The 288,358-nt window shown below is 36.0% G+C and overlaps 1 protein-coding gene and 1 pseudogene across 1 annotated transcript; both read left to right on the forward strand.

The window, feature by feature from the left end:
- Nucleotides 1-22,096: 22,096 nt before the first annotated feature.
- LOC150098015 (solute carrier family 23 member 1) lies at nucleotides 22,097-155,584 on the forward strand. Its single transcript, XM_090406187.1, has 12 exons — nucleotides 22,097-22,430; nucleotides 87,227-87,274; nucleotides 94,174-94,296; nucleotides 105,369-105,526; nucleotides 108,761-108,920; nucleotides 125,512-125,693; nucleotides 130,633-130,753; nucleotides 139,398-139,539; nucleotides 141,465-141,718; nucleotides 149,163-149,436; nucleotides 150,511-150,606; nucleotides 155,195-155,584. Exons 1-12 carry the CDS (start codon nucleotides 22,398-22,400, stop codon nucleotides 155,452-155,454), a joined length of 1,851 nt encoding a protein of 616 aa, XP_090262313.1. The 5' UTR covers nucleotides 22,097-22,397; the 3' UTR covers nucleotides 155,455-155,584.
- Nucleotides 155,585-193,173: 37,589 nt separating this feature from the next.
- LOC150098016 (uncharacterized) lies at nucleotides 193,174-197,833 on the forward strand (annotated as a pseudogene).
- The last annotated feature ends 90,525 nt before the right edge of the window (nucleotides 197,834-288,358 follow it).

Below are 288,358 nucleotides of genomic sequence, written 5' to 3' on the forward strand. Positions count from 1 at the left end.
ACTGATTATATCAGATAATACACTCTGCAGGCAGGGTGGGGCTCAAGTATTTGCAGGGCCACCAATTTAGCATGGTTATGGATTAGGTAGCATTGTTAGAAGTGTCTTCTCCTTTTTAAGTCAGCTTTTAAAACCTGCAACTCAGTTTGTCGGTCGTATTAGAAGGGATACCTGTACATCATGCCTTTATAAACAGGACATCAGAAGCTAGGAAAACCATTGCTGAAAAAACTCAGAGTCGATTACTTCAGAGAGGTCAAGGATGCAAGAAGAAGAAGATTTGAACAAAAAAGCATAAGCGAGATAATATCTTTTGCTGAGGACATGATGTCAGAGTTAGATCTTTTTCCCCACCTTCTCAACTTACGTACTTAAAGAAATTCTAATGTGACATACGAACCAATATCGAGTACTGACAGTGGAGGTCCTGGAATTTTGCATTCAGTTTCAATGCTGCCGAAATGCCAGGCTCAGTCAAAAATGGAGCTGCTTGAACTCCTAAACAACTCTTCTTTGAGAGACAAATTATTCATTGTGCCCTTGCTTACATTTTACGAAGACTACATTTCTTAGGACACATTTCCCTAATCTTCGCCGGCATGCTTTGAAGATGTACTCCTTGTTAGGAAGCACATACTTATGTGAACAGTCCTTCTCCAGAATGAAGCATGTGAAGTCTAAGAGAAGAACTCAGATTACGGACCAACATCTCAAGAATACTCTGAGCATAGTGACTTCCAACATTGATGCCAACATCGGCAATCTGGCCAAGGAAAAACATTGCAAAGTTTCCCATTGACATTGTAAAAAAATGAATGTTTTCTTCATTAAATTATTTTTTTTTCAAGTATTGATTGTATTTACTTATCATGAACCCAACTCCTACCTACGCTCTTAAAGCTGAGTTTGTTTATTTTTATAGGATTTTATGTAAAATATCAAATGCACAGCGTTCCTTGTGAATCTGGAAAGCATCTTACAATTCTAAATACCGCAGTATACAGTAGCTTAATGGCTCGCGGGTTTCACCGAAATTTTTAATGAGGCCCGCACTGTCTAAGACCCTGACATAATACTTTATAGATTAGTATATCTGTGATTGTGGGAGCAGTGTCTTTTATTCGATATAGTTTGCTTGCTGTTATCCTGTGTTTGTTGGGTAGGTAGTTTACAGTATATGGCTTTACCAACTTTGGTCAGCATCGCAGTGAAGTCCGAGATAGTGTGTTGTTTTCGTCTGTGTGATGGTTGTGGTTTTAGGATCAACGCTTTGTGTATATGAGGATGGAAGTCGGATGTCAAGATATTTAATTTCTATGGGTAGGGTTTGAGTGTTTTTGAATATCATTAGCTTTGTTTTATATATATATATATATATATATATATATATATATATATATATATATATATATATATATATATATATATATATATACAGGGTGTTCGGGATAAATTTGACATATTTATAATTAATTATATTTTTCCGTAAGTTACATGTATTAACACACACTTCTCTTCATTTAAAAGTTTGGACCCTTCTTCATTCATATACAAGATGTCAGAAAGGATGGATAGCTGGAACCCACCTGAATCATGGAAGAGAATAACTTGTATCATGATGATTCGTGCCCGCCATCAAAATAAGGATATTACGACTGCTGCCCAATGCTCCCTGAATACAGTAAAAACAATCAGGCATGAACTAGAGACTTGCAATGGTGACTACGAGGATGTAGCAAGAAGAAAGATCCCTAGCAGACGATCTGATTGCGTTCGTACAGCAGAATTCCTCGCAAATCTGCCGGAACAGGTGTTGAAGAACCCTGGCATTGGAATTCGGGCTTTGTTCGTGGAGTTGCTAACTGTAGTCAAGCCCTGGATAACAAGGGTAGCCAATGGTAGGCCGTATGTATGGCAGCAGGATTCGGCCCCTTGCCACACCTCTGGGAAAAGTCAAAAATGGTTGTCTGAAAATTTCTACGACTTCACCAGTCCAAATGTTTGGCATCCAAACTCCCCAGACCTTAACCCCATGGATTATTTTGTATGGGGCGCAGTTGAAAAAGACACCAATCGCACTTCCAGTAATACAAAAGCCCAGTTAATGGATAAAATTCAAACAGTTTTTGCGGCCCTTCCCAGGGAGACTGTAGCATCAGCTTGTTCGAGGTTCCGAAGCAGAATTGAAGCTGTGATCGATGCTAATGGTGGTTATTTTGAGTAAATCTTGTTGATAGTATTGTAATTAACTCTGCCTGTAATGTTTTTTTGTCAATTCATTAAATTTAATAGATACAAAGAAGATTTTCTTTTTCCTTACGAAACTGTCAAATTTATCCCGAACACCCTGTATATATATATATATGCCGTTTTCGGTTAGTCAGTTATTGATTTGATTGATGTCGTGTTGCATATTTGTGTAAGCTATATTTGCATTGTTGGGAATGGATTCTATGGCCATGTCGATTGATTATTGTTAGATTTAATTTTTTTTTAGGGAAAGATAGCTAATATCGTGTGTGTGTATATGTTGAACAGAATGAGTGATAGAACAACTCCTTATGGTAATTCACAGTTTCCCGGTACCTCTTTGCTGGGCAATAATCCTATACATGTGATATGTTTTCTGTTTATCATGTATGCTTTGAACCACTGGAGTAGACGACCTCCGATTACGATATGTGTTAGTTTGTTCAACAAGGTTTTGTGTGTTAATGTGTCAAACGCTTTTGTTAGGTGAATAAAAACGACTAATATTATTCTGTTTTTATATAATACGGGGTTTATTAGGTCTGCGAAATCTTCTGGGAGTGTTGCTCCTTTATTCTTTTGAAAGCCATATTGTGTTTTTGTCATGATTTGGAATTTTTCAATGTGTGTATGTGGAGACTTTGCTATACAGAATGCGATCCATGATTTTGTTGATTATAGACAATGTGGCGGTGGGTCTGTAATTACTTATCATGTTTCGTTTTCCATGTTTATGTATGTGAGTGAATAATGCAGTCTTTGGAGTTTCAGGTATGTGCCCCGTTTCGAAGATTTTATTTAACAATTTTAGTATAACTAGACATAGGTTAGTTGACTGTTTTGTATGTCTTTTGGTCTGATTCCGTCTATTCCTGGTCCTTTGTTGAGATTAATTTGTGGAATTGCAAGTGACAGTTCTTCTTTCGTTAATGTGGGGGGGAACCACATTAACTACGTTGTTTTTGGTCCTAGTGGATAATATTTCTTTGTGTGAGACGACAATCGTTCCTGCAGTTTTCGAACCGAGTTCGCGAAGTGCCGATTAAAATTCTTTGCTAACTTTGAGGGATTTCGGCTTGCAAGCAAAGTTATGTTTTATTGTTTCTGAGGCAGTGTTTTGTGTGTATTGTCCAGCATTTCATTGATCAGGTGCCAGGTTTCCTTTGGGTTGTTCTGAGCTGTTCTTAATTTGTTTCTATAATAGTTTAGTTTTGCAGTTCTAATCTGTGTTGTAAAATTCCCTTTTCTTTCTTATTCAGGTTGTAAAACGGCATTGTTAAGTGACCTCTTAAGTTGTTTACTTAGGGCATCTTTTCTTTGTATTTCTATTAATATATAGTCTGTTAATCATGGATTACTGGGGCTCACTTTAGTGAGTACGGGAATTGCAAACCCGAGGTACCTGATGCTGGACCATGCCTTTCTTCATGTAATATACATCTGTTATATTATCTGTAGACTGGTCCCTCCTCTTCCTTCCTTGTTTCTTTCTTCTCTTCTTGCTCCTTACCTCCAATGCTATTAGAGTATTCGAGGGCTAGGGGTGAATCTTTCCTATTTTGCTCTATCATTTCATCTTATGCACTATTGTGAGGCACCAACCTGGCCAGCGTAGTGCTATAAGGCCAAATACCACCCCATGAAGACAATGCAAATAATGAATAAAATAGGAAAATTACATACTGGCTCGTCCGTCGAACAGCATAAAAAGGAACGCGTCATGGACTTAGGCAGAGGGTCTAGGTCGAAAAATATGCTACAGTCTCCACTAGCTACAACGAGTCCACCTACAGTGCACAATGATAGAAGGATATTAGTAGGAACATATAACTGCAGATCTCAACGCGATGATGATAGATTGGAAGAACTGATGAAGGAATTGGACCATATAAAATGGGACGTTGTAGGCCTTTCAGAGATAAGAAGGAAAGAAGAAGCTCTCATGCGATTAAAAGATGGACATCTACTCTACCACTGTGAATGTGACAGAAACTCAACTGGCGTGTAGGATTCCTAATAAATAAAACAATCAAGGACAGTGTCCTGCTTGTTAATAAAATAACATGAAGAATAGTTGAACTAAGTCTCTTCATAATAAAAGATACCAACTGAAAATTATACAAGTATATGCCCCAAATACGGACTATCCAGATGAAGAGATAGAAGATTTCTATGAAATATTCCACATTAAATCCACATTAAAGAATCCACATTAAATAATTCTAAAGAATTCTACATAATTATAATTGGTGACGTTAATGCCAAGATTGGAAGCAGAGATGACCATTTGAACTCCATTGGTAAATTTGGGTTTGTACAGAGAAATGAAAGAGGAGAAAGACTTGTTGAATTCGAAGAAGAAAATAACCTCCTTATTATGATCAGATTTTTCATGAAGAAAATCACCCGAAAATGGACTTGGAGAAGCCCAAATGGACAAACTTACAATGAAATAGACTTCATCCTCTCCAACAGAAGATATATAATAAATAATACCGAAGTGCTTAATAGATTTAATACAGGAAGTGGTGACCACAGAGTAGTAAGGGCAAAAGTATGGATCAACAAAAATGGGAACGGAATAAGCTCATAAGAAAAAAGTCCAATTTAGTGAATCTACAAAACCTCTACCACAATAAAAGCTGTTATAGAGAATCATTCAAAAATGAACTAAAAAAGTTAATCAAAACTATTACCATCGATGATGAAATATTAAAAAATCTACCTTGAATTGTGCACTAGAAATAGGAGGTGTAAAAAAGGCACCAAAGAGAGGAAAAACTAAGACAGGAAACCTTAGATCTCATGAAGAAAAGAAGAAGTATATGAAAAGAGATTCCAATTACACCAATAAAATAGATTTTGCGGAAATTTGTAAAACTATACGTAAAAGGATGAAACATGAACTTCGATCATATAATACTAGGAAAATTGAAGAAACAATAGAAAACAATAGTAATATGAAGGTCCTAAGACGAACATTATTAGTTGGAACAAAGGAAATAGCTGCTGTAAGAGATAAAAATGGTGAACTGATAAAAAATAGAGATGCAATAATGAAAAGAATTCAGGAATTTTATACTGAACTCTATGAAGACAAAGACCGTGACATCCAAGAATCATCTATGGATAACTCGAGTGCGGTAAAACATGTTGCCCCTGAGATCTTTCAAGGCGAAATGGAAATGGCACTGCAAGAAATGAAGTACGGAAAGGCCCTAGGAGAACATGGAATTATGGTAGACTTCTTAAAGGAAAAATAGTTATGTCTGGCCTATATCGACTACGAAAAAGCATTTGATTCAGTTAAAACATCTGCAACACTAAAAGCTCTTGAAACCCAGGGAACTGAGAAACCATATATTGAAACATTAAAACATATTTACAATAATGCAACTTCTATAATTAAATTATATAAAAACATTGAAAAGTTCCCAATACAAAAAGACATCCGGCAAGGCGACACCATATCTCCCAAATTAGTTACAGCTGCATTAGAGGAAGTCTTTAGAAGCCTTGATTGGGAAACAAAAGGAATAAACCTAAATGGAGAAAGGCTGCATCATCTGAAATGTGCTGATGATATTGTCCTAATAGTAGATAATCTTGAAGATCTGGTAAAAAGGCTAAATCAGTTAATGAAGCCTCCAGAGTAATTGGATTAAAAATAAATAGAGAAAAAACAAAAATAATGATGAATAAATATATTAACCATAGAACTGTCAAAGTTGAAACCATGAAATAGGACAAGTTACTTCATATGTATATTTGGGCCAATTGTTATCCTTTGAAGAGTGCCAAAGAAAAGAGATTGAACGAAGAATTCCCCTTGGATGGATGGCTTATGGAAAAATGAGAGACATATTCAGAAGTGACATCCCTATGAGTCTAAAAGGGAAAGCTTTAGACCAGTGCATACTTCGTGCCTAACATGTGAAGGAGAAACATTGACGTTAACAGAAGCCCTAAACAAAATGCTGAGAACAACACAACATCGCATGGAAAGAAGTATTCTAAAAACAACATTAAGGGATAGGAAGACAAATACCTGGAGAAGATCTCAAACAGGTGCCATGGATATTGTAAAATACATTGAACAGGCTAAGTGGAGATGGGCTGGTCATATTGCAAGATGCAGTGACGGGAGATTAACTAGAAAAACAACAAAGTGGAGACCAATGGATGGAGTAAGACAAAGAGGAAGACCGAGAAGAAGGCGGAGGGATGAACTGGAGCAAATTGCAGGAGTGAGGTGGATGAGAGAGGCAGAAAACCGAGTGATCTGGAAAATCATGTGGGAGACCTTCGTTCAGCTGTGGACAGAACCAAAAGGTTTAAAGAAGAAGAATCATGGATTCCTTCTGGTTTAAGAGCGTATTTTTATTTTTGTTAATGCTTTGTTATCTATTTTGTGAAATGTAAGTTTAAGATTAGCGCATACAGAATAAGCAAGTCTGAAGATTCTGTCAGCATCCATTTTATTTTTCTTATTTCGTCGTTTATTGTAGTTTCGTTTATGATGTTGTTAAACTATTTTATAGTCTCAGTGAGTTTTAAGGACTACTCTGGTTCAGTATGTAGCTGTAGTGCAGTGGCATAATGGTCTGCTAGTTTACACGTTATGACGGCTTCTGTATAGTGTTTGGAGGGCCCATATATTTATGTCATCAATATAGGATGAGGTGATTGTATTGCAGACTATCTCTTCTCGTGTATACGACTGAATGAATGGGGTTATGTTATATGCTGATAACAGCTCTAGGTATTGTACTCTGTGGTTATTTATGTTCCTAATATTTATATTCATGGTACCTATTATTATAAGTTATTCTGAGGCGCATTCGTCTGTGGAAGAAATCCATCTGTTTAATTCATCTAGAAATTTTGTGATGCTTAAATCGAGCGAATTTTATATTGCGTTTAATATCAAGGAGTTCTTTGTTTGATATTTTTAACTTATAATAATAGGAACCATGAATATAAATATTAGGCAACCATAGTAGATGGTGCCTCTTCGTTTATGCGGCTATTCCAGTTCATATCTGCATCAAAGTAAATTCCAAGGTATCGTATTGTTTCAAACTGAGAGTTTGTAGTGGTTTTACTGTTCTCTGTATTTTTGTATGTTGGAGAGTGGATTTTGGTACAATTATTTGGTACAACTGGTCGAATCAGTGGATTTCTGAGTATAATTAATTTTGTCTTATTTGAGTTTAGGTGTTTGGAGTTTTTGATGAGCCAGTCTATGAGCAGATTTATGTCATGTTGCATATTTGTCTGGGCTATGCTTGCGTTATTATGGATGGATATTATAGCTGTATCGTCTGCGTGTTGGAAGATCGTGCCTTTGAGACGTAGTTTATTAATATCATGCATATAAATGTTGAATAGAGTTGGGGAGTACGGTTCTCTGTGGCACTACACAGGTTACTGGTAGCTCTCTACTTCGGTTTGACTCGATACGTGTATGCTTTCTATTTTTAAAGTAGTTAGTAAACCACCTGTGCAGAGGCCCATCAATTAAAATATGTCTCATCTTTTCTAATACGGTTTCATGTGTGAGTGTGTCAAATACTTTAGTGAAATCGATAAAGACTACCATGGAAATTTTGTTTTTGTCTAAGGCAGTATGAATTACGTCCGTAAAGTCTTCCAAGAGAGAAATGTTGTTCCCTTATTTTTCTGACAACTGTATTGTGTTTTGGGGATAATATGAAAGTTTTCTGTTTATGCTGTGAGTTTCTTTAGTACGATCTGCTCCCTAATTTGGTTGATAATAATTGGTAGTGTTGCTACGGGTCTGTAATTGTTGATTAAATTTCTTTTTCGATGTTTGCATATATTGCTGTTGTGATTATGGCAGTTTTTAACACACTCGAGTCCTGTCCTGTTTTAAATATTTTATTTATTAATGTTTGTAGGATAGGGTCTAAGGTTGTTGTGTGTTGCTATATCCTTAGGTCTTATACCATCAATTCCTGGGACTTTGTTTGGTTTGATGTATTACAGAGAGAACTTCTGGTTCTTTTAATAATTGGGAACCATAATGTCTGTTTTGATTGTGGTCCAAGTGGAGAATCACGTTTTGTGGTTGGGGGAACAATTCTGTGCAGTTCTTTCTTGGAGTCTTCCAAGTATTGGTCAAAGACATTTGCTGATTGTTGGATAGATTTGCGTCTCTCATGAAGCTGTGTTTTGTGGTTTCAGAGGCAGTTCTATTGGGAGCACAATTTAGCATCTCGTTAATGAGATGGAAGGTTTGTTTCATGTTGTTTTGAGTAGAACCATAATGTCTGGTTTTAACACACTAGAGGTTAATTTGTCTCTGTAGTAGTTTCGTTTTGCATTTCTAATTTGCGTGGAAAGGCGATTCCTAATTACCTTATATTCGGTTTTTAAAGCTGCGTTATTTGGATATCGCTTTAACTGTTTACTTAGAGCGTCCTTTCTGTGTATTTCTAGTATTAAGTTTTGTGTTATCCAAGGATTTTGGGTTGTTTTTGAAAGAATTCTGAATTCCTTTGCAGCTTTCTTATATACTGTATTTCCTCCAGTGTGTGTTTAATGTTGTTGTATAAGATATCTGTTGAATCTGGTGATTCTAGGTGTTCTCATCAATTTTTCTTATTTTGTGGCTGACTATTTCTTCGTTTATTATTGTTTTATTGTTGCTTTTCATATGTGGAACATTGCATGGATATTGTCTCAGTGTGCAGGTTTAGAGCCGTGAAGTAATGATGTGCTACTTTGCACTTTATGACTGATGCAGTGTAACTGTTTGGTGGTGCTCGGATGTTTATATGATCTAGGCAGAAAGCAGTGATAGTATTTCTGAATATTTCTTCTCTAGTACATGATGTTATGGTTGGAATTAGGTTATACATGGATATCATGTCTATGTATTTGGCAGTGTTCTGGTTTTCGTTTCAAATACTTATGTTCATGTCACCGATTATCATTAAGTATTCGGTTGAGCATAATTCTTGGCGTGAAAGCCAGTAATTGAGTTCATGCAAGAATTTTATCATTTTTAAGTTGTGTCCTGTAAATATCATTTAGTATTATGGGATGCTGTCTATTGGTGATATTAGTGATTTCGATGCAAAGGGTGTTTTTTTTGCTATTAATTTATGATCAATAAACATTAATATTCCACCCCCTCTTTTTATTTGGCTGCATGATCTATGTTGTTGGAAGTCCCGAATTTGGAAAGCAATCGCTTCGTCATTAGTAATGGATACTTCTGTTAGGACCAGTATATCAATAACACCGGTATAATTCCTCAGATCACCTGTAACAATGACCAATGTTTTCGGATGCTTCTGATATTAATATGCAGGATGGAGAGTTCTCTCGCTTGTACTATGTGTTGTTTCCATGCATCGAGCGAGCCAAACTTACAATTGCTGATTTATTCTGGTGTTATTACATCTGTCAGATGGTTCACATTCATTTCTGTTGTGTTGACGTCTTCTGTTTGAACTAATTAGTAGTCTTTGGTTTCACTCTGGCAGCCTATCTATGTCTTCCGAGCTTTTTATTGGTATCAACTTTGAAGTTTGTGACTTTCTCAAGAATATCTTGTAGTATCTGATCCAGAAAAATCGATAATTTGTTTTCTGGGTTTGCTTTTCTTGCTTGGTACAGCAGATTCTGATTGAATGGTGTTAAATACTCAGATAGAAATATTGGTGTATTGTCTTGCGATGCATTTAATTCCTTAGCAACTGATTATTTCAGTCTGCTGGCTTTTATGAGATTGTCTCTTGTGAACTTGCTTCCCACAACCCAAACTATGACTGGTGCAGGTCATGGCAAGACTTTTTTTTGTTCTTCCTGGGAATTCGATTTATGGTCTGAATGTTATTATGCTGTAGGTAGATGTCAATTGCATGAACTAACTTTAAAACTACGTCTCTGAGATTTTCTGTGGATGCAGTTTCAGGATGCCCGTTTATGACAAGATCTTCTTTATGTTGTGCTCATTTAAAAGTTCATATTATAGTTTTAGGGAATTAAGTTCTTGACGGAATTCGGATGTCTCTTTCATCAAATTGTGTTGCCTGACAATTAGTATATTAATATTGATTTTCACGTCTTTTACCGTTTACAAGACTTCTTGACTGTTGAATTATTATATTTAACAAAATCTTCATATTCGCTAATTTTTTTGTTATTTGTTCATTTGTTTATCAAAGATCAAAGATCTACTAAGCTGAATTTTATATTCTCTAAACCTTTTTCTAGTAATAAATTTCTGTAATCCAAATTCTGTGTTCAATATATCGTCTGGTTCTGCCTCCAGTGTAATCGGTTGCGCCGTGGGTGGCGGTGGCGGCGTTTCTTTGTTCTCTCCACAGTATAGGCACTTCCATTCCTCTCGCTTGGCATTGGATTTGCGTTGCCATGTTTTTTTCTGAGATTCTGGAACATGTAAAGTGAAGATTTCTAAGGCGTTTCCTGCAGGTTATATGATTTCCCTCAGACGATAACTCCTTCAGGCACTTGTTACATTTCATGACTCACTTTTCTTCCCTTGAGGAACTGTAAAGATGGCGACGTCTTTTGTTCTTTGCTCGTTGGTGAAAACAGTGAACTCTGTTCAATTTTCAGCACTCAAAATTTGGATTCTACTTAGCCGATTTCGGTGAATTATATATCACTGTCTTCAGCGTGACAAGTAGAATTACCTTATGACACTTTTAATTTTTTTTTTTTTTTTTTTGTTCTTTCAAATATTTACATATGTACAATGATCATCTATTCCGTATATTATTTTACAAGGTTCAGCACTTTGTGCTACATATAATGAGATTTAAATAGTAATGATTATAACAGTTTTTTTTTTATATAACAATCATAATAATAATTTACAATTATGTTCAGAGTTACATAAGTTGTATAATATTACATGTTGTGGTTTACAATTTTTTTTTCCAAGTTTGAAAAGGTGTGATTATACAACAGTATTTACACATATGCAATCTGAATATTATGTGTCCTTATTTTCACAAACATACGGTGTAAACTCATGATTTATTTTTAAAATAATTTTTTTTTTTTACATTGCATACATTTGTTACAATTATTATATACATTACATACATTTGTTACAATTATTATATACATTACATACATTTGTTACAATTATTATATACATTACATTAATTTGTTACAATTATTATATACATTACATTAATTTGTTACAATTATTATATACATTACATTCATTTGTTTACATATGATACATTACTTACATTTGTTTACATGTGATATTTACATTACGTACATTGGTTTACATATAATACATACATTGGTTTTCTTGTGATACGTACATTACATGCATTTGATTACATATGATACATCTTGGATGAGAACTAATTTTTTTCTCCTTTCATCCTCGAAGCTTAAATGTAAGCTTATCTGAAGATGACACCGGTTGGTTATTATGTATTGTTTTTTTTTTTTTTTTGCTGTGTTAGGATGCTACGGAATCTATGATTGAGAAATTCGCGTGCACGCACGTGCGTGCGTGCGTGTGCGTGTATATAATAATAATAATAATAATAATAATAATAATAATAATAATTTTTTCAATAATAATAATAATACTTTTTTTCAATAATAATAATAATTTTTTCAATAATAATAATTTTTTCAATAATATTTTTAATAGTAATAGTAATTTTTTGATTGCTAAAATATTTACACATACAATAGACACCTTGAGTGATATTGCAACTTATAATTCTACAGAATTCAGCTCTAAGTGCTGCATTTTCTACATTGATTTCAACTAAAATATTTAATAGCATTTTTTTGCCTCTATATTATGTATTTACAACACATGTTCTTCTAATATTAACAATAAAGATTATACAGAATTTTTGAATACAGCATATACATGATAATAATAATAATAATAATAATAATAATAATAATAATAATAATAATAATAATAATTTTTTTGTTAATTTTTATTATTTCTCAGATTAATTCCATACATTATAGGAACACAATTATGCATAACAAATACTTTCTCGTACATAAAGTTTTTTTAAATAATAATAATAACAATAAATGTTTATAACGTATATTATTATAATATTCATAATTATGATTATTACAGATGTTTCTTTGCAATTTTTACACTCTATATATACAATATCAATGGATATAATCACTCTATATTGCATAATTTTGTTACAGTTATTACATACATTACATACATCTGATTACATATGATACATTACTTACATTTGTTTACATATGATACTTACATCACATACATTGGTTTACATGTGATACGTACATTACATGCATTTGGTTACATATGATACATCTTGAATGAGAACTAATTTCTCTGCTTTCATCCTCAAAGCTTATATTTAAGCTTATCTTAGGATGACACCAGCTGGTTATTATTTATTTATTTATTATTTTTTTTTTTTGCTGTGTTGGGAAGCTACGAAATCTATGATTCAGAAATTCGCTCGCTCGCTCGCACGCACGCACCCACACAATAACTTGGAATGTATTGATGCATAGCTGAACTGGAAGCTTGAACGAATATATTGTGTTTCATTAAGTTTGTATGGTATTTTGGGTGCGTGTTTCTTGTTCATAGTATGTCCTTAGAGAGAGCTTTTTCAGGCTATTGTAGTTTGTAAGGTTTCTGTATTCAAAAGGTAATTTGTTTATCATGTCTGGGATGTAGAAATTTCGCGTGGCCTTTCCGTAGAGATTATTGTATTTATATGTTATATAATTAGTTGTCTGAGGTCTTGTTATACGGTATGTATTTCTGACTGTCCTGTAGTTGGCATCGAAATAATGTTTTAACAAAGCTATATAGTGACATAAATGTTTTGCTGTCAGTATTTTGTGTTCTGACATTGCAGTATATAAAAAGTCGTTATTTTCTCTTTGTTCTCAAAAGATCAGTTTTATCATTTTGTACTGTAGCGACATTAATCTATTTAATTTGTAGGGTGCACAGAAAGCATACGTTATTATAGCGTATCCTAGTATATTTTGGCATAGTGCTTTGTATATTAGTGTTTTTAGGCATATGGGAACTATGTCTTTTAACCTGTAGAGTTTGCCACTTATTGTACGGAGTTTGTTGTGTAGATGGTTTATGTGGCTATTCCAGTTCATATCTGCATCGAAGTAAATTCCAAGGTATTGTCTTGTTTCAACCTGAGTGATTGTAGTGGTTTCGCTTTTCTGTGTGTTTTTTATGTTGGAAAGTGGATGTTGGATGGTTATATATTTGTTATCAACTGGTCGCGTCAGTGGATTTCTGAATATCATCAATTTTGTCTTTTCTGAGTTTAGGTGTATGGAGTTTTTCGTGAGCCAGTCTATGATCAGATTTATATCATGTTGCATATTTGTTTAGGCTATGCTTGCGTTATTGTGGATGGATATTATTGCTGTATCGTCTGCGTATTGGAATATCTTACCTTTGAGTGGTAGCTGATTAATATTAATATTGCTAAAATATTTACACATAAATAGACACCTTGAGTGACATTGCAACTTATAATTCTACGGAACTCAGCTCTAAGTGCTGCATTTTCTACATTGATTTCAACTAAAATTTTTAATAGAATTTTTTTGCTCTATATTATGTATTTACAACACATGTTCTTCTAATATCAACATTTTCTTCTTCTTCTTTTTCTTCTTCTAATAATAATAATTTTAATAGCAATAGTAATTTATTGATTTCTAAAATATTTACACATACAATAGCCATCTTGAGTGACATTGCAACTTATAATTTTATAGAATTCAGCTCTAAGTGCTGCATTTTCTGTATTGATTTCAACTAAAATTTTTAGTTGTATTTTTTTTTTTGCCTCTATATTATGTATTTACAACACATGGTCTTCTAATGTTAACAATGAAGATTATTCATAATTTTTGTATATAATAATTTTTTTTGTTTATATAATTTTTTAGTTATAAGAATAATTATTTACATTATTTTTTCATGTTACATAAGAGTATTATATTAATGATATTATCACATAATAATCAGTATCTTCAGTATATTCTTTAGTATTGTATACTTTATTAACTGTTTTATTACATAATCTGCTTCTTCAGTTATAAGTATTACTAGGATTACATGTGTTATTTTTTCTAGAATTTTTGAGATGACTGGTAGGATAGCTATTGGTCTGTAGTTCTGAGTATCGTTTCTTTTGGCGTATTTGTATATTGGTGTAATTACTGCAGTTTTTAGTTGTTGTGGAATAGTGCCTGTGTCGAATATTATGTTCAGGAGTTTCAAAAGTATTGGATTTATTGTTCAAAGTGTGTTATAAGGTCTGTGAGTCTTCTTTTGTCTATTCCTGGAGTGGTCTTTGGTTTTAGTTATAAGCGTGCTTCTTTCAGTTCCTGTTTTGTTATTGGTGGAAAATACATAGTTTTTTGTTGATTTGGTGTCGGTAGTTTTTTGTTGCTTGTTGGTAGTTTGTCTTTTTTGAGTTGTGTGATATTGTTTGTGAAGGCATGGTTGAATGAGTTTGCTAGTTCCTCTTGGTTTGTCTCCTGACCGAAGTTTTTTGCAATAAAATCTTGTGCTGAAGTTTTCTTTTTTCGAGTTATTAATTCGTTGAGTGTAGCCCATGTTTACTTAATGTTGTTGTTATATTCCATGAATTTTTGGAAGTAGTAGTGTCTTTTTGCCCTAGGAATTTTTGTTGTTAGTTGATTTCTTGTGTTTTTGTATAAGGTTTGTAAATGTGTGGGTGACTGTTTAAGTTTTATTCCATAGATTGTCGCTTACAGTAATACTATTTAGTATGTCGTCATTTCTCCATGGATTGTTGTCTGTTTGTCGCCTCGCTTGTGTAGGCTTTGTTGCATTTTTGTATATTTCTCTGAACTTTAGTTGAAAATTCTTGTATAATGTTACAGGATCATTTATTTTAAGTAGGGAATTCCAATATGCATTTTTCACATGGTTATCGACAATGCTCTTTAATATGATCGAGTTTTTTCGACTTTTGTTGTGGTGGGACAGGGGGTAGGTAACGTAATAAAACGAAGTTGAGACAAAGTAGTGATCGGCAATTTTGACGTTAATTACTGATGATGTAAAATTATGGATGGGAGCCCGTATGTTGATATAATCAATGCATGATTGTGTTAGTGAGTTATTGAGTATTTCTTCTCTTGTTGGGGTGTTAATGGTACGGTTTATTTTGTACTGGCTTAGTATATGAAGAGATGTGTTAGTGGTTGTATAATAATAATAATAATAATAAGAAGAAAATACAGTACAACGTATTTCCTTTTCAATGAGTGATCGTTTTAGAACGGAGTGTTATTTACAATGATCTTTCTTTGACTGGTTTTTCAAAGGAAAGTGCTCATGATTATTTACTCTATTTTTGCATCAGAAATCGATAATAGATTTACAATCTTTGTGACCTCTTGACGTTCAGAGTGAACTGTGTCACCTGGAATTTCCTTTATTTGGAAATACTAAGTCAACATTTTGGTTATTTTCAAGATATATAATCACTTTGGAAGATGTACTATTCAAAGTATTGTATAAAATATTTTTGCGCTAATTTCCAAACTAATTTCTTTGCATTTACTCAGAGATGCACACATTGTCCTAAACTGTCCCTGTAAAACAGCAATATCATTCAAAATCTCTTTATTATGCAGGAAAAGTGGAGTGGGTTCCAAATTACAAAGGGTTCCTATAATTGAAAGTACCTTATCTTCTGAATTGTTTAGTTTGTTTGTTTCTTTTTTTTTTTTTAAAAAAAAAACCATCTGGATAAGTGTCTTAAAGAAAAATAACCAAATAGCGAAAGATTATAAAAGTAAGTAAATATTCTTAATCTTGGTGCCCTTACACCTAACCACCCTATAACACGTTTGTGAAATATTAACATCCCATCTATAGGATCTGTTGTATGTAAGTAAGAAGAAGTAAATATTAATATTTTAAGAAATAAACACAAATTATGGAATTTACCAATCAGTAAAATACAAAACATTAATTTCACTTCATACAGAATACAAATATTATGAAAAATCTAATTAAATAAATACGTGGGCTGTTCAATAAGTAAAATAAGATTAATTTTACTGTGGCGAAACCACTCATCACAATATTAATTTCTGTGGAATAAAGAAATGTTGCTGTATGTATTAACAAAAGAGGTTGATAGATGGCGTATACGGGCTGTTCCAGAGTGTCACGTGATTAAACGCAAGTGCTCATCGCGCGCCTACGAAGTGCGACCAGTCTTCGAAATCGAAGCGTCCTTGGAACAGCGTTATGCGATTAAATTTTGTGTGCGTTTGCAAAAATCGGCATCGGACACTTTTAACATGATACGCGAAGCTTTCCACGATGAAGCAATGTCGAGGGCAAGTGTTTTTCGCTGGCATAAAACTTTCAAGGAAGGAAGGCAAAATGTGGAAGATCTTGAACGTGAGTCCATCACAGAGACAATGATCAATACAGCAGCGATTATCATCAAGCACGTCAAAAGAAAGCGTCCATTGCTGAAGAATGGCTTCTTATTGCACCACGATAATGCAAGGCCACATATTGCTGGTTGTGTAGTGGACGTTTTGCAGAAGAACAACACAGATATCCTACCACACCCTCCATACAGTCCTGATCTCGCACCGTGCGATTTCTGGCTGTTTCCTCACCTTAAGAAACCACTAAGAGGCCGCCATTTCGAAAGCAACAAAGCATCTGTAAAAGCTGCGGAGGCGGTTTTGAAAGAACTTTCAAAAAACGGACTCTCACATATGTTTAAGAAGTGGACGCAACGTTGGGACAAATGCATCGCGTCTCACAGTAGTTACTTCGAAAAAGATCATGTAAATGATGACGATTAAAGGTAATCATAGTTTCTTTCTGTAAATACAGAAAGAAACTATGTTTTCTAAAATACATTTTGTTTTGCATTAGTTTTTAATATATGTGTATCATTACAATATTATTTCAATTTTCTCTAGAAAGGATATTCTCAGCGATGAATTTCCCCCTAAGAATTTTTCCCTCAAAGAATTTTCCTGCCATCAATTGTTAGGAATGACTTATTATGTGATGAATATCCGTGATTCCTCCTTAGGAAGTTGCATGGCCTATCTTCATTCGCCGAATAAACAATTCAACGACCGACAATTCGTCGAAAAGGCAATTCATAGAACGACAATTTGTCGAAAATGCAATTAATCGAAAAAACAATTCACCGAAAATTTTTCGATGAATTCTCAGGCGACGTTTCTCAGATGCCGGTATCTTCCGTTTTGCAACTTGGCTGTGGTTGAGTTTATATTATACGGTTAGCTTTCCAACACTTTAATCAATATTCTCCATACAGTTGTGTATGGCAAATCTAATTATCTTGCTATGGAACGTGCACTACCTGAATCTACATCTCATTTGACTGCCAACAACTGCAGTTGCAACATTTTCAGTCATTTGAGAAATTTCAGATTTACACCTGCTTCCTGGTTGGACTCTCAAAGTGTTTGTCTCTTCAAATCGACGAACTATTCGTCGCACTTCATTTGATGTCATTGGACCCTTTCGTAGTCTTTAGGCGTCTTTACTCATAAAGAGCTGCAGAAACACTTTCAACACTTCTCACTTTGCGCATTCAGGCAAAGTGAGACAAATCGCTCAAGTCGAATGACTGCAGAATCAGTCGTTGCTTTATATGTACCGCCTTACAGTTCACTTGTTATGCAAAATTTACTATTCTCTCTCTCTCTCTCAGAGCGCCATATTTCAATATCGGCCATTTTGAACTATTCTCTTCCTCTTGATCTGTTTAGGATATTCACTAAGTTTTAGCGTATTTCGTCTAATGATTCTCTCTACAGATTGCTTTCAATAGGGGTGATTTAATTTGAAAAACATTGTATATAATTTTCAGCTTAAGGATTCTTTTTAGATATTATAAAAGGTGCTCGGTTCCTTTTATATGAAACTTGGACAATTTACCAATAGCACGATTTGGTATTCATTTGATAATCATCAATAATCAACTATTATTTAATTTCAGTTTTGATCAGAGACAAAACAAGATGATATGATAGCAGCAAATTAGCCTCTAAGAGTTTAATCATAATTCTAATGTTATATACTTTTGATTGCTTACCAGTGGATGTCTGGGTGACGGAAATGTGTGACGGTCTGAGCTCAAGGAGTCATAATTTATCTACGAGTAGTAGCTTGAAGTTGAAGCAAGAATTTATCTGTCACAATCACGTTACTTTTCTTATGTGTACTATGACAATCGTACTCGAAGCAGGAAGGGACTCCTAATATTGAACATCAAAAGGCAGGGAAACAGTTAAGGAACAGTCAGTTCATGTCTGCTGGTAGAAAACATCAACTAAGTGCAAAGATACTGTTAATCAAGAAGCGACGAGGTATGCAAAGAAATCTGTGAATAACCATTCATATGTTACTTACAGATATCATATTTTCTAATCCCATGCCAAAGCTATTGGCAGTAATTTTTGTCCTCCATGCTTCCATCTCATTTGCAACGGAATTAGTCAGAAAAAAACAAGATAAAGAAGAAGATTTATTTTTATTTTTTTTATTTTTATCCAAATGCTTCCTTTAACATCTCTTCAGAGAGATATCAGAAAAAATATTTTCCGAACTGGTACTAAAAAGACTCCTTGTCTGGGTGACACATTTATCTTTCTGAAGGTTTTTGATTCAGATTTGGCTTTTGTTCTCGGGCGCTTTGTTATTGTTGTTATTATTTTGTAATTTATTTATTTATTCTATGGAATTCTCTCCGTTCCTCCACGGTACTTTAGGACTGGTTGAGCCCTAATAATGAGGGATTATGTATATATTTTATGAGAATAGATCCGTGTGTGTTCACGGGCCGGTTTGCCTGTTCTGAGGAACGAAAAACCTGAGTTTTCGGTTGAAAAAACCTGCACCTCCTTATGAGACCGCCTAACTAAACTTTAGTTTAAAGAGACCAAGATAAAGGTTCCTCGTGTCATAGACGGGAATCGAACCCTTTCCGACTAAACGGCTTCGTCTATACCGACGGAGCTATGGGGGGGGGATCTATTTTTGCAGTTCATATCTTAGGCAAGCTGATGTGAGTTCGGTGACGTATCGGAGAGGGAGGGGGAAGTGAAGAGAGAGGGTGACGTGTTCGTTGCCCCTGAATGCCAGCCGGTCGTTTGGGGGATGTATCGGTGAGGGTGAGGAAAACGGAGAGCAGTTGGATGGGGAGGGAGTGATGGGATGAGAGAGGTGCGTGTTCGTTGTCTCCTGGGTGTTTCCCCGGTCGTTTGGAGAGCGGGAATGTTTTTGTATCCCTTAGCCTCGGGGGGGGGGATTCCCTGGCGGGTTTGTCTATTTTGGTGTAGATTCTATATGTATAATATTTTTGTGTGGTGGGAAGAATATTTGGTTGTCTAATGGTAATTATTCATGTTGTGGTTTGGATTTCGTGTGCGTGTATTCTCCTCATGTGTTTTCTTGGAGGGGCGGGTTAGGTAATTTTGTTTGTACATACATTTTTTGTTTACTTATTTTAATGCTCAGTCAGATTGCACTGGTGTTTTGGATAAACAAATGTCATCATTGGATTTTACATTTCTTGCAGAAGATGGTTTAGTTATTTCAGATTCTCATTGATTTCTTGAGGATTTAAGAATTTTCTGTACAGTATGTAGGATTGAATATCGGTAAGGCTGTAATTGAATTATAAGTTTTATTTATTTCATTGATGTTCAGATGAACTGGTTTGTGATTTCTTGAGGATTTGATGAGTTTTCTATTGTAGCATCGATTGCTGGACTTGGATCTCGTTCCCATAGAACCAGACGCAATAGGGAGACGCATTGTTGCTCGAAATTCCACCCCAGAAAACAAACAAAGCCTTATTCTTGCTCCGAAGGAGGAGTACTTCAGTTTTGCCTCAAGAACTCCTGACTCACTTGATGCTAAGGTACGATGTTGTGAGAGCTGCATCGCAGTTCTGGGTGGACATATTCCATACTGAAATGTGTCGCCGCATAGTTTTCTGTAAGCACTATATATTAATTCCATAACTACGTCCTCAGCAAATTTGTAACTTTTGCCAAAAAAGGTATTGCAATTTAATTTGTAAGAATTTATAATATATTTTTATATTACTAATTATATGAAGAGCCAAAGGCTTCAATTCGGCGACATGAACTTATTTAAGTTAAGGGACATTACATCCCATATTATTTCATAGCCGAATAAGAAACTCAAAGAGTTTCATGTCGAACATAGAAACTATATAAAGTTCGGCGAGTCCAAGCGTAAGCAAATACCTGGATAGTGCAACACCTGATTGACCCATTTGGTAGTACACCACTGAGCCAACTCATAGTAAGGGTGGAGCAAGCTCCGATCACTATTCTTGGTATTTACCCATAATGTGAAACCCAGCTCCTGGGAGCTGTATTACAGTTCTACATTATGAGAGACTGTCACTACCTAGACCTGTTTCAACCTTATGTATAGGTGAAGCGGGTTCTAAAAATAAGACGATCGCGAAAGATCGCCCAACTCAGCGTTGTTCCACTTGATGACAGGCTCACCCCGTCACCGAGAAGAACTTCTCAGCATTGGCTCTACCCAGTGGCAGGCTCACCCCACCACCAAGCAGAGCCATAATCGCAGCGGTGGCCCCACTCAGAGACAGGCAAAAACCTACCTCCAAGTGGAGCCTCTCAAAGCCAGATCCTCACCGCACCGGTTTCCACCCTCATTGTGGTCTCATCAGTGAGTAGGTAGACCTAGTAATATCAAGTTTGTAGCGAACAGAACTTACATACCCTACTATGAGAATTGCCAAGAGGTGTCCTAATAAATTGCTAATTATATGAAGAGCCAAAGGCTTCAATTCGGCGACATGAACTTATTTAAGTTAAGGGATATTACATCCCATATTGTTTCATAACCGAACAAGAAACTCAAAGAGTTTCATGCCGAATATAGAAACTATATAAAGTACGGCGAGTCCAAGCGTAAGTAATATTCGGCTATGAAACAATATGGAATGTAGTATCCCTCAACTTAAAAATATTTTTATGTGAAATATTATTTATTAGTATGCTAGCAATAAATTTATGTCCACATTTTGTGTAGTCATGGAATTGATTTTATATACTTACTCATCTGAGACTGCTTCTTGCGAATTAGAGGTCTCAAGAGACTGAGAAACGTGATTGTGTGTGTCCTCTAAAGCAAGATTTCTAGATTATGCAACTTTTAACTCACTAAAGTTGCTGATATAAATAGCCTGTGACCTTTCTTGGGCGGAATATCTATATATCTATATCCATACCTACATATATATCTATATCTGTTTATCGATATAGCCTGTGACCTTTCTTGGGTGGAATATCTATATATCTATATCCATACCTATATATATATATATATATCTGTATCTATATCTATATATCGATACCTATATATCTATATCTATATCTACTATGTATATGCAAAGTAGTTCTGAAAATTTCGGAACCGTTGGTTCAAAGCATCAGATAATTTAAAAATGTTAAATACGCAACGCACTCAGGCGGATCTATCTCAACATATCTTCAGTGCATCCTGTAAAGGTTAAGTAAGCCAACGCCAAATACTGTCAAGCAAAAAAAGCTTGAACGTAAAATAAAAACTGCTTTTTTTTTCGTCATTCTACTAGAATTCACTTGAAAGCAAACTAAATAACTGGAGGTCATGAAAGTGTTCTTATAGTTGCATCACACGCTTGAGTATCCCGAAGTACAAGCTCATGTCTGTACGGTCAGCGGATATTACGCTGTTTGCGAAGTCAATATGATGAACGATTAGTGCTTAGTTCCCGCCTATATCCTGCCTAGTTTCATTACTAGTATTTCGAAGTGGAGTACCTGATGTTTAAATGCATTTGTTAGTCTGTTCGTTATGCGATTTAAGGTATTTTTTAAAATTTAATTTTTTGGTTGCTTTCAACGTGTGCATTTAGATATGTGTTCATTTTCTGCTAGCTTGCATGACGTTGCGTAAGTGCTGTTTTCATATAGATGACAGACAAGGAGGCCTATCACTTCACCAGTAGTGCGGAGAGAATCGCATACCTGATATGATGGCTACAGCAAACAGTAATTGTGGTAAGGTAAGTACATTTATTTATTTTTCGTTTAGTCGAGTCCATTGTTCAGTTAAAGTAGAAGATAATGGATATTATTCGTCTATGTGTTGGAGTTTCGTTAGTTGCTTACAAATATTTATGTTAATGGATAGCAATTTACGTATAATAACTTAACAGAAATAGTGATTTTAGGCGTGATATAAGAAGAAAATTCCGATGCTTTGAAGTATTCTTGTAAAAGAACAATTACATTAGCAAAGCTTGCATTATATAACAATTTTTAAAGGATTTGTTATTATTTACACACGAGTCTTGCTAAAATGAATTGATAATTAAGATACACGTAGGAAAATTCCATCATAGTTAGATAAATTGACTGCCAATGAAATGGGGAAAGTCATTTATAATTATATCCGAGGAGCATTACCGAGTTCCATATTTCTTATTTTCCACTGAATATATTTCATTAGCAGTGAAGAATATCCTGGGCAGTCGTGGCATATAATTGTCGTCATAATAAGACATTGTGTCCTGCTTCGAAGGATACAATTATACCTGTACTGCAATTAATAAAAAACGTATGCAGGAAGTTAGTATTGCCTGTTCTCTACATAAAGTTTGTTTTGTTATTATGTTGATAGTGATTTCGCTGAATTAAAATTCGCTGACTTTAAACTATTGTTCGTCCAGGATCAAAGTCTGAGTCTTGCTGAGTGCTAAAAGTCTAGTTTGTGTTTTTATGTTTTTATAGACAAACTCAGAAACTTCCAAAGGAAAAGTAGGATAAATTTAACGAAAACAACAATATCAATAATAAGCGTAAAACAATTTGAAATAATGGATGTATTAAATGTTGCCGCTTGGAATGTTATGTTACGTTAGGGAAAAAATACAACTGAACCATAATTAAAAGAAGGAGATAGACATAGTAGTAAAAACTGAAATTAAGAAAAATATTAAAGAAATTGTAGAAGTAGAAAACTGTATAATGATATGCAAGTAGAATAGTGTCGAACAGAAAATAATATAAATTTAACTAACAAGAATTACAACTTGCATTTTTATGGATGAAAAACAGCAAATGTAAGACTGAAATGTAAAAGTTACTCAACAATAATAGGTGCGTGTGATGTAGCCGAAGGAAAGACCAACAGCGGGAAAATTTTCATAAAGATATAGTAATAATTGTCAAAATAATTACTGATCATTTTAAGACACGAAAAAAAAAGCGTGGACCGAAATATATCAGAGATTACAGGCAAACTCAAAGAAAAATATATGAATCAAAATGGCTAAGCTAAAAACAAAGGACGTTCCTATCATTTTATGAACTTTTAATAACAGACATTTATTTTTTGATAAAAAATCAATAAATATACAGACAGTAATAGGATTTTTATCATAAATGCTTTATAATTATCTTAAGTTAGGCAAAAATTGTTCCATGAGTAAGAGAAGAAGCACTTATTCTCTAATTGCGGTATATCTTATTTTTTCTGACTTCACTTTCCTCTCTTATGGATGTAGAGATACATGCATAGGAGAGAGAGAGAGAGAGAGAGAGAGAAGCAAAGTAAATGGAAAGAAAGTACAAAATTTGTCCCAACGTCAGGCTATGCGATAATTCGGTTGGGATCGCGTGCATAAGGTCGCATAATAAAAAAAGGCCGACCCCAAATAGATGGGATAAGACATAGAAGGGAGAAGAAGAAGAAGATTAAGTATAATTTGTCTGTCAATTGCATGTGTTCTCCTCGGTTTGACATTCACTTCTGATTGTTCTTTTCGGTAATGGATCAAATCCCGTCTAAGACGCTAAAAACCTTTGTTAAGACATTTTACTTCAAGGTAAGTTACCCAGTCTCATGCTGAGAGAGCTGTTTTTTTCCATCTCCACAACTTGGGCTTCTCATCCCGAAAGACAAGCAAATCAGCCATAGAACACAGATAAATAAGAAACACTGTCCAATACAATGGGCTTATCATAGTTGCTTCGGCAGTAATTCAATACAACCTAAGAGATTTGACAGTTTATTCAGAAATTGGAATACGCCCAACATGACTTGATATTTACTGACACGGCAGTCTAATATCATCACCGTCATCATATTCTGAAGAAGTAATCCTAGTACAACAGTTTAATTTATCCTGTCACTTATTTCTGAATTTAACTTGCCTTCCTCACTAAAAATTTCACCTAAATAGCTGAAGTATTTTACTTGTTCTATAGGTTTTTCCTTGAGAATGAAGTTAATGTTTTTCATGTACAGGTAATGGACAAAAAAAAGGAAACACTGAGCTATTGGGTCGCGTTATCGGTAGTTGCGATGCAGGGCCTACGATGCACTAAACGCAGATGCGATTGATATGCAAATATACGCCCCACATTCCCAGGGACTAGTGTTTAAAGGCAAACGGAGACTTGCCGCCGTTTCTTACATGTTAGAATGGAATCCAGAGAGGACCTCGGTGACTTTGAAAGGGGCGTGATTGTTGGAGTCAGGTTGACAAGTGCATCTCTGAACAGTACAGCGAGCTGAAATTGCACATTTTAGTTGAGGAACAGTCTCTAAGGTTATGTCAGCATGGCAGTCGACAGGACAAACGTCATCAGCGAAATGCAATAGTGGACGAAAGCGCTTACTGCAAGAGACGGACGTTTGAGCATTAGTGCGCTGTGCCACTGCTGAGCGACTGTTTAAAAAATTCAACACCGGTGTGAGAAACCCATTTCAACAAAAACTCTAAGCCGGGAACTACACAGAGTTGGATATCAGGTCGAGTTGCCTTACACGAGTCTTTGATAACTCGTCAATGCATATTATTCCGTCCAGTGGTGCAATGATCACAGGCAGTGGACTACAAAAAGGTGGAGGGATGTGATATGGTCCGATGAATCCACGTTCACAATTTTTGGTGCAAACGAACGAATACGTGTGTGTGTGTGGAGTCAGCGGAAGGAAGCTTATTAGCCACGGTGCTTAAGGTTTTGGTGGTTCTGTAATGGTCTTGGGTGCATTCTCATGGCATGGTTTGGGTCCATTTGTTGTATTGGAAGGAAAAGTGGATGCTGCAAGTTATCTTCGAATCATAAAGTGATCACCTTCATCCCATGTTGAAACACTTTTCTCTTACGCAGCCACCACGTTTCAATAAGATAATGCTCCCATTCATCGAGCAAATGTTATCACCCAGTGATTTGTCGAACATGAAGGTGAGGTGTCCTGTCTACGCTGGCCATCCCAATCGTCAGACTTTGATCCTATAGAATATTTATGGGACATTTTGGAGTGAGCTCTCAGGCAACGTTTCTCACTTCCAGAGAAAAAAGGTGAATTGATCCGGTTTCTGTAGGAAGAATAGTGTATAATTCCTCGTGCTGAGTTTCAAGCATCATTGATAGAATCTCTTGCTCGGAGAATACAGGCTGTACTAGACGCCCACGGCGGACCAACGCCATATTAATTGAAACGTGTCACTGTTTCCAATTTTTGTCCATTACCTCTATCTTTTCATAGTTTTTTTTTATTAATGATGATTTTCATCCAAAACTTGCTACACAATTATTCGATTTAGCTAAAGAGCTTTGAATCTTCTACTAGATTTATTTAGAAGTATAACATCAACTGTATAATGTAACGAGTCTCGGCGTAGAAAATGGATCTGAGAACATCCAACTGAGATTATTTAGGTGAGGCCCCTAATTTAATTAGGTACAGGAAATATATTATTTAATATAATATTAATATATAAAAAAATAAATAATATACAGTATGTATTTATTGATTATAATGTTACAAAACATATAAAGAAAATTTTCTTACTTTCTTTAGCAATATCTTTAAAAATTTTTTATCCTATTATAAATTTCTTTCTTTACTACATAGTGAGGGGCATGACCGGATCGAACCGTGTTTATTTATTGCTCTCACCCAAGGAAACATTTGTTTTAGGACGATAGTACACTGGTAGTATGGGAGAGTTATGTGACTCACCCAAGAAAGGTTGTAAACCTAAAGTACATCGCAACGTTTGATGTGCTAAGGATTTTTTTGGGTTAAATTTTATATTTTATGTGTGGTACAGAATCTCTAGAGACCAAACATGGAACTGTTTCCGGCCAGTTCAGGCCCTGATCAGCGGGGAGCTGGTCTTACACATAGCGATGAAATTCGTCTTCCAAGTAAAAACAATCAAAACATCCACGCTCACTGAAGATTCGAACCCTCAGTCTGGGAGTTGCGGAGCGGATACGCTATCCACTCGGCCAACCAGGTCAACATGGTTGACTCAGTGGTTAGTATTTTATTTTTGCATATTTTCAATATTTTTTGAAATTTGAACATTCTATATGTTTTATTAATGTGCTCCCTGGTTTTAAACCTGATTTTATGCCAAACCATCTTCTTGTACACTCTCCAATTCTAACAGCTAACTTACAGCTTAAGTGTGAGCTGTATATTGATAAACAAATGATATGTCCCATTTCGTCATATAATTGTAGATTTCAGTGAAAACAAATTTTTTTCTTGCTGCCTTATTATTTGACTTTTCCAGATTATATTCCACTGATTTGTGGCGTTTGTTAAAATAGAAATCTAGTGTTCACTTCCCCTATTTGGCGTAAACAGAGTTTTATATCGATTATTTTATTAATATGTTTTATTTCTTACAGTAGCTTGATGAATTTTATCTTCTTAGCATTTTTCATATAATGCATTTTCATAAAAAAATGGTTTGCCCAATGGATAGTGTAGATGTTCTTCAAGGAATAAGCTGTAGGTTCAATTCCATCACATTATGGATGTTTGTGCAAGTTTAGGTAATAAATTCCCTGGGTGAATGCCCCACTTATTGTCCTGGGTGAGAACATCACTCTGTTTATTGGAAGTATCGATTGCATGTCATGTAGGGTACACAGGCGGCATGCAGGACTTATCAGAGAATAACTTCTCGAATTACCAGGTCTGGTGTTCGATAGCACAGGATATTGTTGGGGACTTTTTATTATTTCTATGAGGTTTAATGGATATTTATAAAGGCTGCATATTCACCAATGAAAATACAGTTGCCCAACTGCAATTTTGTAACAAACATTATCAGGAAAGCCCTGATTTTTGATACAAACTATATTTAAGAAGTCTAGATTTTAATTGTTTCGGTTTTCATATTTTAAATTCTTACTTTTTCAAAATCTATAGCTTATTATATTCGTCATTTTCCTTGAGTTCCGGTTCTGTTTATGTGTCATTTTCGACTGTTGAAAATACACGTTTAAGTTCACATCATTGAAGTTCATTTTCAATACCTTTCTCTTAATGTATGTTTTTGGTTCAATCAAGTTTGAATCCGAATATTTGGTGATCTCTGCCTTCTCAAAATGTTAAATGATTAATATAAAATTTTAAAATTTTATATTAATCATTTAACTTAGCCTTTGGTTGGACAAGCGGAGTAGCTCTGTTACCTAGTATGTTTGACTATTTTTTTTTATTTATTTTATTCCTTGATTTTGCATTCCTCAAATGAGAAAAAAAGTTGTGTTTAGTAGGCTCGTTCATTTAATCTTATGTGAACTCTATTTAGGTAATCTGTACACGTGATTTCAGTGCATCAACGTAGTTATTTTCCAAGAATGCAGCTTTTACTGTATTTTAGCCACTAGTAATAATGACCTACTTGTTTTCCTCCAGAGAGGTTTCAGATAACGTGTAATCGATAATCGAGTAAGATAAAAGTTTAACACAGCCAACAGATAATGAACGATTGCCTCAGGTGAACCGAACTTTAACAATGTTCGTATGTACTATCAAGAATGCTTCAATTATTGTTGCGAAAACAACATATTGGGTGATGTACTGATAATGATTTTAGTAAAAAATTTAATAAAAGTTGCTTAGAATTTAGTTTAGCATTTAGTTTCGGGAGATCAGTAGCCTCTAGAAAGTGACGTTCAGTTTTGGTTTAACCTGCTAGTTAAACCAGGACTGAATATCGCTTTCTAGAGCCTTCTAATCTCCTCTAGGGAAACTCTAAAAAAACACAACGGCATTCCCCCCCCCCCCTTAAAGTTCCATCAATACATGAATCCTTGTGTGTTTGGATCGGGATCAAATGAGGATTTCTTTGAAATATTCTACAGGGTGGTGTAACTGTGTTTCCGTGTTGCATTTGACAGAATTCAAGCATAATGATTTTAAACCATGCGAATGTCCCGGGGCAATCAACTGCCTGGATTCTCTCATGAATGCTTTCGCTGAAGTATAATCTAGAATTTTTAGGAGGAAAACACTTTCCCCACCGACGGAAAGTGGTAACTCTGCAATAAGATAGCATCAGCTGGCAAAACCATTCAGGAGGTTTAGATTTATCCGCGGTGGAAAATTAAGACTATTTTAAATTGTTTATAACAGATTATATTTTATATTTACAGACTATTTATTATCAATTTATAATTGTTTATGCCGATTATTTTATCACACGAATCATAATTCATTTCATAAATAGTCGGCAACAAATGTTTTTTTTTTTTTTTTAATAATCATCGAAGTTATTTTTATATTTTGTTTTACACGTGCCAATTGTAGAAGCTCACGTATATTGTCTCAAGTTTAAGTGGTCAAGCTTGACGTAAAAAAATACTCCCTTCTTATTATTTTTAGTAGTTTTCAGCTTTTTTATTTCCCACTCAAATCCTGTTAATACAGCATAATTTTAAAAGTAAATTCCGTAATTTTCTATAAGTTGAATATTTTTGGTTATTTATAGTTCTTTTTCAGACTCTGTTATTAGAGTTTAAATTTTTCACAAGGGAAAACGAGCCATTTTTCTGTAAATGGCCTACCTTTTACGACAGAATGATTGCGAAAAAACATTACCGGTTGTAAAATGCACGTGCCTCATACATATACTTTTCTTTATTAATCAGATTACTTTTAAAATGAAACTTCGCAAACAACTTAAATACACAACTACATTTATATATTTAGTAAAATGAAAAGAAGTGACTTAAGTTAAATAATAATACTATCTATAGTAGAAAGTTTTTTTTGCGGGGGAGGGAGAGAGACATAAATCTGATTTCTTTTTATCTTATTTTTATTTCCTTTATTTCATTTTTTAAACCGTTAACTATCCAGTATTTCTGGAATTCCTAAAGAGAATAAATTATCAAAATTGATAAGTATATCAATTTTGATATACTTATCAATTAAAAATATCTGACTACTAGAAGAAAACCTTGTATCATATCAGATACATGTGTTCACCGCGTACATATATAAATTTTATGATCAAACATAACTTAGATTTAAACGACTTCCAGAGGTGACATCATGGCAACCTGTTAACTAACTACATTAATCAGGAATCAATTTGCACAACAAAAAATGTTGTGCAAGCCTATTCGTCATGTATCAATGGAAATACAGTATGAGTGACGTTTTCGTTATCTTTCTCCCCCATATGAATCCCACCACAAAAATGATTATCCTGCTCTATTACATTCACATCGTATCAGCAACAAGAGTTTTAACAGCAACTATCACCATCAGTAATGCTGTTTCCCTCCCCCTAATTTCATTAAATGTAGCAATATTAAGGTTGCATTGAATATACTAGTAGTGAACTGCTGTGACCACTTATATTATCTACAAATGAATTTTTTTTTTTTTAATTACATGAAATTACTTTGAGAAACAGGGAGTGAATGTTGTGCTCCTTTCTGAGAATGAAAAAAATTGCAAGTGTGTTCGAATTATCAATGAATTCATCGAACTTCAACTTATTTTCTATTCTGGTAGTGCTAAATTTGAAATTTACAGAGTTATTTCTTCCTACAATGTCAAGAAAAATTCATTAAGCCTACACAAAAACAGAATGTTATATTTGTTGTTTCTTTTATGCGAAAATTCGTAGAATAAATTTTTTACATGACGGACGTGATGAAATGAAACTTCATTCTGAGTGAATAAACATGAATCATACTTTCTTCAAGAAAAGAACTTCTTTCTAAAAATTACTTGAGAATGTTACCAACATTCAACTACTTTGACATCTGGAGAACTGTCAATTAATTAGTGAACAACAATATAGATTCTGCCAATCAAGATCCACAGCAGATCTTCTGGCTTTCATTCCCTGGCTCTTGACTGGTGCTATGGAAAAGTATGAGGAAATCTGTGCTGTTGCACTTGATATTTCCAAGGCATTTGATCAAAGTGTTCAATGTAAGGGTCTACCTTCGATGACCTCTCAGCAAATTTCCACCTTATGGTCTTCCTCATATATCTTGCTAATTTTGTATTTGGATTACCAGTTTTCTCTGAGGTTGTTTAAACGGTGTAATGGAAGAAGGTCCTCTTTTTAAATTTTTTTGTTTATGCAGGTGTTCCTGGAGCTGCTCCCGTATTATGCAGTCAGTTCTCGGCTTAAGAACGGTTTCGTTTCGGACATTCTGTCATAAATAAATAAATAAATAAATAAATAAATATATATATGTATATATATATATATATATATATATATATATATATATACCTTTAATTAGTAGTGGCTTAATTGTTGATTATTTAAACTTTACCTTATGCAGTTAAACAATTTTTCACAAACCATTTAATTAAATCAAAAAGGAATATTCACACAGTTAGGTTCACATTATCATGTATATATACAAGTGCTTTACAATTCTGAGTCATTTTCAATTCTTCCTAGTACAAACTTAGTTCTAATTTTCTTCTTTTAACATGTTCATTGCCAATCACGCGATATCGCGCGATGCGAGTTCTCACCAAACGGCCGATCACGCGTTATTGCGTGGACGTCGCTAACTAAATAAAAAAAATAAAAAAAATTTGGCCACCACACGAAATTCCAATTTTCAGCTTGGCAATGAAAGTGTTAAAGCTAACTCACAACGTAGAATACTCCGAGTCATATATACAAAAACTGACAATACAGCACACCTTCGGTAAGCTTATTTCAATATCAATTTACATTATCTTATTGTACCCATAAACAGAAACTCTCGTCCGGTATTATCACATATATAATTACGTGTACTTACAATTCTCGTTCAGCACTACCTCTTGCATGAATCGTTTTGTTCACATGAAAGTGCTCTCTTTTGTCCTTTTGCTGGCTCGTTCTTGATTTCAAGCCAAATTTCTTCTTTGCCTGAGTCGTTAATTATTCTATGTCGTTTTAGGACCCTTGCAACTTGCGACGCTCCTCTTTCGATTACAACAACGGACCTCACGTGGCAGTGAACCCCCAGGTAAGAGAAGGTGAAACCTCCATAAGACAAAGTTCTTACTATCAAGTATCAACTTTACTGACATAAGGGGTGAAGCAAAAGCTTTTCATATTCCCAGCTATCTTGAGAGAAACTGTGAGAGGAGAAAGTTTATGAGCTAATTGCTTGCCTTGAGTGGGCTATGAGATTACTCCTCAGTGTTGAAGTTTAGGATGGCTTCATGTCTTTTATGTTTGAAATAATCCATTGCGTCATAATCTGCAGCCAATTGGATTAGTTTGTTAGGGGCACAGATGCTTTTGAGAAGAATTTGATTGCTATAGTCTGCATGAAAGTGTAAATATAGGGGACATTTGTGTCCCGATGTAGCTGGACAGTTCGGATGAACCATGGGGCGCCCAGGATCATTCTGAGACATTTATTCTGGATACGTCGTGATTTGAGAATATTAGAATTTGAAGTATGCTCCAGGATGGTGAAGCGTAGGTGAGTTGGACGAACCATCAGTTTGTATATGAGAAGTTTGATTCTGGTGCTCAGCTTACTGTTTCTGTTAATTAGCGGATAGAGCTGGGCTATGGATTTTGATGTGTTTTCACAGAGAGTCTTGATATGGGAGCTGAAAGTCAGTTTTCTGTCCAGTATTTCACCAAGATATTTGATCTCATTTTTCCACGCTATAATACTATAATATTGCTATAATACTATAGCAATATTATAGTAAATATCATATAATAAGTATTAGTAAATATTATAATTATAAATATTATATTTATAATATTTAGGCAACCGTGCTATAATTTCTTTTTACACATTTTACTCTTAATATCTTTATAATTTGCATAATGTGAAATTCAGGTAACAGAATAATAGCAATCACAGTAATCGTTTTCAAATATAGTTCACAGTTACACAAGGTAGTTAATATGATTTCATGTTGCACTTTACATTTTATTATATATATATATTTATTTATTTCCAGTTTTTTATTTTGACAAAATGTTATCATCATCATATAGTTATTTACATTTAGACTATTCATATATATTTTCGATTTAGTACAGAATGTTATATAATAATAATAATAATAATAATAATAATAATAATAATAATAATAATAATAATAATAATATATATATATATATATATATTTATTTTTTTCTTCTTTTTTCTCCAGAGTTCGCTTTTTAATGTTCTGTAGTTATCTACGTGTTTTAACTTTCTTGGTAGGTTGTTGAATTGCATGGGTATCTGATGTGATCTCACGAAAGAACCGTATGAGTTGTTGAAGGGTGTGGGGATGTAGACAGTTGTTAAAGGTCGTGTTATATGATATGTGTCTCTGTTGTTTCGATAGGCTATGCTGAAGTAATTCCTAGTTAAATTTTTTAACACATTTTTATTATTTCTCAGATAAATTACATACATTATATGAACACAATTATGCATAACAAATACTTTCTCGTACATAAAGTTTTTTTAAATAATAATAATAACTGTTTACAACGTATATTATTATAATATTCATAATGATGATTACTACAGATGTTTCTTTCTTTGCAATTTTACACTCTATATATACAATATCAATAGATATAATCACTCTATATTGCTTTTGTTAGTTATTACATACATTACATACATTTGATTACATATGATACATTACTTATTTGTTTACATATGATACTTACATTACATACATTTGTTTACATATAATACATATATTACATACATTGGTTCACATGTGATACGTACGTTACATGCATTTGGTTACATATGATACATCTTGGATGAGAACTAATTTCTCTGCTTTCATCCTCGAAGCTTATATATAAGCTTATCTGAGGATGACACCAAATAATAATAATAATAATAATAATAATAATAATAATAATAATAATAATAATAATAATAATAATAATAATAATGGCCTGTGCAGCTCAGTGGAAGTGGTGGTACTTGCGTCTTGTGTACTAGACTGCTCGAAGATAGACATCAGTTCAAGTCTAGTCGCCAAATGGAGGAACTTTTTCTAAGCCTATCTTTGATCGGTTTCTGAATTATTCGATCTCTAGCATGAGCAAGGGGGTTCTTTCTCCCAGTAACTCAGGTTGTTCATCCCGTAAACTCAAGAAAATCGACCTTAGACCCACAGCAACATATCCCGTTAGATTTAGGTACCAAGAGAATGGCAGCAGTTGCTTGCCGATCTCTTCATCGGCGGAGGCTTATAATTATTGATAGTCATGGGCCAGCTATCTCTCATTGACTACCAGTGTAGATTGAACTGCTCACTCAGTCTGCTAAAGCTAGGCAGGGTTAAAAGTCCTTGCCTACTCTCTATGAGGGAATAAAAGGTGTTAGCTGATTTTTTTGATAATAATAATTATCATAATTATCACTACTCTGCATGGTTAGCAGAATGGCTATGTGCTTTGCAACCATATGCCTGAGAAAGGAGTATCCTAGGTTCGATTGCCGTCACTGATGTGAGGAGCTTAGGATCCTTCTCAGACATGGCCAAGTTAGCTGATCATGGGTGTGGACTGCAAGGAATTGCTCCCCTGCAGTCCACATTATTTTTCCTCCTGCAAGCAGGCACACTGGTCTTGAGATGAAAACATAACATTTCTACAGACATAGGATACACTGGAAGGCATAGGGCCAACCACCTTGTCCTCGTATAATGGTTTCAATTATAAAGAAGAGAAATCCTCAACACCGTAAAAGAGGGAAAGATCAAGAAAGAAAGAACACAATTATCATTAATGGTTAAGGTATTGTGAATTGGAAGTTAATTGTAATGATTGGCTAATGAGAATTATTTGATTAAGCTGTGCTAATCCTGCCAAACTCGAAGTTAGGGTTAGCGTTTATGAAGAGAGTGGGATTAGCATATGCCGTTTATGTTATTTTTTATGGAATGAAAGTAGAGGATGAATGCGGGTGATTTGTGTAGTGTAAATAGGTGTGAGTGCTATATTAATTGCGTTGGTATAGCTTCCACTCTTCGTTTTAGTCTATGTGTTTTAAATTTTGTGGTAGGTTGTTGAGTGGTATGGGCGTGAGATGTGATGTCACCGTAGAACTGCATGAGTTGTAGAAGGATCTAGGGATGTAAAGAGTTTTGGTACACCGTGTAATGCGATATGTGTCTCTGTTGTTACGATACATGTTGTCCGTCCAAGTAATACCTTAGTAACATTAAGCAGTGTTTCTAATTTTTATGCTCAGCATTTTGTGCATTGCCATAAAGGGTTCGGTTATTAGTTGTTGTATGTGATGTTGAAGTCACTGTTGAATTAACTTTCCGATTTAATTTCCGGTGCTTTCTATTTTCACTAGATGGCTGTTTGATTTGTTTGCATAGACCAGTGTTTCTCAACCCTGGGCCCTGGCATCAATAATGCCAGGCTGTGAGAAGTTCTCTATGCATTTTTCGTGAATAAATATTTTATAGTGGAAATATTCTGAGGGAAATAATATTCGTGAATGTGTCGAAAAGCTCAGGCCCAGAATGCCTAAATATATCTGTGTAGCAAATTTCAGTAACCAAGCTGCGTTTATTTAAACATGGACGTATTCATGAAATATCGTTAATTTTCACACATTGAAATCTTTCAGCATCCAGGAAAAGGAATTCCGCTGTTTATGACCGGTCATAAAAATTGCCTGCGAGCTGACAACAAAGGGAGGTGTATCCTCTGTTCTCAAAACTTAACGAAATAATATCGGTGTTGTAAATATCAGTGACCAATCAGCAAGGAAGTATAAAGAAACTTTTCCCACTGAAATTGAAGATCAAGGAAGTCTGCATCCGGTTTTCTCAAATCAAGTACTACTGAATAGTGTTTCGACACAAGTTCGTACTGCAGTGTGCTTTTTTTCGAAACAGGAGTGACGTTATTTTTTAAAAGTAATAGGCCTACAGATTTAAATTTTAATATGAAAAAGAGACAAGGGACTTTGTTTAATTTTGGTATTAAGAAATCTCTTATTGAAGGTGTTTGTGACGCAACAAATAGTGATTCATCAACATCAAGCCTACAGCGGGATCTCTGGGATGTAAAAAAGGAGGGGAAAACTACCACCCCACAGAAGAAAAAGTCTGTATTCACTCGTAATTACATGGACAGCTATTTAAAATGTGATTTCATACAATGCCCTAACTTACCAATGTCCACAACTTCATTTGTGTTACTGTTCTGGGATATGAAGCTATGAAGCCATCTCGACTTACCTGACATCTCAACACAAAACATTCCAATCTTGTCAACAATCCCATTGAGTTCTTTATGCGTAAAATAGATACACTTAAAATAGAAAAGAAAATTATTTCCCAAGCGTCAACCACTGATACTTCACTACTGATGGCATCCTATTTAATATCATTCTTCTTCTCTCTTCCATCATCTATGTAGATGATGATGAGGCCAAATGAACTCTTTCCACTTCTGTCTGTCCCGAGAGAGTCAGAACAATTCTGTCCAGTTTGGTCTCGCTTGTTGTGATTTGGTTTTCTGGTCCTCTTTTATTTTGTCTATCCATCGAATTCTGAGCCGTCCTTTGGATCTTTTACCTTCCATCGTTGTATTCAGGGCTTTAGATGGCAGTCTTTCTGTTCCCATTCTGGTCAGATGGAGGAACCATCGCAGTCTTCTTTCTTAGATTTTGTCTATTATTGTTATTTCTTGTTTTAGTCGTTTCCTTATGTCTTCGTTTCTTAGTCGATCCAGCAGAGATACTGCAAGTAATCTTCTTAGCCAACCCATTTCAGTAACTAATAATTTTTTCTCTTCAGCCTTTTTGAGATTCCAGCATTCACTTCCATAGAGGAGTATTGGGAGGACCATTGTTTCATAGATTCTTACTTTTGTTACTTGTTTGATGTCTCTTGACCTCCATAATTTAATTAAGTCGTCCAAACGTTTGGGATGCTTGACTGATTGGTCTGTTTATATCTTTTATAATTTCACCATTGTACTCAATAACTCCTCCAAGGTAGGTGAAATTTTCTACCTGCTCTAGATTCCTACTATCAATTTCAATTTTCAGATTGGTGCTTATTTTTCCTATTTGAATAAATTTTGTTTTATCTATATTTATGTTTAATCCAGAGTTTATACGCTCCTCCTTTATGTTATCAGAAATTCGCTCTAGATTTTCTTTTGTGCGTGCAAGTAATACAATGTCGTCTGCAAATTTTAAATTTGTCACATTTTCCCCATATATTTTGATTCCGGAGTCTTCATTGTTTAAGGTTTATTGGTTGCTTCTTCAAGTGTTAAGATTGAACAGGTCTGGTGACAGATTCCCCCCCCCCCCCGTCTTACTCCGCTCTCTCTGTGGAACCAGTTGGTTAAGGTGTTCTCCATTCGTACTGCACTTTCAGAGTTCTCATACAGATTCTTTATTATTCTTATGGTTTTGTTGAGAATTCCGAATTCTTCATATAGTTTTCCATAGTTCTCTTCTAAGGAATTGAACCAAATGCCTGACGAAAGTCTATGAAATTTATGTAGCAACTTTGGTTGTACTCTAGTGTCTTTTCTATTATCTGTCTTAAGGTGAATAGTTGATCAAAAGTTGATCAATGCTTTGCCCTGGCCTGAAACCGGCTTGTTCTTCTCCTAGTGCCAGTTCTATATATGGCTTAATTTGTTTTTGGAGTACTTTCATAAAAACCTTACTTGGAATACTGAGGAGGCTAGTGCCTCTGTAATAACTGCATTCTGTTTTATCTCCTTTTTTGTATATAGGAGTTATGACTGATTTGGTCCAATCAGTAGGCACTGCTTCGTTTTTGTAGATCCTTTCAAATAATATTTTTAATGGTTCCAAAAGTTGTTCCTTTCCTGCTTTTAAGAATTCTGCTATTGGTTAAAATGCCAGGTGCTTTCCTAGTTTTGAGTTTTTCTATGCTGTGTGCTATTATTTCTTTGGTAAAGATATTTGTTTCCTCTTCCATTTCAGTGGCTGGAATCGTAATATCCTGGGAGCTATTTTTATTATATAAATCTTTGAAGTATTCTTCCCATCTGGCCATTCGTTTTGTTTTACTTTCAATCAGTTGTCCATCTTTGTTTCTGATCATTATAATTTTTGTTGTCCGTGTCTTGCTAATTTGGTCTATTTGTTTATATAATCCATGAAGGTTATTTTCTTTTGATAGCTTTTCTAACATTTTGCATTTTTCTTCTAACCAATTATTCTTGTCTCTTTTAACTAGTTTTCTAATTTCTCAGATTAATCTGTTATATTCGTTTCTGTTATAGTTCTGTTTTAGTTTCATGCTTTTCCTTTGATCGCTTAACCTTTTTACTTAATTCGAGATCCAATCCTTTTCACTTCCTCTTTCTGTGTAACCTATATATATATATTTTTTTTATTTTTTTATTTTTTTGCCGAATTTAATATTATTTCCTTTAATTTGAACCAATGTTCATCGATGTTTATATTCTGTTTTGGTAGTTCCTTCAGGTTTTTATCTAGTTCTAGTTAATAATTTCTTAGAATATTGTTGTTTTGTAGTTTTTTTGCATTAAGTCTCCTTTTGACTCTAAAAGTGCTTCCAGATTTTAACTTTATTCTTAGGTTTGCTAATACTAGCTTATGGTCTGATCCGCAATCTACAGAGAGGGATCTACAGTTTAGGATACTTGATTTCCATCTTTGGTTTACAATCATATAGTCTATCATATTCTTAGTTTTCTGTCTGGTGATATCCATGTCCATTTTCTTTGGTTTTTGGATGTTTAAAGAGAGTTTGGTTATTGTTAGTCTATTATGTGAGCAGAAGTTTAGCAGTCTTTCGCCACGTTCATTGCTTTCTCCATTTTAATATCATTATAGATAGCTAAATGTAAAACATTCCATTTGTGCAAAACTCATTAAGCCTTCTTTGATTGCTGCTTGTAATGAAGTATTAGGCCACTCTTCAGCAAGTACAATCAAAGGCATTCCATTGTCGAATGATACAGATGAAAGGTGGATATCTGATATGGCAGAAGATACAGAAACGCAAATTTTAATTTTTTAAAAAATCGAAATTGTTTGCTTCACAACTGGACGAATCTACAGATATTCAGAACAACAGCATTTTATTTACGTATGTCTGATATATTAATCATGATGAAAATGACATGAAGGAAGACATTTTAAGTATTTCTGAGTTACCTACGCACACTATCAGCAGTGAAAATTTCAAAGTTTTAAATGGTTTCCTTGAAGAAAAAGGTCTCCAAAGGAAAATTTGCATTGGAGTTTGTACTGGCAGCGCTGCATGTCTTACAGGTAGAAATTACAGGTTTAGTCACTAAAATGAAGGATTATAGCGGGAAATAACTTATTGTCAACGCATTGCTATATTCATAGGCAAAACCTGGCCTCCAAAAAATGGCGTCTGAGCTTAATGGAGTCCGGTCTCAATCTGTCAAAATTATTAATTATATAAAAAACATTGCTTTAAATACAAGATTGTTAAAAGCATTGTACAATGAAATACCATCAAAATCTTCTTTTCCATTGGGAGGGCTTTCCCGCGATAAAGTTCTCAGGAGATTATATGAACTCCGAAAGGAAGTTGAGCTCTTTCTCATTCAAAAGAAAACTGACCTGTCCCATTATTTCCAGAATAAGAAGTGGGTAGCCAGGCTGGCATATCTCAGCAACATATGCTCATATATAAACGAGTTGTATCTGGACCTTAAAACTTCAAGGTCCAGATACAACAATATTTAATGCTTGGAACAAGATCGAATCATTCAAAAAGAAACTCAAACTTTGGCTTAATAGTTGCGGAAAGAAATAATGTAATGTTTCAGTCGTACTCAGATTATGTTATGGAAGCAGATGATTTGTTTTCACAAAATTCCTTCAAGTGAGCTGCAATAATAATTCTTCTCACCTAGGATCAGTGTTGTTAGCTTTGTTTCCTTGCTCGCTGCTAGAATGCAGTCTCTTAGACTTCTACAGGTAAAAACGAGCGATGATAGGTGGCGGTCTCTCTTCGGTTAACAGAAGTGATGTCTGTGGTTGTGACTGGAATACCAGTTTTGTGATAATAAGTTGCACAATTGTGCTTTAAGTTCTGCCTTTTCCTTTGATATTCCCTCTATTTGAAGTTCTGTTTTCGTTATTTTTGCAGTATGCGTTTGATTTGGCGCTTGAGGATGTTTATCTCTTTCCGCAGTTCCTCATTTTTGCACTTAAGGTTTTCTTGCGCTTCTATCGCAACCACTAATTTCGTTTTTATGTCTCACACAGTTCCTGGCATTTCTTGAAGCATCTAATTATTGTACTGTATATAATGTTCATACTCCTCCAATATTTTGTTAATTTGTTCCATGTGTGTGTATTAAGCAAGTCTTTAACCATGCGTTTGAATGAATCTAAGTTATCTGTAAGCTTAGGATCAGGAAGGGGAAGAAACCTTGGTGTGCGTTGTTGCTTTTGCTTGGTATCTGTTTTTTGTTCTTCAAAATTTCACGGCATAGTGGACACGCTATTCGGTACGATTTGCAGCCCCATTTGCTTTCCAAGTGGTTTCCAAGATCCTGGAGCACTGGTAGTGTAGTCTTCAATCACAGCCAGAGTATTGCGGCCGGACCCCTCATTAGTGAACGGCTTGGTACACTTATTACAGAACATTTTAATTAATGACCTTCGATGTCTCAGTGACTTTTGGACTTTCTACCCCTCAGCATCTGTAGCGGGTGTGTTAAAATGTTCTTCGCTCGTTGGCGACCACAGTCCTCTTTGTCTAAGACTTTCAGCATACAAATAATAATAATAATAATATTTTTAAAATGTTATTACATTTTATTTATCATCTTACAGAGCATTTATAATAATAATAGAAGCATACCCTGATCATAAGACAAGTTCGGTTCTAGACCAGAGTCATATAACGAATTTCATCGTATAGTATAGCGAATCACAGCCTACTTTATCACTTGTAAAATGCATATAACTGTTAAAAATCGTTTCAAGCAGTCATATATTTGCGTTAATGATGTAAAAAAGCATTCATTTACTTCAGTTGCGCAAAAGAAAAATTTAGAATAATTTTCGCAAATGTAAACGTCATTCTAAATGCTTCTCTTAAGGGAACAAACCAAACACTTTGGACATTAACCTAAAACATTTAACTTTTTTCCATTTCATTAATTCCATTCCATTTCATAAATCACGTTTACGGATAACTGTAGTATTCCATGTTGTAGTACTTTTCACTTTACCTTTGTTATTAACAACCAGAACAACAGTGGGGAGCGTTACACTTAGCCTGGGGCCTCTCTCAATGTTCGATATGTCATCGTCACCAAATTTAATAATTTTTATCTTAGTATGTGATGTAGCAGGTTTACGCGTCTTCTTCTCTTCCCGTGAATTAACCAAGTTAATTCACGGGAACGTCTTGTTGCTAAAACGTTTATGTGAGTGCAGCGATGTGAATGCATCCATGTGAATGCAGCGTCGTATAAATAGACAATGGTCATCACTGAAGAGGGTTGTATAAGCGTATCGTCATAAAGTGATGTGTCGTAGATGGGTATTATAGTAATAATAATAGGAAGAAGAATATAATAATAACTTCATTGTTAAATTAAAATATAATCACTGAAGCTTTTTAATTACATCAATTTAAAACAGGAAAAAAATAGCAAATAACACATTGCGAATAACGACTTTCTCACAACAAACAAAAGAAGTTAGCGTTAGCTGATTTCCCAAGAAGGAGAAATATTTGTCAGAACAAACCGAACAAAAAAGGTGGTTTTTGAATATACGAGGGTGGTTTGAAAAGTTCTCGACCTCAACCATAGATGGCAAGACTATCGGCCAGATTTTTTTTTATCTAAGTTGGTACATCTGCTATAAGTATCAAAAGCATCCATGTGAAATTGCAAGTCATTCCAACAAGCAGTTTGTTTTATACAGCTGTCTGAAGCAAAATTATATCCCGTGAAATGGATAAAATTGAGTATGATGTGGTTAAAAAATTCTTTGTAAAAGAAGGTTTAACGCCAACAGAAATTCATTCGAAGTTTATAAACGTTTATGGGAACTCTTCTCCTTCGTTTTAGACTATTAACAAATGGGTTGCCGAATTTAAAAATGGCCGTGCCAGCCTTGAAGATGATCCACGTGAACACGTGAAGGACGTCCAAAAAGTATAACAAGTCAAAGTGCGTGAAATTGCTGAGACTATAAGCGTTTCAAAAGAACGTGTAGGATACATTTTGCATGAAGAATTGCATATGAAAAAGCTTTGCCAAGATGGGTGCTTGCTCACAGCAGATCAAAAACGCACTCGCATGAAAATCTCTGAACAGTGCTTAGAGTGTTTTAACAAGAAAAAAAAAACTGATTTTGTGCGTCGATTCATTACTATGAATGACAGTTGGATTAACCATAAAACAGCAGAATCCAAAGTGGACAGAAGCCGGTTGTTCAACACCAAAGAAGACAAAGTCAGTTCCATCAGCAGGAACTGACTCTGTCTTCTTTGGTGGAAGAAGACAAAGAAGACAAAGTCAGTTCCATCAGCAGGAAAGGTCATGACATTGGTGTTTTGGGATGCTAAAGGCATTTTGTTTATTATCTTGAAAAGGGTAACATAATAACCAGGAATATTATTCCGATCTTTTAAACAGACTAGATGAAAAAATTCGTGCGAAAAGGTTTGCAGAAGAAAAAAAAAACATTTTTCATCAGGACAATACACCTGCCCACAAAGGTATTTTGGCAATGGGAAAATTAAGGCATTTGCACTATGAATTGTTGGAACATCCACCTATTCCCCAGATTTGGCTCCCTCTGACTTCTGTCTCTTTCCAAAATTAAAACTCTTCCTCGCTGGTCAGCATTTCTCTTCGAATCAAGCGGTGATTGCAGCTGTAGAGGCTATTTTGCAGATCTTACTGAGAACCACTACAGGGACGAGCTAATGGTGCTGTAGCATCGCTGGAATAAATGTATTAGTCTTCAGGGAGATTATGTTGAAAAATAAAAATAATTTTGAAATTATAAATTCGTTTTTTCATTTTTAGGCTGAGAACTTTTGAGACCACCCTCGTAAATATACCACTCTGTAGGGAAGGCCGTTGTTTTCCTGAACTGTTTATAATAATAATAATAATAATAATAATAATAATAATAATAATAATAATAATAATAATAATAATAATAATAATAATAATAATAATAATAATAATAATAATAATAAACAAATAAATAAAGACTCACAGACCTTATAACACACTTTGAACAAATAAATCCAATACTTTTGAAACTCGTGAATATAATATTCGATATAGGTATTATTCCACAGCAACTAAAAACTGCAGTAATTACGCCAATATACATACACGGCAAAAGAAACGTACTCAGAACTACAGACCAATAGCTACACTACCAGTCATCTCAAAAATTCTAGAAAAAATAACACACACCAGACTACAGAACTATTTACAGAAGTACAACATCATCTCACAAAACCAATACGGCTTTCAGAAAACAAAAATCACCATTACTTTATTAGAAGACATCGCCGACACAATAAACAAAGCTCTCGACAAAAACAAGTACGCCGTCCTTATACTGCTGGACCTAACCAAAGCATTTGACACACTTGAACATGACATACTACTCACCAAACTATACTCAATAGGTATAAGAGGAACACTGCATACATGGTTCAAGAACTACCTCTCAAACAGAACACAAGTAACAAAAATAGGTACATGTCACAGTCGGAGTATACAAGGAAAACACGGTCTTCCTCAAGGTACCATATTATCACCCACTCTATTCAACATATACATTAACGATGTTCATAACATATCCATAAGAAGTCAAATATTTCAATACGCAGATGACACTGCACTACTAGCAATCCACACAGACATTAATACAGCTCTCTGCAAAGCACAACAAGACCTAAACGAAATTACAACATACTTCCACCAAAACGCAATTCTAATCAACGGCACCAAAACACAGATGTTGATAATACACAACCCAAGAATCATACGCCCCGTATCACTATCGATATATTGTCACACATACCGCTGCATTAACAACAAAAATACCTGCCAATGTTCCGAAATACCTGTAACACACACAAAATACCTCAGTCTCTATATAGATTCCCACCTTAAATGGAAAAAACATATAGAATACCTACACACCAAACTCCGGATCATCGCAGCAAAACTCTTCCAAGTTAAAGACATTATTCCACCCAACGTAAAAAAACTCCTATATCACGGTATCTGCGAATCCCTACTCAGATACGCAATAACAGTCTATACAAATACATCAAACAGCCACCTAACAAAATTAGAAACACTACACAGGAAAATCGTGTCAACAGTGATCTGGACACCTTACACGCAACAACCAATATCCGACAAGCACATTGCGATGCACAGAATTCTGAGCATTAAAAACCTGAAACACAACATGACATTAACAAGGAATTACTTCAACATCATCTATCGAAATAACAGAGACACATATCGTATAACACGACCTACAACAACTCTCTACATCCCCACACCCTTCAACAACTCATATGGTTCTTTTGTGAGATCACATCAGATACCCACGCAACTCAACAACCTACCAAGAAAGTTAAAGCACGTAGATAACTATAGAACATTAAAAAACGAACTCTGGAAAATATACCAACAAAGTTAAGAAATCATTAACTCTAATATACACATCACAAATCACTATCATCCAATGCCTACATTCCATACATAAACAGTAGCAACAACACAAATAGTGAAGGCTAAATCCCACTCTCTTCATAAAAGCTAACCGAAGCTTCGAAGTAGGTGGGATTAACCTGCCTCACTCATCTACAAGCTAGCCTTATAAGCAAATGCAGAAATTTGTATGTATAATCATTCTTTCTCAAACTTAAAAAAAAATAATAATAAATAAATAAAATAAAAATAAAATAAAATAATAAAAAATTATTCAAAAAATTCTGTATAATCTTCATTGTTAAAGAAGAACATGTGTTGTAAATACATAATATAAAGGCAAAAAAGTATTATTAAAAATTTCAATTGAAATCCAATGTAAGAATTGCAGCACTTAGTGCTGAACTCTGTAAAATTATAAGATGCAATGTCACGCAAGATGTTTATTGTATGTATAAATATTTTAGAAATCAATAAATATATTATTATTATTAAAAAAATATTATTATTAAAAAAATATTATTATTAAAAAATATTATTATTAAAAAATATTATTATTATTATTATTATTATTATTATTATTATTATTATTATTATAAGATGCCTCCATGGAGTTAAAATACTCATCTCGGATTTATTAACATACTTTCTTTCAATCAAATGGAGAATAATAATTCCTATTCCACCCAAAATAAAAAAAAATCAATTCCTTTTGTGCTTTCCCCAAAATAATAATAATTATTATTTTTGTTATCAATCAATTAATGCATTTAAAAATGCATTTAAAATTTCACGTTCAGTGCAACTCAAAATGTAAATACCCATAATTAAAAAAAAGAAAAAAAAGAAATACAGTAAGCAGATAATGGCGCCCACTTTGCTTTGAAAATTTCACTTAACTCCTTTTTTAGCTACTAAACAATTAGAGCAGAAAATAATAAAAGATATCCGTTAATTTTAAAGGTAACTGAAATGATAAATGATGGTCAATGAATCGCAGGAGTCATGGCAGTTGTTGCGAATTTATTAACATAATTAGAGCTGCCTGACTTAACTTTATGTATCAAGCAATTAGTTGTGTTTTCTCTCCCTCCCCTCCCTCCCTTCCCCAAGAGCTCTCGGTATAAACAAATTTTTTTTTTTTTTTTGACAATTCTACTTTTATGAAAGCAAAATGTCACTTCAAATTGGAAAACCAAACTTTATTCAAACTTGTTATTCATTCGCTGCAGTAAATCGAATTAGATTGTGAATAGATTTACGACAGATGTGTTGGGGAATGAGTGTATCTCATCTATCATGCTGACTTCAGCAATGTTCTTTTCCAACCTTTTTATGAACGAAGTTCTAGTTGAACAATAATAATGTTATTATTATGTAGTGATCAGTTTAATAGTGTGTGTGTGTTAAGCCAAGAAATTGGGAACGAAAGTTGCTTGGCAAACAAATCATGTTCCTCCTTTCTTTGAAATTATTTCCCTAACCTGCGTTAGATCATATACAATACCATCAGAAACTTCGACTGTTATAAGAGAAACATTTTCCTGTCAAGGCTAAGAGAATATATCGAGAATATAACGTAGAAGTAGGAACGCTATGGTTGGACTAGTGTCAGATGGGTGCCAGTAACATGATATTTTATGGAAATTGTCACGGTGAAAGAAGGCGCGTAGCTGTGAATTTGAGAAGGGTGACAGTAACCAAACTATGCTATCGATATGCACTTTGTTTCTAAAATATCTTAATTTGTATAATCTCAGATATCGTAACTAATGGGGAAAAAATGACACTTCAAATATTACTGATTTTAGGTACGTTGCTTACAAGCATGAAAATAGGTGCATTAAATTAATCATAACCAAGCAAGTTATTTACAATAATCACTGTAGGAAAATAAAAGTGTTATTTTTTCCTTTCGAAATGATCGCAGAGTGCTCCTGAAAGTTGGCACTTGAATGAATCATATGATCTATTAAGCTTTAGGCGGGGAGAGGATGACAAATTTAGAATTATGGCGCTTTTTAAAAGAACAATGAAAAATGTCACAACCCAAGAAATTGTATAATAAATGTTTCCCTACTGTTAGTTACCCTTACATCAGCACAGTCAACTTGTAAAACCTATCCTGTTGTCCTAAAATAACTGTTTCATAGTTGAATTTAGCGCTAATAATCTCAATTCAATTTCCTGAAAAAGCGCTGATATTGATATGTCATATTTCCATGTAGTTGCGATATGTAGATCTATGAATGCAAAGAATATGGTTGCAACGCTTAAGGTGTTCAGAGGTACTTACTGAATGGGGTTAGGAGAGATTTTTAAAAGGGTAAAATTAGAGTAAGCGACAAGAACTAGGGGCATTCCTAGAAGTTGTGCAAGAATGTGCTGAATAAGTACAATAACTTCTTTTAATTATGTTACTTAGAGTAAGTGATGCGTAAATGGAATTAGAATGCGAATAGATTTGCAATAGATGTGCTGACGAATTTGTGAGCACTAAGGATTAGGACAACCAACTTTAGAAATTCACAAATCCTGCCATAATATTTTCTTACTAATATATCTGTAAGGAGTTCCCACGGCACGGGTGTTCAGCTATCACGCTGAATACCCGTGCGTCCGCGTGATGCTATACTGGTATTCAAAAATCTAAACGAACTGTTTGTCATTCAATAATATGCGATTATTTGGATTAGGCATTTGATAGGATACCACATAAAAGGCCGTTGCATAAACTGGACAATATGAGATCGAAATATAAACTACTTACTTGGATAAGTGGGTGGCAAATGGATAGGTATCAGAAAGTGGTGTAGAGTGAGTTTGAATCTACCAGATTTAAGGTGACCAGTTGTGTACCCCAGGGATCAGTCTTTGGACCATTGTTGTTCAATCTATAGGTTAATGAGATTAGGAAGGGTCTAACAGGAGATATACAATTGTTTTCTGATGACGGGGTAATCAGGACTACTGTTACAGAAGGATTTCAATACACTAGACCTATAGAAAACTGATAATGGCTATCAGTTGAATGTTAGTAAGCATCACGTTACGCACTTAGACATGATGAGATTTCGAGCCTCATATTATATTGGCGGTATTATGTTACATAAGAAATTGATGAGAATAAGGATCTGGGCATTATGGTGGATATGAAACTGAAGTTCAAATGCCGTATTGTAAAACACGAAAATACAGTTTATTGGATAATTGTGTAGAAACGAACATTGAAGTGTAAGGATAAGGAAGTTATTTTGCCTCTTTTACTAAACCTTGACACTACCGCACTCGAACTATTGTGCGCAGAATTGATTTCCTGCTTTTTTTTTTTTTAATGTAGCTCCCATCCACGAAAGGTTACAAACAAACCTATAGTACATTTGTACCGTGGATACACTGATGAGTTTTTCTATTTTGTTTGTGTTTTTATTTATTATTTTTAAATAGTTCGAACCCTGCTCTACAGACGAAACACGGAACTTTTTCAAGCAACTTCAGAACTCCAATAAGCAGAGCGATGATCTCACAGCAGGCAATGAAAATCAGATAAAGTGGAGAAAGTGGAGTGATATGTTAAAGGTCTATAAACGTCTGAAAGTTATAGGTGTTAGTGTTGTCCTTATACCTGCAAAAGGGATACTGCCGAGTGCTTTAGAAGCATATCACAAGCACCAAAAAGTGAAATATTCAGATTCAATCTTATAGAAAAATAAATTTTATAGAATAAATATATAATAATTTATGAACTATTTATTGTCTTTATTTTATTACACATGCAAATTTCGGCGGCACATCAACCGAAGAACATGCGCAATAATAATTAAATTCTGCCATCTTTGATATTTTGCCCACATTGAGTTATGGAAAGATCATAACTCGACACATATTTTTCGATTTTGTCGTTATGGAGGCATATTTATCAAGATAAAAGAATATAACTTATTTTGTTTAACAGTGGGTGTTTTATTAAGACACCCGCTGTTATTTTATTTTATAATGTCTTATTTTATTAATAACGGGTGTCCATTTTACTCTAGCCCTAGTCCTTGCAAATATTTCAGAAAGGCCTGTTAAAGGTTATCAACTGAGGAACTATTTCTTTATATGGAAGGAGAGCAGAAGACACAGGAACATCCGTGCAAGCTAAGTTTGTGTATAATTAACAAAGGGGTGGGAGCTCGATTTTTGTCCCTGATCTAGGAATTTTGCCCAAGAGTTCAATAATCTTCCAGAAGAAATGAAAACCTAGTTTCTTCGTTCGTGGACTACCATAGCTAAAAACATTGCAATATGTCCGTAAATACTTTACTGCTGACACCATAAGCGTATAAATATTTCCCCGGAAATTAGTATATCCTTAAAACTCACTCTGCGATAAGAGGAAAGGGTATATTTCGAATGTTTTAAATTTTTCATTTTAGAAACACATATTATTTACTAGCTCAGAAAATTGCTGAATAGAAATACAATCGCGTTAGTCTAGTGAATTGTATCCATTAATTACATAATGAATGACGATTATAACGATAATGTGTTTGGGGTTTTAACGACAAAGCTTGACGCTACTGATACTATTCTTTTTCTTTTAATTCAAACAACTTAATAAAAATTTGTACACGATTATTTTCTTGAGTTTTATGGAAAATGGCTTTTCGCATTTCTTGTGCACCTAATGAAAAGTTTAATTAGCTAGCAAATTGTTACCATACTCTTTAGCCATTAATAACAATATACAGCATGACTGAGATTACTACTCATTCTGAATGGATCATTCCTATGGATGGGAGATTAAATGATCTGAGTGTGAACACAGACTTTTATCGCAGTAGGCGAATTCGTAACTAAGGTATTTCCATACTTGCTAAAACAACTTGCCACTGACGCCTTTGGCAATGTCCAATGTCAAAACATTGGGGCAACGAAGTTAACAAAGTTCAAAATTTCAGTCCGAATGGCACAGACTGATTTAAATATCTCTTACTGAAAAATATTTGAATTTTTCATTTTTAATTTAATGCATTGGGAGAAGATCTCCTTTTGGGTGTTTTATGTTAAATAATGAAGAAATTCTCAGAAATATATTTACACATATTTACAATTATTTTTCATATACGTGCATTTAATTATATATGCATTTCATTTTTCCCTACAAAATTCGGTACTGCTATTGCTACATTACTCAATGGTATAACGTGAGTTTTTCCGTTATTAATTTTGTATTTATTGGTATAATTAATCTTCTTCCTATCAGAGATTTTAGGAAAAGTGTCCTGTTTCGGTCTTTCCATCTTTCGGTAAATCCATTTCATCCGCCCCCTTTTTTTAATGATCCTTTCATTCCCATATAATGAAGCTGATTTAGACAGGAACATTACAGAGTCTGTTTCTGGTGCGTTTTTGTACCAGGGATGGATTAAAATATATTATTATTATTATTATTATTATGCAGTTTACTTTAAAATCATTTAATATTTTAATGTTTGTATCTTTTTTATCTTCATATAATAAGCACATTTCACAGTATTTACGTACTTGCTCTAATATTTTATGATCTCTCACTATTTCACTTCTTACTGAGTTTTCTCCATTGAAAGCCATTATTTTTGTCTTTACTTTTGATATTCCCATATTATACTGTTTGTTAAATTCGGTATCAGTAAATTCATTTAATGAATTTACTGATCTCTATAGACCATCGTCAGGTGTAACAGCATAAAAATATATAAAACAGGAAGATCCTAAAAGCATTGCATTTCTAATACAAACATGACAATTAACTGTAAATAAAGTTTAAATGGGAGACTGAGTTATAGTTAAAGCGTCACTCACATGAGTGCGTGTGAGATTTCGTGCGCTAATATTGAATGGCAGAGCTGTGAGAGTCTGGCAAACTGTAACTAAGGTTACTATTCATGTGGAAGGCGTCAAGAACTCTTTCTTTCGCTTCCAGAATTCGTCTCTCTAGTTCGTTGTAACAACTGTGAACGTTGGTTGTTAAATACCAGTGTATTTGATGTGGGAGATCTTCATCTCTGGTGTTTGCAGAAAACAATATATGGCTGGACAGGGCACTGGCTCGAATTCTGCTGTAAGATATGTCTATCTTGTGTTCTCCTAAGCGGAGAAGGATTGATTTTTCAGTCCGCCCGCAATCACACACAATTCTGTACACACCAGGAAAGTGAAGATTGTGGGTAAAGCTGTGTAAAAGGTCTTGATGTTGTATTTCTTTAAGATTTTTGCCAGTTTTGGAGATAGAGAGAGAGCGAGCGAGCGAGCGAGAGAGAGAGAGAGAGAAAGAGATAATATAAGGTAAGGAGATGCAAGCTTTGAAATTAGTCGTATCTTCATTTGGTGGTTGATAATGACGTTGAAAAAGAAGTCTGTTTATACTTTTCACAGAGTATCCATTTTGTTTGAAGGTACGTTGGAGGTCTTTTAGTTCATTTTTAAACTTTTGTTCGTCAAATAACAAGGATCTGGTCCGATAAGCAAGATTAGAAATCATGCCAAATTTCTGCGGAGGATAGTGGTGAGTCCGCATGTAGTTGTTACCTGTCGGTATGCGTAGGTTTTCTAAAGATGGCGAATTCAATGTTTTCAGTTCTACTGGTTATTTTAATATCTAAGAAAGAAAGGGAATTATCCACTTTTAACTCTGAGGTAAATTTGATGTTAAGATGTATGGCATTTAGGTGGTTAAGAAATATTTGAAGGTTATCTCGGTCATGTTCCTAGATCAGGAAAACATCATGTATATATCTCAGCCATATCTGTGGTTTCAACGAAGCAGAAGAAATAGCTTTTTCTTCGAAATCTTCAAGAAAGATGTTCGCAAGCACGGGGATAACGGGCTACCCATGGCTAATCCGATATTTTGTTTGTAAATCATGCTTTAAATTTAAAATAGCCCGAATTGACACAGTGAGATACTAATGCGAAGATCTTTTTTGAAAACTCGTTTTTTAAAAGAGTAACAACATCTTGGATGGGTACATTAGCAAGAGAGATAAAACGTCGAAAATAATATCAGAGTTTATGAGTTTGACATCTTTCAACTTGGAAACAAAGTCTGCTGAGTTTCTAATGAAAGAAGAATATTTACCTGTGAGGTATTTCAAAGTAGAAGAAGCGAGATACTTCGACAAGTTGTATGTAGGTGAGTCGATACCTTCGACTATAGGTCTTAAAGGAGTATCTTCCTTGTGTACTTTCGAAGACCATACAGACGGGGAATAAGTGGATGAAGAGCGGAGAGAATGGCGGATATTTCTTGGTAATTCTGTGGTAGTTTTCAGAAGATTATTAGTGCGGTTGTAAAGCTCCCTGGTGGGGTCTCTATCACGCTGAGAGTACGTGTCCGAGTCTAATAACTCCAAGATTTTGTGGCGGTAGTCCGTTTTATTAAGAATTACTGTAGCATTTCCTTTGTCAGCTGGGAGGATTATGATGTCGTGATTGTCAAGTTGTTTTAGGGCTTGTCGGTTCACAAGGAGGAATGTTGTCAGCACTATTAATTGCAAAAATGGATTTTATGCGAAGTAAATTCGCATCTTGGGTTGGAAGTAGAGAGGAGGCCTTTTCGATTTTCGTGAGGAACAATTCTTCTGGAATAGATCTGGGCGAAAGAACAAAACTGAGGCCTCTAGAAAGGAATTTTCTTCTGCGGCTGTGAGGTTATGGGAAGATTTATTAACAACCACTTTGTTATGAGTGCGAAAACGATTGGTAAAGGAGGATTGTTCCTGTAGACGTTTAAGAGAATCGAACTTTTGAATAAGTTTTATTTTGTTGATATTTTGTGCTCTAGTTGCCGAAAGGTTGCTAATCTTTTTAGTGTTGTTCCAGGAGACATTATCAAGGGACACTTCTCATCGACTTTCAAGCGAAGATGTTTTGGAAAACAAAAGCCAAAGTACGTTTGGTATCGCAGATCCTTTCAGAAAGGAGTTCTTATTTAGCTTTGCGGTAAATTCTGTGGGTCCGTTCTGTTTTAATATTCTCTTTAAATTGAATAAACTTAGGAATAATGGAGTGGAACTCACAACGTTTTAAGAAAATCAGTCGGTTGATGAAAAGTCCAATACTGTTGAGGGTTTTCCGTATACTTTGATAAGATGTTGGGTATAGTAACCTGTTATAGTTTGCCAGATTCTCACAGTTATGCCATTCAATATTGGCGCACGTGATCTTACAAGCACGCATGTGAGTGACGCTTCAAGAACTCAGTTTCCCATTTAAACTTAATTTACAGTTAATTGTCATGTTCTGTTGTATTAGAAATGCAATTATTTTATGATCTTCCTGTTTTATATATTTTTATGCTGTTACACATGACGAAGTCGTCGTTCCGACGAAACTAGTCGTGTGATCTATTAAAGCCTTGTTTTTAAAATTCTCGGCGTTCAGTCATTAAATATTTAACATGATAACAAACCGAGTAAACCAGCTTTCTAATATATATACATATATATATATATATATATTTTTTTTTTTTTTTTTTTCCATACTCCTCTTGATACGCCTTTCCATTATGATATTTATTCTAATTTGAGTGCTATTTTATTTTTTATTTCCTGCGTACATTTCTTCAATAGACTGTAAGAGCTGCTTTGGTATATTTAGATCAGCTAATATTTTAAATAATTTCTTCCTGTTAATTTTTATCAAATGCTTCTTCATAATCAATGAAGGCGACGTGCATTCTTTTCGAAATTCTCTTCTCTTTCCAATTAATAATTTCATATTGAAAATTGAGTCTATGCAAGAACTTTCGGAGTCCATTCTGTTCTAGTAATTTGTTCTCTACAATAGTGTTGAGTTTCTCTTTTAATATTCTTGCATATATTTTGCACATTGCATTTAAGAGACCTATTCCCCCTATAGGTATTCAAGTCATTTTCATTTCTTTCTTTATAAATTCGTGCTTTTTTCCAATAGTTTAGGGTTTTTTTCAGGAAACTACACCATTCGGAAGAATTTTAGGAATCTTTCATTAATTATTTCACTTGCAATTTTGAACAGTTCCCTGTTTATATTGTCTTCCCTTGGTGTTGTCCTATGTGAAATGGCACTCCAGCATATATGTTTTTCCTCAGGTATCTGGAAAATTAGACCATCGTGCCTGAGGGTACGGTGCTGGTCAATGAGGTCAAGTCCTCATTGACCATTCACTCTTACATAGAAATAATCAAATATTTATTTCTATGTAAGAAGATAAGTATGCCATAAAGCCTATCTGACGTTCGGGAGAATTTAATTAGAGTTGGTTTAATTGCAATCTGATTAAATATGAATATTTTCTTTATATTCTGGTGTGTAGATCGCACAATTTGCCAAGGTATTTTTGTATGCTCCCCTAAGCTACAAATATCATACCGAAATCTTTAGTATATCAGTGCGTAATAAAGTTGCTAAAAATTTATGAGATACTGTGCATTCTCCAATGCGTAATTTAGGTTTTTTTTTTTTTTTTTTCTTACAGCTTGGATATGGGTTTTCAAATTTTACATTATGATCTACGTGTATGTCCAAATACTGGTAGCTGTAGACCCGTTGAGTAGCTTCGCAAATATAGTCACTTCTGGGGTCTCAGGAAGTTGTATGATATTTAATTGACAAGACTACTTCTCCACCCTTCAGTTCAAATAGGATAACTTTAGTTTTCTGAATGCTCACTTTGATTTTGTTTTCACTGAACCATGTATGCAGGCTTAATAAATCAGATTCCCCGTTACGCTTTAAGGTTGGCATGTCGCTTGATGAGAAAACTATTCCGCATTATCATCATAGCTGATTAGATTACTCTTCAATTCCATTGAACAGAGGTCGTTTACATAGATAATGAAAAAAAAAGTCCCAAGACTTCTTACTTTTATCTAGAACTCAGCATTGAGAAACACCAGTTTCGATTAGTTGGTATTCGCTCAAGCTACCGTTTCTTTGAATTGCTTGCCATCAGCTTTCTTTCCAAATTAATTAAAATAAGCGAAGTGGATATTAGATCCAGCATTATTTCAAAGCCGAATGTAGAAACTATGAAAATTTCGTAAGTTGACCAGAGAGCTTGCTGGAATACATTCCTCAGTATTCCCGAGTTGCCTTAGGATGAACTACTTAAAAGAACATGACGCTGTCCAAGCGCCCGTATGTTCGCTTTTTATTAGTTCATTTTGATAAGGTTTCACTGGCCTGACAGCTGTTTCGAACTGGTTGGTTCTTTTCAGAGACCAGGCAGAAACCTTACGAGAGCAAAAACTCTCGTTCTAAGGAACTTGAAATGTCAGGGAAATGTATTTTCCGTAAGCGAACTCTCGGTTTGTGCGCAAAAGTAATTATTCAAATAAAGTGCCAAAAGGCTTCAGTTCTTTTAAATAGTTCTTTTAAGTAGTCCCTACTAAGACAACTCGGGGATGCCCAGGAATGTTTTGCCGCAAGCTCTCAGGTCAGCTTAAAAACTTTCATAGTTAATTAATATCTCAATGCTGAATCTAATACTCAAATAAAGAGCTAGAAGGCTTCAGTTCGGCGATGTAAAATTACATAAGCGAAGTGTATCCACTTTGCTTATGTAATTTTACATCGCCTAACTGAAGTCTTTTAGCTCATTATTTGTATAATCAATTAATTTGATTTAAAAGTAATCTAATCAGGAATAGAAAAATATTTGAGAAACAACAACTGCGATACAGATAAATGATTCAAACACGTACATTCAGCTTACGTTACCGGGGGTATTTAATAAAACACCTTTAAAGTCGGTTATAGTGGCACGTGTACCGTTATGACCTTACAAGTAAACAGCGTGACACCACAGTATAACACTACACTACACTACGGGCATAGGAATAAGCCTTTTATCCCCCACTGGGAAGTGTCTATAAAATTAAAGGAGAGAGCACGTTGTTTATTTTCTTCAAGGATGGCTGCAGCTCAGAAATGAATTAGAAGTACAGGTGTTTACAAGATATCTACGTTGTTTATACGGAACGAACGAAGGGAGGAGGTGGGATGAAGTAAATGTGTCCCAAACAAATCGCTTACACAATATATAATTAGTCTCTTAGCTGAAAGTGTTCGAAGCATACATTTCAAAATATGGAACGAGTAAAACAATTCCAATATTAACCTTTTGAAATTGGAATTGTTCTACTCGTTGCATATGGAATGACAATGTTTTGTTGTAAAAATCTGAATTTGATATAAGTGAACTGTAATTAATATTGGCACAACTTGTAGGAAATTTGCATCAATTGCCACCGATTCATTTTGAAGGATTGTATTTCGCACTTAATAATCACGTTTACCAAAATTCACGATGTTTGTGCCTTCATTTAAACAAATAGAGTATATCGAGAAGTAAATCTAAGTCAGTTTCACAAAATGCATAACACCGCAGTATAACAGTGAACTAAATTTCAATACTTTTGTGAAATTTTATGTCAGTGTTGACTGTCATATGCGAGCACCTAATTGATGTTATTCAGAATTTAGAAAAAATGTACTTTTTGAATTCTTTTATCTGCAAATTCATGATTTTTCTTATATTACATTTCACACCAGGTGTTATTTTAGTTATTAGCAATGAACCTTTCACTTCCCCTCATTTATATATAACACTTAAACACCATTTATTAATTAAAACGTGCGAATTTCAACCCAAAACTTATTGTTCAAAGGAAGGTATATTGACATATGGAAAGACATTGAACTTTTGGTCAGAATATAAAACCACGTTGTCTACTAGAAAACTCAAAACAAAAAAATCAACTTTAAGAAACATCTGATCAAGAAAATAGAAAGCTACAAAAACCTGGGGGTGAATGTATACAAAAAAAAAAAAAAACACTCTTCCATTCTAAACTTACTTTCTACAAAACTACAGAAAATGAGAAGAGAAAAATTCTACACCTCATTTAATGAAATTGCTGAAAAGTATTTCAGCAACTGGATAGAAAAAACATACGAATTGATTTAAGACCAGTTGTTTCGGCCTTAATTCGAAACAACTCAACCCACCCAACCCCATTTTCCTTCAGCGCTGTGATTTCTAACTGTGGTCCGCCGACCATTGACATCCTTCAGAAGTTCCAATGCGATTTTCAATCGTCGTTCATCTAAAAATAACAACAGATGCGCATGCTTCAAAAAGCTTTGTAGGTATTTTTTAAAAAAATTTTCTAATTCTTTATTCATCATTCCTATTTTATTATTTTCCGAGAGAACATTTTAGCCTTTTTTTAAACAAACTGCATCGATCACCTCTTTAAAACCCGAAATTTACCAACGTGTATACTCATCAGTATTTTTAGTCCTCGCCTTATTAATTGCACTTACTTGCCTACGAGCAGACCTTCGGTGAAGAAGGATATATGGCACTTCTTTTCGTTCAGGAGTATAAGTATATAACAGAAACAAAAGTATAAGTGTAACGAGATTAAAAAATCTTCAGGGAAGATTTTTTACTCTAAATTCCTATGAATTTTATTATTATATTATGAGAAATCGTTTATATCAAATGATTAATTACATTAGATTGCATACATTTGTTACAGCTATTATACACATTACATTCATTTGTTTAGATATGATACATTATTTACATTTGTTTACATGTGATATTTACATTACGTACATTGGTTTACATATAATACATACATTGGTTTTCTTGTGATACGTACATTACATGCATTTGGTTACATATGATACATCTTGGATGAGAACTAATTTTTTTTTCCTTTCATCCTCGAAGCTTAAATGTAAGCTTATCTGAGGATGACACCAGTTGGTTATTATTTATTGTTTTTTTTTTTTTTTGCTGTGTTAGGATGCTACGGAATCTATGATTGAGAAATTCGCGTGCGCGCACTCATACACACACGCACGCACACATACACACACGCGCGCACCCCCCCCTCCCACACAATAAATTGGAATGTACTGATGCGTCGCTGAACTGGAAGCCTGAGAGAATATATTGTATTTCATTAAGTTTGTATGGTATTTTGGGTGCGTGTTTCTTGTTCGTAGTATATCCTTAGAGCTCTTTTCAGGCTATTGTAGTTTGTAAAGTTTCTGTATTCAAAAGGTAATTTGTTTATCATGTCTGGGATGTAGAAGTTTCGCGTGGCCTTTCCGTAGTGATTATTGTATTTATATGTGATATAATTAGTAGTCTGAGGTCTGTAGTTGGCATCGAAATAATGTTTTAGCAAGGCTGCATAGTGACATAAATGTTTTGCTGTCAGCATTTTGTGTTCTGACATTGCAATGTTTATAAGGTCGTGATTTTCTCTTTGTTTCCAAAAGATCAGTTTTGTCATTTTGTACTGTAGCGACATTAATCTATTTAATTTGTAGAGTGCACAGAAAGCATACGTTGTTATAGCGTATCTTAGTATATTTTGGCATAGTGTTTTGTATATTAGTGTTTTTAGGCGTATGGGAACTATGTCTTTTAATCTGTAGAGTTTGCCACTTATTGTTCGGAGTTTGTTATGTAGATGTTTTATATGGCTATTCCAGTTCATATCTGCTTCGAGGTAAATTCCAAGGTATCGTATTGTTTCAACCTGAGTGATTGTGGTGGTTTTGATGTTTGGTGTGTTTTTTGTGTTGGAAAGTGGACGTTGGATAATTATATATTTGTTATCAACTGGTCGAGTCATTGGATTTCTGAATATCATTACTTTTGTCTTTTCTGAGTTTAGGTGTATGGAGTTTTTCGTGAGCCAGTCTATGATCAGATTTATATCATGTTGCATATTTGTTTGGGCGATGCTTGCGTTATTATGGATGGATATTATTGCTGTATCGCCTGCGTACTGGAATATCTTACCTTTGAGTGGTAACTGATTAATATCGTGAGTGTAAATGTTGAATAGAGTTGGGGAGAGTAAAGCTCCCTGTGGCACTCCACAGGTTATTGGTAGCTCTCTGCTTCGGTTTGATCCGATACGTGTGATATGCTTTCTATTTTGGAGGTAGTTTGTAAACCACCTGTGGAGAGGCCCATCTATTCCAACATGCCTCAGCTTTTCTAACAAGGTTTGATGTGTAAGTGTATCGAATGCTTTGGTTAGATCTATAAAGACTACCATGGCTATTTTGTTTTTGTCTAAGGCGGTATTAATTACGTCTGTAAAGTCTTCCAAGAGAGATGTTGTTCCCTTATTTTTCTGAAAACCATATCGTGTTTTGGGGATAATATTAAAGATTTCAGTGTATGCTGTGAGTTTCTTCAGTATGATCCGCTCCATAATTTGATTGATAATTGGTAATGTTGCTATGGGTCTGTAATTGCTGATTAAATTTCTTTTTCCTTGTTTGTATATGGGTGTAATTATGGCGGTCTATAGCATACTTAGTATCTGTCCTGTTTTAAATATTTTATTTATTAGTTTTAGTAGGATTGGACTTAAACTAGTTGCATGTTGCATATCTTTGGGTCTGATACCATCTATTTCTGGGCCTTTGTTTGGTTTGATTTGATGTATTGCTGAGAGAAGTTCTGCTTCTTTTGTGGTTGGGAACCATAATGTCTGTTTTGATCGCGGTCCAAGTGGAGGGTCTCGTTTTGTGATTGGGGGAATATTTCTGTGAAGTTCTTGGATGGAGTCTGCAAAGTATTGGTTAAAGTCATTTGCTAGTTGTTGGATAGGTTTTGCGTCTTTCATGAAGCTGTTTTATGGTTTCGGAGGCAGTGGTGTTGGAAACAGAATCTAACATCTCATTAATCAGATGCCAGGTTTGTTTCATGTTGTTTTGTGCGGAGGTTAGTTTGTCTCTGTAGTAGCTTCTTTTTGCATTTCTGATTTGTGTTGTAAGGCGATTCCTTGTTATCTTACATTCAGTTTTTAAGGTTGTGTTATTTGGATATCGCTTTAATTCTTTCCATAAAGCGTCCTTTCTGTGTATTTCTAGAATTAAATTTTGTGTTATCCAACGATTTTGTGTTGTTTTTGATCGAATTCGGACTTTCTTTGTAGCTTTCTTATATATTCCTCCAGTGTGAGTTTAATGTTGTTGTATAAGATATCTGCTGAATCTAATGCTATTTCGTGGTTGACTATTTCTTCGTCTATTATTGTTTTCTGTCGTTTTTCTTCTGTGGGACATTGCATGGGTATTGTCTTGGTGTGCAGGTTTAGAGCGGTGAAGTAATGGTCTGCTACTTTGCACTTTATGACTGATGCAGTGTAACTATTTCGTGATGCTCGGACGTTTATATGGTCTAGACAGGAGGCAGTGATAATATTTCTGAATATTTCTTCTCTAGTACATGATGTTATTGTTGGTATTAGATTGTACATGGATAGTGTGTCTAGGTATTGTACAGTGTTGTTCTGGTTTTCATTTGCAATATTTATGTTTATGTCGCCAATTATCATTAGGTGTTCGGTTGAGCATATTTCTTGGCTTGAAAGCCAGCAATTGAGTTCGTATAAGAATTTTACCATGTTTAGGTTTGGTGGCCTGTAAATAGCATTTAGTATTATGGGATGCTGTGTATTCGTGGTATTAATGATTTCGAGGCAGAGGGTTTCAGCATGCTCAAACTGATAGGCCATTTCTTTTGCTATTAATTTTTGTTTCATTAATATTAGTATTCCACCCCCTCTTCTTGTTTGGCGGCATGATCTATGTTGTTGAAAGCCTGGAATTTGGAAAGCAGCCGCTTCGTCATTAGTTATGGATACTTCTGTAAGAATTAATATATCAATAATATCAGTGTAATTCTTCAGATAAGCATGTAATAATAACCAATGTGTTCGGATGCTTCTGATGTTAATATGCAAGATTGAGAGACTTCTCGCTTGTACTGTGTTTTGTTTCCATGCATCAAGCGATTCGAAAGTACAATTACTGATGTATTCTGGTGTAATTACATCTATCTGATTGTTCACATTCATTTTTGTTGTGTTGAGATCTTCTTATTGAACTAAGTTAGAGTCTTTTATTTCACTCTGGCAACCTGTCTATATCTTCCGAGCTTTTTATTTGTATAGACTTTGAAGTCTGTGACTTTCTCAAGAATATTTTGCCGTCTTTGATCCATAAAAATTGATACTATTTTTCTGTTTTTTCCTTTCTTGCTTGGTGCAAAAGTTTCTGATTGAAAGGTGTTAAATATTCAAATAGAAAGATTGGCGTATTGTCTTGCGATGCATTTAAATCCTTGACTACTGGTTTTTTCGGTCTGCTGGCTTTTATGAGATTGTCTCTTGTAGCCTTGCTTGTCAGACGAACTATGACTGGTGCCGGTCTTGGCGAACCTTGTTTTCTGTTCTTCCTTGAAAACCGATTTATGGTCTGAATATCATTATGCTGTAAGGGGATGTCAATTGCATGGCCTAACTTTAAAACTACATCTCTGAGATTTTCTGTGGATTCGGTTTCTGGAAGACCGTTTATGACAAGGTCTTCTTTATGTTGTTGTTGGTTTAAAACTTCGTATTGTTTGAGGGAATTAAATTCTTGACGGAGTTCCGATGTGTCTTTTATCAAATTATGCTGCCTCTCAGTTAATGCGTTAATGCTGGTTTTAATGTCTTTTACCGTTTGTAAGACTTCTTCGACTTTTGAATTATTAAATTTAACAAACTCTTCGTATTCGCTAATTTTTTTGTTATTTCTTTATTCTGTTTATCAAATAATTCTTGGACAAGATCTACCAAGCTGGCTTTTATATTTTCTAAACCTTTTTCTAGTAATAAATTAACGGAACTCAAATTATAAGACTCACCGGTGTTTTGTTGTCTGTTTAGTTCATCGTCCGATTCTGCCTCCGGCGTAATCAGTTGCGTCGTGGGTGGTGGCGTTTCTTTGTTCTCTCTACAGTTTAGGCACTTCCATTCTTCTCGTTTGGCATTGGAATTGCGTTGCCAGGTTGTTTCAGAAAGTCCGGAACATGTAAAGTGAAGATTCCTATGGCATTTCCTGCAGGTTATGTAACATCCGTCTGACGGCAATTCCTTCTGACACTTGTTGCACTTCATGACTCTCCTTTCTTCCTCTGGACAGCTGCAAAGATGGCGACGTCCTTTGTTCTGTACTCGTTAGCAACCGCGGTGTACGCTTCAATTTTTTTAGCACACTCAGATTTTGGATTCCACTTGGCCGATTTCGATGAATTATATGTCACTGTCTTCAGCGTGACAAGTAGAGTTTCTTTATGGCACTTTTAAATTAAAAACAGGAGTTAGAGCCACATTAAAACTATAAAAATGGGACGAGCGATACGACCATGCAACCGTTCGTATGCCTATACAGCGCACTCCGATAATAATAATCCATAATTAATAATAATAATAATAATAATAATAATAATTATTATTATTATTATAAAGAAAACGTGGATGCATTAATACTGACAAAGTTGCCATAAACGACAGAGAAACTTATACATACAACATTAATAATTACCAAACTTACAACTTATGCAGACTAAACAAACGAGGAGGTGGTATCGTGGCATTTATCAAAGAAAAATACATTGTGACTGAAAAACAAACTCGTTTCGAACATGTGGAAACACTAATTTTGGAAATCACAAATAACGACAAACATAGTATCAAATATGCAATAAATATAATATACAGATCCCCAGATAATAATCCACTCTTTTTTGCATGAATTAGAATCACGGCTAAGCAGCATTGAATCCCGTACAACACATGGGCTCGTCCTAATAGGAGACATTAACATAAACACTGTTGACCACGCTTCTTCAACCACTAACAATTTTAATCAGAACTTCATGAATACTGTCCGAAAACTGCAGGAAACATTCTCTCCTCACACAAAGAAGTATTGTCCACTAGGACCACGAACAACGTAGTTAATGTGGTTCCCCACAGTAACAAAAGAACTGTCACTTGCAATTCAACAAATGAACCCTAACAAAGAACCAAGAATAGACGGAATAAGACGAAAAGACATAAAAAAGCATAATAAATTTAGTTTAATCCTTTATCCAAGTGTGAGCAAACAAAGTTTGCGCCTGAAAGTATCTTCAGGACAGGGGTAAGGTGGTACAACACCAGTAACTCCTTGCAAAGGTGGAGCAAGCTACCGACACTCCTATCTCAGTATCTCCCATAATGCAAAACACATCTCCTTGCGGATATGTCTAATGTTATGCATTAAGGGAAGGGCCACAACCCAGACTAGTTTCGACCTTTATTGAGGTCTCTTCAGTGGGAGCCAGGCCCAAGTGGAGGTTCCCACTTGGCTTCCACTGACGAGACCTAATATTTGAAGAAAACTAATATTTTCCAATACGCTGACGACACGGCCATAGTATACATTCACAACAATGCAAATATAGCTTACACAAACATGCAACACAACAGCAATCTGATCACTAACTGGCTGACGGTATATATATAAAGTCTGAAAAAACAAAGCTAAACGATAGCTATAAAATGTGACGAGAACTCAATCAACGTCCACCGACCCTACGAGTGTTGGAAGCTCCAAGTATTGGAATCATAATCTCCTAGTGTTGGAAGCTCCACAACAAATAAATTAGGTCACAACTCCGACCAATAGGCGATGACACGAACACTTCAAAGGCAGAGGCACCGAGCCAACATGGCATAGCATCCACTTCCTCCATGAGTTCAGACGACGACACACACAGTCGAAACGGCTCGCACCCCGTCAACTCTTTCCCCGGCCCCCTTTTCCCATAAACCCTTCCCCTTCCTCTAAAAACAGTTTCTATTTTCAGCCCACTTTTTCATCTATAATATGTACATATTATATAAAATAAACTCGGGTTTTTTCAAATTAATTCTCCCACTCCCCTTTCAACACCATAACAGCAGAAGTATGCACACCTCAGAAAGAAGACAGGCAACAACATCCAAGAAAAGGTATGTGCGAATTTTCTTCTGTTATGTTACATATATTTGTCTCTAGAATACACTGCAATGCCCTAAGAATTTTTGAGAAAAAAAGCCAATTACGTTAAAAAGGAGCAAAATAGCCGTAAAAATAATATTCAAAGCTAATGATATTCAAAACCCCCAGACCTTACCTATAGAAACTAAATATCTCACTATCGTTCATCAATCCTCCCATACAAACTACATAACATATAAGTATAATAATCAGTACAGAAAAGCCACCCGAAGCTTATACGTAACTGATATGATCAACAAATGTCATTCGATGACAGAAACCTAGGAACCTATAGAGAGTAAACAGGCGCTATATGGATATCATATTATATTATAGCGATGCTGAAAATTAGAGGGAAATTACACACGTGTGTACACGCACTCACAACTATAACGAATTCCTCTCAAACACCTTACAAGGACACAAACAAGCAATGTTCAAATCCCCCCCCCCTTTAAAAAGGGGGAGAAGTGGATTTGAATAGTGCTCATGCAGTGGTAGTCCGTGAGGGCATGTACTCGTCTCTAACCGGAAAAATCATTTATGTACATATATCCAAGCATACGCATAAATAGTTAAATACACACCTGGCTTGCAACGGGTATTGAAACAAAACCACCGCCATCTATTATCTTCCTCAGATGAGCTCCGCAGAAACTTCGAGAAAGAAAGAATGCAGAAATGCTACCCGAAAACAAACAAACAAGCATATCAAAAAGAATGTACTCAGTAACTGGTATACTGAATTTTTGCAGACAAGTAAAATATCTGTATTAAATAAAGAATCTATAAAAGAAAATATTGAAAGAAAAATGCAAAAGACAAAATGCAGAAAAATATGTATATTAATATAAATAATTCCATTATTATTATTACTATTGAACTGCGAGTTGTTGAACTGTGCAATACTGCACTGTATAGTGAATTTTATGCACATTCGTACCCATCCATATGTAAATACGATGGCTAAATATTTAGTTAGTTTTAAAGAAATGTGTATTTATATTTATAAAGAATTAAGTACTCTGCATTTCGTAATGAATCCACGCACGGTACAGAAAAAAATGTCTCTCTGTATGTGTATCTCTCTGTGTATATTTAGTTTACACTATGAATTTATGATACATATGAATTACAATATGAGTTTTACAAAATGAATTTAAGGGAAGGTATGATAGCTGGGTTGGATAATTTACAGCCTCCCTCGATGAGTCCTTGACTCCCCTGGAGGTCTCAGATAATAATAATAATAATAATAATTTTTTTTTTTTTAAACAATTTATTATGTCTCAGTATAAGTTACATACAATAATAATATTTACAGTATTTACAATTAGGATTATACAGAATTTTTGATTTTAGAATAATAATAATAATAATAATAATAATAATAATAATAATAATAATAATAATAATAATAATAATAATAATAATAATAATAATAATAATAATAATAATAATAATAATAATAATTTATTTTATTTATTATTATTATTATTATTATTATTATTATTATTATTATTATTATTGTTTTTATTATTATTATTTTTATGTCTCAGATGAATTGCATACATAGTTGCTGTAGTGAATATATATATATATATAATATTTATAACGCATTACAAGTGTGTATAACAGATTCTTGCAAGTTAGTAATTTTCTTCCTCGAAGCTTAGCAGAGCTTATCTGAGGAAGATAATAGATGACAGAGGGTGGTGGTTTCATGGTTGTGTTCCTATACTGGTCACAAGCCAGGTGTTGATTTTACTGTTTGTTGGTACGTGCTTGAAAGACTTCGACTGCTATTACAGTTTAACTTTTTTTTTTCTTTTTTTTTTCTTTTTTTTTTGTGCAAATAGGGTTGGATTTAGACATGGTGTGTTTGTTTCTTTGTGTTCTTGTAGTGATAGTTTTTGAGAGGGGGGGGGTTGTCATAGGTTTGTGTGTGTGTGTGCATGTGTGGTGGGGGAGAGAGAGACAGGAATTGCTCTAATTTTCATTCTCGTTATAATATTTATATGGAGCCTGTTTCAGCTCTCTGTATGTTCCTAGGTTTCTGTTGTCGAACGGCAGTTTGTTTATCATGTCAGGTACGTAGAAGTTTCGGGTGGCTTTGCCGTATGATTCTTGTACTTACAGTACATGTTATGTAGTTTGTTGACTGTGGTCTTGTTATTTGATATGTTGTTCTGGTTACTCTATATGTTGGGCTGTAGTAGTGTTTTAACATGACTGTGTAGTGGCGTAAGTGTTTCACCTTAAATATTTTGTGTTTTGTCCATGCTTCCTGCATAAGAGTGGGTTGTTCCCAGAATATCAGTTTTATCATTTTATCTTGCAACCATTGTAGCCTGTTAAGTCTGTAGTCTGCGCAGAATGCGTATGATGTGATTGCATATCTTAAAATGTTTTCACATAATGCTTTATAGATTAGTATTTTTATGTGGGTTGGGGCAATGTCTTTTAATCTGTATAGTTTGCTTGCTATTATCCTAAGCTTGGTATGTAGGTAGTTTGTATGGCTATTCCAACTTTGATCAGCATTAAAGTGAAGTCCAAGATAGCGTGTTGTTTTCACCTGTGTGATGGTTGTGATTTTAGGTTCTGCGCTTTGTGTATAGGAGGATGAATGTTTGATAGTGAGATATTTAGTTTCTATGGGCAGGGTTTGGGGTTTTTTGAATATCATTAGCTTTGTTTTTCCAGGGTTTATATATATGCCGTTTTCGGTTAACCAGTTAGTGATTTGATTGATGTCGTGTTGCATATTTTTGTAAGCGATATTTGCATTGTTGTGAATGGATACTATGGCAGTGTCGTCTGCATACTGGAAGATTTTACTTTTTAGGGGGAGTTGGCTTATGTCGTGTGTGTATATGTTAAATAGAATGGGAGATAGGACAGCTCCTTGCGGTACTCCACAGGTTACATGTACCTCTTTGCTGTGTGCTGATCCTATACGTGTGATGTGCTTTCTGTTTTTCGTGTATGCTTTAAACCACTGGAGTAGACGACCTCCAATTCCGATATGGGTAAGTTTCGTTAACAAGGTTTTATGTGTTAGTGTGTCAAATGCTTTTGTTAGGTCAATGAATACCACTAATGTTATTCTGTTTTTATCCAATGCAGCGTTTATTAGATCTGTGAAATCTTCCAGGAGTGTTGCTGTTCCTTTATTTTTTTGAAAGCCATATTGTGTTTTGGGTATGATTTGAAATTTTTTAACGTATGTGGAGAGTTTCTGATGTACAATGCGCTTCATGATTTGGTTGATTACAGGCAGCGTGGCGATAGGTCTGTAATTACTTATTATGTTTCTTTTTCCCTGTTTGTGTATGGGTGTGATTAATGCAGTCTTCAGTGTTTCAGGTATGTGTCCCGTTTCGAAGATTTTATTTAACAGTTTTTGTATAACTGGAAGTAGGTCGGTTGAGTGTTTCTTGATGTCTTTTGGTCTGATTCCGTCTATCCCCGGTCCTTTGTTAGGATTAATTTGTTGAATTGCCAGTGATAGTTCTTCTTCTGTTACTGTGGGGAACCACATCTACTGGGTTGCTCGTGGACCTAGTGGAGAATATTCGTTTGTGTGAGGAAAGGTTGTTTCTTGTAGCTTTTGGACAGAGTTCACGAAGTGCTGATTAAAGTTGTTTGTCAACTGTTTGAGGGATTTGGGGTCGCAGGCAAAGCTGTGTTTTATTGTTTCTGAGGCAGTGGTTCTGTGTATATTGTCCAGCATTTCATTAATCAGGTGCCAGGTTTCCTTTATGTCATTCTGAGCTGTTGTTAATTTGTTGCTGTAATAGTTTCTTTTTGCCGTTCTAATCTGTGTTGTTAGGAGATTCCGTTTTCTTTTGTATTCAGCTTTTAAGCGATATTGTTTGGCGACTTCTTAAGTTGTTTCAATAGGGCATCTTTTCTTTGTATGTCTGTTAGTATGTTGTCTGTTATCCATGGATTTTGTTTCGTTTGGGGGCGTATTTTTATTTTTGTTAATGCTTTGTTATATATTTTGTTAAATGCAAGTTTAAGATTATTATATACAGCTTCAGCAGAGTCTAAAGATGCTATCTGCATCCAGTCTGTTTTTCTAATTTCATCGTTCATTATTGCTTCGTTTACAATGCTATGATACTGTTTTGTAGTCTCAGTGATTTTTATGGGTTCTGGTTCAGTGTGTAACTGCAATGCTGTGAAATAATAATCTGCTAGTTTGCATATAATGACGGCTGCTGTGTGACTGTTTGGAGGGCCCTTATATTTATATGATCAATGCAGGTTGAGGTTGTTGCGTTTCCGACTATCTCTTCTCGTGTATACGACTGTATGGATGGGGTTATGTTATATGCCGATAATAGGTCTAGGTATTGTTCTGTGTTGTTATTTATGTTCCTAATGTTTATATTAATGTCTCCTATTATTATCAAGTATTTTGAGGTGCCTACTTTTGTGGCTGAAAGCGATCTGTTTAATAATAATAATAATAATAATAATAATAATAATAATATAATAGTGTCTCTTTGTATCTGTATGTATATGTCAAAGTACTCTGCATGATAATAAACCTTGTCATTGTCAAAAAAAAAAAGAAAAAAGAAAAAAAAAGGTGACGTCAGTACAGCAATTATTATGGGATGACTTTTACTCAGGAATGTTTTGATTATTGTGATGTTTTCTGCTTCAAATCTTCATACTACTGCTGTCAAACTTCTGTTTTAAAGTTCAGCTGATAACTTTCATAGAACACGAAGGCTATCTTTCAAAAAATCTCTGAATAAAATGTGTTTACAAGAGATACTCTTCATATGACGTCACGTTCCTATGATTTATGAGAAGGTCAAAATAAGGCACAGTACGCAGTGTAGAAATGTTATCGAATGTGATGAATTTATCACAATTCTAATTCAACAGAGTAATCAAGAAATTTTTCTATTGAAATAGAGTAATTTCTTTACTTTTCTGACTTTAGAGTACTCACTATAGCATGAAGACATTCTCGGAATTACACAATTAATCGATATCCAGGCCCAGGAAGTCTTATGCCAGAATAACTTAATTAAAAATATTTTTTTCTCACTATTTACTGTTTAATTCCCAAACACACTTCAATATGCATTGTGAAAACAGAACTCAGTTAAAATGCTAGTATAAGAGCTCCAAGGCTAATTACAAATAATAATAATAATAATACTCGTGGAAAGGCTTACGTTGGTTATGCATGTTTTACTAAATGATTTAAGGAAATTACAACGTCAACTAGGATATACATTAAAATATATTTTAATATACTTCAATATTTCGCAACGTCACGTTGCCATTTTCAAGAAACTTAAGAACAAGACACGTGCACGCAGGCACAACAAACAGTAAGTGAGGAAGAAGCAGGAAGCTATTATTTCTCCTAAGGTCCTAATGGTGCACCCTAGCTGGCAATGTTGGTATACTTGGGCGATTGGGCTAAAGGTCTTCTGATGTAGGTTTCTCAAATTTGAGACAGTCACATGCAGCCAAATTTGTTGAGGTTTCGTTTGTTTCTTAGGGCTGAAGCCGATTCCATGAAAAGCCTTTCATATTTGTATTTACTATAGTGTATTATCGTAGCTTTCTTCCACCGTATTCTATGGCAGATATCCAGCGCATGGTCAGCAAGACCAAAGTGGCTGTATTGGTGAAACCAGATGTAGTCCTTGTGTTCTGAGATTCTGATATTGGCTGTCCTGACTGTTTGGCCAAAGTAGGACAGCGTACAGCTCAAAGGGACTTGGTATACACCAGGTAGGTCTAGGGGAGAGGGAAGTTGGTCTTTAGTAGAGCGGATAAGGGATGCCAATTTTTTATATAGTCTATAACAAGAAGTTAAGTCATGTTTTTTTAGGAGTTTTGTAATTTTTCCGAGGTGCCTTGGATATAGGGTATGGTGATTGATTTAGAGTAATCCTTGTTCTGAGGGGGGGGGGGTTGTGGTTTACTGATTTCAATATTTTGGGGGGGGGGTAGCCATTTGCTGAGAATGTGGTTTAGTTCTGTGGTTAGGGCATTGTCATTTGAACAGATAAGTTTAGCCCTGTTGTGAAGTGTCTTAATGATTCCATATTGTTGCGGTAGGGGTGGTGGATTGTTGGTGAATGTATCTGCCTGTATGGGTGGGTTTGCTATATACTGAGAAAACCAAGGTTCCATCAGGCTGGTGGGTGGCTAGTGTGTCTAAGAAAGAAAGACAGTTGTTTTTTTCTTCTTCCAGGGTGAATTAGATTCTGGGGTGTTGGTTGTTTAAGTGTGTTAGGAAGGAGAGTAGTTCATAGGAGCCATGCGGCCAAATAGCGAACACATCATCAACATAGCGAAGCGAAATGGTTGGTTTTTGTGGGGCAAAGTTTAAGGCTTTCTCTTGAAAAGTCGCCATGTAAAAGTTGGCCAAGGCTGGGGAGAGTGGAGAACCCATGGCTGTCCCCTCTATTTGTTTGTAGAATTTTCCTTGCCAAACAAAATAGCCTGAGTTCATTGTGAACTGAATTCATTGTGAATTCATTGTGGGCTGTAATATCGGAAGGAAAGTTAGCTCTAAGGATTCTTTGAGTGGACTTTTCTAAATAAGCTGGAGACATCAAAACTGACCATTATGTCAGTATGTTTGAGTGTAAGGTTTTCTATGCTGGCTTTGAAGTGGGCTGAGTTTTTTATGTGTGAAGGTCTGTTGCCAGTATAGTGTGAGAGAGCTTTGGGCAAATGTTTAGCTAGTTTGTATGTGGGGGAATCAATGCCATCCACTATGGGACGTAATGGCACAGTTTTCTTATGTATTTTTGCGAGTTCATAAATACAGGGGGTATGGAGTTAAAAGGTTTTAATTTGTTAGTGATTTCCACAGGCCAAGAAGTGACCTTCTTAAGGAGCCTGTGGAGTTTTCTAATTTGTGAGTTGGTGGGATTGTACTCGATAGGGAGGTAAGTAGCCCGATCTAACAATAAAGCTTTCAGCTTACCTGTGTAATCCTTTTGGTTAAGTAATACTGTGGCGTTCCCTTTATCAGCTTTGGTGATTATTATTTTCTTGTATTTCTTTAATTCCAGAGATTTAATTTCATTACTTGGCATGTTGGCTTTTGGTGGTTTAGCTTTGGTCAGAATACTGCCACATCCAGTCGAATATCGTTGGCGACGTGGTTTAAAAGGTGACGTATCCCGCGTTCAATTCTTATCATAATATATTCAGCAGGTATTCTTCTGGGTGCAATGGCGACGTTGTGGACACGTGCGAGGGCATCGAGTGCTTCAGGTTTTATACTAAATGACGAAAGGTTGACTACCGTTTCGGTAGGCAGTTGTGGTTTCTAGATCGAGTTCTTTTTCAAATTTTCAAATTTTTTGATTTGTCGATCTCGTACTTTTTTAAATTCTTTCTCCGCTGCAGTGCACGAGTTGTCGTATAAAATAGACCAAATTTAGTGGCTTAAGGTGCTTGAGAGGTCATCTTCGAGTGCCTGGATAGCTAAGTTAGCATCATTCAGGAACTGGCGAGTGGTGGCAATTTGTTCTCTGAGTAAGGCTTGGCTGGCACGGTTATAAATAGGAAGAGCCTTTTGCGAAGAGAAATGGTGCTTGAATTTCACACAGTCAGGAATCACCTGGTTATCCCGGCAGCGTTTTAGGAAGGCGAGACGATTCAGTTGTCTTGATAGCTTTAACTTCATTTTACCGTAATGGCATTTTACGAAACCACAACTTCCTACCGAAACGGAAGTCAACCTTTCGTCATTTAGTATAAAACCTGAAGCACTCGATGCCCTCGCACGTGGCCACAACGTTGCCATTGCGCCCAGAAGAATACCTGCTGAATATATTATGATAAGAATTAAACGCGGGATACGACACCTTTCAAACCACGTCGCCAACGATATTCGACTGGATGTGGCAGTATTCTGACCAAAGCTAAACCACCAAAAGCCAACATGCCAAGTAAGGAAATTAAATCTCTGGAATTAAAGAAATACAAGAAAATAATAATCACCAAAGCTGATAAAGGGAACGCCACAGTATTACTTAACCAAAAGGATTACACAGGTAAGCTGAAAGCTCTATTGTTAGATCGGGCTACTTACCTCCCTATCGAGTACAATCCCACCAACTCACAAATTAGAAAACTCCACAGGCTCCTTAAGAAGGTCACTTCTTGGCCTGTGGAAATCACCAACAAACTAAAACCATATAACTCCATACCCCCCGTATTTATGAACTCCCAAAAATACATAAGAAAACTGTGCCATTACGTCCCATAGTGGATGGCATTGATTCCCCCACATACAAACTAGCTAAACATTTGCCCAAAGCTCTCTCACACTATACTGGCAACAGACCTTCACACATAAAAAACTCAGCCCACTTCAAAGCCAGCATAGAAAACCTTACACTCAAACATACTGACATAATGGTCAGTTTTAATGTCTCCAGCTTATTTAGAAAAGTCCACTCAAAGAATCCTTAGAGCTAACTTTCCTTCCGATATTACAGCCCACAATGAATTCACAATGAATTCAGTTCACAATGAACTCAGGCTATTTTGTTTGGCAAGGAAAATTCTACAAACAAATAGAGGGAACAGCCATGGGTTCTCCACTCTCCCCAGCCTTGGCCAACTTTTACATGGCGACTTTTCAAGAGAAAGCCTTAAACTTTGCCCCACAAAAACCAACCATTTCGCTTCGCTATGTTGATGATGTGTTCGCTATTTGGCCACATGGCTCCTATGAACTGCTCTCCTTCCTAACACACTTAAACAACCAACACCTCAGAATCTAATTTACCCTGGAAGAAGAAAAAAAAACAACTGTCTTTGTTTCTTAGACACACTAGCCACCCACCAGCCTGTTGGAACCTTGGTTTTCTCAGTATATAGCAAACCCACCCATACAGGCAGATATATTCACCAACAATCCACCGCCCTTCCCGTAACAATATGGAATCATTAAGACACTACACAACAGAGCTAAACTTATCTGTTCAAATGACAATGCCCTAACCACAGAACTAAACCACATTCTCAGCCAATGGCTACCCCCCCAAATATTGAAATCAGTAAACCACAACCCCCCCCCTCTCAGAACAAGGGTTACTAAATCCATCACCATACCCTATATCCAAGGCACCTCGGAAAAATTACAAAACTCCTAAAAAAACATGACTTAACTTCTTGTTACAGACTATATGAAAAATTGGCATCCCTTATCCGCTCTATCTAAAGACCAACCTCCCCCCCCCCCTAGACCTACCTGGTGTATACCAGGTCCCTTTGAGCTGTACGCTGTCCTACTTTGGCCAAACAGTCAGGACAGCCAATATCAGAATCTCAGAACACAAGGACTACATCCGGTTTCACCAATACAGCCACTCTGGTCTTGCTGACCATGCGCTGGATATCTGCCATAGAATACGGTGGAAGAAAGCTACGATAATACACTATAGTAAATACAAATATGAAAGGCTTTTCATGGAATCGGCTTCAGCCCTAAGAAACAAACGAAACCTCAACAAATTTGGCTGCATGAGACTGCCTCAAATTTGTGAAAGCTACATCAGTAGACCTTCAGCCCAGTCGCCCAAGTATACCAACATTGTCCGCTAGGGGGCACCATTAGGACTTTAGGAGAAATACTAGCTTCCTGCTTCTTACTCACTTACTGTTTGTTGTGCCTGCGTGCACGTGTCTTGTTCTTAAGTTTCTTGAAAATGGCAACGTAACGTTGACGAAATATTGAAGTATATTAAAATTTATTTTAATGTATATCCTAGTTGACGTTGTAATTTCCTTAAATCATTTAGTAAAAAAAAGTAAAGAAAAAATTTTTTATTAGTCAATCAAACCTGATTCTTCGCGCTTAATATTTACAATATATTCTTGCACACAAATGTGCGCACATGTATTACACGTACATAATAATTTGTTTTAATATCTTTTTAATTTGTAAAATTACTGTTTATTATCTGTCAATGAATTACATACATACGATCTCGTATACCAGGGTTATCCAACTTTAGGTAATCCGAGATAAATAACTTTATCTTATGCAGTTCGAAATTTTTTTAGGATAGTGCATTGATAGAATCAATCCAATGTGTTATTCACAAATCATTTAATTAAATCAAAAAAGAAACATTTAAACAGTTAGGTTCATATTAATATATATATATATATATATATATATATTTACATTATATCGTTGTACCCGTAAACAGACACTTTTGATGTACAATCTTGTTCGGTATTATCGCACACGTAAGTACGTGTACTTACAATTCTCGTTCAGCACTGCCTCTTACATGAATGTTTTTTGTTCACACGAAAGTGCTCCCATTTCTCATTCTTTCCTTCTGCTGGCTGGTTCTTTATTTCCCACCTCATTTCATCATTGTCTGAGTCGTCGATTAGTCCATGTTCTTTACGAACCTTACGACTTGCGACACTCCTCTTTCGATTCTGACATGGACTTCACATTGCTAGGGACCCAAGTAAGACAAAGTCCTCGACGTCTTTCCTTATATAGGCCCGGACCTCCGTTGTTCGCATGCGCGCATATCTCAAAACTTCCATATATGGTCACGTATTGACATTCGATCATGATGACGTCATACTTCAAGAGTCTTTTGAAATTGCCATATATGAAATTATTCTTAGAATTCTTCGCTATTCTTAGAATTAGGCTTGCTCATGTCTAGCAAGCCTAATTCATATCATATCATAAGAGATTTTACAATGTATCTCTATTTTTACGGTATTCTTTAGCGAAGTAGTTTTTTTAATATGACGTAGTGTCTGAGGTCTGATAAGCTTACTATTATATTAGGCAATTAAAGAATTTGTTAGCATTTTGTGTATTGACTCTCCAAAGCTCCTGGAAATGATTCTTTGGTGCAATGATTCTAATCAAGATAAGTTACTGTTTCCTGTGTTCAATTGTACTATTATAATGTATCTTAGTATTGTTTCGTCCGCGCGGTTAGCCTAGTGGCTGTGCGCTTCGTAACCATATGCTTGGGGAAGGAGTGTCCTAGGTTCGATTCCCGTTAGAGACGTGAGGAGTTCAAGAATATTCCTCAGCCATAGCCAAGTTAGCTGGTCTTGGGCACGGGCAGAGTTTTTCACACTGTTTAGCTGGGATTTTTTGATCCCGCGAGCAGGCAAACCGGCCCCGTGAACACAGTCATGAATACCTCCAATAGGGATGCAGCAGAGGAGTGGCGTACCGGCTGCATTATTTTGCCGTGACTCCTCATTAGGAGAAGACCCAACCCGTCTGAAACAGATGGAAGGGAGAGATAGATAATATGTTTTCACAGATGCTATGAAAATAATTTTTGTAGTGTTGATTGGTATTGTATCCTTTACCTGGAACAATCTGGCTGCAATAATGCGAAGTTTCCTTTCAAGGTATTCGATGTCTTTGGTCCATTTAAGGTGACTCTCGAAATGAATTCCCAGGTATTTAGCATGTACTACGAGTGTAGTTTCAGGAAAGGGTCATTGTTGGCATTGATAATACAGTGATGCATGTGAGTGTGCAGTATAATTGGCATTTGATATTGGACCCTTGGGTTATTATTGATTAATTTTTGGGTTTAGTATTGATTATTATGAATGAATTGTTATGAAAATATCTCGTTAATTCATTCAGTTCTTTGATGTGGTTTAGCCCTCTCCAAACCACATCAGTTCTTTAATGTGGTTTGGAGAGAGCTATGTTGATGTCTTTGTGGATTGTTACCAGTGCAGTGTCGTCTGCATACTGATACATTTAGGTCAGTACGGGAAGACTGTAAATATCATTTTAAAACGTACGGGTGACGATATTGTGCCTTGAGGGCGTGTTCAGTTTGTATACGTGTGCTATATTTGGAACCTATGTTTGTCACCTGAATTCTATTTGACAGGTAATTCCCGAACCAGGAGTGTATTTTACCTCGAATTCCAATGGAGTGTAATATATCCAGTAGTATTAGGTGGTCGAGGATGTCGAATGTTTTTTTTTTTTAGATCTAAAAGTATCAGTATGACGAATTTGTTTTTTATCCAGAGCTTTGCGTATGGTATCCTTTTTCTTTCTTTCTCTTTCTTAATCTTTCCCTCTTTTACCTTTATGGTGTCGAGGGTTTCTATTCCTTATAACCGCAACAGTTATACGAGGATAAGGTGGTTAGCCCTATGCCTCTCAGTGCATCCTATATATGAAAAGCGTTATGTTCTCAAGGTCGGTTTGCTTGTTTGCGGGAGGAAAAATCCCAGATAAACTGGAGAGAAAAACCTTGCAGTCTACGCCCAAGACCCGCTAAGTTGACTATGTCTGAGAAAGATCCTAAGCTCCTCACGTCAGCTACAGGATACTCCTTCCCCAGGCATATGGTTGCGAATCGCATAGACACTCGGCTCACCTCGCGGACGCGTATGGTATCCTAATATCGTCTAATAATGACTATCCGTTTTGTGTTTTGGAATCTGTATTGCTTTTGTGAGATTATATTGCATTTTGTAAGTAATTTTGTAATTGAGTAGGTACTATTTTTTCTAGTGTTTTTGAGATTGCAGATAAATTTTTAATGGGTATGTTATGTATGCTATTTTTTATGCCATATAAAACAACGTACCCGTTTTCGAAACAATAATTACACCTTTCCTGTTTTTAGAGAGGTGTAATTACTGCTGTTTTTGATTTCTGACGTCTATCTCTGGGCTAGATTTAGAGTTTAGTTTGGAGAGAGAGAGAGAGAGAGAGAGAGAGAGAGAGCATCTTTCGGTTCGGGTTTGGAGCCAAATAGAAAGAATGTAGTCTGTTGCTGACTGCTGATTGTGGTAGGTTGGTTTAGCAGGGGCGAATACTGGTCTTGAAATTCACGCTTGCTCTTGTTATCATTCAGGAAGTGAGAGGTGTGATTGAAGTCTGATTAGCGGAATAATGAATTACTGCCCATTTAAAACTATGTATGTATTTAGAAATGTATGTATATTTAATCATACAAATACAACATTTATTTTACAAATGATATTCTATCTTTATCAGTTTAACTACTTTTGAATCCAAATTCTAGCCTATGGTTCTTCTTTATGAACTGGTCAATAACATCGTCATAAAAAGTTGGTTGTAACTTAATTTTCCCAAGCAATACGCACACTTGTAAAGGCTGGCTGAAGCTCACTGGCCAGAGCTACGTTGACTGCGTATGGCCTGTGTTCAAGTAACAGAGTGCGACGTGAAATGGCTATACGCGCTTATGAAATCACAGTGCTGCTGCAAGGACCTGGAAGCTCCTACAACCGAGCAAGCCAAGGTAGCTTTGACTAGACGAGCAATCATCGGCTTTCGATAATTGCTCATCTAGTCAATAATTGAGCTTTGCGATACACAACGCAAAGCTCAATTATTGCCGCGCAAGCTTAAGACGTCTTCTGTCTACAAAAATAAAAGCCTAAATGGAATGATTATAAATGCATGCATTTATTAACAAATAAATATTACTTCTTTCTTAATGAGCATGCGCAGCAAGCATGGAGAATTCGCCCCTGTGGTTTAGTATTCGACATGATCACAGTGATGTCTGTCTTGAGTAATGTATTGGTGTGTACAAAGTTTTGGTATGGAGTCTTGCAGTGCGGGGATGTTTTACATCTTGTGTTAAGCAAGTCGTTGAGTGTCGACCACGTTTTTTTTTTTTTTTTTCTCTCGGCGCGAAGTTTGGCCGTTAGTCGATTCCTTGTTTGTTTATATAATATTTGTGTTTTTGTGTGTCGTGAGGTGATTTTTTAATCTCTTACAAAGATTATTCTTGAGGACAATGCTGTGTAGTATTTCGTTGCTTATCCAGGGGATCGTGTCTGTTTGCTTTCTTTTCTTCAAACATTTTAGGTTTTGTATATTTCTGTACAACGGAAGGAAAAGCTTCATAGAAAGTAATTGGATCCTCTAAAATAAGCAATCTCTTCCAGTCTGTATTTTTTATGAGGTCGTGTATAATGTATTTTACTGTGATGGTAGAGAATGGTTCGCTCTGTAGAATTCTATTGCTCGTGTTTGTGGAGCAACTTGGACTAGTGCTGTGGAAAGTGATAGCTATTAGTGAATGATTCGCTATTTTTGTTGTTATTAATGATTATGCGTATGAGTTGTAGGCATTCTTATGTTGATGTGATCGATGTATGATGTTGCAAGTGTTTCTCTCTATTTCTTCTCTTGTTGGGTAGCTTATTGTCAAGATAATACTGACAAGTATATCTAGGTGGGTATTCTTGACAGAAGAGATAGGATTTAACGTATTGATATTAAGGTCTCCTATTAGAATAAAGCGGTCTATTGTCTGAGTGGTGATACAATTTACTTAGATTTCTACACATACCGACTACTGAATTAGAAACCATTATGCAGATGTAAGTAAAAGTCACCTCACGTCTAGGCGATTATTTAAGGATGCCGCTGGTCAGGAATCCTCACAATGGAAAAAACAAAGGATCTTTCGGAGTTCGATTTTGGGTGCCTGTCTGTATGAGGTCGTGATTTTGAAAACAGAAAAGCTGATATTTTCTCAAAATGTGTGATATCCCGGACGTTTAATCAGTGGAAAAATAATCCACGTTACTTGTTTAAGAAGCTTAACTGTTGTCCTAAGACAGTTTGTCAGGAACAAGATCACAGTAGTCTAAGAAGGCTTGTACGGACAAACAGAACTTTCTATGTGCATCAATTGACAGAAGCATTTGATGAAGGCTGTTCCCGACCCATACCTTACCTGTGCAGGGAATTGAAGAGGATCGATATCGATATTTCCGAATAAATAAATAATAATTTTTTATTGATTTCTAAAATATTTACACATACACAATAATCATCTTTAGTGACATTCCAGCTTAAAATTTTTAAAAACGTGGTTCATTTTCTACATTGGATTTCAATTAAATTTTTAATAATACTTTTTTACCTCTATATTTACAACAGGTTCTTCTAATATTAAAAATGAAGATTATGCAGAATTTTTTGTATAAAATAATAATGATAATGATAATAATAATAATAATAATAATAATAATAATATTTTTTATAGAAATTACAAAATTTAATGATTTAAAAAATTACAAAAAAAATCAGCTGATGCCTTTTTATTCCCGTATAAGAAGTAGGCGAGGCCATTTAGCCATATCTAACTTTTTGGAGACTGAGTAAGCAGTTCAATCTCCACTGGTAGCCAATCAGAGATAGCTGGCCCAAGGCTATCGCTAATTAAGCAGCACACAGTGAAGAGAGACGGCTAAACAAGTGCCATTATTTCGTGGTCCCTAAGCCTAACATAATATATTTATTGTCTGAAATAATGTGGGTTCTAAGCTCAATTTTCTTGAGTTTACGAGACGAAAAACCCGAGTTTCCGGGAGAAAAAACCCGTGCCAGAGATCGACTAACTTGGGAACTGGTAGAAAAATGGCTTAGAAAAATTTCCTCTAGTCGCTGACTAGATTCGAAAGCAAGTCTTCCTTCGTGCGGTCAAGCGCCATGGTGTGCAAACGCCACATTCACTGAGCTACATAGGCTCTGTACATATGATAATAATAATAATAATAATAATAATAATAATATATTTTTTAAATTATAAATATTTTTTAAATTATATTAAATAATATATATATATTATTTACATTATTTATATTATTTATATATATTTTATAAGATACTGTTAAAAATATATATATAACAATACGTTATATATATTTTACAATTTTTGCTTTTAATTTATTTAAGCGCGGTAACTACAGCACTTCAATGTAATAAATAATTATTTTTTTCCTTTCTGTTGATCTCGGTTGAGATGTAATATCTCAGCTTGCATCCTAGAAGCTTTTTAATAATCTTATCTGAGGATGACACCGGTTAGATATTTTTTATTGATTTGATTGCTGTGTTGGAAGTAGGCTGATGCTGTGAGGTCAAAGGAATGATCTGAAAGGTCTGATCAAAATGAAATTGCCGATATATTCTGGTGTTATTACATCTGTCTTGATGGTTCACATTCATTTTTGTTGTGGTCTTCGTTTTGAACTAATTAGGAGACTTTTTTTCACTGTGGCAGCCTTTCTATGTCTTCTGAGCTTTCAATTTGTATCGGCTTTGAAGTTTGTGACTTCCTCAAGAATATCTTGGCGACTCTGTTCCACAGAAATTGGTAATTTGTTTCTGTTTTTGCTTTTCTTGCTTGATACAACAGATTCCAGTTGAATGGTGTTAAATATTCGAATAGGAAGATTGGTGTATTGTCTTGCAATGCGTTCAAATCCTTGGCAACTGGATTTTTATGCCTGCTGGCTTTTATAAGATTGTCTTGTGGACTTGCTTGTAAGACGAACTATAACTGGTGCAGGTCGTGGCAAGTCTTGGATTTTGCTCTTCCTAGGAATCCGATTTACGGTCTGAATGTCGTTAAACTGTAGGGGGTTATCAATTGCATGGCCTACATCTCTGAGGTTTTCTGTAGGTGCAGTTTCAGGAAGACCGTTTATTACAAGATCTTCTTTATATTGTTGCTCATTTAAACGTTCGTATTGCAGTGTTAGCGAGTCTAGTTCTTGACAGAGTGCAAATGTCTCATTCATCAAATTGTGTTGCCTGTCGTTGCCTAGTGCGTTGTCTTTTACCGTTTGCAACACTTCTATCACTGCTAAATTATTATGTTTGACCAAATCGTCATATTCGCTAGATTTTTTTTTGTTATTTGTTCGTTCTGTTTGTCAAAGAGTTCTTACACAAGACCTACCAAGCTGGATTTTATAGTCTGTAGACCGTTTTCTATTAGTATATTTAAGGAGTTCAAATTATAGGACTTACGTGTATTTTTTTGTCTGTTCAGTTCATCGTCTGATTTTGCCTTTGGTATAATCGGCTGCGTCGTAGGTGGCTGCCTTAGGTGCGTTTCTTTGTTCTCCTTGCATAGTAGGCACATCCATTTCTCGCGTGTTGCATTGGATTGACGTTGCCCGGTGGTTTCTGAAAGCCTGGTACATGTAAGGTGTAGAATCCGGCTGCATTTCCTACCGGTTATATGATTTCCGTCGGGCGATAAATCCTTCAGGCATTTAATGCACCTCATGACTCACCTTTCATCCCTTGAGCAACTATAATGTGATTGTAGAGATGACGACGTCCTTTGTTCTTCGCTCGTTGTTGACTATGGTCTTCTCTGTTCACCTTTCAGCACTTCAAAATTTGGTTTCTTCTTAGCCGATTTTGGTGAATTTTATATCACTGTCTTCGGCATGATTGGTAGAGTTACTTGGGAACACTTTGAAATTATTAATAATAATAATAATAATAATATTTTTGACAATGACAAGGTTGATTATTACACAGACTATTTACGTATATGCAGGGCTTTTTTTCTAAATGTAAGTTTACCGGAACTGTACCATCCAGCTCATAACACAAGAAAATCGAAACATACCAGGCATTTGAAGCTTTCGTTCTTTTACTTTTGGCAAATTGATATTGTGTATATCAAATAGAAAAAAAACATTAAATATTAACGCAAAGATGAAAAAAAGTTTAAAAAATATCTTAATTTTCACAATAGCTTCCAAATTGGGCTCATCACACTGGTGCTGCCATCTTCCCGAGTTCGTTCCTTACTCTTCGTGTCTGTTGCTATTTGTCTGCCTTTCAGGAACCAGGAATTGAAGTAAGATAAGGGTTGAAAAACAAGCAGAGGAGGCCCAACCAGCTTGAAGATTTTCCATTCACGGTCTACATTTGTAGAGAAGCTCTTGTCGGTGTGATAATCAGGTTCACCTGAGAAAAGCCAGGCTCACATTCAGCAGTAGAAATGGGGATGCTGTTGATAGTGTTTATTAACTACAATAGTGCAGCAGGCATTTTCTTCTCTGTCAGAAATTCACAAAAACCTCTAACATCCTGTCGTTCTGGAATTCTTAGCCTCTTACAAAAACTGTCTACTTCAGTCTCACCGAAAGTAACATTCCTTTCAGAACCGTCTAGCGAACATTCTGGATACAACACTTTTGTTCATCTGGAATTTGCATCTCTTCTGCAGATAGAAGGCGATTTTCCATTCGTTGTTTCAAGCAGTCATAAAATTTTGTAAGATTAAGAGCACGATTCACATTTTTGTTCGACTGGTTACCCTCTTCTCCAAAGTCACTCCTTTAAAGTTCAGATTTTCAAGTGCTTGTGCAGCTTTATGATAAAAAGGCCCACTATTGACTTTCCTGTTTTCACACAGCCGAATCTGCCTTGATATACTGCTATGAGCTTTGTAGAGTGTAATGTCCCTTGTTTGCAGTTCAACACTTAGCTCTGACAATTCTTGGAGAGCATCACACATCAATCCAAGATTGAAAACAAAATCAACACTTGTTATTTTCTTCAAAAGGCCTTCATACATAACTCTTTCAAACTTGTATCTGTTTTCATCTCTTGTTTTGCTGCTGTAAAATGAGCCACAAGTGATTCATAATATTAACACACCGCGGAAACACTTCTAAACTAGAAGCCACCCAACGTGTACTTAAAACTTCTAATTTTGAAGATTTCCTTGTCAAGATCTTCAGCTACTTTGCCTAAATCCTTGACATTTTTGGGTGACTGGATAGAGACAGTAAATTTGTAAATAAATGACGTGAAGCGGTTGATTTGTTCTGGGAAGTCTTTTTTTACAACATCACCAACAGAGAGCTCGGGTGTATGGTTGGCACAATGCCAAACCAAAATGTGAGGATAACGTTCCTTAATCGAAGCCACTACTCCTTTTTTCATACCCAATATCACAGCTGCTCCATCACATGCAATGGCAACAAGCTTTTTCTTCGAATAATCATCATGAAATCCCAATTCATTAAGGGTATTCATCAAGCTACGGAAAATACCTTGTGCGGATACATTTTCTAACTTTACAATGTGAATATAAAAATTTGTGCGTTGCTCCACATCAGGTAGCATTTTGCGTACATATATTATTAATGATGACAACTGGCTAATAGTGGTGCTTTCGTCAATCAAAAGAAAACTCTCACAATTTGACTCTATTATTTTTTTTTTAAAGTATTTTTTTCATTTCAGTTCCAGTATGATTTGCTATATTCATACAAGCATTTGTAGAATGTAGAATTCGACCCATGTCACTGCCATTCAATTCTTGGAGGTCAATTTCTGATTCAAAGTCATTGAAGGCCTGGGTTTGCAACTTTATATGTTGTTCTGAAGATTCTACAAGTGATTTCTTTCTCGTGTTCAAATGCTTTTGAATAAGCTACCTCTAGTTTTCGTTCTTTTGCAGATTCTATAATTTTAGCGGCAGCAATGTGAGCTGAACTGTTCTTATGATCGTGAATTTTTTTACGTAGTGAAGTCATTTGCTCTTTTTTATTCCTACCATAACGAGAAATTTGAATAATTGCCCATGGCTTTGAAATATTCATACCTTGCTTATTCCTTTCTACTCCCAAACTTGCGACTTCCTTACATATTTTATAGCCAATGTTTTATTCTCCACCAACAGCCATTCATTTTTGTTGCAAAAATCAGTTTTTTGTTCTAGAGTCCAACAGTCGGAAAGATCGTCTTGTGCGTCTTTACTCGTCGTAGTCGTCGTTGTAGCAACCGTAGCAGCCACGTGTTTTATCCCTCCAGTTTTTGTATCGCTGTCTCTATCGGGTGTGTTTTTTCCCCATCACTATCACTACACTTACTGTTCTCGAGCTTTAACTTTTTAGTTGCGGGAGCGGAAGAGAAGAATTGTGCTATTTTACTATTCATCGCGTAAAACTGGTGAAACTTCCATGAAACACGTTAACCTCACTCACTCACGTTGTGAAAGTGCGACTCTACATGCGTAGAGAACGTCTGCTTGTATGTTTGTTCACACAGAAGTTCCGCTTCCGATAACTACCGTAACTTCCGGCCGACTATCGATTCTAATCGAAAACTTCGATCTTCGAGGTTCAGTGTCAACAACACAAGATGGCAGTACCAGATTGGATGAACCAAATATGACCCTTGATTTACGTTGTCAACGACCATAACTGAGAATTTAAAATGAAGACAGTCCTAGTTTTGAAATAATTATAAAATATGTTTTTAGGGACCATTAAAGTCCTAAAAGTTTACCGGAACGCGTTCCTGACCGTCCCGGCTGAAAAAAGCCCTGCGTATATATATTTGAGACATATTTCCTGTACAGTACAAGGATTAAGTACGTGGATTCAGTATTTATTTCTTTATAAATATAATTATAGATTAAAAATAAAGGAATTAAATATTTATCCACCGTATGGATTGACATGAATGTGCATACAATGCAGTAATACAACTCACAGTTCAATAGTAATAATAATAATGGAATGATTTTACATTAACATGCATAATTTTCTGCATTTTGTCTTCTGTGCTTTTTTAAAAATTCAGTATACATATTGAGTAAAATTATTATTATTATTTTTTTTTTTGATATACTCGTTTGTTTGGGTGGCATTTCTGCTTTCTTCCTCGAAGCCAATAATAATAATAATGTTAATAATAATAATATTTTTATTTTATTTTTAATTTTTTAATTGATCTCTCAAATATTAACATATATACAATTATCATCTTGAGTAATATTCAGTATATTATTTTACAAGGTTCAGCACTAAGTTCTACATATATTTTTCACAATAATGAGATTTTAATAATAATGACGATAACATAGTTTTTTGCTATTTTTAAAAATAATCACAGTAATAAGTTACAAATATATAGTTCCGAGTTGCACTAGTTAAATAATATTACATGTTGTAGTTTATTTATTCATTTATTTTTCCCCCCAAAGTTTGAGAAAGTGTGATTATAAAACAGTATTTACACACGCAATTAAAATATTATATTTTCTGATTCTCACAAACATACAATGTAAACTCATTATTTACATAATTTTTTAAATAATAATAATGTTTTATTACATTATTTTTTCATGTTACATAGTAATATTATATTAATGATATTATAACATAATTTTTTTTAATATCAGTACCTTCATTATTGTTATATACTTTACTGACTGTTTTATTACATAATCTACATTCTTTGATTATAAGGATTACATGTAGCTGAGTGATGCGAGTTAATCCCACCTACTTCGAAGCTTGGGTTAGCTTTTATGAAGAGAGTGGGATTTAGCCCTCACTATTTATGTTGTTGTTACTGTTTATGTATGGGATGTAGGCATTGGATGCTGGTGATTTGTGATGTGTATATTAGTGTTAATGGTATATTACCTTTGCTGGTATATTTTCCACAGTTCGTGTTTTAATGTTCTGTAGTTATCTACGTGTTTTAACTTTCTTGGTAGGCTGTTGAGTTGCATGGGTATCTGATGTGATCTCAAAAAAGAACCGAATGAGTTGTTGAAGGGTGTAGGGATATAGAGAGTTGTTGTAAGTCGTGTATACAATATGTGTCTCTGTTGTTTCGATAGGTGATGTTGAAGTAATTCCTTATTAATGTTATGTAGTGTTTCAGGTTTTTAATGCTCAGGATTCTGAGTATCGCCATGTGCTGGTGGGATATCGGTTGTTGAGTGTAAGATTCCAAATCACTGGTGACACAATTTTCCTGTGTACTGTTTCTAATTTTGTTAGGTGGCTGATGTGTTTGCATAGTGTTATACCGTATCTGAGTAGGGATTCGCAGATACCGTGATATAGGAGTTTTTTTTTATGTTGGGTGGAATAATGTCTTTTACTTAGAAGAGTTTTGCTGCGATGATCCGGAGTTCGGTATGGTGGTATTATGTTTTGTCCATTTAAGGTGGCAATTTATATAGAGACCAAGGTATTTTTATGTGTTACAGGTTTGATTTCTGGATATTGGCAGGAATTTTTGTTGTTAATGCAGCGATATATGTGACAGTGTATGGATAGTGGTGGGGGCGCATGATTCTTGGGTTGTGTATTATCACCATCTGTGTTTTGGTGCAGTTGATTACAATTGCGTTTTGGTAGAAGTATGTTGTGATTTCGTCTTGTTGTGCTTTGCTGAGAGCCGCGTTGATGTCTGTGTGGATTGCTAGTAGTGCAGTGTCATCTGCGTACTGAAATATTTGACTTCGTATGGTCATGTTATGAACATCGTTAATGTATATGTTGAATAGAGTGGGTGATAATGTGGCACCTTGAGGAACACCGTATTTTATTTGTATACCCCGACTGTGACATGTACCTATTTTCTGTTACTTTTGTTCTGTTTGAGAGGTAGTTCCTGAACCATGTATGCAGTGTTCCTCTTATATCTATTGAGTATAGTTTGGTAAGTAGTACGTCATGTTCTAGTGTATCAAATGGTTTGGTTAAGTCAAGCGGTATAAGGACGGCGTACTTGTTTTTGTCGAGATCTTTGTTTATTGTGTGGGCGATGTCTTCTAATAAGGTAATGGTGCATTTTGTTTTCTGAAAGCCGTATTGGTTTTGTGAGATGATGTTGTACGTCTGTAAATAGTTCTGTAGTCTGGTGTGTGTTATTTTTTCTAGAATGTTTGAAATGACTGGTAAGGTAGCTATTGGTCTGTAGTTTTGAGTATCGTTTCTTTTACCATGTTTGTAAATTTACGTAATTATTGCAGTTTTTATTTGTTGTGGAATAAGGCCAATGTCGAATATTATGTTAACGAGTCTCAAAAGTATTGAATTTATTTGTTCAAAGTGTGTTATAAGATCCGTGAGTCTTATTTTCTCTATTCCTGGAGTGGTCTTTGGTTTTAGTTGTAAGAGTGCTTCTTTCAGTTCCTGTTTTGTTACGGGTGGAAAATATATAGTTTTTTGTTGACCTCGTGTCGGTAGTTTTTTGTTGCTTGTTGGTAGTTTGTCTTTTTTGAGTTGTGTGATATTGTTTGTGAAGGCATGGTTGAATGAGTTTGCTAGTTTCTCTCGGTTTGTGTCCTGACCGAAGCTTCTTGCAATAAAATCTTGTGCTGAATTTTTAATTTTTCGAGTTACTAATTCGTTGAGTGTAGCCCATGTTTGCTTAATGTTATATTCCATGAATATTTGGAAATAGTAGTGTCTTTTTGCACTACAAATTTTTGTTGTTAGTTGATTTCTTGTGTTTTTGTATAAGGTTTATAAATGTGTGTTACTGGGTGACTTTTTGAGTTTTTTTCCATAGATTTTCTTTTACAGTAATACTATTTAGTATGTCGTCATTTATCCATGGATTGTTGTCTGTGTGTCGCCTCGTTTGTGTAGGCATTATTGTTTCTTTGTATATTTCTGTGAACTTTAATTGAAAATTCTCGTATTTACGGGATCATTTAATTTAAGTAGGCAATTCCAGTCAGTATTTTTTACATGGTTATCGACAATGCTCTTTATTATTATGATCGATTTAACCGGACACCGAATTAGAAATCTTTATGCAGATTACGTAAACATGACTTATGCAGCGTATATGCAAAATACTTGGTCATGTGCGTCACTTCGTGTTCTAGAAACCTATTTAAGAATTCTGCTGGTCACAGTTGGATCACAATGGGGAAAACAAAGGTTCTTTCGGAATTTGATGACGGGCTTATTTGCTGTCGTCTGAGAAGGCTTGTACAGACAAACAGAACATCCTGCCCTGCATGCAGCAATTCACCGAATCATTTAATGAAGGCTGTTCCCGACCCATATCTCATAGAATTATGTTTAAGGAATTGAAGGGTATCGGTATTGGCAGCGGCATGTCTGGACATAAAATAAAAGTTTCTAATTCACTCGCTGGTATGTGCATATTACCATAGTATTAAACATTGTGTTAACTTTAACACCGTATTCATTGATCATATTAATTTTAAGCAGTAAGCAGTATTCGATTGATTACACTTGCTTAAAGTAATTGAAAGACTAACAAAATTTATCAGTTGGAAAATAATTAATATATTTTTGTGTTCATAATTTTATAGAATATATCTTCTGTAACTGAAGTAGAAATGAAAGAAATGGATCCCGTGGTAAGATTATTAAATGTTTAGTTATGATTCTTTTTTAAAGAAGATAAAGGAAAAACATGTTTTAATTCAATTATCTTTTTTGGTTATAGGTGAATTTAGAAGCCAATAATGATGTACGAACTTCGATTTTTTTTTTTTTTTTTTTGTGCGAGATTTCAAGTAATTCAGTACATTCTGCTATGTAATATGTTACTAAATACCAGACTGTAATGTATTTCTATTTCACAAAGGTGGTTTTAAGATAAAAAAATATACACGATTAGAGATTACCATTGATACTCTGTATTCAGTGGCTGAATACAGCTATATAGAAAGAATACAGATATATAGAAAACCCGCTCGGGTGCTTTGGTTTCTACCAAGTGGACATACCAAGGGAAAGGTTATGATTTTGTTTGGAATTACACAGAAGCAAATATGGTTACGAAGGCCAATACACTGTTTGTTGCGTGTTTTCTCCAGTCAGTCTGTCTGTTCTGAAGTAACAAAAACCCAAGTTAGAGGGCAAAATTCTGCCAAGTCCGCATGAGATAGATAGTTGACATTTAACTGAAGACGCTTAATAATGTTCTACTCTTCTTATGTCTTTTCGCGCCATAACAAAAACTTATTCTCAGTTTTGGTAGTGCAGCTTCTGAGCGTGCTTAATGCTGATCCTAGGTTTTCTGATTCATCGGAAAATGAATGACCGATGAATAAGTTATTTTCAACAAGTTGCCAACACAAATCTCACCCCTGTTAAAGGAGAGGTAGTCAAACAGCAAATACCTTTATACCAGAGTCGACGTAGTTCAGTCGGTTCATTCGTAGTTCATTCGAACTTTTGGTTCGAATTCCATTTGGTTCGAACGGTACACGGAATTCGAACCTTTGGTTCGAATTCCATGTAAGGCCAGAAGAACCTTTATCAAAATAGTGAAGGTGAGTTGGCTTATGTCATATGAAAATAGCATGTTTTTTTCTCCTGGACACTATAGATTTTTGGAAGTGTTCTCCTGTTGTTAGTTTGTCATTTAAAATTACGTCTAGATTTGTATTATTCAAAATGAAGTGGATATGGAATACCACATTATTTCTTAGCCGAATAAGAAACTCAAAGATAGGAAATCTAATCTAAGAGTTTCATGCTGAATATGGAAAACTATATAAAGATTAGCGAGTCCAAGCGTAAGCCAACACCTGGTAGTGCAATGCTAGGGCGACTCGTAGTAAAGGTGGAGTAAGCTCCGATCACTGTTCTTAGTATTTTCCCATAATGTAAAACGCAGTTCCTAGGAGATGTATTACTGTTTTACATTATGAGAGAAGGTCACTATCCAGACCGGTTTCGACGTTTTTTGAGGTCTCATCAGTGAGTAGGTAGACCTAGATGTAATACTAAGGTTTCAATGGTCAGAACGTATATCTTTACTGTACGAGTTGCCAAAAAAGGTGCACAAATACAATTACTGAAATAAGAGCCAACAGGCTTCACTTCGGCGAAGTAAAATTATTCAAAATTAAGCAACATTATTTCTTAGCCGAATTTCTTAATTTTGAATAATTTTACTTCGCCGAGGTGAAGCCTGTTGGCTCTTATTTCAGTAATAGTCTAGGTTTGTATTATAGATAACTCAACCTTCATTTGAAAGTCTCGTATAATTATTCTTTGCGTCCCAAACATTCTAACTCAGGTTTTGTTTGTTAACAAAGAATATTCTCTTTCCCGACTACTTACGAAGGAGCTAAATGAAACGATAGAGTTGATGTAACTTGAAAGGGAGCACAGTCTCGGAAACCCTATTTTTCTGAAAAACACAATGAAGAATTTCTAACTAATGAGAACGCATCTGGATTTAAAACAGCTGTGAAATCATTTAAGCATGAATTCCTCGATTAATTATGAGATTTGGAGCTTGCTGAAAAAACGTCCCTTGAACTCGCCGAACTTTCCCGTTGATTGCGTAGATTTTCAATAGAGTTGAGATCAGGGCGCTGTGGAGGCAAGTCACGTGTGGTGACGTTCATGTCCACAAACCAAGCAGTTATAGCAGCAGTCTTATGACACGGTGCATTGTCTTGCTTTGTGGCAATTCGTTAGAAATTCCACAAAGCAGGAAACAGTGCATTGTCTAAAATGTTCAGATACCACAAATAGAGGTCCAAAGCAGGGCAAATAGGACCATATCTTCACAGCGCCATCTCCGAATTTCATATTTTGGGATTATTGACTCTGATAAGAGACGTTCACCCTGCATCTCCACATCCACTTGCACGGTAGAGGATGGCGCGATACGTTTTCATATAACACAGCTTTCCAAGATACCAAGTCCCTTATGTTATTTCGGATAAGGTGGGAATTGCATATTGCAGTCCTACCATGGAAACCCATGTCGGAAGCTTCGGTTCTGAATATTTTTGTTCAGATTCGTGATCCAGTCGATGTTCGGAACTCCATGTTCAACGTGTCGGACAAAAAATGGCGGTTTTTCATATCATCCTTCGTCGAACTCTATGGTAACGTTCGGTGGATGCACAAATCTCATTATGGTATCACTGATACCATAATGTATCAGTGATAATGTATCAGTGTATCACTGAATGCTGACCTGGGATGGCCCAATTTGTCAACAGTTTGCCGCACAGATAGGCCTAAAACATGGTATTCGACATCGCAGCCATTTAATCCGGACATAGTTACACTGACTTGAGAGCATCATATTCCTCCAGTTTATACTGTCTTCAAACACGAGACTCGTTACATGGCATCATGCATATTGCCCATGTAACTGTTCGTTGACTTCTTTCCAAGCAGTGTATTTGCCAGGCCAGAGCTTTTTCCACCAGAAAAGGTGCGTTTTTAATCTCGCACAAGAGCCGAGAACACACGTAATTAATGGACCCAATAGTCTCATAGTATTGGTTGCTTTCCGGAAATGGTTTTGTTTGCTGCCAAAGCGAATTCAATTCTATCCATTTAAGTCACCCGAAGGGGAAAAAAACCCTATGTTTTCTTTCGTGGTTAAATACTTGCTATTAACTACATTTTACAGTTTGTGAAGACTGCATATTATTGTGATATAATTGTTGCAATTCTTTTTCTACCATAGTTTCAGAGATATTTAATTTCTTGCAAGAGAAAGGCTATTAAATTAAGTTTTTTATATTTCTAAGGAGAAGCATTTAAATGGAATTTGGAATTGTCATGTGCTGTTGTTTCAAGTATGTATTGGTAGAAAAAATGTTTACAATACTATTATCAGTACCAGTGGCACACTCAGGATTTAATCTTTGGGGGAGGGGGAACCGAGTTGAGCGGAGAAAAATATTTTTAATGCGAATTCAATAAAAATTCAGTAGGTGATTATAAAAATTTATTTAAAGAATAAAATTCAGTGTTTTTTCTTTTTCATTGAGGGTGCCAGTAGCCCCTTGTCTCCCCCTGAGTGCGTCACTGATCAGTATTGCGAGAGAGTGTTTTAGCAACGCTGATTGCCAGCCTATGCATACAATGGGAAGGAAGTGAACACATTCACATATTTTCTTTCTTTCTTTCTTTATTTATTTTTTAAATTTTAAGGTATTAAAAAAACTTTGAGTTATCAGTAATTAACGATAGATTCAATCTTGACACAACACACCCACCCATCCATCCACACACGTCTGTGTGTGGGTGTGTTGTGCATATACACTGCTTGGAAAGACGTCAACGGAACCCCTCCCCCATGGAAAAGGTGCTTACGTGTTTGTAGCCGGTATAAATTGGAGGAACATGATGTTTCCAAGTTACTGCAACTGTGGATGGGAGAAATAGCTGCGAGAAGGGAACTAACCGAGTTTGAAATAGGCGTTGTGAAAGGATGTTGCAGGCCTATCTGTTCTAAAAATTGCTGTCAAATTGTGCTATCCCAGGTCTTCCACCGGGATTCTAACCACAGCCTGTAGGTTGGAGCGCGGATACGCTAACCACTCTGCCAACCAGTCAGGCGAATGAGCGACCTGATTGATAGAGTGACACAACTAGTGACAAAACTCAAAATTCTTAATTTTTTAGTTAATACATCATTTGAGTTATTACACATAAATTCTTCAATTCTAAAGAAACTAAATTTAAAACACAAATTTTTCTCATTGATTACCGAGAACCAATTTGTTTTCCCGTTATACTGTTGCAGCCAGTGAGCGATAAGAAGTCTATATTTGTAGAGCATAACTCTCATAATAACTTTCGCTTGATATGATAAAATAATTTTTAGAACACATTGCTATAGATCAGCGTGTATCCTTTTGTTACGATATGTTATTATGTTTCCAGAATGGATGCACAGAACCATACTAAGGAAAAATTGAAGCATTTTATTTAAAACTGATGTCATGCTGAGTGTCGAATCACAAAATTCTGTGTTCGAGAGCGACTGAAAATCTGCAGTGAACGCTTGTCAAACCGAAAAACTTTATTAGCACAAAGGCCTTTCTTCATTTGCACTCTCAATCACTTAAGCACTGAAATAAACAAGATCGCATACAGAGATCTGCCAAGATTAATTGGTAGTCTCTTTTTTATTAGGCATTTTTCCATTCCACGTTTCTTCTTTAATTGTAGCAAGTTTATATTATTCTTATAATACAGCATTTCTTCGTCTTATTTTATTATATTTATTTTTCATTTTAACTACTAATATCCAGAAAGGGAATTAGGAAAAAAAATCGCTAGAAGATTTCTGTATTTATATTTTTATTTTTTCCTTTTATTTAAATGTCTTCATTTGTATTTCACGTAGTTCATCGTTTTTATTTATATTATATATTTTATGAGGAAGTTTCAATATTAATTATAAATAAATAAACAAATCCATTAAACAACCGAATTTGCGCGATTTTGCATCGTTCTCTGGGGGACAGAATGCTAAGTGAAGAGAGCGATTATGCACTCTCTTTCCCCAGACCGAGAGAAGGCATCACACAGGCTTCGTAGGGTAGTGCTATCAATTGAGGAATGGCAGAAGGACTGGAAGCATAGGGAAAGTATAAACACAATTCGATTTCTGCATGTCACTGGTAGAGGAAATTAATGGGTAAGTTAATAGAAGTGAGTGAGTGGAGCAAACGTTACTTCAAAGAAACAGGTTTGGATTTGGTCCGATGCGTTTGTAAAATATCACACGATGATTTACATTTCTACGAGTGGGTGGTTCTAGGCTGCCAGTTAGACAGTTTGATCTTGCACCCTCCAGTGATTTCCATTTTTTCCGACCACCGGATTCCCAAGCGATTTGAATTCGAGGCGATGTGCAGTAAGCTGTCATTTTCTGGTTACGAAGATTTTACGAACTGAGATTGCTTCAATTTCTTCTATTCTTGATGACACAGTAAGACAAATGCCGAAATATTTTGACGACTTTGTGGAAAAGCAATACGTACCAAGCAGTTAAACATACTCGTATGTCTATTCCGCCGAAAGACCTTCGCATAAGTTTAAACATATTTAACCCACACACGAATGGTCACAAAACGTATAGCAGATTATTGCAGTGTGTAGACAAGTCTATAAGGGCAATTTCTTTCTTTTTTTTGGGGGGGGGGGAAATGATGGTCTGCTTCATAGGATCTATTTAAAACAAAGAAATCAATTACAAAATATTTTGTAAATAATGACATCCACTTTTCAATTTCTTAAACTGACACCCACACTATAACAAAAAATCAAACACACTGATAACAGCAGTGTAAGATGCTATCATTATGGATCACTTCTCCTTCTGACAATGAAATTTAGCCTTTTACCTTGGGGCATTCTTTCTTAACAGAAAGACATAACATTTGATTATCTATGTACGTACAGTCAGGGGAGGCTCGTGCAGCACCCCCAATTTTTCTCGATATATGAATATATTTATTAATTGATTTATATTTGCTTGAAATATTTAATTTTATCATCAACAATCCTAGACAATTCTCTTCTTTTGTAAAAAAAAAAATAATAAAAATCCATCTTGTAGCAATTAGGAGGGCGAAGGTCGCTAGCGGCACTGTGTTTTCCATCGTGTCACATTGCTACGCGCGCAAGCATATGCACGTCATAGTGAGATGTGAGCTATTAGCGTAATGTGGCACTGTCTGTAGCGCAGTTTCACTGTTTTTTATATGCAGTTTGCGCCAGTAGTAGAGTGTTCGTAGGGCTTATCGTGTTTACTCCGTCTCTTTAAATATTTGGACATTAAAATTGAAGACATAACATTTGTTATACTAATTTGTAAGTAATTTTGAATTATTCTAAACTATAATTTTATCGATAATGAACAATATTTTTTCATGTTTAATTTTTTTTAAAATTTTTACCATAATTTTGATATTTAATCCAAGCACGTATACACTGTACTTACAGTGTGTATTTCGAAAGTTGCAGCACCCGCACGATTTCAAGCCACGAGCCGCCACTGCGTACGTACAGTACTTTCCAAATATTTCGTGGCATAGTACGAACATCGCAAACTGGTAGTCATATGAATGCGTATTAAACAAATGACTAACGCCACTGAATTTGTTATGGAAAGAAATTATAAGTATCTAGACTATTGATATCCTAAGCTCTCAACCACTTGTGAAACACTGAAAGGTCTCAAATGGCAAATCATTTCATGTCTACTTGGACATAAAAAGAATAATTGTGAAGTATTTGTTAAGCAGTCCTTTTCAGAATTTTCAATGTCAGTTAGAAAACTCTTGGCTCTATCTTTGGCGTTTTTAATTTTAATTGATACTTCTTCCCCCTCCCCTACAGAATCAATTATTATCAATATATACTCTAAATTTCACGTGAGATCCTATGATGCTTGATTATATCCAGGTTTTAGTTTAAAGACAAAAACGCAAATATAAACTGAAAGTTCAATAAATAAAGAATACATTTACTTCTTTAGGTAAACATTACAGATGAAACTGACACTTCTTCAGCTATGAAACCTACTGATGCTGCACCAGACATTATGTATAAAATCAACGAAGTACCGCCTTGGCATCTATGCATCATTCTTGGAATTCAAGTAAGTATAATTATTCGCAAAATTTCATAAGAATCAGAACTAATGTTCATCTTTATTCATTTCTGGTATTTATCTAAAATTAACATTATGAAATTCAGACACAATTTGTAATGTTCTTAATCACGCGGGATTCAATAAACACATATCCACCCTGTTTCTGTGTGACTTCAAATGACTTTCAAATCCTGTTAATTTATTTGTAGTTAATAATCACAGAATTATATGGTTCATTTCAGTGACTGTTCTCTCTCACTCTAAGTTTGCAACTTAAAAACAATGCTAGAATTTTTTGTAGACGTTTTTCAAGTATTTTAAAGTTATCTTTAAACAAAAACAGCGATGATTATACTATAATTTATATTTAATTAAAACGTCAAAATATTAATGATGGATTCTGCTGCGACTTCAGTAAAATATAAGAAAATACAATGCTCTCTCTCTCTCTCTCGCGCGCACACACACAAAGACCAAATTAAATGAGCCCACATGTAAAGTGAAAAGGTTGTCTTTACCTCCTAAATCTATGATAAAATGCTATCTGCTATTTTTGCTATTGGAGTGCAGTGAAATATCGTCGTGATTTCATTATGCACCTTTATAGTAATTGATATGACTAAATGAACACATTGCACAAACGAAACAAAGGTTTGAATAAACCACGAAATTGCATGCAGTTTAGGGATAAGTAAAAACTGTTCGTATTATCTCATATTATAAAACAGAGACTAGTAGGCTAACATACAATTGTAGAAGTCATTATTACTTGACTTGCCGCGAATTACGATTATACTATTGTGAGCGTTGCAAACGAAGTCCCTAATTCACTTTATGCTCGTACGTATGCTAACTGCGTATTAAATGTTATTTTGCTGTTATACAGCAAATAGACTAGAAAGAGTGATTCGTGCATGCGATAAAATTTTCGTTTTCACTAAAAAATACTGTAAACGGAAATGCTTAAAACGAAGATCACAAAAATACTTCATATTCTGAGAATAGAAATGTTCTGAAATTACATGAAGCATAGAGCTGTTTGGAAAGTCTATAGAGTTAGGTAAAACTACTTCAGTTGTAAGTTAAGCTGAAAACATGGATGTATATAACTCGAAAAAATTGGAAAATCAGAGCAACTCGATTCTTTTCCACTATTTTTACACACTTTATTGTGTGAAGAGAGGAATGCCATGGACTCTGTGGCATAGAGGAACGAACTAGTTTATGTAATAGTGTCGACCAGCACTTTTACTCATCTTTGTATGCATTCCAAATATTTCAATGCCTCAGTCACAGAAATACAAATTAAGTAACGAGGCTTCAGTCATGCTTCAAACAAAACGCTCATATAGTGTCCGAAGGAAAGATCCTTCGGACACTATAAGAGCGTGGAAATGTTTAAACATATTGAGCATGGAAATGCTTCAAACACAAGCAGAGAAATGCTACGGAAAAACGAGCACAGAAAACCTTCAAAGACCAGAACCATGAAATCCTTCCAACACCGCAACCACGTAAAGATTTCGAACACAAGCAGAAACGCTTTAAACACAAAGAGAGAAATATTTCAATAACAAGGTTGCAGCAATGCTTGTAACAGTAGTTACAAAAATTCTTTAAACACAACGCAGAAATGCTTTAACACTTTCATTGCCAAGCTGAAAATTGGAATTTCGTGTGGTGGCCAATTTTTTTAAACTGTTTTATTTAGTTAGCGACGTCCACGCGATAACGCGTGATCGGCCGTTTGGTGAGAACTCGCATTGCGTGATCGCGCGATATCGTTCATTTCCAAGCTGAAAATTGGAATTTCGTGCGGTAGCCAATTTTTTTAGTTTTCATTTAGTTAGCGACGTCCACGCGATAACGCGTGATCGGCCGTTTGGTGAGAGTTCGCATTGCGCGATATCGCGTGATTGGCAATGAACGTGTTAAACTCAAGAAGCAGAAGAATGCTATAAACAAAACATAGATATGTTAAAAACACAAACACAGATTTCCTTCAAACACAACAAGCACAAATATATCTTTCAAACACAACAAGCAGAAATCCTTCAAACACGACAAGAGAACAAAAATGTCCCAAAGATTAGAAGCACAGAAATGATTCTGACATTGGAAACAAAAATGGTTCAAACAATATAATCATAGAAATGCTCCAAACACAAGGAACACAGAAGTGCAACAATGACTACAAGCACAGAGATGCTCCAAACATTAAAAGGACAGAAATACTTTAAATACTAGAACGAAGATATGCTCCAAACAGAAGCATAGAAATTCTTCAAACCAACAAAAGCTCAGCATGCCCTCGTACAGGAATGTGCAAACACAATAAACATAGAAGTACTTTAAACACAAGAAGCAGAGAAACGGTCAAATCATAGAAATTCTCCAAATACAAGCACAGAAATAAATACTTCATTCATGAGGTACACTGGTTCTTTAAACAAATTGGGACACAGAATTGTTCAAACAACAGGAGGAATGCTTTACACAAATGCAAAATCACTGAAATGCATCAAACCCAAGGAGGAATACAACATAATTTACAAACTACGAACGCCCAAATCTTTCAAAGCGAGTACACATTGAACTGCTTCAAACATACAGTATTCCTATTGACAGTGCAAGTACAAAAATGCTACTAACAGGACATGAACATAAATTCTTCATACACAACTAGCAGAGAAATTCTACTAAAAGAAAAAAGCACAGAATTCTTTAACCACGACTAGCAGAGTCATGCTGCAAACATAGAACTGATTCAAACATATATTCAAACGTGTCAAAGGCAAGAAATGCAGAAATGCTTCAAACACAAGAACAGAAACGTAACAAATCCAAAAGCATAGAAATGCTTCTAGCATTCATTATTTATACTTGAGCTTCTCATTTCACACTGAATAAAACACTAGTGAAATGTTCACTGAATGCTCCAAACACTACAAGCCAAGAAATGCTGTAAACGCAAACTTACAATTGTTCCAGACAAAACAGGTACAGCAATGCCCCAAACACAACAATTCCGAAAATATTCAAAGATAACAAACACAGAACTGATTCAGACATAGGAAGTACAGAAATATTCCAAACACAAGAGGCAGGGAAATGTTCCAAACATTACAAGCACAGAAATATTTCAAATACAAGTATAGAAGTGGTCCAATCACAACCACAAAAATGCCGTGGTCGCAATAAGTTGAGAAATGCTTCAAACACACCAGTCATGAAACTGATCCAAAGACATCAAAGAAGGAAATGCTTTTAAAGCAACAAGCACAGAAAATAGTTCAAACATACAGAAATGCTCCAATCACAAATAGCACAGAAATTGTCCAATGGTAACAAGCACAGACTTATTCAACTATTATGAATACTGTTGCTTTAAACAAAGGAGAACAAGAAATACATTTACACAACCGAAATGCTTATTATTAGTAATGTAGAGATAGAAAAATGCTTAACAGTAATGCAGAGACAATTGACACAGAAATGCTTCAAAAAACAGGCTAAGAATTGCTTCAAACATCGGAAGCACAGGAATACTCCAAACACAAAAAAGACAGAAATGTTTCAAACGTCGCAAGCATAGAAATGGTCGAACATCGAAAGGACAGAACAGATATTCTCCATATACATGTATAGATATACTCCAAATACAACAGTCACAGAACATAAGCATAGGAAGCACAGAAATGCTCCAAAAAGCACAAAAATACTTTAAACACTATGCACATAATTCTCCAAATGCAACAAGCACATAAATGATCCAAAAACAACAATGGATGGTAGAAATGTTTCAAACATTCCAAGCACACACAACTACTGCAAACACCACAAGCACAAGAAATCCTTCCGAAAACAAGAACACAAGCAACGAATTGCTTGAAATATGCTTTATCTATACTCGAGCTTCTGACTTCACAGTGAGAATGAAACACACTCATCAAATGGTCACTGTATTCTTCAAGTATCATAAGCACAAAAATGCTTCAATCATAGCAAGTAGAGAAATGCTACAAACATAACAACAAAACAAATGCTCTAAACATAACAAGTCCAGAAAATGCTTCAACCATTCTCCAGGGGTGGCCCCTCGTTCTCTCCCTTCCTGCACTGGTCTTTGAAATGTCATCAGTATCAATCTTGTAAAATCCCTTTAATAATTTATATGCTTCTATCATATTCCTCTCCTACGTCTATCATCTAGTTTTTGGAGCCCACAGATCTTCAATCTATCCTCGTAGGGAACATCCCACAGACCTGCAACAATCTTTGTAACTCGCCTCTAAATCCTCCCACCATTTTTTCATCACCAAGAAATTCAGGTGACCAGATCTGTGCACAATAGTCCAAATGCGGTCTTATTAATGCCTTATAAAGTGGAACAATGACTTCCTTATCCCTGCTTGTTAGTGTGTTCTTCAACAACCATTTAATTCGTTGTAATGTTTTGGCAATCTTTTCAATATGTCCTTTTAAACTTAATTTTTAAAGTTCTTTGTCCACAATAACTCCCAAGTCCCTTGCCTCGTCAACTTCTTGCAGTTCAGTTCCTTTAATATAGTAAACAGCATGTGATCTCATCCTCCCCAAGTGCATCACCTTACACTTAGCCACATTAAACTGACAGCCATTTACCTTAATTCACACTGTCAGCCTATTTAAGTCATCCTGCAAGATATCTACATCATCTGAATTGACTATCGCTCTTCATAATTTTGCATAATCAGCAAACAAGTGGATATTTCCTTTCAAAGTATTCCCAATATCATTGATGTGCAAATTAAACAATAGAGGACCAAGCACTGAGCCTTGAGGTACATTCACTCAACATTCACTTGAGGAGATTCACTCAGCTCCTCCACAAACCACTCTTTGGTATCTATCCACCAGCCATTCTCTAATCCAAATCACCAGCTTCAGATCCATACCCATTTGCTCTAATTTATGCAACAGAGTTTCGTGTGGAATCTTGACAAATGCCTTTGCAACGTCCAGCAGTATCGCTGGGTAAGGATTTCCTTTATCCAACTCTTCTGACTGTTACTTTATTATAGAAAGTAAGAAAGTTACTGAGGGAAGGCCCAACTTTCAGAACACCATGTTGCCCCTTATAAAGTATCATATTGCTTTAACCACCCAGTCCTGAATTCTAATTTTTACCCATTTCTTCAAAATCTTAACCACCACTCCAGATATATTGTTTGGTCTATAATTTGCAACTTCAGTCTTGGAGCCCCCCTTGCTCAGTGGGATTATTTTCCCCTCTTTCCACTCTATTGGAACTTTACCAGAACGGAGGCTTAAATTAAACAGCCTGGTTAGAGGAGGTGGTAATTCTCTTGCAAATTCTCGTAACGCATGGGCCAATATGCCATCTAATCCAGTGGCAGTGTTAGAATTAAGGTTCTGTAATATATAAATCACCTCTATTTCGTCTATCTCTAGATTCTCATCAGAGAATCTAGAGATAGACGAAATTGACACATTTGACACTGCACTATCACAACCAAGATGGTACACTTTTGCAAAATGATCACTAAGCAATTCAACTGTTTGATTTGCTTCTGTAATTTCCCTACCATCAACACTTTTTAAAGTAATCTTTCCATGGTTATTCTTCCTTTTACTTGCCACATAGTGAACGAACCCCTTAGGGTTTCTTTTGGACTCATCAGGCTAGCTTCCTCTCATAATCAGCTTTGGCTTTCCTTACCATACAGGTTACTCTCTTTGCCCGTACCTTGTACTGCTCATGGGAACGCACGCTCATCATCTTTTCTTTATACTTCCCCCACAACCTTTTCTTTATCTGCAACTCCTGCTTAATAATTCATCCATCTTACTCCTACTTGATTTCTCCTTCTGACTCTGGGAATACAGTCTGATACAGCTTTTTTTAAATAATCCTTGACAATCTCTCGCGCACCATCAACATCTCTCCCCTTCAAATTCTCATGCCATAGCACTGAAAGCTGACTTTTCAGCTTTTAATAATCACCAGCCTTGTAATTCCACATATACCCCTTCTTAACAGAATATTCAGCACATCTTACAATCTCCCAGGTCAAGACATCGCTTTCACATTTCACATATTAACACAGAGACACAGCAATACTTGAAACACAAGTAAAGACAAATGCATTACACAGTATGATCGCTGAAGTGCTTTATAGTGAGCACGAATTTGCTTCAAGCACAAGCAGAGAAATGCTACCAACAAAATTACCATAGAAATTCTTCAAAGACAATATAAAACTTCAAACAGAAGTAGCGAAATTCTTCAAACATTCATTCCTTACAATTGTGCTTCTGATTTTATATTGGGAATGAAAACATGCTTTCCATTGAATGCTTCAATGATAACAAAGTAAAAAAGTTTGAAACACTCCAAGCATAGATATGCTACAAACACCACAAATACAGAAAATGCTTCTAGCAAAACAAGAAAATACTTGAAACAAACAAGTATACTGAAAATACTTGTAGTAAAACAACCATAGAAAATACTTGAAGCACGAGAATCATAGAATTGATTGAAATATTCTTTCTGTATACTGAAAATGAAACAAATTCTACAAACAAACAAGTCCAGAAATGCTTCAAATATAAAATAAGCACAGAAATGCTACTAACAGAAGAAAATGAGGAATACTTGAAACGCCAGAATCATCAAAAGTCTACAAACACAATTGCTTGAAACCAGAAAGCGCAGAAATGTTTCAAGTCATACCATCACGGAAATGTTCTAATTAGAGAAACACAATTATACTTGAAACAGTCATTCTCTACACCTGTGTTTCTGATTTCACATTGAGAAAGAAACAAATTGAAGAACTCCTCAATGAATTCTTTAAAGACAACAAGTGCAGAAATGATTCAAAGACAAGAAACACAGAAATTATGCAATCAGAACAAGTTCAGAAAATTTTCAACATTTATTATATACACTTGCCTCTGATTTGTCACAGAATGTCATTGGTGCTTCAAATAACTGAATGCTTCAAACAAGCAACTTCAAACACAAGTCTAGAAATACTTCAAACAGAAATACAAAATGATTCAAACAAAAGAAACACAGAATTTGTGATCATTGCTGTTCTGTGCTGTTACATCTTCGATAATGGAAATGATAGAAGACCTGAATGAATTGTTTGAGGTAGCAAAAGAAAAGAGTGAGAGAGTTAGAATGATTAGTCTTTTGCCACGGTATGACAGTGAAATGTTTAAAAGGAGGGCTATAATTGCAAATGACTTTATGCGTGGGTTATGTATGACGAGTGGTGTGGAATTTGTGGATGTGTGGAGTGAGTTTGATGGGCGAAAGGATCTATATAAGATGGATGGCTTGCATTTGAATGGTTACGGTGTAAGAAGACTTGAGAAAGTGTTGCTGAATGTAGTGGATGTGCAAATTCAGGGAAACTAGATTTGTTAGGGGGGGGGAGTAGAGATACAGTCCTTATGGAGGCAGTTGAATGTAAGAATGAATATAATATGCCAGAGCAAATAAGGACAACAAATCTGAGTGGGATAGTTAATATAAGGCATCAAGGTAGGGTTGGGGCTAATGGGGGTCTTAAATTCATGTACACTAATACTAGGAGTATTAGGAACAAGAAGAAAGCGTTTTTGGCCATGGTTGGCACTTCCAGACCACAGGTTATAGGTATTAGTGAAACATGGCTGACTGTAGATGATATAACTAGTGGGATTGAATGTGATGGGTATAGTGTGTTCAGGAATGACAGAGAGAATAAAATGGGGGGAGGAGTATTGTTGATGATAGCTGATGAGCTCCAGCCAAGGAGAATAGAAGTTGAATTGCAGGATAGAGAAAAGAGCACATTTGAGGCCATTTGGTGTGAGATTGTGGCTAGCAGAACTAAATATACAATTGGGTGCTGCTGCTATAGACCAGGTGATGGAAAAGATGGTGGTGACAGTATGCACAAGCAAATAGAAGAAATGGGTGGAAGGAGGGTGATTATTATGGGAGATTTCAACTATGGTCGCATTGATTGGAGTGAGGAGAGGACACACGGGAGGAAGGAACTGGATTTTATGCGGTTATTAAGGGATAACTATCTGCGACAGCATGTAATGGAAAATACTAGGGGTCAGAGAGTGCTTGACCTAGTAATTACATCTGAGGATTTGGCTGTAACAAATATGACCACATTGCCACCAATCGGTGAGAGTGATCATAGGGTCTTAACTTGGGAGGTGGGTAAAGGTGTAGAATTTTCAATTAAGACAGGGTACATGTGGAATTATCGGGCTGGAAAGTATGACAAGCTTAGGAGTTTGATTGGTTCAGTGCCATGGCATGTACAACTGCAAGGACTAGAAGTTGATAGTGCATGGGAGGTAGTTAAGAAGTGCTTGCATGAAGCAATGGCTGACTGTATACCTAGAGTCCGAATAATAAATCAAGTAGGCGTTAAATGGATGAATAACACCATTAAGCTTGAGCTGCAAAAAAAGAAACAACTATGGAGGGAATTTAAGGAGAAAGGTGACCGGCAGGCCCATGAACGGTATAAAGCGCAGGCCAGAAGTGTGACGAGTGTGGTAAGAAAAGCAAAAAAGGATTACGAAAAACATTGGCCATGCAGGCTAAAGAGAATCCTAAGCAGTTTTTTAGATATGTAGCAAGTAAAAGGAAAAATGTACATGGCAGATTGATTTTAAAGAATGCCGATGGTAGGGAGGTAACTGAATCAGTTGAGATAGTTGAGTTACTGAGTGACCACTTTGCAAAAGTATATCATCCAGGTGGTGACATTGCAGAAACGAATAAACCAGTAGATTATACGGGAATTGTGGTTAATGAAGTGGAGGTGAGTAGTCTATTGCATAACCTCAATGTCAATACATCTGTGGGATTGGATGGTATACCAGCTCGTGTTGTACGAGAAGCAGCTAAAGAATTGTCAGTACCCTTGACCATTTTGTTTAATTTGAGTCTCGGGTCTGGGTTAGTCCCGAGCGGGTGGAAAGAGGGGAAAATAGTTCCACTGCATAAAGGTGGTTCTAAGACTGCTGTAGTAAATTACCGACCGATTAGCATATCAGGAATCATTGTCAAGGTCTTAGAGAAAATAGTCAAGAGGAAAATACAAGATTGGATAGAAGAAAATGGGATACTGTATCGGGGACAGCATGGTTTTGTGAAGGGTAGGTCATGCCTCAGTAACTTGCTCACGTATTATAAAACAGTGACGGCTGAACTGGATAAGGGTAATGGGTTTACGGTGATTCTACTGGACCTTGCCAAGGCCTTTGACAGGATTCCACATGGAATTCTAATCAGTAAATTGCAGCATATGGGAATGGACATAGGGTTGGTGAGATGGATAGGAGGGTGGTTGACGGAGAGATATCAGAGAGTGGTTTACCCGGGAGTAGAGTCCACAAGACGGCCTGTGACTAGTAGTGTGCCACAAGGATCTGTTATTGGACCACTGCTGTTTAATTTGTTCATAAATGATATAGGAAATGATCTGAGAGGAACAGTTCATTTGTTTGCGGATGATGCGAACTTGGGTAGGGCAATAGTGAATGCAGATGACGTCAAAATTTTGCAGGATGATTTGGATAGATTGGAGGTCTGGGCTAAGGAGAATGGATGTCAGTTTAATGTGGCAAAATGTAAGGTTATGCATTTTGGGGTGAAAAGATTGGCGGCAGTTTACTGCATTGGTGGAACACTGCTCCAGGAAATTGATGAGGCACGAGATTTAGGAGTGTTGGTAGATAAGGAATTGAAATTTAGGGGACACATTGCAAAAGTGACCAAAACAGCTCATCAAATCACTTGGTTGCTGAAGAATACGATGACAAGCAGAGACAAGCAGGTTATTGTTCCTCTGTATCGAGCCTTGATAAGACCCCATCTAGACTACTGTGCTCAGATTTGGTCACCTAGGTTTCTTCTTGATGGGGAGGAGGTGGAGAGGATCCAGAGGCGAGTGACCAAGATGATAGCAGGTCTGTGGAATGAACCGTATGAGAACAGGTTGAGAATTTGTGAGTTGCAAAAATTGGTTGATAGGCGGAGGAGGGGAGATATGATTGAGACATTCAAATTACTGAAGGGTTTCTACAAAATTAATTCAGAAGATATTTTTGAGAACAGGGCTGGTTGTGGGAGGACTAGGGGACATCCATGGAAACTGGGCAAAAGTGTGGTTAGTAAAGGTGTTAGAGCTGGGTTCTTTACTTTTAGAGTAGTGAATGAGTGGAATGCGCTCCCTGAGTCTGTGGTGGATGCTGTGACAGTGAATGAGTTTAAGGCGAGGTATGATAGATACTGTATGAATGTCAAATAGTTGTGATGAATATGATTTGGGGCCTCCCTCGATGAGTCCAATGACTCCCTGGAGTTGCCCGTAATAATAGTAATAGTAATAATATAGATGTAAACAAATAAACATTAAATAAATATATAAACTCCCATATCGCGTTAACTGATTGAAGCTAGGTTTTGCAGTTTTTAATGTAAATCGTTTAATACAGTATACATGAATTGAATAACATGTTTTGTAGAATAGAAAAAATTCTATTCAACCCCATAATAGGTTGATTAACAGACTTCTTGTGTATGGGCTCAACATAAGAAAATACTGCCATCTTTACATTTGCACTCCCAAAGTGATCCTAATATTAACTGCTCCTATCAAAAATTAAATTAAATTTAATTAAATATTAATTAAATTTTCTTTAATTAAATATTAATTAAAGAAAAGTAAATATGCGTTGATTAAGTTAAGAAATGCTGTTAGGACATGATATGACTAAGGACATGACACATTGCTGCCTTTGTTATGCTGGCTGGGATGAGCGTTTAGACCAATTTCAACATTTCGCTGAAGGAGATGGGCTTTTGTATAACGATTTTATCATTATGGATCAGAAATTTCTTAACTACGGATGAAAATGGGGTTTAGATTGAAAAATGCACTTCATTATAAGACCTTATTTAATTAAGTTTCGTTTTTATTCTTTTCTTCCATACACGTATGCAAGCGAAATAATATAAATTTAAAGTTATCTCTTGTTTATTGCAGCATTATCTAACAATGTTTGGAGGAACAGTCGCATATCCTTATATAATCGCACCTAAGTTGTGTATTCACGAAGGCGACAAAACCCGGGGTTACCTCATTTCAACTACATTCTTTGTTTCTGGAATGGCCACGTTCCTTCAAGCTACTTTTGGTGTGAGGTATGTTCTTGTACTTTTTTATGGTCAAAATCAGTAAGATGTATATTGTTGTGAATTTTTAGAAGCTGTTAACAGCCAGGCAACATCTACAAACCGACAAATTGACAGGTTAATCTTTCAATAATTTCACTCGTGGTTTATACCGACCTTTTTATCATTCTTCATAGATATTGAAATTAAATAAAATTAAAAGAAAACTATCAATAAAAAAAGGAGTAATTTGAATCGAAACATTTAAGATTAAAAGATACATCTATATGATTTCAGTAATTTTCTTTAAAACGTTTGCCTTATATTATTGTCTTACGTTATGCTGTGCCTTATTTTAAAAGCATTTGTAAGAAATTTAATATTATTTCTATTTACGATGATGTTAACATACCAAATCGTAGGTAATTGTATCACAGTAGAGCATCTCTGAAAAAAAGGTGAATTACAAACAATCCATGGCACAGAAATAAGATGATTTGCATAACAAAAGTGAACATTACAGCGGTATTATTTCTCAACATCACTTCAGAGTTCTTGAAAAAGGTAATATAAGAAGTAAACGGTGCAAGGTTTCTAAAATAGGGAATGCTAAAATACCTGAAATCACAACGATTATGAATACAATCTGGGGCATAGTTTCGTCTGGTGTCAGTCACTCTTGTATTTTCGAAATCACTGACATCAGTTTAATTTATTACAAAATAGGAGGGTAGTCTGAAAGGTTCTCGGCCTAACAATGAAAAAACGAATTTATAATTTCAAAATTATTTATATTTTTCAACATAATCTCCCTTAAGACTAATACATTTATTGTAGCGAGTTCCGGCGCCATTATCCCATCCCTGTAGTGATTCTCAGTAAGATCTGCAAAATACCCCTCTACAGCTGCAATCACCTTTAATTCGAAGAAAAACGCTGACCAGCGAGAAAGAGTTTTAGTTTTGGGAAGAGATCGAAGTCAGAGGAAGCAAATATGTGAAATAAGGTGGAGGTTCCAGCAATTCATAGTGCAGATCCCTTAATTTTCCCATTACCAAAACGCCCTTGTCGGCAGGTGCATTGTCCTGATGAAAGATGATTTTTTCTTCTGCAAACCGGGTCTTTTCTCACAAATTTTTATGTCTAGTCTGGTTAAAAGATTGGAATAATATTCCCCGGTTATTGTTTTACCGTTTTCAAGATATTTAATAAACAAAATGCCTTTAGCATCCCAAAACACTTATGCCATGACCTTTCCTGCTGATGGAACCGACTTTGTCTTCTTTGGCGCTGAACAACTGGCTTCTGTCCACTGTTTTGACTGCTATTTGGATTCTGATATGTTATGGTGAATCAAAGTCTCATTCATAGTAATAAATATAACAAATAGTAATAAATCTAAGCACAAAATCAGTTTTATTCTTGTTAAAAGGCTCCAAGCAATGTTCATAGATTTTCATGCGAGTGCGTTTTTGATCTGCTGTGAGCAAGCGCGGTATCCTTCTTGCCCAAAGAGTTTTCATATGCAATTCATGCAAAATATATCTTACAGGTTCATTTGAAATGCCTATAGTCTCAGTAATTTCACGTACTTTGACTCGCCTGTCATCCAATACCATATCGTGCACTTGATTAATGATTTCTGGTGTTGTTTCGTTTTTTGGACGTCCTTCACGTGGATCACTTCTAGGCTGGTACGGACACGTTTAAACTAGGCAGCCCATTTCTTAATTATCTAAAACGAAGAAGAAGAGTTCCCACAAACGTTTTTGAAGTTTGAATGAATTTCGTTTGGTATTAAACCTTCTTTTACAAATAATTTTATAACCGCACGATACACAATTTTATCCATTTCAAGAGATACAGACAACACTTTTGTTTCAGACAACTGTATAAAACAAACTATTTGATAGAATGACTTGCAATTTAACATGGATGCTTATGACAAATATACCACCTTGGAAAAAAAATCTTGCCGATAGTGGTGCCAACTATGGTCGAGACCGTGAAACGTTTCATACCACTCGTATGTCAATATAACTTGAATTGTTTGCCATTATTCCCTGTGATGCCAAGGATTAGCCTTCATGTGCACTAAAAAGTATTCAGCCGTACTTCTTGAGCTCAAAGGGGTTTAATTGTTTTTTTTTTTTTCTCGAGAAAGAAACTGCTTGCATTCCCATTCCAAATCTGATTTTGCTCTGAGGCTTGTGTACATTTCAATAAAGGTTGAAGATACGAAGACTATGGTGCCAATGTATTCTGTCTATTAACTGTGAGGGATAAAAATACCAGTTTCCTGGAGGAAATTCCTTGTTTCCATAGAATGAAATCAGCTAACTCGCATTCGGATGAAAAACTGCATTTAAGCACCTTACGGAGATGGCCAACCTGTTGTCACCGGTACTATGCTTTCTAATGAAGTCGCATATGCATAAACAGTTTTCAACTATACTAGTTTACGAACATTCTAATCTACTCATGTATGCTCTGCTGTAAATGTTCGATGGTCTTGTATTTGTTGCTTCAACTCAGAATAAAATACATCAAAACTCAATGTCACGAATATGCTAACTTATCTTAGTTTATTAATAAGCAGGATGAGGAAAGTAGTGCAATGTTTTTTAAGTGTTTATTTTATATTCTTTCACCATAATCTCCAGTCATTTGGAAGCTTTTCCTCTAATCAGTGGAATCTGGGAATTCCCTATGCAAAAGGAATGTTCCTTCAGATTGTTAATATACACAGTGGTTAAAAACATACTAAGAGCTATAGTGGCTCATATTAAAGAAACGTGAAATGGCACAGAGTAATGATAAGTGTACCCTGTGGAAAATAATGCTGAAGAAGAATATATCTTCATCATATGCAACAGTCACCATGTTTACAATTCTCGGTTATTGTGAAAAATCTTTCGATTGCATTGACGTTTGATTATACGACTCCTTACTTTGTAATTTCATTCTTGTTCGCAGAATAAATATCCTTCCTCTTCTAACGCAACTGTTCGTGCAAGATAGAAGTCAGGGGCTATTTCATACCAGTGAATAATTCACCGTGTTACTAATGCACCTAAAATATGAAAATCTGTCGCTGTGTGTAAAGACAAATGAAAACCATATCAACAGCTGCAATGCGTGTGGTATTTATGCGTTCTCAAATTGTTGGCAATGGTAATTTAAGACAGCGCTGCCACTACTTTTCCTTTGTCCCCAATATTTTCTTTTATTCGTCATTAATAATAACTCTTTGTTTTACCCAAGGTTGCCTATTATTCAGGGAGCCTCCTACGCTTTTCTTACTCCAAGTATAGCCATTCTTCTCTTGCCCGAATGGCAGTGTCCTAAATCTGACATAGCTGGCAATTCTACACTTCCCGAAGATGAATTTTGGACAGAAGTGTGGCAGTCTAGAATGAGAGAGGTAATTTTGTTTTGGTTATATTGTACAATTCACATATTTGCAATATTAAAATAAAGAAATATTAAAAGATAGTTTCACTGTACTATGCACATATTTTAAATTTTCCAAAATATAATAGGAAAACGAATTATCCGAAAAATTCGAATTCTAATCCATGCAGATCTAAACAACATGGCATCATCGGGAACTTTCATTATCATGGTTTTTTTTTTCAATGACAATAATAAAATAACTCTTTTTGCTGTAGATATGGCAAGCTATAACTTGGTACCAAAAGAAGCTTCTTCATAGTTCACGAATAAATTGGACAGCCAACATACTTTCCACTGTTTTCACACGAGTAACCGTAAACAGAATTAGGAGTATTTATTTATTTATTTTCGAAAGCAGATATAAAATACTAAGCATTTAGTTTTACGCGTTGCTTGACGTTATTCAAATCCAGTCTCTTCAGCCAAAGGGATAGAGAGAAAGTACTACTCTTTAAAGAGTTAATTCTGAACACGAATTGATTTGTCAGTCTGATTTAGACAGCACCCCATGAAACATTAGAAAGAAATGGTAATTTGTTTCGTTTTCAAGTAGTCATTGATTTCTCTTGTGACAACACACACACACTCTCTCTCTCTCTCTCTCTCTCTCTCTCTCTCTCTCTCTCTACCAATAAATGTCCGGACATTTAAGCAAATTACAGTTGATACCAGCAGGCAAACGATAATAACGGGTATACCTTTGTCTTTGATCACCTCCTGAAACCTTTGAGAGAGACTTTCCACCAATGTGCGTCAAGCATCAGGTGGAATTTCTCTCCATTCCTCCATCCAAGCAACACTGAATTCAGCGCCTAATCGAGGACATGCTACTAAGAACCTCAATTGCCGCACCAACTAGTCCCAAAGGCGTTCGATGGGGTTTGAAGTCAGGACGCTGCACAGGCAAGGATAGACCTTTACCACCCATCTCCTCATACATTCCAAAACAGCTGCAACTTTGTGGCATGGGGCACTGTCATCTTGACAGAAACACGGATCCGTTCCATAAAGCTCTACAATGTAGTCAGCACCTGATTATCGAGGAACTGAGCTGTCTTCATGGAACCATGGATAATGATCAGTGGTTCCACTCCATTCCAGCTCAATGCACCCCACACCATTACTCCTCCACCACAAAACTTTACTCTGGGTACAACACATCATGGTAACAAGCGTTCACCAGGCTGCTTTGCACCAGGTTTACCTGGTGCAAAGACCGTGTTAACTGGACAATTGACCAGTCGAAAACGGTACTCTGGATGATTAATGATTCAAGGTTCACCTGTTTCCAATCTGATGGCATGGTGTCCATCACATCATCATAGTGTGATGGACACTATGCCATCAGACTGGAAACAGGTGAACCTTGATTCATTAATCATCCAGAGTACCGTTTTCCACTGGTCAATTGTCCAGTTAACACGGTCTTTGCACCAGGTCAGACGAGCCAATTTGTTCGTTGTTGTGATTTCGGCTTGTGTGCTGCTCTTCCGTTCTTCAGTTAAGTGACATCAGTAATCCCTTAATCTCGCTACTGTCCCTATTTAGTTCAAAGAAACTTACAATCTTCTCCTAAATTGCTAAATCATTAATACATAATATTTTTGTCTTATTATCTTTTTTCATTTTTTCATGTGGACTTTCTTTAATTACTCATAAATCTACACACTATTATGGAGGGTAAAAGATCTTCCTTCACGAAAGTTGGCGGTTACTGCCATTGTGTGCAGATGGAGAAATAAATAGGAGCGATGATAGTTTGAGTTGAGTACGAATACCTTCCTGCAAAGAATCATTGGACTTCTCGATGGTGATACGTACTCGTAATAATGGTACCCAGAAAATTCACCGAAAGCAATTCTCCGAAAGAGAATTTATCGAACGATAATTTGAGAAAGGCAATTTATCGAAAAAAAAAACAATTAATCGAATAAATAATTAATCGTAAAACAGTTGATCGTACAGCAGGTCTTCAAAAAAGCAATTAAATAAAAGGCAGTTCCTGAAAAAAGCAATTAATCTAACGGCAATTAATAGAAAACATAATTTATCTAATGGCAATTTGTCGTAAACCAATAATTCATCGAATAATCACAATTCGTCGAAACTAAAATTGATTGAATAAACAGTTCCCCGAAAAATTAATTATAAGGCATGTTAACGTGAAGTGCATTTATCAAAAAGAACTGCAGTTTTTATTGGATTAACTTGTGATTCAGTTGAGGCTTTTGTTGATGCTCAACAATGCCGCTGAACATTGTTCTTTTCTTTTTGCTTGTGCGCCATTCTATTTTACTGACACATTTGCCCCATTATCGTAGGCTTGAGCTCAACAATCAGTGAGAGGAATACCATGTTCTTTCAATATATTATTTATCAACTACAGATTGTTTCTCAAGCAAAATATGTTGTTTCCCAAGATTCAAGCATTCTGCAGTAATTTCATTTTGTGAGTAAGAGGACAGATACTGAACTTGAAGCCACACGCTCATTTTATCTGACTCCTCTGCACTTAACACATGTTAATGAAGGATGAGGTCCCACCTGGAGAGCACTTCAATAGTTCTAAAATTTTCTATTGTTTAAATTACCAATTCTATGGCATGAACTAGTAAATGGTAAACCACGTTCTTCCAAGAAGAGTACAACATCGATGATACCCTTTAAAGTTTGTACCATTTCACACAGTAGTTTGATTGAGGCTTCTAAGATGACATCTCCTGTCTCAAAAGGCAGGCGCCTTCTAGTTCTCGACAAGCTAGGTAGTATTCTTTGTGACTATTGCCTTTTTGATATTTTGGGTTCCTGTAGGAAAGTTTTCATCACTTCCCAATAGAATCCCAGCCTTCAGCAGATACCAGTGCAGACATAGACACAGAAGTGCTAGTTTTGATTGTCTTATGCCAAAATAATCGACATGAAAACTAGTATAAAGCTTGTTTCTGTTGATTCCAGACAAGCCACTCTATTACATGTAGTTCTCCATTAGTGCTTTGAAATTTCAGTATGCTTTCGGATTGCAGTTGTTGTTCAGAAACGTTTTAGGCAGAGGGATGTAACCATTCCTAGCATAATTTTATATTTACTTTTGAGATGTAAATTAGGTTGTGATAAGTGATGATTATTCCTCAACGAGTAATCATCACCACAGGATTATTCGGTTGTGATGATTATTCTTCTCATCTTCCAAATTCACTTCCACATGCGTCTGTATGTCTGTTTTCTTCCTGTTTTCAATTTTCATTTCCTGCATCTGCACCTTTATCGAAATACCCAAATCAAGCTCCTTGTTTTGGGATGAGGTTTCCAACAGTTTCTTCTTGATCAAATTCTATAGGTGAACTCAATACAAAAAGGTTTGAAGCCGCACTTAATCCAAATTGAAAGAGCGTTTGTTGACTCCTGTTTTCGTTTTCTTCTCGTTCTTTCTCGTCTTTTATTTTCTGGGCTCCTGATTTGTAAGAATGCATTTATGAAGAGATTATTTATAATTTATATTTTTATATCAGAAAAAAGGATAAAAGATAATAAGAAAAAAATATTATATGTTAATGATTTAGCAATTTAGATAGCCAATCTGGTCACCAGAGTTTCTTGGCAATGAGTTAGAGGTGGAGAGGATTCATACGCGAGTGACTAAGATGGTAGCAGGTCTATGGAATGAACCTTACAAGAACAGGTTGAAAATTTGTGAGTTACAGAAACTGGTTAGCACTCGGAAAAATGGTCATATGATTGAGGCATATACATTACTGAAGGATTTTTGCAAGATTAATAAGGTGGAAAATTTTATTTACAGTTCTGGTGGTGGAAGAACAGGAACCATCCTTGGAAACTGAGCAAGCATGCAGTTAGCAAGGGTGTTAAACCTGGTATTTTGCTCTGAGAGTGGTGAATGAGTGGCCAGGTTGCCAGAGTCTGTTGTGGGCGCCATGACTGTGAAAGAGTTCAAAGGAAAGTATGAGAGATACTGTGTGAATAATGGATAGTTCCTGACGTGATATTTAGGGCCTCATTGGATAAGTCTGTCTCCTTGTCCGTAATAATACTAATATATACATATATTTTTTTTTTTTCAAATAAATAATATTTTTATTCAGTGCTAGAATATTTATTCATATATGTATAATAGTTATATTGAATACAATTTTACAAAATTTTTCTACATCGGATTTCAGTTAATAATTTTAATAACACTCTTTACCTCTGCATTATGCATTTACAACACATGTTCTAATATTAACAGTGATGATTATTATACAGAATGTTTTTTTTTAGTGAATAACTAATATAATAATAATAATAATTTGTGAAGCATTTCTGATTTCTTCCTCGAAGCTTTGCAGAGCTTTTCTGAGGAAGATAATAGATGGCAGTGGTTGCGTGGTTATGTTTCTATACTGGTCGTAAGCCAGGTGTTCATTTTACTGTTTGTTGGTAATGGCTTGGAAGGCTTCAACTGCTATTACAGTTTAATTTTATTATTTTTTTTTTTTTTGTAAGTAGGGTTGGATTTGGATATGGTGTGTTTGTTTGTGTCATTATAGTGGTGTTTTTTGAGAGCGGTTTGTCATAGGTTTTTTATGTGTGTGTGTGAGAGAGAGAGAGAAAAACAGGAATTTCTCTAATTTTCATTCTCGCTATAATATTTGCATAGCGCCTGTTTCAGCTCTCTGTATGTCAGAAGGTTTCTGTCGTCGAACGGAAGTTTGTTTATCATGTCAAGTATGTAGAAGTTTCGGGTGGCTTTGCCGTATGATTCTTGTACTTATATGTTATGTAGTTTGTTGACTGTGGTCTTGTTATCTGGTATGTTGTTCTGGTTACTCTATAGGTTGGGCCGTAGTAATGTTTTAACATGACTGTGTAGTGGCATAAGTGTTTCACCTTAAATATTTTGTGTTTTGTCCGTGCTTCCTGCATAAGAGTGGGTTGTTCCCAGAATATCAGTTTTATCATTTTATCTTGCAACCATTGTAGCCTTTTAAGTCTGTAGTCTGCACAGAATGCATATGATGTGATTGCGTATCTTAAAATGTTTTCACATAATGTTTTATAGCTTAATATTTTTATATGTGTCAGGGCTATGTCTTTTAATCGGTATAGCTTGCTATTAACCTAAGCTTGGTGTGTAGGTAGTTTGTATGGCTATTCCAACTTTGATCAGCATCGAAGTGAAGTCCGAGATAGCATGCTGTTTTCCTGTGTGATGGTTGTGGTTTTAGGTTCTATGCTTTGTGTATAGGAGGATGAATGTTGGATAGTGAGATATTTAGTTTCTATGGGCAGGGTTTGGGGATTTTTGAATATCATTAGCTTTGTTTTTCCAGGGTTTATATATATGCCGTTTTCGGTTAACCCGTTAGTGATTTGATTGATGTGATGTTGCATATTTGTGTAAGCGATATTTACGTTGTTGTGAATGGATACTATGGCCGTGTTGTCTGCGTACTGGAAGATTTTACTTTTTATGGAAAGAAGGCTTATGTCGTGTGTGTGTATATGTTAAATAGAATGGGAGATAGAACAGCGGTACCTGTGTACGCTGATCCTACACGTGTGATGTGCTTCCTGTTTTTCATGTATGCTTTAAACCACTGTAGTAGACGACCTCTGATTCTGATATGCGTTAGTGTCGTTAACAAGGTTTTATGTGTTAGTGTGTCAAATGCTTTTGTTAGGTTAATGAATACGATTAAGGTTATTCTGTTTTTATCCAATGCCGCATTTATTAGGTCTGTGAAATCTTCCAGGAGGGTTGTTGTTCCTTTATTTTTTGAAATCCATATTGTATTTTGGGTAGGATTTGAAATTTTTCAACGTATGTGGAAAGTTTGCAATGGTTTCGATGATTCGGTTGATTACAGACAACGTGACGATTGGTCTAATGACTTATGTTTCTTTTTCCATGTTTGTGTATGGGTGTGATTAATGCAGTCTTTAGTGTTTCAGGTATGTGTCCCATTTCGAAGATTTTATTTAACAGTTTTTGCAGTTTTTGTATAACTGGAAGTAGGTTGGTTGAGTGCTTCTTGGTGTCTTTTGGTCTGATTCCGTCTATCCCCGGTCCTTTATTAGGGTTAATTTGTTGAATTGCCAGTGATAGTTCTTTTGTTACTGTGGGGAACCACATCGACTGGGTTGATTGTGGACTAGTGGAGAATGTTCATTTGGGTGAGGAAAGCTTGTTTCTTGTAGTTTTTGGACAGAGTTCACGAACTGCTGATTAAAGTTTTTTTTGCCAACTGTTTGAGGGATTTGGGGTCGCAAGCAAAGCTGTGTTTTATTATTTCTGAGGCGGTGGTTCTGTGTATATTGTCCAGCATTTCATTAATCAGGTGCCAGGTTTCCTTTATGTCGTTCTGAGCTGTTCTTAATTTGTTGCTGTAGTAGTTTCTTTTTTTGCCGTTCTAATCTGTGTTGTTAGGAGATTCCGTTTTCGTTTGTATTCATCTTGTAAAGCGATATTGTTTGGCGACTTCTTAAGTTCTTTCCATAGGGCATATTTTCTTTGCATGTCTGTTAGTATGCTGTCTGTTATCCATGGATTCTGTTTTGTTTAGGAGCGTATTTTAATTTTTGTTAATGCTTTGTTATACATTTTATTAAATGAAAGTTTAAGATTATTATATTCAGCTTCAGCAGAGTCTAAAGATGCTACCTGCATCCAGTCTGTTTTTCTGATTTCGTCGTTTACTATTGTTTCGTTTAGAATGCTGTAATGCTGTTTTGTAGTCTCAGTGAGTTTTATGGATTCTAGTTTAGTGTGTTATTGTAATGCTGTGAAATAATGGTTTGCCAGTTTGCATGTTATGACGACTGCTGTGTAACTGTTTGGAGGGGCGCGTATATTTATATGGTCAATACAGGATGAGGTTGTTGTATTTCCGACTATCTCTTTTCGTGTATACGACTGTATGGATGGAGTTATGTTCTGTGCTGATAAGAGGTCTAGGTATTGTTCTGTGTTGTTATTTATATTCCTACATGTCTCCTATTATTATCAAGTATTTTGAGGTGCCTACTTTCGTGGCTGAAAGCCATCTGTTTAGTTCATCTAGAAAATTTGTGGTGCTTAAGTTGGGTGGTCTGTATATTGCATTTAATATCAAAGAGTTTTCTTGTTTGATGTTTTTAATTTCGATGCATATGTTTTCTGCGTATTCTAGTTTATAGTTTATTTCTGTTACTTCTGGTTTATGTTTGGTAAATATTTTTATACCACCTCCTTGTTTAGTTTATATGCAGTGTCTGTGTTGTTGGAAGTGTGGCGTTTTTGTAGATAATTGTTTCTTCGTTTGTCGTAGATACTTCAGTCAGTATTAAAATGTCTATGTTGTCTATATCTTCTTTCAGATAAGCTTGCAGGGTCAGCCAGTATTTTTAAATGCTTCTGAAGTTGACGTGGAGAATAGATAATCATTTTTTTGGGATTGTCATTTGTTTCCATTCTGCTATTGATTTCAGAATGTGGCAGTTATCATGTTCCGGGGTGATTACATCTGCGTGATGGACTTCATTCATGCAGGTTGGTGTGCTGTTACCTTCTTTATGAGTCTTCAAGATTCCTTTTAATGTGGCAGCCTGTTCAGTTCTTCTACGGATTTTATTTGAATTGGTTTTGCGTCTTGTGTCTTTTTAAGGAATATTTTGCTGTCTCTTATCCATATGAACTGGTAATGTTTTCTGTTTCTACTTTCCTTGTTTGGTAGAATAGTTTCTGATAATAAGGCTTTAGGTATTCGGACAAGTATATTGGGGTATTATCGTGGGCTCCTTTCAGATCCTTGACTACTGGTTTTTTAATCCTGCTAGCTTTTATAAGTGTAATTTTTGTTGGGCTGTTTGTGAGTCGCACCACGACGGGATGAGGACAGGAATTATTTTCTCTTAATGAAAATAATTGCCGTAACTGAATGAATAATTTTTTTTTTAAAGAGTTTTTGTTTTTTTATTACATTGCATACATTTGTTACAGTTATTATATACATTACATAAATTTGATTACATATGATACATTACTTACATTTGTTTACATGTGTTACTTACATTACGTACATTGGTTTACATATAATACATACATTACATACATTGGTTTTCATGTGATACGTACATTACATGCATTTGGTTGCATATGATACTTCTTGGATGAGAACTAATTTCTTTGCTTTCATCCTCAAAGCTTATATGTAAGCTTATCTGAGGATGACACCAGTTGGTTATTATGAATTGTTATCTTTTTATCTTTTTTTTTTGCTCTGTTGGAAAGCTGCGAGATCTGTGATTGAGAAATTCGCGAGCGCGCACTCACACATACACACACGCACGCACAATAACTTAGAATGCATTGATGCATCGCTGAACTGGAAGCCTGAACGAATATATTGTGTTTCATTAAATTTGTATGGTATTTTGGGTGCGTATTTCTTGTTCATAGAATGTCCTTAGAGCTCTTTTCAGGCTATTGTAATTTGTAAGGTTTCTGTATTCAAAAGGTAATTTGTTTATCAAGTCTGGGATGTAGAAGTTTCGCGTGGCCTTTCCGTAGTGATTATTGTATTTATATGTGATATAATTAGTAGTCTGAAGTCTTGTTATACGGTATGTATTTCTAACTGTCCTGTAGTTGGCATCGAAATAATGTTTTAGCAAAGCTGCATAATGACATAAATGTTTTGCTGTCAGTGTGTTTTGTTCTGACATTGCAATGTTTATAAGGTCGTGATTTTTTCTTTGTTCCCAAAAGATCAGTTTTGTCATTTTGTATTGTAGCGACATTAATCTATTTAATTTGTAGGGTGCGCAGAAAGCATACGTTGTTATAGCGTATCTTAGTATATTTTGGCATAGTGCTTTGTATATTAGTGTTTTTAGGCGTGTGTGAACAATGTCTTTTAACTTGTAGAGTTTGCCACTTATTGTTCGGAGTTTGTTGTGTAGATGGTTTATGTGGCTATTCCAGTTCATATCTCCATCAAAATAAATTTGAAGGTATCGTATTGTTTCAACCTGAGTGATTGTAGTGGTTTTGCTGTTCTGTGTGTTTTTTATGTTGGAAAGTGGATGTTGGATGGTTATATATTTGTTATCAACTGGACGCGTCATTGGATTTCTGAATATCATTAATTTTGTCTTTTCTGAGGTGTATGGAGGTTTTCGTGAGCCAGTCTATGATCAGATTTATGTCATGTTGCATATTTGTTTGGGCTATGCTTGCGTTATTATGGATGGATATTATTGCTGTATCGTCTGCTTATTGGAATATCTTACCTTTGAGTGGTAACTGATTAATATCGTGCGTGTAAATGTTGAATAGAGTTGGGGAGAGTACAGCTCCCTGTGGTACTCCACAGGTTACAGGTAGCTCTCTGCTTCGGTTTGACCCGATACGTGTGATATGCTTTCTATTTTGAAGGTAGTTTGTAAACCACCTGTGAAGAGGCCCATCTATTCCAACATGCCTCAGCTTTTCTAACAAGGTTTGATGTGTCAGTGTATCGAATGCTTTAGTTAGATCCATAAAGACTACCATGGCAATTTTGTTTTTGTCTAAGGCGGTATTAATTACGTTTGTAAAGTCTTCCAAGAGAGATGTTGTTCCCTTATTTTTCTGAAAACCATATTGTGTTTTGGGGATAATATTAAAGATCTCAGTGTATGCTGTGAGTTTCTTCAGTATGATCAACTCCATAATTTGATTGATAATTGGTAATGTTGCTATCTTTAATTGCTGATTAAATTTCTTTTTCCATGTTTGTATATGGGTGTGATTATGCCTGTCTTTAGCATACTTGGTATCTGTCCTGTTTTAAATATTTTATTTCTTAATTTTAGTAGGATAGGACTTAAACTAGTTGCATGCTGCTTTATATCTTTAGGTCTGATACCATCTATTCCTGGGGCTTTGTTTGGTTTGAATTGATTTATTGCAGACAGAAGTTCTGCTTCTTTTATGGTTGGGAACCATAATGCTTGTTTTGATCGCGGTCCAAGTGGAGGGTCTCGTTTTGTGATTGGGGGAATATTTCTGTGTAGTTCTTGGATGGAGTCTGCAAAGTATTGGTTAAAGTCATTTGCTAGTTGTTGGATAGGTTTTGCGTCTTTCATGAAGCTGTGTTTTATGGTTTCGGAGGCGGCGGTGTTGGGAACAAAATCTAGCATCTCATTGATCAGATGTCAGGTTTGTTTCATGTTAGTTTGTGCAGAGGTTAGTTTATCTCTGTAGTAGCTTCTTTTTGCATTTCTGATTTGTGTTGTAAGGCGATTCCTTATTATCTTATATTCAGTTTTTAAAGCTGTGTTATTTGGATATCGCTTTAATTCTTTCCATAAAGCGTCCTTTCTGTGTATTTCTAGGATTAAGTTTTGTGTTATCCAAGGATTTTGTGTTGCTTTTGAACGAATTCGGATTTTCTTTGTAGCTTTCTTATATATTTCCTCCAGTGTGAGTTTAATGTTGTTGTATAAGATATCTGCTGAATCTGATGCCAGGTGTTCTCAGTCTGTTTTTCTTATTTCGTTGTTGACTATTTTTTCGTCTATTATTGTTTTCTGTCGCTTTTCCTCTGTGGGACATTGCAGGGATATTGTCTTGGTGTGCAGGTTTAGAGTGGTGAAGTAATGGTCTGCGACTTTGCACTTTATGACTGATGTAGTGTAATTATTTGGTGGTGCTCGAACGTTTGTATTATCTAGACAGGAGGCAGTGATAGTATTTCCGAATATTTCTGTCTAGTACATGATGTACAATAATAATAATAATAATAATTTTTAAAAACAAATTAACAGTTTATTATCTTTCAAAGAAATTCCATGAGTGCAGAGAACATTTTCTTACATGTTATTAAAATCATTATGAATCGAACAATGCAATATTATAATTAACGTTAAAATGAATAGTAATCCTAACAAAAACATTTTACAGCCACAGGTTTACATTAAAACTGTTAAACAGCAATTCTTGCATTTGGTCATTTATATTTTCATTTTAAATTTATTTTTATTCACAACTCACATTAACAATTGCTTTTTTGTTAACATGCAATAGATAATGCTAAATGCATTCATTTCACTTTTCACAATAATAATTAAAAAAAATTGACAGCAATAATGAAAAATGAAACTTCACAATTTTACAACCTTACAATTCTGTACTACTAATCATGTGTACATTTCGGTACATCACTTTTCATTACCTCTCAGAGAATGACATATTTTATGTTATCATTATCATATAACTATATACATTTGGACTATTCACATATATTTTTGGTTTAGTACAGAATGTTATATATATTTATTTTATTTTATTTTATTTTTTTTATTTCATGCATTTATTTTTTATAACACAATTTATAATCTTTCAAAGAAATTGCATGTGTGTAGGATACATTTTGTTACATGTTATTAAAATTATTATGAGTAGGACAATGTAATACTGTAATTAATGTTAAAATTAATAGTAACCCTAACGAAAGCAATTTAGAGTTACAATTTTTCATTAAAACAGTAAAACACCAATTTTTGCATTTAGTCATTTACATTTTAATTTTACAATTCATTTTTATTCAGAATTCACATTAACAATTACTTTTGTATTAACATGCAATAGATAATGCTATATGCATTCATTTCACTTTTCACAATAACAATTAAAATAAAAAAATCGGCAGCAACAATGAAGAATGAGACTACAATTTTACACCTTAACAATTCTGCACTAACCAAGTGTACAATTCGGTACAGCACTTTACTTTGGCTTATCATTACCTATCAGAGCCTGACATATATTTTATAATATTTAGGTAACAGTGCTATAATTTCTTATCTTACATTTTTACTCTTAATATCTTTATAATTTGCATAATGTGGAATTCATGTAACAGAATAATAACGATCACACAGTAATCATTTGCAAATATAGTTCACAGTTACACATGGAAGTTTATATGATTACATGCTGCATTTTACATTTCATTATATATATATTTATTTCCCTTTTATATTTGACAAAGGGTTATCATTATCATATGACTATTTACATTTAGACTATTCAAATATTATATTTTCGGTATCCCGAGAGTTCATCGAAAAGGCAATTCATCGAACGACAATTCGTCGCAAATGCAATTGATCGAAAAAACAGTTCACCGAAAATGTTACGAGAAAATGGATCCATTTAGAACAAAATCTGAACTGCGAATAAGGAGATTACAATGCTACTTTAATATGGAAAAATTATAGAACAATATGGTTCTTATAGTCTTTCTTGTCCGATAACTGTTTCATGTCTGTTCATGGGACTGATTTGCCTGTTTCCGGGAGGAAAAGCGCAGCTATCTCCGTATTATGCCTGCTAACTTACCTTTAGCTGAACAGGACTGATAAAAACTACTCAAGTCTTTCTAACTAAACGGCTTCGTTTATACCGACTGAACTACTCAGGCTCCATTATTATTATTATTGTTGCTAGTAGTAAGTAATATGCGCCTTCAATAAAGCAATTATTATGGGATGAATTTTACTCAGGTTCGCTATTTGAAACTTTTACAAGAAAATTTCGAACCGTTCCAGTTTTCAGTTCAGCTATATTCGGGGCAACAAAGAAATAATGTGTCCAAATTATGTACTGTATTACAAAAACTCTCTGACTTAACGGACTTAGTACAAGTTGTTGGTACAAGAACCTGTCTGCGTGGTTCAGTTTTTATTCTAAATGGATTACTTTTACCATAACATTATCGAAAATTTAAAATTTTCGGTGAATTGTTTTTCGATGAATTACATTTTCGACGAATTGTCTTTCGATGAATTGTTCATTCGATGAATTACCTTTTCGATGCATTGTCTTTCGATGAATTGGCTTTTCGATGAATTTTCCTGTAATCATATTTTGGTTTAGTACAGAATATTATATAACAACAACAACAATAATAATATAATAATAATTTTCCATCCTTATTATTATTATTATTATCGTGTATTGTGACTTGAAAGTTAATTGTAGTAATTCACTAATGAGGTTTATTTGATTAAGCCGTGCTAATCCGACCTACTTCAAAGCTATGGTTAGCTTTTATGAATAGAGGGAGATTACCCTTCACTATTTATATTGTTTGGTACTCTTTATGAATGGAATGTAGGCGTTGGATGCTGGTGGTTTTTGAAGTGAAAATAGGTGTGAGGGCTATATTAATAATGTTGGTATTACTGCCACACTTCGTGTTTTAATATTCTGCAATTGTCTGTATTTTAAAGTTTGTGATAGGTTGTGAGTAGCATAGATATGAGATGTGATCTCACTGCAGAACCGTATGAGTTGTAGAAGGATCTAGGTGTAAAAATAGTTGTGGTGGGCCGTGTTTTGTGATACATGTCTGTGTTGTTACGATAGGTGTTGTTGAATTAATTCCTTAGTAGCATTAAGTAGTCTTTCAGATTTTTTATGCTTGGGATTTTGTGCATTCCCAGAAAGTGTTTAGTTATTGGCTCTTGTATATGAGGCCTCCAAATCACTGTTGAAATAATTTTCTGAAATAATGTTTATATTTTCGCTAGATGGCTGTTTGATATGTTTGCATAGACTATTATGCCATACTTGAGTTATGCCATACCTGAGTAGCAATTCGGAATTGCGTGGGTTAGGAATTTCTTTTTACCTTATATGGAAGCGGCCTTTTATATGGAAAGGTTTTGCTGCAATGATGTGGAGTTTAGTATATAGGTATTCTGTACACTTTGCCCATTCGCAGTGCCAATCTACAAGAATGTAATAATTTTACAAATTACTGCAAATAAGGTTCATTTTGCAAACTGGATTTCTGCCAAGAAAAATTGAATTATTTTTATTATTAAACTTATTATTATATATTATGCGTTCACAAAACGTATTGTTCTGTTTGTTAGTTTTTTTAAACAATGAAATTCATTCAAATTTTCCAGTTGAATAAGATTATATATTTACAGTATTTATACAATAGTAATAATTTATGTATATTTACAATATTTGCTTTATTGTATATATGAGCTGTAATTACAGAATTAAATGTAATAAATGGATTTTTTTTCTTTCTTTTGATCTCGGTTGAAATGTAATGTCTCAGCTTGCATCCTCGAAGCTTTTTAATTATTATTATTATTTCTTATAATACTCGCAGCATATTCCGAGAACTTTCATATTATTCCCAAAGAACAATACGGTTTTCAGAAAAATAGCGGAACAACATCTCTCTTGGAAAATTTTACGGACGCAATTGATACCGCCTTACATGAAAACAAAATTGTCATGGTGGTCTTTATCGATTTGACTAAAGCATTTGACACACTCATACATCAAACCTTATTAGAAAATCTAAGACATGTTGGAATAGACAGGCCTCTGCACAGGTGGTTTCGAAACTAACTTCAAAATAGTAAACAGATCACAGGTATCGTGTCAAGCCGCAGTACACACACACACACACACACACACACACACACTGGAAAGTTCAGTGACGCATTATGACACTCCTGAATGCTGTGTTTTATTAAGTTTGTTAGGTGTGTAGGGTGCGTATTGCTTGTTTGCAGTATGTCCTTCAGACTCTTTTCAGGCTATTGTAGTTTGTAAGGTTCCTGTATTCAAAAGGTAGTTTATTTAACATGCCAGGGATGCAGAAGCTTCCAATGGCCTTTCCGTAGTGACTATATTATATTTATATGTGATATGATTAGTTGTCTGAGGTCTTGTTACGCGGTATCTATTTCTGGCTGTACTGTAGTTGGCATCGAAATAAAATTTTAGCATAGCTGCATAGAGACATAAATGTTTTGCTGTTAGTATTTTGTGTTCTGACATTGCTGTGTATATAAAGCGAGTATTGTCTTTTTGTTCCCAAAAGATAACTTTTGTAATTTTGTACTGTAATGATATTAATCCATTTAGATTGTAGTATGCACGGAATAAATACGTTGTTATAGTGTATCTTAGTATATTTCGGCCTAGTGTTTTGTATATTGTGTTTTGACGAGTGCAAGAACTGTCTTTTAACCTGTAGAGTTTGCCAGTTATTGTTTGACGTTTGTTCTGTAGATGGTTTATGTGGCTATTCCTTTTCATATCTGCATCGAAGTAAATTCCAAAATATCGTATTGTTTCAACCTGAGTGAGGGAAGTGGTTTTACGGTTCTATGTGTTTTTTTTTTTATGTTGTATATTATCAACTGGTTGAGTCAGTGGGTTTCTGAATTTCATTAATTTTGCCTTTTCACCTAAACTCTGACAAAAAAAAATTTCATTAATTTTGTCTTGTTCGCGTTTAGGTGAAAGGAGGTTTTGGTGAGCCAGTCAATGAGCAGATTTATGTCATGCTGGGTATTTTTTTGGGCTATGCATGCGTTATTATGGATGGATATTATAGCTGAATCGTCTGCGTATTGGAAGGTCTTGCCTTTGAGAGGTAGCTGGTTAATAACATGCATATGAATGTTGAATGGAGTCTGGGAGAGAACAACTCCCTGTGGCATTCCACAGGGAGTGTTCTCTCGCAGAGTGGCAGCACTGTACTGCGGTTTGACACAATACCTGTGATCTTTTTACTATTTTGAAGGTAGTTTAGAAACCACCTGTGCAGAGGCCTGTCTATTCCAACATGTCTTAGATTTTCTAATAAGGTTTGATGTATGAGTGTGTCAAATGCTTTAGTCAAATCGATGAAGTCTACCATGATAATAAGGCGGTATCAATTGCGTGCGTAAAATCTTCCAAGAGAGATGTTGTTCCGCTATTTTTCTGAAACCGTATTGTGCTTTGAGGATAATATGAAAGTTATCTGTATATGCTGCGAATATTATAAGAAATAATAATAATAATTAATAAATAAATAAAATTGTACCGAAGGTATTGGTGTAGTGATGCTATGATGGAAGTAAATATTCTTTATACTTCTACATTTCCCAACACTACATAATTTCTATGAATTACGATATATAAAACTAAGTAAGCTTACAAAAAATGCGATTTCTATTCTTCACACAATATATGCAAACATTTTCTGAGATCCCAGGAAATTATAGTCTCTCCCTACTTTCACTCCCGGGTCTCCTTTTTGACCTTTGGCCTAGGAAAAATGTTCCATGCATCCATATTTTCATGGCCCCTTTCCGACAACATTACAGTCTAAAATAAGAAATTTAGAGGAAAACTGCAATTAGGAATTAAGCAGTAATGTTATCGCCATCGTGAAATTCGCACTATTGAGATATTGTTCACCTTTTGCGGGTACATAACAGGAAGTTGGTATGATGATGGTGAAAGTAAACATTATGCGAAATATCACTGAGAAGATAAAGGAAAAGACGAAGTATTCGATTATTCATAGTATATTAATACAACTTAAGAAATTGTAACGTGTTCGTATGGCTGAATGGTGGCAAATTCATAAACGTAATTCCTATTGTTACATAGCAACTCATGTTTCTTAGAATGTGTTTTTCCGAACTTTTCAATATTAATTATTTGAAGGCTGTTGCACTGCTTTGCTATATACTGTACATCCAATGCTATACTGTATCTATTGTAGGTGCAAGGAGCGATCATTGTGGCCTCAGTAGTTGAAGTGCTCTTGGGACTTACAGGATTGATTGGGTTCTTGTTGAGTGTAATCACTCCCTTAACTATCGTTCCTACTATTTCGTTGATAGGATTATCATTGTTTGAAGAAGCTGCAGTCAAATCGAGCGGTCACTGGGGTATTGCTGTTCTGTAAGTGAAATATTAATAAAGTTTTGTTATTTAATTATTTAAGAAATGTGTAATCTTTTATATTGATATAAGAAGAAAGTCAAGAGAGAGAGATCAAAATTGTTAATTTAATCTTAGGAGATTATATAGTAATAAGTAATAAGTTATATCATATAGTAATAAGATGTCAGTGATATCACCGGCAAGATTTCTGGTCCGACTGGTTAGCATAACTGCTCTCCAATACACTGGCTGCATTTCGTATGCATTCATAGATGGATGTTTGGTAATGTTTTTAGCTGCTACATCGCTCAGCATAAGCTTACTCTCTTATGGATAGCTTGAAATAGTTTCAGAAAAAGTTCCATATTTGATCGCTAGAACAAACTTTTCAATTATGTAACCTTTTGCCCAAATGGCACCAAAGTTACTACACACTTACAACCTTTCTTTGAATCCAGATAAATAAAAAATAAACTTTGTAATCAAGGTTAAGGGGATAATAAATCCCGTATTATTTTATTTAACAGCCGGGTACGAAACTCGGAGATCAAAATCCATCGAAATGTAAGAGTTTCATGCCGAAGAACTATCGGTGAGTCCAAGCGTAAGTCATCACTTGGGTAGTGCAACTCGTGGCAAAGGTGGAGCAAGCTCCGTCACTATCCTTAATATTTTCTCATAATGTAAAACGCAGCTCCTAGGAGATGTATTACTGTTTTACATTATGAGGAGAGGTCACTACCCAGACCGGTTTCGACCTTTATTGAGGTCTCATCAGTGAGTAGGTAGACCCAGACCGGTGTACCCATATATTAATATATGGGTACACCGGTCTGGCAATTGGTTAGTAGGGATATATGTAAGTTCGGTTCACTTAAACCTTGATATTCCAGGGTCTACCTACTTACTGATGAGACCTCAATAAAGGTCGAAACCGATCTAGGTAGTGACCTCTCCTCATAATGTAAAACAGTAATACATCTCCTAGGAGCTGCGTTTTACATTGTGAGAAAATATTAAGGATAGTGACGGAGCTTGCTCCACCTTTGCCACGAGTTGCACTACCCAAGTGATGCCTTACGTTTGGACTCGCCGATAGTTCTTCGGCATGAAACTCTTACATTTCGATGGATTTCGATCTCCGAGTTTCGTACCCGGCTGTTAAATAAAATAATACGGGATTTATTATCCCCTTAATTTATGTCGCCAGAAAAATAGCCTTTGGGCTCTTTAAATTTTGTAATCGTAAAAAGTAGGACGTATTAAATTTCATGAAGAAAAAAAAGAAAACGTTTATTGAAATTTTCTTGATTAAATCGACTAAAATTATAAATACAACAAAAATAACGAGAAAAAAAAAGATGAGATAACATCAAGACGTTCTTCACACCCCTTCCGTAACTACGTTCAATCTTATGTCGTCCTAAAACGAAGCACAATAATTTCAAATATCCTGGTGTTTATGAGATTCTTTGCGACTGCGGTAAACCGTACGTCGGACAGACGGAGAAATCAGTAGAAGTACGTTTAGAAGAACATCAACTACAGCAGAACTCGTGCCAGTGCCTTGTCTAGCCATGTTCTATTTTCAGCTAATTCGAATGAACAAAACCTTCAACATCAGGTATTCTGGGATAGAACTAACAATATTCACCGCTGTAGTGACGAGATGGAGAGAAGAATTTATGAAATCTAAGGAAATAATACTCAACCCCATCCATATTAACAACAATCGAAACTACATCCTACCGGACTCTTACAGCTCTACTATTCAATATTGGCGTGCTCGAGATCTCATACGCACGCATGTGCAAAATAATACAACCAAAGTTTGTTCTTGTTTTTGAAATTGTAAGCTGTAATCTCTCGAGTTTACTCTGCATACCTTGGATCACACATCTCATATTCCTTAACAGACATTAAAACAAGAAAACAGAAAGCCCTGCAGTTCCATAGAAGTCTTAATAAAGTATGGAAGTCTAGCTCATCTCAAAGGAGACGAAAATTCGTCTCTACAAGTGCACCAGCCAGTCTATCTTTCTTGTACGGCTCCCAGACCTGGAACATCTCAATGAAAGCAGCAACCAATATTATAAATAGCTTTGGAACTACTTGTCTAAGAAATATCCTGGATTACTCCTGGGAAGAGCACGTTCCCAACTCTACTATATTAGATGAAACCCAGCAAGATTCTCTAGTCAGCACTGTTCAAAGATACCAAATAAAGTGTCTCTTCCACCAATTCAGACCTCAACCCTCTGTACCCTTTGATGCTTTGATCCTCTATGCCCCTACAGATGGAAAAAGAAAAAGAGGCAGACCCAGAACTCCATATTGGAAATACATCAGCAACATTCTCCCCGTTTTCCTCCAACTCTCTGCATCAGAGATCCGTCAATTGGCATATGACAGAGAAGCCTTGTTTTCCTTACGTCATAACAACCTCCAAGTCCTATCTTAGTGTACACAGACTACTTATTTGTTTTGATTGATTTCCCTATTTATAATTGTAAAATTATAAATGATGATGATGTAAAGCTGTACAGTTTGTTTGATATGTCTCTTAGTTTTGTTTTTTAAAATACTGGTTCCTTTCTGGTTCTGATGTATTTATTGGCTGTGAACATCAAATGTCTAGTCTTAGACGAAACTAGTCTTGCAAATAAAGTTTTTATTTTAACCTCAGTTCAAGTCATTCAATATTATATATATATATATTATTCATAATGCTTCATGAAGAGGACAATTTCCGACGCGTAAACATTGGTCACATTCGCGTTAATAACCTGGTGTGCGGTTCCAAATATTTACACCATTGAGCCATGGCGTAGCGGATCACATTCTTAACGTTACAATGGTTCTAAACACCTTCCAGAAGGCGAGGCAGAGTGTGCACTAGACAATATCACACAGAAATCAGTGGTTGTGATTAATTATTGTATCAACCAATCCAAATGAATGTTTTCATTTGTCATGAATTTCTGTTTTTGTTTTCTGAGTTTCATCTGTTTTGCGTGAGTGAAGTGTGAACTGAAGTGTTTAGGACACCGATGTAGACAGGTATTTAATATATATATAATTTTCTGTAAATAATTTATAACTTTTTTGCCCATATTTACAATGAAAAATAGTATTGTTGTATAATAGTGAATGATTATATATATATATATATATATATATATATATATATACGAGGCAACATATATATTAGATGTATAACGAGAACCAGGGCCGGTTTTAGACTGTTAGATACCTGCGTGCTAGAGATAATTGGCAAACTTTGAGGTTAAGGCTAGTTCTTTGAACTAGCCTTACCCTCAAGTTGTTTGAACTTTTTCACCATTAGGTAAGAGTCTTACAAACTGGGACATGGAAAATGATCTTCCATTGTTATCTTTAATAAAGTTTATATTTTGAAGTGTTACTGGTCCCTTATGAATTATGAGTTCTAATAACCGATTATTAACAATAGATGGCCAGATACAAAGATCCCCCTAAATCACATTCTGTCGTGAATTCAGCACAATTACCAGACGGCTACTTTGTAAGTTATCCCCACAGCTTGATTTCGGTATTGACTCTTCCTCCTGGCACAGTTCTGAACGAAATTCAAACTTTTCATTCGATTTTTCACATTACACTTTCATTTCGCCCTTACTGTCCGGAAAAGTTTCTGAAGTGATTGATGTCGTTGAGTTATCTTCGTCTAACTTTACATATTTCAGTATGGATCCTCGTAATTTTTCCTTTTCCTTATCACGTTCATTCTTTCTTTTGCGATAAAAAGCACCAGACAGATTTAGTTTTCCTATCCGACATATCTAAACATATAATAAAAACATTATTACCATTGTTAAATGGTAATAATAATAATAAACACAAAATATTTTTTCTCTTTTTGAATGAATAAATAAATGTTGTAATGACCCAAACTGATTTAAGCGTACAGATTCCGAAAAAACTCCGATCTGTCTGTCTGTCTGTCTGTCTGTCAGGTCTATCTGAAAGATGGTGGTATATTTTATAACAGGTACTAGAAAAAAAATTGTAATTCCATTTTTTTCCCAATTATGTATTTTTAATAGCAAAAACTAACCCAAAACTATGGTTTGCTTGAATGAACATTCCTTGTTGAGTGAGATTTTAAAGAGATAGTGAATGAAACCCAAAGAAGATATTTCGAAGTTAGCACCGTTATAAGTTTTAACAATGTCACGTTCCTATTTCATCGCCAATATTTTTAAATTAACTATAGACTATATCGAATTTATTCCATCGGTCCCCCCTAGAGATTTGGCCGCTGCGTGTACGCACGCACGACGTACACACCTGTTAGAACCGACCCTTAACGAGACAACGTATATACTGTATATGAATTTTCTGTGTATGAAAATTCTGTCTGGTAGCGGTGGGGGTTTCTTTTTGGATGAAATATATTTGTGAAAACATGTGACAGGTTTCTATGTGTATGCAGTAATCTAAGCAAGGAAGTTTCGGCAGATATGCTTAGCCTAATGTATATTCTATCCAATTTTCTTCTAAGCAAACAGGCAATGCATTACGTTTTCATGGAAATAAATCGCCATATAAAACTCAAAGTGTTTCGACTTCAGTTATTGCCTTAAAATGTTCATCCTTTATATCAAACTACGGGTTTGTTAAAGAAACGAGTTTGATATCAAACTTTTTATCAAACTCGTATAGCATTTTATAAAGTGTTGTATCCAGATGCGTTTTAGCATCTGGATACAACATCATGCAGAAATAATTTCTTTTGACAAATGATGATATTAATAATTAGGATAAATAACTATTTCTGGAGAGAGGAAAATATCGTCGTTTGTGGTATTTTGTGTTCATTTTAATAAATCAGCTGAATAAACTGAAATCATATCAGTACATTGTTTTCTTTAATTTAATGCGTTTTATTTATCTATTTATTTATTTTGTTTAACAGAACTATCTTTCTTCTCACGGTATTTTCACAATATTTAAGAAATGTCAACGTTCCTAGACCAGCCTATGCTCGGCATCGGAGATGTTACTTCACTTGGTTTCCCTTATTTAAATTGTTCCCAGTAAGTAAAGCCAATTATTATTTATTTATTGCTGAAGAGAACTTAATGTTGCTCTAAAATCAAATCAACTCATTAATTCCCAAGTGACCATTACCTTTCCCTATTTTGAGTTACTATTAGTCAGAGGGAGGATAGTAAAAATTAAGAAAAGCAGGCAGCTTTATGGAACTTGATTTTGCTACTCTAAATGTTTCTGTAAGGCTATAAAAAGAAATATAAAATATAAATGATAGAAAATATAAAATATATAAAATTTAAAAAAAAAATAAACTTTGCGTTTTGAGTTCACATAATTATATCGAGATATACGATGTTTATTTACATAAATTATTCTTACACTTTAAATCTAATATATGGTGAGACTACTGTTTGGTACTCCGTATACTATACGGAGTACCAATTTCTGAATATTTGTGCTATTTAGGATTATTTAGAGAAAGTTTTATTTATAAAACTTTAGTCATTTCTGATGTATTTTTTATTCAAGTTTCCGTAATAGCTGAATGAAGAAACAGGAGAAGGGAAATTACTAGACGTTTAATGGGGACGTGCGCGGTAGACATCGTACAATATTTTCAATAAAAGAAAACAACTAGAATTGATTAAATGCTCCTATATATTTCGTTCAATATATCATGATCATCATTCAGAGAGAAAGTAGGACTGGTTCCAACATTTAAATTATGAACGCAAGAAAGAGTCACACAGCGTGTGCACATGTGCTCAGTCGCAGCTGTACAAGTAGGAGGAAACACTATTAGAATTCCAGAGAAGCAGGTCTAGTTTTGTTGTGATTTAAAAACAAACTATAAACAATTCATAGAAATCACTTCGCCAAACAGAGATAAGCATAGTGTTTGATTAAGATCAGGACGTGGCGTATAGCTTCAGAGGATTCAGAAAATAGACGATGAAATTTAAACCTGTTGTAGTGCAACATCGTTGTTTGATTTCAGTGAATTGTGTGCATAGTGTCGATGGCATGAGAAGCATGGCATGAACCTTCTGAATCCAGAAATCTTATATAATCCGGATATTTATGGATTATGATTTCAGCAGAACGGCCAGTCTGTCTAAAGTAGCAAAGATGACAAGAACAGTGTATTAGATAAACCTATATCTTTGTCTTAGTGTTTATCAGCTACCCCGTTCTTGGTTATCGTAGAAATGACAGCGTCGTTTCTTTCCTCCCAGCAGCGTGTGATTTCTAATCGTGAAGCGGCATGAAAACTTAAAACAAATCACAAAATTTAGAATGGTTGATAACATAAGAGAGTAACGGAGTCAGAAAAATAATTTTTACATGAATTTCATTATATAATCTTCTCTGAATGGATTTTAGAGATATTTGTAAAACCATCGTACAATATTATACCAAGAAACCTCCTATAGATGAATTGTTCATTCGATCAATTGATTTTTTCACGAATTACTATTCGTTAAATTATTTATTCGGCGAATTGATTTTTCGATGAATTGTCTTTCGATTAATTGCATTCGATTAACCGTTTTTCGATGAATTTTCATGGAACCGAAATAATGCAAAAATCTGACAGTGGCCTCTTAATTGCCCTAAATGTTGTTGATGATGTTGTGTTTCAATTAAATACCGTTCAGGATACACCAAAGATTCTTATTTTAAAAATATTAACGATGAAGCACGTATAAAAGCCAATAATTTTAATATCGACACCACAAGGTCAAGGACTGCATTAAAACAAACATTAAGGTCCAATGTTCCAGCCGATTCTGTAGAAGAGTATTTCAGGAGAACTCTTTTCATTCCATTTTTTGACAAAATATTGACTCAACTTCATGAACGTTTCACTCAGCACCGCAACATTTTGAAATATTTTTTTTACTCTTCTACCAAGTAGAAAAGATGCTTTAACAGCAAGTGCAATGGAAGATTTAAGTCGGTTGCGTGAATTTTATGCCCGTTGGATTCTGCAAATCCAACAATTTTGAACGCCGAATTCAAGTTGTGGTATAAAAAAAAATTAAAAAAACCATTTGCAATAGATCCATATAAAAATACCATTCATACAGTTTCGAAGTGTGACAGAATGATATATCCTAACATCTATAACTTATCAAAAAATATTTGCAACGCTTCCGGTAACAACATATGCCAGTTAAAAGCCATTTTCTACCTTACGCCTCTTAAAACCTGTTTAGGATCTACCACATGACACAATCAGTATTGAATTTGCATTAAAAATATTTTTATTCGTTCAACGCGCTTCCCCCCCCCCCCCCCCCCCACAGATTAAATCCCGGGTGTGCCACTGGCTCCCGCCAAACTATCTGCCTAATCGTTGGTACAGAACAAAGTGTATGACTCATTGGACCCCATGACTTTTTTTCTTTCAAGTGTTCAGTGATGGTGTGTCTGACACAACCGTAGACGAACTTTCCGGTTTTTTGCCGAAACTAGCGGTTTTCTCTATAGCAGGGGTCTTCAACGCATGGCCAGCGGAGCTTTTTGCCGTGGCCCGCTGGCCATTTTGAAAAAATAACTATTAAACATTTAAACGGGATTAAATAAAAAACATAATTTCAATGAAGCCCGCGGGCCACTAAGCAATACTGCGGTATTTAGAATTGTAAGATTCTTTCCAGATTCACAAGGAACGCTGTGCATTCGATACTTTACATAAAATCCTATAGATATTAAATAGACATGCTTCTTCAGCCAATTACCATACCCAAGCGGTAAGCTTGGGCGTGGTAATTGGCTGAAGTGTTATAGTGCGCCACACCTTGTGAGCTCTGCTTGGCTTTCTGCCAAGAATAGTCGATTCATTCTGGAGGGGAGAAAGAAACGAAGGATGTACGAATTGGTCGTCAACATGCGAAATCACGTGCTTTCTTGTCTGTCACTGTACTAATTTAAAAACTACAATGTTCGTAAAAGAAAAGCTAAATTTTCCGACCTGTAATAATAAACAAACTCATCCCAGAAGACGGATTGATTACCCTATTATCGGAATGGATTCTCCTTTTTGTGACATACGCAGAAATATCGAAGGGTCCCGAATCGGTGGGCGAACTATAGTAGGAACGTCGCAGGTAGATGGCTGAAGCAGTAGTTCAAGTACGCCGTCTAGCCTTCCAGATACACCTCGAAGGTTCTCGATACTTCGTTATTTTCATATAAATACAAGAGGATCTCATCCACAGTCAGTTAGTCGTGAACAGTGTGATATTCGTGTATAAGCATACGCAGGTTCGTCGTGTCAGCCATAGCCTATTATGGTTTTATATTGCCAGACTTTTTTCATTAGTGTGAGACATATTCAGTGGATAATAACCATTACACGGCCATTTTGGATCATTTTTTGGGTTCACCTTCCATCACTATGGCGACTACGAGTAAAAAGCGTAAATCAAGTGATTCTTGTCGGATTTTTAATAAAAAGTGGACCAATTTGTACTTTTTTTTTGCCGATCGACGATAAGCCAGTGTGTTTAATTTGTCGTGAGTCAGTATCAAAAGAATACAATTTAAAATGACACTATGAGACAAAGCATGAGTCCAATTTCGATCACCTTCAAGGGCGGCTTCGTGTGGACAAAGTGAACCGTCTCCGAATTGCTTTAAAATGCCAGCAGGGTACGTTTAAAACGCAGAGGGAAGAGAGCGAAGCGTGCGTCAAAATCATGACATCCTGCACATATGTGAAGGATACAGCACAACTGATTATTCAGTGTGACAGAAGAACTACTAGCGCTCGTACTTATGAAGGGAACGACGAAAGGCACTGATATTCTTGAAGCCACGAGGAAAACGCTCCAGCGTTTCGACCTCAGCTTTTAACCAACCTCGAGTGTGGGGTAACTAATGGTGCCCCTGGTATGGTGGAAAGATCGAAGTGTTTGTTGCGCTGCTACGGAAAGAACCGGAACTAGAAGGAAAACATTTCGTCCATTACCGCTGTTTAATCCACCAGGAGAATTTGTGCGTGAAAATGGTTGGATTTGAGAATGTCATGAAAGTTATTGTGACTGTCGTCAACATCATTAGGGCAAGAGGATTGAATCATCGTCAATTCGAAGAATTTTTGACCCAAGAGTGCGAAGCGGATCACGGCGATGTGGTTTATTATATCGATGTGCGTTGGTTGAGCAGAGGGAAGGTTCTTAGAAGAGTCTTTGACTTAAGGAGTGAATACAGCAGTTCCAAGGGGAATCCGATTGCGGAATTTAACGATTCGAAGTGGATGAAAGACTTTGCCTTTGTGACCGACATCTCGTTGCATATGAATGGCCTAAATACTCAGCTTCAATCCAAAGATCAACTGGTGCACACTGTTTGATCACAAAGGTTTTGTGGCCAAGCTCAAACTTTGGGAGGCACAACTCGCTAAAAGACAACTCATTTTCAGCTTCTCGCTGAGCCCAACTGTTCGTGTCTTGATGAATACGCTACAAAATTAGCTGTGTTGCGAAGTTAGTTCGAAGAGAGATTTAGTGATTTTCGTAACCAATAGTCTTCTTTAGATTTACTTTCAATGATATTGTGTCAATACTCAGTACAAATGGAGCTGCATGAACTCCAAAACAATTCTTCTTTGAGAGTAAAATTATTCAATGTGCCCCCGCTTACATTTTACAAAGACTAAATTTCTGAGGACGCATTCCCTATATTTCGCCGGCATGCTTTGAAGATGTGCGCTTTGTTAGGAAGCACATACTTATGTGAGCAGTTCTTCTCCAGAATAAAGTATGAGAAGTCCAAGACAAGAACTTAGATTACGGACCAACATCTCGAGAATACTCTGCGCATAGCGACTTCCAGCATTGATGCCAACATCGACAAACTGGTCAAGGAAAACATTGTCAAGTTGGCCATTGACATTATAAAAAATGAATGTTTTCTTTTAAATTCTTTTTATTGAAGAAAAATTATTTTTATTGAACCCGACTCCTACCTATGCTATTAAAGCTGATTAGTTTATTTTTTTAGGATTTTATGTAAAGTATCAAATGCACAGCGTTCCTTTTGAATCTGGAAAGCATCTTACAATTCTAAATACCACAGTATAACTTAGTGGCCCGCTGGTTTCACTGCAATTTTTAATGTTGCCCGCACTGTCTAAAAGGTTGAAAACCCCTATCCTATAGGCATACGACTCCAAGTACCGATAATCTTCAATTCCCTGCGCATAGTTCGGTGAGATACGAGTCGAGAATAGCCACATTAAATGCTTCGGTCAACTACTGTATACAGGAAGTTCTATTTGTCCGTACAAGCCTTCTCAGATAAGCAATGTAGGTTATTTTTCCCACTCATTAAACACACGTGATATCTCAGTTTTGAAAAACCATCCAGCTCTGTGGTTTGAAAATTGTGGCTCCAGTCAGATGAGAAGTTCCTAATGCAAAGTGAACTCAGTATAAATGCTTGTTGACGGCACCAATAAGCCCTTTATCGAACTCCAAATTATACTTTGTTTATGGCATTGTGATCAATAATGTTGACGATTACTAAGCAGTAGTAATCTTAAATATTTGCAGAGAATATATCGCGAACTCACGTGACCAAGTGTTTTGCATATACACTACGTAAGTGCATGTTTACGTATACATCTGCATAAAGGTTTCTAATTCAGTGGCCGTTATGTGCATATGAGACGCTTGCTGGTATTCATTCTGATAACGAGCATTTACACTGAGTTGACTTTGCATTAGGAACCCCCCCCCCCCTCGCCGATTTACATACTCGCACGGCAATAACGAAGTACCGCATGATATAATGTCATGCGGTACGTATGTGTTTGTCAGTAATTGGGAAACGTGACGACATATGTCAATTTGACTGTGGGAAGATAGTTGAGACCCGGAGGTCAAGTGGCAGTGTCCTCCGGGTCTCAACTATCTTTTTGACACTTGTTGGTTGCTCCCATATTACTATGTCAAGTGTTGATACAGGCTGATCCTAGAGGTGAGAGTTCGGTGTCACGACTGGTATCTCAGCAAGACGTGCAACAGTCACATTGATTAACCACCAGTGAAACGCGACCCGCCAGCCTGGTTGGACGAGTGGTTAGCGTATCCGCACTCCAACCACGAGGCTGCGAGTTTGAATCCCGTCATGGGCATGGATGTTTGTGATTGTCCTACTAACCAGTTATCATATGTACTGCTCTCACCTGTGTCCTGACTCAGTATGACCTTTGATATTAGCGACCATCTCCATCCAGGTTACCTGTGCAGGCTACCCCAACTACAGTACCATCTTTCAACAGGAAACACACCTTGTCACGGGCTCGTGCAACAACAGAGTGGTTGGAGGAACATAACTACGAATAAGCCACATTGCCTTGGCCCCCAAAGTTCCTCAATGTAACCCAATAGAACATGTGTGGGATATGCTAGAATGGGATGTGAGAACTGATGATCATCCAGGGATCAGCAGCCCTCACATCCGCTTCAGCAACTCTGACGGAGTTGCTGCAGCGGATATGGGTCGAGTGACGCATGTAGAATGTTCGTCAACTTGTGGAATCTGTTCCTATGCGTCTGCGAGCTGTGATTGCAAAACGCTTGATCACAGAGAGGTGGACCAAAGCGTTATTAGGTGGGTGTTTATAATGCAAAGCTAACTCAGTGTATGAACAAATCCTACGTCGAGACAAAAAAAGGTTAAAGAATGTGTAAATACTGTATTATTCTAAACAAACTTCTTACAATTTCGAAAAGAAAAATTACCGATTCTCTCTATGATGTCCTTCGTTAACTATGGCTATGTGAAATCATATTTTACTTTGGCAGAAAGTAAACAGGGACTTTTCTTTGGAGGCGAACAGATCGAAGAAAGGCTTAGAAAAAATTCCTCTAGTCGGCAATTAGAACAGAAGTTAGAACGGTGTTTCTTGGAGCAACCTGGCTCTATGGGTACAAGCACCACTTTCACTGTGCTGCAAAGGCTTTTTAAAGATTTTACAGATGAACGAACATATACTCAAAGATATTCGGACCTGTGACTGGTTTTGTTTCTTTTATTTTTTAATTAATTACCGATTAATTATTAGGCATGGATAACCAGTGAGAGGGAAGAGTGGGAAAAATTGAAAGAAGCCTTTACACATTGGGATGCAATACAATAACAGCAAAGAAACAAACCTTTGTCGTCGTTATAATTAGCTTCTTGCATTTGATATTTTGACTAATTAAATTCAGAGGTGTTCATTTATTATGTAATTGCTTAGCTCTTCTGATTTAAACTTTTATCACAGGAAATCCTTATCGTTGATGAATACTACCGTTTTTCTAATAAGAAGGCAGTAATGCTATATGTAAATCATACCTAGACACTGAGGAATACAAACAAGGACGATCCATTCTTATAGAAAACAAATTTCATTTTTCTAAAGACTGCTTACAAGAATGTTTTGTTCAAGAAGAAAGCGGTTTGTAGTCAGCTAACTAAAAATCGACTAAAATGTACCATATCAGATAATTCCGCATAATAATACTAATTGAAATTATAAACTCGAGATGGCAGCAGTTGTCATCCGTTGTCTAGCAATTTCAGTAACTCCTTCCGAAGCCTTTCCATTTATTTTGCATTCATTTTGTACTAATAATTCAACTTGATTACAAGAAGAATGCTGATTGGTAACAGCTAAACAGGAGAAGCTCTCTTAAAAGATTAATATTAAACATACATAATATTAAAATTCATATGTTAATAATATTTATGTTTTTAATTCATTTCTAGCATCTGCTATCTCAGACAGTACCCCAGCAAGCTCTTTGACCTTTTCTAATTAATTTTGACCCATCTTTTATAAAGCTTCACAGATATAAAACAATAATGGGTAAAGGACTTCGATAATAATAAACTATTCATGTAAAAAACCAATTTCGAAATGAAAAACTTTTCTATTTTCCATCTGTATGATAGGGAATAAACAACAGGAGAATATTTGAATGATACGGAAAAAGAGGGTTAAACAAAATTCTTCACATAAAGCATCCATGCTTAGGTTAGAAATTGACAGATATTCATGGGCAACATTTTTCAATAGAGCATTCCCAAATATTAATTAAGAAACTGAAGTTGTGCTTTTTATGCCTTTCAGCTATAAATCTGAAGAAGAAAAACAGCTGCTTAGGTACAGACAAGATCCCAGCAGTGTTTTCATCTTTGAGACTTGTTCAGATGACTTTCCAGAAGAAAGTCTTTCGTACCGAAGTCAAAAATGTTCTTGATCAGTGAAGATGTGAAGTAGGTACACAAGTTGTTGCTTCCGGAATTTTATGGTCGGTACGGATGGGTATTCTTACCTTTTACTTGACGTCTACCTTTTTTCCCTCTGTGGAAATGAGTCCCTATTTCTCTCATAAAAGGATTATGATTCGTTAATACTTAACGTAAAAGTTATAGCTACATCTCCCCCACCCCCCAAGCATTCTCAATAATGTGTATCCGGAAAAATTACTCATAGGGACTTTACAGCATTTCATACATGTAAATGGAAAATATTCAACTAACGTCAGACCTGATGCTTATGTCACACATTTTTTAAAACGTGGAATGGTAAGATGAACTGCAAAAAGAATATTTCTTAATCAGCTTTTATTAAATAAAGTGATATTATAAATGTTTACACTACAGACAGTAATTATTTCATAGGTGCTGCTGACAATCACTTTTGTATGGGGATTGTGTGCAATTTTGACGACAGCAGATTTTTTGCCTGAGAATAATGCAGCAAGAACTGATTTTGGTCAGAAAATTCTCCACGACAGTCCAGTGTTTCGCATTCCCTATCCACGTAAGTTGTGTTTCCTATTCTGCATTATGTATTATGGCATAAATGCTTGCATTTTCACATGCATTGTTTGAAACTGGAAATTACCCACTCTGTGTTGCCAGAACTATTGAAGCAGACGCACATCTGCAAAAAAACATATTTGCTGAGATAAGTTCATTTTGATTTTTGATTTTACTCAACAGAATGCAGATTTCAGTTTAATTTCTGGTCACTTCGTATTTAATTTCTACATGATCCAAATAGTTATAGTGTATAAAGTGAAAATATATATCATTATATTGACAAAAGTATTTGGACATCTAGCTACAGTTAAAAATGCATTTTAATTATATTTCTAGTACCGAGTGGGACCACTTTTGACCTGAATGACAGCACCTACCCTTCAGGACATGCTTTCAACCAATTTCTGATACGTCGCAACAGGAATGTTCTTTTATTCCTCGCCAACGATCCATTTTTAATGCTGGTGACGGCCACTGTGGTCTGGAGGAAATTCGGAGTTCTAATTCGTCCCAAAGATATTCGATAGGATTGAGATCTAGGCTGAGTAGTCCAATCAAACACTTCAACGTTTTATTGTGGAAACCTCGAAGGATCACTACAGAAGTACTTTCACAGCGTCGGAACATGAAGTTGTCCAGGATGTCCAGGTAGCCATCAATTGGATGGGAATTGATCTATTGGCGGACATGCCAAAAACCATGCAGTCTTGGCGGAACCGTTCTCCGGGTAATTTTCAAGTTCAAACACGACCATCAAAGTGAAACATTTGGAAAAGTGATGAATTCTGCACAGAACGCTTTCTCAATCATCCGGTCCACGGACGTTTGCACGGCACAAGTCCTAACGTCGTTTGGAGTTGAAGGGGGAGGAATTGTTGTGTGTGTGTGTGTGTGTGTGTGTGTGTGTGTGTGTGTGTGTGTGTGTGTGTGTGTGTGTGTGTGTGTGTGTTTCTTGTTCGCAGTAGCTCTGGAGTGGTAGACTAAGACATGCAACTATATATGGACAGGTATTACTAGCAAATTCCCCTGCAGCAATTTCCAGATTGACTGCGAGGTCCGCCGCTTATGACGTGCGGGATGCTCAAACGTTTCGAGACAGTGCTCGTGCAACACGATCAGTGAGTGTTGATGGACTCCCAGGACGTTTTCTTGCTGTGATAATACCATCAACTTTCTAATTGCGAATGACTTAAGAAATGGTGAATTTCGCTATACTGAGACGGGCGGTAGTATCACGGACAGAAAGATCATTGATGTGACACCCAACTACCATCCAAAGTAGGAGGTCTGTAAGTTTAGCTGAACGTGGTATCTTGACATCCGGTACAGCACAAAATATACAGTACATCTCACTTTTTATTACCAGATTTATGCAGATACTCTCTGAATATTTACATGTGATGGGATCCGAAATTTTCATGGTAAGGTGTCCAAATGTAAGGTGTTCAAATAGTTTTGTCAACATAGTGTATATTCGATATATAACCTTCCTTTGTACTACGAATTTTTCTCACGGAAAGAATAGAGGTGTTTTATTGTTTACAAGTACATGTAAGTATGCGCGCGCGCATACATACACACATACATACACACACAAGCACTGATAATGGAGATCTTATTTCCTGGGGAAAAATAAAGAAATATGATACTAATTATTAACTAAATTATTCAATAACTAAAAAAATAATAAATTGCTTAATATAAATAAGTGATAAATTCTTCGATAAAGAAACTTACTGATAGTTAATATTGGATATGGGAGGGGATCAATCGTTTGATGCTTCTGGCACACTCTCCCTCGATGAGTCTTTGAACTCCCTGGAGGTGTCACATAATAATAATAATAATAATAATAATAATAATAATAATAATAATGCAAATGGCGTTATAATTAATATCCTATTTATTTATTTTTATATGCAGTACAGTGGGGTGTGCCAACCGTCAGTTCCGGAGCTGTCTTAGGTATGATTACTGGTATCTTAGCCTCAGCAGTAGAGTCAGTTGGTGATTACTATGCATGTGCTCGAATGTCTGGTGCACCAGAACCACCAGTTCATGCTGTCAACAGAGGAATCTTCGTAGAAGGAATAGCTTGCATTTTATCAGGTTTATGGGGAAGTGGAGGAGGACTCACATCGTACAGCGAAAACATTGGAGCTATAGGAATCACTAAGGTATTATTGCAAGAGTTTGAAAAGAAAACTTCAGTTTTCTTTTCAAATTTTACTTTTACTTTTTGCATTGTGTTTTCAATGCAATCTACAAATATTTGAAAACGTATACTTTTAATGCAGATATAAACTTTCGTTTTACTAAACATTTTAAGAAAAATTATGTGTTGTGGGGTTCTCATTTGGTTTACAAAGGTATGATGTACCCAATGTAGATGTAGTAATTTTTCTGTGTGTGTGCGTGCGCGTGTAAACAGGAGAAAAGAAACAGAAGCATATATGAGTATAACACATTTTTATTCACTTTCATTATGTATTCACGGGATTGTTCAAATGTGCTGCCTTTTCCAGTATGCCACAAACTGAATCCTGTTAAACGCTGGTCGGGACTGATGCAGCGCACATGCTACGCTATACTGTCTTTCAGTGCTGACAAGTTATCAGGACGTTCCCGATAAACTTTGTCTGAGAAATCCTCACAGCCGGTAGTCAAAAGGAGTCATATCAGGTGAACGAGGGGACATGTAGTGTGAAACGCACGACTGATCACTCTGGCTTCGTGAAATGTTCTCGAAGAAACTTCTGTACGGATCGACCGATGTGTGAAAAGCCTCATTCTGCGTGAAAATGATTGAATCCATGCACAGGCGCTTCCGTAGCTGTGGCACAACAAAATGTTTTATCATATCGCGATACCTCTGGGAAGTAACTGAACAGGTCACAAAACACAACTGGCAAATGTCCTCAAAAAAAGAAACATTCTATGATAAACGAAGATATTCTATGTAAACCTGCACCAGAGAGTAACTTTGTATGAATGCAAAGGAATTTATTGGATTGCCAGCAGATTTTGCGTACATCATACCAAGCAGTTTTGGGTTTTCACGGCTCCGTTGAAGTGAAAGTGAGACTAGTCTCCCCACAAAATCATTAACAGCCACACAGCGTTCAACTGCACTCGATCAAGGTATGTTAAAGCTTTGTCAGTCGACTTTCATAGTCATGCTGGCGCAACTCATTTGCCAGGGTTATCTTGAATGGGTAAAAATGCAGAATTATCCTTAGAACCTTCCAGACAGTTGTGTAAGGCATATCTCTGTGTATTGATACAGCATGTGCACTGCAGGAACCAACGACGTTATTAGTTGCATGCTTCACAACGCTAGTATCAACTGGATTCACTTATTGTGAACTAATTGGTTTGCGACATCTTCCAGGTCTAACTCCCAATGATCAGGTTTCTTCAAAACGAATAAACATTCGTCACAGAGCGCATGGAGATAGATAGTGGACCTTGTCGACATTTGTTCATGCGACGAAATTCACAGAGAGCAACAACAGCATTGGAGTTGTTTAGCCACCTGGGTAGCTCAGGGGAAAATGGCGGTTAGTGCCGTCCAAGGCGCTAGACCGCTCGAAGAAAGAGTGTCGTTTTCCATTCTGGTCACCGACTTGAGGAATTTTTTCTAAGCCTTTTTTCAAGCGGTTACCGAGTTAGTCGATATCTGGCATTGGCAAACTGTTTTTCCTTTCCGAAACTAGGATTTTTCGTCCCGTAAACTCAAGAACATCGACCGTAGAACCCAGACTAATTTCAGATAGTAAAAACATAGTGTTAGGATTAGGAATCACGAGATGGCATCACTTCTCAGCCGCCTGTCCTTGCCGGAGACGATGTGTAATTACTGATAGTCTTGGGCCAGCAATCTCTGATTGGCTACCAGTGGATTCAATCTCCAAAAATTTAGATAGGGATAAAACAGCCCTTTATTGATGTAACTACAAGAATAAAAGGCGTTAGATGATTATTTCTTTTTTTTTAGGTAATACAGCTTTACGAGTAAAGCACATTGGAGCAAGGTTAATGCTATCATTGTGGACGGTATTAACAACTAGAACGAAGAGAAAAATCCCGTGTCTACCCTTTTAAAACCTTCCTGGAACCTGCCGAGTTACATGATATGGAAATTCCATGTATTTGGTGTTTACAATGCCCCTGCTGGTGAATTTTGGAACTACTCTTTTTCCTCTGATATCGCTACCTCGTGACGCACAATTATTGCAAAATGTCGCATCATTTGGATCAGCAGATGGCCTTCTACAAGAACTTAAACAGGGATACTTTAATTTTGATTACCTTGTAGTATACAGTTATTTTTTACTAATATTTTAGATTTAAGATAATTATAGCAAGTGTTATCCTTTTGGGGTTTTCAAAAAAAAAATTACAATCCTATTTCTATCATTGAAAAATGAAATTGTTTTCATTTATTTTTTCAAATTATAGTGTGAATTGAATTTTCACAAAATCGTGATGATGAACTGATCATAACTTTATAATGGAATCTGGCTGGAAATGTTTCGTTCTGCTGATTCTCTCAGTCATCTCCGACTTGTTAGAATTGTGCTGTATCATTGCCTAAAAGTAATAAAACAGACTATATTAAGATTCAGAATAATATTATTTTCGTACATGTACAAAATTGTTTTTAACACATTTTGTTTCATGCATTTGATATTATTAAAGGTGTGGTGTAATATTTCAAACTGCTTCGATCCTCTACAACACACACACACACACACACACACACACACACACACACACACACACACACACACACACACACACACACACACACACACACACACACACACACACACACACACACACACACACACACACACACACACACACACACACACACACACACACACACACACACACATTGGGAGACAGGAAGATGGTCCCTAATTCTAATATTTTCTGAAGTAGTGTAGTGTGTGTAATCTCTGTTCGATTTTCTCTTTTACCGAACGAAACATTTTAGTTTCCAACATAAAACTCGCTTTCCCATTGCAGGGATCAATTCATTTGGGAACCTGTCGAATAAAGGCTTAGAAAATGTTTCTTTATTCAGCGACTGGAAATGAACTTGTCATTCTTCCTGCAGCCTACCGTTATGGAAACGAACTCTACTACCGCAGAGGTATATAAACTTCAGTTTCGGAAAGTTAGATAAGGCTAAAACGGCCCTCTCTTATACGTAATAATGGAATAAAAAGCGTAAGCTGATTTCTTAAATGACCATTAGTGTTGCCGTTACAATTATAGGAATAAGTTTTTTGGCCAGTTTATAGTGATTTGAAAATTTGAAAGCTGTATGTCTTCGAAAATCCTCTGTTTTCGCAAAATAGTGTTAAAAATGAATAAATAAATAGGGTTTTATTTACGTTGAGAAATTCTAAACGACTATCCAACGACTATAATCTAAACATTGCCTAAGAACGATATGTGCAATCATTTTTAAAAGAATGTTACTGTTACCAAAGCTGTTGAAATAGGTGGGTGGACTGAAAAGGTCTCGCCCTAACAATGAAAAAAAGAATTTATAATTCCAAAATTATTTTTATTTTTCAACATAATCTTCTTTAAGACTAATACATTTATTCCAGCGATGCTCCAGCGCCATTATCCCATCCCTGTCGTGGTTCTCAGTAAGATCTGCAAAATAACCCTCTGCAGCTGCAATCACCTCTTGATTCGAAGAAAAACGCAGACCATCGAGGAAGGGTTTTAGTTTTGGGAAGGGATAGAAGTCAGAGGGAGCCAAATCTGGGAAATAGGGTGGATGTTTCAACAATTTATAGTGCAGACCCCTTAATTTTCCCATTGCCAAAACACCCTTGTGGGCAGGTGCATTGCCCCGATGAAAGATGATTTTTTTCTCTTCTGCAGACAGAGTCTTTTCTCACGAATTTTTTGTCTACTCTAGTTAAAAGATCGGAATAATATTCCCCGCTTATTGTTTTAATCTTTTCAAGATAATTAATAAACAAAATGCCTTTAGCATCCCAAAACACCGATGCCATGGCTTCGTTTCTTTGGTGCTGAACAACCGGCTTCCGTCCACTGTTTTGAATGCTGCTTGGATTCTGGTGTATAATGGTGAATCGAAGTTCATCCGTAGTAATAAATCGACGCACAAAATCAGTTTTACTCTTGTTAAAACGTTCCAAGCACTGTTCAGCGATTTTCATGCGAGTGCATGTTTGATCTGCTGTGAGCAAGTGGAGCACCCATGTTGCGCAAAGCTTTTTCATATGCAATTCTTCATGCAAAATATATCCTACAAGTTCTTTTGAAATGCCTATAGTCTCAGCAATTTCACGCACATTTGGCTCGCTGGTCAACCAATATCATATCGTACACTTAATCAATGATTTCTGGTGTTGTTACCCTTTTCGGACGTTCTTCACGTGGATTATCTTCAAGGCCAGTAGGGCCGCGTTTAATCTCGACAGCCCATTCGGTAATTGTCCAAAATTAAGGAGAAGAGTGCCCATAAACTTTTAGGAACTTCGAATGAATTTATTTTGGGGTTAAAACTTCTTTTACAAAGAATTTTATAAGATTCTTTATATTATATATTTTATAAAATTACCAAGTAATTTTATAAACTTGGTTATTTTAAGCAAACAGTTAAGTTTCCGCCTGAAACGTAGTTCAAGTCTAATGGTGGTGCAACACCAGGGAAGCTCATTGTAAAGGTGGATAAAGCTCTGATCACTATTCTTAGTATTTTCCATAATGTAAAGCACATCTCACTAAGAGATGTATACTGCAATATATTATGTTATGGGTGGGGTCACTACCCAGACCGGTTTCAACCTTTTTTGAATGTAAAAGTGAAACGGGCTCTAAAAATAAGATAAGACGATCCCGAAAGATCGCCCAACTGTGTTGTTCCACTCGGTGACCGGCTCACCCCATCACCGAGAAGAACTTCTCAGTATTGGCTCTATCTAGTGGCAGGTTCACACCACCACCACCAAGCAGAGCCATAATCTCAACGGTGGCCCCACTTAGAGACAGGTAAAAACCAACAACAACAACAACAACGTTACTGGCTTGCTGGGTGAAGCATAAAATGCTTTTTATTTTCCCCTTTATCTGTGTGGAGAAGCTTGATGGGGGAGGTTGTGAGACTTATGCTCGCACTTTGTGAATTGTGGAGTTAGCTCTGTTCTGCTGAAAGCAGGATTGCCTTGGGTCTTTTGTGTTTTTGATAGTCATGTTCACTATAACTGGAAGCTTGTCTGATTAGTGGATTGGGATGAGAATGTGCCTTGCTGAAGAACTTTTCCGCATGGTCATGAAGGAGAGAACGGATGTCAGGGGTTCCGGTTTCTCTGTGGATCTGCGTGTTTCTGACGAACCATGGGGCGTCTAAGATCATCCGCAGGCATTTGTTTTGTATCCTCTGTAGTTTCTGGATGTTAGATTTGGATGTGTGACTCCATGCCGGGGATGCATATGTGATTACAGGTCGAATTACCATCTTATATAATAACAGCTTGTTGCGTTTATCCAATTTGCTGTTGCGATTGATCAGGGGATAGAGTTGGGCTATGGCTCTGGATGTCTTTGTGCCTATGAGCTTGATATGGCTGTTGAAATTTAGCTTTTTGTCTAGCTGTACTCCAAGGTATTTGGCTTCTGCCTGCCATGGTATCTTTTTTCCGAGAAGTTCAATATCATCTTGGATGAAGGCTTTGCGTCTGGTGAAGAGTATAGCTGAGCTTTTGACGGGGTTTACTTGTATCCTCCAGTCGGAGAACCATTTCTCTAGCTTTGTGATAGTATCCTGCAGACGACTGATGGCCAGGTGTGGGCGGAGAGATCTTGTCATTATGGCTGTGTCGTCTGCATATAGGGCTGTGATGGTAGTCCTCAGGTTCTGTGGAATGTCAGCCACGTAGATTGTGAAAAGTAAAGGAGCCAAAAGAGATCCCTGAGGTACTCCTGCCAGGATTTTGCGCCTAGTTGAGATGGTGCCATTTATTTTTATCTGCATGGATCTGTCAGTGAGGTATGATTTTATTAGACGGGTAAGGTTTGTTGGTATGTTGGCCTGAATGAGTTTATAGAGTAATCCTTGATGCCATACCTTATCAAAGGCCTTGGCAATATCCAGAAAAACTGCAGCTGTGTGAAGGTTCCAGTTGTATCCTTGAGTGATATGCTCCACTATTCTGTGTATTTGTTTCACTGTGCTGTGTACACGGCGGAAGCCAAATTGTTATTTTGGAATTATTCCTAATTGGTCTGATTTTTCTTGTAGTCTTGAAAGGATAATTTTTTCAGCAATCTTTCCCAGGTTGGAGAGCAGGCTTATTGGACGGTAGCTTTGCGGGAGTTGCGGATTGTTTCCTGGCTTTTTTATTGGTATGATGTCTGCTGTTTTCCATGCAGAGGGGAAGTGTTGTATCCTCAATATTGCATTGGTTATGTTAACCAGGTGCATAATAGCCTTTCTAGGAAGTAATTTGATGATTCTGTTAGTAATTCCATCTGGCCCTGGAGCTTTTTTGTTGTTTAGATGTTTTATGATGTTGGTTATTTCAACTGGAGTAGTGGGGGTGATGCTGGCTGGTTTGTCTTCGGACTGATTTAAGGTACGCTTGACCTGCTGGTGGACTTTATATATGTGGGTGATGTTTATATTATCATATGACGGGCTGCATTGTTTTTCTAGGTTTTCTGCTATTGCTTCTGCTTTTTCTTTATCCGTGTGCGCCGTTCCATGAGCAGTTTGCATGGGCGGTAGGGGATTGTGTTTAGTGCGCAGAATCTTCAGAAATTTCCATATTGTGTGATCTGGTAAAAACCAATCCCCAAGCAGAGCCTTATCAACTTTTCCTATGCAAGTTGCTTAAAGGTGTATTTATTTTGAATAATCTCTGAAGGAGATATAGAGTAAATACGTTTTTTTTTTTACCTTGGGAATAATGTATATTAGGATTACCAAGTAATTTTATAAACTTAGTTATTTTACTCCTAATCCCAAGTAAGCAAACAGTTAAGTTTGCCCCCGAAACGTTTCAAGCGCAAACTTAACTGTTTGCTTACTTGGGATTAGGAGTAAAATAACCAAGTTTATAAAATTGCTTGGTAACCCTAATAGGAGATATGTTCCGAGATTTATTTTCAACATAAGTAATCACCATGTCACAGACAATAAACACAAATCACCCCTTAGCAGCATTTTTTATAGTAATAATTCATGGATTACACTAACATAGATAATACTAATAAATCATCATAATTCTGAAAAGCAAAATAGATATGACATAGTATTTCATTCAGTCCTAGCTCAACGTTCTTGTTAAAAATAAGAACGTTGAGCAAGTACTGTGCCTTTGTCCCCATTGGTTACCGGTATTGACTTAACAAAAAACTAAGGAACTTACTCTCATTCTAAAATCATGCACAGTACTTTACGTAATACATGTAGTTTTGGTCAGAAGTTTTTAATATTCAGAGATGAGACTGTGTGTGTGTGTGTGCGTGTCTGCTTGCATGCGTACGTTCGTGCTTGTGTGTGTGCAGGCGTAGAAAAGAAATAAACTCTAACTGAAGTTTTATGAGTTTTTCTAATTTTTCTAGGTAGGCAGTCGCAGAGTCATTCAAGTGGGTGCGCTTATAATGATACTTTTTGGCACAATGGGAAAGGTGGGTGCCTTTTTTGCCACTATACCTGAACCAATTATAGGAGGAATCTTTTTTACTATGTTTTCTATGGTAGCTGCAGTAGGATTATCGAACTTACAATATGTTGATCTGAATTCAACCAGGAATCTCTTCATTGTTGGGCTTTCAATGTTTATGGGACTATCTGTTCCGAAATGGATGAATGCACATGAAGGCGATATAGATACAGGTTAGTTTGTTAGCTTTGAAATTAAGTTTCTTTAACTTATTCTTTCAAACTTTATAGACTGAGAACAAATTAATCCATTTTCTTTTCTAAATTCAATTTTTTTTTTTTTGAAAATCTTCTTTGTGAATAAACGGTTATTGAACTATGACTGTTTATTATTAAAAAGTTCTATAGAGTTTTCCATAGATAAAATTAAGTATAAGAAGAAATTTAACCGGTAAAGTGTCTATTCCAGAATTTACAGTTCATGTTTGAAGTAGGTACTCGAAAGCATTGCGATCCGACTCAATATACAGTGCAACTCGTCAGCGTATGTACGAGAAGCTTACACATTACTTCCTTATGTTTTATTTATAGATTGTAGCATCCAAAATCGATCGAGCACTGCGCGTTGTGCTTCTAGTATTGTTTGACTCACCAGGTCTTCATGCCCATAGATGAAAATCCAAAGTCTGTCGGGCATAATGACCGATCCAACAGACAGGAAAGCGATCAACAAATGACGAGTACATTTTCAACACAAGAAAATATTGCAGTTGTAGCTCTTCATCGTACTGCAAGAACATAGGAACAACACACTCTATCCCAAGGTACATAACATAATAGTTCTCATCATAACCGAACAATGAACTTATCTTAAGGGACACCATGCTACACATTAAAGGGGAAGTGACTATATATTTCATACCACACTCTTAAACTGTCAGTATTGCTAGTATCGTCACTTGTGAACTGAGTTTTATAACAGAATAAAATATGTGAATATATTTCACGATTGGCACTGAATCAATTACAGAAAACATTGGCATAAGTCCAACTTCGAGAAGATGAACACGTTGTATGGGGTACATCACTCGTAATGGAACGATCACATATTATCGTTTGTAGAATATACACTCATCGAAATCTTTTGGTGGGTTGCAATAGGACTTATCATCGAAATAACGTGTTCCTTTGATTCATGTAATAGACATACAATTAGTTACTTTTTAATGATTAAAACTAAGACATTTAGTTGTTAATATGCATTTTGAAGTGATGAATTTTTAAAATTGGCACACTATTTTTTTTTAGGAAATAAAACAGTGAATGAAATTGTTGCTGTACTATTAAGCACTGGCATGTTCGTTGGAGGATTCTTAGGGTGTTTGCTAGACAATACCATTCCAGGTACGTGGCAATTCAAATATCTGAAACGTATATCTTCAATTCAGCAATCAGGATGGGAGCTTAAAATAATGTAGAATAATTTATGAGTTTTATTAATGTTACTTGGAATTGCTCGTAAAAGTATCTTTCTGCTTAACTTTTTTGTTATTGGAACTCGATTGTAGGACGCGAAGAACGAAGTTACCACGTTCCTCTGTGGCTTGACATCAAATGTATTACTGTTTGTTTGTGGTCAAGCCACAAAGAAACGTGGTAAATTTAATTGCGAAAAAAATGAAACATTTGTCTTTGAATGCACAATCAATGAAGAGCTTCGACATTTTTTTTTTATTTGAGCAGTTTCACATTTTTATGGGAAAATTCAAAATATTTTGAATGATCCAATAACGTGGCAATGAAAAGTTGATATCTTTTTCACTCAATCCCCACTAAGCAGGATGTTGATTTCATACAGGTCGATGAAACCCCCCCCCCCCCTCTAAAAATTAAAACAATTCAGTCTAGAATTGTGAAACTCTTAGCTTTAATATTCTGTATATTTTGGTAATGTATCAGGACATTGCAATCTTAATATACGGAAATGACTGAACTTGTCTGACTAATAAATTATCTATTATATTCTAAGTAATGACTATATTAAGTTTCGAAAAACAATATTTTTAGTAAGATAGTGCTAGGTGTCATTGATAAAGTATTTTCCTCAAAGGCGAAATTAAAAAAAAAAAAAAACTTTAACAAAGAGTAAATTAAAACGGTGTTGTTTCGAAAGCATAATTTAAGCAATTAAATTAAACTAAATTAAATTAAATTTAAGTTAAGTTAAATAAATCCAGTTACAGATAGATAGCTAATTATAGCTATGGATCTATAACTGGAGAAATGGAAAGGAAATTAATTCAGTTGTTCGGTTTTAGAAACCATATTCAGATCTAATGTTAACGTGCATACGAGTTTTCAGTTATACCGAAAACTGCTGCTTCCAATGTTGAAAAAACTATCGAATTTAACTCCGTAATAAAACTGGAGTTCTTGGTGAACTTGTTGATAAACCACAGATTGAATAATCGGATGATTTTTGAATGCAGGCCTTTCCAACATGAATATATTTTTCGTTGCTCGATTAGAGCAAGATGTTTGGATTGAGGGAGCTAAAACAGTAGTCTGACTATGGAAGCGAAAGGTAGTAGTTCCAGATGTTATCATCATGGGTTATACGAACAGGCATTTCAAGCTTCTAAGTCCCCCGGGGACTTCGTAGCAATAATTGTATGAAAAAGTAGTTAGCCTTGTACCTATAAGTATAATTTGTATGTAAATGCGTGTGTTCTCCTGGGCAGTCTGCCCGATTGTGGATGGAAAAAACCTGACACCACCATATGAGATGGCTAATTCTCACCGTAAGTTGAAAACCACTGTTAAAGTTCTTCGCGTCCTAGAGAGCATCCCAAAGTACACATATCGGACACTACATTAGAAACGGTTATCGAGATTTTACAGTATATAAACGTCACTTAAACAGCGTATATGCAAAATACTTGGTCACGTGAGTAATTTGGGAAATACTCGCTTTTGGGAAAAGCGAGTATTTCCAAAAGGTGAGACATCCCGGGCGTTTAATCAGAAAAAAAAATCACATTCCTTGTCTAAGAGGCGTACGAGTGTTCCTAAGACAGTCGTCTCGTCTGAGAAGGCTTGTATGGACAAACAGAACTTCCTGTGTACTGGAAGTTCTGTTCGTCCATGCAAATTATACACATTCTGTTGTGTACGATTGACCCAAGTTTTTAATGAAGGGTGTTCGCGACCCATATCTTGCCGAATTATACGCGGGGAATTGAAGAGGTTCGGTACTAGGAGTCGCATGCCTATAAGGAAATACAGTATTAAATAAAAGTTTTTAATTCAGTGGTAGTAAGGTACATGTAAGTCATTCCAAGCAAAGAGCTTCGTCTGTATCAGTGGTCTTCAACCTGGATAGTACCGCCCACAAGTGGGCCGCAGAATAATTACATGCTGTATTAAAAACATCCAAAATATACAACTCAAATTTGTGAGAGAATGTATGTGAAAAAAAAAGTTATCATAAATAAAAAGCTGAAAAATATTTGTGAGTTACCGCAAATAATATAGTACAGGATTGTTCCAAAACGATTTTATTCGTTATGTGATGTTATTGGCTGAATGCTTGGAGTAAAACTGTATGGGTATTGAACATACATAAAACAAGATTGTGCCAAAACGTTTTCATTCAACGCGCCACGACGTTGGTTCATCGGCGCGCACAGCGTCGGTGTAAGCCGAGTTCACCGGTGTGTGTGTGAAGAACCAAACCTGCTCAGACATTTCTACAGTCATAAAAATCCTTCCCCCCGAATATCATCCACTCCTCATGCCTTTCCACATTTCAGGCTTTTGATGACTTTTTCTACTTCAAATTTGGATATGTATTCCTGACTGCACGCCTGGTCAGTGTTTTTTTCGTGTGCTGTCATTACTGCTTGTTTCATTTAGCAATTGAAGTAATTGCTCCATACTTCAAGGATATAGTTTTCTCCTGTTTTAATGTCACATTTACCATCTCCAATTAATTTTATAGCTTCTTCAACAACCGCCAGAATATTTTGCCACCTTCTTGATATTTATTTTTTATGTTCTTACTAAAGTCCTCCCATGACTTTTGCTTGGCCAGTTTTACACAGTGTTTAAGTTTCTTATATTTGTCTCTGTATTCTCTAAGTACACAAGTTGACTTATTTGCCAGGAAATTTTAATATGCTTTCTTCTTTTCCTTCACTATCTCTTTAACTTCCTGTGTCCACCATGGAGTTCTAAGTTTTCTATCCTTGCAAACAACCTCACCACATGCTTCTCTGCCTGAATCAATTAGTTTTCTTCAGGACTTGCCACTGAATCTCCAAGGTTTGGTTCCTGTTCTCAAATGTTTTCATTTCTTCTTGAATAATATTTATGTATTTTAGTCTACAGTTTACATCTCAGAGCTACTTAACTTTGATTATCTTTAAAACGTTCTTACATGTTCTTATTTTCAATATGAAATTCAATTTTATCCTGCTCAAGACTAAATGGTGATCACTTCCGATTTCAAATCCTCTGTACACTCAGGTGTCCTCCATCAGGGAGAAAACATAACTATCAACAATAACAACAATAATTGGATTTCTGCTTGGTCCATGTCCTGAGCATAAATCCAACAGGTATTTGGCATTATTATTAGCTTTGCTCTTTTCTCCAAATTTTACAAAAATATTTTTGTATGTCTGACAATCATTTCCTACTCTGCTATTTAGATCCCCAACAATGACCAACTTTTCCTTTTTCATTGTGTCAGTTGTTTTCACTAAAGTCTCAAAAAATTCCTCCACTTCTACCTTAGTAGAACCTTCTGTGAGACCATAGGCACAAATAAGGTTCATTGTCCAGTTCCCCATTCTCATATTTGCCCACATCACTTTACTTGAGACTGTCTGCAATTCAAGAAGATTAGTCTCGTATTTTATGTTGAATACTATGGCTACTCCTTCTTTTCCTTGATTGCCATTGCCCGAATATAATATTTTGTATTTATGGCTCAGAAAGATCTCACCAGTTTTGGTCTGTTTTGTTTCAGTCACCCCTATTATGTCGATCTGGTGCTTATCCAATTTCTCAGCTAGCTCCATTTCTTTGCCATGTAGGCTTCTTATGTTGATAGTACCGATCTTTAACTCTGGTGATGATGAGTTGGGGTGTGTTTTCAGATTTGTTCCAGTAACGGACTTTTTCGCTGTTTGCCCTGGTTCCCTGGAAAAAACAACGGGGGCTTTGTTTAACTGGGCGACGCCCCAGCCAGCATGAAATTCTGTCATGTTGTACCGTCATTTGAAATTTTGTTTTAAGCCAATAAGAATAGAATTTGGTCTGCTAAATCCCAAATTGCCAGCCCATTCTCGTCCGTTCAGTATCCAGATATATACCTAACAGGGTGCACCATGAGAAGGTGAGGATTGGACATTAAATCGGAAGCCCTGGTCAGTTCTCTGCATTCATTTAAAGGCTATGTGGAGGTCTTCTCTCAGTTATATAGCTTTGATCCTTAAGCACCCCTTAAAACCTTAAGTTACCTCAGCATGTTGCAATATTCCAATGGCGTTATAGCACAGTCATGCTATTGTCAAGGGCAAATTTTCAGGTAATTCTAACTAGTTAAATTAAAATGGTATGATATATCTAACTATAGTTTCTAAACTCTAATCTTTTAAATATGCCAAGTCGCTTTCTTGCACAAATGGACAAAGTGACTCTTAACAGCATTCTGCAAAATGCGTTTTTTGAGTGAAAGTTCAAAAAATATATTTGGGAGCAGTCTTCAAATTTGCAGTTACGTTAACTATGTTGTTATTACATTATTGTGTTGTTTTTCGCTGTTTTGTTTGAATGTAGAAAATTGATAATTGATGTATTAAATGAAACATTTAGTCTCCCATCCAGTATTAAGCATCTTTTAAAATTAGAATAGTATATCACTACTCTTTATATATTACCACATTTGGGAATATTAAACATTATTTTTATTTGATTTTTATAACAGGAACAGATGAAGAACGGGGATTGAAAAAACTGAATCATAAAGAATCCAGACATTATCAGGATTTGGATTCAAACTCGTGTTATAATATTCCTTATATGAATAAGGTGTTCCAGAAATTCACCTCTCTACAGTTTCTTCCCATTAGCCCTACATACACCACAGAAGTGTACAGTGCTCGCTTTCGTGCTTTAGTTCAAAAAATGCGGTTAAAAAAGATGGGAACGGCAGGAAAAACGCCGCAACAAAATACCCAGATGTAAACCTCGCAGCTATGAAGCCTAATGCAAAGCATATGTACGAGTAAAGGAGCGCTGCGGTATATGTGAGGACTTTGTAAATAGCTCAGGCTTACTTTAAATGAAAAATCTTTATCAACAATTGAAAATGTGATGAGCGGTTTTTTTTTCTTACTGAAATTGATAAACATTAAATTCCCCGTTTCATCTGTATATAATAATTTTATAACATCTGTGCACAGGAGAGAGAGAGAGAGAGAGAGAGAGAGAGGTGAATTTACACCAATATAATTAACCTATTACTAGCAAGTTCAAAACTTGTGAGCATTACATTACAGCATTATATTATTTAAGATACAATATCAACAAAAATTTAAGAAAAAACCAATTTTATTATTATTTTCTAAATTTAGATTTTGTAGTCGATATGCAAAAACCCATAAAGTATGATGATTTGAGCTTGCTAATGCAGGATAAATTGTATCAACGTAGATTATGTCATCTCTGTAATCAGCAGTTTGTTATATACTTCCCACCCAGATGTAATATGTTAAATTCTTTTTTATATTTTGTTGCTCCTACCGAAGAAAGGTTATCTGCAAATCTACAGCACATTTTGTAATTCTGTGAATGGATTAAGGATTGTTTAATCACTCATATACATATACGAGCCAAATCTGGGGAAGAGAGTGGATGCTCCAACAATTCATAGCTGCTCTAGGGGCCAATAATTTAACTTTTCAAGCTACAGCAGAGCTCCAATAACGTGATGGTGGTCTAGCACCAATGAAACATGTATTATTATTATTATTACTAGTATTACTACGAGCAACTCCAAGGAATCCTTAGACTCATTGAGGGAGGCCCCAAACTCATGTCAAGAACTATTCAGCATTCGCACAGTATATATATCATACTTTGTTTTGAATTCATTCACAGTAATAGCACACACAACAGACTCTGTAAGCTTATTCCACTCATCCACCACTCTCCAAGCAAAAAAATATAGTTTTAATACCCTTGCTAACTACACTCTTGCTCAGTTTCCATGGATGACCCCTAGAAAAATTTCCTCTGAGTTAATCCTGTAAAAGCCCCAAAGATCTTCAACCTGTTCTCGTAAGATTCATTCCACTGACCAGCTATAGTTTTGGTCACTCGTCTCTGGATCCTCTCTACCACCTCCCCATCAAGGAGAAACTCTGGCACCCAGATCTGGACACAGTTGTCAAGATGAGGTCTTATCAAGGCTCGATAAAGATGAACAATAACCTGCTTATCAATGCTTTGATGAGCAGAGATAAGCAGATAAACAATAACCTGCTTATCTCTGCTCATCAAAGCATTCTTCAGTAACCAAGGGATCTGATGAGCTGATTTAGCACTTTTGCTATGTGTCCTCTAAACTTCAACTCCCTATCCACAACACTCCCAGATCTCTTGTTTCGTCAATTTCCTGGAGTACAGTTCCACCAATGTGGTATACTGTTGTTAATCATTTCACCCCAAAATGCATACCTTTACACGTTGCAACATTAAACTGACATCCATTCTCCTTAGCCCAGTCTGCCAATCTATCCAAACCATCCTGCAAAATTTTGGCATCATGTGTGTACTATTGCTCTACCCAACTTTGCATCAACGGCAAATAAGTGAACAGTTCCTCTGAGATCCCTTCCTATATCATAAATGAACAAATTAAATAGCAGTGGTCCAAGAACAGAAACCTGCAGCACACCACTAGTCACAGGCCTTCTTTTGGACTCTACTCATGAATAAACTACTCTCTGATATCTCTCCATCAACCATCCTCCTATCCATCTCACCAACCCTATATCCATCCCCATATACTGCAGTTTACTGATTAGAATTCCATGTGGTATCCTGTCAAAGGCCTTAGCAAAATCCAGCAGTATCACTGTAAACCCATTACCTTTATCCAGTTCAGCCGTCACTGTGTTATAAAACGTGAGTAGTTACTAAGGTTACTAAGGCATGATCTACCCTTCACAAAAACCATGCTGCCCACCATAAAGTATCCCATTTCAATCTATTCATTCCTTTATTTTGCTCTTGACTAATTTATTCAAAACCTTGACAACGACTCCTTATATGCTGATCGGTCGGTAATTTGCAACAGCAGTCTTGGAGCCTCCTTTATGCAATGGAACTATTTTCCCCCTCTTTTCACTCCCTCTGGACTAACCCAGCGCTGAGACTTAAATTAAACAATATGGTCAAGGGCACTGACAATTCCTTTGCCGCTTTACGTAAGACTCGTGCTGGTATGCCATCCAATCCCACAGATGTATTCACATTAAGCCTCTGTAATATACTATTCACCTCCATTTCGTTTACCTCAATTCCCGTATAAGCCATTGGTTCCCTCATTCTTGCAATATCACCACCTGGATGATATACTCTTGTAAAGGGTATCATCCAGATATACTCATCAGATCACTTGGTTACTGAAGAATACTTTGATTAGCAGAGATAAGCAGGTTATTATTCCTCTTTATCGAGCCTTGATAAGATCTCATCTTGACAACTGTGCCCAGATCTAGGCTCCAGGGTTTCTCCTTGATGGGGAGGTGGTAGAGAGGATCCAGAGACGAGTGAACAAGATGATAGCTGGTCAATGGAAAATGAACTATACGAGATCAGGTTGAAGATCTGTGGGATTTTTATAGGATTAACTCAGAGGAAAGTTTTTAGAACAGGACTGAAAAATTAGGATTCGCCTAGTAATTCTACTATTTCGACTGATTCAGTTACGTCCCTACCATAGGCATTCCCTAAAATCAATTTGCCGTATACATTTTTTCTCTTACTTGCAGGATATCGAAAGAACTGTTTGGGATTCTCTTTATCTTGCATTGCTAATTTCCTTTCATAATCTGCTTTTGCTTTTCTTACCACACTACTTACCCTTCTGGCCTGTACCTTGTACTGTTCGTGTGCATGCAGGTCACCTTTCTCCTTATATTTCCTCCACAATCGTCTCTTTTTTGCAGCTCAAGCTTAATGGTGTTATTCATCCATTTAACTCCCACTTGATTTACTCTCCAGACTCTTAGTATGCAGTCAGCATTATCTCCTTCAAACGCTCCTTTATCACTTCCTATGCGCTATTAACATCTAGCCCTTGCAGTCGTACATGCCATGGCACTGATCTAAGCAATCTCCTAAGCTTGTCATATTTACCAGCCCGGTAATTCCACATGTACCCTGTCTTAATTGAAAATTCCACACATTTAGCCACCTCACAGGTCAAAACCCTATGATCACTCTCACCAATTGGTGACAACGTGGTCATATTCATTACAGCCAAATTCTCAGATGCAATTACTAGGTCATGCACTCTTGAATCAATACTGTTTTCCATTACATGCTATCGCAGATAGTCATCCCTTAATAACTGCATAAAATCCAATTCCTTCCTCTCATGTGTCCTCTCCTCCTTCCAATTAATGTTACCATAGTTGAAATCCCCTATAATAATTAACCTCCTTCCACTCATTGCGTCTATTTGCTTATGCGTACTATCTCCACCATCACCTGGTCTATAGCAGCACAAAACTGTATATTTTGTTCTGCTAGTCTCAATCTCACAATAACCTCAAATGTGCTCTTTTCTCTGTCCTGCAGTTCAACTTCTATTCTCCTCGGCTGCAGCTCATCAGCTATCATCAATAATACTCCTCCCCCATTTTATTCTCTCTGTCCCTCCTGAACACACTATACCCTTCACATTCTATCCAACTAACTATATCATTTTCTGTTAGCCATGTTTCACTAATGCTAATAACCTGTGACCAGGAAGATTCAACCAAGGCTAAAAATGTCTCCTTGTTCCTAATACTCCTGCCATTAGTGCAAAAGCCTCTTATCTCACCTTATACTAACTATCCCATTCTGGTTTGTTATCCTTCGTACTAACTCAGGCGTATTATACATATTCTTGCATTCAACTGCCTGAATGATGTCTACCTAACAGCTCCCTTCCTCCCCCTTAAAAGCTCTAGTTTTCCTGATTCTGCATATCCATTTTCACTTCATTCAGCAACAATTTTTCCAGTCTGCGAACACCAAATCCATTCAGATGCGAACCATCCTTCTTGTATATGTACTTTCTCCCGCCCGTCAAACTGACTCCACACATCCACAAATTTCACACCACTGCTCCTGCATAACCTACGCATAGAGTCAATCTCAATTATGGTCCTCCTTCTCAACTCTACTCTGTCATTCCTCGGCAACAGACTATCTTAACTCTCTCACGCTTTCCTTTTGCTACCGCTAGTAATTCTTTCAAGCCCTCGCTCATAGCAAATGTTTCACCTTTTAAATCATTTGTTCCGGCCGCTACTCATTTCTTTCACCCTATGCTTCTGTACTATAATAGCCTCACTTACATCATTAATTTTCGCACTATTTAGCGCCTTTTTCGCATTAATGTTCGCACCAATTTCGCACCAAGAAAGCACGATTTTGTCAAATCTCATTTATAGCACTCGCTCCTTAATTTTTCTTTCACTCCTGATCATGTTCTCATTTTTCTTATCTCGCACGTGCTTCTTTTTGTTAGCTGATCCACTCGTTAGACATTTTTGTAATCGCTCCAGCTGCCGATTCGCCCTATTTTTTCACTCCGCGCAACCGAGCTATCTCCTTCATTGCAGCTAAGTCTTCATTTTTTATATCAGTCAAACCATTCTCTCGCTCTGTACGTTTACTCTCACTTTCAACTGTATCACTTTTAAACTCGCTCTCAATACTATCTGGGGCTACATCACAATTTTCTATCGCATTCTGATTTTCATCCACTACGTCATTCACGCGACCTGAGACACACTTCACTTTAGATCCTCGATTTCATGACACTTTAGGCACCCATTCCCACCATTATCGCTCTCAAACCACACTCCAGCCGCTCTCGGCAAAACATACATTCCGAAGATCTTACACTGGACGAACTCCTTTTGGTTAAATGTTTTTAAACAATGACGGCGATTTGGACTTCATTACCTTTCTCCGCATTGGTGCCATGTGCTACGCTACGTATCTACCGTGTCTTATACAAATACTAAATTAACACTATTTAAAACAAACTTTTTAAGCTAAACTAATTAACTCCGTAATATACTCCAATTCTAGCACAATTTGTAAACTAAACTTATCTTTCGGAGCTCTTCAAACGCAGTCCTATCATCAAACACGCCACCTACATTGATTTAGTTCAATTGATTAGGTTAATAAAACATGCTTTACACACGACGTGCTGCAGTTCACAGAATTTTAATGGTAAAAGTCGAAAATAACTCGCCACTACATCTTGCTATAGTGGTGTAGGCGTTATTTCATATTTTAAGTTGGATTCTCCGTAGCCTAGTCGGTTTTGACCATGCCCTTTGATTGGAAAGACCTGGGCTCGAATCCCATCGAGCATGCGAAGCACCTTTAGCAGGACTTTTCAAGTGAAGATGAGTTAGCCTGACACATACAGGGGGGGGGAGGTTCTCCCGCAAACTCAGGGGTTTTCTTTCCCCAGAACAGGTAAACCGGCCATTAGAACACTCGCAATTAACATACATAATATACTGGCCTGATAGCGTGAGTTGCTCCCCCCCCTAAATTTAAATAAACCAAATCAAATAATGTTTTCAATTAAAAAAATCCTTCACTTCGATGCGATGTGTGCCGATTTCCCGTAGAGATTGTCGCAATCGACAACATGGGATGCAGATGGTACTTTTAAACCTCTTTTTGAACAGCTGTACACAATTCATGGCATTAAAAACGATAACGTGATTCCTGCTGATTCCGAATTTGCAATAAAAATGCGCATGATATCGGCAATTGCTTTTGTGCCAGCTACAAATGTTGTACGTGCTTTTGAAGTTATGTGAAAATAATGACTATCTTGCTGAAGCTCAGTCTGTCCTGCACTACGTAGAAGACACCCGGATTGGCAAACCTGATCGTCGATCACTTCGTCGTCCACCTCGCTTTCCCCATGTGTTGTGGAATTGTTACTATGCTGCTCTGGAAGGGTTACCAGAGACAAACAACTCAGGCTAAGGGTGGCATCGTGCGTTCAGCGAACTAATTGGTGCTTCTCATCCGACAATATGGAAGTTTCTAAAAACTTTGAAGGATGAGCAACATTTCCATGAGAGGAAAATAGAGCAATATATAGCTGGCGCCCAACCTCCTCCTGGTAAGAAAAGCTATCGAGATACTGCAAAAAGACTTCAGCTCATCGTTAGTGATTACGATAATCGTGAAATTCTTGATTACTTAAGAGGAGTTGGCCATAATTTTTTATTTTGAAAATTTTGTGGCTGTGCATTCATCTTTTTGTTTCATATTTTCCCCCCCCCCCCCTTACCGCTCCATTTTGAATAGTATGAAATAAAAAGTGTTCCTTTTCATGATCATCAAAACAGACCTTTTCAGGACTACAAATATTGATAGCGAGATGCTTGATTGTACTGATTCCAGTTCCACTTGAAGATAAATTTTTAAGTTGTTTTAATAATAACAGAATAACAATTGCTCCTTCAAAGTGGGTAATAGTACAATTTTGAAAGACTAAAATAAAAACAGAACATCACAACATTCATGACTTCTAGGTGCACAACACTTGTTTTAACGTGTTTTAGCGGATAACCAACAGTTCAAGTAATTTTAATTTTCACTAATAGATTTCATGTTATTTTTTCATGCATAACATCTTTTACGGTGTTTTATTTTACCCTCTAAAAATAAGTCTCGATTATTAAAAGTGCTGAATGTTGTCAAAAATCTGACAGCAATCAGCAGTTACTTGGATATAACTATTCTCCGTAAATATTCTTAAATATGGTGCTCTTTCTCTCTCACCATCCTATCCCAGTTCTGTAACAATTAATATTCCATCTACAGAGCCTGAAGTAAGAAAGATTATGAATAACGTTATACGTAAATTAAAAAAAAAATTTTTTTTTTTAACATATATCCGCGATGAATTTTCGTGCGATTAAATTTCCAGCGAAGAATTTCTCCGCGTTGAATTTTTCCTCGCGATGAATTTTCCTCGCGATGAATTGTCCCGCGATGAATTGAAGGAGATCAATTTTTCGCGATGACCTGTCCGGGCACGCATAATCCCAGGTCCAAATAGAACAATCTGTGATACTCATAAACGTCTACAACTGTTCAGATTACTAAGTTGTTTTTAATGTAGCATATTGGTTGTGAAAATATTACAATGATATAAATAAGAAATTGGTAGGGTGATATGCATATTAATCAAACTGCAAAATGTTCATGAATTAAGTATAATAGGTCTTCGTCTACAGTTATTAATGACATTCACAACGATAAATTCATGTATACATTGTATTCCTGTCATCTGTTGCAAACCGTATCACAAATAATTAAATAACTGAAGAAATATGCGTACACAAGGAAGACGTGTTCCAATTCATGGCATTTTTATGTTAAAAGTGAAAATAGCTTGAAACTACAACTTACTTCTTTATCAGTTATTTAATGTTTTCCTACCAAAACACTAGCATTTTGGCGTGATGCGATCCGTTTTTAATATTAAAACTCGAAAATAACTCGAAACTACAGCTTAATACTATAGGCCGTTTTTAATGGTTTCATTGCCAAAATATTTCAGCTGACAATGCTATCCTGGGGACAAAAAGTACAATTCATCATACTGTTTAACTACTGCCACACTTCTGACCACTGCAATGTTTTTGTGCAGTACAGTGGTGATGAAAGCATTACCATTTGCAAGAAGAAATTGCAAGATGTTTATCAATAAAGTCCCTAACCTCTATAACTCTGTTGATTTAATATATCGACTTACGTCCTGCCTAATGGAATGTAACCCGGATGTAAGTCGAGGGATGACTGTATTATTTTTACATTTTATATTAAAAATTAAATAATGTTTTAATAAAAATTATCGTTTGTTAATGTTAAGAAATTATTAATAACTATTTCAATATTCACTAGAGCGATGCTGAATAAAAACGGTAAACTTGGATTACAGTCTGCATCACAGTTTACTTTTTCCAAAATATTTTTCTTTTTAAACTTTGAAATGCAGTTTCTTTTCTTTTTATTATTTCAAAATACATACTTGGATATTTATCAACTTTACATCAGAATTGGATTGGATATATTTTCTGATTTGCGCTTGTTTTTATATTTTTACTAAATTCCATATTCTAGTGGAATTTTTCAAATGACAACAATTGCATTTGAAATGATTCAGATTATCCCGATAGAAATTTGAATTTTCTGAATTTTAATTTTACATTCCCTTTGTGTCATTTGCATCGGCTTGGGCAGCAAGCAGAATTACCGAGTCACTGAGAAATATTAAATGTGCGATTAGAAAATTATCACCTGTGTAAACTGTGAAGAAGATTTCAAACTGTATTTCAGATACCACAAGATGTTTGTTTCAGTCTATTCTGTAGAAATAGTCATAAAATGCAGTAATAATTTAGTCTACTTATTCAGAGTAATACAGGAAAAAATGATACCGAATGCAAAATCACATGTACAGGCTGCTGACTGACTTGTAGCGACATCTATTGACAACATATTGTTGCACAGATTTTGTGTACAGTGGAGCATGCTACTTACTGGTATTTATATATTCGCATTTTAATCCAGGAATGGATTCACTCTAATGAAATATTGTAATTAAAATATTTTCACATAAAATTATGTTATCATGTTTTTACAGAAATGAATAAACAATGTGGATGGCAAGTTTGAGAAGTATAACATTTCAAACATCTTTTCCAAATTGAGGGCTAAAAGATAATTTATCTGATTTCATTAAATATATTGTAATACTTATATATTTCGTAACTAAGTATTAACTGTATTTAGTAATGTGATTTAATTTCATGTAGTGGTAGAGACTGGCTAACCAGTCGGCCTGGGTAGCCGAGTGGATAGCATAATTGCTTCTCCAACCAGCAGTTTGAAAATTCGACTCATTTGACTCTTGGAATCGATGTCTACAAAGAACTTCAGTATTTTGTCCTATGCTTATTAATGTCATACGTATCAAAGAGTTGCTGCACTGAACAACCACGGGCCAGTTGTTTCAATATTTCTAAGCAGGGCTCATTTCACAGTGATAGCGATGTCAAGCGTAAGTGCAATGAGGTTGAAGTTTTGAAACAACACAAAGACACTCAGAATTCGTCCCTTTCGTCGGTGTACCCGTATTATGAAAAATATTCTCACCGGCAAGACTTCTTGCAAAATCGTCGTTTAACTTTTAGTGTTGGGTTCCTCACTAAAACTTTAGAAACTACTAAAAAGAAACTACTAAAGAAACTTTAGAAACCACATATGCTCCACACACATACAGAATTTATTGATAAAATAAAAAGGTAATTTTGAAAGAGCCAAAAATGAAGTAACTTTACTGTCAAATATTTTATAGTACAAAATTTTAATTGAGTATTAATATTGAATATCTAGTTTATACAAAGTTTCTCAAGTCCTACCCACTTATTAATCCGACATTTAAAAATCGTAGGAATCCTAATGTGTATCGAGTTGTAAACAAAGGTTATTAGCTGTTAATTAGACCGAATGCAGATAGTTAACTATTTTAGTTACGCATAAAACAAGAAAAGCGTTTCTGAATAATGTTGCCTTCTCTGTTTTAACCAAAATTGATAGAAAAGAAAATAGATAAAAGGTGTTCTCTTTTCCACGCCACCTCAGAGGTAGAGTACCAGGCGCGCTTTTTTTAACGTGGTATCCCCAGTAGGCCTACTCCACGAATAAATTAAAAAAATTGTCAATTTATTTTGTGACAAAAGAGCTGAATATCATTTTTCATATAAAAAATAATGATATTATTAATATAAAGACTGAATAGCAATTGACCAAGGACTGATCCCAGTAGTACACCGGTGGTCACCTTAAATCTTGGAGACCTCCCCCCCCAACCACTTTTTGATATCTGTCACAGAGTCATCCTCTTATTCAAAACGGTAATTTTTATTTCAATTCCATATCCTCCACTTATGCAACTGCCATCAATGCTTAATCCTCTCAAAACCTTTAAGAAATTTCAAAATTAATTCCCATGTTGTAACCATCACCTATTCTACCTCAACCGTCATGGTTCCTATAATGTGAGAAAATTACGAGCACAAAATTTCTGTCAACCGGTTTCTGTATGTGATCTCTTACGAATTTTTTCAAAATCTTCGCCATCACTCCAGAGATATTGATATGTCGATTACTACTCACATCACTGTGCACCACCCTTGTGCATTGTGATTATTATTATTGTTATTGCATGACACCTCCAAGGAGCGTAAGGAATCATCGCGGGAGGGCGCTGTATTATTCTACTGTGCTACACACATCTCACCGTCTTCTCTACTACGTAATATTCCAACTACACACAACGACATTACTACTACTATCAACGCTATCTATCCATCACATCCATAATAACTTTTTTTTTTTTTTCAAATTGTGTGCGTTCTCGTCGCCGATTTTCCTGTGCGATCCAGAATCCGAGTTTCTGAGGAAAAAGCCGAGCTGTATATATGAAACACTTCTATTATACTGTACATACTAATTAAACTGAGAAACGTCCCTGTTGTGGATTATGCACGTGTGTGTGTGTGGGGGGGGGGGTGCTAGATAACTCTAAATAACCATTAAAGTAAAGAAATCCCTTTTAACCCGGTGACATTATCAGGTAGATAAAATAGCCTCAAAGATCAATGTTTATTTGCGAATAAACATTGATCTTTGTTAAACGTTATAATAAAATTAACCCGACTAAGAAATAAATTAGCCATTAGTAATGAAACGATAGTGTTATTGAAAATTCAGTTCTTACTTCGGATATGAAAGATCATATGAGAGTGAACATAATGTAGAAAAGAAAACTGAAGAAAACTTCAGGCTTTATAATCAGGATTGTTAATCATAATGTAGTACAAAACGAATCATATTTCAAGATGTGGTTTCGCAGTGTCACGTGATAATGCGGAAGAGAACAATCTCAACAGCATATACATGAAATGATATATTTCTGAGAAATTAAATTTAGAACAACTACAAAATATATCACAGTTAATTAAAATAAACGAGGATATAAGGGAGTTACGAGTAGATGTTTTTACTTGGAGGGTGATGAATGGGTAGAATGCATTGCCGGGGGTGGTTGTGATTGTTTTGTCTTTGAATAAATTAAAAAAAAAAAGTATGATAGATATTGTTGTGAATAATGGGTAGTGTGTCAATGTAGGGTCTCCCGGGATGAGGCTTCTGACTCTATGGAGATACCCGTTGTAATAATAATAACAATAATAATAATAAATTAACGACTATGCATCATGCATTAAATCCACGAAGATATGTTGACTGGTTGTACCTACTGAAGAGAATAGGCGGACGGGTTCTGCTTCGAGTGAGACAGACTGTGGAAGAAGAAATTAGTTTAAGAAGTTACATCGACAATAGCTCTGAGCTAATGCTTCAAGCAATTACACAAGAGGGCCTTCTAAAAGCAACAGGAAACAAATCCGTTTACAAAAAGGAACAACAAAATATCCGATATGTGCGCTGGAAAAATAAACCCTTGCATGGCCAATTTCTTCGATTACTGAGGACAAAATTGACGTGAACAAGACATGGCAATGGCTGCAAGAAGGATACATAAAAAAAGAAACAGAAGGATTTATTCTAGCAGCTTAAGAACAGGAATTACAAACGAATGCAATCAAAGCAAAAATTTTCAACATCAATAATAACAGCAAATGCAGATTATGCGACCAGAAAGATCAGACTGTAGAACATCTGTAGCTGACAAACTGACTGGTGGCAGCATAAAATAGAGACAGTATTCAAACAGCAAAAGTTCTCTGGGACTTGAGAATACAAACTGATCGGCATTCGGAATACAATAGACCTTACATCACAATTATTGAACATCGACAGGTTTGGATTATCGATATCGCAGTACCCAGTGATAACAACATTAACAACAAAGAACTGGAAAAAATTACTAAATATCGCGATCTGGCAATCGAAGTTGGCCGGCTGTGGCTTAAACACACCGAAGTCATCCCAATAGTTACCGGTGCACTTGGTGTAATTTCTTCAAAGAAGCTATCCAACTACGAGTATTTAGCAATTAAACATCAACGAGGTGACCCCATAAGACCTACAAAAAAACAGCATTACTTGGAATAATCCATATTTTAAGACGCTACCTGACGGACTATTCTTAGATTCTTGGGTAGAATCTGAATTGTTCTGTATCACCAATCAAGTTTTTGTTTAAATGATATCTTGTTTCGACTGTGAATCAATTATGTGAATAAAATAATAATAATGATAATAAGTAAACAGAATCGGTTTAAGGATCATGGGAAAATGCATAAACAAAAAAACCCCTTAAACCTGTCCTACGTTAATGACAGATTAGTAAATAAATTAAGCAAAATAAATGTTTTAAAATGCTACGCCTGTGGCCTCAAAAGAATATTAAACAAAATCTGTAATACCTTCATTTGAGAAATTTAATAAGTTCGTCACAACATATTATTATTTAATATAAATTTAATCACTTGAGAAATTAATATTAGAAGTTAGTAAACAAAATCTACTCTGCACCATATCATATTAATGTATATTAATATGATATGTATCTTTAAGAGATACAAATAATATTAATATTATTACGGTTTCAATGTTAAAGAAGAACTGCATTGTACTACCACCGTCATCAGATACGCGAAAAAAATTTTCAATATAGATTTAAAATGGCCTAATAAGCGACCAATTTTATTATCCCTCTATGGAAATCTCTTCCTTCAGAGATAGATTGAGATCTTTGAGGAAGTCTGTTTAATATGGATTACGATCTTTGAGAGGTGTTTACCATTTATCGAATTTAAATTATAGACTTTTTTTTTTTTTTGGAATCGATTGCATACTAACTCTCTCTTCCATTCTACAGGATGGATGCTATCAGAATGTAATGAATTTTATAGATGATAAAGAGGTGGCTTTACTTCACCAGCACATATCCAGTACGCTATTGTTGGGGTTCATAAGGAACAGAAATCTTTTATAGTATCCAGGATGTTCAAGATTCTTCTGATGTCTTTCTGAAAGAAGATCGCGAGAAACATGTAACACATTGTTCTGGGTAAAGAAGGAAGTGAACGTAATTTCCCAATTTTCATTACGGCATCTATAAATCCGAACTTATCACCTTATTCGGCATCAAAAAATACCGAAAGCCTTTTCAGTTCGTTATAAATATATCAAGTGCGTGCTGTGCAATATAATAATAAACAGAATAGTGAGAAAAACATTTTGATTTAGCAAATCACCTCGCTGGGAAGGAAAGAAAATTACTCTTCCCACGAAATTATATTCTTGCTTTAATCCTTATCCATTGATACCAAGTTCCGAAATTAAGCAAACCCCCCACTTAAAGCCTTGATAAATTAGGAAATGGTTTTTCCTAAGAATGATTTCGCAATTATTACTATTACAGCTGAATACTTCCGAGATCTTTTCCTAACTTGGTTGAGTCATTTGCCACGACATCCAAGCGGAGGGAAATTATTAAAGTAAGAGGTTCCATCATTAATTAATGATTTCAACATTCATTCATTTCCCACAACGTTCGAAAATAGGGCATACGGACTTTCCACAACGTTCCCAGCAAATGTCCCCGTACTTGACCACTTAAACGAACGCATCTGCAGGTTTCTATTGAATTATGTTATAGGAGTTGATGTTGCTTTCTAAATTTCTTCATTGGAGTAGAATAGATTTCAAAATAATTCACTGGCTAATTAACAGCAAATGTCATAACTGTTCGTTGTCTGATTTATCAAGAATTCAGATCGGTTTGTTTATTTCTCAAAAACATCGAAAAGCACTTTTCGCTTTACTTGTTGATATTATGTCATCGGACGTGGAATATATCAAGAGTATGCTGAGAAAACGAAATAAGAAAATAAGTTTAATAAAAATAAAAAGAATATTTGCCAACTGTAGCTTTGCTACTTTCAAACCTTAACATACTTAACGTAAAATAGCAAAGACTTAGGTAAACGAGGGGATGGAAGAAGATGCCCCCAACACTGACCTCCGCACACCCAACAATGAAAAAGTCCCGCCAATTGTACTACGGTAAAAAGAACGATGGACGGCTCTCAGGCCTATTATGCAAAACCACCAAATTGTCTATTCATGGACAAAAAACGTAGATGACGGAGTTAAAATCCAGCCTGCCACAGTAGGCGACTACAGACACCTTACAAAAACCATGGATCAGTTAGATATTAAATATCATACTTACTCACTGAAGTCAGAGAAAAACCTAAACGTTGTACTCAGAGGAGTAACAGAAAACATCTGCACAGATGAAATAACTGAAGAGCTCCGCCTCCACGATCTCCCACCTGTCAAGGTAAGCAGAATGTTGCGGGCCTACAAGAGTCTAACGCCCTTAACACACAAGAACATATACAACATAACAACGATCTGTGGTCTGAAAATCACAATTGAATCACTAAGGAAAAGAGCCTCGTCGTGCCAGTGCCACAGATGTCAGAAATACGCACACGCACAGAAACTCTGCAGAGCAGACTATAAATGCCTCAAATGTGGACAAAACCACGCCAGAGCAACCTGCTCAAAACCCAGGACCTCACCAGCCAAATTCGCAAACTGCGGGGGCACCTACCCGGCAAACTACAGAGGCTGCAATCACTACCCTAAGAACAAAACAGACAACAAAAGGAAACAGATCTCTCAACCCTGCCCAAAGGCACCAGAGTCGACGGCTCCCTAGTTGCCTGCCACTCAGCAGAAGACAACTAAACACCAGCTCTCACAAATGGAAAATACCAACAGTCTGGAAAGCCACCGTCGAAGCAGGACATACGCCGAAGTAGCCCGCCCATCCAAAGATATCCAGCAGGAACAAATTCTTCCAAACATGACAACAGTCATCACAACCTCATTGGAAAACATGCTTCAAGACTTCAGTAAGTCAAATCCTTCACCAAACTCCACAAAAAGATTTCTAAAAGAAACTCAAACCATCTTATCAATGCTTGTTAATGAATAAAACTAGATTACTCCCAGACTCACTACAGATCGCCACTTGGGACGCCAATGGCCTAAAAAACAAGACACTGCAGCTTCAAGAATTCTCTCACAGATGCAATACCGACATCATCTTAATTAATGAAACTCATCTAAGACCTGCAGACAATCCAAAACTGAGGGGCTACACACACACTGTATAGACCTGACCGACTGGACTACAGAGGTGGTGGTACAGCCATATTTATCAGGAATTGCATCAGGCACAATGGAATACTCAACCCACCAACCTCTAACCTAGAAATCACCGGTGTCGAAGTCCACACAAACTCAACTGGCAGACTTAAAATATACGCCGCATACAACTTTCTACTATTTTCTGACTTGGATTTCTGTTCTTGGATTTCTGTACTGGGCATAAATGAATCCATCATCGTCGCTGGGAACTTAAACTCCAAACATCCCTCCTGGAACAGCAGAACCACAAATAAAAATGGCCGTACCCTCTTCAGCTACACAGGATTAAACAATGCTGTCGTAACAGAACCCACCGAGCCAACCCATCACAGCCAACTGGCACAGCCGACATCCTAGACATCGCCATCCTACACAACATCAAATACCAGTACAGCATTCAAGCACTGAACGAATTATCATCAGATCGCAACCCAATCCTACTTCACTTAGGGAACAAAGACAAGTCATCCCCCTCCCCAAACCTCCATTGTACTGGGAGAAACTTTGGAACATGCTACCAGAACACATTGGTCCGGTTCACCATATAAAAGCCAAGGAAGAAATAGACATGGCAATAAAGAACCTCACCAATCAAATCAATAAAGCCATAACAGCAGCCACAGTATCCACAATTACTCACAAACAAAACCATCTCCCGGAAGAAATCATGAACTTAACAAGGGACAAAAAACAGACAAAGAAAAATATACCACAACACACGTGCTCCCCAGGACAAAACAGCCCTCAATAGACTCAACAAACCTGTCCGAGAAGCTCTTCAGAACCACAGGAATCAACAATGGGACAATAAGCTCACCTTCATCTCCACAACAGATCATTCCATATGGAAATTCCTAAACAACCTCAGGAACAAGCGCAAATCCCTTCCTCCTCCCCAAGCAGAACAGCACCTTGCATACACCGATGCTAACAAAGCTGAAGCCATAGCAAGAAACCTAGAGAAACAATGCAGTCCTGCATATGAGAACCTAAACATCAGCCATGTATACAAGATCCATCGTAAAGTCAGGTTCACAGTAAATCGTCCCGATGACAATCCAAGCGCTATAATTCCTACGTCACCTACTGAAATAATCGGCATCATCAACCACCTCAAGAACAAAAAAGCCCCAGGACCCTACGGCATCACAAACAAAGTCATCAAGGCACTACCACGCAAAGCCATAGTACACCTGATAAACATCATGAACTCCATCCTCAAATGGCAGCACTTCCTTCAGTCATGGAAAATAGTTGACCATCCCAATTCACAAACCAGGCAAAGACCCACACTTACCTGAAAATTACCGTCCCATCAGCCTGCTATCTAACTTAGGGAAAATAGCAGAGAAAATCATCCTCATCAGACTCCAAGATCATGTCAACCAACTAAATATCATTCCACAAAAATAATTTGGCCTTCCGTCAAAACCACAGCACCACCCAACAGATCCATAGACTGGTAGAAGACATCACCACAGGATTTAATTGGAATCAGCACAGAGGAGCCGTCTTCCTAGACATCTCAAAGGCCTTCGATAAGATCTGGCACCAAGGCCTCCTCTTCAAACTTATCATCGCAAACCTTCCACTAAACATGATACACCTGATAAAATCATACCTCTCAAACAGGAGGGATGCAAGTCAAAATCAATGAAATAGTCTCAACCCAACGGAAAATCCTCGCTGGAATTACTTAAGGATCACTGCTAGCCCCGATCCTGTTCAACATCTATATGGCAGACATCCCTCAAAATCCTCTCACTTCCACCATCGCCCTTTATGCAGATGACACGGCTAAACTAGCCAGATCCCGCCAACCATATCTCATAACCAAAAAACTACAAGACACCATCCTGAATCTAGAAAATCGGTTTACAGTCTGGGGGTTTAATTGAAGTCGCCAGTCTGTAAACCACTCTTCACAAGAAGACGAGCATCCCTCAAAGGAGACATCACCCTGTTCAACTCAAAAATTCCCTGGAAAACTGAAACTAAATACCTCGGAATATTTCTCGACAAACGATTATGTGTCAACAGCCACATCAAGAGCACATGCACCAAAGCTTCAAAAGTTATCGCCCAGCTGTACCCCTTGATCAACAGACACAGCAAACTAAGCATAAGAAACAAAATTCTACTTTACAAGACAGTGATTCGTCCCACACTTATATACGGCTCCCCAGCCTGGAGCCATACCTCCAAAAAAGACATCCTCAAGCTACAAAGACTACAGAAGGCCTGCGAATGATACTGGACGCCCCGCGGTGCATCCGGAACGCCCAGATCCACTGGAACATAAATATCCCCTACATCTCTCCACTACTACGCTCCCTAGCAGAAAAATTCTTCATGAAGACATCTACGCATCCAAATCAATTAATACAACAAGCCGGAAACTATGACGGTAATGACCACTGGAAACATAAAAGACCGAAAGCCATCCTAACACTCACCGACGTGTAATCACTTCTGCCCACTCAGGGCGAGCTAAAATAGCTCACAACTTTCTCTCATCACTGCTCCCGAAACAGTCAACAGGGAATACAAAAAGCGTCAACTTCACCCTCTACGCCATACATGTTCTGCGTCCTGCGTCCTGCGTCCAGTAATTACAGATAAAGGAGTGAAAAAACGGCACCTATCATGAAGAGAGTTTACGTGTACTTGTTACTAATCTTGCGCTTTGATTAATGTGATGTGTTTTTGTGGGAATTCCGAATGATTTTTAGAGGTAAGCTTTCTTCGTTTTGTGACTATTTTTGCTCTTATATTGTTTAGCTGGTAGACTATTGCATTAGCCAACGCTTGGAATTGCTGGCAGTTCTCTACGGCTGCGGGATTCTCTACAGAAATTTTGCTGGCAGGCCTCTAGACCCGCGGGATTTATATTTGCGCTCATATGCAATTAAATCGATATGAGCGTGCCTGACTTGGACGTTGTCACTGACTTGCTTGACGAAGAGCCAGCTACCATACTCATTAATAAACTTCAAAAGAAGTTCAAACTGAAATGGCCTGCCAACTTGATTGATCCCGACATCATCGTCGACTCTTTTGACAAAGGACTAGCACTCACGTTCATTAAAAAGCTTCTTAAAAAATTGGAACAAGAATGGCCCGGCTACTTAAACTTATATTCTTTACCCGAGGTTGATGGTGAAGAAAATGAAGACTCTCCTCAAATGGAGGGAAAGCTCAATTTACTGGTGTCTGCCTCTAATCCCTCTGATCAAGAAGAAACTCACGCTCGTAAGTAGCGAAAAACTCTCGCTTCTGAACCAACAAATGAAGTTGGTATGGACGAAGACTCTCCCAATTCAGAGTCCTCCACCTCTCCCAATGAGAAGGTTCCACCAATTATCCTAAGGGAGAAGCAGAGATGGACAACCCTAAGAATCACTATTGCTAACTTAAAAATAAATTATAGATTGGCCAAAAATATAGATTTCTATAATCAGCCTGCCACGGTGGCTGATTATAGAAATCTTACAAAGAAGCTGGACGCAAGAGGAATATAATACCATACATTTTCACTAATCTCCGAAAAAAATCTGAAAGTGGTCCTCCGAGGAGTCTTCGAGATATTGACACGGATGAAACAGTCACTGACCTCAACTTACAGGATCTACCTCCCATAAAGGTCAGTAGAATGTTCATATCAAATAAGACACCTATGCCTCTAGTTTTAGTAGAGATTCAAACCATTTACAAGGATGTTTACAATCTAAAATCAATCTGTGGACTTAAAATCACCCCAGAACCATTGAGGAAAAGAGCATCTTCTGTGCAGTGCCACAGATGACAGAAGTTTGACCATCACCCCACAAACACTTGCACCAAGCCAAAATCCACCTCGGCTAAGTGCGCTAATTGTGGCGGTCTTCACCCCGCTAATTATTGAGGGTGTATTCATCACCTCCAAAACAGATGGAACAATCCAAATAGTAAACCTACCTCGTCATCTAGTGCGAGAGTTCCTGAAATTCAAGCTCCTCAGTCCTCCAAAAGTGACAACAGGTGCTGGCTCATCATAAACTAAGCCACATAAGAAAATGAATTTTCAACATCAAACGAGAACATATGCCGATGTGGCCCGCTCCAAATAGATAGTACAAAACCAGAACCTGGCTAATCCACATTCAAATCTATCAGCTATTATCACCTCTTCTCTTGCAAATATGCTGCAGGATTTCAGCAACACAAATCCATCACTAAGTGTTACAAAAAGATTTTTACAGCAAACTCAATCCATATTAACTGCACTCTCTGATGCATAGGAAAAAAATCACTCCGGATTCGCTTAGGATTATCGCTTGGAACGCCAACGGTATCAAAAACAAAGTGCTGGAAATCCAGGAATTCATTAATAGATATAATCCAGATATACTTCTAATTTACGTGTTCTATTGTTCTCAATCTACGTAGCAGACATCCCTTTGAACCTGAGAACAACATTCATTGCATTATATGCAGATGATAGTGCATTATATGCAAAATCTCTGAGCCCAAAACTGGCAACTAGAAGACTTCAAAGCAGTATACATATACTGGAAAAGTGGTTGGCGGAATGGGGGATCCAAGTTAACCCTCAAAAGAGCTCAGTCATACTGTTTTCTAGAAAGAAAATCCATAGTATGGAGGACATTCATCTTTTGGGAGTTAAGGTTCCATGGCAGACTGAAGTCAAATATTTTGGAGGGATTGTTGAAAAAAAAAACTCCTATTCAGCAATCATATAAGACACCTTGCCTCGAAGACATCGAAAGTAATAGTACAGCTCTACCCTGTGAGCAACAGAAAAAGCAAACTGGATACACAAAAGTTAATAATTTACAAGATGGTAATAAGACCGGCTATCACTTGGTAATAAGATGGTACTAAGATGGTAATAAGATCGGCATCCCACGCATGGAGCCACACGAGCCACACCGCGAATATAAATATTCAAAACTACAGAGGTTACAGAAATGCCTGAGGATGATTCTAGATGCTCCTTGGTTTATCAGAAACTCCCAGCTCCATAGAGAAGTCAACATTTCTTAGATCTCTTCCCTTCTCCTAGATCTAGCTGAGAAGCTCTTTACCAAGACAAGCAACCACCCAAACCCGCTGATCAAGATTCCAGAATATAATGAAGCAGAAAGCTACAAATATAAAAGGTCCAATTCAATCTTAAGTCCAGCTGAACACAGCTAATTTCACTGCCCTCACTGGACGAGCTTATAGCTCATAAACACTCCATTCAAAGTTCTTCCATTACAGACAAAGGGGAATATGAAAAGTTTGCTTCACCCAACTAGCCAGAAAAGTTATTCGTTAACTCTAAAGAATGCCGAGAGCCCGTCCTTTGTTGAGCGATTCAATATAAGCGTCATCTTCCTCCCCGCACATGGTGATGACGACCCTACAATACTGTTAAGTTTTATTGCAAGATGGACGACAATCCCGTGGATTTTTATCCCCCCATCGGTAAGGAGATTGGTTATATGTATAAAAGATTATCGAGCACCTGCCTCGCCCAATTTAGGGCCGTATGAGACTGCTTGTACCGATGAGCAGATCTGCCTTCGGGCGCTTGTGTTTCCATCTGTCGTTTTCATCGTAGTTTGATGACTCTTGAATGAGTTGATTGGGATGGATAGCCGCCTGTGCGAAGTATGTAGAGGCAGTCCTGCGAGGAAACGTGGGTATATCCGGTATGTTAGAATCTAGAGGAGAGCATTCCTGACAAACCATGGAGCATCAAATATCATACGGAAATAAGTATTTTGAATCACTTGTAGTTTTTTTTTATGTTGCTGGGGGGAAGTGTGACCTCAAGCCGGTGATCCGTATGGTAAAGTGGGTCTGATGATTGATTTGTAAATCCGTAGCTTGTTTTCGGTGCTAACTTGGCTTCTGCGGTTGAGAAGAGCTGGACAATTGCGGAATTACATTTATTGCAGGCATATTCAACGTAAGGGTTAAAACTGAGGCGGTTGTCTAGTTGTTACCTAGATATTTGATTTTGGATTGCTATGGAATAGCTGTATGGCTGTACTTTTGTCAGCATTAACATCTATTCTCCATTTCTTTTACCAAGTTTGTTGCTGCATTTTGTATACGCTGCGTAACTAATTGCGACCTGAGAGATCTGGTCAATATTGCCATATCATCCGTGTACCAAGCGATGGTGCATGATGCTGTGCTTGGGACATCTGCAACGTAGATATTGAAAAGCAGCAGCGAGCCTTGGGTTATACCTGCAGTGATTCTTTTCATGGAGGATCAGAGTCTGCGCAGCTTAACTTGGAATTTCCGGTCTTTTAGATAAGAGTCAATGTGTTTAGTAAGATATAGTGGAATGTTGGCTGTAATTAATTTGCAAATAAGGTCTTTGTGCCAAACCTTATCAAAGGCTTTTGCAGCATCAAGAAAGATAGCTTCTGTATGTTGTCTCCAATTAAAACCAGTTGTTATAAACTCTATCAATCTGTGGACTTGCTGAGTTGTACAGTGCCCAGTGCGGAACCCAAACTGCTCTTTCGGAATAAGGCTGTTTTTGTTCACTTCACTTTATCTTGCAGATGGTGAGAATAAATTTTTCCACAATTTTCCCCAGTCATGACAAGAGGCTGATGGGCCGATACTTTTGAAGGAACTGAGGGGATTTTCCCGGCTTGTGAACGAGAATTATATCTGCTTGTGTCCAGCGAGTGGGAAAATAATTGAATCTGAGCATTGAGATTATAACGGCAACCAGATGCATAACTGCTTTTTGCGGGAGGGCCTTTATAGTTTTGTTGGTAATCTCGTCAGGACCTGGGGCCCTTTTGTTGTTTAGTTTTTTGATGATAGAATAAACTTCTCTAGGCGAAGAATGACAAATATTTTCTCGATTGCAGGGCTGACAGAGTGGACAGCGAACGACGGCACTACAATAGTTAATAATCTGTTACATATAAGCCAACAATGTCGATGCTAAAGATGGTGTGAAACGGAAGCAAAAATTAGGCCTAACAAATCGCCCTCGTTGCAATTACAGTTTTCTGAAGTAAAATACTTACCTAGAGTAACCAGAACTGCACATCAAATAACAACACTACCTCAATCATTCTATGCGCCACGCAGAATGTAGAACGCAGAACGTTGCTGACTTGATGAGTGAAGAATAAATGCTTTTCATATTCCCCTTTGTCTGAGGGGGAGTTCTTTGAGTGGAGAGTTATTGAGTGTTAAGGTCGCCCTGGAAGGGAAGTGAGATTAGCTGTGTTCAACTGAGGATAGAATTGATTTGAGTCTTTTGTATTTGTAGAATTCTGCTTCATTGTAATCTGACGCTTGCTTGGTCAGCGGGTTTGGATGATTGTTTGTCTTGGTGAAGAACTTTTCTGCTAGATCATGAAGGAGGAATGTGATGTAGGGAGTGTTGACTTCTTAGTGAATCTGAGAGTTTCTAATAAACCATGGGGCATCCAGGATTATTCTCAGGCATTTGTTCTGTATTTTCTGCAGCTTTTGAATATTTGTATTCGAGGTGTGGCTCCATGCAGGAGATGCGTAAGCGATGACTTGGCGTATTACCATCTTGTATATGAGTAGTTTGTTCCGGTATCCAGTTTACTTCTTTTGTTGATCATATATTAGGGCTGAGAGGTTGCTTTGGATGTCTTCGAGCTTATATGTTTTATATGATTGGGGAATTGGAGTTTTTTTTGTCAAGCATGACACCGAGGTATTTGACTTCACTCTGCCATGGGATCGTGACACCTAGCAGGTGTATGGCTCCCTTGATCTGAAACTTCTTTTTGGTGAACAGTATGGCTGAACTGTTCAGTGGGTTTGCTTGGATCCTACAGTCCATCAGCCATTTCTCCAATGTATGAATACTGTTTTGGAGTCTTTTGATAGCTAGTTTGGGACTGAGAGATCCAGCTAATAAAGCGATATCATCCGCATATAATGCCGTGATTGTTGAACCTGGAGCTTGAGGAATATCAGCTATGCAGATGGAAAACAGCAGGAGAGTCAGACGACAACCCTTCCGGCACACACCTGCCAGGATCTTGCATCTGGTTGATACAGTTTCATTTATTTTTACTTGCATGAATCTGTCCTTAAGGTAACTATCTATGATTTTTATTAGATTAGTTGGAAAGTTAAATTTGATGAGTTTGTAGAGGAGACCCTGATGCCACACCTTATCGCAGCGTCTGAAAAGACGGCATCACTGTGGAGGTTCCAGTTGAAACCTGTGGTGATAAATTCATCAAGTCGGTGTATGTGTTATGTGGTGCTATGGTTTTTTATGAATCCAAACTGCACATTAGGGATAATATCTAGTATATCTGTTGCTGATTGAAGCCTTGTAAGGATGATTTTTTCTGCAACCTTACCCAGGCTGGACAGTAGATTGATAGGTCTGTAGCTTTCGGGGAGCTGTGGGTTTTTCCAATCTTTTTGATTGGTGTGATATCAGCAGTTTTCCGTGTTAAGGAAAAATATTTGAATCTGAGGATAGCATTGATTATATTGACTAGGTTGATTGTTCTGTTTGTGATTCCTCTGGACATGGAGCCTTGTTATTCAAATGGGTTATAATATTCATAACTTCTGCTGGAGAGGTGGGTGTGATGGGTTCTGCGTTCTCCTTTTGTTGTATTATGATCTGCTTGACTCTGGATGAATCTTGTAGATTAAGATTGATGTTTAGATTCTCTTAAGAGGGGTTGAGTTTCCAAATTGTCAACCAGAGCTTCTGCTTTTACTTGGCTAGCGTGAACCTCTCCTTTCTTGGTCTAAATTGGGGATATGAGTTACCTTTTAGTGCGGAGGGTTCTCAAGAATTTCCAGATGGAGTTATCCTCTGGGATTAGATTGTTCAGTTTGGTTTACCATTCTTGATTTCGATGTTTTTGTAGAGTATCCGGACCTGGCTATTTAGGTTATTCAGAGTTGTTTTATCTTGTGGGACGTTTGTGTTATGGTACCTCTTTTTGGTTCTGTTTTTCAGTCTGATCAGGTTCATAATTTCCTCAGGATGGTTTGTGTAACTAAAGTTGGTGCTTTTTTAATTTGGCAAGTGAGGTTATTGAGGCTATATCTAGCTCCTCTTTATTATGGATAATGGATGCTGGACCTATGTGGTCTGAGAGAGGTTTGGAGAGCTTTTTCCAAGATATAAAGGAGTGCAGAGGCACGAGAATTGTTCTTGTGTACCGAGCAGAATGCGGTTGTGGTCAGATGATAATTCGTTTAGCTTTTCCAGTTGGTATTGGTATGTGATGTTTCTGAGAATTGTGATATACATCTGAGCTTCCATTTGGTGTGTGATGAGTGGGCTCTGTGGGTCAGGCTATAACAAAAGAATTTTGCATTGAGTAATGGTTTAGGATGCATCCATTGTCTTTGATTGTGGAGCTATGCCAAGCTGTATGCTTGCCATTAAAATTTCTAGCCATGATGATGGAGTCTGTGGAACCGAGAATGGAGTCCAAGTCAGATACCAGTAATGGAATGCTGGGTGGTTTCTATACAGCATAGATTTTGATACTGCCTGCATTGTTTGTATGAAGTTCAATGCCTGTTATCTCTATGTTCTTGGTTTACGGATTGGTCAGGACATTGTAGCTTATGTAGTTTTTAATGAATGTTGTGCTTCCTCCACTCGTAGTGAGTCTATCTATTTTGTACATTGCATAGTTCCGTAATTTAGGGTTTTAGCTGGCCTGCGATGTGTTTCGTTTACTAGAACTATATCAGGACTGTATCTGTGAGTGAACTCTTGTAGTTCAAGGATTTTGTTGCTCAGTCCATTTGCATTCCATGCTGTTATGGTGAGGGAGTTAGGCTTATATTTTCTATTGTTCATGAATGAGGGCTGTCAGAATGGAATGGGTACCTTGAAGGAATTTGTTCGTGGAGGATGGCATAGGATTTATTTTGCTGAATTCTTGAAACATGGTAGCTAGTGAGGCAGTTAGAACTGATTTAAGGTTGGAGCTTGTAAATTTATTAGAGGATGTATTCTTTGATCATGCAGCCTCGGCATATGTTTTGGTCCTGGTTTCAGGTTGATTTCCTTTTTGAGTTGTTAAGGTGAAGATTATTTGAACTGGATGGCGATCTGCACAGTTGCTCGGTGTGTCACTGCTGGGTGATAAATGAACGGTTTTGGGGGACAAGCGGTTCTTTCGGTGTGCTATACATCCTTATAGTTGGCGGGGTGAGGACCTCCGCAATTTGCGCACTTTGCTGGCATAGATCTTGGCTTGGTGCATGTGATGGTCTGGTGGCCTTCGCCACATTTTAAGCACCTGAAGTTGGCCGGGCATAGCTTTGTGCGTGCCCAAACCGGAGATATCTGTGGCACTGTCCTGTTTAAGCTCTCTTTCTTAGAGGTTCCATAGTAATAATTCTGAGGCTGCAGACAGCAGTCAGTGCACATATATATTCTTCCGGGTGTTATCAATTTCCACAAGTACTAAAGGCATTGGCCTTTTGTCAGACCTGAGCATCCTGCTCACTTTGATCGGAGTCAGACTCTGGTTGCTTAGATCAGCTGTTTCTTCTGGGGTTATTCCTTCTGTGACACCACGTATTGCCACCTTTGCGGTCTTTTTGCTTGGTAAAGCGAATGTATGGTAAGGAAGATTTTTTTGTCAATAGCCTTGTCATCTGCCTGTAGTCAGTGGCAGTAGCTGTCTGGATTTTGACTTCCTCATCTGAGTTTCTAGCCCAGGAGTATGTGATGTTTTGCTCCCTGAGGGCTGTTAGGACAGAAATCCATTTCTCCTTGTCCCGTAGCATAACTGGAGGACTTTCGAGTTTTTTTTCGGGGCGTCCTGTGTGGATGAGACATCCTCCATAAGATCGTCTGTTGTTCTTCTCCGTTTGTTTGAATGCTCTTCTTATGAGTTGTAATGATGGGGGGGGGGTTAGATGGTGGAACAGTTATGAATTCCCCTTGGGATTCTTTATCCACTCCTTCTGGATCATTTGTTTGGGCATATAGGTTTAAATTACCCTCGGCCAGTCAGTCTCAAACTTTGCCATGATAAACTTTAACACTTCTAATGACTCCTTGTTTAGAGTTCTGATCTTTTCCTTGATGCCTTCCATACCAATCGGGAGTCTCCTGGAATAAATAATTGTTTTGCAGATCAGCAGCTTGTTTTCAGTGTTGACTTGGTTTCTTCGGTTGAGAAGAGAGTAGAGCTGTGCAATTGCAGAATTTGATTTGTTGCAGGCATAGACGATGTGAGGATTAAAATTGAGGCGGTTATCCAGCTGTATACCTAGATATTTGGTTTAATTTTTTTTCCATGGAATAGCTGTGTTAAAAAGTTTGACCTCTCCGTAGTGGGAATGCTTTCTATCTAGTAAAGAGAATGGCTGTGCTTTTGTCAGCGTTTACCACTATCGTCCATTTTCTGAACCATTTTTCTAGATTTGTTGCTGCGATTTGTAAGTGCTGCGTAGCTAGATGCGGTCTGAGAGATCTGTTCAGAATTGCCATATCGTCCGCATAGCAAGGATTCCTGCTGTGATTCCTTTCAAAGAGGATTTGAGTCCTCGCAGCTTAACTTGCGAGGACTCAAATCCGGTCTTTATTTCCGGTCTTTTAGAAAGGAGTCGACGATCTTAGTAAGGTAAAGTGGAATGTTGGCTGTAATCATTTTATAGATAAGGCCCTTATGCCAAACTTTACAAATGCCTTTGCTACATCTATAAAGACAGCTCCTGTGTGCTGCCTCAAGTTAAATCCGGTTGTAATAAATTCTGTCAATCTATGAACTTGCTGAGTTGTAATGTGCCCAGTACGGAACCCAAATTGCTCTTTTTGAATAATGTTGTTTTTGTTTACCTCATCTTGCAGACGATTGAGAATGACGTTTTCCGCAATTTTCCCTAAGCATGACAAGAGACTGATGGGCCTATAATTCTGTGGGAACAGTAGTGATTTCCTTGGTTTAGGAAAGAGAATTATATCTACTTGTTTCCATCGAGTGGGAAAGTAACTGAGTCTCAATATTGCATTTATGATGGCTACCAGATGCATAACTGCTTTATGCGCTTTAATAGATTAGTTGGTAATCCCGCCATCCTGGAGCCTTTTTGTTGTTGAGCTTATTTATGATGGTATAAACTTCCTTAGGTGAAGTGAAACTAATATTTTCACGGCTGCAGCGATGACCTAAAGCGCAGCTAACATGTCAGTGGATTTTCTCAATGAAAAGTAAATTTGCATGCTTGTAGTTAGGACTACATTGAAGCTCCATGGCATCTGCAAAAGCTTCAGCCTTCTCATCATCTCTGTACACTAAACCTCTTTCGCCGCGGATGGGCTGTGTGTTGGAATGATCCATGCGGAGAGCTTTAGCCAATTTCCATAGTGAGTTATCCCCAGCTTTTAAGGAATATAGCTTTTTTCCCACTGTTGATTCCGAAAGTCTTTGAGAGCATAACGGACTGGGTCGGTTGCCCTATTTAGTTCTTGGTGATCCTAGGGAGATAACGTGTTGTGGTAGCGGCATCTGATTCTATTTTTGTTTCGCATTAGAGCAACGATTACTTCTGGGAGTAGGTTTACTTGAGCTGAGGTGATAGTAGAAACGGCTGCAGATAAGCCACTTTGAATTTTATTTTCTAGGTTATTGACTGCTGCGTTTATTTCTTCATGGGAGGAGATATTAGGTACTGAGTCTATAATAGTGTTGACTGTAGCTTTGAATTTTGCGAAGTTGGTATGGGATTAGCCGGGAATGAGTTCAGGATTCCCTCCTAGGCTTAAAAGTACTGGATTGTGATCAGAGTTCAGCTCAGTAACCACTTGAAGTTGGAAATGATGAGAAGTGTTTTCTGGTCAGGTCTGCCAAACGGAGCGTAGTGTGTTGGTTCAATGGGGCCTGCAATGACAATGTTTCTCGACAAAGCAAAATTGTAAAGAGTCATTCCGTTGTTATTGGAGCTCTTGCTAGTCCATACAAGATGCTTTGAATTGAGATCTACTGCCACAATTGTTGTTTCATTTGTATCGAGTAGCTGGGAGAGGTCAGAGCATAAGAGAGTTTAGCCTGGCGGGCTGTAAACTGAATATATTTTTAAGCTGCCTGCATTGTTGGTAGGAATTTCTATGGCAGTTTCTTCAAGATTAGTTGAAGTGGTCTTTTTAATTTCGTTGTAACAGTTAAAGATGGCAGTGCCTCCTCCTCTGGCATTGAGCGTGTCATTTCTTACTAAAGACTAGTATCTGAGTTTGGCGTTATCGCAAGGCCTTAAGTGAGTCTCGTTAATGAGGAGAATATCAATTTGAAAGTGATCCACAAATTCTTGTAGTTCCAAGATTTTGTTATTGAGACCATTTGCATTCCAGAATGCGAACTGTATAGAGTTTGTTGTGGTGGTCGGATTATTCATTGATCATGGAAAAGATGACTTGTGTATTTTTGAGGAATTTGTTGGTGTCGGCTTGGCTGGGATTTGTTTTGATAAAGGCTGTTAATATTTCTCCTAATGTAGCAGCAAGAATTGCTGCAGAGTTTTGGCTGCAAGCTGACGGAACTACCGGTTTGTTATATTGAGAAGTCGCAGAAGCATACGATTTCTCGGATGTGATAACGCGCGCTTTGATTTCTGGTGTAGGTTGTGTAACTCGCCTTTGAGTGGGCGGGGCTAATGCCTCGTCTTCAGTACTGAAGACTATGGCCTAATCCCTAGTCTTCAGTAGGCTAGATGGGTGAAGTGAACAGTCCTTGTACATGGCAGGGTGTGGGCCGCCACAATTTGCGCATTTAACAGGTGTGGTTCGTGGTGTGGCGCAAGTGTGCGAGGGATGGTTGTCACCGCACGTTACACACTTGTAGTCTGCTCTACATAATTTTTGTGTATGCCCATATTTTTGATAACGGTGGCATTGCCTGTTAGATGCCTTTCTTCTGAGTGGTTTGGTCTTTATAACTAAGTTGCAGACAATCTTAAGGTCGTAAATTTGTTTCTGATCTTTATTGATCTTCACTAAGACCAGCCAGAGACATGGGGCGCTTGTCTGCTCGGTACATCTTTATCGGAGATCTTTATTGGCTCTAAGCCTTGTGATCTGAGGTCGGCAGCTATTTCTTCAGATGTTATAGTTTCTACCAAACCTCTGATGATGACCTTTAGGTTCTTTTCACTCTTAAGTTGAAACGTGTTATATGGAACTTTCAGTTCATCCATAAGTCTGGTGAGCCGGTGGTATTTCGATGCTCCTTCTCGCTGGATCCGGATTCGTTCATCGGTGTTCTTAGCTGATGCGAACTTGATTTTCGTGTTCTTTATCGTCTCCGCAATTGATGATCATTTCTCTTTTGCTCTTAAAATTACTGGTGGAATCCTCTCTTTGGGCTGTTCCACTGAGTCCATCATTATTCTCTCATCAGATTGTGCTGTTTTGTCCATTGGAGCTGATCTTTCCAAAGGTTGGGGTATTATTTCAGGTTCTACAGCAGGAGACTCTTTCTTCCTCTTCTTTCTGCTAGCCACTTGATAGTCGCTAGAGTCTGCACAGGAGATATCGTCAACTGTTGTTGCTGCCACTGTCCTGGGAAGGGCTGGGAAGAAGTTCGGAGGGTTGTGGGTCCTCTGTTTCTACTTCTTTGATTCTGGTGGATTACAATATTACCTGGCCATTTTGTATGTAGTAGGTTGCCTACATGTCTGAATATAGCCAGACGTTCTTTAAAGTTGAGGTCATCGTATGGCATTTCCATAGTTAGGCCTAAATTTGTCCTAACTATGGATATTCGGGGAAACAGGACCTGCCTTGCTCCTCCTTGAGAAGCGGTTCCTATAATCCAATATAAATATCCCTTAGATCAAATCGATGATCTACCAGCAAAACGAGATCCCGAAGTCACAAAATGGAGAAAGCTCACCTTTAAATATTTTGATTTCCTCCTTAACCCTTATTTGACTTCGCTATGATCGCTGAACAAATAATCATTATCCCTAATTTACAACACAATGACTACCCCAGAGGCCTATGATTCAGTTGCTTTTAATAATTAAATCAACAATGGTGATTCTAACGGCAGTTAGGCCTAGGGAATCGCCCTCGTTGCAATTTCAGTACACTTACCTGTGTTGCTGTTCTCATATATAAGCCGCAATTTAAAAACTTCAATCGCGTCTCTGCTAGTTAATCTAGCAGCTATACTACAAAAGCAGAGTTTCTCATATATTATTAACAGGTTACTCTATCCTTAAAATTTCTTGAAGCACGCCTCCATCTTGAACTGATCACGTCATCAAATACTGCAACGATTTCTTCGTTGTAAATTATTACAACACAAAATATATCAAAATAAATGGGATGCATACATAATATTAACTAAAACAACTAAAAAATTATCGCTATGCACCACACAAACTCCAAAAAACTTAAATAGTCGAATACTGATCAAATTCATTCCCAATTCAGAATCGTCAAAATACAATTCAGCGCTCAAATTCGCCATTTTGTAAATCAAAATCAGTCAATCACGATTCAAAGATATAATAATAATAATAAAATAAATAAATAAAGAGCCTTATACCATTTACAAAGTAAACAGGAAATTTGATCACTAAACGAAAATCAATTTTAATTTTTTTAATGCGTTCATTGGTTTGCTGTAAAGAAAGAGCTTCCTCTTAGGTCCGTATTCTTATGTATTTATTTTTGGGATTTCCGGTTCCGGTTGTAAACTAAAAGGATGTCTATCTTATATCTTTCAGCAAATTCTTTTAGTTCTAGGAGGTTGTTGTTTAGCCCGTTAGCATTCCAATAAGCAATCGGCATTGAGTTAGCTAAGGTGACCGTGTTACCCATTAATCACGGAGAAGATGACGTGTGTGTTTTTGAGGAATTTATTGGTGTCGGCGTGATTGGGATTTGTTTTTCTAAAGGCCGTTAGCATCTCTCCTAGAGTAGCAGCTAGTATTGCTGCAGAGGTTTGGTTACAAGATGCCGGTTTGTTACTACTTGAGACCGCAGGTGTATATGCTTTCTCGGGAGTAATAGCCCGCGTTCTGATTTCTGGTGTAGTTCGCTTCTGATTGGGTAGGGGTAGTGCCTCTCTAGCCTTCTGCAGGTTGGATTGGTGGAGTGAACATCCTTTGTAGTTGGCTGGGTGTGGGCCGCCACAGTTCACACACTTAGCGGCGTGGTTCGTGGTTTGACGCACGTGTGCGAGGGATGGTTGTCACTGAACTTGACGCACTTGTAATCCGCTTTACATAGCTTTTGTGCATGCCCACGCTTTTGGCAGCGATGGCATTGACCAGCAAAAGCCTTTCGTCTGAGTGGTTCGGTTTTGTTGACTAAGCTGCAGACAATTATAAGGTCGTAAATTTCTCTATGGTCTTTACTGATCTCGACCAGAGGCATGGGGTGCTTGTCAGCTCAGTGCATGCGCAATATCTTAATTGGCTCCAGGCCTTGTGATCTGAGGTCAGTAGCTAGTCCTTCAGCTGGTATGGTCTCAGTCAGACCTCTGATGACCACCTTTAGAATTTTTCACTTTTAAGCTGAAACGTGTGATATGGGACTTTCAGTTCATCCATAAGTCTGGTGAGCTGGTGGTAGTCCGAAGTTCCAAGTTCCTTCTGGTTGAATCCGTATTCCTTCATCTGTACTCTTGGTTGATGTAAATTTGATGTTTGCGTTCTTCATCGTCTCTGTAATTAAAGACCATTTTTTTGTTCTTAAAATTACTGGTGGAATCTCTCTTTGAGTTTTGCCCTGGAGTTGGTCTCTATTCTTTCATCAGGTTTAGTGTTAAGTCCATTGGAGAAGTTCTTTCCAAGGGTTGATGTATTATTTCAGGATCTCCAGCTGGCGACCCATTCTTGCGTTTCTTTCTGCTGACAACCTGATAGTCTGTAGAGTTATCTGAGTCCACTAGGGGCTGGTCGTTAACTGGCGACATAATCTCTCTGGTGTTATCTTGAGAAGTGCTGGGGAGAGGGTCAGGGGATTGACAGTCCTCTGTTTCAACCTCTTCTGTTTGGTGGATTGCTACCTTTCCTGGCTATTTTCTTTGCAGCAGACCTCCTACATGATTGAAGATTGCCAATAGCTGCTTGAAGTAGAGCTCATCATATGGAGAGTCCATAACTTGGTCCTAGAGAAAACAGCAGTTGCTCGGATTTCCCGGGTAGTTTGTAAGTGATCCTGTAGACTTTGGAAGTCCATTAGCTAATCCCGTAGACAGCTTAGAGTAAGCGTCTACCAGCAAAAAGTTAGTTTATTATAGGTGACTATCCTAAACAAGGAGAAAAGGAGTTTCGGAAACTTACTTAGACACAGTGCAGAGACCTACCTCCCTAAAATACCATTCGTTCACCACTGGTCCTCATTGCGGGTGGGGCCTGCCAGCCATCAGCCCTCTGTATATTTCATAATGAGGTGGAGATAGTAGGTCTCGAACTGTGTTAGTTCCAGTGCAGTGCGAGCTTCCCGAAAAAACTTATATAAAATTCAACTAGGCAGAGTCTAAAGGAACACGTTCGATCACAACGATAGCCTCACCTCACTCCAAGATTTTTGAGCTCCCTAAACACTATAGATAACTCTTTATGGAAAATTACTAAAGCTCTTAGCAGCGATCACCCCAATATACAACCAGTCCATGGAGAAAGAAGTATAGTCTACCGAGATGATGAAAAAAGCAGAAGCTTTTGGACTCCCTGGAGCTGCAATTTTGACCAAACTACAGTCATGCGGACTTGCGCTTCATTAAAAAAATCCACAGGCAAGTACGCTATGCACTTCATCATACCACCAGCCATGACAACACAAGCTATACTACACCAAATGAAATATATCAAATCATCAAGAATCTCAATAACAGAAAAGCACAAGGTCCTGATCATATTTCAAACAAAATTATGAAAGCACTCCCTCACAAAACAATAATGCATCTAGTGGCTATCATCAACGCGATGCTAAGACTCAACTACTTCCCCACTCGCTGGAAGCAGGCAGATATAATCCTCATCCACAAACAGGGGAAAGCACCTCAGTTCCCCCAGAATTACAGACCTATCAGTCTCTTGTCAGGCCTAGGGAAAATAGCTGATAAAGTAATACTAAAACGCCTACAAAACGAAACGGACAATCTAGACCTAATCGCAAAGAACAATTTGGTTTTTGAACTGGCCACTGCACAACTCAACAAATCCACAGACTTATAGAATACATAACTATCGGATTTAATTGGAAACAACATACAGGTGCAATCTTCCTGGATGTGGCGAAAGCCTTCGATAATGTGTGGCGCAAAGGCCTCATCCACAAACTAATAACTGCAAAATAAGACTAAACCTCATCCAAATCATAGACTCTTACCTAAAAGACCGAAAATTTCAAGTGAAACTCCGTGGGCTCAGATCCTCTACAAGAAGTATCACAGCAGGTGTCCCGCAAGGTTCCCTGTTATCGCCGCTACTCTTCAACATTTTTATCTCAGACGTCCCAAGCACAGCATCAACCACCATGGCTATCTATGCAGATGCCATGGCAATACTGACTATAACGCTCAGATCATACCTAGCCACACAACGACTACAAAACACAGCAATGAATCTTGAAAAATGGTTTCGGATATGGAGTATTAATGTCAATGCAGACAAAAGCACGGGCATACTATTTACATGGAAGAAAGCAGATCATCATGGAGCAGTCACGATGTTCAATACTGATATCCCATGGCAAAAAGAAATAAAATACCTGGGAATCAAACTAGATAACCATCTCAGCTTCAACTCCTACATCTCTCATGCCTGCAACAAAGCAAACTCAGCAATAGCTCAACTCTACCCTCTACTCAACCGTGGAAGCAAAATCAGTCCAGAAAACAAATTAAGAATATACAAAGCAATCATCAAACCCATACTAACATACTGTTCACCAGCGGGGAGCCACACCTCCCCTAGTAACATCAAAAGATTACAGATAATCCAAACCAAATGCATCCGAATGATCTTCGATATCCCGTCGTTTGTAAGGAACACTCTCTTCCACCAAGAAGGAAACCTGCCAGATATACCTACGTTTCTCCTCCAGATAGCAACCAAGTACTTTGCTCAGGCATCACTCCATCCCAACCTACTCATTCGTGAGTCATCAGATTACGATGAAAAAGACAGATGAAACATAAACGCCCAAAGGAGGCCCTGATCACAGATTGAAATATTTCTATACAGCTCTAATTAGAGCGAGCCAAGTGCTCAAAACTTGACTCGCTCTAATTACCTGGGAATTAAAAAATACCGTAATCGGTATTTTTTAATTGTTTCTTTAAACAATTCAAAAATACCGATTAAGGGATAAAAATCCAAGGCATTGATGTCCATCCAGTCATAGAAGTTAGAAGTTCCGGTTGTAAGGCACACACAATCACTCTTTATGGAAATTCTTAATGGATAAGTCTAAAAGGAAACCGAAATCGTTACAAATTATTTCATGGAACGCAAATGGTTTATCTATCAAATTACAGGAACTGCAGGAGTTTGCAGCAGAAACCCAAGCAGATATCACCCTCATAAATGAAACACATCTTCGTCCAAGTGACAAAATCAGAATCAACGGTTATAGCACTTACCGTACAGACAGATGCTTCGCTAGAGGTGGAGGCACTGCCATCTTTGTGAAAAGGAACATAAAACGTAATTCAATAGCCGAATTCCAAACAGAACACATGGAAACTACAGGAATAGAAATACATATGAAAAACACAAGCAGCATTGCGATATATGCAGCCTACAACCCCCCAAAGAAAAAACTCCTTGAATCTGACTTAGATGTGGTACTAAATACAGGCAGAGCAGTGATTTTAGCCGGAGATTTTAATGCCAAACATTCATTCAGTCTGTAACAGCAGAAACTCAAATATTTACCGAAGAATACTCAACTCTTACACCACTTCAAGAAATATAACAGTAATAGGTCCCACTGAACCCACACATTACGGAGCAACCGGGCGTCCTGATGTACTAGACATAGCTATATAAAAAAAACATAGCGCACAGCTATCAGATACAAGCAATCAACGACTTAAGTTCTGATCATAACCCCATCATATTACAACTAGGCACCATACAAGATTTAACGGAAAACACCACCACATTTATAAATTGGAAACAACTTCCTTCAGCCTTCCAGAAAACCTTGGTCCAATACCGCATATAACACCTGCCAAAGATGTAGGAAAAAGTAGTGAAAACTCTTGAAAACCAACTATTGACAGTTATAACACAGGTAACAAATATAACCAAATGTGCACCATCAAATAAACTCCCAGAGGATATAAAACGGCTTATTCAAGAGAAAAACAGATTAAGAAGACAATATCAGAGAACAATGGACCCAGCAGATAAACAAGCAGTCAATAGTGCACTAAACCAGGTTCGATATGCCCTAAAGGACCACCGGTACCAAGGCTGGAATAGCAAAATTCGCCAATTAAATACAGAGGATCGATCAGTATGGAAAATGATGAAATCACTCCGTTCAAAGCGTTTTACATTTCCTCCAATCCAAGGTGAATCTAATGTTGTCTACAACGATGTGGAAAAAGCTGAAGCATTTGCTGACAGTTTAGAAAAACAATGCAGCCCCAGTTATATCAATACAGATATAAATTTCATAAGTAAAATTCACACTCAAGTGCGTAAATGCGGCTAAATTAATTCCCAGAGCGATGGAAAATTGTAGACGTTTTCCTAACTCAAAATGCCTCAATCCAATCCAATAACAAATCCCTGTCACCAAATAGAATTATATGAGATTTTAAGAAAACTAAATAATAAAAAGGCTCCGGGTCCAGATGGAATAACAAACAAGATACACAAGTTACTTCCCCACAAAGGGGTTATGCATCTGGTAGCCATCATTAATGCCATCCTCCGGCTAAATTATTTCCCAGAGCGATGGAAAATTGCCGACTTGTTCTTAATTCCCAAACCTGGAAAAAATACACAGTTTCCTGAAAATTACAGACCAATCAGCCTTTTTTCATGCATAGGTAAGATAGCCGAACGTGCTATTCTCACACGGGTTCAAGAAGCAACAGATATCAACCATGCCATTCAAGATGAACAATTCGGCTTTAGGAAATATCACTCGACAACGCTACAGATTTACATAGTTGTCGAACATATAACCCAAGGGTATGAATGGCACCAACACTCGGGCGCAGTTTTCCTGGACATCACTCAGGCAATTAATAGTGTGGCATCACGGACTAATTTTTAAACTACACGAAGTTGGTATTCCATTACCACTAGTTCTACTTATCAAATCATATCCAAATAAACAGAAAATTTAAAATAAAACTCAACGGTATCAGATCCACAGAGAGGAGAATCAAGGCCGGAGTCCCCTCAGGGCTCTCTGCTATCTCCCCTACTCTTCTCCATATACACGGCAGATCTCCGCAAACTGTCCCCGGCTATCACCGCTCTATATGCGGATGACACAATCATTATAGCTAGATCCCTCCGTTTACACCTGGCCATAATCAAGCTGCAGAGAGCAGTCAATGAATTGGAGGATTGGTACACCAAGTGGCGATCGCAATTAATCCAAACCAAAGCTCTGCAATACTTTTCACCAGACGTAAAGCAGAACCGAATACAAGCATACGAATGTTTGGTAAAATCATCCCTTGGCGCAATTCTACTAAATATCTGGGATAGATGATAGATGTCTAAACTTCAAGTCATATATGGATAGTGTCGCCACTAAGGCAAATCAGACCATAGTACAGCTATATCCACTTTTGAATAGAAATAGCTTCCTAAACATAAGCAACAAAATCCTCCTTTTCAAATCGGTAATCAGACCGCAACTAACTTACGCCTCTCCAACCTGGGGTCACACGACTAAAAGCAACATCAACAGACTTCAGAAAATACAGAATAAATGCCTAAGAATGGCATTTAATGCCCCATGGTTTATCAGAAACATCCAGTTACATCAAGAAGCCAATCTTCCAGATATTAAGACCTACATGACAGGCATTGCGAAGAAATTCTTTACAATCACGGATAATCACCCAAATCAGCTAGTTCGAAAGGCAGCGGACTATAAGCCCTCAGATCGTTTGAAACATAAAAAAACTGAAATCCTCCATCGAAAGAGAAAGCTGATACAGCCTCAATGCTCACAATGAGCGGGTTAATTACCCACAATAATCTCATCACCTACAAACTAAAATCCAGATGAAGGGATAAAGAGTCAAGGACTCAGCACATCAACCAATTAAGTTCAAAGGTTCCGGTTGTTATTCGTTATTCGGTTTTTTTTTTAATCACTTGTGACGAAATATTTACTGCGTTGTTTTGTTTTTGCATTGATAGTCAACTGAAATGTCTGGTGGTGGTAAGAGAGCTAAAGGTCTCGGCAAGGGAGGTGCTAAACGCCATCGTACAATACTTGGAGATAATATCATGGGAGTGACTAAGCCCGCTATCCGATGTCTTGCTCCTCGGGGAGGTGTCAAGCGTATATCCGGTTTGGTTTACGAGCAGACTCGTGAAATTTTGAAGGTATTCATCAGAAACATATTCTTGGAACGCGTCATTCAAGAAACAAAATGGCGGCTGGCGTATCAGTCTCGCGTTTTGATTAGTGTGATATTTTTGGATTTCCGAAAGATATATAGAGGTAAGCGTTCTTCATTTTGTGAAATATAATTGCTATTGCTTCGCGCATTTAGCTATTCGATCGATATTGCTGGCAGTCCTTTGCAGCTGAGATATCCTCTACAGAATTTCTGCTGGCAGGTCTTTAGACCTGCGGGATTTCTACTTGTGCTCATAAGCAATTCCCCAATCACCACCTACTAGACCTATCAACGAACAGAACAGACATGGATAACTTTAATGATCTTCTACAGCATCTAAATAAAGATCAAGCACTAAACCTATTTAAATTATCACTTAAAAAATTTGAAACAGAATACCAGGTTTCCTAAACCTGTACACACAATCTGACGATCCCGAAGATATCGAGGACGAAGTTGAAGAGATTAACAACATGACCGTCTCTCTACCTGAGAACCACAATCAGACAGACCTCACAGAAGAACACACGAGTAAAAGACGCAGAACCGAGGATGATCATATGGAAAACGAAACACCCTCAAAAATAGTGCTGGAAAAAAAGGAAAAGGTCCCCCCGGTAATTCTCCGTGAAAAAGAAAAATGGACCACAATTGCTCGAAACCTGAGAGAACATAATATTGACTACTCCTGGGCCAGAAACACCGATGAAGGAGTACAAATTCAACCAACAACAATCACAGACTATAGAGGGATAACACAAATGATGGACAACAACAAACTACAATATCTAGCACACCTTCGCACTAAGCAGCGAAAGAAATCTCAAGGTTATATTGTACTCCGAGGAGATCGCGGCAGAGGCCTAACATCGATCAAAGTCAGCCGGATGTTCAGATCCGATAAACGACCGATGCCATTAGTATTAGTTGAGATTCAGAACATGCAAAGACGAATTTACGACATAATCGCGGTCTGTGGACTAAAGATAACAACAGAACCACTCAGGAAAAGGGCATCAGCAGGACAATGCCATCGTTGCCAAAAGTTTGGCCATGCCCAAAAACTATGCAAAGCTGAGTTCAGATGCCTGAAGTGTTGTGAGAAACATCAAACCATTACATGCACAAAACCAAGAATGACACCAGCCAAATGTGCTAACTGTGGAGGTCCCCACCCAGCAAACTACAAAGGATGCAACCACCATCCCAGAAATCACGGAACTACAAGACCCGTCCAACCTCGCCCAATCTGCACCACTCAAGGCATCTCAGCTGATCAGTCTCCAAACAAAACAAACAAAACCCTATCCACAAAAGTCAGGTAAAGTTCAACCTCCCACCAAGACCTATGCAGAAACGGCCCACCCAAAGGACACAATACAAAGCAATCAAATATGCTCCAACATTACAGCAATACTGACTGCCTCGTTAGCCACTATGCTGCAGGAATTCAGCAGAACAAATCCAACGCCATACTTCACAAAGAGATTCCTGCATGGAACCTATTCCATAATGACAGCACTCAACAATGAATGAAACAAAAGTAAAACCCAACTCGCTTCTAATTGCAGCCTGGAATGCCAACGGCTTCTCCAGCAAAACAATAGAACTACAGGAATTTGCACTCAGATACAACCCTGACATAATACTAATCAAGGAGACCCACCTGAGACCCTCTAACAACCCAAAAGTGAGAGGATACACAATGTACCGAACCGATAGACTCAGCGCCAGAGGGGGGGAAGCACTGCCATCTATATCAAACCGTATACCTCCATCACAATGCTATATCCAACCCACAGACTACCAACCTGGAAATTACAGGAATACAAGTCCACACAAGAAACGCAGGAAGCCTCAAGATATATGCTGCCTACAACTCACCAAGCAACCCTTTACTGACAGCAGACCTGGATACTGTCCTTGGTACCACAGACCCACCATCATAGCAGGAGACTTAAACGCCAAGCACACAGTCTGGTTCAGCACTACTAACAACAGAAGTGGACGCATACTACACAACTATTCAACACTTAACTCAGTTGTGATAGCAAGACCCACTGAGCACACTCATTACAGCCCTCATGGCAGATCAGATGTACTTGACATAGCTATCCTAAGAAACATCAGTTATCAATACCAACTAGAGACGACCAATTAACTTTCATCTGACCTCAACCCAATCCTGATCAAACCTGGCACACAAGACCAATTGTTTCTCCAGTACACCTTCGTATCATGGGATAAGCTAGCCAAAATCCTACCAAAATACATTGGCCCTGTATCCATCATCCACAAAAAAGAAGAAATAGGTGAAGCAGTAAGAAATCTAACAAACCAAATCAAAAAAGCACTAGAAGCAGTCACCAAAACCACAACGAACCACCCAACCAGACGGCTGCCAGAAAACATCATGGACCTCAGAACAAAAAACAAAGCCGGGAAAAGATATCACAACACAAGAGCCGCACAGGACAAGAAAACACTGAACAACTTGAACAACCAAGTCAGAAAAGCACTTCAAAACCACAGGAATCAGGATTGGGACAATAACCTGTCATCACTTAACCCAGAAGATCACACAATATGGAAATTTCTGAAGATCCTGTGCACCAAACACAACCTTCCACCCCCATGCAAACTGCACATGGAACTGCGCACACTGATACAGAAAAAGCAGAAGAAATAGCAGAAAACCTAGAAAAACAATGCAGCCCATCATATGACAACATAAACATCACCCACATATATAAAGTCCACCATCAGGTCAAGCGTACCTTAAGACAGACCACAGACAAACCTGACAGCATCTCTCCCACTGCTCCAATGAAAATAACCAACATCATAAAACAGCTAAACAACAAAAAAGCTCCAGGTCCAGATGGATTTACAAACAGAATCATGAAACTACATCCTCAAAAGGCTATTGTGCACCTGGTTAACATAACCAATACAATACTGTGGAAACAACACTTCCCCACCGCATGGAAAACAGCCGACATCATACCAATAAAAAAGCCAGGAAACAATCCACAACTCCCGCAAAGCTACCGTCCTATAAGCCTGTTTTCCAAACTAGGAAAGATTGCTGAAAAAATCATCCTCTCAAGACTACAAGAAAAATCAGACCAATTAGGAATAATTCCAAACGAACAATTTGGCTTCCGCCGTGTACACAGCACAGTGCAACATATACACCGGCTAGTGGAGCACATGACTCAAGGATACAACTGGAACCTTCACACAGCTGTAGCCTTTCTGGATATTGCGAAGGCCGTTGACAAGGTATGGCATCAAGGATTACTCCACAAGCTCATATAGGCCAACATTCCACCAAACCTTACCCGTCTAATAAAATCATACCTCACTGACAGATCCGTGCGGATAAAAATAAATGGCACCATCTCAACTAGGCGCCAAATCAGGGCAGGAGTACCACAGGGATCCCTGTTGGCTCCTTTACTTTTCACAGTCTACGTGGCCGACATTCCACAGAACCTGAGGACTACCATCACAGCCCTTTATGCAGATGACACAGCCATAATGACAAGATCTCTCCTCCCACACCTGGCGATCAGTCGTCTCCAGGACACCATCACAAAGCTAGAGAAATGGTTCTCGGACTGGACGATACAAGTAAACCCCATCAAAAGCTCAGCTATACTATTCACCAGACGCAAAGCCTTCATCCAAGATAACATCCAACTCCTCGGAAAAAAAGATCCCATGGCGGACAGAAACCAAATACCTTGGAGTACAGCTGGACAAAAAGCTGAATTTCAACAGTCACATGAAGCTCATAGGCACAAAGACATCCAGAGCCATAGTCCAACTCCATCCCTTGATCAACTGCAACAGCAAATTGGATACACGCAACAAGCTGTTACTATATGAGATGGTAATACGACCAGTAATCACATTTACATCCCCAGCATGGAGTCACACATCCAAATCTAACATCCTGAAACACGCAGATCCACAGAGAAACCGAAACCCCAGACATCCATTCTCTCCTTCATGACCATCCGGAAAAGTTCTTCAGCAAGGCACACTCTCATCCCAACCCACTAATCAGACAAGCTTCCAGTTATAGTGAACATGACTATCACAAACATAAAAGACCCAAGGCAATCCTGCTCTGAGCAGAACAGAGCTAACTGCATAGTTCACAAAGTGCGAGCAAAAAGGCTCACCCCCCCCCTCATCAAGCTTCTCGACACAGATAAAGGGGAAAACAAAAAGCATTTTATGCTTCATCCAGCAAGCCAGTAACGTTGTTGTTGTTGTTGTTGTTGCTGTTGTAGATGCTATTACTTATAGTGAGCATGCCAAAAGGCACACTGTCACCACTTCAGATATAGTACTTGCCCTTACGACACAGAAAGACTTTGTATGGGTTTGGCTGGGGTTTGAAAATTTTAAAATATTCTCATATTTTAAATTTTGAGAATATTTTAAAATAGAAGATTTAAAAAAAAAAGGTCCTTTTAAGGTCCAGCAAACTGTGACCAGTGGGATTATCATTTTGTATCATTCCAAAACAGGCAATCATACAATTCCTTTTTTATTAACGCAACAGTCGTCGCATTTCAAATTCATTCTCTCAGTTTTTCGAGTCCTAGAAATGTATTTTATCGTCACAGATAGCTATTGAAATAGTTTTAGCTTAACTATATTTCAGTAATATATTTATAATTATATTTCAACGATTAACATTTCTGACATAAAGCGTGAAGCAAAATGCTTTTTCATACTCCCCGCTATCTGATAGGGAAACAGTCAGTGGAAAAATTTATGAGCTGATTGCTTTCCCAGAGCGGGCTTGGAGGTTAAAATGGCTTTTGGTCTTTTATGTGTGAAGTAATTCGTTGCTTCGTAATTTGCAGCTAGTTAAACCAATTTGTTGGGGTGTTCAGATGCTTTTGAAAAGAACTTTGTTGCTATAATTTGCAGGAAAGTGTAAATATAGGGGACATCTGTGTCCCGATGGAGTTTCGCATTTCTTACGAACCATGGAGCGTTTAGGATCATTCGTAGACATTTATTTTGCACTTGTTCTAATTTGAGAATATTAGTATCAGCGATATGGCTGAAAGCCGAAGAGGCGTAAGTGAGTATAGGACGAACCATCAGTGTGTAGATAAGCAGTTTGATTCTGGTGTTTAGTTTACTGTTCCTGTAGATTAGAGGATGGAGTTGAGCAATGGCTTTTGATGCCTTTACACAGAGAGCCTTGATATGGCAGCTGAAAGTTAATCTTCTGTCCAGTAGTACACCAAGGTATTTGAGTTCTGTTTGTCACGGGATTTATGTGTTAAACAGGAAAATTTCCCCTTCATATATTTGTATGTTTTATATAAAAGTGAAATACTTTCTTATATTACCGTTTTTATAAAGCAATTTGAATAGCACAATATTTATCTTAGGTAGCTACCAATTGCTTTGACTGTATAAAATAAATTCCTTTAGAATGTACGTGTGTGTGTGTGTTAGAAGTTTTCTGATATTTATCATTTTAAATCTAATAAAAGTATACTTACTCTGTTAACTGTAATGATATATTTAAATAACTTATGCACGGTGAATGCAGTTCAACCTCTGTCTGATGACGAATCAGATTAATTTTCTAACTTAACTTTTCTTGTGTCTTTCTGCAGGAGTAGAATAATTTTCATTGGGTCACGAGTCATTTAATCGAACAGTTAAGCTGAGGCAGATATTGAACTATGTGGAAACAGAATGCTCTTCTGAGATGCAACACGCGTAACTGAAGCTGGATCTAAACATCATTCTAAACACACACACACACACACACACACACACACACACACACACACACACACACACACACACACACACACACACACACACACACACACACACACACACACACACACACACACACACACACACACACACACACACACAATATTTCATTTATAGCTAAAGTAAAATAAAAGGCAAAATAACATATGAAATATCTTGCAAAATCTTTCTTATTGTACTTAGCTTTTTCCAGTTTCTGCTTATAAAGGTGTGTGAAAGTAGGGATGTTATTCGACGAGTACAGTGACTTTCTTTCCTTTCTCGTTTTCTTTCAGACAGACCTAAGGTATTTTGTATAGAGATTATAATATTAATTATGGCCTTCTAAATAATTCATACGTACAGTATGTTCAGTATTATTTTTGTAAGAGATTAGAAAATCAGTCGGAATTTTCTGTATTTTGAATAAAGCTTCAACATATGCTGTCATATCCACCATGTGATACTGACTGATGTTATGAATCTTGCCAAGGAAAAAAATATAAAAATAAATAAAGCATACTGGAAGATTACAATATATTCCCACTCATATATTCTATAATATTGAATGACATGAACAGAGGTAAAATAAAAATTATTTGCACGACTAGTTTCGTCTAATGCTAGACTTCTTCAGGTGCACAACCAATAAATACTATCAAAACTGGAAAGGAACTGGCATTATAAAAACAAAACTAAAAGACAATCAAACAAACTGTAGAGATTACTACTATAGTTTCAAAAAGAATTACAAACTCTGGTTGTATCATTGAGCAAAAGCGTGCGTACGAGATCTCGAGAACGTCAATATTGAATAGTAGGGCTGTGAAATTCCGGTAGGCTGTAACTCAGATTGTTATTAATATGGATGAGGGTTGAGTATTATTTCTTTAGATTCTATAATTCTTCTCTATATCTCATCACCACAGCGGTGAATATTGTTAGTTCTATCCCAGAGTACCCGATGTTGAAGGTTTTCTTCATTCGAATTAGATGAGAATAAAACATGGCTAGACAAGGCACTGACACGAGTTCTGCTGTAGTTGATGTCTCGTTAATGCTCTTCTAAACGTACGTCTACTGATTTCTCCGTCTGTCCGAAGTACGGTTTACTGCAGTCGTAAAGAATTTCATAGACACCAGGATATTTTGAGATTATCGTGTTTAGTTTAAGGACTAATTAAGATATTGAATGGAGTTTAGGAAGGGGTGTGAAGAACGTCTTGATGTTATATTTCCTCAGAATTTTAGCTAATGTTATAGAGTATGCCATGAAAACGAATAAAGTTCAGTTATTAGGGAAAACGTTTAACAAATATGGATTATTCTTCCATCTAATGATTACATTCGATCTATACATTTCCAAATTTAAAAATTTAAATTTGGAAGCCGTGTTTAGATATTACGCATTTAGGGAGAATGAATTGAAATAGCATACATACCCATTCTGTTGGTAATGTGGATAATTCGAAGCTCTGAACTTGAAGAATTAAGAAACGCTACTTAAGATGTCAGAAACATTCCAGTTTTTATCAAATAAATGCCTTTGCTTAATGGAGACACCTTTACATCTAAAAAAGTCTCAACTATGTATAGATAGTTATTAATCTTTTTGATATTGTTAGCCTAGCCAGTTAATAACAATCACTTATGAGCAACGGTTTAAGTATGCTGAAGTAATGATCTATTGTTGCAGGATACTACGAAATGGTGACGCATTTCTTGTTGTATTTTTATTTGACTCCGTGGTCAACATTTTATGAGATTTGACCAGGGATATATAATTTTTATATTTTTATAAGAGAGGGAGAGTGTTTATAGAAGACCTAGCAATATTTATTTATGTTAGCAATTATTTAAAAAATTTAGTGATAGTTTGCAACAGCAATATCACACGGGCATTGATAATTCAAGTGAGAAAAAAAAAGAAAAAAAAAGACAAAAGAAAAATCTTCAACTCCCACAAATGTGATCCATGATAAATTTTTAGGTAACAAATAGAACTTATTTTGCAATAATGAGAGAATGAAACTGACCGTTATTTATATCTGCTTAGCCAGGATATTTTAAATGTCTATGAGAAGAGTATGCCAACGAAAATAGTGGTTAGAACTCACCGATTTTCTGAACCTTCTGAAAAAAAAAATAAAAATAAAACTTTTTTCCTTCTTATGGAATAGAATGTTGTGATCATGCACTGTGTATGATCAGAAAAAATCGCAGGAAGAAGTAGGAATGTAGATGTAAGGAGAATGACACTACAATTCAATGTTATATCCAACAATTGGCTTCCGAGATGTATTACATATCTGTCGCCAGATTCAAATTTCGTCTGGTGCCCTTCAATTCTGAATCTAAGGTGATTTTGAATCACAATTAATTTTTGAATGATAGAATCACACAATTTTCTGTTATTGATCTTTCCCAAATTTGTATTTCACGTTGCTGCAAGAAATAACTTATTCTTTCCCTCCTCCCCAAACACTGTTAAGAATATTTTGTTGACGTAATCCTCTTTGAAACGAGTTCTTTCAAAGTCTTTGATGAAATCGTTGGAAATAATTTCAAATGCAGAATTGCAGATGAATTTCGGAAAATTTGTTCGGTGGCCTTTCTCTTTCTCAATTCGGCGAAAATTCGACTTTTTCTCTTCTGCTCCCTGTTCTTCTTGTTCAAGGAGTTTTTCATTTATCGCTTCTTTCCAGGTGGAAAGAACATCTCAAGAAAATTAGTGGTACATTTTGAGCAAACGGGGAAAAATGTAAACAAATGTTGGCACCATCTGTTTGCCATTATATGAACTATATAATATTTATAATATATAAATTATTATAAATATATAAAATTTATAATCTCTGCGGATGATGAAATTCATCTACCACCTAAAGATAATCACTTATATTCATGCCTAAGGAGGGATTCGAATCTTCGACCCATTTAGTTTGAGGTATAAAATAACATGGGCATTTATTTTATATAATGTATTCATTTAATCTCTTTAGAATCGACTTCAAATTTTTATATTACATTAATTTAAATCGTTTTTGTCCAGCTACTATAAGTCTATATATACTCGAAATAGCCGCTGAACTGATCAATGAAACCCTACACCACATTATAATATAAGATAATATGCGGATTCTCTCCCCCCCACCCGCATTGGAAATCGTGTTTTTCGATTATAATATGAATCACCAAAAGTAATTTGTCCTCTACAACTTTTTTTTCGAGAATGTGTGTAATACTAACGTAACACAGTGCTGATTTGGGCCATAATGTTTCTCAACCACAGAGTATGGTTATTGACTAATGCACACCTCTATTATGTTTTTTATTGTTTGATAATACGAGTGAGTTGTGCAAACACTAATTTCACCATAAACGTTTAGCATGACTGATTGACAATTGACATTAATGTCTTTAGGGGTGAAGCAAGATGCTTTTCATATTCCCCGCTGTCTGTTACGGCTACAGTGAGGACAGAATTATATGAGCAGTTTGTTCGTCCTTGATGGGTATGGAGATTATGCATCGCTACTGGAAGCTGATAACTGATAACTTCTGTGGCTTGATGGACTTCAATCTCATGGATTCTGATCCCTTCATCGCTAGGAAATAGATCTGTATTAAAGATTAACGAGCAGTTGGCTCACCCTATTTAGGGCAGTGCGGAAGCGCCTGAGCCAAAAGGCAAAGCAGCTTTCGGGCGCTTAGAAAAACTCCTGAATGAGTTGCTTGGGATGAAAAACTTATTCTTAGGTGAATAAGTTGTGGCAGTGTTACCGAGCATCGTGGAAATATCTGGGATATCAGCATCGAGATGCAGGAGAGCATGTCATTTGTTGATCATGGAGAAGATGACTTGGGTATTCCTCAGGAATTTCTTAGTGTCGGCTTGGATGGGATTCATTTTGTTAAAGGCCGTTAGCATCTCCCCTAGTGAGGCAGCAAGAATCAGTGCAGAGTTTTGGTTGTAAGCTGTCGAGGCTCCGGGTAAAATTCCCGGAGAGACCGTAGAAGCGTATGTTTTATCGGATGTAACACCCCGCACTGTGATATTCGGCGTAGGTTTCATGGCTTGAATCGGAGTGGGCGGGGAAAGCGCCGCTCTTGTCTTCTGTTGGTTAGATGGGTGAATTGAGCAGCCGTTATAATTGGCTGGATGTAGGCCTCCACAATTCGCACATTTAGCAGGTGTAGATCGTGATTTTGTGCAAGTGTGGGAGGGATGGCTGTCACCACACTTTACGCACTTGTAATCTGCTTTATATAACATTTGTGCATGCCCAACGTTTTGCAGCGATGGCATTGACCGGCGGAAGCCTTTCTTCTGAGTGAGTAGTAGGGGGGTCACTTCTGACAAGATCAAGATCAAGATAAGATAAGGAATCGTGACGTGAATGGTTGATGACGTCATTGTGTGCATGGCTTCATGGGTGTGTAATGTTTGGAATTTCCGTGTGGGCAAGTGTGTCACTGGCTTCTGTTGTTGTGTTTTGGTTCGCGTATGGGATTATGGGTGATGGTAGAGATAAGGATTCGTGTTGTGATTGGTGGTGCAGTTCTGACAAGATGAAGATCAAGATAAGATAAGGAATGGTGAGGTGGGTGTGTGTTGTTTTCAGATGTAGATAAGTGACGTCATTTTTTATTTGTAAATAAATGTCGTCATTTGTTATTTGTAAATAAGTGACGTTGTTGTTTTGAATGGAAAGGATGATATTAGTGGATAAGAACTCGTGTCGTGATTGGTGGGACACTTCTGACAAGATCAAGATCAAGATAAGATAAGGAATCGTGTCGTGGGTGTGTGTTATTTTCAGATGTAGATAAGTGACGTCATTTGTTAGTTGTAAATAAGTGACATTATTGTTTTGAATGGAAAGGGAAATATATGTGTGTATAAGTAATCGTGTTGTCATTGGTGGACACTTCTGACAAGATCAAGATCAAGATAAGATAAGGAATCGTGACGCGAATGTTTGTTGTTATTGAGTTTGGAATGATAATTTAATTTAACTATATTCTATGTCACTCAAACATACAGTTTTTTTTTTCTTCTATAGATGGTTGTACTAATTTTCCAATACATTTTGGGCATTTCTTTCCTGTTAAAGTGTGGGAATTCTTAGAGAAAGTCGTGATGGCTCTCGTGTTTCGAGTTTTTCTGAATAATTAATTATATACTTAAAAAACCTGTCCTTAAACACACATACACACACACACACATATATACATATTAGATATAAAAAATCGCTAATGTATCCATGTTGATACTCTAATATATACCCTATGATTATTCTTATGAAAAAAAAAAAAAAAAACTATTCAGTATTAGAAATACGCTTACCAAAAACATACGAGCAGTTGTTATGTTTAAGTTATATGTGACACACATCTGTCATTGTCGTCTGTGGAAATTCTTAGAGTATGTCGTGATGGCGGGTGTGATTAGATTTTTATGAATAATTAATTATATATTGGTGTCACTCAAACATACGGTTTTTTTATTTTATTTTTATTTTTTTTTTTATTTTATATAGATGGTTGTACTAATTTTCCAATATATTTGGGGTATTTGTTTCCTGTTAAAGGTTGGGAATTCTTAGAGTAAGTCGTGATGGCTCTCGTGTTTCGAGCTTTTCTGAATAATTAATTATATACTTAAACTACCTGTCCTTAAACACACACACACACACACACTAGACATAAAAATTGCTAATGTGTCCATGTTGATACTCTAATATATACCCTATGATTATTCTTATGGGGAAAAAAAAAAACTATTCAGTATTAGAATTACGCTTACCAAACAACATGCGATCAGTTATGTTTAAGTTAAAAAAGTACTTACAGCTTTCCAGATGACTCTTCGAAATTCGATTATTCCAAAATAGTTCAATTTTATATCCACAACACAACACAAACACAAAAACCACAAAGAATGAAATTTCTGTAAATACTGTAACCTGAACTAGTTACTTCGTCCTTTAGATTACGGAGCATAGATGGTGATGTTTCATTATTGCCATATCCCCCAGCGAGCGCCTTTCTTCAAAGGGGATGACATGAGTCACAACCGTAAATTGTGAATTTATTTTCCAACACTGAATATTTCTCATTAAGTCTTTTACAGTATCAAGTTCATATTTTATTCATAATTCATCCGGATATTTTGATTTGTCTAAAAGTAAGATCTTAAAGTTCAATAAATAAATAAATAAATATTACTTTCCCACACTGTTAATTTTCATTAAGCTAGTTTGTAGATAACTGAGTGACTCATTTCCGGTCAGCCAGTCATCGTTCTTTTCATAGCCGTATATAGTGCTTACTTCAAAGGTAAAATATTTCCAGTGTAGTGTATTAGTCAAGCTTTCATGTGAGTAATGTTTACAATAGTGTTAGGTAGCAAAGATTTGTAAATGACCTCATGTGATCTTTGAGACCCAACTTGTTCGCATCCCTTCCTATCCTACACATATTGCACTCAAGCTTAATGTTGTGACTAAGAGTTTTCGAGGTGTTACTCTACTGATGGGTAGCAAAGGTTCGTAATTTGACCTTGTCTGATCTATGAGAACTAAATTATTCATTGTCACATGTTGTGATTATTGGTTTTCCATTGGTTCTGATTTTTTCCCACACTGTTAGTTTTCATTCATTAAGTTTGTTTCTAGATAACGAACAAATAAGACTTTTACTTCAATGAATCAAAAAAAAAAAAAAATTCTCTGGTTACTTTGTGGCATGAAATTTCACAAGGAAAAAAAAATGTTATCTTCTTTCTTAAATTTGTATAACACATCTACGACACCCAATTTGTTCATTTAATTTACACATTTTATTGAATGAAATATTATTTACAAATTGTATTTACTGAATCTAACAATACAGAAAATAAATAAATTGAAAATACATCAAAGGTTCTTCCATGGTTGTGGAATTACCATCGTATGGTTTTGACAATGTGATTCTCATCTTTTACTTCAATGAATCAAAAAAACAAAAAATTCTCTGGTTACTTTGTGGCATGAAATTTCACAAGGAAAAAAAAAAAAAAAAAAAAAAAAAATGTTATCTTCTTTCTTAAATTTGTATAACACATCTACGACACCCAATTTGTTCATTTAATTTACACATTTTATTGAACGAAATATTATTTACAAATTGTATTTACTGAATCTAACAATACAGAAAATAAATAAATTGAAAAATACATCAAAGGTTCTTCCATGGTTGTGGAATTACCATCGTATGGTTTTGACAATGTGATTCTCATCTGAAAGTTAATTTTCATTTGGTGGTTGTTTGTTGGGAATTTATTACTGTAGTAGTAAAATTAAGGGTTGCATATTTATATTTTCGAATCCAATACGTATACTTCAGAGAATTATTAAAAGCACAGAATCTTTCGTTATGTTTCCAAAAGCATTTAAAAGTACACATTATGTTTTCACGTTTTGGGCATCCAATTTCATTTAAATCAAGAACAGGCCTCCCTATTAACTTCGTTAATGTTTTTGATTTTTCTCTTCCTTTGGCAAGTAATATATGATATTTGCATGTTGATTCTATCATCCAATCTCTTAGTTTGTCCAAAGCTAGTGAACCAATTTCCCACTTCAGCTGATGGTTATATTTTATTAACCAAGAATTCTGTTTTTTAACTCTTTCAGGTAATTCTTTCCAACTACAAGGTGATTTTGTCACTGCATATCTTACACTAAAACCATCAGAAATACAAATTTCTTTAGGAAATAAATTTGAACTGCTATTCAACAAAAATTGTACATCAATTATCCCAATGATAAGTGAAAATTCGTATTTTTCACCCACTGTCGATTTTTCATAATCGTTTTCCTTCATTCTTCTTCTTCGATTACTTCATATGGCACCACAAATAAATAGTTATTTATTATTATTATTTCACTGATTATTAGCTCTGATCGTATACTTTATGGTAACTTTCGTTTACAAAATTCTAAACAATTAGAACTTTTCACAAAGAAACTTTCAATGAATTTGTGGCTCACCCATTATTTTTGCATTACCAAACACAAATCACAAAACAGCAGCTGCAGTGGATGAACGATTACCTTAAGTCCAAACTCACTCGACTCTCTGGTATTTCCTTATAGTACTGTTTACACTTACCATCCCCTACCCTGACCGTTCCTTCAAAAATGAACCTTTGCGCAGATGACTCAACGACATGTTTTCACATGCTGTTGGATATACTGTTGGTGTGTTTTTATCTTACTTTGTGTAGGGAAAGGTAAAATTTTGTATATGTGTTATCTGTAGAGTACTAACATTTTCTCTATGCCAAACTTTAAAGAAGTGTTAAAGTCACGTTTTGTTGGTTTAATTAGATGCTTCTCTCTTTCTCCCTCTGTAAAATAACCAAATTCTAACAGTTCGGATTTTCGATTATGTGAACGATTTGTTTTCAGATAACTCAAATAATGTCAATAGATAGCATTAGACAATTTCTAAAATAATCAATACATGGATTTTCGTTTTCAACACTTTTTTTTTTTTTCCTGTCCTGGCATTAATTCACAGTTGTGATTTTTTAAAATAATTAAACAGAATTGCATTAAGATATAAAGTTGTGGATTTAAATATCAAGATCTAATCAGAATAACTGAGTAAAAATTCACTGTGGAAAAACACAACAACAAAAACACATCTTTGTTCATTTAAGTTTACAAATGCACATTTTATTTTGCTGAAATACTATTTACAAGTATATTCACTGAGAAAAATTTGAAACATGTAATTACCTAAAATATTTCACAATATTTAGTTAGACTCTTAACATTTTCCAAAGAGTTCAATGAATAAAATTTTTGTTACTCACTGTTTCTTGGTTACATTACATCAAAATAGCTGGTCACGCAAAAGAATTTTTAAATCAGATACCATGGTAACCACACTTCCATACGTTTGATATTGTGTCAGTCTGGAAATGACACCATGCCTCGCTAAACATTCTGTGTATTCTTTTGTCAGCAAATATACACAAACAATTTTTGTAAAATGTTCGTAAATGTCCCAAAATAAAGAATCTTTATCGAATTGGATAAAATCTTGAAAATATAATTTTACCATTGATGAATTTAAATGTTGAGCGATAATTTTTCCCATTAATCTGACAGATGGTAATTCAGTTTCCAAAAATAGTAAATGATTATCAATGTCGTACATTTTTGTTGAAAATCTCTCAGCTTCTTCACAACTAATAGAAAAAACCTTACTTCCAGCAGCTCCTGTATCATCAAGTATTAGTTCCCCATCTTGGCATTTTTCAGAATATAACAATCACCGAGGTCCATTTCGTAGTCAACTCTTCTTTGCAAGTAGCCGAGGATATCAGACCACTTCCTGCGTAATTTTTCCCAAGTGGTCCGGGATAAATACATCACAATGTACGTGTCTTCTAAAATAATAATCGGTTTCCATCCTTTTAGAGCTAGGTGAAGAGTTTTGTCTCATGCTATTTTCTTGAAGAAAGAAAATTTCAATGACTTTTGTGGCTCACCCATTATTTTACTTTACTTTACTTTCCTGGATACCAATCACCACAACACAATACGATAACTTCACAGGATGAACGAATTGTCGTAACTGCAAAGACACTTGACTCGTTTATTTTTCCTTATAGTACTGTTTACCTGACCCTTAACCCTGACCGGAACGGTCAGGGTTAAGGTTCCAAAATGAAACTTTTGCGCATATGATTCACGGACATGTTTCTACATGGTGTTGGATAAACCATGATGACAATGACGGATGTGTGTCACCCTGGGAAAATTCCAAGATATCTTATCTCAAAAACATCACCCAAAATTCCATAGCCAAACAAAACATGACAACAATGTCGTTATGTGTTTGGATATTTCTGGGGAACATATGTCTCTCATACTGTGATATCACAGAGGGTGACAGATGTCTTCCCTGCAAAGCTCCCCCAACCTAACACCATCACCCTAGTCTCACACCATCCCCTCTCCTCCAGAAGATGTCTGCTCAGCCTAGTGGAGATGAGTGAGCTCATCGTTTGTGGATATCTTTTAGTGATGTCACCTCCAATTGATACTGATAACTTTTTTTTTGGAAAAAAAAAAAAAAATTAAAAAACTGGTTTTTTATGATAACTTTTTAGGAAAAAAACGCGTTTTTTATGAAAACTTTTTGAAAAAAAAAATAAAAAAACGCGTTTTTTTATTTTTTTTCCAAAAAAGTTCTGAAATATATTCTGAAATGCCAAGATGGGGAACTAATACTTGCTGATACAGGAGCTGCTGGAAGTAAGGTTTTTTTCTATTAGTTGTGAAGAAGCTGAGAGATTTTCATCAAAAATGTACGGCATTGATAATCATTTACTATTTTTGGAAACTGAATTACCATCTGTCAGATTAATGGGAAAAATTATCGCTCAACATTTAAATTCATCAATGGTAAAATTATATTTTCAAGATTTTATCCAATTCGATAAAGATTCTTTATTTTGGGACATTTACGAACATTTTACAAAAACTGTTTGTGTATATTTGCTGACAAAAGAATACACAGAATGTTTAGCGAGGCATGGTGTCATTTCCAGACTGACACAATATCAAACGTATGGAAGTGTGGTTACCATGGTATCTGATTTAAAAATTCTTTTGCGTGACCAGCTATTTTGATGTAATGTAACCAAGAAACAGTGAGTAACAAAAATTTTATTCATTGAACTCTTTGGAAAATGTTAAGAGTCTAACTAAATATTGTGAAATATTTTAGGTAATTACATGTTTCGAATTTTTCTCAGTGAATATACTTGTAAATAGTATTTCAGCAAAATAAAATGTGCATTTGTAAACTTAAATGAACAAAGATGTGTTTTTGTTGTTGTGTTTTTCCACAGTGAATTTTTACTCAGTTATTCTGATTAGATCTTGATATTTAAATCCACAACTTTATATCTTAATGCAATTCTGTTTAATTATTTTAAAAAATCACAACTGTGAATTAATGCCAGGACAGGAAAAAAAAAAAGTGTTGAAAACGAAAATCCATGTATTGATTATTTTAGAAATTGTCTAATGCTATCTATTGACATTATTTGAGTTATCTGAAAACAAATCGTTCACATAATCGAAAATCCGAACTGTTAGAATTTGGTTATTTTACAGAGAGAGAAAGAGAGAAGCATCTAATTAAACCAACAAAACGTGACTTTAACACTTCTTTAAAGTTTGGCATAGAGAAAATGTTAGTACTCTACAGATAACACATATACAAAATTTTACCTTTCCCTACACAAAGTAAGATAAAAACACACCAACAGTATATCCAACAGCATGTGAAAACATGTCGTTGAGTCATCTGCGCAAAGGTTCATTTTTGAAGGAACGGTCAGGGTAGGGGATGGTAAGTGTAAACAGTACTATAAGGAAATACCAGAGAGTCGAGTGAGTTTGGACTTAAGGTAATCGTTCATCCACTGCAGCTGCTGTTTTGTGATTTGTGTTTGGTAATGCAAAAATAATGGGTGAGCCACAAATTCATTGAAAGTTTCTTTGTGAAAAGTTCTAATTGTTTAGAATTTTGTAAACGAAAGTTACCATAAAGTATACGATCAGAGCTAATAATCAGTGAAATAATAATAATAAATAACTATTTATTTGTGGTGCCATATGAAGTAATCGAAGAAGAAGAATGAAGGAAAACGATTATGAAAAATCGACAGTGGGTGAAAAATACGAATTTTCACTTATCATTGGGATAATTGATGTACAATTTTTGTTGAATAGCAGTTCAAATTTATTTCTTAAAGAAATTTGTATTTCTGATGGTTTTAGTGTAAGATATGCAGTGACAAAATCACCTTGTAGTTGGAAAGAATTACCTGAAAGAGTTAAAAAACAGAATTCTTGGTTAATAAAATATAACCATCAGCTGAAGTGGGAAATTGGTTCACTAGCTTTGGACAAACTAAGAGATTGGATGATAGAATCAACATGCAAATATCATATATTACTTGCCAAAGGAAGAGAAAAATCAAAAACATTAACGAAGTTAATAGGGAGGCCTGTTCTTGATTTAAATGAAATTGGATGCCCAAAACGTGAAAACATAATGTGTACTTTTAAATGCTTTTGGAAACATAACGGAAGATTCTGTGCTTTTAATAATTCTCTGAAGTATACGTATTGGATTCGAAAATATAAATATGCAACCCTTAATTTTACTACTACAGTAATAAATTCCCAACAAACAACCACCAAATGAAAATTAACTTTCAGATGAGAATCACATTGTCAAAACCATACGATGGTAATTCCACAACCATGGAAGAACCTTTGATGTATTTTTCAATTTATTTATTTTCTGTATTGTTAGATTCAGTAAATACAATTTGTAAATAATATTTCGTTCAATAAAATGTGTAAATTAAATGAACAAATTGGGTGTCGTAGATGTGTTATACAAATTTAAGAAAGAAGATAACATTTTTTTTTTTTTTTTTTTTTTTTCCTTGTGAAATTTCATGCCACAAAGTAACCAGAGAATTTTTTTTTTTTTGATTCATTGAAGTAAAAGATGAGAATCACATTGTCAAAACCATACGATGGTAATTCCACAACCATGGAAGAACCTTTGATGTATTTTCAATTTATTTATTTTCTGTATTGTTAGATTCAGTAAATACAATTTGTAAATAATATTTCATTCCATAAAATGTGTAAATTAAATGAACAAATTGGGTGTCGTAGATGTGTTATACAAATTTAAGAAAGAAGATAACATTTTTTTTTTTTTTTTTTTTTTTTTCCTTGTGAAATTTCATGCCACAAAGTAACCAGAGAATTTTTTTTTTTTTTTGATTCATTGAAGTAAAAGTCTTATTTGTTCGTTATCTAGAAACAAACTTAATGAATGAAAACTAACAGTGTGGGAAAAAATCAGAACCAATGGAAAACCAATAATCACAACATGTGACAATGAATAATTTAGTTCTCATAGATCAGACAAGGTCAAATTACGAACCTTTGCTACCCATCAGTAGAGTAACACCTCGAAAACTCTTAGTCACAACATTAAGCTTGAGTGCAATATGTGTAGGATAGGAAGGGATGCGAACAAGTTGGGTCTCAAAGATCACATAAGGTCATTTACAAATCTTTGCTACCTAACACTATTGTAAACATTACTCACATGAAAGCTTGACTAATACACTACACTGGAAATATTTCACCTTTGAAGTAAGCGCTATATACGGCTATGAAAAGAACGATGACTGGCTGACCGGAAATGAGTCACTCAGTTATCTACAAACTAGCTTAATGAAAATTAACAGTGTGGGAAAGTAATATTTATTTATTTATTTATTGAACTTTAAGATCTTACTTTTAGACAAATCAAAATATCCGGATGAATTATGAATAAAATATGAACTTGATACTGTAAAAGACTTAATGAGAAATATTCAGTGTTGGAAAATAAATTCACAATTTACGGTTGTGACTCATGTCATCCCCTTTGAAGAAAAGCGCTCGCTGGGGGATATGGCAATGACGAAACCTCACCATCTACGCTCCGTAATCTAAAGGACGAAGTAACTAGTTCAGGTTATAGTATTTACAGAAATTTCATTCTTTGTGGTTTTTGTGTTTGTGTTGTGTTGTGGATATAAAATTGAACTATTTTGGAATAATCGAATTTCGAAGAGTCATCTGGAAAGCTGTAAGTACTTTTTTAACTTAAACATAACTGATCGCATGTTGTTTGGTAAGCGTAATTCTAATACTGAATAGTTTTTTTTTTTTTCCCATAAGAATAATCATAGGGTATATATTAGAGTATCAACATGGACACATTAGCAATTTTTATGTCTAGTGTGTGTGTGTGTGTGTGTGTTTAAGGACAGGTACTTTAAGTATATAATTAATTATTCAGAAAAGCTCGAAACACGAGAGCCATCACGACTTACTCTAAGAATTCCCAACCTTTAACAGGAAACAAATACCCCAAATATATTGGAAAATTAGTACAACCATCTATATAAAATAAAAAAAAAAATAAAAAAAAAAAAAAAACCGTATGTTTGGGTGACACCAATATATAATTAATTATTCATAAAAATCTAATCACACCCGCCATCACGACATACTCTAAGAATTTCCACAGACCACAATGACAGATGTGTGTCACATATAACTTAAACATAACAACTGCTCGTATGTTTTTGGTAAGCGTAATTCTAATACTGAATAGTTTTTTTTTTTTTTTCCATAAGAATAATCATAGGGTATATATTAGAGTATCAACATGGATACATTAGCGATTTTTTATATCTAATATGTATATGTGTGTGTGTGTGTGTGTATGTGTGTTTAAGGACAGGTTTTTTAAGTATATAATTAATTATTCAGAAAAACTCGAAACACGAGAGCCATCACGACTTTCTCTAAGAATTCCCACACTTTAACAGGAAAGAAATGCCCAAAATGTATTGGAAAATTAGTACAACCATCTATAGAAGAAAAAAAAAACTGTATGTTTGAGTGACATAGAATATAGTTAAATTAAATTATCATTCCAAACTCAATAACAACAAACATTCGCGTCACGATTCCTTATCTTATCTTCATCTTGATCTTGTCAGAAGTGTCTACCAATGACAACACGATTACTTATACACACATATATTTCCCTTTCCATTCAAAACAATAACGTCACTTATTTACAACTAACAAATGACGTCACTTATCTACATCTGAAAACAACACACACCCACGACACGATTCCTTATCTTATCTTGATCTTGATCTTGTCAGAAGTGTCCCACCAATCACGACACGAGTTCTTATCCACTAATATCATCCTTTCCATTCAAAACAACAACGTCACTTATTTACAAATAACAAATGACGACATTTATTTACAAATAAAAAATGACGTCACTTATCTACATCTGAAAACAACACACACCCACCTCACCATTCCTTATCTTATCTTGATCTTCATCTTGTCAGAACTGCACCACCAATCACAACACGAATCCTTATCTCTACCATCACCCATAATCCCATACGCGAACCAAAACACAACAACAGAAGCCAGTGACACACTTGCCCACACGGAAATTCCAAACATTACACACCCATGAAGCCATGCACACAATGACGTCATCAACCATTCACGTCACGATTCCTTATCTTATCTTGATCTTGATCTTGTCAGAAGTGACCCCCCTACTACTTGAGTGGTTCGGTCTTGATGACTAAGTTGCAGACAATCTTAAGGTCGTAAATTTCTCTGTGATCTTTACTGATCTTCACTAAGACCAGAGGCATGGGGCGCTTGTCTGCGCGGTACATGCGCGATATCTTAATTGGTTCAAGGCCTTGTGATCTGAGGTCAGTAGCTATTTCATCAGCTGTTATGGTTTCTGCGAGACCTCTGATGACTACCTTAAGGCTCTTTTCACTTTTAAGTTGGTAAGTGTGATAGGGGACTTTCTGTTCATCCATAAGCCAGGTGAACTGGCGGTAGTCCGTTGCTCCTTCGGGCTGTATGCGGACTCCATCGTAGCTGTTTTTAGCTGATGAGAACTTGATGTTAGTGTTCTTCATCATCTCTGCAAGTGACGACCATTTTTCCTTAGATCTCAAGATTACTGGTGGAATACTCTCTTTGGGCTGTGTCAATGTATCTGTCTCTGTTCTTTCATCAGATAGTACTGATGTGTCCTTTGGAACTGTAGGTTCCAAGGCCTGAGGTATTATTTCAGGATCTGCTGCGGGGGACTTTTTCTTTCTCTTCTTCCTTCTGACCTCCTGAAAGTCCCTAGAATCTGAAATAGAGATGTCGTCTGTTGTTGTTGCTGGCTCGCTAGCGTTGTCATATGAAGAGGGAGGAAGTTCAGAGGGCTGGGGGTCCTCTGTCTCCACTTTAATGACCTGGTGTTTTCCGACTTTATCGAGCCATTTTGTGTTTAGGATGTTGCCTAAATGCCTAAAAAAAGTGCCAAAAGTTCTTTAAAACTGAGATCGTCAAAAGGTAAATCCATGTCAAGGAACAGGAGAGGGCGAGAAACAATTGCGTGAACGAAAACAAGTATTACCTGCTCTGCCGAACGAGCACGCTGCTGACGCTACATAATAACTAAATAAGATCTCTTTACGGTACAAGAGTAAACTCCGCAGCTAGTTCTCTATTGGAAGCTAAAATGGCTTTTGGTCTTTTATATTTGAATATATCTCTTGCCTCGTAGACTACAGCTTGCTGAACTAGATTGTTGGGGTGTATGGAAATTTTTAGGTAAAAACTTTGTTGCTAAAGATTGCAGAAAAGAGAAGATATAAGGAATATGTGTATCTAGATGAAGTTGGTTGTTTCTGACGAACCATGGGGCTTTTAGAATCATTTTCAAGCACTTGTTTTGTACACGTTGCAGCTTGATAATATTTGTAGTGGAGGTATGGCTCCAGGCTGGCGAAGCGTAATTATGGGACGAATTATCAGCTGGTATAAAAGTAATTTGATTCTGATGTTCAGCTTGCTGTTCCTGTTAATTATGGGGTGGATCTGTGCGATGGCTTTAGATACCTTTGCACACGTAGACTTGATGTGTTGGTTAACAGTTATATTTTTGACGAGGTCGACACCAAGGTATTTTGTCTCTGTCTGCCAGGGAATTTTGGTATTGAATAGTGAAACGTCTCCTGCAGGAGATATTGACATTTTCGTGAAGTGAATGGCTGAGCTTTTTTGGGGGATGTACTTGCAGTCTCTATTTGGAGAACCATCTCTCTAACTTTAGAAGGTTTTCATGAAGCTTTCTAGTAATGAAGTGTGGTCGGAGAGATCTGGCAGATAATGCTGTATCATCTGCATATAGGACCACGATGGATGACATTGGGTTGTGTGGGATATCTGACATGTATATAGAGAATAGCAGTGGAGCCAGTAGGGATTCCTGCGGTACTCTCGCCAAAATACGACGCTGAGATGAGGTAGTACCATTGATCTTGACTTGCATGGTTCTGTTCTGTAAATATGATCCAACTACAGGGTGTTCGGGATAAATTTGACAGTTTCGTAAGGAAAAAGAAAATCTTCTTTGTATCTATTAAATTTAATGAATTGACAAAAAAACATTACAGGCAGAGTTAATTACAATACTATCAACAAGATTTACTCAAAATAACCACCATTAGCATCGATCACAGCTTCAATTCTGCTTCGGAACCTCGAACAAGCTGATGCTACAGTCTCCCTGGGAAGGGCCGCAAAAACTGTTTTAATTTTATCCATTAACTGGGCTTTTGTATTACTGGAAGTGCGATTGGTGTCTTTTTCAACTGCGCCCCATACAAAATAATCCATGGGGTTAAGGTCTGGGGAGTTTGGAGGCCAAACATTTGGACTGGTGAAGTCGTAGAAATTTTCAGACAACCATTTTTGACTTTTCCCAGAGGTGTGGCAAGGGGCCGAATCCTGCTGCCATACATACGGCCTACCATTGGCTACCCTTGTTATCCAGGGCTTGACTACAGTTAGCAACTCCACGAACAAAGCCCGAATTCCAATGCCAGGGTTCTTCAACACCTGTTCCTGCAGATTTGCGAGGAATTCTGCTGTACGAACGCAATCAGATCGTCTGCTAGGGATCTTTCTTCTTGCTACATCCTCGTAGTCACCATTGCAAGTCTCTAGTTCATGCCTGAGTGTTTTTACTGTATTCAGGGAGCATTGGGCAGCAGTCGTAATATCCTTATTTTGATGGCGGGCACGAATCATCATGATACAAGTTATTCTCTTCCATGATTCAGGTGGGTTCCAGCTATCCATCCTTTCTGACATCTTGTATATGAATGAAGAAGGGTCCAAACTTTTAAATGAAGAGAAGTGTGTGTTAATACATGTAACTTACGGAAAAATATAATTAATTATAAATATGTCAAATTTATCCCGAACACCCTGTAAATGTACCATTTTCATTGAGATACCAGCTGAGATAAGTTTATGTAGCAATCCGAAGTGTCATATTTTGTCAAATTCTTTGGATAGATCAAGAAAAACAGCTCCCGTGTATTGACGCCAGTTGTAGCTGGTGGTAATATATTCTACAATTCTGTGGATTTGCTGGATAGTATTATGGTGTTGCCGGAAAACCGAACTGCTTTTTATGAAGGATGTTTAGCTCATTTACTGAGACTTGAAGTCGTGAGAGGATGACCTTCTCCGCAAGCTTACCCAAGTTGGAGATGAGGCTAATTGGACGATAACTGTGGGGCAGGTGCGAGTCCTTGCCTGGCTTACGAATTGGGATTATATCAGCCTGTTTCCAGTTGGAAGAAATTAGTTCAATCTCAAGATTGCATTTATTAATATACAGGAGCACTACAGCTTTTCGGGGAAGCAGCTTGATCACCCTGTTTGTGATGCTGTCTGACCCAGGAGCTTTTTTGTTTTTAAAATTTTTAATAATATCATATATTTTAGCAGGTGATGTGAGGGCAGTATGGTCATCACCGGCATCAGGAAGTTTTAATGAGTGTCTGACCTGTCTGTGGATTTTATACAAGTGATCGAAGTCTAGGTTTTAATATGAAAGTTTGCACTACTCTTCTAAATTTTTTGCTATGGCTTCTGCCTTGTCTATGTCTGTGTGAACAAGGCCCTGGTCAGAAAATATGGGGGAAAGGGATCCACCTTTGTTTCTGATATTTCTCAGTAGTCCCCAGGTAGTGTGATCAGTAAGTGAGATAGAGGCTAAATTTTCTTCCCATACTTGGTCTCTTTGAGCTTTGAGTACATCTCTTACTGCGCCATTTAGTCTGTTAAGAATTGTTTTGTCTCGTGGCGCGCAACTGTTGCGAAATCTTTTCCTAGCTCTGTTTTTTTCTCTGATCAATTTCATAATGTCTTCGGGCAAACAACCAGGCTTGGGGACAGATTTGTAGGAGGTGGCTACCGTTAAAGCGGAGTTAATGTGTTGGGTGAGGCTTGTAACTGCAGATTCTACATCTTCTTTTGTACATATGTGAGGAACAGGTCCAATATAATCCCTGAGTACTTTTGACAATCTTTCCCACGATATACATGAGTGAAAGGGAGGAGACAGGTATTCTTGTTTTCCAAGCTGTAGTAGAATTGGATTGTGATCAGATGACAACTCGTTCAATGATTTTAGGCTGTACTGAAGTTTAATATCTTGCAAGATAGTTATATCCAGGATTCAGCAGTGCCAAACGTACTAAGATGAGTTGGTTCGGTGAGGCCTGCCACAACAGCATAGTTCGATCCTATGTAGTTGGAAAAGATGCAGCCATTCTTGTTAGTGGTTGTACAATTACAGGCAGGGTGCTTGGAGTTTAAATCCCAGGCAATAATGATGGATTCTCTAACGCCTAAGACGGCATTTAGATCAGAATGCAGTAGAGTTTTTAAGGGTGGGTTGTAAGCTAAGTAGATTTTCAGTCTGCCAGCCGAACTAATGAATACTTCCACGCTTGTGATCTCAAGGTTAGTAGTTGGAGGGTTGTTTACAGAATGGTGTTTGATATAATTTTTAATGAAGATTGCAGTGTCGACGCCTCTGTAATTTAACATGTGGTTTCTATATAGGAGATAACCCCTTATTTTAGGGTTGTCTGAGGTCTCAGATGCGTCTCGCTAACTAGTATAACATCTGGTTGATATAGCCGTTTGGCTTTTGATCTTAATCTGGTTGATATCTATAGGTGAAATCTTGGAGCTCCAGAATTTTGTTCCTGAAGCCATTTGCATTCCATGCAACGATCTGAAGAGAGGCTGGAATAAGTTTGTTTTTATTCATCTATGAGTGCAGTGAGGATGGCCTGTGTTTCGCGTAGGAATCTTTTAGTGGAGATTGCTGAAGAGTTTGACGGGAGTGTTCTTGTAGCATGTTTGCTAGAGAGGCCGTAATAACAGCTCAGGTTTGTAGGTGCTGTTGACCGATTCTGTTCTGGTGTTGACTTGTTTATACGGACCACATCAGCATAACATTTTCTTTGCCTTTGGGTCCCTCTATATCTGAAGGCCTCCGACTGTGGTCATCGAGTCTCCGGCTGTGGTGCAAGGACCTTTTGGTGTTCTTGTACTAGTGGAGGAGGACTGTTTAGCTGTCTCCATCCGTCTGTTATTTGGATGCTGAATATATCCCTTATAGTTGGCAGGATGAGGGCCACCACAGTTGGCACATTTAACCGAGGTTGTTTTCGGCTTTGTGCAGATATTGGTTGGGTGGTTCTCCCCACATTTCAGACATTTGGCCATGCCCAGAAACTATATACATAGTTTCTGGGCATGGCCAAATTTTTGGCACCTGTGGCATTGCCCAGGAGATGCTCTTTTCCGGAGTGGTTCTGGTGTGACAATGAGCACTGCAGATTGTTTTTAAGTGGTAGATATTTTTGTAAATGTTATGGATCTCTACAAGGATAACGGTGTGGGAGTCTTGTTGGATCTGTACATTTACATTCTGCTGACCTTAACAGGAGACGGATCCTGCAAGTTAAGATCAGCAGCTATTTCTTCTGTATCAATGGCTTCACAGACGCCACTAAGGACCACTTTTAAATTTTTTTCCGAACTGACCGAAATGGTATGATAGTAAATACCTCTGTCGTCTATTTCTTTAGTCAACCTTCTGTAATCTGTCACTAATGCAGGTTGTATCTTGATACCCTTATCCACGTTTTTGGCCTTTACATAGCCAATATGTAAGCTGGACATTGTAGATCTTAGGGCTGCCCATCTGTGTTTTTCTCTTAGTATGATCGGAGGCATCTTTTCTTTGGGAGAAGCAGTGGAGTCCGAAACTTGACCGTCTTGTTCCATTTCGTTGTCTTTGAGTGGTTCTCTTTGAGTAGGAGAGCATAAGAGAGACATCTCTTACAAAAGATCTCATGCAACTGCGTTATCCAGTCATGTTCCTTTTTCAAATAATCCTAATGATGATCAACAAAGCCACTCCATTTGCTGGGATAGATCAGAAAATATCTTTCGCTGTGATGATGAGTTTGAGAGGAAAATTGTAGAATCAAGGGAAATCCTGCTGAACGCTGTCCACTTAAACAACAATTTGAGTTATAACATCCCGGATAGCCATGCTGCAGTTATTCAATATTGGCGTTCACGTGAGCCTGCACGCTCACTTGCAATAAACAGTGGCACGCCTGTTAGAACAACTTGGAAAAAATACAACGTTTTTTATGTATCAATTATGTGTGGCAAATTTTACCTGTAATTTCCAATTTGTTTTGATACTTCAATGTTTATTACTATTCTTGTCCTTTAAGAATACCTGAGGAAGGCTGTTATAAGCCGAAACTAGTCGTATTATTTTTATTAAAATCTTTATAAGTTATCTCGGGTTTTAGTCATTAAACCTATGTTTTTAAAATGTATCACAACAACCGAGTAAAAGCCGATTATCACACACACACACACACACACACACACACACACACACACACACACACACACACACACACACACACACACACACACACACACACACACACACACACACACACACACACACACACACACACACATATATATATATATATATATATCAAATATATATATGATATATATATATATATTATGTTTGAATGTGTGTGTGACAGCCAATTTTAGAGCGCCAGTACTGGATTACTGCGCTATAGGAATCAGACAAATTGTAGCTCAGATTGTTCATGTATGAAGGGTCCAGAACTATTTCTTTGGATTCTATAATTCGTCTTTCAAATTCATCCTTGCATATATATAAATTGATTGTGCGGTCCCAATCAACTTGGTGTTGACGTTCTTCGAGGTTAGAGTTGGCGGAGAAAATAATATGACTGGAAAGAGCCCTCGCTCGTGTTCAACTGTAGGAGATGTCACGTCTATGTTCCTCAAGACTTAGTGAAATAGATTTATCTGTCTGGCCAAAATAAAACCTAAAAAATCAGAACATTAAATTCACATTAGAACTAGAGATTAACGGCGTTCTCCCCTTCTTGGATCTAAAGATCAGTAGATTACCTGACTGTCTTAAATTTTCAATTTTTTGAAAAACCATCCACACTGATAGATATTTGCATGCCTCTTCTCATCACTTCCCTCCACAGAAACTTGGCATCATCTCCACCCTTGCCCATCGTGCAAGATGTCTTACTTCCACAAAAGAAGACCTTCAAACAGAACTTAACTTCCTGAAAAACACCTTCTTAAATAATGGATATTCATCTCGTAACATCACTAAACGTTTGAGACTACGCCAACAACCTCTCCAAGAAGATGAATCCAACCCTATCACTCACATACAATTACCATATCTTAGCTCTCTTACCCCAAAACTATCTAGGATTATGAAGAAATTCAACATAAAGACCGACTATACAACTCTGCCAAAACTTCTTTCTTTTCTGAGTCGACCAAAACCAAAACACAACCAACTGCATTTTCCTGGTGTTTATAAAGTTATTCGCAACTGTGTCAACCTTATTTTGGCCAGACAGATAAATCGTTTTCAATACCTCCTGAGGAACATAGACGTGACATCTCCTACAGTTGAACACGAGCGAGCGTCCTTTCCAATCACGTTCTTTTCTCCTCCAAATCCAACCTCGAAGAACGTCAACACCAAGTTGATTGGGACCGCGCAACCAATTTATATATATGCAAGGATGAATTTGAAAGACGAATTATAGAATCCAAAGAAATAGTTCTGAACCCTTCACACTTGAACAACAATCTGAGCTATAATTTGCCTGATTCCCATAGCGCAGTAATCCAGTACTCGCGCTTTAAAATTAGCTGTCACACACATTCAACTCATGCAAGCAACAGCATGCGGTTACCTATTCAGATATGACTGTTACTATTCTTCTTCTTTTTATTAAGCTGGAAAGTCCATCTTTATTACCTTGTTAGTTTTATAGGTTTTGTGTTATTTCTACTCACCTGAAGAAGTCGGGACACCGATGAAACTAGTCGTGATTTATTAAAGTTTTTTGTGTTATACTTTCTTGGGTTCTAGTCAGTTAAATATTAATTTTATAAATATAAATAAATAAATAAATAAATATATATATATATATATATATATATATATATATATATATATATATATATATATATATATATATATATATATATATATATATATATATATATATATATATATGACAGAATGATCGTTAACTCGGTTAACATACATAGTTTTATGAAGAATTGAATGACTGGAACCGAGATTTAAGTTTAAAAATTTTTTAATATAAAAACATAATAGCTGTAATCATGTACTGGCGTTCACGTGATGCTGCAAGCACGAACTCTCCCAACAATGCAACCAACGAAAGAACAGCTGCAAATACAACTACAACGTTTTCATGCTAATTATGTATAGAGACTGCGAATGTTGTTCATAGTCTTTTAACCTTCAATGCTTAGTGTGTTTTCTTTCTTTTATAATGTCACCTGAAGAAGGCTGTTGCAGGCCGAAACTAGTAGTGTTTTTATATTAAAACCTTTTTACTTAAATCTCGGTTCTAGTCATTCAATTCTTCATAAAACAATATATATATATATATATATATATATATATATATATATATAGAAAAAAATTCTTAGTATACCTTTCTTCGAATTTTATCATTGCTAACAGCCGGAATAGATTTCTCTTTTTATGCTTGAAAGGAATAGTCCTTGGACAATATTCATGTCTGCCTGCGATTGGTCATCGTTTTCCATAAAAATAAAACCAGTGATCAAAATCCTATAAATGTTTTATGTTTTACTTTATATTATATTCATACATTGCATTTTGTATATCTCATTGTCAACCTTGTTCGAGAAAACGTCATGTTGCTCATCATGGTATCAGGTCTTGCTGATGATTACTGCGCGCGCGCACACGTGTGTGTGTGTGTGTGTGTGTGTGTGTGTGTGTGTGTGTGTGTGTGTGTGTGTGTGTGTGTGTGTGTGTGTGTGTGTGTGTGTGTGACAGTTTCTTCCAACTATCAATTATTGACATGACGTAAGTTGAAATTGTGAACTCTTCATATCTATCGGGATAAACGATTAAGTGTAATTTATGAAATGCATGGAACAGAAATACACAAAGGAGAGTTGTTCAGAATAGTTATTCGAGAAATTTATCATTTATCCAAGCATTCATTAGAATAACAATAGAACGTTCACAATGAATCTTTTGAAAAAAAAAAGTAAATATGGAAAATAGATGCGTGAATATTAAACACAAAAGTAGTTTCCGAGAAATGTGTTCATATATTTTTAATGGATTATTTGGAAGTATCTCGTGAAATATTATCAAGATCAGTCTTAGACTAGAAACGAAATACATTACAGTTCTTCTCTTATTTTTCCGTAAACTATCTGGAGGAGCAGCAGAGCTTTTCTATTCACTTCAAGCTATTTGAGATCTGAAAATGGATTCGATGGGTAGCACGTTTTACCGAGGATTTCGCTTAGTTGCTTTGATTCATATTTTCAGCGGAACTTGGTTAATTCAAGGTTTGTTCTCTTCAAGGATTTCTGGTCTTTATTTCCGTTTTTGCAGTTTTCAGACATTGTATACTTTGTTATGCGGTTCAGCTACTATTGCTTTTCTTTACTACTTCCAGTTTCGTTCAACAATCGAGGATTCGAAACAGAAGATTCAGTATGTTCAATTTACGATCGACATCTACGGATTATTCTACGCCGTGTTTGTTCGTTGGTTTCTGTTCAAGACGGGAAAGAAATTAATTGTGCTCATGAAAAATTTTTGCACTTTTGAAATTAATCTAAGATCAATGCATCCAAAACCCTTTCGTATACGAAACAGTTTGTCACTGATTGTTACTCTCGATTTGTTGATGTTCTTATATTCCATATTTCTTTCATACAGAGTATTAGAATTAAAGGCATTTATCATCGCTGCTAAGTGGTATTCAACAATCCGGGGTGTATGTTTTGTGATAATTGGTACAATAATGTATTATATGATTATTTCATTACCTTTTGTCATGTCTTGTTGGATTGGGTATTTTGCAGAATTTCTCAGACATTCGTTTTCTGTTGTGAATGAGATGTTAAAGCAAATGAAAGAAAATATTTTTTGGGGAAAGTTTACCAAAGTGGAGGACGTTAGAATGCTTTATATAAAATGTTGCTGTGTTACGAAGGATGCTAATTATTTATTTTCAGACGCCCTCTTCTTTACGTATGCATCAAATACCATATTCTGTTGCTTCCTTGGTTTCGAGGTTTTCAATCAAACTGTTTCCGTATCATTGAGAGTTTTATATGGTGCTTATATTTTCTTTGCATTTTTCATTATGGTGCTGCTTGCTGGCTATTTACATCGAGTAATTGAAGAGGTAAGTGAAGGAAAACTATTTCATCGGTTATTTTCTAGTTCATTATGCAATGCCATGTTACTTCCATTGGATTACAGGTGCAGTAAAAATGTTGAATAATATTTTGTAATTTTTTCGAATTGTATTTAGAATATTGTGACGCATAAATACCATGCATTTTCTGTTGTAAGATAATAATCAAAAAGAAAAAAAGTAAGCATTATTGTAATACTTACACCAGTGTTTCCCAACGGTTTTTGGATCACGTCCCACCTCAACACCTCAATGATTTTGATGTCCCCCTTCTAGCATAATAGTCAGCCAAGTTCTGAAAAAGTATAATATAAACATGTACTTTAAATAAAAAAAGGAGCATTGGTAAAACTTTATAATTTGACTTTCTTCAATGAATATAAATTTTATAATACACTTTGCATATTATAAAACATAAATCGAACTGAACTCGAGAAAATAAAATCCAAGTTAATGCGATCCTTGAGCTTGATGTCTGCTGCAAAGAGTTTTTATTTGAAGTACTAATTTAGTCAATTTCTATTTCAAATCCCCATGTTTTTTGATATCCAGATTTCTTTTTTTCAGTAGCAAGTCATTTTCAGCACTAAAGCCAGATTCAACTAAATAGGCAACAGTTTTTTTTTGCAAAACTAGTCGAATTTCGGTATTTCGTTTCTGTCTCGTCAAAAAGCCATGCCATTGTTCCTTTTATGTTGAATAAAGTTCTAATAGACTCATCATTTTGCTTTTCTGAGAGTTCTTCTTGATACTGTATTTATGTAGACTGCTGTACTAGTGATGTCAGCTTTTTCTCTCGGAAAGTCAGGGTTGCAACATCGACAATTTATCGCCGACAATGGCATGTTTTTTGAGTATATCGGTGATGAGGTGACGAATGCAACATCATTTTCTAATTGTCCCCCAAAATATTCAAATTTCCCCCGTGTGGGGCGTACGCCTTACGTTGGGAAAAACTGAGTTAAGGTGATGTGACCTGTACGTTATTTTGTGGCAAGAGGGTTATAGTGTGGCATTATAATAACACTGCCTTCGAAGCTATATTAATTTTTTTTGAAGACAGTGAGATTATTGCTTATTTACTGTTTGTGTTTTGGTGTATCTTTGCGTGTGTTTTCCCTTTAGTCTCCTGGATAAGGTGTTTTCTTAAGTTGTGCGGAAGGTTATTGATCAGAGTAGGTATCAGATAGTCATGAGAAGTTTCCATTCTTAACTGTCACTGGAGATGAACCCACAGCTACTATGATTTAAGAAAATTTTGGGAAACAGTAACGCAGAATTCTGTCACCATTTATCAATCCTAAACTGCAGCCAGTATTGAATTTATAACATTCTTTCTTGTCTGTCTTCAGCAATTTAAACGTGCGCGACAGTGAATGAGAACATAAACAGTACTGGAACAGTACAAAATCAATGATCTTTGACCATTATAAAGAGAGTAGATGTAGCATGTTTTAAGTTTTTGGTATTTATATGGAGAAAATGTTGGCCATGTTTGTTCTACTGAAAGGTAGAACCAAGGGTTTTGTATACTTTCGTTTGCTATACTTTTGTATACTTATATTTTGTATACTTTATTACATAAAACTGATTTCGTTCAACTGAACTAAAATAGTAAGAAAATTATTCATTTATAGAATTATGCAGTACAGTAACAACCCGCACGAAATGTACTTTTGTAAAAAAAAATCCCAAAACCATATACACACTTTGAATGCTAAGAACTGCTTGATTAGTTTCTTAAATGTATTTTTATTATTTTATAATATAAAGTAAATGTTACAATAAAGATTAATATAAGAGAATACATATTGTTTGTTTAAATAATGTATTATCTCAAGTGTTTAAAATGTCTTCCATTCTCATTGACGCATTGCTGAGTTTGGTGAGAAACTGATATACAAAAAATCGATTAACGTATTATCCCGATAAGTAATAATTGAATGTTGTTAGGTCAGGTGGTGGGGCCAGGTACTCAACACTGCCTCTTCGTCCAATCCAGCAGTTTGGAAAGTTTAATTAAGATATCGTAACATCATAAACAAAATGAGGTGTCCCATCTTGTTGGAAATAAAAATCCTTATCATATTCAAAAAGCTGAAGAATTTCTGGAAACAAATGATCTCTGAAGCGTGTTGGGTAAAGATACCGGTATCTGTTCAATGAAAAAAGAATGATCGCCTCAAACCTTTGCATGATAATTCACACCACACTATATGAGTCGGTAAATTTACATGCATTTCCACAGTAATGTGCATTTTCTATTGACTAGTGTAACCGTGAAGGTCGACAGTGCCATTTAACTTGGACGTTACTTAATAAGCCCTGGCGATCTTGTATAAATATCGAACACGCAACAAATTTTTGTCACACATACTGCCAGTACAACTGGCATAAACTGTTATAAAAGTCAATATTTTGAGTGTAAAGGAAACCAATCGCAGTTCTTCTATTACTGCTTACGATATGCGATTAACTTGTATGGATTATTCTATATCAGGCGTGGCCAACTTTATTTTATACGAGGGTCAATATATGATGAGTGGTAGCGTCAAGGGCCACACACTTTTAGAGAGAACTTAAATAAAAATAAACTGTGCATTTTTATTTGATTAAATATTTCTGTTTTTGTTTTACATGTAACACAACTTAATGAGAACACTGTGGGCGTTCATGTGCGGTAACAAGTTCATCGAAGTCGATGTTCAACAATGATGACGATATTCGTAACAAATCCTGAAAGTGGTCATCAGTCAGACGGCTTCTTTGTGACGATTTAACTGCCCTCATAGTTGAGAAAGTGCATTCACATATGTATGTGCTTCCAAACATAGATGCAATTCTCAAGCTGAAATCACTCGATGCAGGATATTTTTTCTTAGTACCAGTTTCCAAAAGTCAATGCCTATCTCCACCCTTGACTGGAAAAAGGGGTCACTTTGAAGGTCACACAACTCCAATTGAATAGTGTCATGCTGCTCTGAAATGTCGCATTTCCTTGGGTTGTTAAATAATGTCAGTTGAGGCCGCATGTCATTGAAGTCAGTAAATCGCTTACTGAATTGCTCCAAAAGTTGGTCTAACATTGGCACAGAAAACTTAAAGTCAATATCATGGCTCTCCTCCATTAACTCCCTGCAGGAAGTGAAATGTATCAAATGTACCTTCAATCGACTTATGAACCCATCTAGCAGTCCAACTAAATCTGAGACTGTTTGGTGATGTCCCTGTAACTTCACGTTGAATTCATTCATGTGATGTGATGTCTGTTAGAAAGGCGAGTTATCTGTTAAAATGAGGATCACATAGTTTTGTGTTTAGTTCGTTGTTCTTCTTCTCGTGTTCCTCTAAAAACTGTTTTATTTCCTTTCTCAAAGCAAAAAGTATTTTAAACAGTTCCCTCTGCTTAGCCAACGTGTGTATACAATACTAAATCGTCATATTCTGCCTCTATTTCTATTAGAAAAAAAAAGAAACTTGCTGTGTGTCAAGGCCGAATTTTCGCTCTTAATTAGATTCACACACTTCATTACAGTTTTTATAACATCCTCTATCTCCAGAATTTTACCGCACAGAGCTTCCTGATGTATAATGCAGTGCAATACAGGGCAATTGATTCCAGCCTTCTTTAGTAAGCCAACTAAGCCTGTTTGAGTACCATGCATTGATTTGGCGCCATATGTCATATATATGGCGCCAAATCAGTGCGATAATTCACATTAATAACTTCATTAATAACAAAGTCTTTGGAAACAGTTCGAATGAAAATTAGAAGTTGAGCTGTATCTGTTATGTCAGTTGATTCATCCAGAGCCAATGAGAAGTGAGCTGAATCAGTAATAACACTTTTTAATTTATTTAATATGTGAGAACCTATTTCCTCGACTCTTTTTGTTACAGTTTACTTTGATAGTGGGACGCTTTCAAACTCACTGGCAATTTTACCTTCCCGAAATGTACGTGCCATTTTCACAGAACAGTGTTTTACAAATTCACCGTCAGATAATGATTTTTTCTTTTGCTTTTGCTATCTCTGGGTTTACAACAAACGATGCCGAGAGTGAGCTTTTTTGTGTTGATGTTGGTTTAGTAAAAATAGATTTCTAAGCACTAACCTTTCTCTTCAAATTACGTACATTTCAGTACGTACTTGTCCAATGTATTCTTGGTATTTAGCGGCATGGTGTTGTATGTAGTGGCGTTTGTTCATAAACAGAAACTAATTTTCCCATTTCTCCTGAAATGACTTGTTTTCTTCACAGATCTTACGTTTCTTACTCATAGTACACAAAGGCTAAAGTAACTGACCAGGGGACACAAAATGCAACCATAACACTGTTAAATGTGAAACTGAGTCTCTGAAACTGATCGCTGTAACCAGAGCAGAGCAAGTGCCTTTCGATGATGCGTTACTGTGGAGCGCTTAGAAATCTACCACTCCCACTACTACAGGGTGTCCCAAAATTCACGCAAGAAGTAATTTTGATAGAAAAGACAGGTTTTTAATTAAAAAGTGTAATTTCTTATTGATTCATAAAGTATACAGTATAGGGTTATGCATGGAATAGCATATCGGGTAAATGGCCTCCACGGCTTTGCTGGCACACGCACTCTTTTGTCGAAATTTTTCATGACCGTTTTGCATAAATGTGGCTGAATTTCGTTGATACAGCGCTCAATTTCCTCCTTCAAGGCGTGGGTGGTCGTGGGCTTGTTGGCATAAACCTTAGACTTAAAAAAACCCCAAAGAAAAAAGTCCAACGGCGTTAAGTCACATGATCTGGGCGGCCAATTCTGATCACCAAAACGGGAAATTACACCACCAGGAAATGACTCATGCAGTAATTGAATTGTTTCTCGGGCTGTATGGCATGTGGCACCGTCTTGTTGAAACCACATGTCGTCCACATCCATATTTTGCAATTTAGGCACAAAAAACTGGATTATTATTTCGCGATAGCGAGCACCATTAACTGTTATTGCCTTACCAGCCGCATTTTCGAAGAAAAATGGACCGATGATGCCTCCAGCCCAAAATCCGCACCAAACAGTGACACGTTGTGGATGCATTTGTTTCTCAACAATCACTCGTGGATTTTCTGAACCCCAAATGCGAGAATTTTGTCGATTAACGAAGCCATCAAGATGAAAACGAGCCTCATCGCTGAAGATGAATTTGTTCGAAAAATAAGCATCCACTTATCCATTCAACGAACTCTCTTCGCTGTCTGTGGTCATTTTTAATAACCCTGAACTGTCAGCTGTCACGCTGTCTTTTTTTTTCTCGTTGGCAACACTTTACCGCACAAATGGCGCTAAATTTAAATCTTACGCGAATTTTGGGACACCCTGTACAAATCGCACAGAGAAGTAATAGATTTTATAAATAGTAATCGTCTTAAAGCAATTTTAATTCCGTGTTGAGAATATAAATTGTTTCTGTCATCAGAAATAATGAATATAACTAATATATCAATCAGAAAATCTGCGGTCGAAACTATTAGCTAAATTGATAATACATATAATTTAACACGTTCATTGCCAATCACGCGATATCTCGTGTTGCGAGTTTTCACCGGGCGGCCGATCACGCGTTATCGCGTGGACGTCGCTAACTAAATAAAATAATAAAAAAAATCTGGCCACCACACGAAATTCCAATTTTCAGCTTGGCAATGAACGTGTTAATATAGTTTTTATACTGCAGCGGGCCGCACAAAATCACGTTACGGGCCGCATGCGGCCCGCGAGCCTACTGTTGGCCACATATGTTCTACATTATATTTGTTCGTTTTTTTTCTTTTCAGGGTGGCAAATAAAAAATAACATTATTGAAAGCTTTTCATATAAGAAAAACCTGGGCAGTGGCTGTTTCTCTTCACTTGTTGATAGTTACTTCCATTTTTCATGCGTGCCAAATAATAGAATTCGAGACATTTATTTTCTCCTCTGAGTGGTCTGCAGCAATTCATCATGTACATTTTATGATACTTGGTTCAATAATGGATCATATGATCATTGTATCACCGATTATGATGTCATGTTGGATTTTGTATTTTGCAGATTTCAGAGACATTCATTATCGTTAACGAATGAAGCTTTACTATAAAAAAAAAGAAAATATTTCATTAAGAAAATTTTGAGGAAATCAGAAAATGTTTTTTTACGTGGTGTTGCTGTATTGCGAAGGAAACAAAGCATTAGTTTTCCGAACCTCTTTTCTTTATCTATTCCATAGGTTGCCGACAGCAGGCCCGCAGGCCGCATGCGGCCCGTAACGTGATTTTGTGGGGCCCACGGCAGGATAAAAAACCGTATATAATATATTGCATAGATTCTATGCAATATATTCGATTATTCTGTAGCTGCATAGGATGTCAAGTTTTCAACCTATGTCATCCCACACCAGTGAGAGTGTACTTTGCTGTTCTTGTTTTGTTTGCATTTTTAATGTGAAACTCCTTGCTCGCTATTTAGATCTAGTGATTGATGCGGTTAGCGAAAGAAAATTATACTGTCAACTATTTCCTATTTCTTTAGATACAATATCAGTCTTATTATTGGATTACAATTGCATTAAAATACAGGAAATGGTTTGTAAAGTATTGCAACTATTTGCGTTGGTTTGCTGACATTACTGTTTAACAGATCTTGAAAACCAATATATTTATGGTTAAGGGTTTTAATCGTGATAGCAATTTTAATGATACCAAACGTTACAATAGCATATAATCTGTAACAAACGCAATAATCTTTATGTGAGGCATTTACAAATATACAAAAAGAAATTAAATAAATTTCTATTGAAATTAATTCATTTCGCTTTATATAGGAATTCAACTTCTTATTCGCAATGAATCATAATTTTTATGTTGGATAAAAGATTAAGATATTTTTGTAAAGAAGAAGCAATCGTTCTTTTATCCACTAGGCTAAAAGACATAAAATGAAATGAGATTTAAATTACAGGATATTAATTTGACATACCTGAGTGAGAATGTTTTGAAGGTAAAGATGATAAATAACTTGACACAGTACTTGTTCTGAGCTGAGTTGTGTATAATTAAAGGTGGTTAGCATAAGATACCGATAACTGGGTATAGAAATTCTTCTTCTTCTTCTATAGCTTCTCCCACTTAAGTGGGGTCACTTGATGATGAGCCTCCTCCACATCCTCCTGTCTTGGGCTGTCATCATATCCAAGTTCTTCATCCTCAAGTCCTCTTCTACCAGCTCCCTCCATCTCTTCTTGTATGTAGTGGCGTTTGTTTATAAACAGAAACTCATTTTCCCATTTCACCTGAAACGACCTGTTTCCTTCACAGATCTTACGTTTCTTACTCATGGTACACAAAGGCTGAAGTTAGTGACCAAGGGACACAAACTGCAACAATAACGCTGTTAACTGTGAAAGAGTCTCTAAAACTGATCACTGTAACCAGAGCAGAGCAAGTGCCTTTCAATGATGCGTTACTCTGGAGCGCATAGAAATCTACCACTCCCACTACTACAACTCGCATAGAGAAGCAGTAGATTTTATAAATTGAGTAATCTTCTTGAAGCAATTTTGATTCCGTGTTGAGAATATAAATTGTTTCCGTCATCAGAAATAATGAATATAACTAGTATATCAATCAGAAAATCTGAGGTCGAGAGTAATAGTTAAATTAATAATACATTAATAAATTAATAATGCCCCCCCATAACTGGGTATAGAAATACATTATCGAAATCGTGAATTAAACCAGTAAAAAAAATCACTACAGGATAGATGAATTACACAAACTATTAATTTAAAATAAACTGAAAATCAAGAAAATAATAATAATAAACTGTTATATGCGCAGTAAGCCAGCAACATTCCTGACCAACGTTGGGCCGTTTCGTTTAACAATTTGTCAGATGTAAATAGCAAAAAAAAAAAAAAAACCCTCTAACGGTGAGTTAGCCACACACATTGCAAGTTATGCAGTCGTTCTCTCTCACCACATTCTCGTTCTCTTTTATGTGGGAATGATATTATTAATCTCCGTACATGACTTCATTATTAAGCGCGTGACACTTTTTGGGCGTGTTGCGATTTTTTTTTTGTTGTTAAAATTGCATTTGAAGACAAGGCAAAAGTGTCGAGAAAATAAATATTAACAGACAATTTTTTGGGGGAAATTTAAACAAATACTTTTAACATTTATTTTTCTAATACAATTATAAGCCGAACCACTCCAGTCAGAGTAAATTCATTAGCCTACGTTAATGTGACTTGAATATTATTATTATTAAAAATAAAGACATCCGCTAACGCCTTTTATTCTCCAAAGGGTGTATGCAAGGCTGTTAAGTCCTAACTAACATTTGAAGACTGAAGGGAGCCATTCTCCACCATCACCCTCCTTAAATAGATGGCACATGTCTGTTAGTAATTTTCAAATGCCCCTCCGGATAAGAGAGCACCACGACCATTTGGTCCATCTCTTGGTACCTAAGCCTGACACAATATAGTGTTAGCTGAAATAGTGTTAGTGTTATCGTGGATTTATCATTATTTAAATTTGTAGCAATCATTATTTTATATTAATTAATTGCCAAACGAAGACCTTCATTACTTTATTTTGATTGACACTTAAAGTTTGGGCATTAACAAGTTGATGTTTGTATACTAGAAAACCAAAGTAGAATGGAAACTCAAGAAAACACATGGCTTAATATTAGGAAACAATATCAGTAGTAGCGTTGTAGTCTTTCTTCAGGCAGATGAAGGAAATGCTTAATACTTTCTTTGTTCTTGGGTAACTTTCATTGGTCGCACTACTCAATGAATGTAACACATGTGCACCATTGAACTTAGTAGCAGTTGTTTCTTTAGAAAATTACGAGACTTAAAATGAGACATTGATGTCAGTGTGTGTGTGTGAAGTTATGAAGTTTGTATGCCACATTATTTGACTATAATGAGGAAATGGTTATATCTGAAATTGTACTTTCTCTCATGTATTCGAGAGTGCTAGCGGCGCAAAAGGAATATTAAGATGAGCAGTGTTACGCATTACAAGTGAAACATTCTGTTCTCGTTGGAAATATTTGTTGGTTTGTGTCCTTTCACGCATTGCTAGAACGAATGTGTTATACATCCATTTATGAGTGGGTTGTAGAGCGAAGCGAAACTTCAAAAACTCATATCCGCAGTTTTGAATGATCAGAATTTCCTTTGATGTAACAATATTTGTTTACAATCCAGCCATCACGAAAATTTCGTTTTTGTTGTCATGTTTTGTATATATTAATATATTTATTCAATTATGTTGCGCAACAGTTAATGTGCTATTTGAAAATACGGTTTAAGCAGCTAAGATGTATATTATTGCGTATTGTGTTTGTAAATGTTAGAGGATACCTAGATTGATGATTTGGTTAACGTAGATTTATATGCTAAAATGCTCCAGAATACCGATATGTCCATTTAGTTAAAGCTTAATACTCCCAGTACGACAATATTTCTGCGGAATTTCAAAATTTTCAAATGTAACAGTTTCATCGGATTCACTTGTCACTGTCAGTGTTAATATTTACATACAGCACGCTTTAAGTAAGAGTTGAACTGAGTTTGCTTTATTTTCTTTCAAACCTCACCAACTCTTCTGGTAATATTTCTTGCGTGATATCTTTGCTGATTTTTTATATATTTTTTATTTTTATATTTTATTTATTTATAATATTTATTTATTTTATTTTATTTATTTATGATATTTATTTTATTTTATTTATTTATAATATTTATTTAATTTATTTTATTGATTTAAAATTTTTTATTTTTATAACATTTGATTTTTTTCAATAACTCATCTAGTTCTACAAGGAAATTTCCTTGGAAAGGATTTTGAATATTTTAAAAATTCTTGGGATCGAAACAAAAATTTTTTTATAAAAATTAAGGTATTTTATCAAAATAATGACGTACGTACTCTATCCATTGTCTCATTCGGAGGTGGCAAGTTCCTCCCTGACGATCGGTTTTTCATCCCACAAAATAGGAGAAAAACAGCCATTTGAATACACAATAAACAGATAATATATACCAGCCTCATGACCGGAGTTCGTTCAGCAGTAAATCCAAATAATCAAGCAATCAACTGTATACATTGTCCAATCCAGTCCCATTCAGGTATGAGCGATAAATTTCATTTGAATCGGTATATTATTGAAACAAATTCCTCCAGGAATGTTTTTTGAATTCTAATCCGTTTACCACTAAATCATGTTTTAACAGACAAATCGACCGTTCGGATTTCTAACACATCATGTAAAGTCTTAGAAATTAGAATCAGAAAAAATTTCCCATTGTTTCAATGTTTAATGCCGTAAGCAGGATTTATTTAGACTCTCTAATACCCTCTAAAATGTACTTTCAATCGTCGGATAAGTTTTTTATAACGTTATTTCAAGTCGATTGTAAATTTTAGGCAATGGAGATGCATGTCCAAAAATATCTCCAGAAATAGTTAGCGGCGGTGAAGAATTTTTCAAAACTGATGAGAGGAATCAAAATCATTCTGCAACTTTGTTAAATTTATCGATTCTAGTATTTAATAATTTTTGTAGTTTACAGTAAAATAAAACATATAATATAAATAAAATATAAAACATTTAAGCGAAAATAGAGAAATAGTTTCGACTGTTGCCCGTGATTTTTCACTTTTAATTACGTTCAAAATTTTCTAGCACTATACATTTATTCGCATAGTGTATTGTGTTCAATCCATGAAAAGAACCCATTGGGTTCTTGCCTTATGGATATTTCCATTTACTAGTATAAAGGTTATTTTTTTTTTTTTTACACCGCTGCATATGCTGCACGCGTTTGCAAAGCATTTTTGCTTGTTGTTTGTCCTTACTAAATAAATTTCGAATAAAAAATTGTTCTGAATATCTTGGCAAAAATTACCATAGCGTATATTTCAGCCCATTCTCAAGATAGCTTAGAGGAATATTCCTGGTAAACCGATGGCCAGACAGCCCTTTTTTATTTTTATTTTTTGAACTTAATCACTGCATCATTTCTACAACGTTATGAACTACAGTAAATCACAGCGTACACGGAACGTACGCTACCAATACATGGCACATGTGAACACTTCGCAACATAACATTCGAAAGCGATCTTAAATGTGCAAATATTCATTATTAATAAGATCATGCGAAAACATTTTAAGCATCACTTTTCCCTGGCCTCCATAAACCAATAAATATATAATAATAATATACTTATTCTTTATTTTGTAAAACTAAAATATGGATCTCAAAATATTTACTTGTTTATTAAGGAATTGATAATTCATGTACCAATATTGATGTACCAGAATATTCTACTGAGAACTACTCAAAGCGAAGGAGATGGTCTTAAAAGTGGTCTCAGTACTTGTCTAGGAATGTTTTCTCAAAACGTTCTAAATTCTTTTTCTTAAACTTGTCAGATGTTCTCAAAGAAAAACGTCAATGAAAGACTTCCATTGGAAGTACATGTCTTATTTCGGAAAAAAGAGTTCGAATGATCTCAAAAATGGTATAAGATTTTTCTAATGGAGTCTGTTGCAACGCAATTCGTTAATTAAAATAATGGGTGATGTTAATTAAAAAATAACATCACCCATTTCTAATTCTTTGATAATATCTTTAATATTGTTAGTTGCCCATAACAGTATATGCAATCTTTGTATCCCCTTCTTCATATAAGAAATAATTAAAATACTTCTAAATATTTTATATTTATACGATTTACTTTATTTGCCTTATTGTCCACCTACTTCGAGGAACATTCGTTAACATTTATGCTCACTAAGGGATGAATTATAAAAGGGGAGTTGTTCAGCAGCAATAATCGAGAAATTCATCATGTATATAAAGCATTGATTACAATAACAGTAGCAAGCTCGTAATGATTTTTTATTTTTATTTTTATTTTATTATCTATTTATTTCTGTTTTGAAAATAGTGAAGAAAATATAGTAAATCGATCCTTAAATATTAATCACGCAAACCAGTTTTCGTGAAATGCATTCATAGCGTTTTAATGGATTGTTTGGAAACTTGTCATGAGATGTGATAAAGATCAGTCTTGGTCAAGAAAGGAAATACACTACACTTCCTGTCTTATTTTCTCGTAACCTGTTTGACGACACAGCTCAAGCCAAAGGAAGGAAAGCTTTTCTATTCAGTTCAAGCTTTTCTATTTCATTTCGTAAAATGGTTTCGATAGATAGTAAGTTTTACAGATGATTTCGCTTCATTGCTTTGATTCATATTTCCTGCGGAACCTGGTTCCTTAAAGGTTTGTTTTCTTCAAGGATTTCTGGTCTTTATTTCCGTGTTTGCAGTTTTCAAACATTTTATGCTTCGTTAAGCGGTTTTGCTAGTATCTTTCCTTTACTACTTTCAGATCCGTTTAACAATCGAGTATTCGAAACACAAGATTCAGTACGTGAGACTTATGATCGACTTCTACGGATTATTCTACATCTTGGTTGTTCGTTGGTTTCTGTTCAAAACCGGAAAGAAATTGATAGCACTCGCAAAAATTTGTTACACTCTTGAAACTAATCTGAGAACAATTCATCCCAAACCCTTTCTTATAAGAAACACTTTGGTATCGATTCTTTCCCTTCATTTGTTGATACTCATATATTCCATATTTCTTTCATACAGAACATTAGACGTAGACACATTTCTTATCTCTGCTGAAGGATTTGCCACAATCCGGGGCGTATGCTGTGATAATTGGTATAATAATGTATTATATGATTACTGCAGTACCTGTTATCATGTACTGTTGGATTTCCTATTTTGCAGAATTTCTCAGACATTCGTTTTCTGTTGTGAATGAGATTTTAAAACAAAGAAAGCAAAATATTTATTTTGGGAAGTATACAAAACTGCAGGATGTCAGAATGCTTTATATAAAGTGTTGCTGTGTTACGAAGAATGTTAATCTTTTCTTTTCAGACGCCCTTTTCTTTACCTATGCAGTAAACACCGTTTTGTGTTGTTTTCTAAGTTGTCTGCTTTTCAATCGAAGTCTCCCTATATCAATGAGATTGTTATTTGTCACTTTTGTTTTGTTTGGAATTTTCGTTATGGCGCTACTTGTTCACTATTTACATCGAGTGACTGAAGAGGTAAGTTAAAGATAGCTGCTTTTTATATCGGTTAGTTTCCATTTCATTATAACTGTAATATTTAATTACAATTATAATGAAATGAAAAAAAATATTATAATGAAATTACATTATAATATTTTTTTGTAATGCTTGCAAACTGTAGTTAGTATATTTTTAAACATAAATTTAATGTATTTCCCGGAATAATATAACAACTTATTAAAAAAGACAGAGAGAGATAACCCTAATAGTAATGAAGCTACTCATTTCAGAGCAACTTTAAATGTTAAGATTTTTATTAATAAAATCTTTGTTGCATTACAAAGAGAAACCAATTAGGTCTACCTATATTGTATACAAATTCGAATGATAGGCATATTTAATGTTTTTTAGACAGCGATAAATTTATGTAAAATTTGAAACAAACGATCAGCAACCCCTCATTTATACTGTTGGCTGGTCTTTTTTACTACAGTCGTTTTGTGTTTTTCGCGTATTAATAGTAGTCTTAGTCAAGAAAGGAAATAAAATACACTGCACTTCCTGTCTTATTTTTTCATAACCAATTTGATGACACAATTCAAGCAGAAGGTATTAGTATTTCATTTCAATGACTAAATGTTGTCCTAATTATTGGTTTTGTTTCCTAATTTTTGATATTTCTTTACTCACATATTTCGCACTCTCTTATCGCATTGCTTCCCAACCATATATTACTTTTTGCTCGCTTTTAAAATTACTCTAAATATCACCATCACTTAAACTCCATATTATCCAAGTATATATAAATAATAAAAAAATAAAAATAATAAATAATTATATGCTATATATTTATATAAAAGTGGTGGCTTTATTTCCCTAAAGCTCAAGTCTAATTTTTTGTTTAAGTTTTTCAAGCTAGCTGTTGGATTTTTCTAAAATAATTACAAATGTACATTGAATGTTATAACTTACCATGAATTTATGGGCAGCACATTTACAGTTGTGAACAAAGTAATATTATGATTATTCATTAACATTATTGCTTTAGTATTTAAAATTAATAAACATTAAACATTGAAAAGAAGTGCTCGTTAAATAATAGTAATATTTTATATTATAAGCAGCATGTGACAGAGGAACTCGAGGGAAAAGAGTGTTAGATTTGATTATAGTGTCAGAGGGCTTTTCAGTTAAAGACCTAGCTATTCTGCCTCCGGTTGTCATGCAGTACTCACTTGGGAAGTGACTAAGTTTATGGTTGCTGGATGGAAAGAACATCGACAGTGCACGGGAAGCATTTAAAAAACACTTGAATGATGCAATATCAGAATGTGTGCCGAGAATCCGACGAATAAAAAGAGTAGGAGTCAAACGGATGTGTAATCTTTTTAAGCAGGAGATTCGTAGGAAAAGAACGATGCAGAAGAAATACAGTGTGCATAAGGATGACATCCGTTATGAACGTTACAAGCAGCAGGCTAGAATAGTCACAACTGTTGTACAGAAAGCAAAGTTCGAGTATGAAAAAGAAACTAGCTCTGCGTGCAAAAGACAACCCACAAGAATTTTATTGATATGCTGCAAGTAAAAGAAAGAATGAATATGAAAAAATAACTCCTCTAAATATCCAGATGGCGTGAGGGTTACGGATGCATAAGATGTTGTTCAGTTAATGAGCCCATTTTGTTAAAAGCTATTAACCTGGTGTACGCAACAATGAGCTTACTGTTACCTCTTCACTAGATGAAGAAACGCTTGTATACGAGGAAGAAGTATTAGAGCTGTTGCACAAATTGAATAAGAATTCAGCAATAGGGACTGATGGGATATCAGCACATGTGCTAAAAGAGTGTTCAGCTAAACTGGCAATTCCTTTTACAAGGTTGTTTAATACGAGTCTCCGAACAGGGAAGATTCCGCAGGAATGGAAAGAATGCTTGGTAATTCCATTGCACAAGGGTTGTGCAAAGACCGATGTATCGAACTATAGTCCGATTAGTATCTCAAGAGTGGTGGTGAAGATTTTGGAAAAATTGGTTAACGCTCGTATTCAAAAATGGGGTGACAGTGAATCTCTACTTTGCAATGAACGACATTGGTTTGCTAAGGGAAGGTGATGTTTTAGAAACTTGCTCACATTCGATAACAATGTTACCATTGACTATACAAGGGGAGTGGATATACCATGATACTGTTGGATTTTGCTAATGCTTTTGAAAGAATACAGAATGGCAGACTGCTGCATAAATTGGAGAAAAAGGGTCTAGATTATAGAATATTGGCATGGATAAGGACATGGCTGACTGACAGATATCAAAAAGTGGTATACGGCGGATGTGAGTCTGCAAAATTTAAGGTAACTAGTAGTGTACCACAATCAGTGCTTGGTCCACTGTTAATTCAATCCGTTCATTAATGATATTGGGAAGGATTTCACAAGCGACATACAGCTTTGCTGATAATGCAAAAATAGGTAGGAATGCTGCTGGTATGCAGTCTTTACAGAATGATTTGAATAGGCTGGAATTGTGGGCATGGGAAAATGGGTGTCAGTTCAATGTCAGTAAATGTAAAATCATTCACTTCGGCGTGATTAAATATTCAATGTCGTATTATATTGGTGGGATTAGGCTAGAAGAAACTGATGAGGCTAGGGATCTTGGTGTGTTAATAGATAGGAAGTTGAAGTTCAGGAGTCATATGGCAAAGATTACAAATACAACTCAATAGATAATTGCAATGCTGAAACGAACCGTTCACATTTAAATATAAGGATGTTATTTTGTCTTTTTACAAGGCCTTGATAAGACCTAACTTGGACTATTGTGCACAGGTCTGACCTCCTAGTCTCCGATGTGATGCTGATATAGTGGAGAGAGTATAAAGGAGGCTGTAAAAATGATATCAGGATTGTGGAATACTGAGTATGAAGACAGATTGAGAATTTGTAGACTAACAGAAAGGAGAAAGAGGGGAGATATGATTAAGATTTAGAAACTTCTGAAAGGGTCATACAGGATTTCAATTGATGGAATATTTCAATTTATGGAGGGTGGGGAAAGGACGAGAGGGAGCATCCTTGGAAGTTGAGAATGAAGGCCGCTAAGAAGGGGTGAGGACTAGATTTTTCTCTCAGAGGGTGGTGCGTGATTGGAGTGGATTGCCATTGTTGTGAGCGCAAGTAGTGTGAATGAATTCAATAATAAGTATGATAGCTGCGTGTGTGTGTGTGTGTGTGTGTGTGTGTGTGTGTATAGTATGTGGCCTCCCTCGATGAGTCTCTGACTCCCTGAAGGTTCTCTCTTAATATTGATAATAATAATAATAATATGTTATTCTCGATATAATTTACGTGTATTTACTAAAATGTAGGCAAACCTCAACTTTTTCTTCCAAATGATTCAGTACAGATTACAGTTAATATCGTTATAATTTGTTGATTTTGCCATTGATAAAGAGTAGAGTGTAATTTGTCTATTGTTGTTATTGTTATTGATGATGTGGTAGTTATTATTATAAGCAATAACTGCACTTCTCTCTCTCTCTTTATCTCTCTTTCTAAAATTGGGGGGGGGATGACATACTAAACTACAAATACATTTTCAGTTTATCTGTCATTTCAAAAAACACTGGAAAAATGCCACACAGTCGACTACAAGATCACTTACAACAAATCAATGTAATCTCATAAAAGAAAAATGGATTAAAAAATAGAAATCCCGCTATTAGGAGATATTACGGACACCATATACAAAGCTCTGAATAAAAACAAATTCGCCATACTCATAATGTTAGAACTCAAAATCTCTTTCAACACATTTGATCACTAAATGTTTTTGCATGAATTAGACGTCCTTGGAAGAATTCCGGGAAAACTACATTCTTTGTTCAGGAATAACTTGTCAATCAGAATTCAGATAACAATAATAGTTTCCATCTACACCTCTTGGAAAGAAGTTAAAGGATACCACAGTATGAGGAACAATCTGCCACGACGCCCACCTAAATGAGATGTAAGAACTCCTTTTCCTGCAATGCTACAGCAGTTCCGCAAGCATACGGTAGCGATCAATGGGCTATTCTTTCTGTGGAGATGTAATGGGGTCTCTTGTTGAGGTCTGAGGGATGTTGTTGGGAGAAACGTACTGTAGCTTGATCCCATCCAACACTTCAGTTCATCTCACAGATATTCAATAGGATTGAGATCAGGGCTCTGTGGAGACCAATGAAGCGTGATGATGTTCATATTCACAAACCACGCAATTACACCAAATGCCTTAAGGCATTGTCTTGCTGAAAGAAGCAATGGTCAGTTCTGTAGAAAATTCTATAAAGTAGAAAGCACTACATTGTCTTGAATTTTCAAATACCTCTTGGAATTTCATGTTCCTGTTACCACAAAGGTCCGAGGCCAAACCAGGACCATATCACACACCACCACCACCACCACTACCACCTCCGAAATTTCATAGTTCGGTTCACACTCTGGTAAAAGAGTTTACCAGGCATCTGTCACACCCACACTCGTCCATCTGGTGGGTGGAGGGTGTAGCTTGATTCATCGTTCCATAACGCAGCCTTCCAAGCTTCCACGTCCCCCTGTATACGCTCTTTGCACCACTGAAAACGATGCAGCATGTTGGTTCAGGTAGTGTCGAAACAACTGAAAACGAAAAAGTAACGATAAAGGTAAACAATTAGCAATCTTGGACATTTTAAAAGTAGCCACGTGAAATTAGGTTCTGATTTCTAAAACATTTGAAGTGTTAGAAATTAAAATGAAAAAAAAAAAAATGTTTCCAACTTTGGTTCATACAGCGATAGTTGGCAGTTACGATTTCTTCAAAACTGATGAGAGAAATCGAAATAGTTTTGCATTTGTGACGGTCAACTTCTATAAATTTATTGATTCTGGTATTTAATAAAATCTTTGTAGCAGACAGTAAAATAGATAGGACGTGTAGTTAAAATTGTAGTTAAAGTTGTCTTTCATCCACCATCGAGTTACGCTGAGAGCCGAAATGTAGTTTACTAAATTCACTCCATACATCTCTATGATTTAATTACAAAAAAACAGATCCACGGAGTTATTAGAATAAACAAACATTGTTTCTATTTTTGTTCGTGATATTTCACTTTCACTACACTGGAATTTGATATTCCGCCTTTATAAGCCACGAATCAAAAAAAAAAAAAAAAAACATTTTGTTCACTTGCACAGTGGAACGGATATTCCATCAACAGACTCATCGATGTTTTTTTTTTTTTTTCTTTTAGCTTCCCAATTTGCCGCTGACGTTCAGGGAAAAAAAATTCCTCTTGCCTAAATAAAATTTTCAATAAAAATTATTCTGAATACCATACCAAAATTACCATGGCAGATATTTCAGCCAAGTCGCAAGACGGCCCGAAAATTCCTGGTAGGCTGACAACCAGTTCGGCCATGTTCTTTCTATTTTTATTTTTTTAAAAAGAAAAAGAGAAACTTGATCACAGCATCATTCTATAACTTCATGAATTAGAGTTAATCAGAGGGTGCACGAGACATACGATACCAATACACGGCACATATGACACTTGGCAACATAACATTTGAACTCATCTTAAATGTGCAAAGATTTATTATTAATAAGATCATGTGAAAAAAAATTAAGCATCAGTTTTTCCTGGTCTCTATAAACCAATAAATATATAATCTCCTAACTGCTTATTAGATCCACATTTCAATTCGTAAAATTGAAATGTGGATCTCAAAATATTTAATTGTTTATTAAGGAATTAAAATTAATTCTTACATTCCTGTAGCATAGAGCTCATCGGAAGGAATGGTTTTAGAAATCTTTAACTGTTTTCTCAGAAAGATCCTGATATCTTAGAATGGTTTCGGAGATTTAGTATACCAGAATGTTCTGCTGAATGTCGCAGAATGTTATCCTAATGTCAAAATTTGTCTCAAAACTTGTCCAAGAACATTGTCTTAAAACTTTCCTAAGTATATTGTCCCCAAACTTTTTAAAATGTTTGCCTTAAACACGTCTGAGATATTCTCAAAGGCAGTCTTCAATGGAGGTACGTGTCTTATTTAGAGAAAAGAAAAGTTTAATTGATTTTAGAATTCTATGTAATGTACTATTGTAATCTGATTCGGAAATGTAACACTTGATTATTCCTGCAGATTCCAATTGCGGGTTAACAAAACAATCCGAATTATATTTGTTAATTCTACCTACTATAAAAATTCTTTCAAACCTGATTTAAAAAATAAAACCACCAGTTAGTAATTCTCTGAATATTATCGTCAGCGCTGGTAGTTACTGCTCTCAAAATATGTACGCTCTTTATACACGCCACTTCAAATATGATTGCCAACACTCTCAAAAAAAAAGTCGAGTGTGGCTGTGTCGGAGCACGGCCGGAGGGGTTTTAAGTGAATACGTCACGCTAGCGGATTATATTTGTGTTGGGAAGTGTAAATAAATGAAAACAAGTTTAATAATCGATTATAATTTTATTTATCATGGGTCTATGGTAAGAGAAGTAAGATACAAAACGGTAGACAAGATACATCCGAGTTTCTAGCGAAAGTCAAATCAACACAAGTGTTACCTAGCGTAGTCGCCGTGGTCTGGACGTAAGTGAGATTAAACTCGCGTTCCATAAAGTCCTGCAGTGATCGGTTTTTTGACACATCGATATTGAAGTCACCGGTGATGATGATGATGATGGGCGTATGCAGGTCTGGCTCGATACTGGGAATTATTTTCTTTATGCTTTTCGAGTATTGCAGCAGGGATCGATAGATACAACATTCTATCGCTGACGATGAAGCGTTCAGATCACAGCTCCGAGGACAAATTTAGATACACCGTTCATTGTTACGTCGTCCAGGTATATATCTCCCACTGATGGTTCGTCGACTCTAAGCTTGAGAGTGACATTAATGGTAACGATACGTTGACAATCGGTGAAGCTGTTGAGGTTACTGTATATGGCGACTCCACCGGAAGGGCGTTTGGACGATGATGACGAATTTGACGGTTCATTGCGTCGCCTTTCTATGGCTGTATTCTTGCTTGAGTTTGAAACCAGATACATTCACAGGTGTGGCATCATCCATCCAGGTTTCACTGATGACGAAGTAGTCAGATCTGTTCATAATGGACTCAGTTTCGATATCTTCGACGTGCTCCACCAAACTCTGTGCGTTGATTGCCGAGACAAGTAAGACTCCCCGCCGTGAGTTTTCGCCGTTCTCATGATCATCATCTACGTTTAATAATTGGACCTCTTCTGTGATCGCAGCAGAGCGCGAAGTTATACTGAGTGGAAGTTTACGAGGCGCCGCGGATCGTACACGAAATGACGGAGCCCCCACTGCCACCTGCGGTGCGCGGAGCGCTATCTGAAGGTCACTGACGAATCTTTATTGCGACGAATACATTCGTCTCAATAAAGATTCGTATTCGTCAATAAATTCTCTCGTATTCGTCGCGCATCTCCCTGACAGTGGGTGCTGAATTTCCATAACCGTGATAAAATTTATAATCGTCTCTCGTTAGTCAAATACTGCCCGTCGATAAAAGTGTGCTCAATGCAACGTAGACCAGTTGGTTTTGGTGAGACTTGTCGTACTGAAAGACGACTCGATCGAAAGTGCCTCATTGCGATTTGTGAATCGTTATGGCACAAGCAGGCTCGCCGACCTCCAGTGCTCTTCCATTGTCACCGATCTTCTGAAATCGACATCCATTTCGTTCAATCCATCTACCGAATCGGTGGCATAGTCGCTTACGTCATTTACATCCATGGTGTCGTGCGTCGCCGCGGACGAAGTGCTGGCGCCGTGCGCTTGCAATTTCTTTCGCTCCCGATACTTATTCGTTCCGACCAAGACATCGGGATATTATTGGAAAGCTGACGAGCTGCTATTTTCCGACGTATGCATTCGGTATATTTCTTTGCTGGATTTCCGGCGACTATAGGCGGACATTGTTAAATTTCTAAAATGTTTCAACTTCAATCCACATTTTCTTCACCAACACTGTATTAAAATTTAAGAATTATGCGTTAAATCGATAGATCTCGACGAGAGCTGTTGATTGAAACTAAAACGAGAATCTTACCACGACAGAGTGCGAAGTTATACTGAGTGGAAGTTTACGAGGCGCCGCGGATCGTACACAAAATGGCGGAGACCTACTGCCATTTGTGGGGTGGGCGCGCTATCTGAAGGTCACTGACAATTCTTTATTCCTCCAGCTATCGAATGATATAAGTTTGGTTTGGTTACCTTTAATACTTTAGAAATTATTAAGCCAAACCTTTTCGTCCCGTATCCCCTAGTACTGTTCTGAATTTAAGGACATATTCAGTCAAAATTTTTCTTTCATGTTTGAAAACAATAGTACTTAGACAGTAATGTGGTTCTTTAGTTGCATAATGAAACCTGTGGAGCATTCATGAACAAACATACACACGTAATCACAGTAAAAAAAATATAAAAAATCTTATTACTGTGGTTACGTGTGTATGTTTAGACAGTAATGGTTCCTGTCTGCGATTATTTTCCTAATTTTTCATAAAAATAAAAAAAAAATGTTCAAAATGCTTATAGATGTTTCATATTCTATATTTATACAGTGCAAGTTGTATACCTTATTGTCGATTTTGTATGAGGATCATTACAGTGTGAGTGCGTGCGTGCGTGTGTGTGTGTGTGTGTGTGTGTGTGTGTGTGTGTGTGTGTGTGTGAGAGAGAGAGAGAGAGAGAGAGAGAGAGAGAAACCTTTTTCTTTGAACTATCAATTCTTCACATGAAGAAAGTCGAAATTATGATGAATTTTTCATATCAGGATATGAAAAATTATAACTCAGCATTTATATCAGCATTTATATAAAGTATGCGTGCGTGCTACTATAACAGCAACACGCACGTAATAATTTTTTTTTAAAGAAAAGTAAAATAAATATAGTAAATAAATGCGTGAATATTGAACACGCAATTCATAGCATTTTCATGGCATTTTAATGAAACTGTTTGGAAGCATGTAATGAGATGAGGTAAAGATCGGTCTTTGTCTAGAAAGGAAATACATTACAGTTCTCTTATTTCCACGTAAACACTCTGACCGCACAGTTCAAGCTCAAAGTAACAGAGCTTCACTAGAATGGCTTCTATGGATAGTACGTTTTATAGAGGGTTTCGCTTCATTACTTTGATCAATATTTCCAGTGGAAATTGGTTCTTTAATGGTTCGTTTTCGTCAAGGATTTCTGCTCTTTATTTCCGTGTTTACAGTTTTCCAACATTATACACTTTGTTATGCGGTTTTGGTAATATTGCTTTTCTTTGCTACTTCCAGATCCGTTTGTCACTTCAGGATTCAAAACAGAAGATTCAGTACGTGCGACTTATGATCGACTTCTACGGATTATTTTATATCGCGTTTGTTCGTTGGTTTGTGTTCAAGACCGGAAAGAAATTGGTAGCACTAGTGAAACTTTTTTGCACTTTTGAAAGTGATCTGAGATCAATTCATCCAAAACCTTTTCGTATAAGAAAAACTTTGGGATTGATTGTTTGTTTTCGTTTGTTGATGTTCATATATTCCATTTTTCTTTCATACAGAGTATTAGAAGCAGAGGCATCTGTTATCTCTCGTAACTGGTATGCAACAACGCGAAGTATACTTTTTGTAATAATTGGTACAATAATGTATTATATGATTACTTCAGTACCTTTTATCATGTCTTTTTGGATTGGGTATTTTGCAGAATTTCTCAGACATTCGTTTTCTGTTGTGAATGAGATTTTAAAGCAAATGAAGAACAATATCGCTTTTGAGAAGTTTACCAATGTGGAGGACGTCAGAATGCTTTATATAAAGTGTTGCTGTGTTCTGAAAGACACAAATAATTTGTTTTCAAATCCTCTTTTCGTAACCTATGCAATAAACACCATTTTTTGCTGTTTTTTAAGTTGTCAGATTTTCAATTCAAGTTTGTCCGAATCACTGAGATTCTTATTTGCTGCTTTTGTTTTGTTTGCGTTTTTCCTTATGATGCTACTTGCTTGCTATTTACAACGAGTGATTGAAGAGGTAAGTTAAATATAGCTATTTCGTCAGTTATTTTCCATTTCATTATGTAATGCCAGTGTCAGTGCCATTGGGTTATAAGGGACAGCAAAAGTGTTGAGTAATATTTTGTAATGTTTGCAAACTATATTTTGAAACATAAATTTAATACACTTCCCTTTGTAAGATAATAAGAAAACAAAAAATAGCTAATCATTATGATAATGAAGCTATGCCTTTTATACCAACCTAAAGTGTTAAGATTTGTTTATCAGTAAAAATTGTGTAGAATTACAGAGTGCAAAAAATTACGCTTACCTGTATTATATTTAAATTAGGGCGATAGCGATATTTAGAGTTATATAGATTGAGCGATAAATTTGTGTAAGATTGTGAAACAAAACGACCAAAATACCCTAATTTATGCTATTAGCTGGTTACTTTATTAACATCTTTTACGTTTTTTGCCATAACAGATTGATTTGAACATCCACCTATATGTCTTTAATTTCAATGCCTACTAAAACTTGTTTATTAGAAATAAGAGCAATAAATGTATTTATTGGTCTTATTTCTAATTTTTAGTATCTCTTTAATCACATATTTAACTTCCACTTTCCACATTGTTTCTTAATTTTCCATTAGTTTTCTAGCCTCATTTTAAAAAGCCGAAATTCTATCATCCGAAAATTCTATATTTTGCAGCTATATTTAATCCATTAAAATTTTTTAAATAAATAAATAAATAATTTTAGGGTACTGAAGTCACCATTATAAAATGGTGGCTTCATTAACCTATTAGCCATTTTTAAAGCTACTTTGATGAATAGCTTACATTTCTATTTCACCAATTTTGAAAATATTATTATCATTATGTATATAATAATAATAATAATAATAATAATAATTTATTTATTTATTATTATTTTTAAACATTTTATAATCTCAGATAAATTACATACATAGATACAACAATAGTTTTATATACATATATATATATATATATATATATATATATATATATATATATATATATATATATATATATATATATATATATATATATATATATATATATATATATATATATATATATATAATATTTATAATACATTACAATTGTGAATAACAAATACTGGCGAGTTATTAATATTTTTAAATAATAATATTTTTTTAAAATAAATAATATTTTTGTTCACTGCTAAAATATTTACACATATATATACAATAGTTATCTTGAGTATAATAATAATAATTTTTTTTTTTTTTTTTTAAAACATTTTATTATGTCTCAGTATAAATTACATACAATAATAATATTTACAATATTTACAATAAGGATTATACAGAATTTTTGAATTTAGAATATACATATACATAATAATAATAATAATAATAATAATAATAATAATAATAATAATAATAATAATAATAATAATAATAATTTATTTATTTTATTTATTTATTTATTATTATTATTTTTTTATGTCTCAGATGAATTGCATACATAGTTGCTGTAGTAATTATATACTGTATATATAATATTTATAACGCATTAGAAGTGTGTATAACAGATACTTGCAAGTTAGTAATTTTCTTCCTCGAAGCTTAGCAGAGCTTATCTGAGGAAGATAATAATGACAGAGGGTGGTGGTTTCATGGTTGTGTTCCTATACTGGTCACATCCAGGTGTTGATTTTACTGTTTGTTGGTACGTGCTTGAAAGACTTCGACTGCTATTACAGTTTAACTTTTTTTTTGCTTTTTTTTCTTTTTTTTTGTGCAAATAGGGTTGGATTTAGACATGGTGTGTTTGTTTCTTTGTGTTCTTGTAGTGATAGTTTTTGAGGAGGAGGTTGTCATAGGTTTGTGTGTGTGTGTGCATGTGTAGTGGGGGAGAGAGAAACAAGAATTGCTCTAATTTTCATTCTCGCTATAATATTTATATAGTGCCTGTTTCAGCTCTCTGTATGTTCCTAGGTTTCTGTTGTCGAACGGCAGTTTGTTTATCATGTCAGGTACACAGAAGTTTCGGGTGGCTTTGCCGTAATGATTGTTGTACTTATATGTTATGTAGTTTGTTGACTGTGGTCTTGTTATTTGATATGTTGTTCTGGTTACTCTATATGTTGGGCTTTAGTAGTGTTTTAACATGACTGTGTAGTGGCATAAGTGTTTCACCTTAAATATTTTGTGTTTTGTCCGTGCTTCCTGCATAAGAGTGGGTTGTTCCCAGAATATCAGTTTTATCATTTTATCTTGCAACCATTGTAGTCTGTTAAGTCTGTAGTCTGCGCAGAATGCGTATGATGTGATTGCATATCTTAAAATGTTTTCACATAATGCTTTATAGATTAGTATTTTTATGTGGGTTGGGGCAATGTCATTTAATCTGTATAGTTTGCTTGCTATTATCCTGAGCTTGGCATGTAGGTAGTTTGTATGGCTATTCCAACTTTGATCTGCATCGAAGTGAAGTCCAAAATAGCGTGTTGTTTTCACCTGTGTGATGGTTGTGATTTTAGGTTCTGCACTTTGTGTATAGGAGGATGGATGTTTGATAGTGAGATATTTAGTTTCTATGGGCAGGGTTTGGGGGTTTTTGAATATCATTAGCTTTGTTTTTCCAGGGTTTATATATATGCCGTTTTCGGTTAACCAGTTAGTGATTTGATTGATGTCGTGTTGCATATTTTTGTAAGCGATTTTTGCAGTGTTGTGAATGGATACTATGGCAGTGTCGTCTGCATACTGGAAGATTTTACTTTTTAGGGGGAGTTGGCTTATGTCGTGTGTGTATATGTTAAATAGAATGGGAGATAGGACAGCTCCTTGCGGTACTCCACAGGGTTACATGTACCTCTTTGCTGTATGCTGATCCAATAATAATAATAATAATAATAATAATAATAATAATAATAATAATAATAATAATAATAATAATAATAATAATAATAATAATATAGTCGTGTAAGCTTTATAATTCATACATACTATATGTTCAATACTTATATATTATATACTTACATTGACTATTGACAATTGACATTTATGTCTTTAGGGGTGAAGCAAGATACTTTTCATATTCCCCGCTATCTGTTGCGGTTACAGTGAGGGTAAAATTTATGAGCAGTGTGCTCGCCCTTAATGGGGATGGAGATTATGCATCGCTATAGGAGGTTAATATGGCTTTTGGTCTTCTATGTTTGAATATGTCCGTTGCCTCGTATGCTACAGCTTGCTGAACCAAATCGTTGGGGTGTATGGACGTCTTTAGGAAGAACTTAGATGCTACAGATTGTAGGAAAGAGAAAATATAGGGAATATTTGTATATCTATGAAGTTGATTGTTTCTAACATACCATCGGGCGTTCAGAATCATTCTCAAGCACTTGTTCTGCACTCGTTGTATCTTGATAATGTTAGTATTAGAGGCGTGGCTCCAGGCTGGAGAGGCACAGATGAATATTGGACGAATCTTCATCTGGTATAGCTGCAATTTGATTCTGTTTCTGAGCTTGCTATTTCTATTAATTAGCAGATAGATCTGTGCAATGGCTTTAGATGCCTTTGCGCACGTAACTTGATATGTTGTTTGAAAGATAGTTTTTGTCGAGAATTACACCCAGGCATTTTGTTTCTGTCTTCCAGGGAATTTTAGTATTGAATAGTAACACATCTCCTGCAGGAGATATTGGCCTTTTCGAGAAAAGAATGGCTGAGCTTTTTTGTGGGTTAACTCCCAATCTCCATTTGGAGGAACCAACTCTACAGCTTTAGAAGGTTTTTCTTGAAGCTTTCTGGTAATGAAATGGGGTTGGAGAAATCTGGTTAGTATTGATGAATCGTCAGCATACAGGGCCAAAATGGAAGACATCGGATTGTGGGGATGTTCGACATGTATATAGAAAACAGCAATGGAGCTAGTAGGGATCCCTGCGGCACTCCAGCAAAGATATGGTGCTGAGATGAGGTAGAACTGTTGATTTTGACTTGTATTGGTCTATTCTGAAGATATGAATGGATTAGATGAAAACCATTTTTAGTGAGATACCGGCTGAGATGAGTTTGTGTAGGAGTCCGAAATGCCACATTTTGTCAAATGCTTTGGATAGGTCTAGGAAAACAGCTCCTGTGCACTGTCGCCAGTTATAGCTGGTGGTGATATATTCCACAATTCTGTGGATTTACTGGGTAGTACTATGGTGTTGCCGAAAACCAAACTGTTCTTTAGGGAGGATGTTTAGGTCATTTACTGAGGTTTGGAGTCGTGAGAGGATGACCTTCTCCGCGACCTTACCCAGATTAGAAATAAGACTGATCGGACGATAATTTTGTGGTAGGTGTGGTTCTTTGCCTGGCTTATGTATAGAAATTACATCAGCCAGTTTCCAGGTGGAAGGAAAATAGTGAAATCTTAAGATGATATTTATTATACAGGTCAGGTGCACTACAGATTTCAGAGGCAGCAGCTTGATCAATCACCCTGTTTGAGAGGCCGTTTGGTTCAGGAGCTTTATTGTTTTTAAGTTTCTTAATAATATCATATAATTCAACAGGTGATGTGGGTGAAATATGGTCAGAATGGGTATCTGGGAGTTTTAATACGTGTCTGACCTGTCTGTGGATTTTGTATAAGTGATTGAAATCTAAGGTGTTATATGAAGGTTTGCACTGCGCCTCTAGATTCTTTACTATGGCTTCTGTCTTATCTATGTGAACTAGGCCCTGGTTAGAGATTATGGGGGGAGGCATCTGTTTTTATTTCTGATGTTTCTCAGTAACCCCAAGATAGAGTCATCAATAGGTGAGATAAAGGCTATCTTTTCTTCCGAAACTTGGCTTTTATGAGTTTTAATTGCATCTCCCACTGCTTCGTTCAATCTATTAAGAACTGTGTTGTCCTGAGGAGCGCGAATGTCACGAAATCTCTTCCTTGCTCTGTTCTACTCTCTGATCAGGTCCATAATATCCTTGGGCAAACGACCAGGCTTGGGAACAGGTTTGCAACCGTTATAGCGGACTTAATCTGTTGGGTCAGGCTAGTCACTTCAGATTCCACATCTTCTTCTGTGCATATGTGAGGGACAGGTCCAATTTGATCCCTAAGTGCTTTAGACAATCTGTCCCACGATATGCATGAATGAGAGGGAGGAGACAGGTATTCTTGTTCTCCCATTTGTAGAAGAATTGGGTTGTGATCCGATGAGAGTTCGTTTAGTGATTTAAGGCTGTACTGAAGTTTGATATCTTGCAGGATAGCTATATCCAGGATGTCAGCAGTGCCAAACGTACTGAGATGAGTTAGTTTGGTCCTGTGTAGTTGGAAAGGTTGCAGCCATCCTTATTGGTGGTTCTACTATTCCAGGCAGAGTGCTTGGAGTTTAAATCCCCAGCAATAATGATGGGTACTCTAACTCCTAAAATAGCATTTAGATCAGTGTGAAGCAGAGTTTTTAAGGGTGGATTGTAAGCTGAATAGATTTTCAATCTCCCGCAGAGCTGGTGAAAACTTCCACGCCTGTAATTTCAAGGTTAGTCATTAGCGGATTTTTCACAGAATGGTGCTTAATGTAATTTTTAATGAAGATGGCAGTGCCACCACCTCTGTAGTTGGATCTATCATTTCTGTACATGAGATAACCCCGTATTTTGGGACTGTCAGAAGGTCTAAGGTGTGTTTCACCGATTAGTATAATATCACGTTGGTATCTGTAAGTGAAATCTTGTAGCTCCAGAATTTTGTTCCTTAAGCCTCTCGCATTCCATGCAATGATCTGAAGAGAGGTAGGAATAAGTTTGTTTTTATTCATTTATCATTGCTACGAGGATGGCCTGTATTTCCTGTAGGAATCTTTAAGTGGTAGTTGCTGAAGGATTAGACAGGCTGAAATATTGTAGCATGTTAGCTAAAGAGGCTGTAATAACTGCTGTCAGATTAGTAGGTGCTATTGGCTGATTTTGTTCAGATATTGGTTTGTTAGTACGGGCCACATCAGCATAACTTCTTGTTTGCCTTTGGCTTGCACTGTCTTTGAAGGTCACCAACTGTTGCTGCCGAGTCTCAGAAACACAGAGAGAGGAAGAGAGCAAACGTCTTAGAGACAGTTAAAGTGAGAGAGAGAGAGAGAGAGAGAGAGAAGAGTGAACTACAAAAAGGATCTATCCTTCTCCGAGAGGAGAAGGACAGATATATATATATATTTCCCAAACAGATATATTTCCTCTATATATATATATATATATATATATATATATATATATATAAATGTCCGTAAAACATTCCACAGGATCGAATTCTTTCGATACATTTAATAAGCTGAATTTATTCACTACAGTGTTCTGTATTCTCCTGACCAAAGAACAGGTGCAGCAGATTGCAACACGAGAGAATTATTAGCTGAATGTTTTTGGTTTCAAGAACTGTTCAGAATAATCTGAAATTAATAAGAAGCATTCACAGCACCGCATGAAACGTTATTTTGTCAATGCTTCTGAAATAAATTTAACTGTTTTTTAATTTCTTTTCTTTAGGCTGAAGAAACCCATTTTATTCTTAACCAGTTTCCTATTGAATCTCTGCCACCAGTTGAACAAAATAAGGTAAATATGGTCAATTAGCTTAAATGCATAAATAAACCTCCACATTACTCGAATTAAGTTAATTAATTAAATTAATTTCATATTAAACTTTATTTTACATTAAACAGCTTCTGTTTTCAGTTCTAAAGCACTTATTCATTCTTTATCTCTTGATTTGATCGGTATGTCTATGTAACGGAAAATTCTCCACAGTGGAGAATGAAAAACGCTTTAATCTGTTGTATGGGACTGACTGCATTCTCAAATTCAGTAAAGAAGCTCTAAAGTTCTTCAGGATGTGTTCCTGACGAATTAGGAATATATTATTAAATCAGTCCTGATTATGTACAGTGAGCAATAATAACATTTCTTATTTACAATGGTTATGTCTTAAGTGCAGCAAAGTTACTGCACTTATACTTTAATCCACGTCCTTATAATGGTTATTATTATAAAGGTTGTAATTAGATTTACAATGCTTAATTAGATAATACCAATTAATCTATATATCGATTATAGCTAAACTGCATCCATAAACTGCATATAGATAAACTGCATCCATTTAGTCATTCAGATAATTTACATGGCGAGTTCAACATGGACAGGAAGTCCAGATATCGTATTGCATTGACATGCGTGATAGTTTTGGTTTTAGTCTAGTGCAGGTGGACGGATGTCTAATATTAAAGTACTTTCATTGTTTGTGGATTTTTGAATATCATTAGCGTTGTTTTCTCATAGTTCAATGTGGCTTTCGGTTAGCCAGCCGGTGATAGATTAATGTTATGTTTATCTAGGTAATGTTTGCATTTTTATGGTATGACACTATGGCTGTGTCCTTTACATAATGAATGTTGAGTTGGTTAATATCATGTGTGCATATTTTAAAGAGAAGTACAGAGAGAGAGAGAGAGAGAGAGAGAGAGTGAGAGAGAGAGAGAGAGAGAGAGAGAGAGAGAGAGAGAGAGAGTGCAGCTCCGTTCCTGTTGGTTTCACAGGTTATTGTGGATTGATTCTATGCCTGGATGTGCTTTTTAAAGTATATTGGAAACCACCAGAAGTCTACCAAAACCCAATAATAATAATAATAATAATAATAATAATAATAATAATAATTATTATTATTATTATTATTATTATTTATAGGTACTATAAAGTATTATAGGAAGAATCGTCCGCGCGGTTGCGCCAAATGTCTATGCCCTTCGCACCCATATGTCTAGGTAAAGTGTGTCCTAGGTTCGATTCCCGTCGATAACATGAGGAGCTTAGTTTCATATCTTTAACCGCCCCCATGAACACACAGGCTACAGTCATAGGATATAGTACTTTATTCCTCATTAGGAAACCTCGACCAGTCCTAAGGGGCGGTCAAGGAACAGGGGGTAGGTCCCACACGAATAAAATAGCAAGAAATCTTCTTTTTGAGTTTTTCGTTATTCTTAAAATTCTTATTTTTGTTTCCTGTAATCCTTTGAACCTCATTTTATGACAGGCCATTCATATTTCTGAACAAACTAAAAGAACAGAAGTAGCAGTTACTTTAAAAGTTAACCTGGATTTCTTATATATATATATATATATATATATATATATATATATACAGGGTGTTCGGGATAAATTTGACAGTTTCGTAAGGAAAAAGAAAATCTTCTTTGTATCTATTAAATTTAATGAATTGACAAAAAAACATTACAGGCAGAGTTAATTACAATACTATCAACAAGATTTACTCAAAATAACCACCATTAGCATCGATCACAGCTTCAATTCTGCTTCGGAACCTCGAACAAGCTGATGCTACAGTCTCCCTGGGAAGGGCCGCAAAAACTGTTTTAATTTTATCCATTAACTGGGCTTTTGTATTACTGGAAGTGCGATTGGTGTCTTTTTCAACTGCGCCCCATACAAAATAATCCATGGGGTTAAGGTCTGGGGAGTTTGGAGGCCAAACATTTGGACTGGTGAAGTCGTAGAAATTTTCAGACAACCATTTTTGACTTTTCCCAGAGGTGTGGCAAGGGGCCGAATCCTGCTGCCATACATACGGCCTACCATTGGCTACCCTTGTTATCCAGGGCTTGACTACAGTTAGCAACTCCACGAATAAAGCCCGAATTCCAATGCCAGGGTTCTTCAACACCTGTTCCTGCAGATTTGCGAGGAATTCTGCTGTACGAACGCAATCAGATCGTCTGCTAGGGATCTTTCTTCTTGCTACATCCTCGTAGTCACCATTGCAAGTCTCTAGTTCATGCCTGATTGTTTTTACTGTATTCAGGGAGCATTGGGCAGCAGTCGTAATATCCTTATTTTGATGGCGGGCACGAATCATCATGATACAAGTTATTCTCTTCCATGATTCAGGTGGGTTCCAGCTATCCATCCTTTCTGACATCTTGTATATGAATGAAGAAGGGTCCAAACTTTTAAATGAAGAGAAGTGTGTGTTAATACATGTAACTTACGGAAAAATATAATTAATTATAAATATGTCAAATTTATCCCGAACACCCTGTATATATATATTGTTTTATTATTTTATTTGTAACACGGATATTCTGAAAATTATTTATCGTTCAGTTTATATTCCTATTAAAACTAAAATATTAAATTCTGTCACTTGTTCCATAAATTTACTTTACATATCCATTTTTATTATTTTATGTTTATGTACTGTTCTTCTTTACTAATTTATTATAATGCTCTGCTGTATCTTTATACTGTATTATTTTTATCTTCCATCGCTACGTTTGATCTACTATGACATGTCTTTAAATGCTATTTGTTTTTTTTTTTTGCAGACAGATTACATTTCTGTACCTTGATTAATTTTTTTCATTCATTCAGTTTTATTGTCTGATTCCAGTATTACTTTTATCTATTGTTTCTCTATCGATGTGTACATTTTTATTTAATTTCTCTTATATCGTGTAGGACTTTTTTTTTAATCTTCTATGCATATATTCTATTTTATTAGAATATCATGAATTAGTAAGCTTCTTTTACCATTGTCTAAACTCTGTTTGTTTTATTTTTGTACATTTATGCTTTGCCCATTGTTTTGCAAGAAAGAATTTGTATTCTCACTGTTTTACAATTGTCCAAGTAGACGGATGTCCATATTAAAATATTTATAATTTCATTGTTTGTGTTTGAATATCATTAGCGTTGTTTTCTCAAAGTAGTATATTATACATTATTATACTTCATTAAATATTGATATTTTAATGTTACATTTTAAACTTTTGTGGTAACTTAAAATGTTACTATATGCAGCGGTATGTTGTGTAATTTCTTTTTCTTTTTATTTTTTTTCTACTCAAGATGAATCTCTTTCTGAACACATGCCAAATGGAAAAGCCAAGCTTCTCTGCATGGGGTTTCTTTAACGTTGACTTAACGCTGGTGACTTCGGTAAGTAACATACATAAGAATATCGATAATTACACAACAATACTTTAAGCAATTATATTTATTTTTCTGACATTCTATCGATAAAGTGTGCTGTGTTGTAATTCTCTTTAAACTGAGAATTACAACACAGCACAATTTATCGATAGAATAGCTAATCGTTTCATACTAGAATTTTGCGCAAATCGATATAAATTTAGAAAAAAAAATTTCTGAAAATTAACAATGTGGAACTGTTCCATATCGGAATTTTAATGGATCTGCTTATATCGTATAATTTTTTTGAATGGAAAAAATCATGCGAATTAAAATAATCGACTTTATGCTTCTTTAATACATTTAAATAAGCCAGAGTTTAACGAAATTTACACAAACTTTCTTATTACTATTTTTATTTTCGGTCAGATATAAAAAAATCTCCACATATTTACACTGCTTGCAAAGAAGTTAACGGTCACCATAGGGAGAGCACGAAACAGCCATGGCGGCCACATTAATAACATGTAGGATATCCTTTCGCTGCGATGACTGCAGCAATCCTATGAGGCATACTTTCCACACGCATACGATAGCGATCATTGGGGATTTTGGGACCATTCTTCCTCTAGACTTGTAATGATGTCCTGAACTGTTGTGAGATGAATAGCATTTGACCTCACCCGAAGCTCCAGTTCATCCCACAGATGTCCATTAGGATCGAGATCAGGGATCTGTGCAGGACAGTCAAGTGGGTTATATACATATTCACAAACCACGCAGCTACAGCATTACGAACACGGTGCATTGTCTTGCTGAAAGAGACAATGGTTAGTTCCGTAGAAACGCCGCAAAGTAGGAAATATTGCATCGTCCAGAATGTTCAGATACGTCTCTGAGTTCAATGATCGTGGTACTACAGAGGTCCGAGGCCAACCACGAGCATACCATCACACCGCCACCTCCGAAATTCATACTTAGGGTTATGCACTCTGATAAGAGATGTTTACCGGACATCTGCCACACCCATGCCAGTCCATCTGCTCGGTGAATAGTCTAGCTTGATTCGTAGATCCGATCCATAACACAGTTTTGCAAGCTTCCATGTCCCACTGTACATGTTCTTTGCACCAGTGCAAACGACGTTGCATGTTGGTTCGGGTAATGTGAGGCTTGCATATTGCGGTCGTACAATGAAAATCCATGTGTGAAACTCGGTTCTGAATACTTTTGTGCAGATTCGTGTTCCAGTCAAAGTTTGTAACTTAGCTTTCAATGTGTCAGCCGACGAATGGTGGTTTTTACATATTATCCTTCGTAGCACCGTACGGTCACGTTCGGTGAGTGTGGTAGGTTGCCCGATGCGGGTAGCACTTGCATTTAACTCCTTGCACTTCCTTCTCACTGTCGTTTTACTGACGGTAGAACTGGGATTGCCCAATCTGCCAACAATTTGCCCAACAGATAGGCCTGCAATATTGCATCCTATCACTACGAATCTTTAAAACTGCGTCAGTTCCCATCTCGCAGCCATTTCACTCGGACCCAGTTGCACTGACCAGAGAGCATCGTATTTCTCCAATTTCTACCGTCTACAAATACGTGAATTGTTGCATACTACTATGCACTTTGCCAATGGGAGTGTCCTTTGACTTCTTTCGCAGCAGTGAATAAATTCGATAAAGTGCAATTTTAAGTAACATCTTATGCTAACAGAAACAATTAAGAGTATATGATTGTTTCTACCATAAGTTATCTATTATTTACCTGGATTGATTGATTTTCATTATAGATTCTGGGGATTCTCATCACATATACCATCATTCTTATTCAATCGGATAACATCCACTGTGAAAACCAAACATATACTTCTGGTTGAAGCTGCATGTTTAACGTTTCCAACAGTTTTGTTGAAAAGAAGACGAAATCGATATAATTCTAGCCATATTATCGAACAGATTAATCCATTCGAACTTAAATGCAGAATAATATTGAAAACCATGCATATCATCTTATAAGACTAGTGTGTGGAAGTTTCATATTTGTCGCTATTTAATTCTGGTTTCTTTTTTCAAACACTTTAGCCTTTATCGATGAATATGCTTATATACTACAAAATTATTTTCTCGTGTTGTTTACTGTTGTATATGTGTTTACTCCAAAAAATGTTTTTTTTTTTACAGTTATAGCTCTATTTAGTAATCAAATTCAATGTACATTCAATGTTTAATGAAATATGTAAAGAATACATTCAATAAAGAACTGCTTTTTAACTGAAATTCAGTATGGAATTTTATCTTTGACATAATAAATTGCAGAAAATCTCGTAATGACTTTGGGAGAACATCTCTCGGTAGTACAGATTCCATAAATGTCGTATGCATAATGTAGACCTTTTTATATTTTTTTTTATGTTTTACACGAGAGGTTGATTGGTCAGCCTATAGTACATTAGTACCAACTATTCAAGGCCAGTGCATTGTATTCCTTGGGAAATAAATGGAAGGGAAGGCTGTTCCACAACAGCAGCAACAGCAGTAGGACTGAAGGAGGAGAAGGAAGAAAAACTTGTTCTATGAGTATGGAATTTGACTGTGCAGGAATTTTGGATGGTAGCTGCGGGTGTTTCAATTGCTTGTATAAAGAGGGAGACTTATTCAGGAATGTTCTCATGAAATTTACCATCGAAATATTCATAGAAGATGCATGCAACTGATACTAGGCTTTGTGAAATGATTGGAGTGAGTTGGTAAGAGTTGAGTCGTTAATGAGTCTGACTGCTCTCTTCTGTATAGCGTCTAGTATTTTAGGGAGTTCTAAGGGAAAAGGACCTCTCCTCCCAGGTGTGAGAGTATTACTCGAAGGATGAGAGATTTGTGATTTGTACAGAGTTAATAGCGCTTTGGGGATTAAAGTAATGCCTTGAAAAAATGAGGAATCCTAATTTTTTTGGATGCCGAGGAAGTAATGGTGGTAACATGTTTATGCAAAGAGAGTCTTGATGTCAAGATAACCCCAAGGAGTGAGAGAGTTGATCTTACCCAGAGATTTGAGTGAGGTCAAATGTAAGCTGGGGTAATATGTTCTTTTTTGTGGGAAATAAGGCAGAACTATGTTTCGCAGGCATCGAAATTGACGAACTTCTTCGATTGGATTCAGTTATCCGAGTCCAATAGAAGAAGTTTGGATATCAGAATTTAGGTTTGCAGTGGTTGTTGCACTATGAGTTGTGATGGCTTGTTTGGTGCAAGTTTGTTAAGTGAGAGGAGGAATGCAGTGTGCTGTCGTCCGTGAAACTGTCTATTGAATTGGTGGTCAACTGGGGAAGATTATTGATGTATATAAGAAACAAAGTCGGTGAGAGGACAGAACCTTGTTTGACCTCATCATTATTGGCATATATATAAGATATAGAACCGTCAACCATCACAAGCAATGTACATCCAGTGAGAAAACTGGCAACCCATTTGCAGAAGTTATGAACAGACCGAATGATGAAAGCTTACTTAATTACTCTTTATGCCAGGCCATGTCAAAAATATCTTTGAGATATGTAGTACAATCACTTTGGATTCGCCAGACTTTTCCATGATGTTTATACAGAGGTATGTATGGGGCATAGATGAGATTCCCCTGTTGAACGGCATTTGCGAAATCCATACTGACGTTCGTTTATTGTCTGAGTGCTTTGAAGATAGCATAGAAGTTGGCTGTTGACGGTTTCCTCCATTACTTTAGAGAGAGAGAGAGAGAGAGAGAGAGAGAGAGAGAATGATAGCAAGTATCTGTCACCCCTTTGGGAATAGATTGCACATGATCTAATTTCTAATTTCTAATTTCTACTAAGAGAGAATAAAGTGGCGACATAGAACAGGAGTCAACTCTGATGCACAACTTTTCAGGACAATTGGAGGAATGCCGTCAGGGCCAGGGGAACTTTTTGGTATTTAATTTGGTAGGATTTTTCTGATCTCTTCCTAGTGAAAGGTCAGATGATGTACTGATTTTTGGGAATTTCAAATATTTGGGGGAGGGGGCACTTACAAAATCATCTATTCAGACATTTGAAGAAATATATGAAGACAGGAGATTGGCTTTCTTAGCGTGTGACGATGCAATAGACCCAATCTGGGGCAGGAGCGGATGGGCCCAAATTTGCCCAAATTTGGGCCCATCTGCTTTGACCAGAGACCAAAATGTGCGGCTGCCATTTGGGCGCGATGCAAATTTCATGCTTTTGGTTCTTTGGAAATCGGTGTTGCATTTATGATTTCCTGCAGTTGTTTCAGGCTTTGGTTTAAATGGTGAGAGAAGGCCTTCATGATACAGCATTGGAGCAACTTTTTCGAAAATCAAGGCTTACTTAGGGGATGGGAATTCAGCGCGTGGAATGAGGAATATATGCTTCCATTCCGAATAGGATTACTTCAGCGATGCGTTCGGTGCATATTCCTGGGTTGGAAGGCTGAAAACAATAATCCAACCAAACCAATAGAAGGAGGCATAGAATCTTGGAGATCATTCCACTTGGATTTCTTATAATGCCAGACGACTCTTGGTTGAGAATGGCTGTGTGGGTGCTGATCGGTAGGGGAAGAGATAATCGCAAGGTCTGAATTATCTAGGGAGGGATTACTAGTGAGGAGGTGATCTTGTGGTTGGAGAGTGGTTGGGATTATCTGTACTCTGGTGGACAATTTTTATTGTCCACCAGAGTGGCGGTGGGCATTTGAACAATTTTAAAGAGGTCATTTATGATGGCAAATGTTTCAGAATCTCTACCTACTTGAACTGTGCATTTGGAGAAGGAACGTCAGTTGGTACTGTGCACATTCAAATCATCGAGGAAGATAATAACTCCGTATAAGACCGGCTAACTCACCTTTAGTTGAAAGAGACCTGATAATGGAACGCGTTACTGACGGGAATCGAATCCAGTCTTTCCTACCAATGGACTTCGTCGATACTGACTGAGCTATGGAGGCTTTTCTTAGGACGGTACTAATTCTTAATTATTTATTCTACTTAAACATACACTTTTTATAGGTAGTATAAAAAGTGTATGTTTTTTGACAAAACCTGTTTGATTTAAACAGGTTTTGTGAAACCTGTTTGAATCAAACGAAAAATATCAGTTAATTTAATTTGCTACAGATTTACCAACTGTCAAGTAAGATTATGATAAAATTGTTCAGCCTTCGCCTGTCAGGGAGTAAGCTTCATCGATAATACTTGACATGATATAACAACTTATCTTTAAAGCATTTTTACAGTGCAGATCGTATATTTCAGACGTAGTTGTGATTTCAGAGGATACAGAGTCAACTACTGTGCGAAGATGAATGCATGAAGACTGTCTATGAGTATTTAACGGAATTTATAAATGGAATAAATATGTAAACATTTACCTTTCTTATCAGTCGTTACTATTTTAGTTAGGTCGTTAGAAGAAATATCCCAAATATTTATCTCATGCAGTATTAACAACTATTCGGTTGTTCTGCATTTTTATATACAAACCAGTAGGACTATGAATAGTTACAAATATTAGTTCAGCAAATAAGGAATTATTTTTTCTTAGAAAACTTGATGAATCTGATGACAGTGAAAAGTTCGAAACTCCGCTGTATGCTAATTCCCAACTAGGAGGAGGAGGTATTGAATTACGCTCATCATAAAAAATATACTTTTTTTTTTGTTAATATTGTTTCATCCATTCAACGATTCACTGCACATCATCATCAGATGCTATATGGTCGCTCCGCTTCTCGGTGATGTGTCACCCCAGTCCTCTAAAGATGGTCTGATTTTATCTTTTATGAAGGTTTCAACTCTCTAAAGTGCGGTCACTGCAGACACACCATCCATCCATCCATCTCATTGAGGTTCTACCACTTCCTCTTTCCCCTATAGTTGAGGAAATATAAATGCAGATGCGGCCGACGGGATAGTTAAATAGCATATGTAATGATTACAAATTTTCAAGAGGATTTAAAATTACATGAAACACCAACAATTAAATTAATATTCAGGTTATTATAACTTCTACTCGTTATTATGCAACGGACGCTCTATGATGTGATATGATTGAAGGATTTTCTTGATAGTCACCGATGTTTTGCAAACTCCATCAGCCAGTACACGCTTAAATAACAAATACAATCAAAATATGTTTAAATTATAGAATGAAATCTTATTATTTATAGGGTGACAGTTTATCATTTCGCCATTTCCGGGGATAATGTCAATTACTCTTTGGTGTTTTAGGGGCATGGGTCCCATGCTACCAAGCGCGTCCCCAGATTGCGGATAGGGGAATGGCTGCTGGATACAGAGGTAAGCTGCGAATAAACAGGGAAACCTGTGAATAAGCAGTCGTGGACAATCGGATGGCATCTACCAACATGAAGTGGTGAGATAGTCAGTGGCATCATTATCTCTATAAAAAGCCACACATTTCCTCTGACAGGGATGCGACATGGCAAGGTGTATCCGCCATTCAATTAATCGAAGCCCGCTGGAAGTTGGAGCAGCAACAACTTTCATCCTGATCAGCGGAAGATCACCATAAGTGACAACGGTGTAAAGGATACTGTGGTAGGCGGGTAATCATGAAGAATGAGAAACGGCTAGCACACTGAGCCTCTCTAGACGGCATTCGAGGGACAAGGAAGGAAAGTGGATACCATCTTGTTCTATTTTCCCTAGTAAGATAGCAGTATGGATGGACATTCTAAAAAATAGTAAAGCGCACAATGGCTCAATACTTGTGCGCATCAGGAGAAAAACAAGGCTTCCCAGGTCGTAAACCAGCGAAATCCTTGTACATTCATTGGGACGTGGAATGTAAGAACCCTCCTACAAATTGGAAAATTGGAAAATTTGAAGAGAGAAATGTATCGATTACAAATAGCCATATTGAGAATTAGTGAAATGAGATGGAATGGAACTGGAGACTTTTGGAGTTGTGATTACAGAATCATTTATTCGGGTGATGAGACAGCAAAAAATGGAGTTGCTGTGGTTCTGAATAAGGAATGGGGAAGAAGAGTAATCAATCAGTAACATGTAATAGCATGTTACTGAGATAATTGTAAAACTAGAAGCAAAACCAACAAATATTATAATAATACAAGCTTATATGCCTACTAGCGACCACAGTGATGATGACGAAGTTGAAAGTGTACATGTAGATATTGAGAATCTAATCAAACTCCAAAAGGGAATAGAATCGTATTGTCACGGGTGATTGGGATGCAGTCATTGGTGAAGGCAAAGATGGTAGAGAGGCGGGAAAGTACGGACTTGGATGCCGAAATGAAAGAGGAGATAGACTTTTGGAGTTCTGCCACCAATTCAATCTGGTCGTTACTAATACCTGGTATGAGGTACCAAAAAGAAGAAGCTATACTTGGAAAATGCCAGGGGATATAGGAAGGTACCAAATAGATTATATTATGACAAGAAATAGATTTAAAAATCAACTAAAATCATGCAAAAGTTATCCGGGAGCTGACGTTGACAATCACCACAGTTTGGTTTTATTGAAATGTAATCTGAAATTTAAAAAGCTGTCACAACCAAGGAAAATGCCCAAATGGAACACAGATAACCTGAAAACAGAGGAAAACCATAGAAACTATAAACAGCAAACTGACGAAAGCATTAAAACTGGAGAGAGGGAAAAGAAAAATATAGAGGAGAAATTGACTCATTTGAAGTCATCAAGGCTGCCAATGATTGCATAGGATTAATGAACAAGAAAATAAAACCGCCATGGATCACCCTGGACATTTTAGATCTAATAGATGAAAGAAGGAAATACAAAACCTTCCTAAAGGAAGAAAGAAAAGACAAATATAAACATATAAAATATGATAAATAGAAAGTGTAAAGAAGCAAAAGAACAATGGTATATAGAGAATTGAAAGAAATAAAATGTAAGAAATAGAATATCTAACAAGGACTGGGAGAATCGATAAAGCTTATAGCATTATAAAAGGAATAAGCCTGTAAAACAAGACAAGAAGTACAGTTATAAAAATAAACAGGGGAATATACTAATAGATAAGGAAGAAATTTCGGAAAGATGGAAGGAGTACTTAGAAGATTTATATAGTGGAAAAGATCTAGACGCCAAGGCTATAGAAGATGAAACAAGACTGGATGTGGAAGAAAGTGGTCCAACAATATTAAAAGATGAATTTGAATGGGAACTGAATGAATTGTCAACCAAAAAGGCACCAGGCATTGATAACATCCCTTCAGAATTAATAAAATACTCAGGAAACATAACTAAGTCATACCTTTTCAAGATCATGAAGGATATTTATGAAATGGGGATCATATCCAAAGATTGTACACAATGCTTTATCGTACCCATTCTTAAAGTGAATAATGCAAACAAGTGTGAAAATCATCGAAAATAAGCTTCATATCACATGCTTCGAAAATACTACTCAAAATTATACAAAAAAGACTAACAAAAAGGTTGAAGAATATGTTGGCAATGACCAGTTTGGATTCAGGAGACAGCACGGAACAAGAGAAGCAATCCTACCTCCAAGAACAGTTATCGAAAGAAGATTTGAGAAAAATCAAAATACTCTGATAGTCTTTCTTGACTTGGAGAAAGTCTTCGACAGTATTGACTGGAACCAAATGTTTCATTTCCTAAAAATAATAAAGATAATAAATAAATAAATAAATATAAATAAATAGACAAAATAAATAAAAGCATCAAGAAGCCCTAATAGAAACAGCCAGCAATAAAACAAAAACCTCAATAGCAAGAACACGTAGAGGTGTAAGGCAGGGGTGCTCTCTTTCACCCATACTGTTTAATCTCTATATTGAAGATGCAATAAATAAATTGAAAGAAATAATAGAAACAGGAATTAAGATAAATGGAATTGATATTAACTGGCTACGGTTCGCGGATGATATAGCAGTTATAGCTGATAATGAAAAGAAACTGAAAGACACCCTGACAAAGATGGAAGAAATTTTCACACAGTACAGCCTAAAAATTAATTATAAGAAAACAAAATTATTAATTACAAGTAAAGCAAATCCAATGAAAATAAATCTGGAAATAAATAATAACCTAATACAACAGGTATCCTCTTTTAAATATCTTGGAAGTCTTATCACAGAAGATGAAAGAAACCAATCAGATATTAAAGCACGAATAATCCTCACCAAAAAAGCATTCTACAACAGAATAAATATTTTTACCAGTAAAGGACTTAGCATCCAGCTCAAAAAAAGGCTAGTGAAAACATACATATGGAGCATTGCATTATATGGTTGTGAGGCCTGGACTCTAACAAAATAAGCCATCAAAAATTGGAGGCATTTGAACTTTGGTGCTGGAGAAAGATGATGAAAATTAGTTGGACAGAAAGGAAAAGTGATGAAGAAGTTCTAAATATGGTTCATGAAGAGGGGTCATTAATGAAACACATCAATAAGAAAAAAGCCTAATTGGACACCATTTGAGGCATGGGGGACTGATTACAGAAATAATGGAGGGGACTGTAGAAGGAAAGAGGCCACGAGGCAGACCAAGAATTCCATATATAAACAACATAATCATGCTAACTGGCACTAAGAGTTATGAAGAGATCAAAAGGAGGTCACACTACAGGATGCTATGATGTGCTGCTATATTTACCAATCTTCGGATTGATGCACCAAAGAAGAAGAACATTTCCGGAGATAATGTCAATTACTCTTTGGTGTTGTTTTCTTTCAGAAAACGTTCTTAATGACATGTTATTCATGACTATTGACTTGCCACTGATGACTTCGGTAAGAGATTTAGACCAGTAGTTATTAAACTGTGGATCGCTACCCCTGTGGGTCCGCGAAAAGATTTTGATATTGCAGCAAACATCGATAAACTTCAGTAAATTAAATATTTATTACCAAACTGTTGAAATTATTAACATAAATACTTATTAAACAAAATAATATTAATATATTGTTTTGATTATAACATCGATTGTTTAATAAACACACTGAGTAATCATTGAAATGGCTCTTTCTGACATCGTATTCATGGGAAAGTCCTTGTAGTAAGCTGTGAATTCTGAATTTCACCATTTACAAGAAAGTAGTGCAATTTTTGCTTAAAAATCAGATGCCAGCTCAAGTTCTGTCAGAGGTTTCAAATGCTTTAGAGCAGTGATTTTCAACCTTTTTCATAACACGACACACCTAGACTAATTATTAAAATTCTGCGGCACACTAAAAATAAATTCATTTAATTTTTTTCATGATCTAGCAAAAAACAGGCATAATTTTGATTGATTCACACAAGAAGATGGAAGACCAGACACCAATAAATAAATGCGCAAAATTACGATTTCTTTGAATTAATTTGTTTTCATAAATCTTGCGGCACACTTGAAGACCTCTCGTGGTACATCAGTGTGCCACAGCACACCGGTTGAATATCGCTGCTTTAGAGTATTATTTATTCGTTTATGTTAACATCGAATGAACTGGCCGAATATGTATTAAATACATATACCCAATCTTACAATATATATTCTTTTAAAACTTCTAAAATCTACAAATTATATTTCCATCAAATTAATTAAATTTACGATGAACGAATAATAAAATCATCTTTCTACCTAAAACAAGTACTGATTGGATATCACTACGAAAAATCTGTTTTGAGAACTACCGCTGTATGTATATATATATATGTTAAATAAAATCAAGATTTGAATGAAGATGTTCTACATACTAAATATAAATAGTTATTGATTTAGGTGGTTTATTGGAGCTGCAAACAGGCATAGAATGGTCAGTAGATATTTTATTGGACAATAACGAACTCCTGTGAATTAAGTTTTATGAAGTACCTGCGCATTGCTTTATGCAAATAAGTTGCAGTTTAAAAACAATGATATTCGTGAATGTTTAATGAAGTCTATATTCGATTCTGAATTCTGTAGAGCTCCTTTAGTTGGGAGAGTGCATTTGTTCGTCTTTTCCCTGCACACCATCTCTAATGCTATTCTATGATATTTATTTACTCTCCCTTGACACTATAATCCTCACTTGTTGTTTGGAAATAGGACTGGAGTGATTAAGGCTATATGAAGTCAGAATACTATATATTTAGCTAAGTATGTTCCTCTGTAAGTTTGCCTGTGTTTGTGGGATGGAAATCTGAGTTTCCGGGAAAAAAAAAAAAAAAAAAACTTGTGTCACTTCGGTGTGAGTTTCGCCCTTCGCGCTTAAGGTATTCATTCGTAATGTCCAGAACTCTGTCTATCGAGTTCTCGTTGACGATCATCGCCGAATCAACGGAAGCGATAATGAGAGATAAAAATATTTAGGGATGACTGGGCAGCAAGTTCGAGCCTTTTATGAAATTTTTATGAAGACCTGTTCACTGATCCAAAACTTATTATTGATGGGATTGTTAAAAAGATTAAAAGTCAGATGGAATGATGGTATTATAAATAGTAATATTTACAGAAATAGATTGCTTAAAATCTCTCAGCCGATGTTATGTGTTTAATGTGATTTCGTTTATTCATTACAGATTGTGAGGAACATAATCACTTACACCATCATTTTTGTACAATCACAGAGCAATGACCAAAAGCCAACTACTAACAAGTACTATTTTTTCAACTGCACGTTTCAAAACTCTTCAGTCCTTGATTAAAGAAAATCATCAAAAGGAATCTCGAAAACTAATCGAGAAAACTTAAGAAAGAAAGAGAGAGAAAGAGAGAGAGAGAGAGAGAGAGAGAGAGAAAGAGAGTTATGACGTCTTAAAGTTATTATACTTTAATACTCTAATAGTGCATGTTATTCCTATGTATTAAACCAATTAGAATTTGTCAATAAATGTTTGGAATAATGAGATATTTTTTCCATGTTTCAGTTATAGATGTCCTTATCACTGTAATGGCCAGATGAAAAACATTACACTGCATATATTATGCATAAAACAAGCAAGCAAAATCGTTCATTTGAATAGTTGGTGGTCAGTGGCTCCTGTAACAAAAAAGTTAGTGACAGTGGAACGTGTTTGCTGTTTTGTGAGGAAAAAATTTGATCATATTAGAAATGATAAAAATTTATCATTTCTAAAAAAAATTGAAATCATTTGAAAAAAATTCAAACATCTGATATTTAATTAAAAGAAACACATCTGATATTTATTTAATGCATATATATCTAACTGTTGAATGGGTGAAGTTAATTCTGTCTTTGCCACGAGTGAGTGATATTTATTAATCTGTTCAATTAGTTTTAATTTCAGTAATTATTGATTTCAATTAATCCTTTAATTAAAAATTCTAGCCATGAGCTTCATTAAAATATTGGGTTTAATTAAATGTATTGTTTATTTTAGCCGATTGATATTAAATTAATAATACATTATTACTTTACTGCTTATTTATTATTTAAAAATGTATATTTAACCGAGTCATACCTGTTATGCAATATTAAATTCTTTGTGTACTATTATATATTTTTTTTGCCTTTTCCAGTAAAGTAAAGTTTTACAGCTTTCATTGCTGTTTGTCATTATGTAATTTCATTATGTAATCTATCTTTCCATTAATGCTGACATTAATGGAAAGATAGATTACATAATTTATCTTTGGTTGACACCAATTTCAGACGAGAACTGAAGAAGTTAAGAATCATTTGAGAAAGATGTTTTAATCAGTTTGCTACATTTCAGGGTGTGTGGGCACTAGATTTCAGTGCACGTGATAAGCCACAACTAAAACTGGTAAGGAAAATATCATGCGGAGAAGGCAACCAACAGACGAATCCATCAGGCCAAAAAATCTCTATTTCACGACTATTAATGATAGCAGAACTTGTGTTTAAATGTGCTTTCTGACACATTATGAAATCCTTGAAGAAGTCAAACGAGTGGTTATCGACAGAACTGGGATAGATATTGTTGGAAATCCCTTCATTAAGTGGAAAATCATGTCCGTGCTTGTTCACGTTCTCATGCTGTCTCCTACCAGCTCATTAACAAAAACCTTTTTTTTTATTGCAGAAAAAACTTTGTTTTAAAGTTGTATTGCTCCCCATGCCATGGGCCTGGGACACTGTCACTTCTTTTAGCCTAACGCAGAATATCATAAAGCACCTTTGGTAGAGCTTTTCATCGGAAAGTATGTTAGTCATGCATACCTGTAAAGACAGCGTTATTATTATCGAGGCAAGTCTAATGAAAAATAACAAGAAAACATGCGGACATCTGTCAGACTGCTAGTGCAATCTGACAGGTTTTTCTTGGTTTGATTACTTCGGAATATCTGCCAAGATGGATGGTGCAAGAAAGTATTTAACTTCTGTAGGCATGTCTGATTGTGAAGAGATAAACGGCGCTTATACTTCTTCACAACACATATAACACATCAAATTAACAGAGTAGAATGGATTTCATTAAACATTTATTGCTTTTGAGAATTACATGTGGTTGCTCATAGCATTCCAAGGGCATTCGATGTGGTCTTCCATAGAGATGAGCTCACCAGGTTCTACTTTTTTTTTTTCATTTTAATAGAAAGGTAGAGTAAGATTTTCACTAATGCAACTATTGCTGCATAATATAGCAGAGCATGTTCATTGCAAGGTACGATATATCACGGGAGTTGCTTTAACTTATTTAATGTCATTGGATCGGCTCTTTTTTATGATAAAATTCAAGAAATACTTTTCAAAAGACAATTTCCTTAATACAAAAAAAAAGTTTAAAAAATGTTACCTCAGATAACTTCATCAGATAAACACCGTGTTCATAGATTCTGCTTCAGTGATTGATGGAAAAGGCACATTTTAAAATTAGCATACAAAACGGTATCTGTTTTAAAAGATTTTATTGCACAAAGTTGGCTTCAAATATAAAAGATAAATGAACACCATTGCTTAATCAGCGAATGTGTGAAACACGAGAATATAATCAAACGTTTCTTTTTTTGTGATGTGGATCTTTACATATCGATATCTCTAAATACATGAACGTCAATCTCCTTAAAAATAGACTAAATCGATAAAAAATTATAAATGCTTTATATATATTAGAGGTTATAGTAAAATTGATCAAAATTCCTCGGGCGATTTAAAAAGAAGATAGCGTGCAGCGCTTTCCACTCCTCGAACAAACAATCTACGGAGACAAGGCTCTTTCTTATTTTCAGCTTTTTTTTTTTTTTTGATTAAGCACTCTGAAATTGGTTCACCAGTTGATAATGTCAGAGAGCGAAGGCATTGTATATATTCAGCTTACATCTAATGTTTGAAAGAAAATTGCTATGTGTACAGAGCATGCGCGTCGAGGAACAAGATGTATACAACTCTTTCGTAATTAGTTTAAAAGTTTACACAGTAACTGTTGGTCAAATATTTGATCTGCATGCCATACAGGGAAGAAAGAAGAGAATAATAATGAAGATGCTAGTAATACCTGAATGGCGTGTTAAAAATATCATAAAAACATAATGCATTCTGGTCGTCTTGAGTAGTAATGAAGAAAAATCGATTTTCTGTTTCAAGTACAAAAAATATTCAACTGCTACCTTACTTCTCCTAACCACTACATCTTTTATGTTAGAGTGACGAAAGAACTTCTACTACTACACATGAAGTATCCGAATAGCAAGTTTTACAGAAGTTTTTGTGTGGTGGCCTTCATTCACAGTTTCAGAGGAAGTTGCTTCTTTCAAGGGTCTATTTACTTTAAATCTTATTAGGGTCTGTTTACTATAGCTTGTTATGCAGTAGTTGGTCTTAAACAGTTCAGAATGATTGAGACATGTAACGATTCGCTTCAAAGATTGCAGTATAATCGGTTTTGGTTCCTCTTTTCTAAAATATTTTTCTCATTTAATTCTACGGTTGACAATGTACAAAAAAATATAATAAAATAAATAAAAATAAAAAACATCTCTCTTGCGAATAATTGTTTCAATCTCGAAAAATATTTGAAAACAAATCAACCAAACTCATTCTAAATAAAGAAAATCGTGAGAATAATTATTTCACTCTGTGTGCTTACCTTCAGTTTGTGTGTTTTTAATGCGCGGTATTCAAAAATGGAAATTAAATTTCTTTTCACAGAAAGATAGCCTGCAATAAACCACATTATCCCATTCGTGGTTATTGCAGCAATAATTAGTTACATGCTACTTATTCCATCTGTATTAGATGGAATAAGTAGCATAGTATTATTATATTATTAGATTGGATTAGATTGGATGTCATATTTTGAAGAATGTCACAGGAATTTTTATGTGATAAATTAAATTTTAAAGGAAACGAAAGGTTGGAAGAATTTTGAACAGAATAAGGAATGAAATCCTTCATTCCAATATTGATAATTTCTGAAACAATTTCACAATAGATATCTGAAGAACTGGAACAATAGCCAGACCACGGAAAAGAGGATTAAAAATCACCGAGATTATCCTTCAATATTATATATATATAATATTGAAGGATATGCTATATATATGTAAAAGTCAAGAATATGTAACATAATCAATTTAATAGGTCGTACTATGCTTCTGACAGAGCTCAGTGGCTCGGTTCGGTACAGACGAAGGCCTTTGATTCGAAATACCTGGATTCGGATCCTTTTTTTTAGAACGCAAAACATCTTTATCAGGAATTTCAACTGAAGGTGTATTAGCCTGTCTCATACGGTGGTGGCAGGTAGCTGATGGGGTTCTAGTTTGTGAAGATGTTGGCCGTTGGGGATTTTTCTATGAATTTTGAAAGAACTAAAGTACTAGCCACTGGAACAAGAGTTTTATAGTTCACTTTCAAAAAATTTAAATTACATTTAATTAATTTAATTATTCATTTTGAGAAAGGGCTGAATATAGGCTGGTTTCTGTGCTGTGCGGAAAGACGAAACAGACTTTCTAGGATAAGTCGGTTTGAGCAAAAATATTCAGGACAATATCACGGATACGCACTAACCAGATCAGTTTGTCTTGTTGGTATCCAAATTATTCGGTATTCTTCTCATTTCTTTTTTCTTTTTTCTTTTTTTTTCTATTCTTTTCGTTTTTTTTTTTTTTTTTTTGCAATGTGACATGAAACTTTCTTAGTCATCTATTATGTTAATAGCTCTACCTTATCTCTGAGCCATTTTACAGTCATATTCTAAGAACAAGGGATAAGTAAAAGCTCAGAAGGGAAGAAGTTGCACATGTTTATAGTAAGGGATTGATTATCGCTTGATCTGGAGGTAAGTTTTTTACGTTTGGATCCTTCAACATCAGATTTTGGCTTGTTAAGAGTTTTCTAGCATATGCTACAATCTACGGAGTAGGCAGAGTGCGAAACTAGCTTTTTAGTCTAGAGCCACTTGTGATTATTTTTCTTCTTTCTTTATTTATTTTTGAATTGCCATGGTACACTTATGGGAGAACTAAAAGTTCCATAACGGTCTGGGAGTTTTGGTTATTCGGTCTAAGCTGGTATTTAAACTGTAAAATGAAAACAATACTTCAGATCATCGAAAAGTGAAGTCCATGAGGTTATTCCATGTAGTACTATTTTAATGCCATGATAATGAAGAAGAGCTGGATGTGTCAAGGTGAAGTACACTTGAAAAAGATTATTTATTCTTCGTTACCAAGACGATTTCTCAAATCAAAGCGTTTACCACATGGATTTAAATTATCCGATCATTTTCTGGTTATTATTCTACATTCATTAAGATTATTTAGGAACACTGAGTGACAACTAATGCCCTGAGATGAGTATTACGTCGGTTAACTGCATGTTGTCTGACAGGTTTTTGTGTAGAGAAAGAAATAGAAGTGTGTGAGGGTTTGCCAGTATGGTAAATTAGTTCTATCACTTTCACATTAAAGGCATTAGAAATTCTCCTGGTATACTACACTCAACTGTAATCCAGATCTTTCTTTATCAGGGACATATGCCGTTCTTTCAATTTCGTTTACAACCTTGAATCAAAGTTAGGAGTTGCTACTAATGACTGCATCAGGTGTTCAGCGCCACCTACTTCGTGTTATGCATCCATCGATCAGATTAGAAGCGTGCTGTAGGGAACATCGGTTGCTAGCAAATTTATTTCTCCTCACGATAATGAAAACTTTGGGATTGCGAAAGATCCAAAGTCAACTTCCAATTACGTTGCTGAAAATGGATTCCAAGGGCAGCAACTTTTATAGAGGATTTCGTTTTCTTTCTCTTCTCCACATTTACAGCGGAAATTGCTTCTTAAAAGGTCTATTTACTTCAAGGATTTCTGGTATTTCTTTTCGTCCTTGCAGTTTTCTAACTTTCTATAATGTGATGAGTGGTATTGCTGCACTATCTGTGTCTCTTTTGCAAATAATTAATGCAGTTAAAAACTTGAATGAAAATCAGCGATACATGCATATTGTGGTCTACTCATATGAACTTTCGTACGTTGTCTTCATACGTCTGTTTATGTATACGACAGGAAGGAAAGTAATATCGCTTGTGTTTAGCTGTTGCAATCTTGAAGCAGAACTGAAAGCAAAACATGGAAAGCCATTCGTTATAAGATACATTTTACAACTGATTATTTTTATTCACTTGTTACTTGTATGTTTTTCCATTTCAGTTTTGTATAATTCGTTGGAAATCCTGGCATTCATATTCACAGATAAATGGTCTGTAACAGCCCAACACGTGATTTTTGCAATAATTGGGTCAATATTGTTTTATATACTTTCTGTATCACAGGTCGTTATGTTATGTTGGATTTCTTATTTCGCAGAATTTCAGAGACATTCGATTTGTTCTTTGAATCAGATTTTAAAAGAACGAAAAGAAAATATTTCCCTGAGGAATGCAGGCAATCTAGAGGATCTCCGAATGCTTTACATGAGTTGCTGCAATGTGGTGGAGGAAACAAACTGTTTGTTTTCAAGTGGGCTTTTTTTCACTTACTCCTCGAACACTGCTTACTTTTGTTTTATGGGTTATAATATGTTGGAAAAATAATATGTTGCGAACATTTACAGGTGAAAATACGCTTTGGTATTCACCTTGTAATTTTATTTTTTCTTTTGGCAAGAGTTTCTGGATATTTACAGAGTGTAACTGACGAGGTAAGTATAATATAATCACTTAGCCATTTATTTCTATTAACGATTTTTCTTGTTTTATTTATGGCTTACAGCAGATTGTTGATTTTTGAAGTAAGCTCTTATCGTTCTATTTTACATATAGTGTACTCGTATTTCGGAATAATTAAGTGTGTATAATAATAAATGCGAATGATTTTTCAAGTCATTATCAACATACAAGTACCTTCACATAAGTAATATATCTCTATATTGTAATCTTATGAACAATGAAACTTTACAATTTTAAAACTTTACAATTCTGTACTAAACATCTGTGCAATTTGGTACAGTAATTTTATATCACTTTACTTTGACATCTTATTACCGCTCAGATAAATAACGTATATATTTTATTATATGTAGGCAACAGCACTATAATTTCGTACGTCATACATTTCATTCTTAACATCTTTATAATTTGCACCATGTGAAATTCATGTAACATAATAATAACAAACACAGTAATCGTTTGCAAATATAATTCTCAGTTATACAAGTTAGATAATATGATTACATGCTGCAAATTACATTTTATTATATAATTTTCCTTTTTTTAAGTTTGACAAACACTTATCGTTATCACACAGAGTTATCATCACATTATTATATTTTGACTTTATATATTATATTTTTCGTTAAGTACAGAATGTTATGTTATAATGATAATGGTAATAATTTTTACTACTATCATTATTATTAACATAGTAATATTATTATACTATTATCTCTCTGCAGTATAATTATTATATTACAGAGAGATTATCACTATCATTCAGGCTTTTACAGTCAAACGGTTAACACATTTGCAAGCTGTTCGAAGAGGTCAGTTCTCAGTGCTAAGTGAATAATAGTGATATTAATGACAACTATAATAATGGTAATTATGATAATTAGTTGATTAAGCCGTGCAGGGGGTGGTTAATCCCACCTACTTCGAAGATAGAATTAGCTTTACGAAGAGAGTTGGATTATAATTCACTATTTATGGTGTTTGGCACCTTTTATGGATGAAAGGCAGACATTGGATGCTGGCGATTTGTGAAGTGCGTAGCTGTTAATAATAGCTGTTACTATAGCTGTTACTATATTAACTATGGTGGTATAGATTTAACAGTTAGTGCTTTAATGTTCTGTAATTGTCTATGTGTTGAATTTTGTGGTAGGTTGTTGAGTAGCGTGGGTAGGAGATGTGATCTCACAGAAGAACCGTATGAGTTGTTGAAAGGTCTAGGATGTAAAGAATTATTGCGGGTCGTGTTATCCGATATGTTTCTCTATTGTTACGATAGGTATTGAAGAAGTAATTCCATAGTAATATTATGTAGTGTCTCAGATTTTTAATGCTCAGTATTTTGTGCATCGCTATAAAGTGTTCTGTTATTGGCAGTTGTATATGAGGCCTCCAAATTACTGTTGAAACAATTTTCCTATGTAATGTTCCTTATTTCGTTAGATCGCTGTTTGATGAGCTTATGTAGACCGTTATACCGCGTACCTGAGTAGTAGCGATTCGCAAATACCGTGATGTATGAGGTTTTTGTTTCCTCATTAGATGGAATCATGCCATTTACTTGAAAAGTTTGCTGCGATGATGCGGAGTTTAGTATGTAGGTATTCTATACGTTTTGCCTATTTAAGTTGGTAATCTGTGTAAAGGCTAAGGTATTTTGCATGTGTTACGGGTGTGATTTTGGGATATTGGCAGCTATGTTTGTTGTTAATGCAGCGGTATATGTGACAATGCAGCAAAAGTGGCGAGGGCCGCATGATTCTCGGATTATGTATAATTAACATCTGAGTTTTGGTGCTATTCATTATAATTAAATTTTGGTAGAAGTAAGTTGTGATTTCATTTAGGTCTTGTTGTTCTTTGGAAAGGAAAGTATTGTTCTTTGATGGCTTTGTGACCTGCTAGTAGTGGTGTGTCGTCTACGTATTGATCTATTTTACTTCGTGCGGCCAAGATGTTAACGTCGTTAATGTACATGTTGAACGGATAGGTGATAATATAGCACCTTGTGGGACTCCACGTTTTATATAGCTCGGCTGTAATGTGTGCATATTTTTGTTACTTGTGTTCTGTTTGAGAGATAGGAACTAGCTCTGAAACTGAACAGTTGAGAGTTGTTGTGTGACAATGCCAGTGTCGATTATTATGTTCATGAGTCAGAAGCATCGCATTTATTTGTTCAAAGTGTGTGAGTTTTATTTTCTCTATTTCTGTAGTACTCTTTGGTTTTAGCCTCTGTGGTTGAGACTTGAATGCCAATTTTGCTCCGATCAGTTGCACTATGTTGCTTAAATATTCTGTAGTTTCTTTTCGTATTCCCTCAATTTGTTCTTTTTTTGTAGTATGTTCTCCATTTGACATGAGTATAATAATAATAATAATAATAATAATAATAATAATAATAATAATAATAATAATAATAATAATAATAATCGAGGCGTTTGTAAGCACAGATTTTCATGATGATCCCAGCTACTAAAGGTTAAATACCAACACCACATAATAGTACCACGCGTGCGTAACAGTTAAATAAGTTGGATTGACCGCATGGAACTTAGAAGGTATCACTTCAGATTCAGCATAAGGAAGGTAATGACCTAACACAGCATGCGAGTTTCGTAGTTCATTTTCGTCACTTTTATTTTATTTTATTTATTTATTTTCATTTATGATGTTTATTTAATTATTCATTGTTTTTCGAATGGGCCGAACATCGGCTCGTTTCTGTGCTGTGCATATAGAATGAAAAGACCTTCTAGGATAGCTCGGTTATGATCAATAAACATTGAAAACAGATCGGTTTTTCAAAGAGCTGTACTGCAAACATTAATTTCGATGACAATACGAATAAGTGGAGTGCAAAGTAATTATTTTTATTTATGTAATGCAGACAGTATTCTGTAACATCAGTTTTGTTGCAGGCAACTGTAACAAAACGTATGTCCCAATACATGTATTTATGATAAAAAATGATTTTCCATTTCAAAGGGACAGCACTCCTTTGTAGGCAACCTTACATATTTTCTGTTTGTTTTATATGCATTTTCATAACTGTTAATTTAAGGAAAGAACAACGTATATTATTATATTAACTAAATAACTTTAATTAATACTTACAATATTTCTTTGATGTTACATTACCATCTTCAGGGAACATAATAAATAATGAAATATGCACGCAGGCACTAACACTGAGCAAAAAAAATGGCTGAAGAAAACAACTGAAGTCAGTCCTCGTGTCCTAAAGGGTGCCAACTAGTTGGTCAAAATGGATATTAATCTTGGCTGTTTGGGCTGATGTTCTAAGACTGCAAGCCTCCCATATTTGGGGCAGTCTCATGCATCCAAATGAATTGAGGTTTGGGGAGTTTTTTAAGGCTGAGACTGATTCTAAGAAAAATCTCTCATATTTAAACTTGCTGCGGTGGGGTAAGGAAGCTTTCTTCCAACGTATTTTATGGCAGGTATCTGCGGCATGGTCAGCAAGTCCTGAGTGGCTTTAACGGTGGAAACGGATATAATTCTTATGTTCAGATATCCTGATATTAGCAGTCCTGCCTGTTTGGCCATAGTAAGACAGTATACAACTACAAGGGACCTGGTAAACTCCAGATAGGTCTAGAGGAAGTGGTTTTAGTTAATATAATAATGTACATTGTTCTTTACTTAAAATTATCAGTTATGTATCACCACCCTATAAGCCTAGCTACAAGAATTAGTATAATCCACGGAGATTCCTTTGTACGCAACGCTCGTCAATACGGCAAGTTAAAACTGAAGATCGCTAGACAACTGAATCGATTAGCCTTTCTAAAACTCTACCGAGATAATAATGTGATCCCTAATTGTGTAAAATTGAAGCACCAATTCACTTCTCCTAAAGCTCTCCGCATATATAGCCGTACTAGCTTCACTTTATTACGTGAGCAAATTACCTCTACTCGCTTTCTCTTGGCCAACACTAACGAGGCTATTCGTACGCTAGAAGAAGAGCTTACCGCTACGCTAAATGATGATCTTTGGATGATCCTCTCCGACGTCTCTAATTATTCAGCAAATAAGGAATTCCAGAAAGTACGTAGTCGGCGCGTCAAAAAATTCGAAAGTTTAAAAAAGAACTCAGCTAGCAAACCCAGAACTGCCTCTCAACACACTAATAAACCTGTTATCCCTAACCTTGAAGCCTGAAGCTATCAGCGCTCTCTCCCTAGGCCACAACTTCGCTATAACACCGAAGAAACGTAATGAAGAAATATTACGTTCAATTAGAACGTCATATCCGCAACCTTCCCAACCATATTGTCAACAATATCAGAATAGATGCGGCCAGTGTTCTCACTAAAGCTAAACCTCCAAAATGTAACCTTTCTAAAGAAGAATTTAAATCCCTACAGGAATTTAAAAAATAACAGTAAAATAATAATTACTAAAGCGGATAAGGGAAATGCCACTGTAGTTCTAAACAAAACCGACTACACAGGTAAGCTTTCGGCCTTGCTATTAGATAGTTCTACTTACCTCCCTATAGAATATGATCCTGCCAGCTCCCAAATCAGAACAGTCCATAGGCTCCTTAAGAAGGTTACTTCTTGGCCTGTGGAAATTACTAACAAACTAAAACATTTTAACTCTAGACCCCCAAATATATGGACTTCCAAAAATCCATAAACAGAATGTGCCATTAGGTCCCATTGTGGACGGCATCGATTCCCCCCCCCCTCCCCACATACAAACTAGCCAAACATTTAGCCAAAGAGCTTACACAATATACTAGCAACACACCTTCACACATTAAAAATTCAGCCCACTTTAAATCCAGTATAGAAAACCTCTGACTCCAACACACTGACATAATGGTCAGTTTTGATGTCTCCTCTTTATTCACCAATGTCTCATTCAAAGATACTTTGGACCTCATCCAAGGCAAATTCCCTCCGATATCTCAGCCCTATTTCAGTTCACCATGAACTCAAGCTATTTTGTTTGACAAGGAAAATTCTACAAACAAATAGAGGGGACTGCCATGGGTTCTCCACTCTCCCCACCTCCGACCAACTTCTTTATGGAGACCTTCGAAGAAAAAGCCTTAAACTCGGCCCCACTTAAACCTATTGTTTGGCTACGCTATGTAGATGATGTGTTCGCTATTTGGCCGCATGGCCTAGACACACTGGAAAACTTCCTTTCACACCTAAACAATCAACACCTCTGCATCCAGTTTACTTAGAAAAAGAAAACAATAACAATCTTCCTTTCTTAGATACTCTGATTACACGCCAGTGTAATGGATCCCTGGCTTTCTCAGTTTACAGAAAACCTATACATACAGGTAGATACATTCACCAGCGTTCAAACCATCCCCCATCCCAACAATATGGGATTATAAAAACCCTATATAACAGGGCAAAATTAATCAGTTCAGATAACAATGCCCTTACTACTGAACGTATTCATATTCTTAACATCTTTGTAGCCAATGGATACAAACCCCCATAAAATCCAAAAAATATTAAAGCCAGTTAACCCCTTCCCCCCCCCCTCCACAACAAGGATTACTCTAAATCTGTCACTATTCCTTATATTCGTGGTACTTCTGAAAAGTTAACAAAAATCTTAAAAAAATATGACATGACAATTTGTTACAAACCACATCAAAAATTGGCATCTCTTATCTGCTCTCCCAAGGACCAGCCACTTCCTCTAGACATACCTGGAGTTTACCAGGTCCCTTGTAGTTGTAAACTGTCTTACTATGGCCAAACAGGCAGGACTGCTAATATCAGGATATCTGAACATAAGAATTATATACGTTTCCATCATTATAGCCACTCAGGACTTGCTGACCATGCCTCGGACACTTGCCATAAAATACGTTGGAAGAAAGATTCCTTACTACATCGCAGCAAGTCTAAATATGAGAGATTATTCTTAGAATCAGTCTCAGCCTTAAAAAACTCCCCAAACCTCAATTCATTTGGATGCATGAGACTGTCCCAAATATGAGAGGCTTGCAGTCTTAGAGCATCAGCCCAAACAGCCAAGATTAATACCCAATTTGGCCCACTAGGTGGCACCCTTTAGGACAAGAGGACTGACTTTAGTTGTTTTCTTCAGCCATATTTTGCTCAGTGTTAGTGCCTGCGTGCACATTTCATTAATTTTTATGTTCCCTGAAGATGGTAATGTAACATCAAAGAAATATTGGAAGTATTAATTAAAGTTATTTAGTTCATATAATAATATACGTTGTTCTTTCGTTAAATTAACAGTTATGTATCACCAACGTATAAGCTCATCTACAAGTATATGCATTTTCATTGTCATTTCATTAGATAAATAAAGATAGATAATATTAGTAATTTAATGTTTTCCTTGTTTTCTTTAGGCTGAGAAAACTCACTCAATTCTGAATCAATTCTCAGTTGGAACCCTGCCATTAATGCACCAAAAGAGTGTAATTAAATCAATATAATTATGCGATATTTTTCAAAATAAATTAAACTAAATTCACTGTACTTTTAATTATTTTGAAGTTATTTAAAGTTGTTTACATTTCATGATTAATATCATATATCTTTCATTTAATGAACCACCAATGAATAGTAGTTTAATATTAGTTAATTTCATAATTAACAATACCAAGAAGTTTATTATTAATTCTCTTTTACTGATTCTTTAACACAATCGCCTACACACCAGCTCTTTAACACATTTCATTTAAATCTTGGTTTCTTCTCAGGATGAACAATAGAGAAGTCGATATATCCCAAGAGGTCTGATTATGGATATAATGACGAGAAACAGAAACAGCAAACAGTTTCATGTGCCTTTTATTATTATTATAATTTTATTTATGCTTTGGACAGTGTATTGAAGAGCATCTTTATACAGTATACCCGAGAAAAAGCCTGCTGTATTACTAATTTGATAAGGTATTTCTGGGATCCATTAGATAAAAGGAAGTTGGAGAGATTTAAAAAAAAATAATATATTTCAATTGTTGTTATATTCATCATTTTCGTGTTTTTACAGTCTTTTGCGATATATTAATTCATTCTAAAATGATGAAAAAGTTTAAATATAAGGAGAAAACTCGAGAAGGAAAAAAAGGAGAGTAAACAGAAAAGAAATAAAGCTGCACCATGAATGCTGGGTCCTACAACGAACAATCTCCTCACGGAAGCATTACGGTTCAGTTAGTCATATACACAAATTTTAGTCATATACACTTTTTGGAAGTAAGTTAACGGACACCATAATATGAAAAACAAACAGTCTTGGAGCTCACCTTAATAAGATATAGGACATTCTTCCTGCAGGCATGTAATTAAATCCCGGACTACTGAGGGGAGGGCGTCCCTTGACCTCACCCGAAATTCCAATTCATCTCAGAGATGTTCAATAGGTTTGAGATCATGGCTATGTGGATGTCACTCAAGTGTGGTGACGATGATGTTCACAAACAACGTAGTTACAACAGCAGCCTCGGTGTATTGTTTTGCTGAAAGAGGCAATGATCAGTTCCATAGAAACGCCACATAATTAGATGCATTGTATCATCCAGAATGTTCAGATACTTCTTGGAGTTCAATGTTTGTAATACCACAAAGAGAGGTCGGAGGCCAAACCAGGAAAATCAGGACCATATCATCACACCGATACCTCCGAATTTCATACTTGACGTTACACACTCTAGTAAGAGGCCGTCACTGGGCATGCCCTCACCCACATCCATAGCTGTCCATCTGCTGTGTATAGGATCTAGTGTGATTCACTGATCCATAACAACTTTCCATGCTTTCATGTCTCACTATACACATTCTCTGTACCACTGAAGACCACGACGTTGCAGGTTCATTCGGATAATGTGGAACTGGCATATTGTGGTCCAACCATGGGAATCCGTGTTGTGAGCCTCGGTTCTGAATATTTTTGTGGAGTTTCGTGTTCCACTAGATACCCGGACTTTGGAAACAGCATGAAGGTATGAACCAGCCGAAAGATATATTGCTATCTTTCGGCTGGAAACTGGCAGTATTATAGGCAGTTTGCGGAGTACTGTAGTTAAAGTTCTTCAAGAATGGAAAGATACTGGACAAGACAGGACAGGAGCCACTGGTCAATGATAAGCTTCCACGCTTGACCGATGTTCGTGCTGGAAGGTCATCCTGTGTTGTGAAAGCCTTAGAAGAAAAACTGTGGAATGGCTGACCATGGAATTAAACCATAAAACGAATGACGGTGGTTCTCAGACAACTCAACATAATCTCCTCGTGGGCCTCAAAAATAGAAGGCCCAGTAAAGTACCTCCTAAAAAATCCCGAAACTGGACACTGAAGAATTTGGGGGGGGGGGAGTTGCCTTTGAATCGGATTCCCTGTTATGATGTGTTGATACTAAGCGGAGAGTTAGGCGAAAACCTAAGAGGAATCACTCCGATATGCTGGTCCAGCAAAAATAGGCAACCTGGTTATGTAGTCAATATTTTTCTGGGAATCTCTTGGAGCCCTGATACTCATAGACAGTACTACGAATACTGCAAATCCATCCAGATGATAGCAGATCGCATCTACCATTGAACGGTAACTCTCTTCCCAGATGTCACAATGGTGTTATAGAAAGATAATGCACTGGGTCATTGGCTGGTAACTTTCGAGAGCAATTCGCTTAGCATGATAGCATCTACCATGTTATCAGGGTACCACCCTTGACAGATTTGAATTCCGTAGAACGTCACTGTGATCATGCGAATTAGAGATGCAGCTTGTGAATTCTACACGCCGAATACTTGTAGATAGTGCAGGGAGTAATCCATACAACGCTCTGGATGCATTGCGATACTACGATGTCCATGGCACGTTGCTTAGGCAGTCCTGGCAGAAAAACCGGGCATACTGTATTAGGAAGTTAGTGTTTTGATCGAACTGCTTCTTTCGAATGTTCATAGCCAGGGAAGTAATTTACATCTTTCTGTTTTGTACACGACGGATAATAATGTAATTCCCTATTCTATGGATGTTTTTTAAACTAAAGTTGGGTAGTTAGTAAGACAATTGAACAAAAAAAAGCCTATTGTTAGTTTTATCCATGCAGTTAATAAACTTAATCCACTGACTTCAATGATTAAATTGTTTGAGCAACTTAAGCTATGAAGTCAAATCAAGCCAGCCAGTGTGACTTACGCTGGTATTACGCAGCAAAGCAAAAGAGACAGCCATATAATGAATTTAAATGTTGTCCGTGTGCAGTTTATATATCTATACACCCACACGCACATCTAGTCCACAAAAGTCTAGGGACCCAGCAACATGGAAGGAGACCTCTGCTTATCTGAAATTAATCGATTAATAACTCAAACATAAATCAAAGTTATCGGTTAATAAATGAAACATAAATCCATGTTATGTGTTGATCTATGATCCTGAAAACTACTTCATTATTTTGTTGTGATTGTTAATTTGTATTATTTTCTTTGTTAATTAACTCAATTGAAATACTTCCATAACTCTTATATACTTTATGAAAAAATAATCCTTTCTATGCTATTTATGATGAAAAATTAAACCCTAAATAACATCAACATATATAAAGCAGAGAGAATATTTAACATATATAAAAGCAGAGAGAATATTTACGTATGCTGTAATCACGTATGGTTACAGCATACGTGACTCTCATTAATACCCATTTCTTAATATAAAACAGTTACTTTTCGATATATCAGTTAATGAAACACGTGAGATTTGTTTTACTTCATTTTGCATGTTGTACGTATGAATAGAAATTTAGATTTGATTTATTTCAGGTTAAGGCTTTCTTGATGACTTGCCAACAAGAAAAGCCAACTTTCTCAGCACGGGGATTCTTTAAAATTGACTTGAAATTAATGACCTCGGTAAGTGTGAATATGCAAATGATGATTCATCCTTTTCATGTAAATACAAATGTCTTTTTTTACCTCACAATACAAATGATTTTTCTAATATATAGGTTAAATGTTCACACCGTATTATTGCAGCCGCTTTAAAAGTTCGTTGGGCAAAGAGCTTATAAATACTACAATTACCAACACGTTTGTTGTTAGACATTATCAGTTCATCTAAATAAGACTTATAGCAGTATATTAATTCCTTGAATCCAGACTTGTGTCGATACTACTATGACGTCACATTTCTCGTTATTCTTGGAGATTGATCAGGCTTGCTTTACCTAAGTTAATTAACACATTCATATAATGTTGATTGAGATAATAATCTGGAGACCAAATATGTGAACACAGGTATATTCACAAAATAGTTCCATGTTCAAATGCAAAGCATTTATTATCTTCATAGTGAATATGGATATTCACTATATGTGAATACGACTTACGATTTACGATTTATTATGATTATGATTTATGATAATTACGATTTATTATGATTATGATTTATGATAATTACGATTTATTCGCTGTGATTTCTTATCGAGTACGTGTAGAATAGAATAAATTAGATACACCAGTGCTTTCAAAGCGAAACAAATTGTAATTTTTTTTAAAATTAGAATTATATATATATATTTTTTGAGAATTACAACTGTGTTTTCTTGTTAGAATGAGAATTGTGCTTTTTTAAATTAATATTTATTTTAGAATTAAAACACACGATCTAAATTTTAAAAAAAATCACTGTGTAAGTCTAAAATTGTGATTATTTTTGGAATTATAATTAGAACAGATATTTCAAGAATCAGATTGATAATTTGATTAGTATTTGAATCATGAAGTGTGATCTTTGTTAGGATTAGAATTGTGATTATGTAGTGTTTTATTTATATTTATTTTTATTTTATTTTATTTTATAAAACGAAATATATTTTATAATATTTTTAGAATAATTCTAGTTGAAAAGAATGAAACTCTCTTCGAATAAACTTAGGAGGGAGAATTAAGCATTAAAGCAATCTGTTTTAAATGCATTAGCGAGACAACTTATAACAAGTGTGCATATTTTTAATGTCTGCGCAGTACACAGAGATATAAATTGTTGTTTTTTTCTAAACTTTCTTGACCTGGCGAATTACAGTATTCCTCTTATATAAGTCAAGTGGATATTAAATCCAATATTATTTAAAAGCCGAATGCCGAAACTATGACTTTCGCAAGGTAATTTAATTTTCTTCTTATTAATTATTAGGCATTTGTCTGTTCGGTTCCACTGATCTTTTTATTTTGCAACTGGAAATCTCTCTCTCTCTCTCTGTCTGTCTGCCTTTCTCTTCGGTCTATATTTATCCACTTCTTTTGGTAGTCGATATCTTTCCATTCCATACAAATGCTCTTTCCATTTCTCTCTATATTCTTTGATATTCTTTGATCTTCTCATCTACGTTTAAAATCCCCAGCTTTCTTCTAACGTCTTCACTTTTGTATGGTCTAATTTTGTGCATCCTTTAACTGTTCTTAATTATCTCACTTCCGCTGCCTGTATGTTACTTTCATCTTTCTTTTTTACAGTCTATATTTCTGAACCATTTAATAGAGAAAGAGTGGCAATTACTTTGGAAAATTTAATTAGGTTCCTTGACTTTTTTCATTAATTCTTTTTTTTTTACATTTTTTTATTTAGTGTCCTTTTAACTGTTCCTCAGATGTTCTGAAAGTTCTTTATTTTTTATTTGTATATTTGTCATTTAGATCTTATGTGACCAAAATGATTAAACTGTGTCATCTGTATTATTTTCTTATCTTATATGAACTATTTTTGATCTAATATAATCTCTATCTTTCAATTCCACGACTTTTTTCTTGTCGTTGTTGCGAATTTTTAAATTTTGCTTCTAGCTTATTTTTTAATTCATAAACTGATCAGAAGATAATGAAGAGGATAAAATCATCTTCATTATATTATAATATAATCTTAACATCTGTACACGGCACTATATCGATAACAGTTCTTCTGTTAACTAGATTAACAATAACTTCTGGTTAACTAGATTGTTAACCAGAACCGAAAAAAAAACAAGTCTTAGTAACCTTGGTATTCATAAAAATTTCTCCATATTTACCTAAAACATTTGGGATTGGATATTTCCAAGCATTAAGATCTCCTGATATTAATATTTTGTTATTTTGTTATTTTAGATTCCCCTTTTCTACCTTCTTCAGGATAATAGATTCCTATGATATTTAAGATGCTTGTATTTTTTTAAAAAAATTTAACTGTAATAATTCGATCACTTAAAAAAATATTATTTTTGTATTCTATTTTTTTATTTATTATCGATTAAAATGGCCACTCCAACCGAAATTCTGATATGTTGAACTACTTCACTACATAACAGTATAACTGTCTATATTTTGTGTCCCTTTAATTTCTTATTTGTTTCTTTTATTACAGCTGTATTAATATATATATTTTTTATTTTTAGTTGTCTTACTAACCCAATTGTTTTGTTGTTATTCTTCT

This window comes from Typopeltis vanoorti, chromosome 16 (genome assembly GCF_054136105.1).
Source record: "Typopeltis vanoorti isolate ZY-2024b chromosome 16, IOZ_Tvanoo_1.0, whole genome shotgun sequence".
NCBI lineage: Eukaryota > Metazoa > Arthropoda > Arachnida > Uropygi > Thelyphonidae > Typopeltis > Typopeltis vanoorti.

What these genes read in the sequence shown, in the direction of transcription:
- LOC150098015 (XM_090406187.1), top strand. Translation starts at nt 22,398, where the DNA reads ATGATGGCTACAGCAAACAGTAATTGTGGTAAG. An exon ending in GCATCATTCTTGGAATTCAA is followed by an intron (nt 94,297 to 105,368) that starts GTAAGTATAATT and finishes TGTTTATTGCAG; the next exon opens with CATTATCTAACAATGTTTGG. An exon ending in CACTGGGGTATTGCTGTTCT is followed by an intron (nt 125,694 to 130,632) that starts GTAAGTGAAATA and finishes TTTGTTTAACAG; the next exon opens with AACTATCTTTCTTCTCACGG.